The sequence below is a fragment of the Pleurodeles waltl genome, chromosome 4_1, assembly GCF_031143425.1.
Source record: "Pleurodeles waltl isolate 20211129_DDA chromosome 4_1, aPleWal1.hap1.20221129, whole genome shotgun sequence".
NCBI lineage: Eukaryota > Metazoa > Chordata > Amphibia > Caudata > Salamandridae > Pleurodeles > Pleurodeles waltl.
The window spans coordinates 621,184,462-621,472,819 of NC_090442.1; the positions used below are offsets into that span (position 1 = coordinate 621,184,462).

Consider the following 288,358-nt stretch of genomic DNA (forward strand, 5'->3'; position numbering starts at 1 on the left):
CAAGCTACCAAGGGGGTGAGCGGGGGTTAGCTGAGGGTGATTCTCTTTTACACTGACTAGAATGAGGTTCCTTGTTTGGACAGGGGGTAACCTGACTGCCAACCAAAGACCCCATTTCTAACACCTAGGATCACAGAACTTAGAGTTCTTGTTTTAAATTGTGCAATTCCCCCACTAGACAGGAATATTTTCTTCCTGTCTGTTTTAAAGCAAAGGTTTGTCTTTATTTCTTGGCACAAGAGGTGGCAGCCTGAGTAGCAGGCAACAACCACATGAAAGCTCAGCACATTTTGGGCTGGAGAGGTAAAGAGGACTTTGAGCTGAGTCAAAGAAAGGTATCTGGCTCAGGTTTTTAGTAGCTAGCTCACCTCTGCCCACTGCAGCACCTGCAGCTTGCAACTACCTCTCAATAATAAAGCCATTGCTACAAAGCTTATGAGCAAAATTGCGTTAGTACCTCTGCCTTTCTGTGGCATACAAAACGGACAGGGAGCAGACCTGCTCTCCTTTCCTAGTTGTCCCCATATAAGTTTGCCCCTTAGAACTAAGGGGGTTATTATGTCCCCGGCGGTCGGAGCTACTGTGCAGCAGTACCGCCAATAGGCTGGCGGTACTTACTGCCACATTATGACATTGGCGGGTTGGCTGAAGCCAATCCACCAATGTACCACTCCGACCGCCATGGCGGCAGCAGCCGCCGAGCTGGAGATAAGAATCTCCAGCCCGGCGGCCGCCATTGTGCCGCTGGCGGTATCATGACCCTGCCTACTGCCATGGTTTGCACCGAAAATCATGGTGGTAGGCCCTATCAGTGACAGGGAATCCTTCCCTGTCACTGATAGGAGCCCTCCTCCCCCCAAACACTCCCTAGACACCTCCCCAACCCCCTTACATCCACACTTCCCATTCACACACACACTCATTCACACATACATACAAGCATGCATTCATTCTTCCACGCACACACATCAAATCATACACGCAGACACGCATTCACATTTCCATACATACATACATGTGCGCACATGCATTCATACACGCACTCTCATACGCACACTCACACACATTCATACACGCACTCCCACACATTCATACACGCATGCAAACAACACTAAACACACACTTGCATTCACGCACACACTCACACATACATGCACACAGCCCCCCAAACACACACAACAGCCCCCTCCCCTGTTGGAAACCCAGCTTATCTGGATCCAGTGGGTCTTCCAGCAGGGGACAGGATGGGGTGCTGCTACTGGCAGCGGTGCCCGCCAGCAGAACACCGCCAGGCCGTATTATTTGTCATAATACGGTTGGCGGCGGTCTACTGGCATGGCGGTGATGGTGGTAGCAGCCCCACCTTACTGTCATCCGCCAGTATGGCCACAGCCAGATTTCCACCCTTCTTGTGGTAGAAATCCGACTGTGGTCATATTATGGTGGATGGATGGTACCTGCGGCGATGGCCTTTTGGCAGCCGTCGCTGCGGCGGTAGGCGGTTTTTACCGCCGTTGTCTTAATGTGGGCCTAAATGCCAAATCAAAATCATTTCAACTCATCCTGTTGCACTGGTCATTTCAGGCATGAGGCCAATGCCACTCTCCCATCCATTGCAGGAAAGGTTCTCTTTGGCAACTGGTACGTTTTTTTACCCAACAGCATCTTGCATTAGAGTACCGGGGCCTACAAATCCAAATTTGCTTAATGCGGTTGATATATTAAAATACAAAGAAAAACAGACCGGCAGTTACTGACTGTTTTCATAATGGTCCAGTCTCACCTCATTTCAGCTGAGGAAAATGCTGGTACTATTTTCTAGGAGGCATTGTTTTAGATTTTCTTCTTTTTTTTTTGCAACTTGTAGTTTTGGCTCATACACACACCAAGTGTCGCCATCATGGACTTCATAACATGCAAAGTGGTTTCAGCTAAAAAGCCAAGAGGAGATGACGCAGAAAGCTGTCAGGTGTGAAATGTTACTTTACTCCTGGCTTTGTGGCTCTTACCTCTATATGCCTTGGTACCTGCAGTGAGTGACTTGTTGAGTCACATGGAGAGATAGGGTTGAGCTGACTTCTGAAATACTAGGAAAAGACACCATATAATTATTAATTGGAAGGTCATTTCACATGTGTGGATAACATTGAGAGTCCAGGTGTTCGACACTGTGTAATTTATCTAGGGTGCTATTATCACAATCTCATTTTCTTTTCTCTTCCAGCTCCAAGAAGTGACATTGTAGCGATGAACGATTACCAGACATTCGGGTTGATGGTTGTTGTTACATTGGGTGGAGGCCAGACTTCTGATGCTGGCTACTACCCTCTGCCACATTTGATGTCCTAGATAAATGACTTTACCTTCCTACGCCCCTGTCCATTAGTAATGGTAACCAAGAGTGTTTTGAAGCAGGCAAAAAGCTATCATCAAAGTAGTATTTAGTTTAAAAATAAACATTAGAATCAGGATACAGAACTGAATTTGATGTGCCTACATTATAGTTAACTATGTCAATAGAGGCACAATAGTTTCGCTCAAATGCTTTCGTTTACATGCGGTCTCTTTGCGGGGGGGGGGGGGGGGGGTTGTTGTTTCAATTCTAAAACTGATAAATATATTTGTAAAAGAATGGAAACACGGAGTCTCCAGTCACAAGTAGACTAACACTATTTACCTTTAAAGATATGCGGATGGGAAAAATAAAACAAAAACAATGTGTTGGAGCCCATGGTCACTTAGAACTCCCCATCCTCACTCTTCAAAAAATTAGCTAACTATTGTGGAGCACCAAGTGAGGCTTTTCCTAAGTACGAAGTGACTATTTTAGGAGTGATGTAATCCAGCACGAATTTTCAGTCAGCCGCACTTGCAGTGCTGGAACACTTGGGAGTACGAGGAAGAGGGGCATTGTTAATTGAAATGATAAGGCTTAAACAGGGATTACGCATTGTAAAAAGCAAACAAAGGAAGCTAAGATTAGACGTTATGTTCTCCATTTAGAGTGACACAAAAAGCTCGGAAAACCTAACTTTCCACAATATTTAAGTTTGCACACAAAAACGTCATTATCTTCCATGTTTTCTTAATGCAAAAGCTCAGGGTATGTTTTCGACAGATTGAATTCCACTTTTATGCGATAGATGTAAATAAAAAAAAATAGAGGAACAAGTTCTTTATTTTAAAAAGTGTTCATTTTAGCAACTAAAATACATTGTTATGGCAACTCGTAAATTAGATTAACAGTTGCCGAAACGTAAAATAGTTTAGTATACAAACTCGTTCCTCGCTTCTAGGGATTTGTACTAGTCTTCTAAAAGTTATTTCCGAAAAAGATAAACTGCAAACGTATTATAAAACATTCAATGGAAAGTAGTTTGCTTGAATCCTCACTAAAAATGTTAATAATTCACATAAACATAGTGATAAAAGGTTATTTTAGGTCAACAAATCAAAGTTTCAGGCTTTTTTTTCCAGTACTTGCAGGTGTTTGGCATTTACTGTGAACACCAGCTCCGTTGTCACTTTTAGAATGGAACAAAGTGAAACAGTAACGGCGGAGACCTAGACACTGAAGGGCCCCTCTGGTTTTGCAATTTTCCGGCTGCAGCGGAAAATATTTATATTTCACAAGCAACACCTGTGAAAACAGCTAACGTTGAGATTTCCACCCTCCCTTTCTCTTCCCTCCAGAACCTCTCTCTGGGCCCTTGTTTGGCTGCCCTCCGACACGCGCTGTGTTCGCCTGCTGCTCTCACAACACCTCAGCTGCGACAGCTTGAAATGAACCCATTATTGGCCAAAGGTGCTAAGAGCAAACAGGGGCGGCTCTACGGGGAGGGGTTGAGAGGCCCGCTTAGAGTGTTGAGGGGATCACAGATGAATGGAAAATGGGTGGAGTCGCAGCTTTCCCGAAGGGACTAACAGTGAATTGATCCTTTCTACTGCGCTTCAGTTTATCGGATGTAAGTCTTTAATGCCCCCTCTGACCAGGACTAATTATCTTGATAGGATGCCTCGTGTGGCATTGTTCTTAAATGATGCCACACAGTAGTGCTTGTGACTTTTTTTTTTTTTTTTTTAGTAATTACGCCTTGGAAATGGTCGGTGCACCTGTATTTTAGCTGATGCTGGAGAAGAAGTTACAAGACCGCACTTTCCCAACCTGCTCTGAAGTCCGCCTCAGGCATTGTAATACACATAATTTCAGCTGTAAGTACATGAGTAACATCTAAACAGTAGATAAACTACACCTACGTTTTATATTATAGTTTTCAAAAGGGGGGTTCCAGTCCCGTCTCTGGACAAAAAAGTTGTATTGTGATTGGCCATTCTGGATAGGGTGATTCGATTTTTACATCCCCGTTCCTGGTTTTTGCTTTTACATATCATTGTTATCAGGTGTGTTGGTCCAATTAAAACGAAGTAAGACTACAACTCCCAAAATTTATTGATATGTAAAAGCAAAGCCTGGAAATAGAAAAGTGTCGTCCGGGTGAGATGGACATATTTGGTCGCTCTCTTTCTCCATAACCGCTAAGTGGCAACCTGCCATTGTAAGACAGGCCCTGCTTTTTAGTCAACTTCACTTTGCATTATGGGTATTTTAATGCCATAATTACCCACGCAAAACCAAACTACGCACCTTAGAACGCTAAGTGGGGTTGCCTGAAAAAAACAGGACTCTGAAGAACTCACGCCTAACTTCAGGTACGTTGGAAGCTATATAGAGTTTTTACTCCGAAATACTGCTTAGCAGAACTACATTTGCCAGAAGTTTTAGTTCAAAATCGTAAAAAAGTATCGTTTAGTGCGAAATGCAAGTTTGTAAATAAAGTAGGCTGTGGGAAAATCGAGCTTTGTCTAATGAAAGACGTGATTTATGGATAAAATCCGAACTCTACCCTTAAACGAGGTTGCACTGCATTATGATAATGCAATATTGTGAATTATTTCTTGCTCTGTAACACTGTTTAATACGCATTTTTAATATGTGGTTTAGTGTCTGGGGAGCGATGTTCCCCATCCGCGTGTGGGTTACCGCACAAAACCAATACGTTTCAAAGCAACACAGGGATCTCGTCCGCCAGCCTGATTTTCTGTGGCATTTGATCGAGAGAGGAAGTGTTTGTATCAGTGTGGGCATGTGCCTGAAATCTTTATTTTTCTGTAATAACATATTTGTACTAAGTATGGCTCCTTGCCATATTTAATAGTGTGGTCCCGAGCACCTATCGAGCTCTCCCCAGGACAGGGCTACCATATCATGTTGCCAGATTACGCCATACCACAGCAGACAATATAATGAAATCTTGAAATGCCATAATGCCTTCTATAGACTGTTGTTTTCAAATCCAATTGAACAGTTATGTATGAACTTTAAGATATGCAGTATGACAAGATAACTCCATATCACCACATATAATCTTGTTTTTCCATGTAGAAACCTCATTTATTCTGGAAATTGTTGCTGTTCTCCCTAAGTGAACCAATTGTACTAAAGTGTCATATTACACAGGCTAATAAAAATACATTTTCAGAAGTGTAAACATCTCCAGTGAAATGGCATCATTTGGAATCCAGGTTAGATTTAAAACAGGCTACCCGGTGGGACAAGAGTAGCAATGGGTAGGATGTTGAGGTACAATACAAGTATTGCCGGCAGAGTTTAGGTAATCCTGAGTGCAGCAATGCTGCATTATTGGAGCAAATGTTCACATTTATTTTTTAGGTCTCGCCTGAGACAGACCATACTCTGTCGCTGGAGAGATCTTTTGTAAACTTAAATGTGAAAAGGGCTTAGAACCTGCACATTTCTCATCATTGGTTGGCTTCACTGTTGCTAGATCCCCAGTCAGAGGGCCATGGGGCAAGCAGGAGTTACTACACACAATGTGGGGCTTGAGTCTTTTTACTCCTGATGTCCAGGGGGTCAGGGCTGATTTTAGTGCTGGTGGCGCCCGGTGCAACAATTGTGTTTTTGTTATTTGTATTTTTTTTTTTTTTTTTTTGCCCTTGCCTTTATTACCGCCTCCTTAGATTCCCTCACTATCACTCTATGAAAGTGCCCCTCATCTCTCCAAAGGCCCCATCTTTCAAATACATTTCATTTGTTTTATAGCATTGGTAAAAGCTGGTTTTACTAAGCCACTCGACTGTCCACGTAAAATACAGATCCCTTCTCTGCAGCAGGCACATTAACCCTTTGCAATACTTTACGACGAGTCACAACTGTCACAACTGCCATCAGACAAAACCCAGATCTTTCTGTCTAGCAGGAACATCAATCACAACAGTTATCTTGTCATTTTTATTGCTGCCCGAAAGTTGGGCACACAAGGACTTTGCAGCAGGTGCTTTTAAATTGTACGTTATTGTTAAACACAACGCCCCTCCTGAGGTTAGTGCCCCACCCCCCAGGTCAACGACCAGTGCGGCCACACCAGTCGCACTTCCATACAGCCGACCCTGCCCGGGGTCCAACCTACTATGGATTCTGAGCAACTGGACCAGGTTCCACTTCAGTACTTGACTCTCAGTGGTAGAGCAGTCCAAGACTTCTCGGGGGTGGGGATGGGAAATAAACACAGAGGGGTGAACACACACCCACACCTCAAAACATTTTTATCATTTGCAGAACTGAAACTGTGCAAATTAGCAAATTATGCAAGGGTAACAAAAATGTAACCTGGGGCCTAGAGAACACCAACAAACTTGTGAATTTACAGTGATTCTCAGTCTTTTGCAAGGCCCATTCCCTCACTAGATACCCTCAGAGATTTCGTCCTCTTAAAGTCATACATCTATATCCAAAATGAGAAAGTAGAGGAAACATGCTCTCCAGGCACTGATCCAATTACAATCTGTCCAGACCCCGGGCCCCAATGAGTTCTAGCTGGAATTTATTTAAGCATCCTTGTCTCAGCTATGACTGACCCGCTTGGGGGTCTTTGGTGAGGTTCTCGAGAGTGGTCAGCTCTCATTAGAGCTGCGGTTGGTTGGTGGTCCTCCTGAAACCTGGTCAGATCACAGCTCTTTACTCCCCTTATTATCCTATTACCTATCTCAGCATAGAGGTGAAGATCTGGGCAGAAACCCTGGCCAATCATTTGCTAAAGGTGGTGAGCTCCCTGGTTTGTCTTGCTCTGTCAGCCTTTATGCCCAATCGGGCCACAAGGCATAATATCCAGTGAGTCAAGTCCTAGCACTGATGGCTCAATTATTCAGTTGTACTCCCAGCTGGTTAATTTTCATAAAGCATTGCGGAGGGTGTATTGTTTTTTTCTTCCTGCTAAAATTAACTTTTATCCATGCTACATCAACTTTGTCAAATTCTTGTATACTGATCTTAAGGTACAGGTTCACCTTGGGAGCTTAGTTTCCCAGATCTTCTCCATACACCAGGAAACCCGATACAGTTGTCTTCTATCACCCCTGCTAGTTGTGTTAGCACTAAAAGCCTTGGCTGAGAGTTGATGCAGTAGCTGAGGGATTTGACTGGGACCCTGGGCGATGAATAGGATTGCCTTAAACGCAGGTGACATTCTCATTTTTCTACATGATCCACAGTTGTCAGACCCAAGAGCCTTTCAGGTGTTGCAGATTTTCGCAGATGACTCTGGACTGCAAATTAATACAACAAATTCTTCCCTTTACCCTCTTTGGGAGAATACACATTCAATGTCCTGTGTTGGTGACTTTGAGGTGCTCATCAAGGGTTTCCAGTATTTGGGAGAATGTATGCCTGACAATAGTCAAGGGGTCTGGATTGAAAATCTGCAGCCTCAGTTCGACAAATGAAAGATTTTGGTTTCTGCTTGTTGCTTCCCATCTCACCTACGACTAAATTGGCAATCTTTAAGATGGTTGGGCTCCTATGCCAACTAAATCAGGTCCACAATCTCCCATACTGAGTACCAAGGATGTTCCTCATTTGTCTTAATGCTCCCCTGAGATGGTTTCTTTTGAGCCGTATGCCACCAAGAATTGCAATGACCAGATGCTTTAAATTAAGGGCGGATTAGCCATACCGGACATTCTATTCTGGGGCGAAGTTGCACATTTGGTTATTCTTAATGAATGGTGGTTTGGTAGACTACTAGATCCAGATTTCTAATGAGAAATGGGCTGTGCAGGGGCCCCCATTCGTCCCTTCCTTTGCTTCCTCTGGTGACAATGGTTGTATTTCGGGTATGGGGAGATACGCCCAAGAACCTACACTGGAACGGGGTTTTAATGTGGGAGGCTCCATTATGGAATGGGTGTTGGGTTCACTAGGTCTCAGAGCTGTCAGGCTTCAAGGACTGGAGCCATATTAGCACCTCCTTTTTAGGGTAGGTGATGACTGAGACCAACATTGAATCTTTTGCTAAGTTACAGACAGAGTATGATATTCATTGGAATCAATTTTATTGATATTTGCAACTCCAACATGAGCTCCTGCCCTCTGTCTCCGGTTTTGGGAAGTTTCTGGGGTTCACTCCACTAAAGGCTCAAGAACTGCTTGGTGAAACCACATAACATAAACTTTCATTCATATATAAATCTCTTGTCACAGACTGCCCTGATTTTTTTTTTTTTTTGTGTGGACTTTCCACAGCGTAGGCTCAAGACCTTGACGAATTGACAAATGTTGATTGGCCAGAAGCTTTGGGATCCCCATGAGAGGTTGAAATCGTAGTCCAGTTTCGATTTATATTGTTGAAATACCTGCATCAGGTTTACCTTATGAGTTACAGGTTGTGGAAAATGGGAGTGACCATTTCACTGCTCTGTTTGTATTTTTTAACCAGCAGGGGGACTTCTTGTCAAGCACTAATCTGTTTGTCCCACCTAAACGTTGCATGCCTCCCACTTAAATACATATGATCGGTATTGCAACATCCCGGGGGAAAGGGAATGGATGAGAGAAGGAGAGAGACACTGGAGTTGCAAGGTTGGATCCAGACACCTAGTGATGGTTCATGAAGAGACGGTCTTTCCTATGATAAACTACACATCAGTCAAATAACTAATATCTCATAACCCATGTATACTCTACTGTTAAACTATGATGTACAAGCTAGATGTACCTGTTGGGGTCCCCTTTCTGCTTTTGATGTCTCTCCCTCTCTAGGAATTTTTGTAAATGATGTAGATTTCATGTAATTAAATAAGAGCCTTGACCCTCCTATACTTTCTATAACTACTCCCACTGTGATCCCAGATTAGTCTCTCATCACCTCAAGTAAGCCTACTTAGATGTCCCTTGATGTTAAGTAGATATCTTGCATGTTTCACCTTGATGAGACTAACCAAGATGCTGATTCACTCGAAGCTACCTTAATGAGGTGTTTGAGCATGGCAAAGATCAGCTTCAACTTATTTTAAGCGTCAAACAAAGAATGTTTCTCATCACCAGCAACAATTTGAATTAATGCAAATGCCACTTTGAACTTAGCGATAATAACCGTATTCACAGTACATCGTATTGCTAACAACAATAGTAATGCCACATTAAAATCAGCGATAATTAACATTCACAGTATATCGTTTTCCTAATAATTGTTCAATTTAAACTCCTTTCTGTGGTATAATGCAAGCAACTACAATAAGCGTTATAGCATGACAAGTGGCAAACCTCCCAAAGACCTTAAGACCCAAAGATGTGCCCTTTAAAGCGCATCACATTCCGGAACATTCGCTTATCAAGTTTCAAGTGAGCAAGTATCAAGTTTTAGCAATAAATATTATTCAATCGCGCATACCGCGTGCCTTTTTAAGGGTTCATTCCCTCGGTTTCTTCTTCTTCCAGAAGCAGCCTCCATGATGCTGGACAGAACAGAACGTGAAGATCAAAAGTGGAGGAGCAGAGATTCCTTCTCTGCAGCTGGTGACCTTTACAGCAAGCAATTCACTCAGGCTGGATGTGGTTTAAATACCTGCTGCATCCAGCCACACTTCGTCTGAGTCATAGGGAGCCATACCCAGGCTGAGTCATAGGGATGCTGGAGTCTTGTGCAACTCGTGTTCCCAAACAAGTATTGGTCTCTGCAAACAAGCATTGGTCCTTGCAAAGGCAGATGATCAACTCAGAAGTTTTTTACTGGGGCATATACAGGTTTGCAGGCCCAACAGTACACTCCTTCCAAGGTCCTTCCAATTGATTTTGTTTTGTCAGGGTATCGATGGTGGAACTGACAAACCAATCAGGGAGCATGTACGTGTCCTGCCGGTTCCCATGAACAATCTTTCGGCCATAACCTTTTTCAGTTCAATAAATAATAAAGTTTGTTATGTATTCGTTTAGAGTCTAGTATGGCCCTGACCTCATTCTCCGTTTGATTATCCACTTGGATTGGAAGCGGTCTTTTTGGGCAGTGCATAGTCTATCAACAGTTTTAATAAGGAGACGTGAAACACTGGATAAATTAGTGGAGAAGTGGAAAGTTCTAGTTTCACTACAACCTCACTAATCCTTTCGATGATAGTGAAAGGACCAAAAAAAGTGGATGAAACTTTCGTGCACCTTTTAAATTTAAGTGTTCAGTCTTTTTTATTTTTTATCTGCATATATTTTGTATGTTTGCTTTGCTAATTTTAGATTGTTTTGCACATTTTTTTTTGGGAGTTTCTCTCAATTGTTGTAAAAAGTCTTGTACCTCTGGAGTGGTTAACTGAGGTACTGCACTCCATTCGGAGGGGTGATATCCATAAGTGCAGTAAAAAGGTGAATATTCGGTGGATACATGGATCACATTGCTATACTCAATTCTGCTGTCCACAATCCAATTCTTAGCTTAGGATATAACAATGTAAATATTGTTCCATACACTGGATAACTATTTTGATTTGTCCATCTGATTGTGGATGATGACTTGATGACAGGTGGGCATACATATCCAATTCTTGACAAAGACATTTTAAAAATGTGGACATGTCTTGTGTTCCTCCGTCCGACACGACTACCAAAGGAAGACCATATAAAAAGACTATTGATTGTAGGAATACATGGGCTAATTGTATAGCCAAAGGTAAGGTTTTTAGAGGAATAAAGTGTGCCATCTTGCGCAAATGATATACCACAACTAGAACAGTGGTGAACCCAACTTGAGCTTTTGGTAATTCTACCACGAAGTCTAAAGATACAGTGTGCCACACTGTAAGTGGTGTAAGTAAGGGTTGCAAAAGACCAGCATTCAGTTTATTGAGAACTCTTCCCTTTGCGTCTTTGGATAGGGATGGTCACCAAAATTGTCACTGAAAGATTTCTAGAGTCTTTTTCTTCCCTTGGTGACCAGAAAGTTTACTAACATGCCATTAATCATCAGCTTTCTCTTGTAGTCTTTTTGTGGGTAGTTATAACATTTGTGCTACATACTTTAATCCCCCACAGCTAGTAATGTCAGTAGTGTGGTGGTGTTGAGTTTCTATGGCTACTGTATTTTCTTCCTGTCGTTGCACTTCTTGCATGAAGTCTGAATCAAGGTTAGTGGTCCCAACTATCTTGTCCAATGAATTGATAAAGAGTGGCTCTTCCACTTGTTCTGTAAAAGTGTGAGCTATGATCTGGTTGGAACTGGATAAGGAAGTCACAGTCATTAAAAAATTGGGACCTTCTCAACTGTTGCATAGCAAAAGCACATTCTGACTTAAGGAATTTCAAGTTCCTGTGATCTATTAAATGTTGACTGTGTGTAAACCCCCTAAAAGAAGAATGTCTCCAATCTTCACAGGCCCCTTTTATTGCTGGTAATTCTCGGTCTGTTACTGAGTAGTTCATTTAGCTGAGTTTAATTTATGGGAGAATTAAGCCCCTGGAAGAAGTTTGCTGGTTCCAGGGTCTCATTTAGACAAGACCCCACCCACCGCTACTTGAGAAGCATCCACTTCTAACACAAATGGCTGTGTAGGATCCGGGTGTCATAAAATGGGGGTTGTACTAAACTTGTCTTTCAATTGATAAAAAGCCTTATCCGCCTCGTCTCCCCACTGAAACTTTATTCCTTTATGAAGTAACTTTGTGATGGGAGCTACAATGGTGGAAAAGTGATCAATAAAATGTCTGTAGAGGTTGGTAAACCCTAGGAAGCTTTGTACTTCTTTGACACTTTGTGGAGCCTTCCATTGAGCGATGTCTTCAACCTTCCTAGGGTCCATTTGTACCCCATTTGGAGTTAAGATATACACGTGGAATTCTACTTCTTGAACATGGAAACTACACTTTTCTAGTTTTGCGAAGAAATTATTTGGTCACAAGGCTTGTAAAATGGCCTTGACATGAGTCACATGTTCTTCTTCATAGGATTTGGTATAGATGAAAATCTTGTCAATATAGACAACACCACACTGGTCAGTAAGAATCACACAGTGCCTCATTGATGAAATATTGGAAGGCAGCAGGGGCCTTGCAGATTTTGAAAGGCATGACAAGGTACTCTTAAAAACCAGATTTGGTCTGGAAAGCTATTTCCACTTGTCACCCCCCCAGAATCTCACAAGATGGTATGCCCCTCACCTATCCAATTTTGTGTATATGCCTGCATTTTTGTCATGATCTATAAGGGTTGTAATCCAAGGTTTTATTTTTTTATTTTTATTAATTTTTAACATGATCCAGCAGAGTAACAAAAGCCAATTTTAAGTACATACTTTGTCATATACAACCTTTCCAATAAGATAACACCTGTTTAATAAAATCAAGGTAGGTAACAACCCAAATTTATTTTATTATTAGACCTTAATATAATTATGCGCGGTTGTCTTGAAATAATTCATCCCACATTTGAGAAAACTCTTACCACCGCCCACTCGCCTTGCATACCTCATCTCCTGATTTCTGACCCATAACATTTTATTCAGCCATTCTATAGAGGTGGGAATTTTGGCGGCACACCAATTTCTCAATAAGAGAAATCTAGCAATTACTGTGGCAATAAAAACTAGTTTTTCTCACCTGGGTGAAAGCCTTGCCGCGGGGGTCATAGCCCAAGACCATCAGCCAAATACTGGGAGTTATAGGGATCTGAACGGTGGTTGTTAATATCCTAAATACCCCATCCCAGTACTCCTGGATAAGCTGACATGTGGCAATCATGTGTGTCCAATTTGCCATGCCTGCTGCCTTACAGCAAAAACAGACATCGGGGAAACTGGAGATAATCCGGGATAAGGCTTGTGGGGTGCGATATAGTAATAATTTACTAAACAATATCATATGATGCCAATTCACACCTCTAAGTACTCTAAAATTTAATTCATACATTTTCTCCCAGCACACCCCTGTCAGATCCAAACCCTCTTGGCGATCCCATTTTCTTGCTGCTTTTACCCAGAGGTCAGTTTTTTTTTTTCCCGCTCCAGGAGTGACCTTCTGCACGGACCAGCTCGCCTTACCCCAGGAGGATCTGCCAGTTCAGTAACTAATGTCTGTGTATTATAGATTAGATCAATGTCCACATCTCTCAGACTATGGCGCATGATACTGTAAGATCCCACCAAGAAAAAATCATTTTGGACAGCGGTCCGAATATTTGAGAGCGTTTCCCAGTTGTCATTGATATGAAAGTCACCTATTTTCCTAAACCCTGCATAATCCCATTTCCTTGCTATCTCTGAATCAAGCTGAGAACCAGACCGCAACGTCAGCTGTGTAAGAGGGGTAAGAAAGTTCAAATATGGGATTGAATATCTTCTATAAAAATCCAACTTTCTTCAGAAAGGCCATTTAAGAATCTTATATGGAACTTTTCTTAGAAATTTCACCAACAGTGCAGGATTCCTAATATCATGCTCCCTGCAAATTAATTTGTGGAAATCCTGAATAAATAGGTAGCCTATGGGTTGCATGGCTTCGAAATTGATCAATTAATGTGCAAAAAAAGCAAAGTAGTAATCTTTGAAGTTTGGTAATGCCAATCCACCTTTTTCTCTATCAACATATAGTGTACTTAAAGCAGCACGCCCTTCTGATTTTGCCAAATAAATGAACTGAACATAGAATCTAATTTCTTGAAAAATAGGGACCTTAATACACAAGGGATAGCCGAGAACAAAAAATTAAATAATGGTAATATAGACATTTCAATCAACGCAATTCGACCAAGTATAGAGAGGGGGAAAGATCCACAGCGTGCAACCAGAGCCTGGGTTTTCAAAAGCAAAGGAGGGTAGTTGAGATCATACAGATTTCCTATGTCGGATGTAAAATTAATCCCAAGGTATCTGTTTGGCCTAGTTTTCAAGCAATGCAATAATTTGGGGAGTAATCTATTAGGATTAGTACCACAGAGAATGATATCGGTCTTACTCATGTTAACTTTATAGCCTCTGATTTGCTCGAATTCGGAAAAAACCTTGAAAACCTCCTTCTGGGAGGCCCGCTCCTTATCCAAAAACATAACATCAGCGTAGAGTTTAATCTTCCCCATTGACTTTAACAGAGGATGAATCTGATTATTCTGTCTGATTTTAATAGATCAAGGTTCAATGACCAGAACAAAGAGACTAGGGGAAAGGGGGTAACCTTGATGGGTCCCACGTCAAACTTGGAGCTGGGCAATACAAACAGAAATAATTATAAAGTTAGCTTCAGAGCTTTGATACAACCTTTGAATTAACATAGAAACCTGGGGGGGGGGGGGGACCCTGTATCTGGATAATATTTCAAACAGTGTATCCCAAACAACTAAATCAAAAGCTTTTTCCACATCTAATAAAAGGATAATGGCAGAAATTGTATTAGAAGCAAAATAACCGAGAGCCTCGGCTAAATAGTGTGTATTAGTTGCGAGTTGTCGACCAGCAATAAACCCATTTTGATCGGGGGTGCACCAAATTAGCGACAACCCCATTAAGCCTATTGGCCAAAAGTTTCCTAATAATTTTAATGTCTGTATTTAGCAGAGAAATTGGGCGATATGCATTAGGGTCTTCTCTATCCTTTTATTTTTTTTTGTTTTTTTGGAAAGCTGACCACATTCCCCGAGTACCAAGAGTCAGGGGCCCGCCTTTGAGCAAACCATTAATTGGAGACAAAAAAATAATCTAAAAATATATTAATAAAAGTTTTATAAAAATTCAGCCGGAAAGTCTTCCGGTCCACATGCCTTCTCCATGGGAAGGTTTTTGACAACCTCGAGGAGTTCTGACTTTGTAAATGGCACCGAAAGAGCATCACTGTCTTCTTCCGAGAGAGCAGTGATATCTAATTTCCCTAAGAAATCCCTAATGGTCTTAAGAGCCATGTCCTGGGTTTGGCTATAAATGTGTCTATAGTGTTCTAGCATGATTTCACCCACTGCTTTAGGCTCAGCATACCTTTCCACGGTGCCAGGGCACCTCAGGGCATGTATCATATTACTAGCAACTTGGTCTTGAATTTGCCAGGCCAGGAATTTGCCTATGAAGTTGCTCTCTTCATATACCTTCTGTCTGTGGGTCTGTTATCCTATGTCAACCTTCCTAAAAAGACTGTTGGACAGTGCCTGTTTAGCTAGTTCGAAGGATTTTCTATTATTTTCCATAGGAGCTCAGAGATAAATATCTAAACTCCTTTGAACTGCTTCTTCCAGTGCCCGAGCTTGTTGTTTCTCACAGAGTTTATCTGTCGCCCCTTGGCGATTACCAAGGCCCTGAAAAAGACCTTAAATGAGTTCCAAACCCTGGATGGAGTTTAAGACCCCTGATTACATTTGCAAAATTCCCACTCTAGAGGCCTGTACCCATCCCTTCTCTTGGAGAAGTTACTAGTTGACCACCCACCTTCTAGGTTGAAACCTACTGTATTCTGGTGAAAGGAACATTTCCAGCACAAGGCTGGCCTGGTCCGAAAGACCTGAATGCCACAAAGATTGGCTCTTGAAGCAATTTGTTTTAGATATAAAAGGCAAAATCAATTCTGGAGATGCTTTTAAATCGGCTACAGACACACATATACTCTCTCTCTTATTCAGGGCGTTTACTGTCCAAGGGTCACATAGCATCAGAACCTCAATGTAATCTTTAAAGATTTTGTAAACTCTAGGTTTATGTTGTTTTTTACCCTCAACAGTAGTATCCATGGAAGGATCCTGGCGAAAATTAAAACCCCCCCCCCCCTAGTGATGATTTTGCCTGGGAGCTAAAGGGATTGGAACAGTTCCACATAATGGGCTGGATCATCTATCAAAGGAACATAAAAACTGACAAAGGTCAATCTTTCCTTAGAAATTTGGCAGTGCACCCAGCACCACCCCCCTTCAGAGTCACTAAGAAAATCGAGAGCCCGAACCCCGAGATCCCTGGCTAGAAAAAACGCTGCACCTCTGAGCAGCTGGGGCTGCGGCAACCACCTTAAAATCTACATATCTTTTGAACATATTAAAGCCCTTTATTTTTTTTTTGCCGGAATATGAGTTGCTTGTAATAGAAATACAGAGGGGTTTAATGCATTTATCCTTTCTTCAATTGCTCCCCTCTTGCTCCAATTATTTAACCCATAGGCATTCCAAAAGACTATTTTTAGTAAGGGGTTTAACCTTGCCATTGGATTCTTGTTATAGATTGCCTAAAAAATTAAACAGACCCAACCAGCCAGAGGGCTTTGGCCTTGGCCTCCATTAGGTGCTAACATCTGCATTATAAGCTTAGTCATTCTGAATTGTACATAGCTAAATATGTGTATGGTAGAAAAGGATCTTTTACCACCTGTTATCCCCACCACCCCACCCCCTAGGCCGCCCTCCACCCCACTTAGGTGGCCAACACCTGGGGCCCTCCCATCGGGACAGTCTGTGACCACCACCTACTCCCTGATCCCTTCTTCCCTAATCGGGTGCCTTGATATGGCCCCCTAGTTGCCATAGACTGCAAAGGGACTGGAATATAAGTGCTAAAGTGATACGTTATGTTTAATCTAGGCAAACAACCATTCCTATAGGAGTTCACCCCTCTAAGTAAACTATGTGCTTCCCCCCTTCTTTTTTTCCCCCTCTTTTCCCATTCCCTCCCCTTCACCTTGAACGATTTGAATTTAGTGCAGAAGAGTCTTAGCAGCATCAACTGTGTGAACTATATTTGAATGTCCCTAGAAAAAAAAAAAACTTTAAGTTTAAATTGTTACACAAGTCCTGTCGGAGAACTGGCTTTTTAAAATGCAGGGATCATCCCCTTCAATTCTCTCCGACGAGCAGCAGCTGCAGACATATCTGAGAAAATTTTAAAAGCATAGTCGCCAGGGATCTGATGTATTTTACTCTTGATCGCCTGCTGCAGGGATGCTTTCTTTGATGCGGAAGTCACCAAAGTTTATTAGAATAGTTTGAGGGTATTTTACATTAGGTGGGCCCGCATGATGGAGAGATCTAAATGTTTATCCGTTGGCTCTGAAAGAACATGATGTGAGATAAGATCGGTGTTTAAGTCTATGACAGTCAATTTTCACTTCCTTCAGGGACCCCTGTAAATCTCAGGTTAGATCTGCCTGAACGGTTCTCAGCATCATCTAGCCAAATCTGCTAGTCCAAAAGATCTGCTCGACATTTTACAACTGACGGCTCCAAAGAAGAGCATGCATCTTCCAGATCAGAGACTCGCTGCTCTACCTCTTTAATGCATGAGTTGAGTTGCTGTATATAAATACAAATTAAATTTAATTGTGATTCCGTTCTCTTGTTTGCTTCTTCTTTCAGGATTTTCAGGGGTTTTAGTTCACTTAGAATCTGAAGGAGCAAAGTTTCTGAGGGTATGCCAGTGCTTGCCTTGTCTCTATGTTCCTGAAGTGAGAGACCTGCTTGTAAGTTTAGTTGATCTTGTACTGGCTGGGGGAGTCCATTCACAATGGAATTCACAGGGGCCCCCATTATAGTGTCTACCCCAGAGATATAGACTGAATCACGTAGTGTGGCAGAGAGGGAACTATCTAGTGGAGGGACAGAGATGGAGTCATTCATCAGCCCAGGAATTACATCTTTTAGGCCACTACCAATCCCACCACTAAACAGGGGATATAGCTGCTTAGATGCCAAACCAGTATCCTGGGTTTTACTACAGTTAACTTTGCAGTTAGAACTTAATGTTGTTTGATTAAAAAATGAGATAACTTTATTAACTGATGCCGGGTCTGGGCCGGATCTCTGACCTCCTCAGATATAGAGTCAGAGCCAAGAGGGAGATCTGACACGTCGGTCATGGAAGGTAGTGAGCTGTGAGGCAGGGTGGAGCTAAGAGTTGAGTCAGAAGCTAGCAGAGGTGAAGTGCTTGCGGTTAAATCCATGTTTGTATGGTTATCGGAGGGAGTTGGGCAGTTAGCTTTACACTCCGTGCTATTTTGGCACCCCTTGAAGCATGGCGTCCTTTGCCGTCTAATTCGTGCGGAGATCGACGCATTGTTAACAAATGTTGCTCCCTGTCCCAGCGTAAAACTCCAAGAGCAAGTATTAAAACAATATGTAAACAATTAAAGATATTAATGCCTATCATTTTTAAGGGCTTGTTTCGCTCCATGAGATGCTACAGGCAGGTTGATCCGCATGTCGCAATATGAAAAGAGGAAAAATCCCCTCTTTTTGTTACGCAACTCTAGATATGGATCACCCTTTTATACCTTAATTTTTCTGGTCTGACATGATCCGCAATATTGCTACATATTTATGATAAAAGGTCTGCCAGTTTCTTAAAAAGAATTCAAGGGCCATTCAGTGCCCGCGCTAGGCATGGGCAGTGTGGGCAGCTCCCCAGAGCCCTGCACCCACACCATGGGACCATGGGACCTTGCACCAGTGCCTTACAGTAAAGGTGGCACATTGATCATTTTGTTCTTCTCCCAGTTAATTAACAGTGAGGTTTGTCTCCTTTCTGGGAAAGGGGAGAAAGTCCTCCCTTGGGCCTCACAGCTATACTGTAGTGCTGCAAGGCCCAGGGAAAGGGCCCCGTTCCTGGCCCAAGTAGGTGAGACACACTATGAAGTTATGTGAAGCAATCAGGTCGTCTGAAAAGCACTGCGGGAAGCACATTGTCAATTAGTCAGTGCCCCCTCCCCCTTAACCCTTTCAAAGGCATATGCCCTTTAAGGGCTATGAAAGATGTGCAAGGCCACACTGGCCTTCAGGTGCAGCAGCCCTTTCCCGGGGAGGTTGAAGGGGGGATGGCTGCATTTATCACTCTGGGTGGGGGTGGTTTTGTGGCAATGCAACTTCCTAGGTCACAGATGGTATGCAAATTAGAGGGGCCTCGCATGTTTACTTTCTGCCCAGGGCCCCATTAATCCCGAAAGTCACTATATGAAAACAGATGGCTTGCATTTTTTTAAAAAATTGCATCGTTTTGATGTGAAGTAAAAACAACGCTATGATAGACATAGTTGTGCTTTTCACAGATAAGAGTGTGCCACTACACATGACGCAGTGTTAAACTTATTATAATGTTTATCACAGCATGCAGTGAATTACACGTTTTGCACAGCTGTGGGTAAACAGCCAGCTTGCATAAACCATATTCAGCCTGGTTATCCTGTTTTTCAGAGCTGAGGAACGGCAACCAATATCTGGTACGAGCATGGTTTAAATAAGCTAACTACCAAAAAAAACAAAAACAAGGACAGTGATAACCAGCTGAAACATGTTGACCCATGGATATAGGAACCATTAACACTACATATACTTCCTACCTTGTTTTTAATCTGTCCTTATGTGGTCAAGAATAACTAATTTAAAATACTAAAGGGACATCCACACACATTTTACATTTCTCTTTTCCTGGTCCCAATAGTGTGACCCTTTACAACATCAAAGTGCCCCCACAAAAGTGGGTTCAAGACTGTCTGGTATTGACTATTATACCAGATAAGAACTTGATGATGCAGCCACATATAAATGTGTGGGTGAAAGTCCAGTAATAAAACCGGATCATTCCCCTCTATAGGGCAACAAGAAGGATAGTGTAGGAGGCATCTTCCCTTTTGGTTTAATACTGTACATGCCTATATCCCCTGTGGGTCCTGGACACAGAGCACCTTCCTGGAATCAGCAAACCACAGACATCTTGCCTGTAAGGCCCTGAATTGCTCTAAGCAGAAATCTGGCCATCTTCCTGCAGTATCCCTATACGCAAAATGTACCCAGAGACATGAGGCCTGTGGAGCCCCACCGACAAAGTGGAAATTCCTGACAGCAAGCAGGCACTAGGCTTCTCTCCTGTCAGACTCTGATTGGCCCTTGACAAACTGTGGCAGTAGGCCCCAGGCTACTATCCTATGAGGCATCCAGATACTTTGGCCCATTCTGGCGTGAGGCCTTTAACTTAAAAGGCCATAGTGTCCCTCAACTCATCATGTTCCAATTTTCTCCATGAATGGTACTATAGATCCTATAGTTTTCATCTTGGGGAAGCCCCAGTGCCCTGACCACCACTGTCCTTCTTCCCTTACTTGTATCAGAGCTGCTACTAGCAACTGTAATGAACACATATTGACCATTCTAATAGGTCTCACCTTTGAGAGCTATTGGGTTTGACAGTGATTATAATTATGCAGCCCAAAATCATGGCTAAAAAAAGAGCTTTTAAGATGACCGGCTGAAACATTTTGTAGACACAGCCAGCAGTCATGTACTCACCTACACAAAGATTCATCCACTTTCTTTTTTTAAATTTTTAGTTACCAATTCAAGTTGGATTGGTAACGAAAAAGGAAACAAATGTGTGGTAGGAATCACAATGTAGGAAGCAAAACGTGGAAAGCACCACAGAGGATGGAAGCAACATGGGGACAAGGGGTACAAAGAATACCTGTGCATCAGTGGAGGCTCCAATGATCTCCCTGGCTTCATCCCCGGTTAGTTAAGCTCCTGCTATCTACTTTACCATTATGGACTAGAACACATTCCACTGCCACACATGTAAATTCACTTCAGTATCCCCATCAGCTAGGATAGATAGATCTGCAGATGACAACCTTCCTCATTTAAACCATAATAATTTTCAGGACTGTATTTCTTTAAATGTACGCTCCCTACCAAAGATTCACATGGAAATATGCTGTACCTTGGCTTGAATGCAGATGTGGCTATTCACACAGATAACTTACACCTCTGAGTAAGTTATAGGTGTAAGCTTTCACTTGTGAGTAACCTTATCGCTTTTGGCATATCATCATTTAAAGTGTAAAGTTACTCAAAAGTATAGATTTACAGGTCTCCCATGTCTCTACTCCAGGAAACATGAGAAAGAGCTAAATTTGAGTGTTTACTACCTCTCTCTCCCATAGTAAATAATGGTGGCAGGGATTTAAAATAGAACCTAATTGAAAACTATGTTAAATAAATTTTATTTTGACCTTTTGAACTTGTATGCAAAATGAATTTAGTGTTAACATTTTCAATAACATTAAAATAAAGATTATTTTATGGTAAAATACTTGAATAACCTTTTTTTATTTAAAAATAAATGCAACCTTTAACTTATAAAAAAAATAATAATGAATGTTATACTTATACATAACATTTTTTAATAGATAATAAAGCATTTGAATTTTTGAGTGTTTTAAATACTTATTTAAAAATAATGTTAATTTAGTATAATTAAATTAATTACATATTTAATTCTAAACTCCGTTTATTGTGCTCTAGTATTTTTTATTTTATTTTACATTTAACTTAAATATAAAAGATAGACTATATTATTATTTAACACAAAATAATTTTTACTATTGTTTTCATGCTTAATAAACCTTACAGATTATTCCCAGTTCTTTCATAGGAAGATCTCTGCTGATGCAGAAGTAGGAAGGAAACAAAGAATGCTATATATCACCACAGTCACGTACTGCTCTAGTAATATCATCAGAATTGTGAAAAAATAATGAACAATACTCACCACTGCTAGTTTGGGCAATGACAATCCATTTTTTCCCATTCAAAAATAAAACCATATAAAGAGTCACTTGGTGAGAACATGTTGTTGGAGTCCTCATGACAATTAGGTAACTGGCTTATGGGGCTCCATGCTCATTAAAGGACATTATAAATGTGGCAACTGTTCTGCTTGCAAACTAATTTTCAATATATATGAAGGAATTTACACGTGGTACCATCAAAGACACATTGCAAGCATTTTCCAATTGTAATCTGTAATGTAATTTATTCTGTTTGGTGCCCTTGTAATTTAGGGCCAGATGTAGCATTTTCTGATTTTGCGAATCGGAAATTGAGAGTCGGTGCGACTCGCAATTTCCGATTCGCAAAATCGGATGCAGTACAGTGACACCGACTGCGAGTCATTAATATTAATGAGGTCATCACATTTTGCGACCCCATAGCGAGTCCCTGCACTCACAGGGATGGTGGCCTGCTGAAGTCAGCAGACCTCCATGTCTGTGACTGCTTTTTAAATAAAGCAGTTTTTTATTTTTTATTTTTTATTTTGCAGCCCGTTTTTCTTAAAGGAAAACGAGTTGCAAAATAAAAAAAATAACAAAACCATTTGGATTCGGTTTTTCAGAGTAGGCAGTGGTCCGTTGGACCACTGCCTGCTCTGAAAAACCCTTTTTGGCAACATTCACAAAGGGGAAGGGGTCCCAAGGGGACCCCTTCCCTTTTGCGAATGGGTTACCACCAGTGTGACACTGGTGGTAATTGCGAATTGCTTTGTGACCGCATTCGCGGTCACAAAGCAATTTAGCATAGCGATGCGAGTCGCAAATAGGAAGGGGACACCCCTTCCTATTTGCGAGTCGCATTCACAATTTGCGAGTCGGTACCGACTCGCAAATTGTGAATGAGCATCGCAAACGGCATTTTGCATGGCGCAAACTGCGATTTTCGCAGTTTGCACCATGCAAAATGTTTGCTACATCTGGCCCATGGTCTCATTAGGCAAACAAGACAGGAGGTGAAGGATCGTATATCCAAAGCCAAGAACAAGATATAATGCAAGACAAAGAATAATGCTCCACTGGTTTTACATTCATCACAAATAATCACAGAGAGACAGATATTCAATGGCAGATGATAGAAAGAGTCATCCAACCTCTCGTGAAGGCGATGTATCTCTTCAGTTGGATGAACACAAAAGCAAATGGATATCTCGGTGAGAGTCCATTGCTTTTGGTTTCAGAACTATGGATGAAATGTCCATATTTTCCTTCTCTCTGTAGATATACCGAACTATAGTGATCCATCCATATGATCTAGCCCTCTTGTGTATATAGAACCCTTGCGCTTCTGCAGACAATTCTATTCGAGCAGTATATAGAGAGAGGTATTCCCTCCTTTATTCATTGGGCTCTAGTTTTATTTTCAATTAACAGAAATGTGATTTAAGTATTTTTTTAAACCTGTTCCTTTTATTACAATTATGCTCTGCATGTATAATTTTTTTAAGATTGTTTCAGAATTTGTCGTTCACTGTTAATCAGTTGTAACTTTTGGGAATTTGATCAAGTTATCCTACTTGTTCCTTATTAATACTTCAAGCACCTGCTACTGTATAGTTGCTGGGCCTTTCCTCCAATTTGTCCATAATCTTCATGGAAATCATTTGTATATTTTCTGTTTGTTTTGTTTATTAGTTCATCATAATTGATTGACTGCTGAGGATTTTCAGGAGCCTCCAGCCTAGTGACTGACCTACATCAGTTTTTCAAAGACACCTGAATGGCACAGCTATTAACTGACTGTGGCACAAAGGACTTTATTTAACTTTGGGACTCCCAGTCCTCCTAGGGAATTCTGAGGCAGGAGCCACTACAGCAAGTGGAAGAAACCCCATTTTGCCCTTAAAAACCACGCCAGTCTTTCAAAGCATGGATGATACAAAGGACTTTCTTGAATTTTGGGACTCAAAGTCCCAAGAGCCTCTGTAGTGGGAACAACTACAGCGAAGGGGAGGCGACCCCTTTTGCTCTTAAAAACCATTCTACTCTCCCACAGCACATCTCGCACCCTAGGCAAGCTCAGGCCCAAAGAAGGCTCATCCACGCCCATTGGAGGCTGGGCACCCATCTTGGTTTTTGGTGTCTGAACATCTTGTATCCCGTCGCCTGGTCAGTTTTTATTTTATTTTATTTTAAGGATTAGTATGGTTTAGTCTGTTGTGTACATCTTGTGTATGTTTTATTTACCTTTGGCTCAGAGATGAAAGAAAATCTACTAATTCCCTTGTAAGTGTAAAAGATGAGAAAATGGCAGAGGGGCAGTGGTTAACTGTATCATTGAGGAAATTGATAGTCTAATGGTGGAGGCTAAGTCGTTTCTAAAAACCTGTCCGAGCACAGTGCCTCAGAAAAACACAAACACCCCCACAGTACCCCCAAATGTTAAAAAAAAAAAAAAATAATCCTACCATACTACTCTAGGAAATAAATTGATTTCCAAAGAAGGGGGAGTTTCGCTTGGTGGGGGGAAAAAAAAACCCTCTAAAATCCCATCTACATTAACCACAACACTGGTTGTTAACGAGCCACACCCACAATTAGGGTGCAGTCCATCACATTCTATTTTGGAGTGTGCACTAGGGGAGATAATAGATGCAGTTGATTATCAGAGCAGCTCTCTTATGCCAGTCATTAATTCCATTCCCTTCTCATTACTTTTTACATCTTGAAAGCGAGATTAAATCGTTGCAACAGTAAATCACAGTTTTAAAACATATTGTTGAAACCCTGGTCTCTGTATGTAAGCAAACTTGTTCCTTAGTGGTTTAAATACTAAAGACCCCAAAAAGGCTCATGTGGCCCAAGTCTGAGTCATGCCTACCCCATATAAGGCTGAATAGAGGGGCTACAATAGATGCACAACTATAGTTAACTAAACAACCAGACACTTATAGGGTAAAACACACAAGGATTTTAATAGCATGGCTGTGAGCATTCCCTCTAAACTTCTCAGTAAACCACCAAGGGAATTGTCCCCAAAACTCACAATTACTAAAATCAAGCTTCCCCCAAGACTGCAACTTAACCTGCAAGCCACACAATATGTACCTACCCAGAAGGAATCATGCTTTATAAAAAAAATATAAGGTGGTATATTAGATGGAAAATAGAATACGTAACTTGGGTGACCTGTTTCACGAAATCCTGGCAGTAAAGAGAGTAGAATGAATAAGTAAAGAAATTGGGGGGACTGTATTCTGATACATTTTCATAATCCTAACCTGTAGGATCAGTGCTATCAAAGATAAACAATAGTATAGAAACTCCACGCCCTATTTTGTTAGTCCGTCTAGGTTTTATTTTACAGACCACATTTCATAAATTTCAACTCTGTTGAATGGCAAAATGCTCTCACGAGGGAACAGGGAAATACTATGTACAATATATCTACTTCTAATACTTCTGCCCCCCCCTGAATTAATTACATTTGGCTGGTTGACTGAAAGGCTCTCATTTTGTTTGCTGTCATGGTTTGGACATCTTAAATCTGTTGAGGGTCACAGGACCCAACATAGCATGATTAAAAGAAGCCATGATTAAGCTGGAGCTGCAGAATTTGATCTGCGGCTTGTGTACATTTTCCCCCTGGAACGAGGTGGGGATTTCTAACAAGCGAACAAATCCAAATGAGTTGGCACATGTCTCCTGTTTTCATATTATTTGTTTACAGAAGATATGGATGTTGAATACCTTTACCGTAGAGATCTTTCAATACTACTTAAGACCTGCTGTAATTTAGGGAGAGCGGAAGGCGGTATTGCCATTTTGGTCTCAAATTTAATAACGTACTGTTTGTAGGACCTTCCTTGCTTCTGATTTTATTTTTCCAATTACTAAATTTAAAGACTGACCAGGGTGAACATTTAGTTAAAGGCAATTATTACAACAACTATTTGATTCAACTAGGGAGGTCATTGTGAAATTATTAGCTAAGATGCTGGATGCACTGGTTTATGTAATCTTCTAGCTAAAGAATCTTGTGGAATTCTGAATAGAGACGGAAAGGGACCGGCACGTTTACCATTCATCATAAAAAGAGCTCATTCAAAGCATTACTTTAAGACATAATTTGACTTTTGGAACAGACATATTACTTAATATATCATATCTATGCCTATATTTATTGGGATAGGTGCAACAATGGTCACAGACCACATTTTAGTATCATCAAATGTCATCTCTTTGTTGACGTTATATAAATATATTACCTCATGTCTCAGTGAGCGCAACTTAATAACAATAACCATAAACACTGAGATTGTTAAAAACTAAAACAGATTTACCCAGAAGACACTGAGGCCGTCCACCTGAATGGAGTTAGATTGAAATGGGCTCGTATCAGCCCAGAGGAACTTGTCACTAACATTATCAAAAGCAACAAGACTAGTTTTGAAATATGTTTGGCAGAGGCAGAAGAACCAATAAGAATTGTGAGCTCTGATACTGGGGAAGGCTGCCCAGTCCTTTCCCAACATGGAGACTACAACCCAATTGGTTGGGAGATTCGACTTTCAGATCCACTATCCTCGACACAATGATTTCATATTTTGCTCACAACCACGGCTCTGCTTCCCTTCTACTTGTGGAGTGGGAGGCTTTGGAGGCAGTGCTGTGCAGTTATGTATATTGACTGTGGTAGGGTCCCGAATCTTAGGCCTGGGCAGAGTTCACGGAGTTCCACTCTGCAGAATTCCACAAAGTTGATATAAAAACTCAGTGGAATTCCTCAGACAGGGAGTTCTGTGACCCGCGGAGTCCTGAATGCACCCGATCTTAGAAGCGCTGAGCAGGGTAGGGTCTGGTTAGCCAGGCTCGACCCTGCTTAGTGCTGACAAGCCCCAGTGCATTCAGGGTGGGCCACAGGCAGTGAGAGCTGTAGTTTCAGGCCTCTTGTGCGCAGGCATGTCCTGTATGAAGTGCATACATGTCAGGCCACTATGTAAGAGGCCTGAAACAGCAGCTTTCCTTCACTGCCCATGGCTCTAGCCTTAATTCAGGCTGTGTGCAAAAACAAGGAAAAAAAAAAGGAGACGAGGACTTACTTGGATCCATTAGGGAGTCTTCTCTCCTTGTCCTCTGCAGTGACCTGGCGCTCTGCCCCCTGGCTGAGGGAGGCTCGACCCTGGATCCATCACTAGTGCACATTGCAGCCCAGTTAGGGGCTACACGGTGCAAGTGCAGACTGTATGCACATGCGCTGTGTAGCCTATAACTGGGCTGCAGTATGCACCGGGTGAGCTCTGCTCCACTGGTGGGGCTAGCTGAGTTTTTGGATGAACTCTGTGTGCCACTTGGTTCCAAAAACTCCATTATCTCCACCAGCAGATCGCAGCTCCCCACCCACCCCTAGTACCAATGAGCAATAGAAACACAACTATGAGAGACTGAGAGGGGACTGGGCCCACAGGAATGAGAGGTAGTAGCAAATCCAGCATGTGGGGATGATTTTGAGAGAGCGAGAGAAACGCACACTACGCTGATTGAGCACCTCCGGTGTCTAGTTTGGATGACACACATAGCATGCTTCCATGCCGAGGTGGACAGACCTGACAGACTTTTAGGTTCACTGGTTTTACTCCATTCTCTGGGGACCCAATACACAGGATCCAGAACTAGGAAGGTATACCCCAAAACACAAGGCAGCATTAATGTGGTCTTTCGCTTGTACTACTCCTCGCTTTACCTACTGAGGAGGGGTCTCTAAAGTATCTGAGACACAGTACTGCTTCGTAACAGACATCCCTCTACCTCAGGTGCCCAGAGACCATCATCCCACCCTAGAGGGTCTCATCACAGAACAGAAAACTAGGTCCTTTGAATTATATCCCACATATGAGTCCTGTTTGGCACCACAGTTCCTATTGATGAAGGAAGCTGGCTGCCTTCCTCATGCCCTATGGGAAGCCCGAGTGGTACCGATCTCGAAGCCAGGCTGTGACCAATCAGGCCCTTCTGCTTCCAGACCAGTCTACCTCTTTTTATCCGACTATAAACTCCTTAGTAAAATCCTGGCAGACTGCATTCTCTCCCTTCTTCCCGACCTAACCCATGCCGAACAAAATGGCTTTATTCCCCATCAAAACACCTCATTGAACATACTGCATCTCTATACAATCATGAAACAGGCCCCCCAGGTATGGCCATGAGCGATGTGCCTGTCCCATAACATGGAACAGGCCTTCGACTTGTTAATTTGGGACTACAAGTTTTGGGCCCTCCAGCCTCTTTCTCTTTGACCTTCAGCTATTTCGCTGGATATGTCTCTTATATTCCAACAACACAGCAAGGGCAACGACAGGCCATCATATTTTGGACTCTTATTCCATTCATAGAGGAATCCGCCAGGTTTGCCCACTAACCCCACTACTATTTGTAATGGCACTAGAGCCTCTGGCAGTGCAGCTACAAGCCAGGGGCTGTGGCTGGGGAATCTCTTTAAGCACTTAGATGACTATTGTCTCCCTCTACGTGGACAATATGATTCTTTACCTCCAGGATGTCTCTGAAGACCTGATTAGCCTCTCCTTCATCCTGTCTGTCTTTAGCAAGATTTTAGGCCTCAAGTTAGTTCAACTATGCAGAATCTCTGGCTTTCCCTCTGACAGAACACCTTCCTGCACTACAAGTCCACATGGACACCAGCACCTTATTCAGGCTCCACAAACTATGAAATACTTAGGGATACAAATCTATCATAGGGGACCTCCTGGAAGGGAATCTTGGCAGGGCACTAGAGCCCCTGTATTCTGAGATCTCATTCTGGAATTCTCCTGCCATGTGCCCTATCTAAAATGGTGATGCTACTCCTGCTATATTATTTCTCAAACCTACCATAAGTGATCCCAGGGAGAACTCTTCAAAGCCTAGATTTGTTTCTCCTTGACCTAATATGTGGCCCAGGATGGAAAAGAATGACATTATACCACTGTGGGAGCACATGCTGGCTCTGAATTCCACACACTACTATCTGGCCACTCCGCTCCAAAGGGTGGCCCCTGGCTAGCCAGATACCAATGGATGAGACGGGGGTTCCCCAGGCCAGAATTCACAAGGGTTTTTTTACTACTCCTGCTACTCTTTGGCTACCAAACAAGAGGTCTCCACCCATTCATGCGCAGCCCATGAATGCCTGTGACTGTCCTTTTCAGGAGTCAACACCATAAGACCCTACACCCTGTTGATGCTGCTCTGGGCTAGGCCTTTGGGGGATGACAGGAAGGATGGCTGGCAGGTGTAACTGTAGGAAGAGGCCGGCATCAAAATGCTCAGCAACCTTTTCATGGAGGGAGTATTGCTGCCTTTTCAGGATCTCTGAGAACTTCATGGGTTGCATCTGGGAGCATTCTTGATCAATGGGACTCTCCAGGGGAAGCTACACTGATACTGGGGAGTCTGTCGCTTAACACCAGCCCAGTACCCAATGCTCCACATGCTATGATCAATAGGCCACAGTAGATGCTGGTGACACAAATATACCGAGCCGTTGCACACAACCCTCTGGAGGAATTAGCCCAATTAAAGTCAGGGTCGGAGGGATCCATCGGGCAACTATTCTACTACTTGAAGTGGCACAAGGTAATGGAATATCCCAGTAAAATCCAATGCAACACCCAAATTGACATGTATGCAATTCTTTATTCTATGTAGGGTCTACCTGACCCCCGACACCTACATCACATCTATTCCTTAGTCACAGACACATGCCCTAGGTATAGGCAAGCACAGGAGATGTAATCTATGTTTTTGACCTTAGAGCCTCTACGGCTCTACTGGGTTACCATATTGTCTGATATACTGCAAGCTATGGAAAGAGAACAACTAGTTGGTGCCCAACAATGCCTCTTGAGCCTCGAGCCTCACTCCTCATCATAAAACTCCCAAATCCACAACCCTTGCCCTTCTTTTGGGCTGGAGAGCTATAGCAATGCAGTGGAAACTGGACACTTCTCCCTCGATCCCGCACTGGCAAGAAGAGATCACTAAATGTCAGAAAATGGAAAGCACTGTGCCCGCAAAAAAACAACACCCAGGATTGTGAAAATTCCTCCTTGCAAGTCACCGGGACTTGATTCTATATGACTTCAAGTCACCCCATACCCAATGATACCCAGTCCCCTTAGACACTCCTGCACATACTGATGCCCAAACCCTAATTCACCCATACCCCTCCCCCTGGTTGATGCGGACCCCCCTACTTCCTGTGGTGTCCTGGGGTTGCTTACTCCCCCTGATACCGTTTGACACCATGGGCCTGAACATCAATAGTAATGGCCTATGCTGTGCTGTTTGAAAACAAGGTATCAGTGAGATTCCTGTGGGATGGGACTGTTACACGGCACCATGACGATCCCTGAACAGAGCGATACTGTAGGCTGAGCGGTTTGCAGCTTCCCATGCCCCAGGGGGATGCCAGAACAATGAACCACCGAAAGAGCACAGTACTTCCAGGTGACGTTGGGGCTAAAGGCAGAGCGAGCTGCAGAGGAAGGGGACTGCTGGAGTGATGCTGGAGAAATTAGGAGGATGCCAGCATGAGTAGAGGAAGCTGGAGGACCTCCGAAGCCATGAAGAAGACGACACAGGACCCGAGAATATAAGGAGCAGCGAGGAGGTAGATGTGGGACCCAAACATCGGACCTTAAGATGTAGAGATTGAACCAGGAGGCATCAAAGGAAGAGAGAAACCCGGGAGAAGACAGCGCATTCAAAGGCCAAAAAAAACCTTCCATGTCCCTGGAGGGACATGGCTCCCCAAGGTACAGTCTTTCTTCTGGAAAGACAAGACCATAGAGGGTGGGTAAGTGTGAAAAGGGGTGGGGATATATTCTAAGTGTGGCTTGTTGGGCACCATAAGAGCACAAAGAAGGCCAGGCCATGCGATCGCCTCTTGGGAAGGCCTTTTCCACTGTAATGTAAAGCGTGCTCCCACTTTTTAGTACACCCTAAAACTCCACCTCTTCTCACGAGCACCGCTTTCTCCTACCCAGTACCCCGATGACTAAATCCGCTTACCTGACCTTTGGTCTTATGATGTTCTTCCGGGGTATACTGGTGTGAGTGAATCCCAAGACTGGAACCTCTTCTTCCCACCTGTAAGAGAATGAAAGAATAGCGTTAGCTTGGTCTGCGAAAGACCCAGAAGGAGAACATCTACAGTGGTGACAGAGATACTTTAAGGGAAAGAAATATAGAACCTTTAAATAAAAGTGACATTGGTAACTAAAAGAAGCCTATTTTCTTGTCATTCCATTCAGAAGCTCACGACAGGGACATAGGGCCATATGTACGAACACTTTTTCCGATAGACACAGAATGGGTAAAAAGCTTTGCTACATCTGGCCCATAGTCCCTTTTTCTTGTTGCTAGCTTCTACTGTAATGACGTATTAGTGCTTCTAAAGTCTAAATGATGCTACCAACACATGCACACCAACATTCCAGCTTATGGCAAGGGACCTCTGTGATGCTGAATACACTCCTGAGTCACCTATCACTTTTCGAGCCCTCCTTGCATGCCAAATGTACTCCTACTCAGTCATTTAAATTGTTACACTGCGCTATGACTTGTACCTGTCAATAAAAATTGGTCTAAATAAAAAAGATACATTGTATTGTTGTTCAAACTCAAGGTGCAATAGTCACACTTCCATATTGGGTCCAGTAAGGTTCATTTGAAAACCTTTAGCTCGGTGCCACGTAGCTGCAGTTCAGAGCTTTACCAAAGGAATATATGTTAAGCATTTAGAAGTACCAAAACAGTTGAATAAAGCAAAAGTCGGCACAATAAAAATCGTAGACCAATTTTATAAAAATAGGTTCCATTTTTATCCCTAAATAAATATACACCACTGCAACAAAATCCAGGGGCCCAAAGATATGAATTTTTAAAGAAATAATACGTCTCAGACTTTTGCTTAACAAAATAATTCATTGTAATCGACTGCGACTCACGGTTTAGAGTGGGCCACAGCAAGTAACAAAAACAGTTTTGAAGGAGCTCTTGTGGCAACTCATGCAGGGATCCAGTGACGGGGCCAATGAAGTCTAGATGAACATTTACCTCGCAGCTATAGCAGTCTCCAGTCCATTTCCAGGGTCTATGGGCGAACAACCATAGGAATCAATGGAGTGCTCATGATACAAGGGATGTAGGATACTGAAGATGCTTAAGGCAGCTGAAGATGCTGTGCCAGTGTCTGGGTCTTCCTTGGGCCACTCATCGGTCCACAAACATGGTGGGATGACTTTGGCCACAGGTGTCAATGTTCCTTAAAGTGTGGGTAAAGTCCAGCCAAAAACAATTACAACTGGCCTACTGTCTCCAGATACAGTGAGTTCAGTATTTCCTTTTAATCGCTAGTAACCTTCTTTCTGGGCAACCATCTTGCACTCTAACAACTCTCCCGGTTCCAGCAGACTCAAGTGCAACTTTTGAGGATTGAGACTTAGGGGGTTATTACAACTTTGGAGGAGGTGTTAATCTGTCCCAAATGTGACGGATATACCACCAGCCGTATTACGAGTTCCATAGGATATAATGGACTTGTAATACGGCTGGTGATATATCCGTCACTTTTGGGACGGATTAACACCTCCTCCAAAGTTGTAATAACCCCCTTAGTCTCCCAGGCTATGTTTTGGCGGTAAGTGTCTCACGCGTTCTTGGGTCCCAACTCTTCAACAGGCTTCTTTTGCTTTTATTGTCCTGTGACTGTAAAATGGACTAACTCTTGGAGTCACCTTCTCTGTCTGGGGCTCGGGGACAACTTTTCCCCAAGCGAGACAACACAAACACAATTTCCTCTTAGCTAGCCTAAGGTGCAGCAGGTCAATCGTGTCTTTGGTGCAACTTCTCTTTGCTGGGTCCAGGGAGCAGTAGGATAGTCCTTCTTCAATCCTCTCTCCAGTACAGACCTGATCTGAGGTCTGGTTTCCAGGTGCAACACTTTTATGCCCAGTTCCTGCCCTAAGGGGACGTAGCAACTACTAGCCAATCGGCTACCAGTTCCCCTCCAGCCTAGTGATGCCTTCCTGTAAAGTGTAGTATCTAGCTAGCTCAGAATGCACCATTCTGCCCACTCCCAACATGGCAGAAACGTTGTCGTGATGTGTGGAGATCTGAAGTCCATCCCAGAGGGTGGGCTACCTGGAAGCTACATGCCCACAGAAAAAACATTTTGGCAACATCTTCCAAATCCGCTCACGATGCAGCCTCTCTGCTAAAACAAAAGAGCAGACCATCTCGTGTGTAACTACCATTTGCCCTTCAACTGTGGCTTCCTTTTGGGCTCACACCTTGTTTGGCCATCACGCCAGGAGGAGGTCACACTTCTTCCAGTGGCAGTCCCTATGTGTTCCTTCCTGAGAGTTGTTCACACTTTCCCCCAAGAGATCTCTTGGGGACAATACCTTGTGTACATCCAGAACAGCTACTGGAAAACTTTGGGCGACAAAGTGGAAAATTACTAAAGTTGCCATTTGTGCTAAAGTTACATAAAATTCAACTTGATCAACAAATTGGGTTGAATGAAATGAACCTTTTGATACCTTGATGTACCATATTTAGAAGTTAGCACTGATCAAATCCAATAAAATCAAATCATTAACATTTATAAAGCGCGCTACTCACCCGTGCGGGTCTCAAGGCGCTAGGGGGAAGGGGTGACTGCTGCTCGAAGAGCCAGGTCTTGAGTAGTCTCCGGAATGCGGAGTGGTCCTGGGTGGTCCTGAGGATGGTGGGGAGGGTGTTCCAAGTCTTGGCCGCCAGGTAGGAGAAGGACCTCCCACCCGCCGTGGAGCGGCGGATGCGAGGGACGGCGGCGAGAGCAAGGCTGGTGGAGCGGAGAAGATGGGTGGGAGCGTAGAAGCTGAGGCGACGGTTGAGGTATTCTGGTCCCTTGTTGTGGAGGGCTTTGTGTGCGTGGGTGAGGAGACGGAAGGTGATCCTTTTGCTGACGGGAAGCAATGCAGGTGTCTCAGGTGTGCGGAGATGTGGCTGTTGCGGGGTATGTTGAGGATGAGGCGGGCGGAGGCGTTTTGAATTTGTTGCAGACGTTTCTGGAGTTTAGCGGTGGTTCCTGCGTATAGGGTGTTGCCGTAGTCCAGGCGACTCGTGACGAGGGCGTGGGTCATGGTCTTTCTGGTGTCGGCGGAGATCCAACGGAAGATCTTTCGGAGCATGCGGAGGGTGAGGAAGCAGGAGGATGATACGGCGTTGACTTGTTTGGTCATGGTGAGAAGTGGGTCCAAGATGAAGCCGAGGTTGCGTGCGTGGTCTGAGGGGGTCGATGCGGTGCCAAGGGCCACCAGGAGTCGTCCCAGGCGGTCGGGGTGTTACCGAGGATGAGGACTTCCGTTTTGTCTGAGTTCAGTTTCAGACGGCTGAGTTTCATCCAATCTGCGACGTCTTTCATTCCATCTTGCAGGTTGGTCTTGGCGCTGGTGGGGTCCTTGGTGAGGGAAAGTATCAGTTGAGTGTCGTCGGCGTAGGAGGTGATGATGATGCTGTGTTTGCGTACGATGTCGGCGAGGGGGCTCATGTAGACATTGAAGAGTGTCGGGCTGAGCGAGGAGCCTTGTGGGACGCCGCAAATGATCTCAGTGGGGTCTGAGCTAAAAGGTGGGAGGTAGACTCTTTGGGAGTGATTGGAGAGGAAGGAGGCAATCCAGTCCATGGCCTGGCCTTGGATCCCTGTGGAGCAGAGGCGGGTTATTAGGGTGCGGTGACAGACGGTGTCGAATGCAGCCGAGAGGTCGAGGAGGATGAGGGCGACTGTTTCTCCGTTGTCCACCAGGGTTCTGATGTCGTCTGTGACTAAGATGAGGGCGGTTTCTGTGCTGTGGTTGGCTCGGAATCCGGACTGAAAGGGGTCGAGAAGGTTGTTGTCTTCAAGAAAGTTGGTAAGCTGCTTGTTGACGGTCTTCTCTATGACTTTGGCAGGGAAGGGGAGGAGCGAGATGGGGCGGAAGTTCTTCAGGTCGCTTGGGTCAGCCGTAGGTTTCTTCAGTAGGGCGTTGACTTCAGCGTGTTTCCAGCTCTTGGGGAAGGTAGCAGATGAAAACGAGGTGTTGATGATGGTCTGGAGGTGCGGGGCGATGATGTTGTCGGCTTTATTGAAGATGAAGTGTGGGAGGGGCGTGGCCGGGCCACGAAACAAGATGGCCGCTTAGAGCGAGAGCTCTGTGCCGTGGCGATCCCGGAGGGGCGACGGGGGTGAGAAGACAGCCAGACAACACACCGGGTCCGGAGCCCCTCCACCCCCACAACAGCGGCGACACGGAATCATGCCCGGGGACCCCGTAGGAGCGGGACGCAAGGCAGGAAACTCGCGACTCGCCCCAGGCCGATCAGGCCTGGCAAAAGGGGCGGAGTCGCGTCTTCGGAAGACCGGGGACGGCGTACCCGCAGCGGCAAGGAGCCAGCTGAACAGGCCGCGGGGACTGCAGGAGCCGTGACGACCCGCATCCATCTCCCTACAACGCCAACAAACATCTGCGGACCTTCGACCCCCCCACAGGGAGACGCAGCAAAGGGGTGTGGCCCCTTCGACAGCCGGGAGAGGAACCCGGCCAGAGAGGTAGGATCGAGCCTCTTCAAAATAAGAACGGCATCACCGGAGGCAGAGGCACGACTTCTCCCCTCTTTTCCATCACAGAGGGACAACAAAACCCTCCCGTTGGGATAATAAACCCTCGCCCCCCTCAAGACAGCTAATACTGAGGAGGGCAGAGGGAGGCACGTGGAGGCGGAGAGGTGAGGGGGGTGAGTGACCGGAGGGGCATCGGAGATGAGGGGAGCCAGAGGGAGCCAAGAGAACAGAGATACAGGAGAAGGGAGAGGACTGGCACCAGTGTAAGAAATCAAAGCCCTCATCGCCCCTTATACTTATACTTATACTTATACTTACTGCGGGCTACTGACGGGGACAGCCGAAGAGCCACACATACCCCTGCTCAGATCAGTCAGATCAGACAGACGGCAAAAGACCTGGAGGAAAGTAAATCAGCCCCCCTCCCCCCCCCCCCCTCAGCTATTCAACACAAACAACGTCAACCACTGAAGAATCAACCTTGGCAGACACAAGCCACAGCTTTCCAACAATAAGGGCCACAGTAGGCTCCACAACGACCCCATGGCAACTCCTTGAATATAACCTTCTCTGCCCCATAGACATTGACAGGCCTCTGCCATTTACAAAAAACGCTAGGAGGATACACTAAAGAGAATGAGGGCAAAAAAGATATACGGAGAACAATAAATAAGTGGACGTGGAGACAGGAGGAGGGAAAGAGGGGGAAGTCAAGTCAATCACCAGCAACCAAGGACCCAGAAAAACGAGAAGAGACAATATAAACTCGAGACCAGGCTGGCACAGAACATCTATATCCTTATCGGAATTCACGGAGGGAGACCCGGGCCCTACGTGGCCAGACTCTGCAGACAATTGAGGCGATGCCCGGTAACAAACCGAACCATAAACCTGTAAGCAAGCCTGCACGACAACTATTATTCTCAGAAGCGCTACAACACAAACGCCTAACCCCCACAAAGATAAATCCTCAAACATCCCCACCTTTAAACGAGTCCACCACAATGTCTGATAAAGATCAACCCACAACTATGGACAGGATACTACAAGAGATCACCACCGTCAGCCGCCGCATAGAGGGGATGGACGCCTCTATAACTTCATTGACACTAGAAACCAAATCCATGCGATCTGACATTGCAGGCTTTCAATCTAGAGTGACCGGGCTAGAGCAACGCATGGGATCACTAGAGACGCAGATTAACACGTCTCAGGAGCGAGAACAAGACTTCCTCTACCTCAGGAGCAAACTAACGGACATGGAGGACAGGAGCCGGAGAGACCATATCCGCGTACTTGGGATCCCGGAAAACGAAGAAGGCTCGGATATGCAGGCTTTTCTGACCTCCACTCTTCCAAAAATAATTTAGTTGGACTTTGATCCGCCGCTAGAATTCCAACGGGCACACAGGATAGGCCCAAAACTCTCTGATAACTCCTCAAGGCCCCGCCCAATCATCGCATGCTTGCTGCGGCATAATCAAACCCGACAAATACTCCAAGTAGCACGCAACCACGGCCCTTTCCGAATAGACCAGCACGAGATCCGAATAACCGCCGATTACTCCAAGGAGACCAACGAACGTAGAAAGGCTTTCCTAGCCCTACGACCCCGGCTTCGCAAACTAGAGCTGAAATACGGTCTCTTTGACCCTGCAAGAATGTGGGTTACCAAAAATGGAGTATCCAAGGACTTTTATAACCCCGACGAATTGAGACTCTTCCTTGACACTTTTCAATCTCAGCCTATGGACTCTCTCAACATAGACAGTGAGCATGACATTGTAGGAGGCAGTGATAGGTCCGAAACCCCCCACACGGGAATGGAAAAGGCGAAGACGGCACTACACGACACCAGAGCCAGTCATAGAGGTAGAGACATGGAGAGACTAACCAGATCATATGACGACAGGGGTCAGATTTTACACGCAGTAGTAACCCACACCCAACTATCGGAGAGAGACAAATCCCGCTCCCCTATAAAGCCTACAACTGGATCTTCTTGAGAAGGCAACGCGACAAGACGACTTGTGGGACTATCGCTAGAGAGTCGAAAATAACAACTATAGACTCCGCGGAAGGATGAGTACCTTTCCAGATCATATGTGTATTACTATTGTAATTGTCTAAGACTGCTAGTATCAATGTTAAAACCAAATACCTGAAAAATCTATGTTCTTTATGAATAGAGCCGAGGCCCTATAATGGAAAACTACCAGTAAATCGTTATTTGCCCTCAGTACACGACAGATGATGATTACTAGAACAGGGATCAGACCCCACCGACTCCCTGTACGTTGAATAAGGGCCCAGTCCCGACCCTCTAACCCTATAACAAGGTAACAGGGGCATTAAATAGATAACAAAAAATAAACAATAACTAACTATCATGGAACCTGCCTTATATTCCACACACTACAAAATATCTCACGGTAGTAAACAACAAAGTATGTGAAATCTTCCTAATACACACCACACTCGACCAGCGCTGACATTCGAACCGTTTAGCCCCCATTATCACCCCAAGGGATGGGACTAGACCACGTAAAGATAAATTAATTCCAATACAGGGACACACAACATGATATAACCTGAGACATATTAACGCTCCCATTACTTGACTTTACTTTATTCTACAATAAGAAAATGGGAAAAAAAAATAATAGAACACAAGGACATAATACAACATAATACCGCATAACAAAGCGAAATAATATGACATCTTACACTGCCACACCACACCACAATATAACATCACAATGTAAATTATAAACTATTAGCTATTCCCTTCCCCGGACATTCGTACCTACCCCCATCCTAATCATTATTACTATCTTAAACTATCATCTACAACAGAACGACTATGATGGTGGCACATACCAAGTAAGACCTTAGTAGGTCAGTATTATGATGTAATAATACACAGCAAGGAGTTTGTAATGGGATGAGATATGCATTATCCTCGCGTAACCCAGGGCTCAGCTACACCCATTACCTATCCTACGATTAATAGAGAGATGCCTGGCATAATGGCTCTTAACATGATAATGTGATAAGATACCAGGATATGTTATGTTGATCAACCTAATATGTCATTGAAACGTTGTAAGGCGAGACAAGGCAGTGTTATAGTTGAAAAGAAATGCTCAGGAAGTATTACATTATATTGTATTTTGGTATCTTTATGTACCCTTACATACACGAGAACTGTAATACTCTGTTTGAGCTCTTTCCCCCCTCCTTCGCCCTGCCCCCCCCTCGCCAGCCGATCTCTGTCCTTCTGTCTGCCCAGTCTCTACTTTAATTTACAACCCTATCTTATGAACTCCTAAACACCCTACGATACCATACAACATCAAGTACTAGGCACAACATCCTAAACACCATACCCCATCAACATCCGGCACCCTCCCCCTCCTCTCCAGCGCCACCCAGGTACTATAGTTATTAACCGACCATTACTTCTGCCAATATACACTTCAGTTATATAACTAATACACTAGCCACTAACCATCGATGAACAGACCCACTTCTCGATACATAAACATAAGCACTGCTGTGTACCCCCCACCCCTCCTTATCACCGACATATCGACAACTGGCTGTCTGTTATTTCCCCCCTCACCCCCCCCGATCGAGATCGCCCAACGGCACGAGAGCTCTGAGAGAAATCGGACCCGCCGTTTACAGACCTAACGAAGGAGGTTGGGCTCCTAACCTCCCTCATCCCTATCCTCCTCCACTTCTCCCCCCCAATTGCACGTTCTCTTGCTATACTCTCAATTTCAACTTCAGCACACGCATCCATCCCTTCCCCCTCCTTCTCCCTCTTTTCTTCTCCCTCCAATTTCTCCTTGTCTTCTTCTTTTCCCCTCATATCTCCCTCCATCCGGCTCTCATCCTACTTATATTGCCTCTCTTCCTTCACCCTCTCCTCTCTCTTCTCTTTCTTCTCCAGAGGACTCCCTTGGCCTCCACCAGCTGCTAACCCCTGTATAAAATAAAATACCGTATCATATCGAAACACAACTCCCACTCTAACAACTAAATCAATATCTCACACCCTCCCTCCCCCCCCCACCAACACCAGCCCCGGAACAAGGGTGCTTACTCACAATTATCCAAGATTTCGAAGTCCCACCCTCAAGCGACGCGACCATTACGTATACTCTCCTGGAATGTACACGGCATGACGAGCTATGTTAAGCGGAAAAAGATACTGTCCTATCTTCAATCCAAAAAAACAGATATAGCTCTGATTCAAGAGACTCACCTTGACACCCTGGAATCCAGTAAACTTAAACGGGATTGGGTAGGGAGGGTTGCCTTCAGCTGCCGTCCAACGAGTCCGGAATCTGGAAGTAACGGGCCCCGCAAATGTGGAGTGGCGATACTAGTGCGTAAATCCCTCCCGGTCATTATCATTAAAACCTGGAATGATACGGAAGGAAGGTATATATTTGCTAAACTAAAACTAGGGGACACTGTTTTATGCGTGGGATCCATTTACGCACCAACCAGTCAAAAACGCCCATTCCTTCTACAGCTAAATCGCCTCCTGACAGAAATCGGAACTACTCGATACATAATCGGGGGAGACTGGAATCTCGTCCAAGACGCCATAATGGATAGGACAGGCCCTGTTGATATATGTAACAATCACGACAGAGCGCTTCTGACAGACCTGACCACCGATGTCGGTCTAGTGGACTGCTGGAGAATACAACACCCGAAAGACAAGAAATATACTTTCCTATCCACCGTCCACGGCACCCAGTCGCGTCTGGATTATTTCTTAGTATCACACACTGTAATCCCTCATATACACTTGCATCCTAGACAGCGGGCTCTCAGATCACTCCCCAATACTAATCCGGATCCAGGTGGGACTTTCCTTCTCTGGTCGAAAACCATGGCGATTGGCTGTACACAGATACCGCTCTCCCCAAGGGAAGGAACAATTAAAAGCTCATGTAGCTACATACATGGCCGAGAATACAGGCACTGTATCCTCAAAAAGGATCCTATGGGCGGCAGCAAAAGCAACCCTAAGAGGGAATATGATGCGAGATGCAGCACTGGCCAACAAAGACAGAATAGCCCGCCAAACCACCTTAGAGACCACGATACAGGACCTCACTAAACGATATACTGCCCAACCATCCCCTAGGCTGCGACACGCCCTAGAACAGGCCCGCATGGCACACAACGAACTCTATACATCTCAGGCGGAATACGCACTGCAAAAATTGCGAGGCCGCCATTACGAACAAGGAGAAAAAGCAGGTCGCCTCCTAGCAGCGCAGCTCCGACAAAGAGAGGCAGCCTCTGCCATTGCGGCCATAACATCTTCTTCAGGAGCAGTGCTAACTCGCCCACAAGACATTGTAAACGAGTTCGCCAAGTACTACCGACATTTGTACATTCCTGAAACAACGACAGATCAAACACAAATGGAGACATTCCTTACCGCGGCCAATCTACCTCGTCTGTCTCAGGCAGGCAGGGCCCTCTTAGACGGTAATATAAGCAAAGAAGAGATAACCCAAGTTATAACAAGCCTCCCCTACCATAAATCTCCAGGAGAAGACGGATTCCCTGCGGAATTCTATAAATGGGCTGGGGAGGAGGCAATAACTGCAGTACATGAAGCACTGACGGAAGCATGTCAGGAAGGCTCCCTGGGCGCTCTATCCAATAAAGCCACGATTGTCATCCTGCCTAAGCCAGGGAGGGACCCCCTTCTCTGCGGCAGTTACCGTCCTATCTCCCTTTTGAATGGGGATGTCAAACTCCTAGCCAGTGTTCTAGCAGCGCGGCTCCGCAAAGTGATACCATCATTGATTCACAATACCCAAGTAGGATTTGTACCGGGCCGTACCTCCAGAAATCATATGCGAACTCTTTGCCATACACTGTTAGAATCCATACAATTACCTGACGAAGCCCTAGCCCTCTCCCTAGACGCGGAGAAAGCATTCAACCGCATTGAGTGGTCCTACCTATTCACAACCATGAAGCATTTTGGCCTAGGGGAACAATTTATCTCTAAAGTACGTTTATTATATGACCACCCCACAGCACAGGTTAAATGTGGGGGCATCATGTCAGACCCATTCCCTATTGGAAGGGGCACACGCCACGGATGCCCCTTGTTGCCACTTCTATTTCTATTGGCCATGGAACCCCTAGCTGCCACCATACAAAATTCTCACCAAATAAAAGGGATCCACATCACCGGGGGCATATCCATAATCTATCTCTACGCAGACGACATTCTGTTAACAATGTCCGATCTAGAAACCTCGCTCCCAGCACTACTTTCCACTATAGAAGACTTCGCATCCCTATCCGGATATCGGGTAAATTGGGATAAAAGCGAGGCACTACCATTATCCCGCATAACGACGAGGGCAGCGATACATGGCCTCCAATTCAAATGGACCCCGACCCGCCTTAAATATTTAGGAACGTTCATTAACCGAGGTCTAGAACATATGGTCAGGGACAACATAGACCCCCTTATATCTAAAATGAAACAAGACTTTGCCAAATGGTCCCTACTAGGCCTGTCCATGTGGGGCAGGACACAGGCGGTCAGAATGGTCACCTTACCACGCTTCACATACGTGCTAGGCATGCTCCCCCTACAGATACCTCTTTCCTTACTACGACTAATAGACGCATCCATAAGGGCCTTCGTCTGGGGCTCCTCACGCCCAAGACTGAAACCTGCAACAATACTGGCACGACGGCCCTACGGAGGATTAGGACTACCCTCGGTAGAACAATACTCTCTGGCCCTACAACTCTCACAGCTAATATACACACTTCCGGATATAGCCGATCCACCGCAATTGGTGATCACAGAGAAACTCCTATATGGACAGTATATACTCCTATATTGACCCAAGGGTAGGTCGCTCCCCCTGCCGCTGCAGCTCCTCCAAGTTCCCGAGTTCCTGTGTCCCTGAGACCCACCTAACTGTAAGTACCCCCCTCCTCCCAGCCCCTCGCCCTGCCCTGCGCCACTCACCTTCTCTCCTGCTCCTGCTTCTTTTCCTCCTCTCTGTCTCTTCCTCCTCGCTCCCCCTCTGCAATCTTCTTCTGTGTTCTTCTGTTCTTCTGTTCTTCCCTTCTGTTCTTCTGTGTTCTTCCGGTCTTCTGTGTTCTTCTTCTCGTTTCTTCTGTGTTCTTCTGTGTTCTTCTGTGTTCTTCTCTGTTCTTCTGTGTTCTTCTCTGTTCTTCTGCTCTTCTGATCTTCTGTGCTTCTGTCTTCTGTTCTTCTGTTCTTCTGTCTTCTGCTCTTCCGGTCTTCTGTTCTTCTGTCTTCTGTTCTTCTGTCCTCTGTTCTCCTGTCTTCGGCTCTTCTACCTCCTCCGTCTTCTTCCCCCGAGCCTGCCCTCCTGCTCCTTCCTCATCCCCCTCCCTCACTCGCCTCCCCCTCTCTCACCCCTAGCTAACCCGTTCGCTATCTACCTCCCTCACTCCTCCTATCTTCCTATCTCTCTAGCTCCCTATCTCACTATCTAACTCCCCCACTCTCCACCTCCTCCTACCTACCTATCTGTCTATCTATCTATTTCCCTATCTATCGACTTCTCTATCTATTTTCTCTATCTATTTCTCTATCTCTCCCCCCCTCCCGCCACCCCCTCTACTACCTATCTCCCTATCCTCTCACTCTACCTCTCTCCCTCACCCACCTCTACAACCCCCCCTCCCCGATCTTCACAACCCTACTCCTATCTCTCTCCCTAATCTCCAAACCTCCTAACACTCACCCTCCTCCACCCTAAACCCCCTCCCCCAGCTCCTCTCACTCTACCTGTCCCCCCCCCCTCCCTCGCGCTTTCCCGCCGCGACCTCCTGCACGCCCCCGCCCCCCAGCTCCCATTCGCCCCCAGCTGACCCCTCCCCCCCCCTCCTACCTCTTATGGCGGCCGCTGCGCGACAGTGGTAGCGACCCTTGACCCAAGGGTAGGTCGCTCCCCCTGCCGCTGCAGCTCCTCCAAGTTCCCGAGTTCCTGTGTTCCTGAGACCCACCTAACTGTAAGTACCCCCCTCCTCCCAGCCCCTCGCCCTGCCCTGCGCCACTCACCGTCTCTCCTGCTCCTGCTTCTTTTCCTCCTCTCTCTTCCTCCTCGCTCCCCCTCTGCAATCTTCTTCTGTGTTCTTCTCTTCTGTTCTTCTGTTCTTCCCTTCTGTTCTTCTGTGTTCTTCCGGTCTTCTGTGTTCTTCTTCTCGTTTCTTCTGTGTTCTTCTGTGTTCTTCTGTGTTCTTCTGTGTTCTTCTGTGTTCTTCTGTGTTCTTCTGTGTTCTTCTGCTCTTCCGATCTTCTGTGCTTCTGTTCTTCTGTTCTTCTGTTCTTCTGTTCTTCTGTTCTTCTGTCTTCTGCTCTTCCGGTCTTCTGTTCTTCTGTCTTCTGTTCTTCTGTCCTCTGTTCTCCTGTCTTCGGCTCTTCTACCTCCTCCGTCTTCTTCCCCCGAGCCTGCCCTCCTGCTCCTTCCTCATCCCCCTCCCTCACTCGCCTCCCCCTCTCTCACCCCTAGCTAACCCGTTCGCTATCTACCTCCCTCACTCCTCCTATCTTCCTATCTCTCTAGCTCCCTATCTCACTATCTAACTCCCCCACTCTCCACCTCCTCCTACCTACCTATCTGTCTATCTATCTATTTCCCTATCTATCGACTTCTCTATCTATTTTCTCTATCTATTTCTCTATCTCTCCCCCCCTCCCGCCACCCCCTCTACTACCTATCTCCCTATCCTCTCACTCTACCTCTCTCCCTCACCCACCTCTACAACCCCCCCTCCCCTATCTTCACAACCCTACTCCTATCTCTCTCCCTAATCTCCAAACCTCCTAACACTCACCCTCCTCCACCCTAAACCCCCTCCCCCAGCTCCTCTCACTCTACCTGTCCCCCCCCCCTCCCTCGCGCTTTCCCGCCGCGACCTCCTGCACGCCCCCGCCCCCCAGCTCCCATTCGCCCCCAGCTGACCCCTCCCCCCCCTCCTACCTCTTATGGCGGCCGCTGCGCGACAGTGGTAGCGACCCTTGACCCAAGGGTAGGTCGCTCCCCCTGCCGCTGCAGCTCCTCCAAGTTCCCGAGTTCCTGTGTTCCTGAGACCCACCTAACTGTAAGTACCCCCCCTCCTCCCAGCCCCTCGCCCTGCCCTGCGCCACTCACCTTCTCTCCTGCTCCTGCTTCTTTTCCTCCTCTCTGTCTCTTCCTCCTCGCTCCCCCTCTGCAATCTTCTTCTGTGTTCTTCTGTTCTTTTCTTCTGTTCTTCTGTTCTTCCCTTCTGTTCTTCTGTGTTCTTCCGGTCTTCTGTGTTCTTCTTCTCGTTTCTTCTGTGTTCTTCTTCTCGTTTCTTCTGTGTTCTTCTGTGTTCTTCTCTGTTCTTCTGTGTTCTTCTCTGTTCTTCTGTGTTCTTCTCTGTTCTTCTGCTCTTCCGATCTTCCGATCTTCTGTGCTTCTGTCTTCTGTTCTTCTGTTCTTCTGTCTTCTGCTCTTCCGGTCTTCTGTTCTTCTGTCTTCTGTTCTTCTGTCCTCTGTTCTCCTGTCTTCGGCTCTTCTACCTCCTCCGTCTTCTTCCCCCGAGCCTGCCCTCCTGCTCCTTCCTCATCCCCCTCCCTCACTCGCCTCCCCCTCTCTCACCCCTAGCTAACCCGTTCGCTATCTACCTCCCTCACTCCTCCTATCTTCCTATCTCTCTAGCTCCCTATCTCACTATCTAACTCCCCCACTCTCCACCTCCTCCTACCTACCTATCTGTCTATCTATCTATTTCCCTATCTATCGACTTCTCTATCTATTTTCTCTATCTATTTCTCTATCTCTCCCCCCCTCCCGCCACCCCCCTCTACTACCTATCTCCCTATCCTCTCACTCTACCTCTCTCCCTCACCCACCTCTACAACCCCCCCCTCCCCGATCTTCACAACCCTACTCCTATCTCTCTCCCTAATCTCCAAACCTCCTAACACTCACCCTCCTCCACCCTAAACCCCCTCCCCCAGCTCCTCTCACTCTACCTGTCCCCCCCCCTCCCTCGCGCTTTCCCCGCCGCGACCTCCTGCACGCCCCCCGCCCCCCAGCTCCCATTCGCCCCCAGCTGACCCCTCCCCCCCCCTCCTACCTCTTATGGCGGCCGCTGCGCGACAGTGGTAGCGACCCTTGACCCAAGGGTAGGTCGCTCCCCCTGCCGCTGCAGCTCCTCCAAGTTCCCGAGTTCCTGTGTTCCTGAGACCCACCTAACTGTAAGTACCCCCCTCCTCCCAGCCCCTCGCCCTGCCCTGCGCCACTCACCGTCTCTCCTGCTCCTGCTTCTTTTCCTCCTCTCTCTCTTCCTCCTCGCTCCCCCTCTGCAATCTTCTTCTGTGTTCTTCTGTTCTTCTCTTCTGTTCTTCTGTTCTTCCCTTCTGTTCTTCTGTGTTCTTCCGGTCTTCTGTGTTCTTCTTCTCGTTTCTTCTGTGTTCTTCTGTGTTCTTCTGTGTTCTTCTGTGTTCTTCTGTGTTCTTCTCTGTTCTTCTGTGTTCTTCTCTGTTCTTCTGCTCTTCCGATCTTCTGTGCTTCTGTCTTCTGTTCTTCTGTTCTTCTGTTCTTCTGTTCTTCTGTCTTCTGCTCTTCCGGTCTTCTGTTCTTCTGTCTTCTGTTCTTCTGTCCTCTGTTCTCCTGTCTTCGGCTCTTCTACCTCCTCCGTCTTCTTCCCCCGAGCCTGCCCTCCTGCTCCTTCCTCATCCCCCTCCCTCACTCGCCTCCCCCTCTCTCACCCCTAGCTAACCCGTTCGCTATCTACCTCCCTCACTCCTCCTATCTTCCTATCTCTCTAGCTCCCTATCTCACTATCTAACTCCCCCACTCTCCACCTCCTCCTACCTACCTATCTGTCTATCTATCTATTTCCCTATCTATCGACTTCTCTATCTATTTTCTCTATCTATTTCTCTATCTCTCCCCCCCTCCCGCCACCCCCTCTACTACCTATCTCCCTATCCTCTCACTCTACCTCTCTCCCTCACCCACCTCTACAACCCCCCCTCCCCTATCTTCACAACCCTACTCCTATCTCTCTCCCTAATCTCCAAACCTCCTAACACTCACCCTCCTCCACCCTAAACCCCCTCCCCCAGCTCCTCTCACTCTACCTGTCCCCCCCCCCTCCCTCGCGCTTTCCCGCCGCGACCTCCTGCACGCCCCCGCCCCCCAGCTCCCATTCGCCCCCAGCTGACCCCTCCCCCCCCCCTCCTACCTCTTATGGCGGCCGCTGCGCGACAGTGGTAGCGACCCTTGACCCAAGGGTAGGTCGCTCCCCCTGCCGCTGCAGCTCCTCCAAGTTCCCGAGTTCCTGTGTTCCTGAGACCCACCTAACTGTAAGTACCCCCCCTCCTCCCAGCCCCTCGCCCTGCCCTGCGCCACTCACCTTCTCTCCTGCTCCTGCTTCTTTTCCTCCTCTCTGTCTCTTCCTCCTCGCTCCCCCTCTGCAATCTTCTTCTGTGTTCTTCTGTTCTTTTCTTCTGTTCTTCTGTTCTTCCCTTCTGTTCTTCTGTGTTCTTCCGGTCTTCTGTGTTCTTCCGGTCTTCTGTGTTCTTCCGGTCTTCTGTGTTCTTCCGGTCTTCTGTGTTCTTCTTCTCGTTTCTTCTGTGTTCTTCTTCTCGTTTCTTCTGTGTTCTTCTTCTCGTTTCTTCTGTGTTCTTCTTCTCGTTTCTTCTGTGTTCTTCTTCTCGTTTCTTCTGTGTTCTTCTGTGTTCTTCTGTGTTCTTCTCTGTTCTTCTGTGTTCTTCTCTGTTCTTCTGTGTTCTTCTCTGTTCTTCTGCTCTTCTGTGCTTCTGTCTTCTGTTCTTCTGTTCTTCTGTCTTCTGCTCTTCCGGTCTTCTGTTCTTCTGTCTTCTGTTCTTCTGTCTTCTGTTCTTCTGTCTTCTGTTCTTCTGTCCTCTGTTCTCCTGTCTTCGGCTCTTCTACCTCCTCCGTCTTCTTCCCCCGAGCCTGCCCTCCTGCTCCTTCCTCATCCCCCTCCCTCACTCGCCTCCCCCTCTCTCACCCCTAGCTAACCCGTTCGCTATCTACCTCCCTCACTCCTCCTATCTTCCTATCTCTCTAGCTCCCTATCTCACTATCTAACTCCCCCACTCTCCACCTCCTCCTACCTACCTATCTGTCTATCTATCTATTTCCCTATCTATCGACTTCTCTATCTATTTTCTCTATCTATTTCTCTATCTCTCCCCCCCCTCCCGCCACCCCCTCTACTACCTATCTCCCTATCCTCTCACTCTACCTCTCTCCATCACCCACCTCTACAACCCCCCCTCCCCTATCTTCACAACCCTACTCCTATCTCTCTCCCTAATCTCCAAACCTCCTAACACTCACCCTCCTCCACCCTAAACCCCCTCCCCCAGCTCCTCTCACTCTACCTGTCCCCCCCCCTCCCTCGCGCTTTCCCGCCGCGACCTCCTGCACGCCCCCGCCCCCCAGCTCCCATTCGCCCCCAGCTGACCCCTCCCCCCCCCTCCTACCTCTTATGGCGGCCGCTGCGCGACTGCGCAGCGGGCGCGCGCAGCGGGCACGCCGCTGGCGCGCCAGAGGCGCGCCAGAGGCAAGCCCGTCTGCGCCCGTCCGCGCCTGGCCCGCGCCCAGCGCCACGACCCCTGGTCCCCAGCTCCCCCAAGCCCCGCTGATCCGCTACGACCCCACCACCCTCCACGCCCTCAACCCAGGGCGCTCCAAAACCTGCTTCCTAGCTCACCCCAAACGCACCCATGGACCCTTCGCCTGCAACTCCTGCAAACGCATCTTCCACCACGCAACTACCACGACCACAAGCCCACGCGCCATCAACCACCTCAAGTGCATCCTGGTCAACGCTCGTTCCGTCCACAAGCACGCCGTTGAACTTTGGGACCTCCTGGACTCCACAGCCCCGGACGTCGCCTTCATCACGGAGACATGGATGAACGCCTCCTCTGCTCCAGACATCGCTACCCGCCATCCCCGAAGGCTACAAGATCTCCAGAAAAGACCGCACCAACCAAGTAGGAGGAGGTGTCGCCATCATCTTCAAAGACTCCATCAGCGTCACCACCTCCACCGAAGACCCCCCCCCTCGCCGCTGAACACCTGCATTTTCAGATTAGCACCGACCCAAGGACCACCCTCAGAGGATCCCTCGTCTACCGTCCTCCCGGACCTCGCGCCTCTTTCAGCGACGCCATCGCCGACTTCATCTCCCCGCACGCCCTCGCCTCACCGGACTACATCCTCCTAGGCGACCTCAACTTCCATCTGGAACAAAACAACGACCCCAACACCACCACCCTGCTCGACAACCTCGCCAACCTCGGCCTCAAACAACTGGTGAACACCGCCACCCACATCGCCGGACACACGCTCGACCCTATCTTCTCCGCCAGCAAACACGTCTTCTTCAGCCACACCTCTGCCCTACACTGGACCGACCACAGCTGCGTCCACTTCACATTCCGACGCGAGACCTCCCACCTCCGCACTCAACCCATCCCTCGTCGACAGTGGAACAAGATCCCTGAAGAGCAACTCTTCTCCGCTCTCGCCGCCAACCAACCCACCCTCACCACCGACCCCAACGACCCAGCTCTCAACCTCACAAACTGGATCTCCAACTGCGCTGACAACCTTGCTCCCCTCAAACGCACGCATCGACAGACCAACACCAAAAAACCTCTCTGGTTCTCTGACACCCTCAAAGAATCAAAGAAAACTTGTCGTGCCCTTGAGAAGGCCTGGCGCAAGGACCACACCGCTGACAACATGACCGCCCTCAAGAACGCTACACGCGAACACCACCACCTGATCCGCACTGCCAAAAGGAACTTTTTCACCGACAGACTAGACAAAAACAGCCACAACAGCAGAGAACTCTTCAGCATCGTCAAAGAGTTCTCCAACCCCAGCGCCAGCGCCAACGCCGTCACGCCCTCACAGGATTTGTGCGAATCCCTCGCCACTTTCTTCCATCGCAAGATCAGCGACCTCCACGACAGCTTCGGACACCAGACCCAACCATACACCACTGAACCCGCTTCCCCGGACATCACCCTCAACAACTGGACCCACATCAACACGGAAGAAACCAAATCCATCATGAACTCTATCCACTCCGGCGCCCCTTCGGACCCCTGCCCGCACTTCATCTTTAACAAAGCCGACGACATCATCGCCCCGCACCTCCAGACCGTCATCAACTCTTCTTTTTCTTCTGCTACCTTCCCCGAATGCTGGAAGCACGCTGAAGTCAACGCCCTACTAAAGAAACCTACGGCTGACCCAAGCGACCTGAAAAACTTCCGCCCCATCTCTCTTCTACCTTTCCCAGCCAAGGTAATAGAAAAGACCGTCAACAAACAGCTGACCACCTTCCTGGAAGACAACAACCTGCTCGACCCTTCACAAACCGGATTCCGAACCAACCACAGCACGGAAACCGCCCTCATCTCAGTCACAGACGACATCAGAACCCTGATGGACAACGGTGAAACAGTCGCCCTCATTCTCCTCGACCTCTCGGCTGCCTTTGACACCGTCTGTCACCGCACCCTAATCACCCGCCTACGCTCCACCGGGATCCAAGGCCAGGCCCTGGACTGGATCGCCTCCTTCCTCGCTAACCGCTCCCAAAGAGTTTACCTCCCTCCGTTTCGCTCAGAACCCACCAAGATCATCTGCGGCGTACCTCAAGGCTCATCGCTCAGCCCGACACTCTTCAATGTCTACATGAGCCCCCTCGCCGACATCGTACGCAAGCACAACATCATCATCACCTCCTACGCCGATGACACCCAACTTGTACTCTCCCTCACCAAGGACCCCGCCAGCGCCAAGACCAACCTACAAGAGGGTATGAAGGACGTCGCAGATTGGATGAGGCTCAGCCGCCTAAAGCTGAACTCTGAAAAAACGGAAGTCCTCATCCTCGGCAACACCCCGTCCGCCTGGGACGACTCCTGGTGGCCCACGGCCCTCGGCACCGCACCGACCCCCGCATACCACGCCCGCAACCTCGGCTTCATCTTGGACCCTCTTCTCACCATGACCAAGCAAGTCAACGCCGTGTCCTCCGCCTGCTTCCTCACTCTCCGCATGCTCCGCAAGATCTTCCGCTGGATCCCCGCCGACACCAGAAAAACCGTGACCCACGCCCTTGTCACGAGTCGCCTGGACTACGGCAACACCCTCTACGCCGGGACCACCGCCAAACTCCAAAACCGCCTGCAACGCATCCAAAACGCCTCGGCCCGCCTCATCCTCGACGTACCCCGCAACAGCCACATCTCCGCACACCTGAGACACCTGCATTGGCTCCCAGTCAGCAAAAGGATCACCTTCCGTCTTCTCACCCACGCACACAAAGCCCTCCACAACAAGGGACCGGAATACCTCAACAGACGCCTCAGCTTCTACGTCCCCACCCGCCCCCTCCGCTCCGCTGGCCTCGCACTTGCTGCCGTCCCTCGCACCCGCCGCTCCACGGCGGGTGGGAGATCTTTCTCCTTCCTGGCGGCCAAGACCTGGAACTCCCTCCCCACCAGCCTCAGGACCACCCAGGACCACTCCGCTTTCCGGAGACTCCTAAAGACTTGGCTGTTCGAGCAGCGATAACCCCCCCTTTCCCCCCTAGCGCCTTGAGACCCGCACGGGTGAGTAGCGCGCTTTATAAATGTTAATGATTTGATTTGATATGATTTATACGGAGATGGGAGGAACATACGCCGACCATGTTCCCTTAGCTAACCCCATTCTCAAGGCTACAAACACAGCGTGGTGCAGAGCACATCGACTACTAGGAGTACACCCCTCCCTGCATACTCAGGCTCCCATAGCAGGGAACAAAAGCATTAAAATAGGAGGGAATATTCTCAGATGGCCCCAATGGTCCGAGGCAGGTATCCACAATATATCTCACATAATAGATGGAGATAGCTTCCGCACATTCGCCTCCCTCCAGGAAGAATTCGGTATCCAAAGTAACCAGGAGTGGCGATATCTACAGCTCAAACACTGAATGCGGAGAACATTAGGAACCCCCCGTGGATGCTCAAAACCTCACCTATCTTCAGAAATGGGGCCGACAAAAAGGCGTCATGGCTGGCCTCTATGCCGAATTAACTAACCACCTTTTCTCTCAGCCTCTACTTGAACGACTACGCTTAAAATGGCAGGACACATTAGAGATAACCTACACGGACGAAGAATGGCCAGACATACTAGAAGCCCTCGACAGGGGCGTACGTGAAGCACGCCTGAAATTTTGCATATTTAAAATCCTTCAGGGGTGGTACTGGACCCCCGTTAAACTATTCAGGGCATGGTTGATACCGCACGCGAACTGTTGGAGATGCACAGAGCCCTATTGTGACCAACTCCATATTCTATGTCACTGCCCAACGGTGCAGTCCCTATGGGACGCGGTACGCCTCGCCTTATCGGACTTCATACAGATACCAAAACCGACCCCACCAGCATTTATCATTCTACATGACATTCGCCCGCATCCCTCCCTATCGCGGGCACATAAACGATTAATCCACACAGCGCTTGCCACGGCCAAAATATGCATACTCCGGCACTGGAGATCTAGCATTGCCCCCACACCGATAGAATGGATGATGGCCATATATCAAACGGCTACCCATGAACGAGTGATTTATAACCTACAGAACCAAGCAGAACTATTTGCGGAGGTCTGGCGCCCATTCTTGATGAAACCATGAAGCGGCTGGTGGATGACCAACGGATGACCAATGGTCAATGATCAATGATTAGGGAATATCAATTACCAATCACCCTCTGAGAATCCTAGAGCCCGGAAACATATTTAATCTCCTACTGTCCCCTCTCTCTCTCCCTAGCTACGCTCTCCTCTCCCCTTTCTCTCTTTTTTCTCTCTCTCTATCAACCCACAGGCCGCTAATTTTGACATATGCTCGAGACCCTGAACTACCCAAACTTAATAATACAAGTCGCTACCTAACACAAACCAGGACGGAGAAATCAACTCACATAAGACGTAGACACTCTCTAACCGACCTCACCATATCTAACATACATACTATCTACCCCTAGATAGTAACTTGCTACTGACGGAGAAGTACAGAACGATTTACTCTTAGGCCTGAACAAGCTAGTCTCAGGATACAAAGACCCCCTGCCTACCCCGAGTCTCTTCATCTTACATCCCCCTGTGATTACCCTTCCTCTTTCTCCCCCTTCTCTCCCACCCCCCATTTCATATGACAATTTCATCTCTCCCCTATACCAAGATCAACCCCCCCCACACAACCCTATCCTCGCTCCTCCTCCCCTTACCACCCCCCCACCTGTCTTCCTTTTTTCTTCAAAATAAGGGTACAAAACTCAACTATGCAACTGGGAATTTTTACTTGCCTGACTACATGCATATATGCTCACAATGGAAATAATTGTGGTAAAAGAACGAAAACAATGTTTTGAAAGCTAAACAGTTTATTTATATGCTGTATGTACCGCCTTATATATTCTTAATAAAACTTTTGAAACTTAAAAAGAAGATGAAGTGTGGGCAGTGGTCCGAGGGGGCACCGGAGTGGATGGAGTTCATGGTGGCTTTGGTCTCTTCTGTGTTGATGTGGGTCCAGGCGTTGAGGGTGATGGCTGGGGTTGTGGGTTCTGTGGTGGTCGGCTGGGTCTGGAGTCCGAAGCTGTCGTGTAGGTCGGTAATCTTACGATGGAAGAAGGTGGCGAGGGAGTTGCAAAGGTCTTGTGAAGGCGTGATGGCGTTGGGGTTGGGGTTGGAGAGCTCTTTTACGATGTTGAAGAGTTCTCTGCTGTTGTGGCTGTTTTTGTCCAGTCTGTCTGAAGAAATTCCTTTTGGCTGCGCGGATCAGGTGATGGTGTGGGCAGTCATGTTGTCTGCGGTGTGGTCCTTACGCCAGGCTTTCTCGAGGGTGCAACAAGTTTTCTTTGATTCCTTAAGGGTGTCAGAGAACCAGAGAGGTTTTTTGGTGTTGGACTGTCTTGGAAGGCGTCTGAGGGGAGCGAGGTTGTCTGCGCAGTTGGTGATCCAGTTCGTGAGGCTGAGGGCTGCGTCGTTTGGGTCGGCGGAGAAGGTGGGTTGGTTGTCGATGAGAGTGGAGAGAAGCTGTTCTTCGGGGATTTTTAGTTCCACTGTCGACGTGGGATGGGTTGTGTGCGGAGGTGGCGAGTTTCGCGTCGGAAGGTGAAGTGGACACATCTGTGGTCGGTCCAGTGTAGAGCGGAGGCGTGGCTGAAGGATACGTGTTGGCTGGCGGAAAAGATGGGGTCGAGCGTGTGTCCGGCGATGTGGGTGGGGTTGTTCACCAGTTGCTTGAGGCCGAGGTTGGCGAGGTTGTCGAGCAGGGCGGTGGTGTTGGGGTCGTTGTTCTGTTCCAGATGGAAGTTGAGGTCGCCGAGGAGGATGTAGTCAGGCGAGGGTGTGCGGGGAGATGAAGTCGGTGATGGAGTCGCTGAAGAGGGCGCGCGGTCCGGGGGGACGGTAGATGAGGGATCCTCTGAGGGTGGTCCTGGGATCTGGAAGTGCAGGTGTTCGGCAGCAAGGGGGGTGTCTTCGGTGGAGGTGGTGACGTTGATGGAGTCTTTGAAGATGATGGCGATTCCTCCTCCTCCTACTTGGTTGGTGCGGTCTTTTCGGGAAATCTTGTAGCCTTCGGGGATGGCTATGGCGATGTCAGGGGCCGAGGAGGCGTTCATCCAGGTCTCAGTGATGAAGGCGACGTCTGGTGCGGTGGAGTCCAGGAGGTCCCAGAGTTCAACGGCGTGCTTGTGGACGGATCGTGCGTTGATCAGGATGCATTTGAGGTGGTTGATGGCGCGTGGGCTGGCGGTCGTGGTGGTTTCGTGGTGGAAGGTAAGTTTGCAGGTGTGACATACGAAGGGTCCGTGGGTACGTTTCGTGTTGGCTTGGAAGCAGGTGCTAGAGCGCCCCGGGTTGAGGGCGTGGAGGGTGATGGGGTCGTAGCGATGCAGCGGGGTTTGGGAGTGCTGAGGGCCAGGGGTCGTGGCGCTGGGCGCGGGCCAGGCACGGACGGGCGCAGACGGGCTTGCCTTTGGCGCGCCAGCGGCGCGGCCGCCATAAGAGGGAGGGGGAGGGGTCAGCTGGGGGCGGGGGATGGGAGTGGGGTGACGAATGGGAGCTTGGGGGGGCGTGCAGGAGGTGGCGGCGGGAAAGGAGAGGGAGGGGGCAGGTAGAGGGGAGAAAAGATGGGGTAGGGGGGTTAAGGGTTGCAGGGGAGTTAGGAAGAAAGTTAGGAGGAAAGTTAGGAAGATAGGGGAGGGGGGTTACAGAGGTGGAGGTGAGTGAGGGAGAGAGATAGAAGGGTAGAAAGATAGGAAGATAGGGGGGGTTACAGAGGAGGTGGCGAGTGAGGGAGAAAGATAGGAAGATAGGGGCGTTACAGAGGGGGGTGGCGAGTGAGGGAGGTCAGAGAGACGAGTCAGGAGCAGGAGGGCAGACGCGGGAAGATCCAAGAAGAAGGTAAAAGAAGAAGAGAGAAGAGCAGAAGAGAGAAGATCACTGAAGAAGGTAAAGAAGAAGAGGGGCGGAAGATCAGAAGAGAGAAGATCACAGAAGAAGGAAAAGAAGAGGAGCGACGAGCAGCAGTGAGAAGAGCCAAGAAGACGGTGAAAAAGAAGCGGAGCAGAGGAGAGAAGAGCCTAGAAGAAGGACACAGAAGAAGAAGGCACACGCAGGTCGCGGTGCAGAAGTGAGAGAAAGAAGCAACCAGAAGAAGAACACAGATGAAGACAGCAGAAACAACACGCAGGGAAGAAAGAAGAGTACAAATGAAGAATACAGATGAAGAGCACAGAGGAAGATCAGAGATGAGGAAAAGAAGCAGGAGAGGAGGTGAGTAGCGCGGGGCAGGGCGAGGGGCTGGGCGGTGGGGGGGGGGGTACTTACTGTGATTTCGCTGGGCTTGCTAGGAGTTCTCAGGAGCCTGGGCTGGTGGAGCTGCAGCGGCAGGGGGAGTGACCTACCCTTGGGTCAAAGGTCGTTAACTCTGTCACGCAGCAGCCGCCACAAGAGGGGGGGGGAGGGGTCAGCTGGGACGGGGGTTGGGAGTGGGGCGACGAATGGGAGCTGGGGGTGCAGGGGCATGCAGGAGGTGGCGGCGGGAAAGCGGAGGGAGGGGGGACAGGTAGAGGGGAGAAAAGATGGGGGAGGGGGGGTTAAGAGTGGCGGGGAGTTAGGAGGAAAGTTAGGAAGATAGGGGAGGGGGGTTACAGAGGTGGAGGTGAGTGAGGGAGAGAGATAGAAGGGTAGAAAGATAGGAAGATAGGGACGTTACAGAGGGGGGTGGCGAGTGAGGGAGGTCAGGAGCAGGAGGGCAGACGCGGGAAGATCCAAGAAGAAGGTAAAAGAAGAAGAGGAGCAGAAGAGAGAAGAGCAGAAGAGAGAAGATCCAAGAAGAAGGTAAAGAAAAAGAGGAGCAGAAGAGAGAAGATCACAGAAGAAGGTAAAGAAGAAGAGGGGCGGAAGATCAGAAGAGAGAAGATCACAGAAGAAGGAAAAGAAGAAGAGGAGCGACGAGCAGCAGTGTGAAGAGCCAAGAAGACGGTGAAAAAGAAGCGGAGCAGAGGAGAGAAGAGCCTAGAAGAAGGACACAGAAGAAGAAGGCACACGCAGGTCGCGGTGCAGAGGAGAGAGAAAGAAGCACACAGAAGAAGAACACAGATGAAGACAGAAGAAACAACACGCAGGACGGGGAGCAGGGAAGAAAGAAGAGTAAAGATGAAGAATACAGATGAAGAGCACAGAGGAAGATCAGGAAAAGAAGCAGGAGAGGAGGTGAGTAGCGCGGGGCAGGGCGAGGGGCTGCGCGGTGGGGGGGGGTACTTACTGTGATTTCGCTGGGCTTGCTAGGAGGTCTCAGGAGCCTGGGCTGGTGGAGCTGCAGCGGCAGGAGGAGCGACCTACCCTTGGGTCAAAGGTCGCTAACTCTGTCACGCAGCTGCCGCCATAAGAGGGAGAGGGGGGGAGGGGTCAGCTGGGGGCGGGGGATGGGAGTGGGGCGACGAATGGGAGCTGGGGGGAGTGGGGGCGTGCTGGAGGTGGCGGCGGGAAAGCAGAGGGAGGGGGGACGAGGGGAGAAAAGATGGGGGAGGGGAGGTTAAGGGTGGCGGGGAGTTAGGAAGAAAGTTAGGAGGAAAGTTAGGAAGATAGGGGAGGGGGGTTACAGAGGTGGAGGTGAGTGAGGGAGAGAGATAGAAGGGTAGAAAGATAGGAAGATAGGGGGGGTTACAGAGGAGGTGGCGAGTGAGGGAGGTCAGAGAGACGAGTCAGGAGCAGGAGGGCAGACGCGGGAAGATCCAAGAAGAAGGTAAAAAAGAAGAGGAGCAGAAGAGAGAATATCACAGAAGAAGGTAAAGAAGAAGAGGGGCGGAAGATCAGAAGAGAGAAGATCACAGAAGAAGGAAAAGAAGAAGAGGAGCGACGAGCAGCAGTGAGAAGAGCCAAGAAGACGTTGAAAAAGAAGCGGAGCAGAGGAGAGAAGAGCCTAGAAGAAGGACACCGAAGAAGAAGGCACACGCAGGTCGCGGTGCAGAGGAGAGAGAAAGAAGCACACAGAAGAAGCACACAGAAGAAGAACACAGATGAAGACATAAGAAACAACACGCAGGAAGGGGAGCAGGGAAGAAAGAAGAGTACAGATGAAGAGCACAGAGGAAGATCAGAGATGAGGAAAAGAAGCAGGAGAGGAGGTGAGTAGGGCAGGGCGAGGGGCTGGGCGGTGGGGGGGGTACTTACTGTGATTTTGCTGGGCTTGCTAGGAGGTCTCAGGAGCCTGGGCTGGTGGAGCTGCAGCGGCAGGGGGAGCGACCTACCCTTGGGACCTACCTGATGAGTTGACAGCCAGTGGCACAGAACTCACAAATGGGGCTACCAGCCTTTCTACAATAAAAAATGACAATGTGGGTTTCTTAGAGCCGGCATGTAAAAACATGTCCTACTTTGTAATATTCGGCAACCTGCCATAGGGCACATTAGGCCTGTCTTACTGGTGAAATGTATTTAAAAAAAGAAGGTTTGGGCTTTGCCATTACTTTAAATGGCAAGGTCAAGTTAGATTGGAAACTGTCCTGCCAGCCTGCAATACCAGTCCAGGTGTCATGTTTTACCTTGTCCCATTTGTGATGGCACAACCAATGCAGTCCACGGAGGACACTACGTATAGGGCCTAGGTACTAGGTACCCCTAGTACCCTATACTAGGGACTTAAACGTACGTTAACTTGTGCCCATTGTGCGTGAGCAAATTAGACATACACTTTCTTAAAGGTTCAGAGCACTCGCACTGAGGACTGTTTGGCAGGACACTGTGTACTTACAGAATCAAACAAGTATTGGAAAAGCCAATAGGTCTCATCTATACAAAGGCTATTGTCTTTGGCAATGTGTTTTACCATGTTGTACCACCAGTGTGGCTGCTGTCCAGCATGGCCAAATAGTTAGTGGCATGGAGTGTCAGAGTGAAGGTGGGGAGTAGAGTGCCATAGAGTTGATTTGTTGGAATGTTGCAGAGTAGAGTAGGAGGAGTACAGTGTCTTAGAGTTGAGTAGTGTTCAGCGGTTCGATGGCAGAGAGTGTTGTAGGGTATAGGTGGAGTGGGTTGGAATGAATTGAGGTAGTGAGGTGAATTAGATTGGGGTAGAGTTGGGTGGATTTGTTTGGGGCAGAGCGGGGTTGATTGAGTGTAGTGGGTTGAACTGGTATGCAGTGGATTGGAGTGGGATGGATAAGATTGAATTTGGGTGGGTAATTCGGGTGAAGTCATAGAATTGATGTAGGGTGGATTGGATTAGAGTGGATGGAGTTGGCTGAATTAAATTGGACAGCTGTGGGATGGATTGGATTGGAGTAGGATGAATTGGATTCACTGGAGCGAGGTGGATAGGATTAGAGTGAGGTGGATTGGATTGGAAGGGTGGAATGGATTGGAGGGGGCAGATTGGATTGGAGTGGGGTGAATTGGGGTGGCTTGGATTGGATTGGATTGGAGTTGGGTGAGGTGCAGTGGAGGAGATTGGGTTGGGCTGGATAAACTGAATTGGTGTGGAGTGGATTGGGATAGAGTAGATGGATTGGAGTAGAGTGTAGTGGATTAGAGTGAGTGGGCTGGGCTGGAGTGAGTGGGGTGGATAGGAGTGTGGTGGATTGGAGTAGGGTGGATTGAAACAGGGAGGATAGGGTTAGGTGGATTGGAGTGACGTAGATTGGACTGGGGTGGATTGCCTTGAGATGAGGTAGATTGGACTGGCATGGCGTGAATTTGATTGGAGTAGGGTGGATTGGGGTGGACTGGATTGGGGTGGATTAGATTGGGGTGGGATGGACTGTAGTGGATTGGAGTGAGATGGATTGTATTGTATTGAATGGGGCGGGTTACGGTAGGATGGATTGGGGTACGTGGATATGATTGAGCGTGGTGGATTGGGGTGGGGTGGGGGTAGTTTGGTTAAGAATGTGTTGGATTGGGATGGGTTGGATTGGAGTGGGATGAATTGGATTGTGTGGGGTTGATTGGATTTGTATGATGTAGATTGATTGGAGGGGTGGACTGGATTGAAGTGGGGTAGATTAAGGTGGTTTGGAGTGGGATGGATTGTACTGGAGCAGGGTGTATCAATGTAGACTGGATTTGACTGGAGTGGGGTGGATTAAAGTGGATTGTATTGTAGTGAGAGAGACTGGGGTGGTATGGGTGGATTGATTGTGGTGGACTTGATTGGACTTGGAAGGATTGGATTGAACTGGGTAGGACTGGATTAGAGTATGTTGGAGTGGGATGGGATGGGATGGATTGGGGAAGGGTGGATTGGACTTGAGTGGGGTGTATCGGACTGGAGTGGGATGGATTTGACTGGATTTGGGGTTGGGGTGAGGTAGATTGGAATGGGGTAGATTGGACAGAGGTAGATTGCGGTGGATAGGAGTGGGATAAACTGGGGTAGAGTGAGGTGGATGGGTTTGGGTGAGGTGGATTGGAGTGGAGCAGATTGTTTTGGATTGCAGCAGGTTGGTAAGGATTGCAGTGTTGCAGGGTGGAGTGGGGCAGGTTGGACTGCAGCAGGTTGTTGTGGATTAAAGTGGGGCAGGGTGGAGAGGAGCAGATTATTTTGGATTGGAGTGGTTCAGGGTGGAGTGGGGCAGGTTGGATTGGAGCAGGTTGTTTTAGATTAAAGTGGGGCAGATTGGAATGGGCAGATTGAAATGGAGTAAAATGAGGCAGATTAGAGTGGGTCACATTGGTTTGGATTGGAGATGGAGCACATTGGAGTGGGGTGGATTGGAGTGACACCAGATTGTTTTGGATTGGAGTGGGGAAGGTTGTATTAGGGTGGATTGGAGTGGGGTAAACTGGATTGGAGTGGGGTGAATTGGATTGGAGTAGGGTGGATTGTGTTGGTATGAAGTGGATTAAATGGGAGTACAGTGGATTGGATTGGAGTGGGGCAAATTGATTTGGACTGGAATTGGGCAGATTGGAGTGGGGGATTGGAGTGAAACATATAGTTTTGAACTGGAGTGGGCACACTGGAGTGGAGATTGGAGTGAAACAGATAGTTTTGAACTGGAGTGGGCACACTGGAGTGGGGTGGATTACAGTGGAACAGAATTTTGGATTGGAATGTAGCAGATGGGAGTGAGGTAGATTCTTTTGGATTGCAGTGGGGCAGATTGTTTTTTGGATTGGAGTGCAGCAGATTGTAGTGGGCAGATTGTTTTGGATTGGAGTGGGGCAGATTGTTTTGAATTGGAGTGGGATAGATGGTAGGGGGGCATATTATTTTGGATTGGAGTGGGATATATTGTTTTGGATTTGTAGGGCAGATTGGAGTGGGGAGATTGTTTTGAATTGAGTGGGACACATTGTTTTTGGAGTGGTGCAGATTGTTTGGAATAAGAGTAGGGCAAATTGTGGTGGGGCAAATTGTGGTGGGGCAAATTGTGGTGGGGCAAATTGTGGTGGGGCAAATTGTGGTGGGGCAAATTGTGGTGGGGCAAATTGTAGTGGGGCAGATTAGATTGGAGTGAGTTGTGGGGATTGTAGTGGGGTGGGTTGGAGTGGATTGGGGTAAAGTGTTTGTATTGGGGTGGATTGATGTGGGGTAAGGTAGGATGGATTGTTGTGGGGTGGGAGAGATTGGAGTGAGGTGAATTGGGGTGTACTGCACGTTTATGGGTTAAAGAATCATTTCAGAAAATACACGTGCACTCTGCAATATTTTGAAGAAGATTATCGTCATTTTTTTTTCTTCAGAAAAGCACCCACAAGCAAAAACAAAAGAAACCATAAGTGGAAACTGAAAAAAGACGACTTAGCAAAATAAAGGAAATTTGGCTATAAAAAAATAAAACTTTGCAATTTTGTTTATCCTGCTGGGTATGTTTTTGCCACTCGCAAGCCTTCTGTTTGCAGGGCCCTAGAAGTTAACAAGAACAAAATAGTACCTCAGTCACATAGGGAGCAGCAGACAGGCACTGATTTATTTGAATCAATCAGTGTATGGTCCCTGCTCCACAGAGAGGAACAGAAATGATGCTAGGCCTGCAGTGACCAGTTACAAGGCTGTAAACAAGACTGCCACGCAAGCCAACAAATGGTTAGTGACAGACGGGCTCCAAGCCCTTTTCTGTACACAAGAGCCTCGCAAGCAAGACACATGTGCTAGCACATACACACATAGGCTCATCTCTAAACCCAAACAACATTATGTTCCCAGTTATCAAATTTGGGGCAGAAAGTGAAGGTGAACCCTACATAAAGCCATTTCTTTACACACTTCAATATAGCCTGCCTAATGTAGAAGGGTTTCGGACTTCTGCTAATCTTTAGAAGTCTCACCCTAATATCACTCAGGACTTGAAATTCTGCAGTGCTCATTTTAAGACCACTCTTGAGATGGTCTGCTTACCTCAAACCAGAGCATCTTGATTGCCCTGGAATTGAATCCATGGAATCGTTCTGTTTCCAAGGTCTTTCCTTTTCAAAGTGAACTATCTTTTTGATGATCTGCTTTCTTTTATGATCACTACATTATGTATCTCAATTTTTTTGTTTTCGATACAAGCAGCGTGAGTATTTGTGGTATCTTGGCCTGGACTCCACTTGGGCCTCCGGGTTCATCATCTTCTGTCACACTAGAGCCCACACACTGGAATCCATCATCCCAAACTCTAAAACAGATGGTGCCTGAAGCTATAAAAATCTGGAAAATGGTGCTAAAGCCCATGAAATTAGCCAGGATGTTATATTTGTCCCTAACCTTTGCCCAGATGATAACTACCAATGCGAGCAAGTTGGGATGGGGGAGCCACTCTAGACAATCAGTCAATGCAGGAGAAATGGCTTAGGGATGAAAGATATCACTCCTCGGATTCGAAGAAGTTGAAGACCATGTATCATGCACTCCTTCACTTCTCTAATTTTCTGTTCAATCATATCGATTTCCGTAGTAAAGATGGCCAATACAATTACAAAGTCATAAATAAACAGTGAGGGACAGGGTGTCAGACTCTTTCTGACCTAGTCTTTCTAATAATCAGTGGGACAGAGACACAGCTAATCTCACTACCAGCAACATATATTTGGTAGAAGGATGATATTTTGGCAGACAGGCTAAGTAGGGTCTTTCCACAACTTCTATCTGGCTCCCTATATTTTCAACTAAGTATACAAAAGAGTTAGATCTCTGGACCATCTCAAAGAATGCTCTTCTACCAGAATTTCTGTTCAGATATCAGGGACAAAGGTGCTTGGGGGCAGGTGCAATGACTCTTTATGGCCTCCTCTTCTCTTGCATGCCTTCCTTCCTTTCCCTTGATATTCAGGCTGTTAGCCATATTAAAGAAAGAGCAAGTGTGTCTAGTTCTGATAACTCCCTTTTGACTTTGAGTGAGGTAGTTTCAGTTGCTGAGGAAGATGGCGCAGGAGCAGAATGGATTCTACTAATGAGTCAATGTTCCCTCAGGTCTCCCTTTGTTAGCAGTAAAGTAAATAAGAATGACTTTCTATAGATTTCTCTGTGTTGTCAATTTCTTTGGGGTGAGTTTGTAAAATTAGTACATAATTAGAGCATTTTTAAATTATTTCTAAATCTCCTACCATAGGCTGTCACTAACGTAGACCATCTTACTGCCATCACTTTTCTTGTCCTTTCCACCCCCAAAGTGTGGATTCCAAAAGTCATTTTTTTATTCCAATTGCTGGCTAGGAAAACAATGATTTTTCTTCTGAGTCTTCTTTCTAGGAGAGAAGAATTCCTTAGATGGATGCTCCCTAGTAACCTTGCACCTGTTTAACGCGTTTCTAAGAAACCTTGCAGACATATTCCTTTTTCTACATTGACAGATGATTCAAACTTTCATGTAGATTTGTCAAGGGTTTGCACCTATCCATTTTCCATAGAATGTTGGATACATTTAGATTATGGTGTGTAGATGACCTTCTTTAGTAGAAAAAGTACGTAGGATATGTATTTTAAAGCTATAATGGATTGGTAATATCTGTTGTTGCTGTAACTTCACAAACAGTTGTGGAATTTAGTGACACCACCACTGTACTTGGTGAAGACAAAGCATTATGTGAATGGCTAACAACTGACTTTGCAAACGTTAAAGACAGCCATGTCATTTTAAATACACGTTGGTAGTGCTTTGTGTTTCTTCCTAAGATCTAGGAAGTATTAGTTATTAGCATATTTTTCAATAGCTATAGCCAATCTAACAAAGTGGTAATAGCTATGGATAATATTTAGAGTACCACAGTACTTCATAGAACTGCTATACTTAAAAAGGCAAAAAAATAAATAAATATGAATCAACTTGACACACTGCACTACAATATGTCAACTCTAACATACTAACGTGTAGTTTCAATTTGTTACATATTTAATTTTTTACAAAAAAGCCTATGGAGTACTATGGTAATACCTAAAAATTACTGTGCTACTCTTTATTTTTATTTTTTAAATAAAAACGTAGCTCTCTGAGAACATCTGTAAAACTATATAGAATAATATAAATGATTTCTCTACCAATTAGCATTTTCATATAACCTACTTCATTCCTATATCTAAAACCCTAACTCTGAATATAGCAAAAGTGTGCTAAAACAACACAACTTCTTATTATGTTCTATAAAGACAGCCATTAGCCAATCACATAATGCCTTCTCATCGGCATCTTCTACTGTGTACCGCAAAGCTACCACAGTATCACAGCAGAATATATAAGTATTTCAACACATAACTTTATCTGAACTTTCACTATTTACACCTACTATCAAAAATTACCATTTACACCTGATAATCTATACTCCTGCCACATTACATCTACATGTGTTCATCCACTTTCGTGCTACATATATTTTAAGTATCACACTCCACTCTATAGCACTCAACTACATGCAACTCCACCCTATGCTTATCAACTGTATGCCATCCAACTCTACCCAACTGACCTCTATTCCACTCTACTATATGCTATGACATTCTACTCCACTCCGGTCTAAGCCACTCCACTGTATGCCCCTCCACTTTACTCCACTCTATGCTATTCCTCTCTATGCCTCTCCATTATATGCCACTCCATTATATCCCACTCCACAATATTCCCCAGTGCACCTCTCTACTCTACACCACCTTACTCTGTGCTTCTCCACTCCACTGTATGCTATTGCACTGTGTGATTCTACTCCACGCTATTCCACTGTACACCACTATACTGTACCTCATTCCATTTTGTGCCAGTCCACACCACTCCAGTATATCCATCTTTACTGTACGTTATTCCACTCTATTCCTTCACACTCAAACGTATGGCACAAAACTGTATCCTTTTCCACTGTATGCCACTCCAATCTGCCACTTCATTCTACCCACTCCACTGTATGCTACTACACTCTATGCAGCTCCAGACTATGCCACTCCACTGTAACCAGTACCCTCTGCATCATTCCATTGTACACTATTCCAGTATATGCAACTCCACTTCACTCTGCTATTCTACTCTTTGCCATTTCACTCTATCCTACTCCACTCTACTCCACTATACACTTCTCTGCTGAATGCTATTCCACTGTGTGCCATTCCACTCTAGATCACTGTACTCTGCAATGTTCTACTGTACTTTATTACTGTCTATGCTGCTACACTGTATGCCACTCCACTCTTTGGAACTTCATTGTACCCCACTCTACTCTATGCTAATCCAATATGCTATTCCACTGTATGCAACTGCACTCTTTTTTTTGTCTTTTTTTTTTTTTGTCCTCATTTTCATACCATCCTTCCTCACCACGAGACGATATAAGACGGGGGGTCAATAAAGCAGAGTGTACTATGATCAAACACTGGCCAACTCCGCCAGACCTTTACCTGCCCGGAAGTATGGCCTCGCTATACCCACTCCACTTACCAACAACGACCAGTGGTAGTACGTTGGAGGCAAGTTTAATCGTTGGACCGTGCCAAATCCAAATGTGCTCCCTTATCCTCACCCAACCTCCCCCAAACCCCACCACTGCTTCAATTGATTCCAGAATCTATTTTTTTCACAAATCTTACTCGTATCCAGCTTTAAATTATACATCAAAGCATCTTTCCAATCCATAAACTTTGGGGGTGAGGCATCAATCCATTTTTTACAAATCGCTCTCCTTGCCACAAGCTTCAAAGAAAACGACAACTTCGAGTCATCCCTACTTATCCGCTGGGGTCCTGTCAAACATCCAAAAAACACAAGCAAGGTGCCTACCTTGAGTCTTATAGAGAGTATTTCACTAATAGCATCACCAACCTCTACCCAAAATTTGCTGAGCTTGGGACATTCCAGGAACATATGGACGTCATCTACCGCCAGGGTCCCACACTTCCTGCATCCGACCATATTGTCCTGATCCATTCTACAAAGCTTTACTGGTGTCCAGAAAATTCTGTGAATTGAGAACAAATGATTCCTCCTTAACGCAGCAGGCTTGACAATATTGTATAAAAGTGTAGTAAATACTTGCCATAAGTCTTTGTGCTGGTGCTCCAGCAAGTACTCTCCCCATAGCTCCTCTGGTAAGGTGAAATCACCGTCCACGATATCCATAAATAGCCAGTACCATCTGGCCAGCTCCTCCTGCAGGAGCCACTGATCTTCCAACTCATTTTTGCCTCCCAACTTCACTTTTAAATCCTTCGCCCAGCTGATAATCTGAAGGTACTTGAATTTGGACAAGTTACCCCCTACCCTCCCATTCAGGTTTTCAAATGATCTAACCTCTTCATTATCACAAAGTTGTCCCCAATATAACAAACCTGCAGCTTTTAGAGGGGTTGCCAATGCATCCTTAGTCCACTCCGGTGACCCTGGGGAATCCCAAATCGGGCCTTATCACTATAATACGATAATTTAGTGGTTCTTCTGATCGCATACCACATCCTTGCTAAATCTTGTAACACCTTAAATCTGATTGTCTTGAAGTACTTGGGGTCACCGAACTTATACATAAAACTTGTCTGAAACCCATTATCCTTTGCCATTGTGATCAGAGCCTTCCCCATCTCAGACTGACATGAGTAACTAAAGGTCTCACTCATATTCTTAAAAAAAAAGCCCACGCATAGTAGTGCATATCTGGCACAACCAACCCTCCTTTTTCTTTCCTCCTTCTCAATTTTTTCCAGGAAATATGTACACCTTTTAGATGCCCAAATGAAACTGCTAATTTTTCCTTGCAGTTTCCTTAAAGAATCCTTGCTAAACATTAATGGAATCGTATTGAAGATAAATGTAAACTTGGGAACAATCACCATCTTAAATAAATTAACCCGACCAATAATAGTTAAAGGTAGATTTAATCATCTCTTCAATAGGATATCCACCTCCCTCATAACCTTCCTAAAATTTGTTTCTGAGTTTACTTATATCCTGTGTTATAGTAATCCCTAAGTATTTAACCTCCTCCTTCTTAATTACAGAACTGCCTACTTCCATATTCAAAACCATCACCTCTGTCTTTCAGTTATTAACTGCATACCCCGATATACTCCCAAAATCTCTCAGTTCTTACAATACCAAATTAGTCTGGGTTAAATTGGAAGTATAAATCATCAGATCATCTGCATACAAGGACACTTTCATAGAAAAATTCCCACTCACAAAGGGGAGAATTTGCTGATCATTTCTAATTCTAGTAGCAAGTGGCTCAATATACAAGTCAAACAGAAGTGGGGATAACGGACACCCCTGCCGCGTACCCCTTCCTATCTTAAACCAGGAAGTAAGATCACCATTAATCAAAATTCTTGCATAGGGATCGGGATAAATTTTCTGTAACGTCCTAATAAAGTGTCCCCCAAGATTATAACCTTCACATACCGTCTTTAAATAATCCCAGTTGACTCTGTCAAAAGCTTTGGTTGCATCGATCATCACAACTGCTAAAGGGGAGTGGCATGTGGTGGCCAAATCAACCAAGGCTACCAACCCATATGTCAAACCCTGCATATTTCGTCCTTTCAAGAACCCTTTCTGATCAGTGTGTATCAGCTTCCCCATAACACCCCCTAATCTGACTGCCAAAATGTTTGCAAAGATTTTATAGTCCCAGTTTAGGAGGGATATTGGACGATAAGATTCACAACACCTAGGATCCTTCCCTGGTTTTAAAATTATGGTGATAATAGCTTCCTTCCAAGAGGGGGGGTCTCCCATCAGTCACAAGAATGTTATTAAAAAGTTCTCTAAAAAAACATAATGCTACTGCCCAAGATTCTATAAACTTCGGCGGACAACCCATCAGGCCCTGCCGCCTTACCTGATTTACCTGCATTTATCGCCTGCTCAAGCTCTACCATATCAATTGGCTCATTTATCGCCTTATTCTCCTCTTCACTTAGAGATCCCTTCACTGAAACGTCTAAATCCTCAGTGTATAATTCCTTAAAAAAATTTAAGAAAGTATCTTGCACCTCTTTCTTGCTCTTCCTAACCTCCCCCGAAATTCCGTCCCGAATTTCTCCCACCCGGTTCCTAACTATACCAGTTTTTATCTTCCAGGCCAACAGTTTGCCGCTGTTCTCACCGTATTCAAAATGAGACGCCCTGTTGGCTTCACATCTCATTCTGATCCGATTATTTATAACTGCTGCTAAATCCAAATGAGCCTCTTGATCTTGTTTATATAACTGATTGACTTCTTCCTCCTCCAAATCCATGGCTGCCAATCTCTGCTCAACCTGCCGAATCACGTTTTCTAGCCTACTTATTTCTTCATAGTACTTTTTCCTTCTATATGCAGCTACACTTATCAGCTTCCCTCTCAAAAATGCTTTGAATGCATCCCATACTATCGCAAGCGAGGCTAACCCTTTATTAAGATCGAAAAATTCTTCAGTCCCTCTCCGTAACTCTGCTACAACCTCATCTTCCAATAATAACATTCTATCCAAAGTCCACCTTCTCTCTCTTTTATGCCCAAACCAACTAAGCTTCAAAGTCACAGCTGAGTGATCCGAGAGATGGGCCCCAATATGTAAAACTTCTTCCATAGCCTCTTTCAAACTTTCATCAATTAGAAAATAATCAATCCTAGATTGATGTCTATATTTTTTGTTGTTATAAGTATAGCCTCTTTCACGCCCGTGCTTTTCTCTCCAAACATCATATAAACCAAATTGTGACATCATTAATCGAACCTGAGCATGCATTTTCTCGTTAATTCTTGACCTACTCCGTGAGGACCTATCCAACTCATAATTCAACACTACATTAAAGTCCCCCGCCCATATAATAGGGTCCCAATATTGGAGCAAAACGAGTGAGAGCTCTCTCAACGGAGCTGTATCATCACGATTCGGACCGTAATACCCCACTAGAGTAAATGCTAAATCATACACCTTTAATCTCCCCACCACCCATCTCCCAGACTTATCCACCAGACCCTCAACAAAAGATATATTAGCATGGTTTTTTATTATGATGGCTACCCCCTTACTAGCCCCGCAAAATTAGAACTAGCTATCTGCTGCACCCATCTACATGGTCGAAAAACTTCCACACACTCTTCCCTAGAAAGATGGGTTTCTCGCAAAATCAGCACGTCTCATTGAGCCATCCTTCAAATATTGTACCGTCCTCTTTTGTCTGCTCTTCACCCGGAGGCCATTAACGTTCCAGGACAGGACCTTCAAATCAGTTCTCGACATACACCCTCAAAGGACCCCTCTCCCCTGTTAGACCTTGTATTTCCCCACCTTCCTCTCTATACATCACATCACCCAGGACCTTTTTTCCCTTTTTCCTTATGCTATACTCCACCCAGTGCTCCCCATCGCCCCTCTCCCTCCCCTCAACCCACCCCCATCCTCCCAACCCCAGGAGAACCCTCCCTATCTTCATTACCGCCTATGAAGGGTCATCATGCAGGGCTCAGAGCCTCATATCACCATAACCAACTAACCGATGTTAGAGGAGGAGGCCAATACTATGCCAGAATCTTGCTCTAATCTCTTAATCAGGTCATCAACATCATTACAATCATTGAAATTATACATCTTATTATTTGCCATTACTCTTAGGGATGCCGTGAACCTAAATTGGGCCGTAGCCCCAAGTCTTCTCAATATATCGATTCTTTTCCCCAGCTCCCATTGCTTATTTAAAGTAATAGAAGCAAGGTCTGACCTAACCTCAAATGGAGCACCATTCACCAAGAGTGACTTCTTCTTTAATGCCATCTCCAAAATGCGTCCCTTAAGCCCATATGTAATAAAGTAGACCAAGATTTTCCTTGGCCTATCCCTGTTGGGGGCATTTTTGTGGGGACCCTATGTACCCTTTGAATATCCTTTGCAATATCGACTCCAGCATCATCAAATTGTATTTCCTGGGTTATTCATTTTACCACAAAACCCTTCAAGTTATCTCCCTCCAATCCCTCAGGGACTCTGAGGAACCTCAAGTTATTTCTCCTTTGATTGTTTTCCAAGGATTCCAGCTTAGCCAGCATTCCTGCTTCTCGTGATTTCAGACCTCTTATCTGCTATTTATTTTCCTCGACAACAGCCCTCAAGTCACCGACCTGTCCGCCCTGCCAAATCGTCAATTTTTTCCCCAAGATCTTCACACAAATTCCTAATCTCCTCCTGATTAGCTTTAGACGTTTTAAAACCGTCCTTCAATTCCATGGCTAAGGCCTTCAACATATCTGTAACAGAGTCACTGGGTAGGTTTACCTCCCCACCCCCATTCAAGGGGTCAAGTTCCCCTCCAGCCTGTATGTCGGCTTGACTGACCTCCCTGTCCTCCTCCAGTAACTCCGTCATCCCCAAAACGGGTTCCGGGGATATTTTGTTGGGTCGAGTCCCCATTAACCATTGAGGTAGATATTTCCCCCCCTTCCCAGCAAGGGCTGTCCTGCCTCTGCCCCTTGCGCACTTGACATTTTTGGGGTTCCGGGTAACACCCTAAAATAAGTCCTTAATGAGGGGGTGACCTTTATTTTCCTCCTTGAAGCGGAACCTAAGTTACTTAGAATACCTTTCCTCTTACCTCAACTATCCATTTGCTCTTCCTTACTCTCCCCCGCAGTCTGCTTCTGAAAATTCTCGCCGGATTCCACTTCTATCTGCTTTATCGTCGCCTTCGCACTTCGCAGGGAGTAGGCTGCCCCACCTCTGCCACCCCTAACTCCTATCTTCCCTTCTCTTCTGGCCCGGCTCCGAGCCACCCCCTCCGCCATATCCACCATGGGACCTTGAAACCCAGAGAAAATAACATTATTCCCTACTTGTAGTCTGATATTTATGGAGCAAAAAGAGCCTCCCACAGACCTTCGGCGTTCTTGCTTGCTTCTTGAAGCCCCGACAGTAAAAAATGCCTTCTCACCTTCTTCTAAGTCTTTCCCTGTGCCTTTGTAAATGCAGCTGGTGCTGACTCTGACACACCTCCCCTGGAAAGGAATCCTTGCTACTGCTTCCCTTCCTCTGAACACCTCCGAGGCAGCTCTCAGCAGGGGCACCGCCCGCTTCTGAATGTAACTGCTCCGTGCCCCTGCCACCTTCAAAGGGAAGAGAAAAACATTCCTCAATGGAAATTGCAGTCCTGCCGCCTCCTCGGACCCCCGGTAAGTGGCTAAAGTTCAAAAACGGCATTCCGCACATTTCGCACATTGTGCGCTCCGAGCCCTGCTGCGCCCTCTGCGTCCGGCCCCCAGCCGGTTGCCATGTTCTCATGCAACTGCACTCTGTCCCTCAACTCTATGCTATTCAACACACTGTCTCTCCACAATACCCTACTCCACTGTGCGCCACTTTATTGTATGGTATTCCACTGTACTCTACACCACTCTATGCCACTCCACACTATGCCACTCTGCTAAAAGCTACTCCACTTAATACCACTGTACTGTATTTCAGTTCATACCACTCCACTCTACACCACTCCAGTGTACACTCCTCCACTATACACCACTTCACTGTGTGCTACTCCACTCTTTACTATTTCAGTGTTGGCTACTTTATTGTATGCTATCCCACTGTGTACCACTTCACTGTAAGTTACTCCCCTGTATGTCACTCCACTCGGCTATTCCTTTGTATGCCACTCCACTCTACTCCACACCACTCCAGTCTATACCACTTTACTGTATGCTATTCCACTGTGCCCCACTCCACTCTATGCCATTTCACTGTACACAAATCCACTGTACTGCACTCAGCAACATAGTACTGCACTTGACAATGGTCTTTGCACCTCCACTCTACCGCACAGTACTCCACTCCATAGTCTGCACTGCACAAGAATGTACTCTAGTCCATGTACAGCAGTTTACTTTACTCCATACTACTGTTTGACACTCTACTCCACTCACCTCCTTCTATGCCGTTCCACCCCACTTTCCTATATTCTGTGCTGAGATACTACTCCACTATACCACATTGTACTGCACTCTATACCACTCTACTGTATGCTACCCTACGCCACTCAACTCTACAACAGTCTAAACCACTCCAGTATACCATACTGTAACACACCCTATGCTACTCCACACCGCTCCACTGTATACTGAAATCCACTCTGTGGCATTCTACTGTGCTCCATGTTATGACAGTTTCTGACACTCTACATTTTGCCATTCAGCTACACTGTACCACACTCCACACCACTCTGTGCTATGCAACTCCACTGGACTTCACTCTACTCCACTACACAACACTTTGCCCCACTCTATGGCACTGTATTACACCCCACTCTATGCAACTCCACTTTAGAAGACTATTCTACACACTATGCCACTGTACTACACTGTACTCTATTCTTTGCCCCTACACTACACTGTACAGCCCTATACACTATTCCACTGCATGCCACTCCCCTCCATGTCACTCCACTGTACACTATAACACTGTACGCCACTACAGACTACCCAACTACAGTGAGGTGACGACACAGTGTATGGAAATGTGTGACACAGTAAATTGAAGGTGTTGCATGAATATTTATATAAGGTGTAAATTTAGGTTCAGAATTTCAAAAATTTGTGTAGTTTAAGTTTTGTTTCTATAGAGAGAATAAATAAATTGTAACCTTTGGTTTTTCATTATACATTTCTCAAATAACAACAGGGCCCCAGGAGGCCGTCCCTGCAATGAGAAGCACCTGGCATCCCAAAAGTGCTATACAACTTGATTCATGTCCCGCTGCACTGGGGGTTCCAGCAGTCAGAGAGTGGGAACAACATTTCCCAAATAAAAGGACCCCAGGAGGCCGTTCCTGCAATGAGAAGCACCTGGCATCCTGAAAGCACTATCTGGCAAGATTTGTGTTCCGCTGCACTGGAGGTTTCATCAGTCCAAGAGAGTGGGAACTACATTTTCCAAATAACAGGGTCCCAGTAGGAGGCCCCTGCAACGAGGACCACCTGACATCCTGAAAGCGCAATATAGAGAGATTCATGTCCTGCTGCACTAGGGGTTCCAGCAGTCAGAGTGGGAACTCCATTTCCCAAATAACAGGGTCCCAGGAGGTGGTCCATGCAACAAGAAGCACATGGCATTCCGAAAGAGTTGTATAGCGCAATTCGTGTCCTGCTTCACTGGGGGTTCCAGCAGTCGCATAGAGTGGGAACTACACTTCCCACATAACAGCAGGTCCCTAACAGTTGGTCCCTTCAATGAGAAGCACCTCCCATCCCGAAAGAGCTATATAGCACAATTCGGGTCCCACTGCATTGGGGATTTCAGCAGTCACAGAGTGGGATCTACATTTCCCAAATAACAACGGGGCCCCAGGAGGAGGCCCTGCAATGAGAAGCACCTGGAATCCTGAAAGCGATATATTGCGTGATTTGTGTCCTGCTGTGCGGGATGCATGCGGACTGTACCCAGGCAAATCCCAGGCCAAGGTTGGGCCCATCCATGCATGTCGAAGTCTGGAGGAGGCTGGGCTGGGCCACCGCTCTAATGCTTATGCCGGACGCTTGAGGTACTGTTTGTTCATCTGTTTGACTGCAGCTGCAATCTTTCTTTTAGCCTTTGAGTGACAGTGGACATGGTTGAATATTTGGGAAGAAGGTTTCAGTTTGTATTTTATTCTAGTGTGGTTTACTTATTATCTTTTTGCATATGGTCAAAAGGAAGGCTGTAGAGGATGGGGTGGGCTTGGCAAAAAAAAACCTCATGAATCACTGAAATTCAGTGGACAGTTGTGTTCTGGAAAGAAGTGATAATCTTCTATTGGAATGCAAGGAGATATTGGCACTGCCTTTAGATACCTCAGTCCCTCCCTTTTTCGCCAAGTTTGCTCATTTTTATAAATTCCTAGAGTAATGCAAAAAAATCCAAAATATGTTACAAAATCGGGACAAGAAGGGACTGTAGCCAGCCAGAGAGGCCAGAGCGGATCTAGTTTCTGCTCAGTCACCATCTGTTCCTGCTCATTTGACGCAGGTTACTAGTGATAATGTTTTCCCCTGTAGCAACTTTTTAATCAATATGTTGGATAAGCAGGGCCACGCTACAATTCAGGCTTCTTCTGTTGTTGCCTCTGAAATAGATGTCCTTCCCCCATTTCAAACAATCTTAGTACATTTCTCTTATACAAGATCTGAATGCCAAAGTGGGGGAGCTAAAGACCTTGGTAATTTCCTTGACTTTCCCTTTTAAAGCAGAGAACACAATGGGCAACGCACATTCTGCAGTTTTATGCACTAGCAGTTCACACATTGCCCCATTCAATCCATCTCTGATGCTCCCGAGTAAGGTTCTTTCTCCACCTCCTAGGTGTTCTGTTACCATTGACCCTGTTCTGGGCATTAATCGTCAGTGTCCTAACACTACTGATTCCTATCGTAGGAGGTTAGTGGGCAGCCAAGTGGAAACAGATTGCACGAACATGAGCATGCCTGGGAGGCAAGTGACAATCATGTGCATAGTGTACTGAAGTAATAGTGGGTCAAATACTCCTAATATTGTCATGAGGATCAACATCCCCAAGTTACACATTTCAATACATAAAGAAGGAGAAGAATCCATTAAAAACACGGTGATACATTTGATACGTTACGTTATAAGCTGTTATTTATTCATTCATCATGATATAGTTGGGCCCTCTAGGATAAAAGCCCCTCATTCACACCACATGATAGAAGTAAATCTCAGGGATAGGGGTAAGGTGGACAATCTGGTGACCCTCAACATTAGCTCATGTCCTCTGTTTCATTCGAGTTTCCAGTTTATGTATCAAAGGCCTTCAAATTACTCTGAGATGTGGCCCCCTCGCCTATAGTGAATTGTTCCTCAACAATGACAACAATTGACTTGGAGAGGTGGTTGATTCCCATCTAGATCCTCCTTTTTCCCTTCCATTGATTTCTATCCATTCTCCTTTGGCTGTAGCTGGCTTGGATCTCACTACTTCACATAGTCCATGTGTTTCTGAATCCTGGCTGGTCTTTAGCTCCAATCCTACATCCATAGTTGTCCCTGTTTCTTATGATCATGCTAGTTCTTATTGTTTTTTACCAAATTATATCTTGAAGGCAGAGGTCACTCAGGTCATGGCTTTGCCCACACCATCAATTGCATTACAACATACTGGGCTGCTCCTTGTCTCTTGAAATGTAGGGGGCTTGAGATCTAAGGTATATGTTCCCTATTTCTGGATAATTATGACATCTGGCTCTTTCAGGCGACGTCAGCCTTGGATGTGATTTATAGGTCAGGATATCTTTTGTATTCCTTCACTCCCTAGCCAGAGGAGTAGGCCATTGGGAGGTTTAACCATTTGGGTCAATACATTGTTAAATTGTCATTGGTCAATTAACCATTCACTCTCCCGATATTTTGGGCAATCAGTTGAATTTCAGGCTTTGCTCAGGATTAATCATCGCTAATGTCCGTGCAAGAGAGGTCCCTTCTTTGGATATTCCTCCTATTAACAGTTGGTCATAGGTAGTCGTCCAACTAAAATCTTCAACCATTGTGTTTGGGTTAAGGGCCCTTAATGGAAGGACAATATCTGATCTAAAAGGTTGTCGCACATATAATAAAGTTGATCACACAAGTAGAATAGACTATTGTTTAGTCGATCTCAGACTGGGGCCAACTGTTATCAACATGGTGGTAGTAGAGCGTATAGAGAGTGATCACAATCCACTCTCGCATATGCAAGCATTATATAGTAGATTCAGGCCCTGCTATGCACCCCAGGGACTTAATTTTGACCAACGATAAACATTCGAAATAGCATCAGGTGGCCGCCCATCCTGATATGTTGTAAATCTTTACTTATGCACCTAGAGGAGGATTACACTACCACTAATGACCAGTTGATGACATTACATTTCGATTTCTTTGGGAGAGCAGCAGTGCATTTTTTAATACCAATAAACTGGAAGCAATAGAACTATACGGAAACATTCCTAGTTCACTAAGGAATGTTGCACATTAAATTCATCATTGGTTAAAGTAATTAAATTTAAGAATATGGCTCTAGTTCCTATACTTCGGAAATCGTACAAAGCAGCTATCCTTAAAGCCAAGCAAATTTGGAATGAACAAAGGTAGGGAGCGTTAACTTTTGGTCACTGGTTTCCTGTGGTGCTGCCTCAAGTGTACTGGATGTCACAACCAACATTACACCTGCAGACTGGGTAGATTATTGTAGTCATTTGTATTGCACTGATCCCACTCTCTTGGTTCAGGAGCAGTGTTCAGTTTCATCTCTCCAGCCCAGTCAGTGGTAGGGCCTCTGGCCCGGATGGCATCCTGGCTGACCTGTTTTTAAATGACAGGGAAATTTGGCCCGTTTACATCCTCGCAATAGCTAATGGAGTAGCTGCTGAGACCCTAATTCCCGACACCTGAAAGGGTGCTATTGTGGTACCAATACATAAAAAAAGGTGATCGGTCTTTGCTGAGCAACTATAGGTCTATTAGATTGCCTGCAGAAAGTTTTCTGCCGATGTGTCCTGGGGAAAATTCAGGACTGGATGTCCGATTGTGACATCCTTAGCATGATTTAAACTGGATTCCGCAGGAAAATTTCCACCATAGATCAAGTGTTCCAGTTTCTGCTCCTATATTGGAGAACCGTCACAGTTGGTAAGGACAGTTTTTATGTAGTATGGAGGGTTCTTTTGGACATGGCAATACCCCATATTCCTTAATTACACTACGATTACATGAGGGTACCTATACACGTTTTAGGTGGGGTGACCAAGGGCAGATTACCATAAGATGCCTGTATCTAGGGGAGTGCGCCAAGGTTCTTTACTGGCACCCACCTTCTTTTTGTTATTTATTAACAATATAGTTCCCTTACTGACTCAGGTAGAGATGGATGCCCCGCTCCTGGAGAAAACTAAAGTTCCGATCCTTCTGTTTGCCGGCGACACTCTGTTAGTCTCCAAAACACTGAGCGGACTGCAGAAACTCCTAATAGGCTTTGAATTGTGTCTCACCCGTGGCTTGGAGAACAACACATCGAAAACCAAACTGTCATTCAATCCCCACAAATCATTCAAAGAGAATACTAACCGTGGGAGGAATTCCTCTTGAGTTGGTGAATTCATTCACTTACTTAGGAATAACGATCTTGGGAAACATGACTTGGAAGATGCACATCATCAAGGTGGCCAATGAACAAAAACAGATCACGGGTGCTTTAATAAAGGAATATACTGATTCACATACTAAACTAATTTGACCGGTCCTCCAGATCTATGAGGCTAAAGCCTCAGGTTCCACCCTCTATGGTGCTGAACTCTAGGGATTTTCTAATATTGATGAGTTATCCAAAGTAGAAAACAATTTTGTGAGGGGCTTAGTTTCTCTTCCATTGACTACCATGTTGTTTCCATTTTTTTATTGATTTGGGCATCAGGGGATTGGTGTGCAAAGAAATATTGTATCCTCTCTTGTTCTGGAGGCATCTATGGACCACTCCCAAGTTAGCTCACTACATAGGAGCCCTCCAGGTTGTGCTAAAAGCTGATCACTTTAGTAAAATTCCCTGGTTTAGGAGCATCAAAAACAAGCTGTATTCACTCAGGCTGCCTGAGTTGTGGGATCACCCAGAGGCTGCTAAATTTCCACCTAAGGATGATTTTAAAAAGTGCTATTGAATGGCTGTAGCTACTTGTAAATTGCGAAGTGCTGCTTTCTCTAAGCTATCATGTGATTTTATTGAATTTAAATGTGAGAGCAGATACAAGGTACTCTGGGATCAGATTCTGGTAGCTAAGTACAGGAAAGTCTATTTTTTGAGTAGGTGGCCTACCATTCAGATTGTTTACTTCTAAATGGTCGAGCGGGGGAGCAATTGTATGTCCAGCTTGTAACTTGTATAACAAGAGTCTAACCCATGTTTTATTTGTTTTTCCAGTTTATGCATAGTTCTGCAGAAAGTGCCTAACCCCAGTATTCAGACGTTTAGGTGTCCCTAGTCACTCATTTGCCCTTCGCATTCTCAGACGGATTTTAGACTGGTGCATAGCCATTTCCATTGTCAAGTTTCTTGGCGCCATGTGTCTTCTTTGGAGAACAATCCTCTTCTTATTAGAAAAAGCCTGAAGCTGCTGGGTAGCTTAATTGTTGCATTTGTAACTATTCATGTACTGTAAGCATATATTTTTTTAACTAACAGTATTAGCTGCATTATTTGCAAAAGTATTGATCACATGGTGTAATTTTCCCATAGGATATATATATATATATATATATATATATATATATATATATATATATATATATTTTTTTTTTTAAACAATTGTTCATGTTTTATTGTCTGAATTGGATTGTACCTTTATAGTCATCCTTCGTATTCTGTTTGTCCGTTTGCAATTTTATGGTCCTGGTGACCAAAATAAAGTTTTTAAAAACCTACTAAAAAAACGAAGTTTACGGATGAGTTAGACTTAGAAAATATTTATTCTTTTGATACTAGTTATAAGTATTACTTATTACATTTAGCACTTCAGAACCACCTTCAAGTTACTAGAACTCATGCACCACTGTACCCAATGTTTTCTCATCCCCTGTCACACTACATTAACTATAATCCACCACTCTACCATGCACTCTGTTCTCACAAATGATGTCATAAATGTTGTTATGGCTGCTATGATTTCACAAGGTGTAAGTGACGTAATTTGTGAGTTATTGTTCATGTAGTGTAGCGAGTGAGGTGAAAACAATGGGCATGGAGGTATACGAGTTATAGTAATTTGAAGGTGGTGCATAAATTTAATTTATATCTAACTTTGGAATTTCAAATGTTTGAGTAGTTGGGTTTGTATAGAAAGAATAAATACAGTTTGCCTAACTCTTACTTATCCCTAACCTTTGTTTTTTATTGAATTTCAATGTTTTTTTAATTTTTTAATAAGAGTTTCAAAGCACATTGTTGAATATCATTTAATAGTGTGTCATTAATTAGAGTGCTGTACTGTAGAATGGAGGAGAGTGTCATAGAGTATTGTAAAGTGGAACAGAGTGTAGTGGAGTGAGGTAGCATACTGTGGAGTAAAGTCGTGGAGTATCATAGAGTGGAACGGCATGTTGTACAGTGAAATAACATGGCTTATAGAAAAGCAGGGTGTCGTAGAATGTCAGAGTGGAGTATTGTGTTGTAGAGAAGAGTGGCATAGAGTTCAGTAGGGTGGAGTCCAGAGGAATTTCATAGAGTACACTGGATTAAGTGTGCTACAGTGGAGTGGTATATCATATAATTGAGTAATGTGTCATAAATAGGGGTGGAGTGGCGTATTTTCTAATGATATACAGAGTAGAACAACAGTGGATGGGCATAGCGTGCAGTAGAGTGGCATAGAGTGTAGTATACTCTCGTAGACTGGAGTTCCATCTAGTGGAATGGAGTGTTGGACAGTGAAGCAGCATAGAACAGAGTATAATACATTGGGATAAAGTGTACTAAAGTGGAATATAGTAAAGTGGCGAGCACTGCAGTCTGATAGGGCATAATAGACTAAAGTGTCATAGAGTGGAATGACGTGTCATAGAGTATAGTGGATTGAACTGCAGTAGACTGGGGTGGTGGACAGTTGAGGAAAGTGTTATAAAGTTGAGTACTGTATTGTACAATGTAGTGGCATATTGTACAGTACTGGAAAGTGCTGTAGAGACTACAGGAGAGTAGATTTGCATTCAGTGTGGTACCGTTTCCAAGAGTGGCATAGAGTATTGTACATTGTAGTAGAGTGTGCTAGAGTGGATTGGCATATAGTGTTGTAGAATAGAATGACATAGAGTGGTGTAGAGTGAAATGGTGTGGAGTATTGTGGAATACGGTCATAGAATACAGTGGAGTAAAATGGGGTGCAGTGGCTCAGAAAGAGTTGCGTACAGTGTCAAAGTGGACTAGAGTATTGTAGAGCAACAGAGTTGAGTAGAGTCTTGAACAGTGGCATGCAATATAGTAAAGTGTTGTACAGTAGAGTGTAGGTGAATAGAATGGAGTAAAGTGTTGGAGAATGCCATGCAATTTAGTAGAATGTTGTAGAGTATAGTAGTGTCATAAAGTGGAGCTGCATAGAGTGGGCTGTTGTACAATGTCAGACAGTGAGATGAAGTCTTGTTCAAAGGAGTAGAGTGAAAGAGTTGAGTGGAGTAACATAGTGTAGAGTAAAATATGACAGAGTGTACAGGGGTGTTGATGAGTAGAGTGGCATGGATTGGAATACAGTGTAGTCGCATAGTGTTGAGCCAAGCAAACTGTTATAATTTGGAGTGGTGTCTTGTATAGAAGAGTGGAGTGCTGTCCCATAAACAATTTCAAAAGGGTTGTGCAGTAGAATAGTGTTCAAGCATAGAATGGAGTCTACAGTTGGTCAGTGGAGTGTACAGAGATAGAGTGGTGTCGTAGTGTGCGATAAACTGTAGTAGAGTTTTATAGAGTGGAGTTATATTGAATGGAGCAGCGTGTCATACAGTGGAGTGGTGTAGAGTAGACTGTCATACACCGTAGTGGCATGCACAGGAGTAGCATATAGTGGAACAGTGTAGACTGGAGTGGTATCCAATGGAATAGTGCAGAATTGAGTAGTGTAGACTGGAGTGGCATAGGCACTTGAGTGGTGTGGGGGGAGGTAGTGTACAATGGACTGCCATATAGTGGAGTGGTATAGGCTGCAATGGTGTACAGTGGAGTACCGCAGAGTGGAATAGCATACAGTGGAGTGAGAGAGAGTAGAATTATCAAGCAATGTAGTGGAGTAGAGTGGCATACACTGAATTGGCGTGGAGTGGAATAGCATACAGTAGAGAAACATACTGTGGAATATCTTACAGTGGACTGTTGTAGAGTGCAGTGGAATAGCGTAGAGTGGAATGGTGTACAGTGGAATAGAATATAGTGCAGTAGCAACCAATGGAGTGGCACACACTGGAGCGGCATTTACTGGAGTGCGGTAGAGTAGAATATAACTGTTAGACCTGGCCTTAGGGTGGTCATCCCCCAACTTTTTGCCTGCCTCCCTCCACTTTTCCAACACTTTTTTGCTGGTTTTAGAACTCTGCACACTTTACCACTGCTAACCAGTGCAAAGTTGCATATTATATCTCCCTTAAACATGGAAACATTGGTTCATCCCCAATTGGCATATTCAATTTACTCATAAGTTCCTACTAAAGTGCACTACATGTGTCCAGGGCCTGTAAATTAAATGCTATTAGTGAGCCTGCAGCACTGATAGTGTCACCCACATAAGTAGCCCCTTAGCCCTGTCTCAGGCCTGCCATTGCAAAGCCTGTGCGTGAAGTTTCACTGCAACTTTGACTTGGCATTTAAGAGTACTTGCCAAGCCTTAAACTCCCCTTTTTCTACATATGTCTCCCCTAAGGTAAGCCCTAGGTAACTGATAGGGCACAGTGCTATGTAGGTAAAAGGCAGGACATGTACCTATGTATTTTATATGTCCTGGTAGTGAACAACCTCTAAATTTGTTTTCTACTACTGTGAGGCCTGTTCCTTAGATACACCCTTGTATACTTTTTGAGTGGTAGATTCTGATCTGAAAGGGGTAACCAGGTCATAATTAGAATAGCAAGAATGATAATAGAAAATCCTGCTAATTGGTGAGGTTGGATGTTATATTACTATTTTAGAAATGCCACTTTTCGAAATTGAGCATTTCTCTGCAGTTAAAGCCATCTGTGCTGTGTAGCCTGTTTTCAAACATCTGGTCTGTGCTCATTGACAGCTACCTTGTGCATTTCACACAGACAACAACAAACACAGGACACTCAGTCTCGTCTGCATTCATTTGCATATTGAATTGGTCTTCCTGGGCTGGAAGGGTGGAGGGCCTGATACTTACATTACAAAGGCCAGTATCCTGCAATAACAAAATAGACTGCCAAACCACCTACTGGAACCCTGGCAGACAGGACTGAACTGAAAGGGGAACTTGTGGACTTCAAAACCATTCTCTGAAGTCTCCCCCACTTCAAGAGGCATTTTTGGGTAAATAAACTGGGTCTCTAACCCTACCAACTCAGACACTTCTGGATTTACACCTGCATCCTGTCAAGATGATCTTCCTGGCTGCCCAAAGGACTTATCTGGACTGCTTTGCTGAGGGGGATCGCTGCCCTTCTGTGGACCCTGCTGGCCTCTGACTATGTTGAGAAGGACTTTGCCTTCCCCTAGAATGCTCTCCAAGGGCTTGGATTGAAGTCTTAGAGCCAGAAAGACTTCATATCTTCAGGAAACTCCTTGTGCATCATAAAATTATGTACCGCCTACTGAAATCAACGCGAAGCCTACCTTGTGGGCAAGAAATCACCGAACAGCTGACTGAATGATGCAGCCCCAACTTCCCGACTAAAAATTCGAGGCAGCGCCTGCCTAGTGTCGGAAAATTTGATGTATAGCCTACCGGATTGATGCAGTGCCCGTACTTTCTTCCAGCACATCAAGGATTTTCCCCGCATTGTCCTTGGGTGTCAAAATATCCCTGCACCACAGTGAAGAAGCATGGAAAGAAATTATGCATCGTCTGTACCGCATCCGAAAATTGAACGCACGCCCTATTTTTCCACACATCTCCTCCTCTGTGGTCTCCGTCTGCCGTTATTTTTGATGCAGACAAGGTACTGTGTGTTAAAAAGAGAATTCATTTCATTTTTAAGGATTAAGACTCTTTTAAACATTTTAAAACTGATATTTCAACTTGTGCTTATTGGACCTTTGTCGTTTTGACCTTAATTTATTCAGATAAATATTATCTATTTTTCTAAACCTGTGAGGTGTATTTTTGTGGTGTTTTCACTATGGTACTGTATGACTTATTGCACAAATACTTTACACATTGCATTCTATGTAAAGCATGACTGCTCAGTGCCAAGCTACCAGAGGATCGGCACAGGATAATTTGGATTGTGTTTGACTTACCCTGACTATGATTGTGGTCCCTACCTGGATACCTGTACACCTCTGCCAACTAGAGACTGCATTTCTAACAGTAATAATACAGTGGAGTGGCATAGAGTGGAGTGTTGTCCAATGCAATAGTCTGGAATGGAGTGGTATAGACTACAGTAGCATACAGTAAAATAGCGAACAGTGGATTGTCATAAAATGAAGTGGCATGCATTTGAATAACGCAGATTGGAGTGTTGTTCCATGCTGTGGTATAGAGTGGAATACTATAACGTGGAGTAACAGAGTGGAGTGGCATACACTGCAGTGGAGTAGAATACAGTGGAATAGTGTACAGTATAATGTCGTACAGTGCAATAAATTCCAGTGAAGTTTCAAAGAGTGGATTGGTATAGAGTGGAATAGTGTACACGGCTCTGTCATAAAGTGTTAGTGCTATACACTGTAATAGGGTGGAGAGGAGGGGCATAAAGTGAAGTGGCATAGACAGGAGTGGAGTACACTGGAGTGCAAAAGAGTGGAGTGGCATACAGTGTAGTGGTGTACAGTGGAGTGCATAGAGTGTACTAGCATACAGTGGAGTGAGGTACAGTTGAGAGACATACAGCGGAACACCATACTATGTAGGGGGGTAGAGTAGACTGGTGTACACTTGATTGGCGTAGAGTAGACTAGCATTCAATAGAGAGACGTACTGTGGAATAACGTACAGTGGACTGTTGTAGAGTGCAATGGCATACAGTGGAATAGTGCAGAGTGGAGTGTCATACAGTGGAATAGCATATAGTGTAGTAGCGACCGGTGGGGTAGCTTACAGTTGAGTGGCGCACACTGGAGCAGCATGCACTGGAGTGGGGTAGAATAGACTATAATACAGTGGAGTGGCATAGAGTGGAGTTTTGTCAAATGGAATAGTATAGAATGGAGTGCTGTACAATGGAGTGGCGTATACTGGAGTGCAGTGAGTAGAGTGCTGTCTAGTGGAGTGGCTTACAGTGGAATAGCATATGGTGTAGTAGCGACCGGTGGGGTAGCTTACAGTTGAGTGGCGCACACTGGAGCAGCATGCACTGGAGTGTGGTAGAATAGAATATAATACAATGGAGTGGCATAGAGTGGAGTTTTGTCAAATGGAATAGTATAGAATAGAGTGGTGTATAATGGAGTGGCGTATACTGGAGTGCATTGAGTAGAGTGCTGTCTAGTGGAGTGGCTTACAGTGGAATAGCGATCAGTGGAGTGTCGTAAAGTGGGGTGGCATGCACTGGAATACTGCAGAGTGGAGTGTTGTTCAGTGCAGTGGTGCATATTGGAATACGATAAGGTGGAATAACATGGAGTGCCATGCAGTGGAGTAGCGTACAGTGGAATACCACACAGTGGAATAACATCCAGTGACATTTTGAAGAGTGCCATAGATTGATATAGTGTACACTGCTGTGTCATAAAGTGTGAGTGCCATACAGTGTAATATGGTAGAGTGGAGTGGCATAATGTGAAATGGCATAAAGTGGAATAGTGAATAGTGGAGAAGCATACAGGGGAGTGGCCTAGACTGGAGCGGCATGCAATAGAATAGCATAGACTAGACTGGCATAGACAGGAGTGGTGTACAGTGGAGTGGCATACAGTAGAATACCATACAGTACAGAGTGTTACAGTGGAGTGGTGTAGAGTGGAATAGTATTTAGTAGATTAGCATGCACAGGCATACAGTGTAGTGCTGTAGACTGGAGTGGCATGCGCTATGGTGGGGTAGAGTGGAATAGTATACAGAAGAGTGCTGTAAACTGGAGTGGTGTGTACTGGAATAGTGCAGAATTGAGTAGTGTAGATTGGAGTGGCATACACTGGAGTGGTGTAGGGTGAGCTAGTGAGCAGTGGAGTGCCATACAGTGTAGTGGTATAGACAGCAGTGGTGTACAGTGGAGTGCCATAGAATGGAATAGCATATAGTGGAGTGAGGTACAATGGAGAGGCAAACAGTGGAATAACATACAGAGTAGTGGGTATAGAAGAGTGGCGTACACTTGATTAGCGAAGAGTGGAATAGTATACAATAGAGAGACATACTGTGGAATAACATGCAGTGGACTGTTGTAGATTGCAGTGGCATACAGTGGAATAGGGTAGAGTGGAGTAGCATACAGTGGAATAGTATATAGTGCACTAAGGTCCAGTGGAGTGGCGCACACTGGAGCGGCATACACTTTAGTGGGGTAGAATACATTACGGTGGAGTGGCATCGAGTGAAGTGTTGTCCAGTGGAATAGTGTAGAATGGAGTGGCTACATTGGAGTGGCATAGAGTGGAGTACTGTCTAGTGGAGTGGCATACAGTGGAATAGCCAACAGTGGAGTGTTGTAAAGTGGAATGGCGTGCACTGGAATAACACAAAGTGGAGTGTTGTTCAGTGCAGTTGTGTAGAGTGGAATGTCATAAGGTGAAGTGGAGTGGCATACACTGGAGTGATGCAGACTACAGTGGTGTAGAGTGAGGTGAAGTGGAATAACATACAGTAGTGTGGGATACAGTGGAATGGTGTGAAGTGAAATAGATTAGACTGGAGTGGTATACAGTTTACTGGTGAAGACTGAAGTGGCATACAGTACAGTAGGGTAGAGTAGAATAGTATGCAGTGGAGTTGCATAGAGTGGAATGGTGTTCAATGCAGTAGCGTGCAATAGAGTGTTGTTGAGTGGAGTATTGTATGCTGCAGTGGCATCATGTGGAGTGGGATGCAGTGGAATAGCATACAGTGGACTGTAGCGCAGTGGAATAGCATACACTGGACTGTGGCACAGTAGAGTGGCATACAGTGGAATAGCATAGATTGGAGTGGCCATAGAGTGGGTTGGCATATATAGGAGTGTTGTGCAGTGGAGTAGAATAGAATACCATACAGTGGAGTCACACAGCGTGGAGTTGCATACTTTGTATTAGCATAGGGTGAAGTGGCATACAGTGAAGTAGCATAGAGCGGTGTGGTGTATGGTGGTTTACTGGAGAGTAGGGTGATGTATAGTGGAGTGGTGTACACTGGAGTGGCACACACTGGAGTGAGGTAGAGTGAAATACCATACAGTAGATTGGCATAGAGTAAAGGTGTGTACAGTGGAATAGCATAGAGTGTAGTGGCTTAGAGTACATTATACTGGCATACAGTGGTATAATGTATAGTGAAGTAGAGTGCAGTGGAGTGGTGTGAAATGGAATGGCATACGATGTAGATGATATTAGGTAGGAATGTAAAATATGGTGTAAAAAGTAACACTAGACAGCAATTTGCACTGCCTTGTGCTTATCCCAATGTACCAACCAATGCAGGGCTATGCATGGTGGCCTTGAATTGCTTTGTAAATCTCTTAAGTAATGCATTGGCCATGTGACACCATGCATGACACAAGGGTAACACAATACAATAATAAATATGGGTGTTGGTGATATCTTGTGCCATTGAATACCCTGGAAATTTTGTGGTATATTGTAAACATGCGGATGGGAAGGCATATCATTTTTCTCTCACATTGTCTGTATTCTGGATTAAGGCCTTAGACATATCTATATCTGCTAAGTGTTCTCCCCCCCTGCCTATCACCACTTTATTAAAGTGTTACTAGGTATAGAAATTTGTTTTTTTATTTTTCTATCTATTTTGTAAAAAAAAAAAAATCTGTTATAGCTCACTATTAGTTAGAAAGTACCTGTTTGTAAAATATGTACCTTTTTTCTGTAATTGTTTAAACTTGCAGTGTTTTAGAGAAATTTGCATTCTACACTGAACATTTTTTTTTTTTTTTAAACCTATTTTGTTCCTTTTGGTGCAGCAGTACTTCCAAGGCAATACAGCAGTACTCATTAATATTAATTAAGTATAACACATTATAATTAATTTTTCCCTAGCTATTACCACTTCGAGTGTGTGATAATAGGTAGGAAAACATTATAAAACCTACTACTGACTTTTGTAAAACAGTCATTAGCCAATGACAAAATGCCTTATCACGTGTACCATGGCAGTTTAATGAAATTACCACAACAACATATATCACTTTGTTTTACACCCCTATAAATTAGAAAATACTGACCCTACTGCTGCCAAATTTCATCCACATCTGTATGGATGTTTGGCCGCTATGTGTAATACAAAAAGTCTTTAGAAAATAAATTGGGGTTTGGGAACCATTATTATTATTATTATTATTTTTCTTTGTGTCCCTTTCACCATTTGCTGTGAAACTTGCCATCATCTAGCTATGTTGAAGGAAGAATAGGGCTGGAAAGTTTCATGAAGATTCATCAAACGGGTTCAAAATTATTAAGGGACAACAATCTGAGAAATTTCTATTTCGGGTAACCCTAGCTATAACTACAGAGTGGCTACTGTCGCTCTGTAATATATATTGCTCTGTTGGTCATGAGTTAGTCTTGTCCCGTCCAGCTGATATTCATAAATAATTATCTATGTCAATGTTTTAAGATTACTTCTCTATTGGATGTTTATCACACAGAATTACACTGCAGATTATAACAGACATATGTGTCTCTTGAAATGTACACATTTGACAACCTATATTTGTATCCAGCTGTTACCTTTTTAAGAACATTACATGCTTAAGGCACAGGATTTTGGAGTCCAGCTATACCCGACTGATGAGCTCTACTTAGGGACATCGTGGTCTTGGGTTGCATGTTTTCCAGTTCAGGGAAGACCTGGCCTGGCAGTTTGGGCTGAATTGATCCTGTTGGAGCAGGGTCAAGACTGATTTCCATATGGGTGGGTCCAAACTGAGGTGGCATGGTGTGCAAAAGAATAATGAGTTGGAATACTAACCCTAGTTAGATTGACCGTGGTTAATTGTGTTGCAAGTATTCCTCCCACCACGTTTTGTGTGGTCATTGTCAAATCAAAAGCATGGGGAAGGGAATGGAATGGATAAAGCAGAAGTGACTACCACTTCAACATGTAGTTGTCAGTCATCCGTTACTGAAGTAGTTCAAAGGTCACTGAGAAACAGAAGGCAGTCATTGAATGAATATACACAATAAATGTATGATGATGTTAGAGCTGTCACACTCATCAGCATTAGGTTTTATGTGTCAGATTCAGTAATGCACACTTGATCTTCCTTATGAGAGACCACAATAGAAGAGACACAATTCTGAAACTGCAAAATAGATTCTAAATAGTTTTGTCCGGTTTGCCCAAGCAGAGCTTTGATGAATCTTCCTTCTATATGAATTGCATCAGGAAAATGTATAATATGCAGAATGCTCTATGGTGAAATCATGGCCTACAACAGTATTGCGCTAGTAAACAATAGAAGTATGTGAATATATTTGATAGTTATCCTTTGCCAATCAATTTGTGTTAAAATGAACGTCTTGGAGGTATTCACTAATGCAGCATCAAAAATTTCATTATCATGACTAACTCAAAGTGTGGTGAGGGAGGCAGTATGCTAGGCTAGCAGGAACTAAATGGGCAATGTTTGTGTGTGCTGATTTAATGGATATCATATTAACAAATATATGAGAGAGGCAGATTTTGAATTTTAAGATTAAAGGAATGGGGAGAATCCTAGGTGATCAAATGGGTTTCAAAATGTAATCTCAAACTGAATGGAGAGATTTATGTGGTTAAAGGGAACCAAAATGTACAATCAAGAATAAGGCAGTTGGGTGTGCCAACTAGAGTTATATGTAATTCATGCGTGCTCAAAGATTAATATGCACAGTGCTCTTAAGTGCAAGTAAGCAGCTGAAAACAGAAATGATTTGAAGACAAAAATGATAACCTGACTTTGAATGATAAAGTAAAATTGAGACATGTCAGCAGTTTTTAGCATTGAAAGGACTGTTTGATAGATTGGGGCTATGTGTTAGTCTTCAGAAATGAGAGCCGTAGAATTTCATGTAAACTCAGTGGAATTCACATAAGAACATCCACACTGAAAAATCCTCATTGGGCAAGATGGAAAGTGAAAACCATGACGGTTTATTAACATTTAAGAATCAATACAGAAGGCAAAAAGATAATGGTTAATCAACCAATTCAAAATGCTCAAAATGCAAATAAAAATCAATCAATCATGGCAGTGGAACCTGAGAACTAATTTAGCAATAGCTAAGCAGTCGTTGGTCTAGCACAAGGCAAATGATTAGTAAAGAGCATTCTGTCTGAAGGACTGAAGTTTAGAAGGGGAGAAGAAACATGAAAAATGTTGTACGTACATATCAGTAAAGAGACAAACATGGAGTCTGCTTTTGTAATTGGACCAGGAAGGAACCTCAGAAAATAAACTAAGTGCTTGAGTAATTAGAGGTTTGAAGTCTGCCTCTAAGGAGAGCAAGGGAAATCTCTGGCTTGTCTCCCAAATAGTTAGTATCCACTATTGGTCAGAGACCTCATACAGTCACTGTGGCAAAATGTACAAAGTGACAGTGAACCATCCAAAAATAAAACAGAAAACACATTAAATAGTATGACCTTTTCTCTACCTTTATTGAATAGTCCTGTATTATGCCCTACAACAGAAAACAAAATCACTTGTAAAAATATAAAGATCATCTCCGTTTGTCCGAAGGAAATGGCTTTCAGTCACAACTTTTACTTCCTTTTGGAACAGTACGTACACATAAAATAAATTTAATAGATACAGTGCAAGCAGGACTGTGGAATAAACTGCATTTTGTACAGTTTATATAAGATTGATGGTGACAGTTGAGGCTCTCTGTTGCACAGGCAGAGAAAGAGAAAACATGCAAACACGACCTGCAAATCACATGCATTTTAAAAGTACTACTAATGTCAATTTTTAGACTTTATTATGTTAAACACACTGCATTTGTGTCTCTCTATTATTAACAAAATTATTAATTAGGAACTGTAATTCCACATTCATCATGTCTTCAAAACAGTACACAATACTTGATCATTGTGGTTAATGCATAACTACATTAATATCCCAGTGGGGATACTGTGGAAGTTAACGTATGTGCAAGGACTGAGATGCATATATGCAGGATTCTACTGGTGGAAGTGTAAAACTATCTAAAAGGAAGTGGAACAAACCAATCAAAGTTTTTAAAAAAGGAATGTGACACAAATGTTAGATGTGATGTACAAACACATACATTATTGAACCACCTTTAGATAAGCACAGGGAGCTGGCTATATTAATGTCATGCAACACAGTTGCTGCACTGGTTGTTTGAGAGGAAGAGAGCAGGATGGCACAATAAAAATGCAGATAGTGGAAATGAGTGTATGTGATATCTAGCATAGGGTGTGTACTAGAAGAGTATGATTCCAGTAAATATACCATATTCAGATATACTTTAAAACTTTTTCTCATTTGATATGTGTGCTGTACGGAACAGCATTGTTAGACCTGACATACTTATGGTGGTCTTACCCCAGACATTTTGCCTTTACCTCCTGTTTTGTTGCTGCATCTTTTTGTTGACCTTAGGACTCTGAACACTTTTCCACTGCTAATCAATGCAAAAGTGCATGTGCTTTTCCCCTAAAATATGGAAGCATTGATGTATCCACAATTGGTATATTTATTTTACTCGTACTTCCCTCGTAGATCGCTATACCATATACCCAGGGCCAGTAAATTTAATACCTCTAGTGATTCTGCAGCACTGATTGTTCCACCCACATAAGTTGCTGTGTAAACATGTCTCAGGCCAGCCTCCGCAAGGGGCAGTCTCACTGCTAACCTTACTCAGCATCTAAAACCTCATACCAAACTCATAACTCTCCTTTTCTTATATATGTCACCCCTAAGGTATGTGCTAGGTAGCCCATAGAGTAAGGTGCTAAAAGGAAGGACATGTGCTTGTAAGTTTTACAGGTCCTGGTAGTGAAAAACACCCAATGTTTTTCACTATTGGGAAGCCTGCTTCTCTCATAGGCTAGCATTAGAAATTCCCTGATTTACTTTTAAGTGGTAATTTCTGATCCGAAAGGAGTGGCATTGTCATGTTGGGTATGGTTCGAATGGAGTTGAGAAATCCTACTTGCTAGTGAAGTTGGATTTAACATTACTATTTTAGATATGCCACTTTCAGAAAGTAGGCATTTCTCTGCACTTACTGCTCTCTGTGCCTTGCAGCCTGTCTCCAATCCACATCTGGTCTGTACTGGTTGACAGCTCCCTTGTGCATTCCTCCCAGAGAGCCATAAGCACAGGACACTCAGCTGCATCTGCATACTGATGGGTCTTGTTGGATAGGAAGGGTGTAGGGGCTCTCACTTACACTTCAAAGGCTAGTGGCCTGACCCCACACAAAGAATTGATCACACCCCACAGATCTTCTGGCAGACAGGACTGGGTTGAAAGAGGAACTGGAACTGCTGCACTTCAAAACCTCTTTTTGAAGTCTCCTCCAGTTCAAAGGCACATTTGTGTATATATACTGGATCAGGCCCCCTTAGAATCGGACACTTTTGGATCTACAACTGGATTCTGTCAGAAAGACTGCCATACTGCTCAAAGGACTCATCTGGACTGCATTTTTGGAAGGACTGCTTGTTGCCCAGCTGTCTGCTGCTCCCTGACTATGCTGGAAGGACTCAACCTTCACCCACAAGTGAGTTCTATGGGCTTGGACTGAGCTTGCCTCCTCTTAAGAAGTATCAGGGCCAATAAAGTCTTCACCAGAGAGAGAAAATCTCCTGCATCAGAAAATCGATGCAACGCCTGCAAAATTTGATGCAGCACCTGTCTCATGGCAGAAAAATCACTGCATCGCCTATTGGATCAAAGCAGCACCTATTTCTTCCTCCTACCACATTTTGGATTTGCCATGCATTGTCTCTAGGTTTCAAAATATCCCAGCACCGCAGTAAGGAGATAAAGCTGAGCACCGAGGATTCAACACATCACCTTGCCCATGAGGAAAGAATCAACGCATCACCCCCTCCACACTGGAAAAAGCACTTTAATTTCTGATGCATCATCTCTTCTGTGACCCTCCGCATTGTTATTTTGGACACATCCTGTGTACTTTGTGCTAAAAAGATACATCCATTGATTCCTATGGATTAAGACTTACCTAATCCTCTAAAAAGTGATATCTTGACTTGCACATATTGGATTCTTGCCATTTCGGTCTTATCTTAGTCAGCCCAATATTCCTTTTTCCTAAACTGGTGTGGAGTACTTTTTGTCATGTTTTCACTGTGTTACTGTACGAGTTATTGCACAAATACTTCACACATTGACTTCTAAGTTAATCCTGCCTGCTCTGTGCCAGGGTACTGGAGGGCTAGCACAGGATAATTTAGGTTGTTTTGTGACTTACTCTTATTAGTGTTGTGGTCCCTACTTGGACAGGGTGAGTACATCTGCCAACTAGAGACCCAATTTATAACAAGCACACATGCAAGGTGTGAAACGTTTGAAGAAAAAAAAGTTTCTCCTACTTTAGCCTGGATCAAGAAGACATATTAGTTGATGTGAAGCCTTGTATGCTAAATGTCAGTAGATAGGGCTTTGTGTCAAAAAACATTGGTAGTAGTATGGAAATGTCAATGTAGCATCAGTAGAATGTCTACTTGCAGCAAAGTAGCATAAAGTAGCACGGAACTACTTTTAGACAACTTTTCAGTGCAAATACATTTTTGTGCTGGAAAGTAATGAATACATTTCATTAGGCAGTAGTTTTACTCACGTTTGATGACTTTGCACAGATCCAAGGGTTGATAAATCTGGCCCAAGTTTTTTCCATATTAGTCTGCACCTGAATGAGTGCATCTTGACATCTTCCCCAGTTTATTCAGTGCTAAAACACAGTATGAAAATCTCCAACATTTGAATTTGTAAGACATGTTGTTCTGAAATGTGTCTGTTTGACTCTCTGTTCATCTATCTTCCTACCTCTCAACCAATTTGTCTGTTGCCTTGTCTTTAGGTCTGTCTAGAGGCAGTTTTAGCAGTCTGCCAAAGCTCATCAAAAACAGGAAAATCAAGTATACAAAGGGAGACTTTGCATACAACCCTTTGGTGATCAGTCACTTTAGAGCAGCTCAGCATTTGATAAGGTAATGAGAAGCAGTGGTTATTTGCACATCTCTGAATTCTGAGGTCCCCATACTAGCATGTGAACTACAGGGCATTTCTCAAATAGACTTCTTTTTGACACACTGTCTTACATTTGGAAGGTAAAAATGCAGAGAAAGACAAGGGGCAATAACACTTGTTCCTCTATTCTGTGTTTCCCCCAAGTCTCCTGATAAAAATGTCACCTTTTTTGTGTGCGTAGGCCTAGTGCCCGTGACACGAAATGCACCATGGACACACCACATTTTTGCATTGAAATCTGACGTGTTTTATGGAAAGTGCCTAGCTGTGGCGTTGGCCTCTAGCTCAGCCGGCATTGGGGGGAAACCTACCAATCCTGCGCATTTTCGAAAACTAGACACCTAGGGGAATCCAAGATGGGGTGTGTTGTCAGTAGTTGTATAAAATTGGGCACAATAAAATGTGAACACATTTTTGTTCTGCAATGTTTGTAATTTAGGGATTGCTACCCTATGCATTGCTTTGTTGGATGCCATTATTTATATTTTGCATCTGCCCATGAGAAAGCATATTAGGATGGGGCAGTTTTGCTAGACAAAGAAGCAATGCAGAGCTGGCAGATCAGAAAAGCGCCAATGGGAAAAGATTGCTATAAACTATAGCACTGATAGTTGTTACGGCTCAACCATGAACACCAATGGATTCTGAGGGGAACATCTGAGATGACTTTCATGTCAATATGATGATGTAATAACTATCTTAGATGATGAGGTTACCCATCCTTGAACCAACACGGTCCACGGGCTAGCTCATTTTATTTATTTACCCACACCGATCTCAGAAGAAACTGTTCCAATGTACTAATCATTGTGGCTGCGCTGTCATTCTGTGTCAGCAGCCTGTTTCAGACTATGCCCCATCTGAGATGGCAGTGGTGAAAGTTCAACTAAGGCCAATGGATCCCTTTCTCTCCGACCTGCTGTGTAATAGAGTACTGTTTCTATGCTGTTTAGGTCTGAAATGCCAGAGATGCGCTACTTGTGAGTTGGTTGAGAAGACCAGCAGGGTAGTGCTGTTAGTTAACTGAGCCCTGCTCGTGTTCGCCACTTTTTATGCTTTCCAATAGCCCCCACTCCATAGAGTTCAAAGTGCAGACTGTGGGCACAGCTCAAGCACTCGGATACTAAGGCAGCTTCAGCAAATGCCTTAGGGTTGGGCACTGGTGTGCTGGATGCAGCTGAATCCCGAAGGTGCTGGTTGCTGAGTGTGATGCTGTGTCTGACAGTGGTGGACACGAAGCTGGTGAGGGAGCGTTGCTAGTTTCCTGCTACTAGCTCTGCTGCCTCACTTTACCCTCAGTGCAGACACCTAGCTTCATTGGCCTTGGCAGCTTTTATGGGCAAGGGTTGCAGAGGGACTGCAAGCACTGAAGGCATTGTGTCTGAATCAGTAGAGAGCTGTCGCCCCATGTGACATTCTCCACAGTGTGATACTGCACTTGTCTTTTCAATTGAACACACTGAAGAAGTGGTGGAGATAAAGAAGAGCAAACTACCATTACACAAATAACTTACTGGGTGATAAGGTTGTAGTGTGTGCTTCTGGTGTTGAAATATTGATTTTTGTTGGTGCAAAGCACTGTTATTAAGAAGTGCTAAATCAGCACACTGTGCTGTTGCTAATTGGTCCTTTTTATCTGTGGTATCCACAGAACCAAGAAGCTCTTGAATCTAGGTGTTGTTAGGACTGTGTAATATCTGCAATGGATGATGTTGGCAGTGAGTGATTTTAGAACTGGGTGCGTCTGAAGCTGTCATAGTTGGAGTCTTGCTCTAGGCAAAACTGCTGGTTTAAGGATGACAGCACTTACGTTTTTAGGCGACTATGCCTACAACAAAATGCAACTGTCGACCCAGTCCTTCCGGCTCACAAGCAGTACCTTACCAAAAATCCAAAACAGTCAAAGGTGATTTGTGGCAGCCTTTACACCTGGGCTCAAAAGTGTGACATCTCAGGGAGTGTTGTGGCTAACCGGAAATGACCCCTTTCTCACATTAACCACATGTCTCAATCACACACAGGCAATGATGAAGATGCAGTAAAGTTTGAATAGGCTTTATTTTAGTAAAACTGCAATCTGCGATAAGTTGCATGGGCTGCAATGATCAGAATAATTAAAAGTGCAAGAAACAGAATGGTAAAGTCAAGAGTCATTAATACAAAGACCCCCACCATCTTGCAAAATCATGAAATAACATGAGGTGTGTGATATGTCCTAATACTCTAGCATGTAAGTCTAACTTAGAAGAGAGCTAGGTATGTTAAGCTTCAATCTGCCAATGCCATGTCCATGAGAAGAGTCCCCAACCCTCGTTACCTTGGAATGAGGTCTCCAGCTCAGACTCCGCAGGCACACGAAGACTGGGTCAGTGTCAAGGTGACGTGCCGCATCAATAGCAGCGATGGCATCTGGTCAGAACCCCTCTGACTATCTGATAAAGTGAGGAGTACTTATACAGATCTACTTGGACCCCTGACGTAGGTCTGTTCCCAAACAATAGATATCAAGGCATGCTTGGGACGGTAATTAATATAAACAATTCCCTGGTGTTAGAAATGGGGTTTTTGGTTGGCAGTCAGGTTACCCTCTGTCCAAGCAAGAACCCTCACTCTCTAGTCAGGGTAAGTCACACACAATCCAAATTATCCTGTGCCCACCCTCTGGTAGCTTGGCACGAGCAGTCAGGCTTAACTTAGAAGGCAATGTGTAAAGTATTTGTGCAATAAATCATACAATACACCATATAGCACCACAAAAATACACCACACAGTGTTTAGAAAAATATAGAATATTTATCTGGATATTTTTAGATCAACACAATAAAAGATGCAATAAGAATTTGTAGAAATATCACTGAAAAGTGATATAAAGTGTCTTAAGTCTTTAACAAGGAAAAACAAAGTCTCTTTCAAGCCCAAAGTACCTGGTTTGGAGTGGAAAATCTCCACAGAGGGCCGCAGAGGAGGAGATGCGTGGAAAAATGGTGTGTGTGTCGGTTTCGCCCCTTCACACACGGGCTTGCGTCATTATTTTTCACGTGGGGAGACGTGCGCCGTTCTGCAGGAAGAAAAATGGTGTGTGCGTCGGTTTCGCCCCTTCACACACTGACTTGCGTCGTTAATTTTCACTCGGGGAAGACGTGCGTCGTTTTCCGGCACACGGGCTGACTCCTTCTATGGTTCGCAGGATTACCAGATGTCCCAGGGTCTGTGCGTGGGTTCCTCGGCTTGTTATCCGGCTGCGCGTCGTTCCGGGAGGCTGTGCGTGGAATTTTCTTTCTCATGGTAGGCGTCGTGTCGATTTCCTCTCTGGCAGTCAGGCGGCCTTGTCCACGCGAGGCCGTGCGTCGAAGTTACGGTCGCACCGTAGGCGTCATGTCGCGCAGCGTCTTTCTGGATCGGCGTGCGGGGATTTTCGCACGGCGGAGCAACCTGTGCATCGAATCTTTCGGCACACGAGGAGTCCAAATGAAAAAGAGAAGTCTTTTTGGTCCTAAGACTTCAGGGAACAGGAGGCAAGCTCTAGCCAAGCCCTTGGAGAGCACTTTTGCAGCCAGACAAGAGTTCAGCAAGGCAGCAGGCCAACAGCAAGGCAGCAGTCCTTTGTAGAAGGCAGACAGGTGAGTCCTTTGAGCAGCCAGGCAGTTCTTCTTGGCAGGATGCAGGTTCTGGTTCAGGTTTCTTCTCCAGCAAGTGTCTGAGGTAGGGCAGAGGCCCTGTTTTATACTAAATTGTGCCTTTGAAGTGGGGGTGACTTCAAAGAGTGGCTAAGAAATGCACCAGGTCCCCTTTCAGTTCAATCCTGTCTGCCAGGGTCCCAGTAGGGGGTGTGGCAGTCCTTTGTGTGAGGGCAGGCCCTCCACCCTCCCAGCCCAGGAAGACCCATTCAAAATGCAGATGTATGCAAGTGAGGCTGAGTACCCTATGTATGGGATGTGCCTGAGTGAATGCACAAGGAGCTGTCAACTAAACCTAGCCAGATGTGGATTGTAAGGCACAGAAAGATTTAAGTGCAAAGAAATGCTCACTTTCTAAAAGTGGCATTTCTAGAATAGTAATATTGAATCCGACTTCACCAGTCAGCAGGATTTTGTATTACCATTCTGGCCATACTAAATATGACCTTCCTGCTCCTTTCAGTTCAGCAGCTGCCACTTCAACAATGTATGAGGGCAGCCCCAATGTTAGCCTATGAAGGGAGCAGGCCTCACAGTAGTGTAAAAACGAATTTAGGAGTTTTACACTACCAGGACATATAAACTACACAGGTACATGTCCTGCCTTTTACCCGCACAGCACCCTGCTCTAGGGGTTACCTAGGGCACACATTAGGGGTGACTTATATATAGAAAAAGGGGAGTTTTAGGCTTGGCAAGTACTTTTAATTGCCAAGTCGAAGTGGCAGTGAAACTGCACACACAGGCCTTGCAATGGCAGGCCTGAGACAAGGTGAAGTGGCTACTTAAGTGGGTGGCACAACCAGTGCTGCAGGCCCACTAGTAGCATTTAATCTACAGGCCCTAGGCACATATAGTGCACTCTACCAGGGTCTTACAAGTAAATCAAACAGCCAATCATGGATAAACCAATCAACAGTACAATTTACACAGAGAGAATATGCACTTTAGCACTGGTTAGCAGTGGTAAAGTGCCCAGAGTTCAAAAGCCAACAAGAACAGGTCAGAAAAAATAGGAGGAAGGAGGCAAAACGTTTGGGGATGACCCTGTCAAAAAGCCAGGTCCAACACCTGGAAAACATGAAGAGGGAAAGTACCTAAAGTGAACACCTACAGTTTGTATTAGTCACCTGATCTGGACGCCTTAGCGCGGTGGCACTGATAATGCAAATCAAAACATGGGCCTAAGTCAAAACAAGGCAGCCATCTTAAAAGAATTCATTAAATAAATGCGCTAAATAGAGTAAGCTAAGTAGGGTAAAAGTCACTGGGTGACGGGGGCACGAGTCTGCAAGCCACAGGCTAAGCAAACTCCTGTATCCCATTAAAACAAACTAGGATTCACTACAACTCTCCCCATTGCCGTAACAAGTATGACACCTTTTCTGGACACCATCGAAAGTGAAATGAATCCAGATGCTAAAAAATGCTCTGGACTAAAAACTAAAAGCATTAAAACTAGCTGAAATATCCTCTAAAAAACACTTTAAAATCAATAGCTAAAAAACATATCAAGAGAGATAATGTTGAACATGACAAGCAAGGCAGGCCAAAGTAAGAACAATAAGTGTTTACTTTTGATTTTATTCGAAGTCAATCATCAAATTATTTACTATAGTCATGGTTTAGAAGAGCATCTCCGGAGTCACTGAATGGGAAGGACCCCAAGAAAGAGGCCACATCGTCAGATGTTAGATTGATCACGGGATAGGCAGTAGTGCGTAGAAGTCTCTTGTGCAGGTCCGCCTGCAATAGTGTCATCCTCCATGGTGTAACGAGCCAACTCTGTGAACAATGAAGGCTCATAGGAGGCCTCTCGAATCAGCCTCAGTCTCAAGGGGCATGACTGTGTGAACCCTAATCGGGGACATCAGCAGTTCTTACCCACAGGAGGACCGGGCGTAACAGCAAGGCACACTGTTGGCAAATGTTTGAAGAGGCACCATACGCAGCGAAAGACTGGTTGCACGCACCATAGGAGTGGTCGGAATACAATGACCAATCACGCTCCGAATCCACCAGTAAGGAGGCACTGAAGATCTGAACCAGTCAATCACGGCAGAGTTGAGCTGGTGGCAGCGGCTCCATTGCTTTGTATAGCTGAAAAGACACAACCACCGTGAATCGGAAGAAGTAGCAGCAGTATCCCGCCAGTCAATGTCAAAATAATTGGAAAGCCACCAAACACGCTTGAAAAGTGTGAATGGATGGCCGATGGGATGACTCCGAAGACAGTCTGGAAGATGGACACGAATCCAGACCCAACAGCCTCAAAGAAAGCGTTAACAATTCTGGAAACCAATTCTCCAAAGTGCTTGGGAATTTGGTATTTAATACAGGTTGTATCTCGGCTGATGATCTCGCAATCTGCAGAGCATACTTCTCTCTAGCTGATGTCAACGCAACCTGTTTTTGAAACAGTAGCACCTTTAGTCTGCTCAGCTTGTCATAATTTACATTAATAGGATCGATGTGAGGCCACATGTCGGATACCTTTATCTCTCGTGGGCGAGGGAATAAAACTTGTCCACAACATGTAACGACCTTAGGGACTGAACAGCTTTGGTCACTCAGCACCACATAACTTCCATTCAAAAGTACATGAAATACCGGTCGAATCAAAGGGATGGGAGTACCCTTCAGAAAACAGGCCAAGTTTGTGACCCCCCACATTACAAAGGCCATGAAGGGATACCTGCTTGCAAATCATTGAATGACTAACAGTAGTCTCACCTTCGCTTCCGCTAAGAAAGACCTCAGTTTCGCCATTCAGACACTTGTGATCAAAGGGCAACTCCCACTCTTCTTTAATATAGCTATTGACCAGTCGCTCGTACCTGCCCACAGCAAGATGTTTCATGCATTTCGAAAAGCGAAAAGTGGAAATAGGCAGATTAGTGATGCCATGTAAGAGCCATACAGTTGAGGGACTCTGCAACTGTGATAGGCAGGTTTTCTAACTTCTATATATGGACCATAGTGACATTTGCTTTCCTTTTAGCCATCGTCTGCTGTTCTTTGGATTAATTAAAAGCAGTGAACAATTCACTAGTGTTAATATATTTTCATGGAATTCGCCCATTTTTCAGTGTCTGTAACATCCAACCTAAATGCATGATGGACGCAGCCGACTTTGTCCATGATCTAAATGGGACATGTCTGTCTGAATGATATCTGTCACAGATGGCACTCTGTTTGTCAGTGAATAAATTCTGTTGGACAAAGTGTTCATGCTGTTATCGACAACAGCAAAAGCCTTTTCTAGGTTTTATCTATCTATATGCCTTAAGCGTGCAGCAGCTTCAATCTGAGAGAGCTTCCAGATCTCTTTTTACATAGCGTATATGAATCTATGAGAGCGTGGTTTTCTAGGACCTAGCAAAAAGTCCTGCAAGTCTAAATCTTCAGAAAGAGTGGTAAGATGTTTTTTGACTGTGGCCAATGTGTTAGACTGTACCTATTGTTGGCACAGTTTACCCACACTATATGTTGTTACTATATCTGTGTGTTGACCTGAGATAAAGCAATGGTTTGGACAGCTAATCATAATAACCCCTGAGGAATTCAAAAACATACCTGACATCCATCGGTGTCCATTGGCCAAATTAACTACCTGCTGAGACTGGAAAGTGAAGAATTATAAGTACCAGCCTGAACCTTTGCATCTAGCTCTTCCTCTGTGACATTCAGGAAGAATCGCCAATCATTGAACTTTGCAGGTGTGGCGATACTGGGCGTGTTCATTTCTTTCACTTTTGCTAACCCCAGACAGGATGTCTGTTGAATGGTGTCCCTTAAAAAGATCATTTGGACAGGGACCAGGCATGCTCTAAATAAAGCTTCTCTGCCCTGTATTTGCCAATCTTGTGTTCCCCATACACTTTTTAAATCAACCGTTTTCTTCCAGTATTCTTAACCTTCACCTGTAAGACAGGAAATAAAGGATTTGGAATAAATCAACTTTGTATCAGTTAGCAAACGTTTCCTAATTTTCGAAGGTTGCAACTTGAAATAATATGACTGTGATTTTTTTTTGTGTCATGCCCAGTAAAATAAGTGAACTTGTCTGAATAGTGTTCCGGGCTCCCAACTGGTGGTGTAGAACAGAGTTCCCACTGTGTGAAGTTAAGTACAGGTCTGTGTCTAGTAGCACAGTGCAGGTAGTAATGTCCAGTTAATATAACAGAACATTTCCCCAGAATTCATTCTATTTCTATATACATCATCACTTTCAAACACTGAATAGTCTTTCATTTCAGTTAACATAGAATCAACTGTCTGGAGATCACAATCATCCGATCATCAGATGTCATTACACCATATGTAAAGACATCTGTCATAGATATTTTGAATATGTATGGAATTTGAATGACCTCAGTCGGCTCGTGTATATCAAATGGAACGTTGTACCACACAATACCATCAGGAATTGGCACAGCTGAAATGTTCACAGGGGACAAGTCTCTTCGGACCTTATGTGAGTGAGGAATGATATGGAGTTAAGACTTCATTCACAAGCTCAACTGAGGAGCGTTCAGGAAGGTAATTACCATTTATAAGTAACAAGAAAACAGTCACAAACCCAATCCATAGAAATAATGTCAAACAGAACCTTAAATAGTTCCATGGGTGAATTAGTTATTTTTGAGCCATAGGTAAAGCTTACGTGTCTTTGATACATTTTAATTACTGGAGTGGATGAGTCTGAAGAAAAATCATCAATGTCAATGAAGTAACCAGAGGCAGTCTCTGCAAAAAAACGGGAGCAGGTGCATTACTAGCAAATTGATCCACTTCACGTGGCGGCAGCGGTAGATGGTGTTATCAGTCTCTGTAGTGTTGTAAAAAACAGGCAAATCTTGAACAGGGGCTGTCGTTCATGCAGTAATTGGAATCAGCAAGAGCTCATTTTCCACCCTCCCATGGTCGAGGAGGTGTTTGAAACATCGTTGGACATCGTTATGTAGTCCGAAGTAGTGCTGTTGATTCTACTTTGAAGAGTTATGTCCTGTTGGGTAGTGAGTGGGAATCAGGAATTACCCAAGAGACCTCTGGGTCTGCTGTACAGGATCGGCCACATGGTGAACTTTGACGTCAATGGAAATGAATCTGTTTGATTGTTTGTTTGACAAGGAGACTCCTTGTTCCAACCTACGTGATTGCGGTATAATGCAGGAGCCTGCATTAAAGCCCAATCAACAGCGAAGGCTTGTTTTACTGCCTCCGGAACAAGATCAGAGAAAGAAGGCAATATGACATTTTCCCCATGTGGGAGTTTACAGACGTGCTCTGGTGGCCAGTCTCTTTCGGCCAATAGGGTATCTCAATTAAGTTTGTCCATAAATATCACTTTAATAGTGCGCTCTAGGTCTCCTTCAATTTTAATTTTTAAATCATAAGCCCTATCGGGTGGGAGAACGTGCCCGTCCGCAGACTCCACTACAATGAAATCGCTAGTTGCTGTCGCATCCAGATGATCTTTCAGACACTGGCCGCATATCGTGACCTCTGCTGCGCTGTCTAACAGTGTCACTGCCCACGTCATGTTCTTCAGAAATGCTCTCAAGTGTACTGCAATTTTTAATTGACAGTGCTGCCACCCTTTTCTTTTTAAACTGTGGCTTCTGTTGTAGGGACTTATCATCTTGTTTGTCTGAAGACTGTGGTGGGTCTTTCTTTTGTTTCACATATTCAGGACATCGGTCAGGACAGCCCGTATCTCGCTACGTCTATCTGGTGCATCCTGAAAGGAACGAGAGGAACGTGAATCAGTATATCTGTCATGAGCTTTTATACTTTCTCTATTTCTGAGAGATTATCTCCTTTCGGATTTCTCCGGATGTGGAGAATCGGCAATCTTTCGTCTTTCTTTAAATTATTATTTCTGCTTATTCCAGCACATATTAGTATTTTCCTGTGCTTGTTTAGTATTTCCTTAGGGGTGGTACATTGTATTTCAAGCTTCTTCAGTTTAGCTCCCAAACTATCCCGTCCTACCCTATTATAGGTATCGGAAATAACTTTCGGTAGATCTCTCTACTGGTCCAAATGTGAAATCTTTCAAAGACGCTGGTATATAGCCAGTGCTACTGCTTCCCCTTTAATGTTACTCAGTATTAATGCGGAGACTATGTCGAAGTTACTCATTAATTTATTCCCCTAATCTAGGGCATTGTGCAGCCCTGTGTTCATTCTGTATTTGTTTTAACACTTCTGGTAAATTGGCAAGTGTCGGGGTACCATCTGTGGTAGTGTATATTGCAGCGAAGACTGTACCCCATGTGGCACAGTCATACACTGAGGGAACTATCACAAAAGACAAGCATATAGTGAGAATTTTATGTTTCTCCTGTGGTCCCTTATGGGGAAACAAAGCTTCCAGCTGATTTGTTTTCTGTGCTATCCAGAACGGTATTTTCTCTCATTCTGTGGGTACTTTACCCATAATGGTATGTGCTCTCTGTGGATTAATCACAGTAGTCAATTGGTATCCAGCAGGTGCTGGTGCTGCTGGATGCTCTGGTGTTGTGTTCAGTGTTCGCATTACGAACTGAACTAGTTGTATGTAAAGCGTTACTAATTCAAGATTTAAGTCTTGCAGGTCTGCTGCCTCCTTGTTTTGTATACCTGGGTGAGGTGTGTATGTGGCAAACATAGGTCACGTTGGTCCATCATTACCTAAAGGACCTAATCTCATGCGTTGTATTATATGTGGTAGTGCGCATTCTAACCAGGTCTGATGCTCTTGGTATGTGAGCGGTATTTCAAGATACTGGTAGGCTTAGTACTGTTGAGGTAGGTTCGCAATGTTATATGTGTGGAATGTGTCTGATCTGTCGTTTTTCGCAGGAAATGTGACCCAAGGATAAAATATTTCTGTTTGGTAAGCTTCACCAGCTTCTACTATGAATGTAACATTCCTGCCCTCTTCTGTTAAGCCATGCACTACTAAATATAAAGTTAAAGCTTATCTAGCATTTTCAGGGATGTCTGTGGCATTAGCTATAATGTGAAACTGGTTGAAGAGATGGAACACCAAGAGGGGAGTAAAGTCCTTTTAGGAGTTCGAGCTCGAACAACCTACAGCCTAATTAGGAGTATCCGTAAATTAGTGCTTAAACACCATCGTTGGTGGTGCCATGTCGTAGTTGGACTCTTTCTCTAGGCAAGACTGCTGGTTTAAGGATGACAGTACTTATGTTTGTAGACGACTATGCCAATTCTACAACAAAACGCAACTGTCACCCCAACCGTTCTGGCTCACCAGCAGTACCTCACCAAAAACCCAAAACAGTCAAAGGTGATTTGTGGCAGCCTTTACTCATGGGCTCAAGAGTGTGATATCGCAGGGAGCACTGTGGATCAACGTAGACGACCTCTTTCTCACATTAACATGTCTCAATCACACACCGGCAATGAAGAAGATGCAGTAAAGTTTCAGTAGGATTTATTTTATACAATCAGCAATATGTTGCTTGGGCTGCAATGATTAGGATTATTAACAGTGCAAGAAACAGAATAGTAAAGACAAGAGTCATTAATACAAGACTCCCACCATCCTGCAATATCATGAAATAACATTAGGTGTGTGCTATGTCCTAATACCCTAGCATGTAGGCCTAACCTCCAACCTAGAAGAGAGCTAGGTATGTTAAACCTCAATCTGCCAATGCTATGTTCACGAGAAGAGCCCCCATTCCTCATTACCTTGGAATGAGGTCTCTAGCTCAGACTCCGCAGGAACACGAAGACTGGGTCAGTGTCAAGGCGACGTGCCGCATCGATAGCCGCGATGGCATCTGGTCGGAATCCCTTTGACTATCTGATAAAGTGAGACGTATTTATACAGATCTCCTTGGACCCCTGACGTAGGTTTGCTCCCAAACAATAGATAACAAGGCATGCTTGGGACAGTAATTAATATAAACAATTCCCTCGAAAGCATGAAGAGGGAAAGTACCTAAAGTGAACACCAACAGTTTATTTGTATTTGTCGCCTGATCTTGACGCCTTCGTGTGGTGGCACTGATAATGCAAATCAAATCATGGGCCTAAGTCAAAACAAGGCAGCCATCTTAAAAGAATTCATTAAATAAATGCGCAAAAACAGAGTAAGCTAAGTAGGGACAAATGTCACTGGGTGACGGGGGCACGAGTCTGCAAGCCACAGGCTAAGCTAACTCCTGTATCCCATTAAAACAAACTAGGATTCACTACAAAGCTACTGGCCAACATCAGTCTTTTTTGTTGTTAGTATTAGGAGCTGTTCTGGGTGGACATTGTTGGCATTAGTTTTTTGTTGATGGAGATACTCTGACGGTGGTATTGGGAGCATGGTGGTCAAGCAGTTATACTTATCAAAAGATAGGCTTCAAGGAATAGGGAATAAAGGCGATCAGGTGGGAGACTAGACAGCATAAGGGTAAGTCCCTGGTTGATAGATGAAAAGTAAACTACCAACGTACGGATTTATGGCTGAAATTATATATTTTGAGAGGCAGGCCTAAATGCTATTGCTAGTTTTCTCGGGTAAGCCACTCCGTGCCTCCATCAAATGGGCACTGTTGGTCTGCGGTAGCTAGCAGGAGAGGTGCAAGCAGGCCCACCCAAACATGACCTATGGCCCTCCCAATTGGCACTCGAGGCTAGGGATGCCACATTTCTAGAAGCAAAAAAAATCACAAATCATTGTTTTAAGAGTGTGCAAATTCTATTTTATTCATAGTCCTATTTAGTAACGTACTAAATAGGACTACGAATAAAATAAAATGTACACATTTGTAACATGACTTTTCTGTCTGTATTTACATTATTTGTCAGGAATCTTTGCAGCACTTCAATGCTTTTAAGTGTTTTATATTTATATTTGCTGTTTAAAGTATGTGCAGATCAGGGCTAAAAATGCCAGCTTTAGGTGATTTTGCTTATTTTTGTACCATTTGGGACACTTAAATATTGGTGGTGACGGTAAAAAAAAACCTGCTAGGTGGCAACCATAGTCGGAGGTCATTGAGGAACCTCTAGAACACATTTTAAAGTGCCTTGTTATTATAAATACTTTTTAAAGTATATACTGAAAAGGGGATAAATGTTGGCTTTAGGTGACTTTCTCTGTTCTGTACTGGATGAGACACTAAATGAATCATGTCAGAAGAAAATGGCCTTGTGGCAACTCGTTTGTGTCGAAGCTGCAGTTCGGTGGTGTGTATTGGTGGTGACAGGGTGTTACCTGGCAAAGGTGCAGTGGCATCTGAGCCCAGGCCTGTGAGGGCCCTTCTGAACCTCAGTTATACCTGTTTCTATGTGGGATTCTGACATTGTAAGACACACACCAATACAATGTGACTGAAACTGCTGCAAAGACTTGATAACTTATGTGCTTTCCAGTGCAAAACTTTTGTTTACATTAGAAAATAACCTCGGCGTCGCACAAATAATCCTTTGTGCTGCTTTGTGCTACTGTGCACCATGTGAGACTGACGTGTGCTATATGGGCATTCTCATTTTACAGCCTAGGGGTTTTGACCCAAGGTCCTGTCTATAGAAAGGGTTTTGCACCAAAAAATAACACCTTCTTGACGCTGGTCTTAAGTTGGAGAAATGTTCTAATTTGTTTCAATTTTTTACACGCTGCATGTGTGCTGCACTATACAGCACACATTCAATGTGTTAAATTTGAAAGATTGTCTAGAAACAGTATTTTGTCCTTTGTTCCTGAAGCTTAACCATCTAGTTCAAAAGTTATGCTATGCATCATGCACATACCCTTGCATCATGGTGGAAAGGAATGTATGCATGCTGCTAGGCAGTCTGTCTGTGCATAAGTGCTGAAGAAGAGAGCATCGTTGCCATATCTTAGTAGATATGGTTCTACAATGCTGTCTTCCCCTATTGCAGCATCGCAGCTTTCGTTGCTATGCTGCATGTTACTCTTTTGTTTAGTAAATGTGCCCCTAAGTGTCATTGAGTATGCATGAGTCAGTGAATGAATATGTAAGTGAAGAAAGAGTGACTGTGGAAAAAGTAAGAGTATGTGGGATGAGAATGAGTGAGTGTGAACTAGAATGTGCAAGAGTGAGTGGCAGTGAGCGGGCACAACTGTGAGAATGAATGAGTGCAAGTTAGTGAGAATGAATGAGTATGATTGTGAATGGGAGAATATAAGTAAGCACGAGTTAAAATGTGGTATTATGCTTGTGAGTGTACCCTTGACCCTAGCGTACTAAAGGTAATTCTTGACTTAGAGGCACCCATGGAAGTATTCTGGCACTGGCATACTGGAGACAGTTATTTGTATGACAAGCACCTGTGAAGAAATGCTAGCAAACAAGGGCACACTAGACGTTATATTTAGCATATGTGGACATCTATGACAAAATGCTGACATGGGCATACTGGATGTAACTTGTAGCGTAGAAGCAACTTTTTAAAATTGCTGGCATCCTGAGGACCATTCTTGGCATAGGGGCACCTGTGTCAAACTTCTGGCACTTTGAATGTACTTTTTGGCATAAAGGAGGACAACCATGGTATATAGGAGGGGCAATTATGACAAAGTGCTGCTCTGACATACTAGAGATAATTTTTTACATTAGGATCACACACAGTTTATGGGTGGTACTAATGGCAACATTCTGGCAGTGGCATATTGTATGTATTTTTTTGACTTGAAGGTCACATAATGGCGTATGTGGAGCACTCTTGACAATCTGCTGCATCTGGCACAATAGAGGCACGTTTTGTCATATGGGAGCACCTCTACCACATTTTGGAAAAATGGGGTAAACTCTTGGGAGCATCAAGTTAAATTGGCCCGGCACATCATGAAAGAATTGAATATTTAACAAGTGCAGAGCCTATCCGGTTTAGCTGTTGTACCTGAAAACCCTACTTTCAAATGCTCTATCTGTCCCATTTTTTCATAATGTTGGTCAGGGTAGATCTGTGTAACCCTCCCTAGAAGAGGTCAGGCTCACTCACTTCACTCTCTACAATTCAGGAAAAGTATTACGGCTCAGCACTTTCAAAAATCACCAGCCTTGACATTAAGAAAAGCTGGCAAACAGTGTCTTCATGAGCAGTTTACTTTTTGCAGCTTCCACTAGGACGGAGACTGGGATTTTACGTTAGATTTTGTTAAATTTATACATTCAGCAGTGCCATGTGCACTCTTCTTATTAAACAAAAAAAATAGCCAAAGAACAAACTTTTTAAATAATTTGTGTGGTTTCATCATGTAAATGTATGAAAAATTGAGTGTCTGAATAAAACGTTAATCTCTGTGCTTGACACGAGTGATAGAACCTTGCAGGTGATTTTAAATCAAAATGTACTAAGAGTAAAGAATAATTTGGGCCAATTATACAGTTTATATTCAATATATGGTCAACTTTACATCAATTAATACATGTGCACATAACTACTATTGTTTTATTTAAATCAATTTTTTCTCTCCCTATGATTTAGCAATATACTTCTCATTGCAGTATACAGTAAGGACACTATCAATGACCGTTTGTGGTATAAAACATGGTTATGGTCATGTGACCTTACTTTGTAGGAAGATTGATAGTCAAGGGTCCCATGATGTCACTACCTGTGATGTCATTGAGGTCAAGGATGTGTGATGTCCTTTCCGCTACCCCTGTCACTTTGCTGAAACGACATCAAACTGTTAATCTAGGTCTTTTATGCTACCTCCAGAACTGACACAAATTAAACCTGCATTGGCCCACCCAAAGGCAACTTTGGCACATCCAGATACAAATTCCGAGAACCGGGCCTGGGTGCAAGTGGGGCTGTGCAGTCACAAGAGATGCTACAGTATCACACACAGCAGTGGAGTGAGTGCATTAACATCTATGTGCTCGCATGATCACAATCATCGCTAGGCTGATAATCTGATTCCCACGACAACACTTTTCCCCTGGACACAACACACCCTCTCTGAACAAAATAATGAGCCTAAGGGCAACTTCAGAACATTGAGCAGTCATTTTACAAAAAGGAGGTAATTTTTGACCTACTGTAAATCCTCTAGAGATTATGGTTCCCATACTTTTCAATACTTGTCTGACAAAATAGTGACCATTCTTTATGTATTTTGGACATTCCAGGCATGATAGGGCTCAGTCCGTGTGCAATGCGTGTACGTGAATACTATTGGTAATTCTTGTGATTTTAAGAATGACTACTATCGATGTCGGTGTCATCAGCCTGTTTGTCTGCATCGACTTACACTCAGCCATTCTTCTATTGATGAACTGAACCATATATCAATCTATCGATCTGTTCACTCACCAACTCAATCATTCACCAATGCACCATCCTCCTTTGCACTCACTGGTCGTTCTCAAAGTAGTATCTACTAGACGCACAGATAAACTCTCCAGTCATTGAAAATACACTTTCACTTTAAAAATAGCCAGACCTCTTGCATCTGCCGGCGATTGATTTCTCTTTCTTTCTGTAATTTTTTTTCTGGACATTTTCTTTCCATCCCACCAATTATGTGTTTAAAAAAAAAAAATCTACCTCGTTAATCATCAACCCATATTCACCTGCCAAAAAGGTTTACACACAAGTATACATCATTAGCTAAATCAACGTGTGCCATGGATTTCAGTCAAATGACAGTTTTGATATTATGGCCAGGGCATAAAATAGAAAGCAAATCATCAAATTATTAAAACCCTCAACAGGTTTTACATTTTAGAGCGAATCAACCATACTTGTGTAGTTCAAGTCATGATGACGTGTTGTCTTAACCTTTAAGGCTGACAGCATGTGAATAAGACCGTGATTAATGGTTGGTACTGCCGGGACAGAAAAAGAGAATATTTTTTCCACATGTGGAATGAAGTAAGCAAAAAAAAGCGTCAATCGCGCCATTGTTCTGACCTCTATCTCTAAGTAGACTCTTCCAAGGAAACTCACCCATGTTCCCCTTTAAAAAGCCTTATTGACAACAAATTTAAACTATTTTTTGTACTTAGGTTAAAGTATCGTAGGTCAATTAACAATGCACATTTTGTTTGTACGTCTTTCTTGAAATGAGTGCGAGCTTCTGTTTCATGTACCATAATCGCTGAAGAGTCAATGTTTTTTTTGTGTGCAGCAAGAGAAAGAATTACTTACAGCAAAACGCGTGGAGTAGCAGAAGGGAATACTTCGAGACGGTCACATTCATCAGTTACTACGAAGGCGTAAATTGCACAATATGTCCACTTAGATTTGCGTTTTTGTTAATTTTTTTTCAAGGGCATTCCATTTTTCTTTCTCCAGTTCATAGATTTTAACTGTTTAGTGTATACCTACTGGGAGATTTTCTGTGTTGTATAAAAGTAACTATCGTACTGGTTTGTTAGTGGTTCACGTGCAAAGAGGTGTTTAGGTCGAGCCTATCAGATGAAAGACATAGCCTTGGCTTACCAAGAACATAGAGAGGTATGGAGTGCACCCACTGCATATGATTAGTTGGCCTTCCTGTCACTCTTATTTGCCTGCTTCTTATTCATGTCCCAGCTTGTCAATCTTATGTTTGCTTATCCCATGGTGATACAGCCTCTTTACTATCTCTGTGATTGTTTGGCTTCTATGCTTCCGTTCCTAGCTGTTCAAGCACTACTTTTTTTCTTTAAGCACTCCATGAGAGTTTGTGTTTTACAGTTGTCTTCCTCATGTACTTTTATCCTTTATGCACTCTTTGTGGCTCTCAATCGCTTGTGTGATGCTCATTTTTTGCTCCATGTTGTGCTCCCTCTCTTGTGATTTCCCCCTATTGCTTTCTGGCTCATGTGCTCTGTCCACTCTGCATTACTCTTCCACCTGAACCTTCTCCTCCCTACCGCTGCCTCTCTGTTTTGTTTCAGACATCCACCCTGCATGTTGCTTTTTCCTACCTGCTCGCTTCTTTCCTGTCCTTAGCCCAAAACTGTTTTTCAAATAAACACTTTCATGCATTTTCCTTTTTATTTACCGATCCATCTGTGGAGAAGTGTGGCACAATGGTTCGAGCGGCAGACCCTGATGCAGAGATCTGGCCCGGGACCAGGGTTCAATCCCCACCTTGACGGGTCTTGGGCTCAATTCCTTTGGACCAGATAATTCTCACCTCAGTGCCTAATCTAATTAATGGGTCCCACTCTGGGCAATAGCTTGCTTCATCTCCACAACGGCCCTCACAGCGCTTGGATGCGTGTCTTCACCCTGGGGCTGTCCAGGAGTGGGCGCCTCACAGGGAAAAGCCAGGAGGGGTTCCACAGTGGTATGCGTACAGTGCCTTGAGACCCTAACGGGTGAGTTGTGCGCTATACAAGTGCGAAGTTTACAGTTCATCTTGGATTGGCACCTTTCACCTTTGAGACCTTTTGGCTTCGTCCAAGGTTGTTAGCAATGCTGTGCAGCATGACGAAATGAGAAAAAGCCTATGATGTGGCTACAAACATGCGCACACACATACATGATGAAGCAGCCACTTTTTTAGTGTTTGTCCATCATGTTTCTCCCCTTATCCTTTAAGAGTTTTTTTCCTGTTTACCTTTCTGACTCTTTCCTTAGCCTTTATTTTATTACATCTGGTCTGTCTAATCTAATAATCTTTCTATTATTTTAATTTCTTCATTCTTGGATTATGTTTCCATACTACATTTTCTCTTGGTGGGAAAGAACTCCCCAAAAGTATGTTATTCTTTTGTTTGTTCAGACATCCTGATTGACCTGCAATGTAGCAGTAGCTGATGTAGGTTTCCTAAAAATTGTAAATGCCAAAGTGCCCTTCTCAACATAGAAGTCCAAAACCAAAGAACAAATAGAGTCTCTGCTGATTTCCAGATTTAGGAATGCATTGAAAGTGCTATTGTTAGAATACACATTATACTCTGTTAGTTCATCAATTGTCCCTTTCAGAATCATCATAATGCTGTCAATATATCTCTATCTTTATTCCAATAAATAATTATCATTGGAACAAAATGTCATCTTTTCACTTAATTCACTCTACAGTGTCCATAAAATAGTGCCTTTATGATACTTTAAACTTTTTATCACAGATAAAACAAGGTGCATTACCTGAAAATATGTCTCCAAATCATTCATAACATGTAAGGTTTCTCATCTTCAGATATTAAAGTACAGCAAAGTCTTTAGTGTAATCTCTCGTCTCTGGTAGCTACTCAACCTTTTCATCTTAACAGGTTTTTTTTTAAAGTATTCAATACGGCCAAAGTTATGGTAATATTATGTCAAAGGTAATAAACTCTCCACCTTTCTCTCTCAATTGCTTTGAGTTAAAACAAATAGAGCATTGCATCCAAACTGTAATTTGCACTTGTATGAAAGTAAGTGTGTGTGTGTGTGTGTATATATGTGTGTGTGTGTGTATATGTGTATGTATGTATGTGTGTATATATATATATATATATATATATATATAAGTGAATAGCATCTTTTTGACAAGTGTTGCATCAAGCGTACACTGTTCTTAGTTAATACTCGGTGGTGTATTTCTCATTAGAGTTTCACTGCCTGCAAACAGTGTGGTACAGAGTAAACCCTCCCCACAGAGTAAACACTATTTACGGTACCTATCTATTAGCTCATATCACCTTCATTTCTCAACACAAGTTTGGTGGTTGTGAGTTTGATACAGATAAAATCTGTCAATAGATTGATACAGGTAAAAGCTGTCCATAGTAGGGCATACCAGTGAAGTGTATGGTATACGGTCAATGTTTCACATAACACCTTCTTGCTACCCCTAAGGGGTTTGTATCTGTGATGGCATTAATGATGCTTCATAATATTCCGAGCTATTTTGTACTTACTTTCAGGTCTCTAATGCCATATTAGTTTTAAGAGTAATGTGTACAAAAGAAGCTTGGATGATGTAATCAATTACATTATTAGTGATGTCATGTGATATGTCGTCGGCGATGTCATAAATGATGTAGTAGAACATGTCATGAGTGATGTAATATGTGAGACCATAAGCAGTGCATGGTGGGGCTTAAGGGTAGTTAGCTCTGCTAATTATAACTGGTGAATTTCTGTCTTTGTTTTTAATTCAAAACATTGTTGTCACGGACATTTTCACCTAACTATAACATTACTTTAGTTTTTTCAGTGAATTTCAAGTCTTTTTTTTTTTTTTTTAAACAAAAACAGATCTTCTTATGACACCTAATTTTAACGTTACTTTAAGCTTAGTTTCTTTCTTTCAGTGAATTTTACATTTTTAAAAAAACATAAAGTAATATTTTATTGCCATCTGTTAAGCCAATCACCTGCCATGCACAGCCTTTAGTCAGGGCCTGCGGCAAACTACCCACAGGCTGCCAACCCCCATGCTTCACATGCCCTTTGGCTGAGCACAACAAGGGGTTGGTAATAGGGTCTGGTCTGCATCCAGGCTCTGTTGCCAACCTACCTGTAGGTAACCAACCCCTTGCAGGCAGCTAACCTCACGCTGCACCACACGGCCCCTTCCCTTTCCTTTACAATGACAGCCCTGGGTGATGGGATCCCCTGGGGCCTTTTCAAGGCTCAGGGAGAGGAGGGGCATTCACCCCCAACTCCTTACAAAATACTGTGGGCCCTGGGAGAAGGGGTATCCAGGGCAGAAAATGGTGATGGGGGTGGGCCGCATGCCACACTCCCCTAAACTGTCCCAGGGATCCTGAAAGGGCTAAGATGGACGGCCCCACTGTTGCCCCTCCCCATAGTATGTATAATAAAATAGCAGCTGCCATTTTGTTGTTTTCTTTGCTACAATCCTGAGGGAGTCCAGCGGGATTGCAGCAAAACAATTTTTCTTTTTATACTTTTGCCCTGGGAGGTCCCCCTGGGTCTGCTCCATGGAGTCTGCTGGGGGTGGGGGTATCCATCCCCTGCCCCCATATATTATTTAGTTTTACTTCATGAGAGGGGCCTAATGGCCTCATAAAGAAATTGGTGGTCCATGGACTGCATTGGTGGCGGTCTGACCACCATTACCCTGGCAGTCTGACCACTGGTCATGTGGCCCTATGAAGCAAAGATCGCCGCATTCCCGTCAGGCAGCACAGACCACTGCAGTCACAAAGAAGCGTAAACGGGCCAGAGGAGCCTGTGTTTCCGCCAGAGTCATTATGAAATTGCACACTGCCAATGTGGCTGTGGTGGTCCAACCACCACGTTTCAGCAGGAGGAAACATAGTGTAAAAAGGGAGCAACTTACCTGCAGGCAGCCTTAAATGTCCAGTGCTGCCATGTAGCCCATCACACATGTCCTACTGCTGGTCATCGAAGGAGCCCAAAATCTACAGCGCCATGGGCACAACCGACTTCAAGTACATACACCTACCTGTGTCATTAACCTTAACAACAGATCATTGCCCCATCATCCACATCAAATGGGGTCACGCTATAGGCACGAAGTATACTTGTCATTGTGCCCATAGTCAAGTCTTTCACACAGAAGGACACATTCACAGCCATCAAACGTCCCCTTTGGGCAGGTCGCTCATACTACACTGCAACACTACAAAAAAACACACATCTGCTCATCTTAGGCACATTGACAGTGAAGTTTACACAACATTGTATCACACAACACCAACAACACAGCAACATCACATCTACAAATACAACTGACACACTTACATTGCACACATGCCTTGGACTGCTGTCCCATTCAACACACATATGTATGGATGTGTCATGGAACACAAACGCAACACCCATTAAACAGCCCTGCAATGGACACACAGGTCACCCACATTGCAACACAATAGAAGGACAATGGGATACACCATAGACAGAGACAAATATACAAAACTCACTATGCAAACATTACCTGCACAATGGGGATGGTCATCTGGAACACTCAGGGAAGGATGCTGCACTGGGACACATTACAATTTGCACATGCCCCTAAAACAACATTGGCAAAGGAAATAGCTCTTCATTTATCTCAGGGACAAACAATACTAGAGTCAAGTGACATGCCTATCTGGACAATGTGGAAGTGCAAGTCAATGAAAGCACATACAACAGCAACTGCGTGGGTCATACATCTAGATGAAGTAGCTGCAAGTACGCACAGCAAAATGGACATGTGCACAGGCAAAGGAAGACAGCACAATTGCACACCGTCCAAGTCTGCACAAACAAAACTCGAGATCCCACGCATGAGACAAAAGTCCTCATCAGGAGGACAAGTCTAACACCATACTTGCAGACATTGTACAACACAAGATTAAATACTTACCATACTACAGAACACAATGCAATGACAACACAATTGCATTTACACCCACATATCCATTCAGCTAATGAATACCTTTGTCTTGAGAGACACCAGCACTGCCCACAAAGTCAGATATTGCAAACAGCAAATGAAGCAGCAAGCAGGCTGAAACACATGCTACTGTAGGCAGAAAACACAGGTTACTCAGGAACAACAAAAGGTAGAAAAGGAATTGCAGGACAACACAAAAAAAAAAAAAAATGTGGGTTTATTGTGTAGAAAATTGGAAATGTCCAAGGCCATTGACCAGTCCATCAGTCTTTAAAGTGCACAGTACTGTGCCAACACTTGACTCCTATTACTGCCAGGGAACCTCCACAGGAAGGGGCATCAAATAGGCAGGCATACCTCATGGATCATCCTTGGGTGATAGGATTTGGGATGGCTGGGTTTTGGTTTGTTTGGGAGTGGTAGACTCTTAAGAGGGGCAGGCTTCTTCTTGGAAGGGAGGGTTATGGGTGCTTGCAGGGGGGCAGTTCTGACAGGGGAGGATTAGAAGGTGGAAGGGATGAGCTGGGATGTGGGTCAGGGCCTCAGGGGTGGCAGGAACATGGAAAAGGTCAAGGTAAAAAAACAAAAGACTTTACTTGGGAACATAGGGACAGTCATCGGAAAGGGGTGGGGATTTGGCGGTTGAGGGAGTGGTTGTCTTATGTCAGTGTGGATGTCTTGGGTGTGTGTGTGTGAGTTATGCTTATCTTTGGGTGGTGTCTGTTTAATGTGTGAGTGTGGGAATTTGGGTGTCTTGGTGGGCTGGGAGGTGGAGGTGCTGGGGGATGTGGGAGCGGTAAATGTGTTTGTGTTTTTTGGGGTGGTACCCAAAGGTGTGCTTATAGTGGTGGATGTGTCTGCGTGTGTTGGGATGGTGTCTGCACATATGGTGGATGTGGTAGATGTCTGTTTGTCTGTTGGGATGGTGTCTGCGGTTATGGTGGATGTGGTGGTTGTCTGTGTGTTTGCTGGGGTGGTGTCTGTGGGTGTGGGGGGTATCACTGGCTGTTGTGGTGTGCCTGTGGGTATGTTGGATATGGTGTGTGGACTGTTGGGGATGTCTGGGGAAGGGGTGACTGATGTTTTGTTGAGTGCTGGTGTGTCTTGTGGTGCTTGTGTTTGTGTTCTGCTTTTGTGTGTTGAGTTGGGTGCATGCATATCTCTCTGTGTGCTTGGGATAGGTAGGGGAATGGGGGATTTGGATTAGGAAGAGGGAGGTGGAGGTGGAGGGGGGACAGAAGGTAGTGGGTAATTTGCCATCAGTGAGGAGGCCAGAGCCTGAAAAGATCTCTGTAGGCCAGACATGGAATGATGAATGTGCCTTCCCAGAAAGCATTGGTCTGCTGAAGTTGGCAGATCAGTCCCTAGATGACATTCAAAATGACAGTCTGACTCGCAGAAATATTCCTCAGGAGGTCAATAGCCTCCTCACTCAGGGCAGCAGGGAGAACAGAGGCTGAGGTGCCTGCGGCAAAGGAGACACCCACACTCTTGGATGAGCAGGCACGGCCAACTGGGTGGGGAGGAACAGGGAGGGTGATGATAGAACTGATGGTGGTGGACAAAGATGGTACTGGAGTATGTTCCTCTGGGTCCGTCACCACTTGGGAGTGGCCACTGGTGGAAGAATCTGATGATAAGGATGTAGATCCCGTCTCCTCTGTGGCACTCCCCTCACCTTCTGGGCCACTGGGTTCCTCTATGTTATTGGTGTCTTGACCCGAGGTCGCCAATGCTTCCTGGCTCAGCTGTACCCTTTCTCTGTCACTTCTGTGGGCTGATGCTGCAAATACAAAGAGAAATGTAGTAATCACATGCGTATAATCAGACATAAACAACAGCTGCAATTAGCAAACATTACCATGATGTCAAGTAGGCCCCAGCAGCAAACTCCACCTAGGTGGCCCATACATGTACCATATGCATGCATGCCATCTGAACTGTCAACAGTTGTCCACAGTATAATCAGGATCTCCGACAACTACACATGCATGGCTGAAGTTGTGCAGTTACAGAAACCATTGAACAAGTAGGAGACCACATAACCTATAATGCTTTGCCGAAGGAAGCATACTTCACTTACCTGTTGCCATATAATAGTAGCCCAATGCCAACTGCATTCCCACAGATCCCATACGAGCTCACGTAGACATCTATGTGTTACATGCAGAATCACCCAACAAAAAGAAAAAATGATGCTCCCAGAACTTGCCATGTTGCTCACAACAGTACAGTAGTAACATGGAGAAGGTGACATGAAATTACTCATGTCACACTGGAAACCTATAAACAATGCACACTTCACCATGTGAACTTTGTCCCAGTGGAGCCAATGTTGCTCAGATATGCCACACATTTGGCATGGGAATGGACACTGTAGACATCATGTGCAAAATGTAATGCAGATATGTCCCTAAAATCCACAACACAATGAATCGGCAAGTTCCAGGGAAATCACCACTTATGTGTGGTACCCCTTACAACTGAGGTCTTCAATCTTTGGGATGTGGACCCCCGGGGGGCCATGAAGTCCTGTGAAGGGGGCGCACATTCCCCAAGGCGATTGTTAAAATGCTTCAGCTGAACTTTCATTCATTGAGTGTCCTGTGCTGTGAAACTAAGCCACGTAGACAGCTAAAGAAGCCTTTGCGCCAGGGTGCCTGCTTCCTGAATGAAATGCAAATATGAACTACGAGTTGATCTGCAAATGCAAAGGGTAAAGTAAACAAATGTTAAGGATGCTGGGTGCTGGTTCCGGCTTTAATTGATCAAATCACTCAAAGCTTTGTGCTGACAAAGATTTGAGTGGTAGTGCAACAAATAAACAACTGGGCTGTGAAGTGTGTGCTTTTAATTGTAATTGTGTATACATATCGCTTACTAGGAGGAGGTGTTGAAGGGACAGCTATTAAACAAAATTTTATTACATATGGTCTTGTATTACTGTTTTTGTGCACTTTGTAGTGACCTATCTCATACTGTGTGTAATGCAAATATAAAATAATGACTTACCTATTCACAGTGCTTTCTATCACAGGCTGTTTACAATAACAAAAACTGTTTGCAGGGTTTGTAAAAGAACCAAACGTAAAATTAAACAAATACCCAAAACCCCAAAAGAAAAATAAATAAATAAAGGAGCCACTAATTAAATAAATGTCCGCCCCTCAATATAGTGGTTCATATTCCCTTCCTCCCCTGTTTCTCCCTCCCTCTTGCCTGTATAGTCCACACACCTGAAGGGGCCACGCTCTTCCCCGAGATTGGCCAGCGCTTGCGCTGGGCGCCTCCCGGGCTGCTGGTTCGTGCCGTCCAGTCGTCGTTGCTGGATTCTGCTGGGCCGTCCTTGGGAATAGTTCCACCGCCGTCCTCGTTCTTTGTCCTCCTTCGCATCTCCACGGTTCCAGGTACTCGATTCCACGTCACCCGACTCCACATCCTTCAATTCTTTCTTATGATCTGGGTGATGGCGCTAAACAGCTCCCTCTGCCTGCTGTCACTTGGACATGCTTCGGGATTGGTAGTTACATGTTGCACTTCTGGGTTGGAAGTGTCTACGGTGTCAATTCTCCAGGGGTATGGTCAGTCCAATTGCAGTAGCCCGTCTCACCATCCTAATCAATTCAGCGGCCTGAGGCATTCAGGGCAAGCTTTGCAACTAGAGCATCGTATTGTCCACATGACAGGATCTGCTGGTGTATAGGGAGGGGGTACAGTGTCACAGTTGCATAGCCACAGTGGCTCTTCCACAGCCTACACTAGGTCCCGTACTGGGAGAAACATTTTGCAGGTCCTGATCTCACAGGCTGAGCATACAGAAACTACATTACACTCCATTTCCATCACTTCCATTCATGACAGTACATCATATGGCCACCAACAATTTGGCAAGTGGCGTGTGTCTGGCAACATGAAGGGCAGAATGAGTCAGGACTTGGACTCCGAACTGGTTTGTCAAATCCAGGTGTGGGTTGAAAGATCTGTGGTACTATACACATTACTTACAAGATCCTCAAATGGCTCACAAAAATACATACACAGCTCAAGCTGTAATGGACATACATATTGTCAAATGTTTACATCTATAATGTCAAATGTTTACATCCATAATAAAGAAAGAAATGTCATTGGTTGGCAGTACAGTCTCCTTGCCTAGTAATGAGCATCCAACACCGGGAGGATCTAGCTCTTCTTACACCGCATACAACAGACTGTGACTGAACTTAACATATGGTACTGGCCACCAATGCCTGCTAAATGTGCATCCCATTGAGCAGGTATTGGTGGCCAGTACTATATGTTCAGTTCTGCAACAACAGGCACACAAGAAGTCTAACTGGCACACTGTAGACTTTGAAGGAGGGAAAGGATAGTGAAGTACAGAGAAAATTTTGCACATGAGGTACATACCTGCTCCTCTGGTGAGCCATAAAGATATCTATACAACAGTAGGACCTCATTGACAAGCCTCTCTAGCTCCTGTGAAGAGAAGTGCAGAGGCCCTATCACCTGCTGGATGTGTCATGATTGCTTCCAGAGGTGGGACACAACAGCTGAGGTCATGGAGGTATTGCTGGCAGCAGTATCAGGAGTCAAGCGAGTGAATAGGTGCAACATGGCAGACATATTTGCCGCGTACCTGGTCGTCACCACCAGCAGACACAGCCATTGGGTGACAACTGCCACTGGCAACTACGTTAGCCTGTGGCTGTGTCTGCCACTGTTACAACCACCTACCACCATGACGACTTCCGGCAGTCATGGCGGTTCCTAATGTTCATTTTGGCAGCCTGAAATACTGTATTGGGCTTTTTAATCTGCTTCACACCTCCAATACATGTTGTGTTGCATCACAAACATACTTATTGTGTCTTGTCCTGAAGGTCCTTCTACTTAATCACCATTGTAGTATGTTGCAGAGCACAGATGGCAGTGTATAGCAGTGCAAAGTCTACCACTGCCACTGGTCATTTTGGTGGTTGAAATATGCAGTGTTATTTGGAGTGCCAAATGTGTTGCACATCTATGAGTTTTGTCAAAATACATGTTATGGATACACGTTGTAAACCATGGGGGTCAAATGTGATCCCGGTGTAGTTGCCAGCTTGAACATGCAATAGGTGTCATGTCTATCCAGTAAGAAATGCTTTGTCACATGATATAATTGGCATCCATAATGTATGTTGCTGTGGACACAGACTAATGTTACAAATCATGTCATGTCACACACAGGTACCCTGGGAGAGGGAGGATGTGACAACCTCCTGTCTACTGCCAGACCTTCAGACCATGGAAGAATGCCATATCATAATGTACTACCATCTGAGTAGGCAAATAATAGTTGACTTGTGCCATCAGTTGGAGCCAGATCTGATGCCATCTATTAGCACACCACCCATTGTACAATCATGTGTTTTGCGCTTCCTTACCACAGGGCCCTCCCAACATACAGTGGCCCTATCTGCTAGCATGTCCCAACCTATGTTCAATCTGGTGTTGGAGGATTTCCTCTCACCAATGTTGAAACACATTGACAGCTATATCAGGTTCCCATGACGTGAGGATTTAGCCAATGTGAAGGCTGACTTTAATGGTTTTGGCTGCATCCCACATGTGTTGGGGGCCATTGATGGCACACATGTTGGCTTGGTGCCACAGCAGGCCACTGAACAAGTCTATCACAACTGAAAGAAATTCCATTTCATCAACATGCAAGTTGTCTGTTTGGCAGATCTCTACATATCACAAGTGTGTGCCAGTTATCCGGGTTCAGCCCATGATTCCATCATAATGGTGAAAAGCACCATAAACCCAGCTGATGTCCCAACTGCACCCTGAGAGGGCCTGGCTCATTGGTAAGTCACGTCTGTCCTGATTGTATGTGTCCAATGCCAGGTGATACAGCCATGAAGTCAGTGACTCATTGTTGCACTGAAGTCTCATTCCTTGACCGGACACTCCACATATCCAAACTGCCTTTGGTTGTTGGCGCTGGTGAGGAATCCAACTACGCCAGGGGAAGTCTTCCTCAATGAGGCCCATTGAAGAACACAGAGGCCAGTGGAGTGGGCTTTTGGACTCCTGAAGGCCAGATTCCGCTGTCTTGACTGGACTGGTGGAGCCCTCCTCTACTCATCCAGGAAAGTGTGTCAGATCACCTTTGCATGCTGCATGATCCACAACATCATCCTGCAGAGGAATATCCTGTGCATTCCAGAGGAGGGGGGGCCTGCAGTGCCACCGGGTGAGACTCCTGAAATGTCAACTGAGAAATACAGTGGTGAAGAGGAAGGATTTGACCTGTGAGAAGATCTCATTAACAGCTACTTTTAATCAGTGTAAGTATGTCATGTCATATTATGACTGAGACTGTACAATGAACTGTAGTTGTGACAATGTGTGGAGTTGAGTGTTTTGGAAACAGCGAGGGAGCTGATGCTCTGCAAAAATCAACCAAAGGCTGCTTGATACTATAGCTTTTGACACATCCCCACCTTGATGATGCTCCTTTGTTTGTGTCAGTTTCCTTGCAACAATGTTTGGTTTTTAGTTGCTTGCTGTGTAACTTATGTCATAGGTATGGTTTCAAGCCCATGCTCCTTGTTTAGTTCTGTGTACAGGTAACGTCACCATTTCATCTTCATGTGGGAAATCCTGATTTGTGACATTGGCAGGTATCTGATGCAGTCCCGACATACAAAGTGACCATGAACTGTTCTAGATATTGTAGGTTACACAGCTGAGATGTTTAAGACCTGTACCAAGAGTGTTAGCACAGTTCTTGGTTGGAGGTACAGAAGTGTATATTGGACTTGTTTTGTGGTGGGCCTGATGCATCATTTTTCATCATGTGTTCATAAGATATAGGGTCTAAGCTTTTGACCAAGTCATTTTACCTTCACATTGGTTAAACACTCTTTTTTTTTTTTCTTTTTTTTTCCCTCTGTACTGTATGTAACTGTAGACATGTTTTATCGTTGCAGGCCACAATACCTGTGCCACAATGCTGACATTTGTTTGTGTCATACCACCAAATGCATGGATTAAGATGGGCCAGTGATCAGTCCCTGTTTTACTGACATCTGTCTGTATCTTGGATTACATGATGTTGAATTACTTTGGTGTGGTATGTGATAAGGCTCAACCTGCTGACATCAACCACTTTAATGTTTGCCTATTTTACAGGACAATGCCTGAAAAATCCCATCCTGCTGTGGTCTGGGGATCTGTACATTGAAATATGTACTTTGCTTCATTCTTGTTTATAAAAGTCCCGACATATTGACAGCCTATGTGCTGTACACCAGAAATACATTTTTGGTTTGACCAGACACATGTACTAATATGTTTGTGTATAATGGTTGTAATCCTGAGCTGGACACTGTGTAGTTGCACAAGTAACTTGTGTCTTCATCATATGGTTCACATGGTATCACATCTCAAAATAGCAGAAAGTTGAAAATTAAGCAAGCAAACATTGGCTTTGTGATGGGTGAATTTATCATAATGTTAATGCAGAAAATAAATTTGGGGCAGGAAGAAACAAAAAGGTAAAGTGAAGTATCAGTGATGGTGAATGTAATCATTGGAGTAGATGCCTCACCATTGGAAGTCCAATATCTGGATTACTCCTCCTATTGGAACTGGGAGGTAGTTAAGGATCATTCAACAGGGTGAATGTGCTGCACACAAAGGAGGTCCTTTAGGAAGAGGTCACTTGCTAGCAGTGGTGTGTGTCTTGCCATCTGCACCACGTGGATTCTTCGCTGTATGTCCCCGCTTGCGTGGTGGCAAGGATCTACTGCTACAGAGACAGGGGTGTCTGGGTCTGGTTATTCCTCTGGCAGGGCCTCCTTTCCAATTGTTGGCACCAATGTAGATGTGTCTGGTGTTAATGAGACGAAGGAAGGGGTAGAATGTTGTTGAAGAGTGCTGCTTACGGTGATGTGAATGTCCCTCAGCACTCCTGTTAGGGAGGCCGTGTTGGAGTTGTGGGCCTATATTTGTTCCAGCATGTCTCTGTGCATGTCCCTCTGTAAACGCTTGATTTCCTGGAGTTCAGTCAATACCTGTCCCATCACTCCTTGGGATAGACCCCTACGACATGGTTAATGATGTCCTGGCCAAGATCAACCCCAGTGCCCTCATCCTGATAGCCCACAGCATACCGCCCACGTAACCCTCCCCCCAAAGGGACTGAACCCTTGCCACAGGGTGCTGTCTCCAGTTGGGTCCTAGAAACTCATTGTTGGAAGTGTTGCATTGCAGGATCCAGGACTGGGGGGCATAGATGGTAGACACTGTGCTCAGGTTGGAGGGCGAATGGTTGACTGATCATGAGGCAACCGGGCTGGGAGATGTTGATCTGGCCACAGTGAGACTCCCTGTTGGTGTCTGACCAGGTTGGCCAGATGGGCCAGAACCATCATCCACATCCAGAGATCCAGGAGTGTCTTCTTCACTGATTGCTTCATCCAGGGGGTAGTGGCAGTCTGTTCTGTGGTCTCTGTGTGCCCAGTGGTAGCTAGACCTGTTCATGTGAAACGTACATTTTTACTGCTTGAATTGTGTCATCTACCTCCAACAGTTTAGTGTTACAGTAAGCAGAGACCTTGTACAAAGTTAAGGTGCGGTTAATACAATTGTGGCAAGTACACATTTATTGGTTGTATTGACATGACATTTGTTAAGTATGCCAATTACACTTAAGTCCAGCATCTGCTGATGTGCAGATCATTAGCACTTGTGAGGATGGCCTGAGAATGTCATCCTTCCACCACTGCAGGCAAAACAGTGGCTAGGCAAGATGTGGCTTTTCCCATTAGGAGGCCTAGTTGAGTGTGATGCAGGCAAACCCAGGGCTTTGTTGTATATTTGACTGGAGTCGTCATGTGCACAGTGCAGGGTGAATGTGTCTGCTGCCAGTGCCAGTCTGGCAAGGCATCTTGAGGTCTTATGGATACTTGTCATCCACACTGGGTAAGGTGTCATTCCTGTCTTCCAATATTCCATCTTGGGTTAGCAAGTCATGATGGATCTGTGTTGACAGTTATATCTGTGACTTGGGCATGATCTGTGCTTGACCACTCCCAGATGCGTATGCATCATTTGAGAGTTGACAAATAGATGTGTTGTAGCAAGTGACTAGCGTGCTCATGTTTGGACTAACTAAAACAGTACCTCCTGGGAGTTAGTTATGTCCCTCTCTATGCTACACGCACTTGACAAATGTTATCCTCCCAGGTAAGTAAACTTCATTTGGGAGTTCACTAACATAGATTTGGACAAGTAAACCCTGATCTGGTGTGTTATGGTGTTATAGACACACGGCCTCCTGATCTTAGCAGTCATGTCAGTCCCTGTACTACACACACTATACAAACGTTATTCCGACAGGTGATTAGATTTCAATTGAAAGTTACGAAACAATGGTATTTGGAGAAGAGGACACCGGAGTAACTGTAACCGAGCCACCTGGCGTTAGCAGTCATGTGCCATTCCTGTACTACACATAATATACAAATGTTATACCCCCAGGTGAGTCCACTTCATATGAAAGTTACCAAACAGAGGTCTTTGGCCAAGTGATCATTGGGCTGGTGTTTGGAGTTACAGAAACAGTGCCTCCGGGAAGATGTAGTGAGGTCAGTCCCTGTACTACACACACTATACAAATGTTATCCTCCTAGGTGAGAACACTTCAATTGAGGGATAACAAACCAGGGTCTTTGGGCAAGTTAACATGGGGCTGGTGAGTGAAGTGACAGCAGAAGTTGCAAAACGTGAGCTGTGAGCATGCATGACATGGCATTTTGGTGATATTTTTAGTGCTGTGACTTACTAGACTCCACTCCCCCAGGTATTCCTGTCAAGCCCTCAGGATGCAGGGTGGCTAAGACCTTCTCTCATGGAAAGAGATGTAATGAGGCACTGGGAGGTCCACCAGTCTTCTTGGCCAGCAGCTGGTACCTGGAGACCAGGGGACAGACCTTACCCCTGAGGTCCTTCCACCGCTTCTTGATGTCCTCCTTTTTGCACAGGGTGGTGTCTACAGCATTGACATTTTCGACTATGGTGTCCCACATTTTGACTTTTCTACTGAGAGGAGTGAGATGAGTGTGCTGGACTTGTGCACTAAACAATTTTGGCTTGGCTTTTATGATTTCACCTACCATAACTCTCAACTCATCTTCTGAAAAATTGGGATTTTTTAAAATGTGACATGGTGGGAAAAAATTACGAGTGACACTGGCTCACTAAACAGGGAAAGTGTAAAAAGCTGCAGATTAACAAAAGTGTGTGCAGGGTGCTCTATTAGATGGTAAAATAGGTGTGACTAATCTATTCAGTGTTTATGAAAAAGGTTGCTATGGCTTCTGTGTCTTGCTGTGTGAAAGCAAAGGATTGTGGTGTGTTAAGGGGTGTGTTTCATAATGTAATTTGCAGATGTGTCCACTGTGGCAATGTGTGTCAGCTGAGTTGTTTTCAAGTTCATCCAATGAGCAGTTGTGTATTACTTTGCTGACCGGGAACCCCCGTGGTTCATCATGCCATTTGCTGACCACCATGGGGGACCGACACAGCGACTTAGTGCTTCTAATATACTCAGTAGTTTTCATATTTCCAGCCCCCCTTGCAACTGGCGGTCTGCCTTTTTTGCGTGGCAGTTGGCGGTCCTGCCTGTATAACACCTAATAGGGCAGTCTGCAAGACCGCCAACATGGTGATCTCTTTAGGACCACCAATATTGAGGTCTGGTGGTTCGACCGCAAAACTCTCAATGAGGCCTTAAGTGTTTGAGATTTTTAATATCGGTCAGCATCATTTTTCTCATGTTGGCAGCCAAATACAGTGCGGTCAACTGTAGGAGTCTGAGTCCTTGGGGAGCCAGATGACAGTATAGTTAGGCTCACATTTTAAATGTACCAAACCATAGAATTTCACCACTTATAGTTATTGTTACCTCATGTAACTATAACTCATGCCCTAAGGTAAGTATAATTCACATCCTTGCCATGCACAGTTTTTTTCATCAAACTTTTTACTACAAATATTACAGGATTGCCGTAATTTGTGGGGTAATTAGTAGTGCATGTTGAGGATGTACGTTATTGTTACCCTAGGGCACTAAGGCCCTGAAGCCAACCCCCTATAAGCACCCAACCATGCACGTCCTTCACCCATGGGCAGGCGAGGTTCCCCTTAAGACCTGGCCTCCAGCCAGACACTGTGGCCAACACTCCCTAACCACCCAACCCCACCCTGTGCACAGACCTTTCGCTGCGTACAGTGGGAGTTAGCCGCAGCTTCTCTGGGTGTGAGAATAAGTGTTGGACGGTGTACCTGGGGGTAGAGTGTCTGTCACATTATCTGTTTGAGTGTGAGTGCATACATCAGTGTTTTAGTGGGTGTGTCAGTGTGTGCTTATGAGTGACTGAGTGGGTCTATGAGTAGGTGAGTGAGGGTCTGAGTGGGTCTGTGAATGGGTGTGTAAGTGTATAAGCGGGTATGTGAGTTGGAGAAATTGATTGAAAGAGAGAAAGAAAGTGAGAGAAAAAGAGAGTTTTTTAAAATTTATTTTTAAAAGCCTTTACTTGCTATGTGGGACCATGAGGAAGCCCCACCATCCATACTTTTATTTATTCAGGAAAAACAGGTCTCCTTTTCGGCCACTCTCCCGGACCAGCTACACAGCGGCACAAGATCAGACGACTCACGGTCCAATTCCAGATATTTATTTCATTTCATTTCATTTACATTAATATAATTATTGTTTTTATATTTTTAATCTTCATTAAAAAAAAAATCTATTCATTATGTGGATTGATGTACTAGTCTCCATTATTGTTCATAGTGCCCCTTCTATGAAAGCGATCCTCTCCTAAGGTTACATAGCGCTAGTTACAATCTCAATTGTGATTGCCATTTTTTACTCCTAATGACATCGCAAAGCATAAAAACATTTTCATTCATGTTCACAATGTTGTTATTTTCATATTTTAAAGTTAATTATAATTTGTATATGGACTGATGTAGCAACCTTCATTGATGGTCATAATACCCACCTCATGAAGGCAATTATCTCCCAAGACTACAGAGCACTAATTACAATCTCAATATATAAGAAGATAAAGAATGCTAGTGTCAGTGGAGTAAATATACTAATATCCACAATTAACTATTTACGCAGTTAGTTCAGTCAGGCAGTAAAGTGCAGAAGAAATGGATATCTCAATGTCAAGTTGACCACATTAGTACAAATCTTGTAATAAAGTGCCCAAAGTTAAGTGCATCAATATAAAAATAATAATAATTGAGATAGTGCAGATCATGCAATAAAGTGCATAAGGCCAAGTGCATTAATATATGGGAGTCCATAATAGTGCAAGGCATGCAATAAAGTGCTAAATCTCAGGTATATCCAAGATGTTCCAATTGATACCAAATCAGCAATAAGGTGCTGAGGTACAAGTGAATCAAAGATAAAAGCGTCTCAAATGGTACACAGTTATTAACATGGTGTCAACAGTCAGATACACTTTAAGTGTGGTAAATAATTCAGGAGATCTAAATCCAACATGAAAGCCATAAAGTGCAGTAATATATATAATCACAAATGTACACATAGTTCAGCATCCAAACTATGTGCATGTGGGGCTTCAGTTCCCAATAATAATATTAGTCTAGATTCCTCCCACTGTAATGTTTTTCCCTGTCACCTCCCATTGGACGTAATCTAAAGTTTTATACTGACATATCAGGGCATGATACATTTCAAAGTGAACTGTCAAAGAATAACTTTTATCACCATTCACAATTACTCTCCTATGTTGGAGGATCCTGACCTTTAACAACGTAGTGGTGATGCCTACGTATAACTTGTTAAATCCACATTTCAAAGCATAGATCACATGATCAGTACTACAGGTAATGCTTTCCTGAATAGATATAGTCCGCCCCTCAAATGTTTGATAACTCTTGCTGTCTAATCTATATTGACACGCATTACGACAGCGGCATCCGTGAAAACCCCAGGTCTTTTTTGTCCACCAATTCTCACTCCTTGCATTCATGTCCAGGAAGGTAGATGTGAAGATGTCCCCTAGAGATCTAGACTTCTTCAACGTTATCGGTGGTCCTTCTTACACTATTGTTCTAAAGTGCACATCCCTGTTTGGTACATGACAATTCCTATGTAATATCTTTTTAATATTGGACTGTGCTGAGTCATACTTGAGAAACTATCTATATCTTTGCTCATTTATACCTCCCTTTCATGGATATAACAACTGTTCCCTCAATTTCATATCCACCCTTCGCATCTTTAAGTACACTCATGAGGTATCCTCACTGCAAAAATCTGTCCATCATATCTAATATCTCGCTTTTGTACTCCTCATTGGTTGAACCAACTCTTTTAGCTGTCAACAATTGACCATGCAGAATACTCCCCTTAATGGCATCAGAATAACCACTATTGGCATGTAGCAGTGCATTCGTGGCAGTTGGTTTACTATGTATTTTAGTCACTAGTTGGTTATTAAGGACCAACATTTCAACATCCAAAAATTCACAATGCGTTCTACTTTATGAAGTCATGAACCGTACATTATTCTCATTTTGGTTCAACTTTGCAATACAGGAGCACAAATCCATCTTGTCACCTTCCCAGAGAATAAAAAGATCATTGTAGGAAGTTGGCTCTGTATGCACTATTTCAAAGTAAGGAATAGTATGCACAGAGTCCAAGGGTTCCCCTTAGAGGTAAGATAGTGGCAAAAAGAGATAATACTAATGCTCTATTTTGTGGTAGTGTGGTCGAGCAGTAGGCTTATCAAAGGAGTAGTGTTAAGCACTTGTTGTACATACACACAGGCAATAAATGAGGAACACACACTCAGGAACAATTCCAGGCCAATAGGTTTTTGTATAGAAAAATATATTTTCTTAGTTTATTTTAAGAACCACAGGTTTAAATTCTACATGTAATACTTTGCATGAAAGGTATTGCAGGTAAGTACTTTAGGAACTTTGAATAATCACAATAGCATATATACTTTTCAAATAAAACACATATAGCTATTTTAAAACTAGACAGTGCAATTTTCACAGTTCCTAGGGGAGGTAAGTAATTGTTAGTTCTTGCAGGTAAGTAAACCACCTACGGGGTTCAAGTTTGGGTCCAAGGTAGCCCACCGTTGGGGGTTCAGAGCAACCCCAAAGTTACCACACCAGCAGCTCAGGGCCGGTCAGGTGCAGAGTTCAAAGTGGTGCCCAAAACACATAGGCTTCAACGGAGAAGGGGGTGCCCCGGTTCCAGTCTGCCAGCAGGTAAGTACCCGCGTCTTCGGAGGGCAGACCAGGAGGGTTTTGTAGGGCACCAAGGGGGACACAAGTCCACGCAGAAAGTACACCCTCAGCAGCGCGGGGGCGGCCGGGTGCAGTGTGCAAACAAGCGTCGGGTTTGTAATAGGAATCAATGGGAGACCAAGGGGTCTCTTCAGCGGTGCAGGCAGGCAAGGGGGGGGGCTCCTCGGGGTAGCCACCACCTGGGCAAGGGAGAGGGCCTCCTGGGGGTCACTCCTGCACTGGAGTTCCGATCCTTCAGGTCCTGGGGGCTGCGGGTGCAGGGTCTTTTCCCGGCGTCGGGATCTGGGAGTCAGGCAGTCGCGGTCAGGGGGAGCCTCGGGATTCCCTCTGCAGGCATCGCTGTGGGGGCTCAGGGGGGACAACTTTGGTTACTCAGTCTCGGAGTCGCAGGGGAGTCCTCCCTGTAGCGTTGTTTCTCCACCAGTCGAGTCGGGGTCGCCGGGTGCAGAGTTGCAAGTCTCACGCTTCTGGCAGGAAATGCTGTTGTCTTTAAGTTGCTTCTTTGGAAACAAAGTTGCAGTCTTGGGTGAACAAGGCGCTGTTCTTGGGAGTTTCTTTGTCCTTTTAGAGCAGGGCAGTCCTCTGAGGATTCAGAGGTCGCTGGTCCTGGGGAAAGCGTCGCTGGAGCAGTTTTCTTCCGAAGGGGGGAGACAGGCCGGTAGAGCTGGGGCCAAGGCAGTTGGTGTCTCCGTCTTCTCTGCAGGGTTTTTCAGCTCAGCAGTCCTCTTCTTCTTAGGTTGCAGGAATCTGAGTTCCTTGGTTCTGGGGAGCCCTTAAATACTAAATTTAAGTGTGTGTTTAGGTGTGGGGGGTTAGTAGCCAATGGCTACTAGCCCTGAGGGTGGGTACACCCTCTTTGTGCCTCCTCCCTGAGGGGAGGGGGGCACATCCCTAAACCTATTGGGGGAATCCTCCATCTGCAAGATGGAGGATTTCTAAAAGTCAGAGTCACCTCAGCTCAGGACACCTTAGGGGCTGTCCTGACTGGCCAGTGACTCCTCCTTGTTTTTCTCATTATTTCCTCCGGCCTTGCCGCCAAAAGTGGGGCCGTGGCCGGAGGGGGCGGGCAACTCCACTAGCTGGAATGCCCTGGGGCATTGTAACACAAAGCTTGAGCCTTTGAAGCTCACTGCTAGGTGTTACAGTTCCTGCAGGGGGGAGGTGTGAAGCACCTCCACCCAGAGCAGGCTTTGTTTCTGCCCTCAGAGAGCACAAAGGCTCTCACCGCATGGGTTCAGAAACTCGTCTCTCAGCAGCAGGCTGGCACAGACCAGTCAGTCCTGCACTGAACAATTGGGTAAAATACAGGGGGCATCTCTAAGATGCACTCTGTGTGCATTTTTTAATAAATCTAACACTGGCATCAGTGTGGGTTTATTATTCTGAGAAGTTTCAGTGTAGCCATTATGGAGCTGTGGAGTTCGTTTTTGACAGACTCCCAGACCATATTCTCTTATGGCTAGCCTGCGCTTACAATGTCTAAGGTTTTGCTTAGACACTGTAGGGGCATAGTGCTCATGCACCTATGCCCTCACCTGTGGTATAGTGCACCCTGCCTTAGGGCTGTAAGGCCTGCTAGAGGGGTGACTTACCTATGCCACAGGCAGTGTGAGCTTGGCATGGCACCCTGAGAGGAGTGCCATGTCGACATAGTAATTTTCTCCTCACTAGCACACACAAGCTGGCAAGCAGTGTGTCTGTGCTGAGTGAGGGGTCCCTAGGGTGGCATAAGACATGCTGCAGCCCTTAGAGACCTTCCCTGGCATCAGGGCCCTTGGTACCAGGGGTACCAGTTACAAGGGACTTACCTGGGTGCCATGGTTGTGCCAATTGTGGAGACAATGGTACATTTTAGGTGAAAGAACACTGGTGCTGGGGCCTGGTTAGCAGGGTCCCAGCACACTTCTCAGTCAAGTCAGCATCAGTATCAGGCAAAAAGTGGGGGGTAACTGCAACAGGGAGCCATTTCTTTACAATCATCTATAAAACGTATGCAACATTTCGGTTATACTTTTCATTCTCCTCAGTCTAGGCCACCTCTTTCTCCTACTACCCCACGAACAAATTCACATAGGTGGGGGCAAAGGAGGTGCCCATTGCTGAACCCTGTTCCTGTAGATAATACTTCTTTTCAAAGAGGAATACATTTTAGGTGAGGCAATATCTTAACATATCCATCAAAATCTGTGTATGTTCATACAGCTCTATGGCTCTGTCCCTTAGAAAATATTCACAGGCCCGCATCCCCTAGTTATGATCTATGAAGGTATACAGTGATGTAACATCAAGTGCGACCATGATGTACTCCTTTTTCCATGGTATGCCACCCAATCTTTTCAGAAAATCTGGAGTCTTTCAGATATGATGGAAGATTTATGACGTACTTCTGAAGAAATAGATCTAGATACCTCGATGTGTTCTCCATCAGGGGCCCTATAGAGCTGCTTATTGGTCTACCAGGGGGACCTCTCTATGCTTGTGAATCTTTGGGAGGAAATAGCTAGTTGCCATAGTTGAATGCTCAGTTTTAGATATTGATAGTCCTCCCAATCCACCAGCCCATGATCAAACTAAGCTTTTAATTTCACATGACACTCCTCCTCCATGTGTTTGATTGGATTTCCAGGAAGGTGACTATAACGTGACATTGCCTGTCTCCTTGCTTCCAATTGGTAGGAGCTAAAGTCCATCAATACAATGTTCCTCCTTCATCAGAGGGTTTAATGATAAGGGAAGGATTATCCCTCAACTCAAGACTATCTTTCCAATCCAATGGTCTTTACTTCCCTATTGTGCCGTTTTTTTCTGAGATTGTTAATTTGTCCAACCATCAATTCTTGAAACGCATCAGTGCAATTACTAGCTGAAAATTGAGGACCAAATTTACTCTTTGGTTTCAGCCCACTTGGCTCTTGATTGTCCAAGCTGAATCTGATGTCCTTTAAATCATTTTATATATATATATATATATATATATATATATATATATATATATATATATATATATATATATATATATATAAGATCTTACTTTTGATTAAAAAGCCCTTTACGGGCTATGTGGGACTGTGAGGGATCCGTCAAGGGCTTGCCCACGGTCCCTACTTTTTTCATTCATTATTTATTTTCTTCTTTTTTTACTAAAAAGCCCTTAAAGGCTACCTGACACTGACAGTGCCCATGTTTCAGCAAGCAGGGAGCTGCTTTGACAGCAGCTCCTTGCTTGGTGAAGCATTTCATCTCTGTCTCCTGAACATATGAGGGGACAGATATGAAACTTATGATTTTGACAGTGGGACCTGCTTTAAAGGTCCAGGTGTCGAAAACTGAAGTGTTTGCAGTGGCTTGGCTGCAGCCCTGCAGCCAAGCCACAGCACACATCCATTTCCTGGGGGTTGGCACCCCTGGGACATAGCAGGTGCCAGTCCTGGGGGGTGGTGGTCCCAGGGCTATCAGTTGCTCAATGGGGGAGGGCAGCCCTCCTCCAACAACAACTTATCCTAGGGCCATAGGGACCACCGTCTTTTTGTAAACATTTTCCCCAGGGGTGGTGGTTGCCAGGGCAGCGGTGGGCCACATTGCCACGCTTCAAACATAGTGTTGCCTGGGGGGTGGTGATCTCTCTCCAGGAGAGAGGGGCATGGCCCTTCCTGCTCCAAATAAAGTATAGCCCCAGGGGGTGGTGGTCCCAGGGGCACAGGGGACAACAGGGCCCCCACCTTAAGTTTGAGATCACCCTGAGGAGGTGGCGGTCCCTGAGCCAGTAGGAGGGCTCTAAGAGGTCCCCTCCCACATACTAAAAGAGGCCTAGGGAGATGATGGTCCCCAGGGCATCAGGAATGGGGCCGGGAGGCCCCCCTACTTGTTTAAAAATAAATTATTTTATGAGAAGATTTGCAGATCCCCATGTCTCTGTTCTTAAATAAAAAGAAAAAAAAGGTTTTTTTTACTTTTAGTTTGGGACTCAACAGAAGCAGAGTTCCAGATGGCTGGCAACACTTCTACAGCTTCTGTTGTTGAGTGTTACCAGCCAATCAGATCTCTGCACAAGATCGGTAGGAGCTGCAAATCCTTTGTGTCCGTAGATATACAAATTTGTTTCCCCCTTAATTTCTTAAAACCTACTGAATGGAATTATACTAAAACTAACGAGCACTCTTTCTGGACCAGGGCTTAGCTTTCTGCCAAATTTGGAGTAATTCCGTCTAGTAGTTTTAGCACTATTGCTGCTTAAAAGAAAAATTAACAGGGAAAACATGTTTTAGGATACCCCTTTTTTCTCAGCCTCCCATGGACGGATCAACCCAAAACTTTCCAGGCAGCAGCTGACAGGAGTGGGAAAGTTTTGTGAATGCTTTTTGTATAGAAACTAGGTCCTAACTATAACTAGCTAGTGGTGACCGCCACTAGGTGATATATGTCCTACTGCCAGCCACCAGTAAGTAGTTATAGTTTGGACCTAGTTTCCATAGGAAAACCATTTTTTGCCAGTATCTTTAGCACCACTTGAGGAATCTTCACCAAATTTTGAAAACAATTGAGATAGTCAATTCAGCTGCTGTCTTGCATGTTTTGAGGTGATCTGTCAATCAGGGGCTGAGAAAAAAGGGGTCCTAAAAGGCATCATGTTCCCTATTCATCATGTTCACATAGGTTCTTTTAATACACCTACAACTCAAACTGGTGAACAGAATTACACCAAATTTTGCAGGAGCTAGATTCTGGTGCAAAGATTGCGCTTTTTGTCATTTGGTGTAAATCCATTCAGTAGTTTCTGAGATATTAAAGTTTAAAAGATATATATATATATCTAGGGACAAACCGGATCCACGGATCCCGCTGTCCCTGTGCTGATATCTGATTGGCTTCCAATACATCAACACAGAAGTTTTGGCAGCCATTTCGAGACTTGGCTTCTGCCGTGTCTCAGAAAGAAACATTAAAGAAAAGGGCCCAAGGTAGGGATACCGTAAGCCCATAGCCTTTGTACAGGAGTCCCCTAGCAACCACCCCCAAGATTTAAAAGTATATATTTTTTAATCATGGCACAAATTGTGGCCCCTCCATAAATTTCACCATGAGGTAAAAAATATGCTAGGTCTCCTGCTTGCTTTCCATTTTGCCCTCCTGTTTGCCAGGTCCCAGGGGAATTACCAAAATATAGGAGGGGGTGCATGCCCCCCCCCAGGCCTTATCAAAGCCCTGTGACTGCCACCTCCCTGGGGCACTGGACATTATGTATGTGGGGGCCTGCATGGCAACCCCATACCCTGGGGACTGCCACCTCCTTGGGGCAATAGTTTTGAATCCGAGGGCCACACATGGCTCCCAGCAGCCGCGAGGACCATCTCATCACGTCAATAGTTGTTAACAGCTCCCGCTTACAGAAAGACTTCATCTCCTTTCCTGCACACAAACATGCATACAGGGAAAGAGATGAATACATTGCCTCAGCAAGCAGGGAGCTGCTGTTTAAAGCAGCTCCCTGCTTGCAGGAGAAGTACTGGCTCCCACAGGAAATTGGAGCTGGCTGGGACCACAGGGGCCTTGAGGTCTCCCTTCCCCCCCCCCCCCCCCCCCCCCACGGTCTCCCACAAACTGTAAAAAAAAAAAAAAAGAAGTTGAGGTGAACTGCAGATCAGCAGTTTCACCTTGAAAATTATCTGATGAACAGGCTTGAGGAACAATCACATTAACAAAGTTAAAGACACACAAAGTAACTGGAGACATCACCTGGGCATCCTCTGCGTAGCTGTAGTGTGGGTGATGCACTATACATTTAACCAATGAGGTAGCACCTACTAATTAGCCAGTAGAAAGTACTCCATTGGGGTGGACATTGTATACAAAATAGTGGGCTCTTCTGTGATAAATGTGCAGACCAGGATTCATTCTGGCACAATGCTCCTGTCACAGTAATTGAACCTCAACCGGAAGCACTTACAGATATAAACAAATCAGGTGCTGAAGTTAAAGCTCCACTTCTGTAAAGTATTAATCATCCTAATTTCTTGCACATAGTCAAGGCAAAGGATATTTTTTCTCCTCATTTCCACCTTGAAAAGTTATCTGGAATCCTTGATGGAGTTGTTTCCATCCTTGCCTTTTTCGAGTGCAACATCTAGTGACTGGTACATGTGGGTTCTTTCTTGAGAACTGCTGTGGAGACCCAACCCTGCTGCAAACAGCCAAAGGCTGCGCGTGGCGCGGGGTTGGCTGCAGGGCCGGGCCCCAAGTCAGACCCTGCAGCCAGCCCCCGCCATGCACAACCAAAGGCTGTGCTCAGCAGTGGCTGAATTAACATAGAACATAAAGTAATTAGAATTATTTCAGATTTAAAAAAAAATGGAAATGGACTTCAAAAACGAAGGTTACATGGACATTATAATTAGGCTCACATTTTAAATATTCAAAACCATAGAAATGCACCTGTTATAGTTAGTTATCTCAAGTAACTATAACTCGTGCTCTAAGGTAACAATAACTAACACCCTCGCCATGCACTGCTAATTACACCACAAATTACAGCACTCATGACATTTTTGATAACATCATTGATAATATCAATGTAATATTTGCAGTAAATTTTTGACGAAAAAACTGTGCATGACAGGGGTGCGAGTTATAGTTTCCTTAGGGCACAAGTTATAGTTACTTGAGAGAACTCTAACTGTAACAGATGAAAATCTATGTTTTACATTTAAAATACAAGTCTAACTATAACGTCCATGTAACATTTTGATAAGTGAATTTCAATGTTTTTTTAATTCTATTTCAGTGAAAAAAAATATACATATATATATGACACTGCAGTCAGCCCCTTCACTATCACCCAACCTCACATTACCGGCACGGTTGTCATGTCTGAATGGGTGTATATTTTTTTTTCCTTAGGTCTGGTTTGGATCAGGGAATCCATCATGGATTCACACTGGATAACACACTAAGCCCCATGATGGATCTGGCGATCTGTGGTTCGGGCCAAAGAAAAGTTGCTCAATTTTTCAACCATGAGGGGTCCCTCCTGGTGTCCTATAGGGCCAGAATATCTGCATCCTGATCCCTTATGTGCTTTCATCTATGTTGCCACCCTGGCCCAGGCGAGAATCAAAATGGCAGCCACAACTTTCCAGCCAATCGGAGCCTTTCTCGTAGAAAAGTTACACAGATCACCCTCAGTGAATCCATGAAGGATCAGCGTCCCTAAATATCTAAATTTTTATTTCTTTAATAATTCCCAAACTTCTGAACAGATTTACACCAAACTACAAAAAGGGCTATTTCTAGTCCAAGATGTACCTTTCTGCAAAATTTGGTAAAAATCCTTTCAGCGGTTTGGGCTTTATTTGTGTTAAAAAAATAAAAAAATAAAAGAAAGCAAAATCCCCATGGACACTGAACAGGGAAAAAGTATCTTGGGACCCCTCATTCTTTTGGACACTGCTTGAAGGATCACCCCAAAAGTTTCCATGCACAACTAGGGAAAGTAGGCCATTTTGTCAAATTTTCATAAAATTTCCTAAACAAACGGCGCCAAAGTTATTAGCAAAACAAAACATGCTTATTCTATGGGAAAAGTTGGTCCTAAATAAAACTACTAACTGGCTCTTGCCAGATGCCAGAAATTACCTACTGTAAGTAATTACAGTTGGGGCCATGTTTCCATAGAAAAATTGTCTTTTGACTTGCCTATATCTTTGGCACCATTTTACAAATGTTCATGAACTCTTCCATAAAAAGTGTGCCAGTTATTCTTATTGTGCATGGGAAGTTTTGGGGTCCGAGAAAAAGGAGGAGTTGAAAAACATGTATTTCCTATGTAATTCCCATAGTAGTTTTGAACACGACTGCATCTTGAACAACTGGATGGAATTACACCAAATTTGGCAGAAAGGTAGCTTTATTTACACAGATCACATAATTGGTGTTATTTGGTGTAAGTAGGTTCAGTAGATTTCGAGAAATAAAAGGGGACATAAATTTGTATATCCAGGGCGGTAGTAAATGTTTTGTGGTGTATTCATGAATGTGTGTGTTAACAGGAATGCTGCGATTGGCTAGCCACAACCTTAGCAGAAAGTTGTGGCCACTATTTTTGGTAATTGGACACAGTCCCCGGGGCTGAAAAATCAAAGGAAAAGTGGTATAAAGGGTCAGGGTGGAGGTACCCTGACCACAGGGTTGTGATGTAGCGGTCTTTAACGGTGAAATTATGACCTTCTAATTATTTTTTTCAAGATGCATGATATTCCTTAATACGCTGCGATGCTCAGTGTGAAACCCTGTGTAACCTTGAGACAAATTTGTGAATATCAGCAAAAATATTCAAAGAAAATTCACATACTTGTTCATTCACTAATTTATTCACTCAGAGGTGCACTTAGAGACTCGTGAGCCCATTAACAGACCCATTCAGACACTCATGCACTACTCAGAGACTCACTCAGACCCTCATGCTTCCACTAAAAGACCTACACTGACACGGAAGCCCCCACTTGGAGCCACTTAAAGACTCATACGCCCACTCACAGATGCGCTCAGACACTCGTGCACCCACTCATACACCTACGCACAGACCTACTCAGCACTCATCCACCCACTCACAGACCTACTCAGGCACTGACAGACCCACTCACAGACCCACTCAGACACTGACACACCTACATACAGACCCACTCAGAGACTGAGTTGTTCTGTAAGTGGGTGTATCAGTGTAAGTGGTCTGTGATGAGTGCACAAGGGTCTAAGTGGATCCGTGAGTATGGCAGTGCCTGAGTAGGTCTGTGTGTGGGTGAATGAGTGTCTGAGTGGGTCTGTAAGTGGGTGTGTTCACTCATGCACCCACTCACTGACAGACCCAATCAAACCCTCATGCCTTCACTCAGTCCCACTCAGATGCTCATGCACCAACTCACAGACCACTCAGACCCTCATTCACCCAGACAGACAGTAATGCACCCACTCCGACCCACTCAGAACCTCCTGCACCCACTCAAACACACTAAGGAACTCATGCATCCACTCACAGACCCACTCAGTCTCATGCATCCACTCACTGACCCACTCAGTGGCTAATACACCCACACACAGACCTAGTCGGGCACTCAGGTACCCACTCACAGACCTATTCAGACCCTCATGGATCCACTGCCAGACCCAGTCAGACAGTAATGCACCCACACGGGCCCACTCAGACACTCATGTGCCCACTCTCACACCTATTCAGACACATCCATCCACTCAGAGACTCACTCAATCAGGCAGCCACTCACAGACCTACTCATACTGACACAACCATACACATAGCCACTGAGGCACTGATGCACCGCCTCATAGACTCATGCATCCACATACATACTCACAAAAAAAACTCATACAAAACCGGTGAAATTCAGCAGTTATCCACACCTGAGCTAACTTTAACTTGCACCCCCATAATGTTCTGTTCATGACCTCACATATTGCATCACTCATGACATGGTCAGTGTTAGACCGGATATCGTTTGGCTTGTTTCCCCTGTCTTTTTGCCTTCTGAGCTCCTGTTTTTATGGTATGCTGGACTCTGTTTTTGCTGGTTGATTGTCTCTGTGCACTGCAGATCAGTGCTGAAGTGCACATGCTCCCTATGTAAATTGTATTAGTGATTGGTTTAGCCATGATTGGCATATTTGATTTACTAATAACTCACTAGTAAATTGCACAATGTGAGCCCAGGGCCTGTAAATACATGTCTATTAGTGGGCCTACAGCACTGATTGTGCCACCAACATGAGTAGCTCTGTAAACGTGTCTCACACTTGCCTCTGCAGTATCTGTGTGTGCAGTCTTGTACTGCCAATTCGACCTGGCAAGAGTACCCACTTGCCGGGGCCGAAACCTTCCCTTTTTATACATGTAAGGCTCCCCTAAGGTAGGCCCTAGGTAGCCCCACGGGTAGGGTGTGATGTATGTTAAAGGTGGGACATGTACTAATGTGGCTTACATGTCCTAACAGTGAAATACTGCCAGATTTGTTTTTCACCGTTGCAAGGCCTATCCCTCTCATAGGTTAATATGCAGTTTCCCCTTTGAGAGCAGATGGAAATATGGAGGTGGGAGTCTCTGAACTAACAATTTAAAATACACCTTTTGGTAAAGTTGGTTTTTAAATTGTCTGTTTGAAAGTGCCACTTTTAGAAAGTGGGGATTTTCTTGCTTAAACCATTCTGTGCATCTACTTGCTGGTAGGCTGTTGTGAATTCCCTCTAGACAGTGACCGGATCTTGTCAACAACAGCTACTTTAAAGGCAGAACTGGGATAGGTAGAGGACCCAAAACGCCAGACTTATAGAATCTTTCTGGATCAAGAGGAACCTCTGCCAAGGAGAAGAGCTGAAAAGCTGGAGGAGGAATACTGCCTCTTTGCTGTGAGTACTTTGCTGGGTTGGCCAGTAGTTGCTGCTTCAGCCTTTAAAGAGAGCAAAGGGTGAACATTGCTGTGTATCCAGCTTGAGAGATTTCTCAAAGGGCTTGGAGTAGAGCTTGTTTCCTGTTGTAAGTCTCAGGGATATCAAATACTTCAGTTCCATCTGCCTGCAGCACTGGGAACTGTGTGTTCTGTGCTGTTCAAGAATTAAAACCACAGCGACGATGCCAACGATGCCGCTGGCCTACGCCGTGACCTGCTCACGCCACACAGAGCCGTCCCACTTCACACCGCAACCCTGGTCTCACCGACGCCGCCATCTGACGCCGCTACTGAGCGGATGCTTCCACTGTGACCTGTGGGCCCCACACTCAGGCATTGCTTTGCTTACAACACAGCTTGGGCATCTGCAATGCAACTGCTCCTGCTGACACTGGTGCCATGACCTGTGGAAACAGATCATGCGGCACAAGAAGCATGTTTCATCCTGCACCGCAGACCCGGTCCACCGACGCCTGCATCATCGACTCCAGTGTCGTCACTAGGCATCCCTGCCTGCACTGTGACACGTGGGTGCCACACTGAGCCCGTCCCGTGCTGCACTGCTGACTTGGGCCTACTGACGACCATGCTTCAGGAATGATAACGCCGCTGCCTGCACATGACCTGGTGACACAGCACGCCACACCGCCCTGCTTCATACCACAGTCCTGGTCTCACTGACACCGCTGGATGCAGTCACAGAGCTGCTTCCTGCACTGTGACCTGTGGATACTGCACGTCGCATAGACCCACTTCGCACCACATGTCTGACGCCATCCATGCCAGTGCTCTTGACTTCATCAGCCCGTTGTTTGATCTGCAACGCCTCTGACTTCAAGGGCCTGACGACCAGTGCAACGACCTCCGGAACCAACACCACAACAGCAGCAACGCCACCCCCCGGACTCATCGCGAGGATGACAACACTCTGCTTTTCCAAGGTACTGTTTGCGTGTCTTCCTGACACCGTAGCTGGCCCGCGATGCTGCGGCCGGCCTGAACTGCTGGATTTGTTGTTCATGACACCGCAGACGGAGCTATTGACTTCAAAGAACTGTATTTGTAACTAGTTCTTGCAGAATACATATATTTATTACTGTATGTTGGATTTTTATTGTATTTGGTCTTGTTTATATAGATAAATATTGGCTATTTTTCTAAAACCAGTGTGGAGTCGTTTTGCAGTGTTTTCACTTATTACTGTGTGTTATGTGCAAATGTTTTACCCATTGCTTCTGAGGTAAGCCTTTCTGCTAATGCCAAGCTACCAAGGGGGTAAGCAGGGTTTTATCTGAGCGGGTAGCTACCTTATCCTAAATAGAGTGAGGGTCCCTACTTGGAAAGGGTGCAAACTGACTGCCAACTAGAGACCCCATTTCTGACAGTCAGTGACATCACTGATGGGGCTGCAAGTTATAGTTAGCTCAGGTAACTATAACTGCTGATTTTCACTGGTTTTGTATGAGTGAAATGTGAGTCTAACAGTAACGTCCCTGTAGTCTTTGTTTTTTCCAAGGTGTGTTTGTGTGTGAAGATATATCATTTTACCTTCTAGCGGTCACCAGCAAGTATAGTTAGGACCTGGTTTCTGTAGGAAAAGTGTTTTTTGTTTTGCTAATTTGCTGCCGTTTGACAAATCTTCACAAACGTTTCAATCCTAGTGTGACAAATACTTCAGCTGCTATCTGGGGTGATTCATCAAGCAGGGGCCAAGAAAAAGGGGAGGTCACAAATCACATTTTCCTCATGCAATTTCCATTAGGGATTTTAGACATGACTACAACCTGTGCTACTCAATGTAATTACACCAAATTTGGTAAAAATCAAGATCTTGGCCCAGAACAATCTTTTTGTAATTTGGTGTAAATTTGTTGAGTAGTTTTTGAGTTACTAAAGAAAAAACGATGTGTGTATATCTAGAGGCGTGAATGCTCTGCTGATCCATGCACCAAGAGCAAGGCATGATTGGTTGACTGCAAGCTGAGATAAGTTGTTGCTGCCATTTTGTATTTTGTAACATGGTCCCGGTGGGATGGGGAAGAAAAGGTAAAATAGGTTATAAGGGGTCAGGATACCTGACCCCAGGGGACTGGTGGTGGGTTCTCTGAGGGACCCCTCATGGGCAAGAAATTGCTCAAAAATATTTTTTGGGGTGCGCAAGGATCCACAGATCCATTGCAATGCTCAGCGCTGCCTCCATGTGAATCTGCAATAGATCTGTGGATCCAGAGCACAATTAAAAAACAAAACATATACACTCACTCACAGTCCCACTAACACACACACTCTCACACACCTATTCACACACTCACAAACCCACACACAGACCCACAAAACTACTATTGCACCCAGTCACAGAACCACACATCCACAAAGCTACTCACACACCCACTCACAAACCTACTTCAACACACACACAGCTACTCACACACCCACTTCCACACCCATAAATCCACTCACACATCCATTCACAGACCTCCAAACCCACTCAGACCCACACAACCACTCATACACCCACTCACACACCCACCTACTCACAAACCCACAAAACGACTACCAGTCAGACACATGCAGCCACTTACACATCCACTCACACACCCACTCAAACAGCCATGCTCACACACACCCATATAGCCACTCACACATTCACTCACACACCCACTTGCACACCAACGCAACCACTCACGCAAACCATACAGCCACTCACACACACACTCCTACCCAAAAATAACCTTGCAAACCCACTCACAGACCTACACAGCTAGACATGAACCCACTCACACATGCACAGACACAAAACCACTACCCACCCAGTCAGACACACACAGCCACTCACACCTCCACTCACGCACTTACACTCACACATCCATATAGCCTCTCTCATACCCAATCACACACCCACACCATGGGGTTGGCTGCAGCACCTTGAGACCCTGCGGGTTATTTGCCTCACTATAGAAATCACCGATTGATTGCAGGCCATGCACTTCAGCAGTTAGATTAATGCATGGGAAATAAGTATTATTTTACTTTTAAAATAAGCCATAGAAATTACCTGAAAAACACAAAGGTTACAGGGACATTATGGCTAGGAAATACAATGTTTTTAAAAACTTAGAAATTCACTTAAAAAGCAAAGGTTACACAGACATTATTGTTAGGTTCAGATTGTACACAACGTTCTACTTAGCTCAAGAAACTATAGCTTGTGCCCGAAGGTAACTAACTCACACCCTTGCCATGCAGTGCTGATTACTAAACATATTACATCAGTCATGACATCTTCTATGACATCATTGGCAATAGCATTGTAACATTTGCAATAAAGTTACTGATGAGAAAACTTGACAGGGCGCAACTTACCTTAAGTTACCTTACAGCACGAGTTCTCGTTACTTGAGATAAGTAAATACTATAACTGCTGAATTTCTATGGTTTTGTGTGTAAAATTTGACCTTAGCTTTAACATCCCTGTAAACTTTGTTTTTTTAGTGAGTAAAGATCTAGCTATATATGTTCATTTGTAAACCAGTACTTACTTGATTCTTTTATTCTGTGTATTGAAATTATCGATGCTTAATATGTATTCCAATTGTTTAATTGGCATGTTAATTTCTTCTTCCTAAATTATGCTCTAATTATTGCTGGTCTTATTTAAAAAAAAATAAATAAATTATATAGTCATTAAACAAAAAAATATATAGATCTAGTACTTCATTTTCATGGGGTTAGAAAATGTATGTAATATTATTAGAAAAGAGATTTAGGTCCTGATTGCGACATTGGCGGTCTTGGTACTGCTGTTGTGGTGGCAGTGGAATTCCCTACCACAAACTATGAGGTCTGCCAGCCGAATTATGATGTTGGTGGTCCCATTGACAAAAGACTGCCTGTGTCCTGCCGCCACCACCAGTCTTTCATTCTCACATCGATGGCCATCACAGGCAACAGCTGCTGATGACTGGAGTCCAGACCTTCTTTTTGCAGGTGGTATTACGATGAGGCTCACTGCTAAGCCAACTGTGGTGGGGAGACCTCCATACTCGACCTGGCAGAAACATAATTTGTAAGGTCAGTACTCCAACTAAATCCAGTTTTCACTCCTCTTCCCATCACGTAACCCCTTGTCAAGGTCCTACCTTTTTTGCAGACACTTGCTTATGAAGGAAATACACACCGTTGGTGTCAGCTCCTAAGGTAAGCCACGGGTACATTTCTTCACTGTTACTATTGTTGTGGACCAGCGCTGTTGGATTAGGTATGTTTTCCTTAAGTGGTATACATATGTATGTATTTTCAGACTTGCTTTGTGCGCATACACGCACATGTATGAGCACTATGGAACAAAACCTAAAAAAAAATAGGTTCCTAGCATGATGGTCCACCTTGGTCGGTAGACCGGTGCCGCAATTCTGCCACCACACAAACATTGTAAAATGTCAGGCGGAAGACCACCAGCTCAATGGTCTTCTTGGGACCACAGACACAGCGGTATGGTAGTTACACTGCCAGACTCATAATCAAGCCCTTAGTTTGGTTCAAAGGTTACATTTTAGCAGAATAAGTGCAATGAGACTTTTCCTAACCATTGGTTATCATCTATAAGATAAGAAATATCTGGCCTTATCCTAAATGGTTATGCTTGCACAGCTAAGTGCATGTTTTTTTTGCTTTTGCTGCATCTAAAGTGCAGGCATATAACTTGGAACATTTCTTAGTTGATACATGAACGTTAGAGAGCACATGTTTGAACAGTCAGCAGTGACTGTCTCTCTCTGTTCTGAGCTGTGCTATCTGCAGTTCCCATTTGGGGACCGGGTTCGCTAAAACTCTAGACACCCCAAGAAGTTTTCTTCAACCAAAATGTCCACTTTCACTAGATTGGTGGCAGTGTTAGCCCTCCATTTCATGAGGCAATGTGTCCTCTGTTCCAATGCATCAAAAATCAAAAAAGCAATTTAACAACTAAGGGCCAGATGTAGGTACAAAAAAATTAGCGACTCGCAATTTGCGAGCATGTGTGACTCACAAATTGTGTGTCGTTAATAGAAATGTAGGTACAATTACCTGGGACAAATAGCGACTCGCACCCGGAGTCGCAACGCAGATAGCGAGTCCGCTGTTTGGGAGGTCGCTTTTTGCGACCGCGCAAAAAACAGACACGCAATTTGCGAGTGGGTGTCGCAAATTGCGATTATCATGAAAATTGATTGCAGGTGCTGCAGAGCACTCCAGAAACCACTCCAGAACACTCTGGAAACACTTCCTGGCACATGATGATATCACAGCCAGGAAGTTTACTAATACACCTGGGAGGAGGGAGGACCATACCCTTTTTAACAGCAGAACTGCGAACAGTGCAACAGCAACAATGGCAGACACTCCCAGAAAGAGGAAATTGAAATTTTCTGAGAAGGAGCTGGAGGTGCTGACAGAGGAATGCTGTCAGCACCATGATGATCTTTTTGGGAAGGCAGCCCTCAATGTGCCAGACTCTACTAAAAAAAGAATTTGGCTGGATATTCAGGAAAAGGTGAACTCCCTGGGGGTCAGCCACAGGAGTGTGGATGAGATAAAGAAGAGGTGGTATGACCTCCGCTCCCGGACCAAGGAGAGGGTGGCAGAAAGGCTCCGGGAGATGAGAGGCACAAGAGGGGGACCATCATCCATACCACCACCCACACCCCTGGAGGAAAGGGTGGAGAAGACCCTGGAGCAGGAGGCTGTAACAGGATTCGGAGATCTGGACACCTCTGAGCCCAGAACATCAACCGGTGAGTACCATGTGATATGCCTGTACCCCCATCAATGCCATACCCCCACCCACCATGTACACAGGGGCATGCACAACCAAGATAGCTCCATTTCAGGGTAGCATATACCAGCATGATGCATTATGGGCAATGTAGTCAAGTAGGCAGTCAATAGGCAAATGTTTATTAGGAAGTGTGCAACAGATAGTAGACACTGACAGTCTGTTCCCCATGTCCCACAGGTCTCCCACAAGACCCCACCACCAGCCACAGCAGCCAGGTGCCAACAGTCAGCCAGCCCCATGAGGAAAGCACAGGAGCTGCACCCACTCCCACCTGCACCACCAACACCATCCCCTTGATGACAACACCTGCTGCAACAGTGGTTCCGGAGGCTGCACCAGCAACAGCCAGGAGTGCCACGGTACATCTCACAGGGCATCCACCGCTGCGCAGGCGACGCAAGTTGAGGAGAGCAGGGCTGCAGGCAGTGTCCGGGCGTCCATCCACCACCATGACCGAGGCACAACTGCTACGTGGTCAGCGCCTGCAGAACCAAATGTTAGGGAGGATTAGTGGGGTTCTGCACCGCTTTGTAAGGAGCAATGAGAACAGCATGCAGCAGCTCCATGCACAATTGGACGTCACCGGCAACAACACTGGGGACCTAGCCCTGTCCATGCGGGAACTGGTGGCTGGACTGCTGTCACAGAGCGAGGGTGGGTGGCGCAGGGACCGCCAGCTGCTCCAGAGGCTGGACAGGATGGCCTCCTCAATTAGCAGACTGGCAGTCAACACCACTGGGTTGTCAAGAAGAACAGTCGGCCTCCAGGTGGAAATGGGCCTCTTCGCAGGTGATGTGGCAAGAGGCCTGGGCCGGATCACCCATGTGATCGATCTCATGGAGGCACGCCATGTGTCCAGGGGACACCCCACAGGACAGCGAAGAGGGCTCTACTGTGAGCAGTGTCTCTGCTGGTGACACCAGGGTGCTCCGGAGTGTGAGTACGAGGCAGAGCACTGCTGAACAACCTGGGACCAGCCAGGCTGGCAGAGGCCGCCGTAGGTCATAAACTAAACACTGTCCCTGATGTTGGGGCACATGACGGCAATGTGCCCCATGCCTGGTTGGCTTTCTGAACTCCCTGAACAGTTTGTCATTGTAAATAGTTAAGTTTCTGCACATATTAAATAGTTTTTTTGTTCCACTTAACAAATTGAGTTTTTGGTCAATAGGTGAGTATGGTTGAAGTTGACACGTACCTTCCAAAGTATTGGGTTGCGATGTGTTGCCGTCTCAGTCTGCCTTGATTTGCGATGCTCCGATCCCCATGATGGCGATGTGGTTGCTCTTGCTCTTCATCCTCAGAATCTGGGTCTGCAGGGGTGAGAGGTAGCCCACGTTGGGTGGCAATATTGTGCAGGATAGCGCATGCGACCACAATTTTGAATGCCGTAATGGGGGTATACTGGAGGCCACCTCCACTTCGGTGGAGGCATCTGAACCGTGCTTTCAGCAATCCAAAGGTGCGTTCAATCAGGTTCCTGGTCCTCTTATGTGCACTGTTGTATCGTCTCTCACATTCATTGCTGGGTGTTAAGTACGGAGTCATTATCCATGGACATAGTGCATATGCACTGTCACCTGTTGGGCACAAACAGTACACTGTTAGAAAGTCCTGGTTGGTGTGCACATTGATCTGTGTGTATGTCCACAAGGTGTATGCAGCTCTACCTAGGAGGTATCCGTCTCCAAACTCCCCACGTTCCCGGCGTTGGTGTATCCCACTGTGCCTAAAAATGTATGAGTCATGAGTACTGCCTGGAAATTTCGCAACAATGTCAGTGATGACCTAATGGGTGTCACAAACAACCTGAATATTGAGTGAGTGGGTACACTTTCTATTGCGGAACAGATATTCCAGGTTTGCAGGAGGGCATATTTGAATATGTGTCCCATCAACACACCATATGACATGGGGAAAGTTGGCAATCCGGTAAAAGTCCAACTTGGTGCTGTTCATTTCTGCCTCATTCCTGGGTAGGTATATGTATTGGGACATGTGTGTGAGTAAGGCATCTAGGAATGCCCTGAGGAACCTTGATAGTGCACTTTGAGATACCCCACCTGCACAGCAATGACCCCCTGATAGCTCCCTGAGGCCAAGAGGTGCAGTGAGAATAGCACTTGCACATGCGTAGGGATGGCGCAGCTGTGGTTTGAGAAATTCAATTAATTCTAGTATAGCTGCGCTGCTAAGTCTGTATTTGTCGTAGATTTCTTCCTCAGTTTGCTGAAAAAGAGTCTGCCTTGTTCTGTAAATCTTCTCCTGTCTCTGGCTCTTCCTCCTCCTCTGCTGGGCTGCGTGGACTCTCCTCCTCACTGCTATCAGGTATATCTCCGCCATCTTGAGTAACCCAGATGCCTTCTGGGTCTCCTTTTATACTTTGGTAATGATTACCACCTGCTCTGAGTTAGTGGTAAATGGGACATGCAAACTGGGCTTTTTTGCGACTAGTCGCAATTTGCGAGTTGCTATTGCATATGGTTTGCGACTCGCAAATTGCGACTTCCTATTTGCGGGTCGCAAAATGGGGTCGCACATTTTGCGAGTCGGTAACGGCTCGCATCGCTTTTTGGGAGTTGGAAATGGGATTTTGGCATCCCATTTCCGATTTTGCGGAGTCGTAAATAGCGATTCGGGCCATTTGCGACTCGCAAACCTTTGCTACATCTGGCCCTAAATGTGCTCACTCAGTAACTAAGTTCTAGATCAATGAAAGGTCAAATGGTTTCATTACAAAAATTCAAAACTAAGAGAGACGGAGTCAGTGCCTTGAAGGCTCTCATAGAGAGGACAAAACAGGGAAATGGAAGATCAGAAATTATTCTAAGCCCCAAGTGGACAGCAACATCCAAATAATAATGGACAGCATGCTAGTAGAACAGGAAAGTGTTCTGGGCCAACACCCAAATCAAGGATTTTTACACATTTTTGTTCCGCAAATTAAATGATAGAAACTGCAGAGTCACTGTAATGTGAGCAAATGAAAAATTTCAGTAGCAAATCAGACCACATGAAAAATAAATAATATATTGTCCTAGCTCTATCCCATTACATGAAGCTGTATCCCCCCTCTGTAATACAGAGTTGCTACAACATAGTAGATACATTAACACAAATATGCTGAATGAATGAATGGCAATAATGTTCAACAATGTCTCAACTGGTGTCAATCATAAAAGTAAGAAATAATTCAATCAACATAGAAAAATGAAGGAAACCTCTTCAGTTAATATTGTTATATTTATGGAAGTGAGCAAAGACAAAAAGGAGGCAGTATCAATGTAATTTTGATCATGACTTTGTGATGTGTAAGGAGAAAAGGATTTAAAACCAACCATTGTATGTGCTCTGAAGTGTTCAGCGTGCAACATCAAATAGACAACCATTATAGAATAAGCAATAGTATATGCCTAAGGAATACAGGTGGTCATTCAAACCTTGGCGGTAAAAGCCGCTTACCGCTGTCAGAAGACTGCCAACATACCGCTGCAGCCGCGGTAAACCACCACGGTCATTCTGACCTACAACAGGCAAACCGCCAAAATGCAGACATCCACAAAAGTCCGCCACACCAAAGGCCAGCGAGAAACTGGCGATGACCAAACCTCCACCGTCACGCCAACAGAAATACGCCCACACTATCACGACCCACGAATCCATGCGGCGGTCTTTCAACCGCGGTAATCCATTGGCGGTACACACCGCTGCGCTCAAAATACACACACATTTACAAAACACATCCACATTGGACAAATCGAAAAACACACACCTGATACACATACACACACCACTCCCACACACCCAACACAATATAAAACACACACCCACATCACCCACAAACCCCCACTTCTACAGAATCGGGACCACGCACTGAGAAAAAGAGAACTGAGCACCCAGACGCGCATTTTACTTTCACCCAGCAATATTTCCACGCACTTCACACAACACACCAATACACATCACCACACAATCCACCCCACACATCACCCACACCACCCCATGGCACCGCAAAGACACCCCAGGTTCTCCGAGGATGAACTCAATGTCCTGGTGGAGGAAATTGTACGGGTAGAGCCACAGCTCTTCGGGACACAGGTGCAGCACACCACCATTGCCAGGAAGATGGAGCTATGGAGCAGAATAGTCGATAGGGTCAACGCTGTGGGATAGCACCCAAGAAATAGGGACGACATCAGGAAGCGGTGGAACGACCTACGGGGGAAGGTGCGTTCAATGGTATCCAGGCACAACATCGCGGTGCAGCGGACTGGCGGCGGACCACCACCTCCTCCCCCAGAATTTACAACATGAGAGGAGCAAGTCTTAGCGATCCTGCATCCTGAGGGCCTCGCAGGAGTAGGCGGAGGAATGGACTCTGGTAAGTCTCATCTTCACTACTTCATCCCCCCCACCCCACCAGCATGCCAACTCATACCCCCACCCTCACCCCCATCACATCCTGCTCCTTGCAAATGTCTCCACATCACAGCCCACCCATCCCAACACCAAGCCCTGCATGCGACCACAAAGCATGGACACCCATCACCAAAGCATGCCCACTGCACATAACCATCCCCCACCAAATCACCGTCACAAAAGCCCCCACACGGGAATGCCAGCACTGGGGTACAAGGGCACCCACCCATTACACGCTATGGCACACACAAATGCAATAACCATACTTTTATACCCCTGCAGGACCCGAACGCCACGTCACCGCGCAGGAGGGTCCACAAATGTCCACTCCACCCCCAGAAGAGGCCCACAGTGAGGACAGCACTTCTGTCGACCTGGATCTAGATGACCAGCCCGGCCCATCGGGGACCTCAGGACAGTCGGTTCCCCTCAGACAGGCACAGCCCATAGCAGACCTTCCCCCCCCGTCTGGCAACACCAGCACAGCACCCACCCAGCGGGCCCATCCCTCAGTCCCCAGGACACGTCAATCAGCGGTGTGTCCACCACTACAGGGCACCCAGGTTAACCCCCCACCCCAACAACAACAGGGACCTGGGGGCAGTGGTAGTGGGCACACGGTCCAGGGGACAGAGGCACAGGGAAACAGGGGAACTGGGAGGGCTGCTGTGCGACAGTGGGGGGGACAGGCCCAGGGAACCCACTCTCCACGAGGCCCTCTCCTCCATCATGGGAGCCTACCACCACTCCCAAGAGACGATGGCGACGGTCCTGGCCAGGTTTCAGGAGATCCAGCTTCTGCAGGAGGAACAGTATTTGGGGTTCAGGGAGGAACTACGAAACATCAGTTCCGCCCTGGCCACCATTGTAGGGGCTCTGAATCAGGTAGTCACCACATTGCGGGACACTGTGGCAGGACAAAGGGCCCCTGAAACTAGCATGGACCAAGAACTGCCTTCCACCGGCGCTAGTGGACAGGAGGCCCCGCCACAGGACCAACAGGCCACCAGCACCCCACCCCCTGCAGAAGGAGAACCACCCCGCAAGCGGGACCTGAGATCCAGGAAGAAGACAGAGTAAGATGCCAAGACCCCCGCCAGGAAAGGATACCTCCCTGATTGTCATCCCACTGTCCCACATTGACACCCTGTCCATTCTTATACTGCCCATGCTCCACTTTCCACAGGCATTTGGACATTGCACCTGTGAGACATGGACAATCCTCCACCATCACCCCTCAACGACTTGCAACCACCCACCAATATGGGACACTGAAATAAACAGTTATTCGACAAAACAATCAGGAGTCTGGCTGTGATTTTGTACTAATGTATTAGACATTACCATTCCAAAATGCATATTTACATTGTGATGCCAACATACCACTGTCACACAGCTGTAGTCCATGGGGAAACAAAGCAGATGTCACGCAGTATGGCCCCCATCTCTGAAATTGGAAGGGAAAGTCACAACTCAGTTACCATACACAGGGGGAAAAGGTCAGACAGTAGACAGGTAGTAGGGGTTAAGTATATGTAATATGACGGGTTGGACTCTTACCTGTGTGTCATTGAAAATACTGCTGTATTACTGTGTTCCTGTTGTCTATGTCGTCCTCTTCGGCTTCCTCTTCTTCACTCTCCACAGGCTCCACAGCTGCTACAACACCACCATCTGGACCATCCTCCTGCAGAAAAGGCACCTGGCGTCGCAAAGCCAGGTTGTGAAGCATACAGCAGGCCACGATGATCTGGCACACCTTCTTTGGTGAGTACAATAGGGATCCACCTGTCATATGGAGGCAGCGGAACCTGGCCTTCAGAAGGCCGAAGGTCCGCTCGATCACCCTCCTAGTTATCCCATGGGCCTCATTGTACCGTTCCTCTGCCCTTGTCCGGGGATTCCTCACTGGGGTCAGTAGCCAGGACCGGTTGGGGTAACCAGAGTCACCAATTAGCCACACACGCTGCCTCTGGAGTTGACCCATCACATAAGGGATGCTGCTATTCCGCATGATGTAGGCATCCTGCACAGAGCCAGGGAACTTGGCATTAACATGGGAGATGTACTGGTCTGCCAAACACACCATCTGTACATTCATCGAATGATAACTTTCTGTTTCTGTACACTTGTTCACTCCTGCTGGGGGGTAGTAAAGCCACATGTGTCCCATCAATGGCACCTATGATGTTGGGGATATGTCCAAGGGCATAGAAATCACCTTTCACTGTAGGCAAATCCTCCACCTCAGGGAAAACAATGTAGCTCCGCATGTATTTCAGAAGGGCAGACAACACTCTGGACAACACCTTGGAAAACATAGGCTGGGACATCCCTGATGATATGGCCACTGTTGTTTGAAATGACCCACTTGCAAAGAAATTGAGTACTGACAGCACCTGCACTAGAGGTGGGATCCCTGTGGGTTGGCGGATGGGTGACATCAGGTCTGGCTCCAGCTGGGCACACAGTTCCTGAATAGTGGCTCGGTCAAGCTTGTATGTCAGTATGACATGTCTTTCCTCCATTGTCGACAGGTCTACCAGCGGTCTGTACACGGGAAGATTCCTCCATCTCCTCGCATGTCCCAGCGGACGGTGCCTATGCAGGACAACAGCGAGCACAGAGACAATCAGCCCACAGGTACGTAACCACAGTTTGCACAAAACACAATTCCCAATGCATTGAATGGTTTGTAGGAGTGTTGATGCAAGGCCTAGGTATGTGTGACGCAGTTAAAAGTAAGCCATGTGGGCCCTTGAAATGGCGGCTGTCTGACCTGTGAAGTATGACAATGGGATGTGAGGTCAATGCGCTGGCGTGGCACACCGTGGCGGTAGGCGGTCGAAGACCACAGCGCAAAGCAGCATTGGTTAACATTGAACCCTATGGGTCTCAGGAGCCAATGACGATGTGCGCTGGCGGTCGCGGTACGCACCGCCGCGGGCGTGACCGCCATTTTCTATCTGCTTAATCACTCGATACCTGATCTTCGACAGGAGAGGACCTACACTGCAAGTGCTGCTGTGACCTCGGTCTGGAAGAGACAATGGCTCATGCGACTGGGGAAAGGGCCCCTGCCTTCACTGCTCAGGAATTGGAGAAACTCGTGGATGGGGTCCTCCCCCAGTATGCGCTACTCTACGGTCCTCCAGACCAACAGGTAAGTACACTGGGACCATGCTTTGTGGCCAATGCCTGTGTTGAGTCGGGTGGATGAAAGATGGTGGGGAGGGGAGGGAATGAGGCATGCATCAGATGGATGACAGGATGTGCCACATGGCAAGGGTAGGGATGGGGGGGCCATTCACATTGAGGGTGCAGGGATCTCCCCCTGTACATTTCACATAGGTCAGCGCCCACCAGAAGATAGACATTTGGCGTGCCATCGCCAAGGACGTCCTGGCCCTGGGGGTCCACCACAGACGGGGCACCCACTGCCAGAAGAGATGGGAGGACATCCGACGCTGGAGCAGGAAGACGGCGGAGGCTCAGCTGGTGATGGCCTCCCAACGTGGGAGGGGTGCCAGTCGTACTTTGACCCCCCTTATGTCCCGGATCCTGGCGGTGGCCTACCCCGATTTGGATGGGCGCGTGAGGACATCACAGCAGACACAAGGGGGTGAGTACAACCTCATTCTGCTGACTTTGCGCACAGTGGAGGTGTCTGGGTGGGGAGGAGGGCTGTGGGTATCCCTAGGCCAGGGCGATTTCTGTAGGCTAGGCCCCTCCATAAGGCATGGCCCTGTGCCCCCGCCCCCCACCTCTGTAGGGTGCCAAGTACAGTCATCCATGGCCCTGTGTCATCTATGTGTGCAGTTGTCGTCCATAGGCTTGTAGGCCATGTCCCATGGATTGAGTAGTGGACCCCAAGTGCGCGGCGTAGTGCAGGGGGCTTCTGTGTCTGTCCTCTCCGCCAACGGTGTCGCCAATGCATGCACTCAACATGTCTTTATTTTTCCCCCCCCCCCCCTTTTTTGTGGTCTTCCTGTTCATGTGTGCATTAGCATCATCAGGCGGAGGAGAAGTGGCATCTGAGCACGAGGGAGCTGCATCCCACATGGCCCTGGAGGGCCATGCAACGGATTCCGAATACACCAGTGGGACGGAGGGCGAGGGGAGCTCCACAGCGGGGACTCGTGCAGACATTAGTGACACAGACTCGTCCTCTGAAGGGAGCTCCCTTGTGGTGGCGGCAACATCCGTGCCCCCCGCACCAACAGGTACAGCCGCCACCCAGCGCACCAGCAACGCCCTCCCAGCAGCCCCTCAGCGTTTGGCCCGTGCCCGCTCACCCAGGAAGGTGGGCATCTCCTTTGCCCCAGGCACCTCAGGCCCTGCCCCTGTCACCCCTGCTGCCCTCAGTGAGGAGGTCATTGACCTCCTGAGGACGCTCATTGTTGGGCAGTCTACCCTTTTGAATGCCATCCAGGGTGTAGAAAGGGAGGTGCACCAGAGTAATGCATACCTGGAGGGCATTCATTCTGGTCAGGCTGCCCATCGGCGATCGTTCAACACTCTGGCCTCAGCACTGATGGCAGCAATTGTCCCTGTCTCTACTGTGTCGCCCTCCTCCTCGTCTCCCTCCTCCCTCCCTGTCACGTCTCCGCTCACACCTGCATGCACAACATCTTCAGCCACTACGTCCATCACCAGCACACACACCAGAACCCCCGCACACGTGCAGTCACCACCCCCACTACCATTTACACGTCCCCTGTGTCCTCTCCCACTGTGTCTGTGACCCCCTCTTCCAAGCTACACAAACGCAAGCAGCCACCCACCCAACAGCCATCCACCTCACGACAGCATCCAGCCCAAGCACCTGCACCAAGACACCAGACTGAAGACTCCTACAACCACAACCTCTTTCTCCACTCCCATACCCACTACACCTACCCATCCCTCTGTTCCTAAATTGCTTTTCCTTTCCAAACTTGACCTCTTTCCAACAACTCCCCCACCCCGTCCATCTCATAGGACTCCAGTCAGCACCTCAGCCATCACAAAAGCGGGACCTGTAATGACAGTGTGCCATGGACTGTGGAGTCCCCCATCCTCCAGGGCAGCCAGTTCAGTAAGGAGCCAAGGCATGGCCAGCCCACCCCGGTAAAACATCCGAAGATTGTCAGTGGCCGGCGCGGGAGGCCGAAGACACCAGGGACCAAAATCCCTACCATGGCTCCGGCAGGAAGTGTGGTGCCACCTGGCACACCGCCAAAGGTGGGGAAGGGCCACAGGTGAACAGGGAAGGCTGGGAAGGGCAGCACGCCTGACAAGTCCGCCAGCAGCCCAGCTGGCCAGGAGGGCCCTGCCAGCCCCATCCCAGGTGGGCAGGAGGACACCCACAGGCCCGGTACTGCAGCCCAGGAGGGCCCCGCAAGCCCCATCCCAGGTGGGCAGGAGGAAACCAACAGGCCTGGTACTGCAGCCCAGGAGGGCCCCGCCAGCCACACGACAGATGGGCAGAAAGGCACCGCCAGCCACAGGTCAGGTGGCGAATGACACTCATCCGATGCACCGCTGCACTGGGCACCGCCGTCTCAAGCACCGCTGCACTGGGCACCGCCGTCTCAAGCACCGCTGCACTGGGCACCGCCGTCTCAAGCACCGCTGAACTGGGCACCGCCGTCTCAAGCACCGCTGAACTGGGCCCTTCATCTCAAGCACCGCTGAACTGGGCCCTTCATCTCAAGCACCGCTGAACTGGGCCCTTCATCTCAAGCACCGCTGAACTGGGCCCCGCCGTCTCAAGCACCGCTGAACAGGGCACCGCCGTCTCAAGCACTGCTGAACAGGGCACCGCCGTCTCAAGCACTGCTGAACAGGGCACCGCCGTCTCAAGCACTGCTGAACAGGGCACCGCCGTCTCAAGCACTGCTGAACAGGGCACCGCCGTCTCAAGCACTGCTGAACAGGGCACCGCCGTCTCAAGCACTGCTGAACAGGGCACCGCCGTCTCAAGCACTGCTGAACAGGGCACCGCCGTCTCAAGCACTGCTGAACAGGGCACCGCCGTCTCAAGCAAAGCTGAACAGGGCACCGCCGTCTCAAGCACCCTTCATCTCAAGCAAAGCTGAACTGGGCCCTTCATCTCAAGCAAAGCTGAACTGGGCCCTTCATCTCAAGCACCGCTGCACCGCTGAACTGGGCCCTTCATCTCAAGCACCGCTGAACAGGGCCCCGCCGTCTCAAGCACCGCTGAACAGGGCCCCGCCGTCTCAAGCACCGCTGAACAGGGCCCCGCCGTCTCAAGCACCGCTGAACAGGGCCCCGCCGTCTCAAGCACCGCTGAACAGGGCCCCGCCGTCTCAAGCACCGCTGAACAGGGCCCCGCCGTCTCAAGCACCGCTGAACAGGGCACCGCCGTCTCAAGCACCGCTGGCCCATTGGCGGAAGGAGCAAGCCCGCCTCTGTGTCGGGCAGGGCTGCACGAAGCACTCTGGGCACCAGTCCCCCTCCAGAACCAGTGGAGACTGTTATCCACTTGTGAGACTGTGGCTTTGCACTCCCCAGGATGTAACAGTGGGCAACCCACCTACTGGAGAGACTTGAGAGACTATGGCTTTGCACTCCCCAGGATGGAACAGTGGCCATGGAGGCCACTCGTGGATCTGGCGTCGTGGACTCATCTGGCTGAGGTGCCCCCCCTTCCCTTCCCCCTGAGGTGCCTGTAGTTTTGCTATCTGATGCCCCTGCAGTGTTCTCTCCGTTGGAGTCAGGTATCCTGTGTGGGCTTTGCCCATGTGATTTGGGCCCAGTGGTCCACGGACAATGCCTGCTACAATGATCGGACTTTAAAATTTATGTATATAAAGGTTTTAGATGTGTGATATATTTTTAAGCCAGTGATACATCATATTCCAATGTTTAGAATCATTTCCTTTTGTCTTTGCATTCTTCCGGGGGGCTTGGGGGGTGTAACTCTGAGTTGTTGCTATGCATTGATGTGTGTGTTGTAGTGGGTGAGGGTGGGTGTGTCGCGTATGTGTGTCCCCGTAATTTTTTCCCTCCTCCCTCCCCTGTGTCGTAGGTGCAGTACTCACTGTTGTCTTCTGCGCCGGCGTTCGTGCTCCTGGTAGAGGAGCAGGAAGACAATCGCTGGGAGGATGTGGAGTTCGGGTTCCATGCTGTCCAGATTCCTCGTGGGGTGTATGGAGGTGAGCGTTTTCCGTTAGAAATGGCTGTTTCCGCTGTGTTTTTATCGGCGGGGCTACCGCCCCGGAAAAGGTGGCGGATTGGTAGGTTGTGATGGGGTGGGCGGTACATTGACTCTCGCCTGTCTGTTGGCGGTGACCGCCGCGCTGTTTGTTTGTCCCGCCGTGACGGGCGGTGTGTTGAAGTGGCGGTCTCTGTTGGCGGTTTCCGCCAGGGTCGGAATTCCATTTTTTTACCGCCAGACTGTTGGCGGTTTAGCCACCGCTTTAACACCGACCGCCAAGGTTGGAATGACACCCACAGTCAGGTATGGCCAGAAACAACCCACAAAAATAGGAAAAATACAGTGAGTTATGGTACTTGCTCTGAAGAGTCCACCAAACACTGGACTGTTGCAATCCATATCCTAGTTTGTCCGAGAATGGCAGAGGAGGACATAGTAAATGGTCTTAAGAGTCCATGGAAGTTTGTCAGAAGAACAACTATACAGGGGCATAACATTAAGGAAGGATCTGAAGTTGAGCATTATATTAGATATATACATATATATGTGTGTGTGTATGTATTTTTATATATGTGTCTGTGTGTGTGTGTATATATATATATATATATATATGTGTATTTTGTGTGTAAATATTCATAGTTTTTCTAAAAAGAAAAATGCTATTTCTATATTAAATGCTTTTTGCAGAGGAAGGAAATTGTGGCAGTAGAATTGCAATTTAAAAAATTTGCTATCTTACTGTGGCTAACAACTTTTTTCATTTATTTTCAGCATTGTGCATGTCTGCATGTACCCCCAGTCCCCATCTGTTCTAGCCACATCTCATGTGCCACTCTAAGTGCTGTGGAAATTGTTTTTCCTCAGCGTAAAAATAACAATATTTTTTCAAGACGTCAAAAAAAAAAACACTTTCATCAATCAATCTCATTTGAGAAAAACTTCAAATGTGATTGACAGGATTCACAGTTTTCTAAATCACTATATCATATATTAAGTAAAATTTGAAAACACGTCTTTTTCATACTCCTTTTATATTTTTTTAAAGCACCAAATTTGACTTCCTGGACGTTAGCTGAATAGACTTCATAAATTTCACGTACATCTGTCGACAGAATCAAAAGTTATAGACAAATGCTTTTTTACTGGAAAGTGCTTCTGAATCATAACTGCAAAAGGCCTCATTATGTGTGGTCTAGTTTATTGCAATATGAGCGGTAACTGCTGCTACCACACATTGTAGTTACAAGTTGTCCGATAAAGCCTACATCCCCTGCATTAATTTCATCAGGTACAACTTTCTAAAATTTGCTGGGGCAAAATTCCTGAATAAAAATAAAATTAAAAAATAAAATGTGACATGCAGATTTTGGTACAGTCCGCATCAAAATCCTTGTTATGCCCCTTGGGCAGTAACCATACTTTGGTGCCATTAATCACACAAAATATATTCCGATTTTAGTAGACGGTATAGGAATATATTATGTACATTAAATAATGCACCCTTTTTAGGACTGGTCGTAATCTAGCAAAATGTTTTACTTTATGTGCTCAGTCTTTTTTTTTTAATTGCTAAGAAATTTAAAAGTCAACAACAAGTCTTGCTAATTTCATCTCTAGGCATGCCTATTTTTAGGTTTTGCTTGCATAGTGCTTACGATGTGCTTGTGAAATCTATAGTTAATATATATCCTAAAAGGGGCTTACATGCCACCACCTTGCTTTTCATTGGTTCCTGTGCTTGGCACTTTTCCTTCATTTATATTGAGTGTTCTTCCTCATGTGGTTGCTCTTATCAGTGTCCTGAGGACCAAGTACTGTTTTCTTGTGCTCTGGGGGAACTTCTCTTAAGCATCTCAGCACCCCAGCGCTTCCCAAGTGCTGTGGACTTAGTGCATTGTGCTTGTATCAGTGGAGACCTTGTGATCCCAAACTCTCTTGCTTGATCACAAGTTATATTTCACATGGGCATATTCAGCAGGGACCCAGTCGAGTGCATCAGAGGACAGCGCTTGTTTACATTGCAATGCGCACTCACCAGTTGACTGTCAGCCCCCCCCCCAGGGTCAAAGCAGTGATACACTCGAGTGCATCAGAGGCTGGCACTTGCTTTTAGGAGACAGAGCTGTTAAATTGTGCACAATTTGGGACATGGATCATGAATTTACAGACAGAGAATACTGACTTTCCTGTCAGACTCAAAGAAACCTTGATAAGGCGATTAAATCTCATGATACTTATCAAGATAAGGACCGGATTTAAACCCCTCAGCAAGATGGCTACCACTTGACAATAAGGAAAGACCTCTCAGAGGTCTGCTTTCTATGCTTATCACTTCTGGTCCATTGCGTAATCATGGTGTCAGACAGGCAGATGTTCTGCTTGGTAACCACCTGGAACTGGGCCCTCTTTTTGACCCTGTGGTGCACTGCTGTTAAGACCTCCGCGTGTGGGCACGCATTTCAAGTGCACACCGTGCACCCTGTCCTGCTCCTCGGCCCCCACAGCTTATACTGACAGACGCACACCATGAAAGCACTGCTTTTGCTCCACTGTTTATAGTTGTTCTTAATACACACTCTGCAGCTGTTAGATTGCCTTTTTATTCAGTTTTTATTCAGTTTGAACATTTATGTCAAAGTAATCATTCACAGCTCATTTATAAGCTTGATAACGCGTGTGCTGCTGAAAAATGTTTCTATGCATAATTTTACGAGCCGGACCCGCCACCTTGCCCAAGCAACTGTACTTAACCACACGCTGGGTGGACTGCAGCTCGTGATTTAAGCAAAACCAGGACTGAGAAGGCCATTCACCTGACACTGATCTCTACAATGTGTCAATTGCAAGATGGAGTTGTTTTTGACAAGGTTGGATGCCTTGTCTTGGAATTTTTGATGAAGAGTGAAAAGGAAAAGCTAGTGCTCTCTGTTCAGGTGCCTGTCCCCTTTCAGCTAATGTTTTGTAGAGATTGGTGTAATCTGCAATATTGTTTGTCACAAAATCCACATGAACAGATTATTTGCTGTAAGCAGGTGTTTAGCTGAACAGCCCTCAGAGGAGCAAAATAAGACCCGCAAACTGTATAATAAGAATACCATTTTATGCAGTGCATACCGACATTATGGTGGCATGTTAGCGCTGTAAAATAACAGGTGTTTATCTGCATAGTTTTGTGTTTTCTTGATCTTCCTGCATATTACTGCTTGAAGGGTTCAAACGATATTGCGTTGGCTCAGATTAGCGCTTTATATTGGAGCAAGGCAAAAACACACCCAGTACAGAAGAAATTGCATAAACAATCCCCTATTCTGAGGTCTGGCCTGCTTCTCATTTGGAAAACTTGCTTTGCAGTTGGTAGATTTGCATTTCCGACAAATAGAAATTTCAGATTTATATTTTGCTGACGTCGGTTTTATCCCCTGTAGGAGGTGCAGGGGAGACATAATACATGTTGGAAAAGAAACAGTAATGCGTCTCTTGGGAGGGCTTGACGGTTTACTGAAAACTCTGTGTTCTTGGCTTCCAGCGCACCTCGGACTGCTGCAGAAGCTCACCTCCCTGTGCTGGACTCACACCTGTGCAGATTTGCCTCTCTGATAATTTCTTGTGTGAAGTAGGGGCATGTTGTTTTACCACCTATGAGTGTGAACAGCCCTGCTCATGCAAAGCTTTCTTTCCCCGCACAGCTGATCTACTACAAACTTCTCACTTTTTTTTTTCTTTTTTACTTTTGCACATTCACCCCTCTCCCTCACTCCAGCATTCCTCTGTTGTTTCACCACCCCCTGACTTACTATAGCTGTCTGTGTTTCCCCACCCCCCTCCTCCTACTAGATGCACTTTGTATCCCACCCCTGTCTGTTGTTTCCCCAACCCTCTTCCCGCTGTCCGTTGTCTCCCCACCTCCTGCCGTCATCCCACTGCCTATTGTCCCACACCCCCACCCTTGTGTTGCTTGCCCCTTTCCCAACCACCTTGTGCTGTGTTTTTTTTTTTACATTTCTTGCTTGTCTTACACAAACAGCTGCCATAGTGCTAATTAAGCTGCACTGTGTTTTACCCAGTGCTGTGGCCCTGGCGTGGAAGGCGCCTCTCAGCAGGCTGCCCACATAATAACATGACCAAACTTGAATTGGTCAGGGGTCACAAAAAGCAAGCAGGCCTACGTTTCACAAGGCACAGATGTTGGGATCTGTCAGTGTCTAATACTGGGAGATTGTCAGAATTTTAAATAGCTGCCCTATTACAGATGAGCCACAAACAGGAAAAGAAAATGTTCCCATGCAACACATTCCCAGGGTTTTCTACCACAAATGACAGTTCTCGGAGTCGGTCCGTGCACAGCCCTGATTTATCGACACAGCATTTCTGCTGACATCAACAAAATCCATATGCACTATGGGGAGGTGAGCACTGGGTCATTGCTCCTTGACCTAGCAGCACTGCTGTTGTATAGCTACACACACTTTATTTCTTCTCGCTGGGACGTGTTTTTATTTCAGCCCCTGATTTATATTTCATTCAAGCTTTAAAACCATAGAACACGGATAGGTTTACAGTCTCTCTGCTCTTGGTGCCAGACTTGGAGACAGGTGACTGATGGTGGTAACAACAAAGTGGATATTTTAGGATGCCACCTTGATTATATCCACCCTTTTAACCCCTTAAATATCAAACCCATGATTTGACCCCACCACACCCAGCCAATGGAAGTCCTTCTTCGTTCCTTCTGTCGCTGCACTTAAGAGACACCCACACCAGTGTTAGGACATGAAATGCTATTTAAATACCATTTGAAAGAATAAATGAGTACTCTTTAGATGTGTATATTATTGTAGTTGGGTGGCGTTTAAAATACGCAGTGAATACCAGGGCTCAGTATCACCATAAGAAGGCTGAAATGAAACCAGCTTAAAACAGCTGGATGAAGCTCAGTGACAAGCATAGGCTTCAGCATCTTACAAAGCGCTGTTAAGCTAGCTCAGTGAAGTAGGCATATGCGGGCATTTAGGTGTTCTGGCATCATCAATGTAATACATATCTGTATTATTACTGTTAACAGTAGCACAGGGAAAGGTTTTAGTTTTATTACCACCAGTAACTGCACATTATATTGGCTTTCTCAATAAACCAGTCATAACACTTTTATGGAGTTGCAGTAACGTAATTGGACAACTGCTCACCAAGCTAAATCTTACAACAAAATAAAAATATTATTAATTACATAGGCAAAACCTGATGCATTTACCAATGCTTGTTTATTTTCCTTTTTCCATTGTCTTCACCATCTGTTTTGTAAGTGAACTGGAAAAAACAGTATTTTTTTTCCTTTAATTCCACCCTGGTAAAAATAATAAAATTTGATCTGGCTTAGCATTTCTACTTTCCCCATATGATACAGCTAGAGGATTTGTGCTGCAGCTTCTCCATTTTTTAGGTACAGCATAAGCATATGACCTCTTGTATACTTGCATTTGTTCATTTGTGTCATTTAAAATCCTTGCTTGCTAGTGGTCAGGTATGCCTCTTTGTCCCTCCTTCTTCTGTGTGAGAGCAAGGGACCAAGTACTGTCCTGTTTATCTGGTCTATAGGGGACTTTTTTTTAAACTTGTTTCCTGCTCCTGTCCAGGGAAGCTTCCCTTTTCATTTGCAGAACATTCTTGTTCTGAGCTTAGCTGTAAACAAAGCTATAAATCCAGCTGTTTTCTTGGTCACATTTGGTGTTTTTGGGCTCTCTGCACCCTCTCTCAGCTGCCTGGGTCCCGCCCTTCCTTTGCTAGGATTTTCTTGATGCTGAGAGCAAGGGCAGATGATTGCTTGTAATTGCTTATAGCCTAGGCACCAGCTCTACCAGGGCTGTGCAATCGTTGGAGACAGTACCCACCTCTACTCCATACTGGGATCCCACTCGCAGCTCCATGAGTGCACGTCCGTTCACATACTTCAAACACTTACTTGTGCCAGTGCCAGGAACCCCACACACACTGTCTCCCAGAGCACCTCAGTTCATGCAGGCAGTACACTCTGCTGCTCCAGTACTGGCACCTCAGGTGCAGCTCCATCAGTGCACCTCAGTTTACACACTTCAAGCCCCTCAGCCGTGCCTCTGCCAGAACCTCACACATGCTTCCTCCAGAGCACATCAGTTCTTACAGTCAGTACACACTGCTGTTTCAGTACTGGGACCTCGGGTGCAGCTCCATCAATGCACCACAGTTCTACCCTGGCGAGGTCACTTCCTTTCCTATATTGGGACCCCACTCACATGCAGTTCCATTACAGCAGCTCAATTCTAATATTCAGTCCCACTGCCAAGCCAATACTGGACCCAAAAAAGCAAAACACAGCTCAGCCAGTGCACCTCAAGTCTAACTTCCAACACCACTGTTGTTGGGGAATCACCACAACTGTGCCAGAATTAATCAATTCTAACATTCAGTGCACATTTCTTCTCAGTACTAAGGCTCACACACATGCCCTTCACGACTCCTCGCTTCTGTGTTTCAGAGGCAATGCCACTCCCATGCTGGGCCCCACTTGCCGCTTCACCAAGGTACCTCCAGGCTAACACTCGGCAACACGCCAATACTAGGTTCCCCACATAGCTCAATTAAAATGCCTCTCTTCTGACTTGTGTCCCCATTACTATTCCAGGACTTCAGCCCACATACAACTGTCGGTGCACCTCAACCCTAACCTGCATTGCCCTATTATTCCAAAACCAGGAATTACACAGCACTCAGTTTCTCATTCCTCACCCGCTGCCTCTGTTATTCCAGAACTGGGCCGGGACACAGCTCTGTCTATACCCCCATCCTGATCTGAAGCACCCCAATATTGCTGTATTGGGGTTCACATACAAATCTGCTAATGCACCTCCTGCTATTCTACATGGCCCCCTGCTGTTCCCCATTCTGACTTTGTTTGAGTACGTGGGGGAGCCAATTAAATCTTCCCTTAGCTGCTGTCTTTATTTGGGAGGGTCTGTTTCACCTATCTCACTCTGTTCTTTCCTTTACTCTGTTTACTCTCAATGTTTTCTTTCTACCCCACTTTACTCTTTCCAGCTTTTAAAATCCACACGTTAACAGTTTTGCTCTTTCTTTCAACTGTTTATTCCTTCTCCTTTCCCATTTTATATTTCCCTGTTCTTCTTGCTACCTCCACTTTCAAATTCGCAAAAACATGGTCATATTTTCCTTGTTTCATTCCTTTTTTTCTTCATCACGCATTAATTCTTTCACTATTGTTTTCTCTTCCCTTCATTCTTTCTTTGTCTTCTTTTATTTGCTATGTCCTTTGACTCGATATGTCCTTTCAGTTTTTTTTTTTTTTTTTTGATCATTCATGCTTCCTTTCTTTGGTGTTTTTCTTATCTTTATCTGTCAGTTCTGTTTTTCTACAAATCCCTCTTTTTCCCATTTGTTTGTGGACGCCACAAGTTACTTATTGGGACCCGAAGTGTCAGAGTGGTTTTCCCATTCTGTGTCTGTGGGAAATGTGTCAGTACATACATGCTCTGGTTCTTTCACTGCTTGTTTCTGTCATCATCTCTTTTTTTTCCTCTATTCATTTTTCTCCTTCTTTCCACACTTCCTTCATTATTTTTTCCTCTTCATCTTCCGTTCACAAGCTTCCTTCCCTTTTTTATTTTGTCTCACACATTTGGTCTATTTCTTCTTAGTTGTGTTTTAATCTCCTTGTTCTTTTATTTCTTTGCAACCCATTCTCTTTCTTCATAATGTCTGTTTTATTCCTTTCGCTTCTCTGTTTCTACCCCATCAGCATTCACTCCTGAGGCCTAGTTAGCAATGGATCAACAGGTGCAGTGGCGCCGGGGCCCAGTGACCTACGGACCTCACTCAACTCTAATTACTACTGTATTTTCCTACTGAAGTTCCAGTCAACCTTTTTCCTTTCTTACTCCAGGGCCCATAACAATGTTACTACACCACTTGTCCTTTACATCTTTACTTCCAACTTCCTCTTTCCTTTCACCCTCCAGTCCATCCAAAATGATATTTTTGTTATGAAGTTTTAAGCACTATACTCTAACGCCAAAAGTTTATTCCTGATAAAGGTATGTATAATAATTGTTTGTGTTTTAAGATGGAGGAAGAAGATAAACTGGAGTGCTTTAGTCAAATGCTGGGCCACAGGAATTATGGCAAGAAATGACAAAATTATAAGTCATGTGGCAAGAAAAGTACAGGTATGAATTTACAATGCAAATGGCTCTAACTCAAGAAAATGCAAGACCTATTGCAATGCAAACGCTTGTTTCTTCATGTGGGCACCACAGATAGTCACAATTTCTTGAGAACTAGCAGCTGATTCAAGATTATACCTTGTAAACTTGTGTGTGTGACCTGCTTGATGTCTACTACATTTTTAGATACTTCTCCCACAAAAAATTTGTACCAAAAAATGTTGTACTTCCGAACAGACATTTCGGCCCCACACGAAAGGAAGAACAACACACACACAACGATTTCTGAAACAAACATGGAATCTGTGTGTCCAACTTGAGTGTTGTACAGGAAAACTGTCCTTGCAAAACCTTTGGGAAAATAGATTTCGTTTTTGTAGTGCATTTTAATTAGTATCACTCTCTCATTCTCAGGTCTCAATTAGTTAAGTTAGACTCTCAAACAGAGAGGCATATACTTGTGTAATTTATACTAATTTTCCCTGGTTAAATTAAACTCACATGAGTAACTGTCAGGCAATGCATTGTAAGCAAAATACATAATTTGTCCTAGCTAATTGAGGTAATACGTTGTCTCCCCCTTCCCCCCCCCAAAGCCTTAAAAGGCCCTGGGGGACCTCATCCCGTCTCAGTTACTGTGTCATAGAAAGCCCACCTCCAGGACACAGTGCTTTCCCTGCCCGTGACCATGCGGGCAGGGAAGCATATGTTTGTTCCTCTCTGGCAGGATCATTTTTAAATTCTCCCCCAGGTGGGAGCAAACATGCCTTCCCTGCCTGCAGGAGTGTGGGCATGGGAGGCAAGTCTGCTACCAGCTGCTGAAGATTTAAAAAGGCCCTTCTGGGTGGGAGCAGGCATCTTTTTCTCTGCCCACACTCCTGTAGGCATGGAAACATATATTGCGCCCAACTGAAGAGAGCAAACATAAATAGCTGCTCCCTTTGGGTGGGAGCAATGCCATGCGGTAAGCCAGCAGGGACCGCAGGGGCTCTGGAGCCCCCCATTGCCCTCACCATGCTGCTTGGTTGGTGCCTTGGGTGGATAGTAGGGCACCCACCTATAACTGAGAAACCCTAAAGGATGGTGTCCCTGGAGCCTAATGAGGCTCATGGAGGGGGGCCGTGTAGCCTCCTCCCTTTTTTAAATAACATGCGGCCGTAGGCAGGGGGTCCCTTTGGCCCAATAAGGCTCAGGAAGGGGGGGGTACATTACTCCTCTCTATATTAATGTCATGCGGCTCCAGGAGCTGGGATCCCTGAGGCCTAACAGGGCTTGGGGAGGGTGGGCGGGCACATGACCACTCATTTGAATGTCATCTAACCTTGGTGACGGGGTCTCAGGGCCAATATTGACTTATAGAGGGGAGGCACATGCCCCTACCCTTAAAAATATGGTTCATCCCTTGGGGATGGTACCCCAGTACCTGAAGTGGCTCAGAGAGTGGGGCCTCATATCCTCTCCTTTTTAAAAAAAAAAAAAAAAAAGGCTTCTATCGAAAGGGTCCTTAATATTACGAAGAAATAAAAAGAAGAGAATCTGGTGAAGTTGCAAGATCAAAAGCAATGAATAGAATTAAAGGCATTAGAAACATTTGAAACATGAGTTCAGAACTAAAATAAGAAAATCATATTAAAAAGTGTGATTATGAGAACAGCAGAACATCTGATAATGAAAGTTAAGTAGCAAGCAGTTCATCAACACAATGAGAAGGCAATCAGAAAACAATCAGAAAGGCCACTAACAAGAAGAGGAGGTTTCCGACTAGAAATGCCAGGAAATACAAGATAGAACATATAATAAACTAGGAAACAGAATCAATAAAAAGGAAGCAAAAGCAGTAGTAAACATCTTACTGATTCATCTAGAACAATCCCAGGAGTTGGTAAAACTTTGATTAAAAACTTGCCCAAATAGGAAGATGAAATGTGAACAAATGAGAATTGCTATACAGAGGTATATAAGAATGATCAGATTGCCCAAATATTTTACATACCTATGGAACGATAGGTGGAAATTAAGAACTCAAAGTACTTGGGTCTACAAATTATGAATGAAGAATCTTGTCATATTAGGTGGAACTGGAGAGTGACAAAGTCATAGGTAATTAAAATGTGGAGATAAAGCTCTTTAATGAATGGGGAATAGCAGTGGAAGGAGCAGGAAGCAGTATGTTTTAAAATAAGTGCAGCTTTTACCCATGCTGCTAACTCGAAATAATATACATTTACATCCCAGCTTAGTGCTGCAAAATAGACAGAGATACAACTGGTCATGTTTCCATCAAGGAAGAAGAATTGGAACTTGACAGCAATCCAATATAAAGGCTTATAGGAAGTAAACATGTTGTACAAAGGTAGGAAAAGCATGTTAACACAGAAATGTACCTCAAAATATCAAATAATCCACAATCTAACATAAGCTATTATACTTTAGAAAATGATAAATCCATCAAAGACATGACGAAATGTCATAATTTTAGACTGGAACTGAGGAACATTGATGGTTTGTTGGATAAAGATGGGTGGGAGTATTTACAGATGGATCATGCAAATGTAGAATTGACCCAATGGTGCACGAAAGCATCGAAGAGCCACTGGGAAGACATATACTAGAATTTATGGCACTGCAATTAAAAGTACATCCACTTTTGTAGGCTTGTTCCTCTTCCCATTTATAAAGTATTTGCAAACCTACTATGACCTAGAACACATTTATATATAAAATCCAAAACGATCCCGAGTAAGAAAGCAACTGATAACTATGCATGTGCATTTCCTATATGTTTCTCTCGCACATAAGGTTGGACTTTTTACATGTGCTGTTCGCATGTTATATCTGTTCAACTGCGTTTGATAAAGTGGACATACAACAACTTTGGTCTAAACCTAGCTTTGTGAGGCATTGATCCAGACCTACTGCACTCAATAGTTGAATTAACCTGGGTCCAGAAAAAGTTATTGGATAGTAGGAACTTGAACCCCAAGATAAGAATGAATAACAGATTGAAATAAGGATGTACATTAGTTCCTTTGATTTTAGTGAACAAACCTTGTGAAACAAAACAAAATGATAGAGATGCACAGAATCTAGCCAATGTCTCAATACCTTACTTGGCATACACTGACTATTCAGTGATCCTTTTCACTGCACATTTCTGTTTGCAACAACAGTCATTTACATGCTTAAAATGCCAAAAATAATCTTCCAATTAATTACCTAAAGTAATATGTTTTAGACCTACTAATCCAACATTTAATTGTATTTCGGGTGCAACAAGGATGGAATATGTTCAGTACACATACATTTGTGTAGTTGTGTATAAAAATTTAAATTGGAAATCACATCTCAAACTTGTCAGTATAACCTCTAATGCAAGCAGCACATAAACAGATTTGCAATAAAATATAGTGTGGGAGCAATATAAACTACCTTAACAGTGGCAAAAACAAAATGAATTCCAATACTTTTCTATGGAAGAATAAACTCGAAGTCTCAATCAATGGATAAGAATATTAGGCCAGATATAGCAACATTTAGAATTGCGACCCGCAAATTGCGAGTCAGAGCGAGTCGCAATTTGCGAGTCGCAATTCTGAATGTTGGATGGTGTCCCTGACACCATCTGCGATTCGCAAGGGGGTCGCAAACGCCCACCTCATGAATAATCATGAGATGGGTCACAATTTTCGACCCCCTTGCGAATGGCGGCCCTCACAGGGATGGTGGCCTGCTGTGGACAGCAGACCACCATGTCTGTGACTGCTTTTTAATAAAGCAGTTTTTTTTTTTTTGTAATGCAGCCCGTTTTCCTTAAAGGAAAACGAGATGCATTACAAAAACAAAAAATGAAACGTTTTCGTTTCATTTTTTCAATGCAGGCAGTGGTCCATAGGACAACTGGCTGTTCTGAATTTTTTTTTGCATTGCCATTCACAACGTTCACAAACCAATCCTGCATTGCACTGAGTCTCGCAATTAGGAAGGGAACACCCTTTCCTAATTGCGACTCGCAAACCCGTTCTGGGATTCGGTAACCAGGTTACCGAATCGCAAAACGAGGTTTGTGCATTGCGAAGTGCTTTTTGCCCGTCGCAGACATGCAAAATGCTTGCTACATCTGGCCCATTGTTTTTGATTGCATTTAAAGATTACTGAATATTAAGTTTATTATTTCCACTGTGATGTTTATTTTTTCAAATTGGGCTTAACATTGTTGAGGACAATTATATGCATTAATTAATTGAATAATTTCGTTGACTGCCTCTCTATGGGAAAGCATAGTTTAAATTCAATGATTTAAGAAGTGGCGGCCTCAAATGAAAAATAGTTTGTACTTTCTGGCCATTATTGGAGCTATGCATACACTGCATTTAGAACTATGTTTTGTAGTACTATAAAATGCTATTCACAAACCTACAGCTCAAAGCTGGTTAAGTCTAGCACCACACGTGGCCAACCACTGGTATCGCAACCCCCTCCCATAGAAAAAAATTGAGTTAGGGACCCTATTGGAAATAATGTTACATTAAATAATTTAAATAGTAAATAATATAAATGAATAAATAGAAATTATTGTTATAATTTATAAAAAGTAGTACGTTTGTAGTTTAATCATCAAATAGCTTAATAATTATGTTGGATTTGCTCTGCACCCAACCTCTTAGATGCTCAACACCTGTTGCCTTTGGAGGTGCACAGTGGTCCCTGGATACAGCGCTCTAACCAGTCTGTGCCAGCTCCATGTCATTGACCCAGCAGTGCATGGTCTTCATCACTACACAGTGTGATCTGAGTGTGGAGCTAAATGCAGGAGTTGTCTTGTGTGCCACACAAACTGCTATGCATTGTCCTTAACAACAAGGCATACGTTCAGGCTCCTGGCCTTGGCCTGCATTGTGATCTAAACTCGATGCTGTGCCACCTCCTCAGCTACTCAGAGCTTTTGACCATGGATAACAGGCTCAAGGCTGGGTGCCCCAGGACCGGGGCCCACAGTGCCTTTTGTGCATGGTCTTTGCTGTATCTGGTTGGACTGTAATTTTTTTAAACAAATTCTCAGGTTGTGAGAAAAAGTACTACATTTTCAAAAAAATTGTGGATCTACCCAGACATATGTGGCTTCTGAAGCACAAAAGGAAAATTTGGAATTTGTTTTGTATTCAGACTGTATATGTATCTGTCCCTTTGGGACTCACATATCCTGTTTGAGGTCTGGTGATGATTCCTCAGCCCCGTTACGCGCTCTGTCTTTTTTTCAGGACAAAAACGTTGGTGCCTCACAACATGTAACATCTGTGCAATAAATGTGTTCAGTTGCCGACAACAAATCAGAATCACCGGATTCTCGACTTATTCCTAGAATTTCTGTAAACAATTCTGTGAGCTTCAACATTTGCTTCTAAAATTTTATTTTTATTTTTTGTGTTACTGGATTCATTATCATCTTTAAAGCGACATATCATTGTATCTTGCAATCATTTGTAGCAATGTCTCATATTTTCACAAGATGGTCTATTATTCCACATTTTGTATGCTGTGTGCATTGCATGTAGTTTAATCGATTCTGTTGAATATTTCTCTGCCCTCAATTGGTACACATCATTAACACTGTTTTGCTCTTTGCAGTTCGACTTTTATCAGATACCATTTACCCCAATTGTAGTACATGGATGGCTACATCACAGTAGTTGCCTTACCTATTTCCCAATTGTTGCCATAAATCAATCAATCAGGACTCGTAGAGTGTAGCAAATCGCCCATGAAGGTATCCAGGCAATGGGGTTCCTTCTGCGATCAGTCAAAGAGCCATGTCTTGAGATAATTTCTGAATTCTGTGAGCAAGGATGAGGTTTGGCAGCCAAGTAGGCAAAGGGGCGACCTCTGCTGTAGCTTTGACGGATGCAGGGAGTGTGCATGAGTGGAAAGCTGCAGAGTGCAGGTGTCTGGAGGGTTGATGGTATTTCAGGCAGTGGTTGATGTATGCCGGTCCTTAGTTGTGGAGGGCCTTGATGGCATGTGTGAGCATCTTAAATTTGCATCTTTTCTGGATGGGGAGCCAGTGCAGGATCCTGAGGAGTAGAGTGAAGTGGGTCCTTTTCTGAGGTTCAGGATGAGTCTGAAGGCTGAGTTCTGAATGGTCTGGAGTCTCTTCGGGAGTTGGGTGGATATTCCTGCATAGAATGCATTGCCACAGTCGAGTCAGCTAGTGACTAGGACTTGGATGACGGTTTTCCTGGTTTCAATGGGAAGCTGCCTCATGCTCTTTCAGAGCATGCAAAGGGTATGGAAGCAGGTGGTGATGACTGCGATGATCTGGCGGTTCATGGAGAGTTTGCTGTCTAGGATGATGCAGAGGTTGCGGATCTGGTCTGTTGGTGAGGGTGTGGGTCCAAGTTCGGATTGCCATCAGGTGACGTTCAACAGTTAGGCATTGTTTCCAAAGATCAGCAATTCAGTCTTCTCCATGTTGAGCTTCAGGCAGTTGGTGACACTCGTCGTGAAGTTGGTTCTGGTGGTGAAGGGGTCTTCTGGGAGTGAAAGGATGAAATGGTGCCATCTGCGTAGGAAATTATGTTGATGCCAAGGGTTCTGATTAATTTGGCCAGGGACATCATCTAGATGTTGGACAGGGTGGCACTGAGGGATGAGCCTAGCAGGACACTGAAGAAGATGCACTTGGGTTCTGTTGTGAAGGGAGGTAGGTGAATTCTTGGGGTCCATTCTGTGAGAAAGTATGCAATCCATCAGACGGCGTTTCCCTGGATCCAGTTGCGGTGGAGCCTCCTGGTGAAGGTGTAATGGGATACTGTGTCGAACACTGTTGAGACGTCGAGGAGGATTAGGTCTGATGTGTCACCCTGATTGAGGAGGATCCTGATGTTGTCTGTGGTGGTGGTCAGGGCCGTGTTGGTTCTCTGGTTGGCATGGAAGCCAGTCTGGGATGTGTCCAGCAGGCTGTTGGTTGATAGCCTTCTTGAGGATGTCCATCACAGTTTAATTTTCTAGGCGCCACCTCTCATTTCTTTGGTTCTTTTTATTTGTTTATTTACTAACATTCGACATTCCTAAATAGTTTTGTTTAGTTAAGGTTGATAGAGGTGGACATAATGGAAAACCTCACAACAGGAAATATCCTTTTTCATCTGGTTCCATTTGCACACAGTGAACTTGTCACCGCATCGCGGCTCTGTTTGCAAATATAGACTGGGCCACGGCTGTATCGGATCTCTGTGGTGGCTAGCAGTTTGGGTGTAGCTGTGCCGTGGATGGCTTGGTGGGTGAGTAAATGCCTGCACACCCATTTACATGCTGGCTGGTCTTACTGCACCGGGCTTCCGACCCAGGCTTGGGCTAGTGCACATCCCCTGGGCTCTGGCTGTTTGCCTCCCATCCTAGTCTGACCTTGCAGCAGGAAAGTGGGCCCACTGGTATTCTGCAAGAGCCCCCAAATCATTCCACATATGCAATATTAGTGGGGGACCTTTAAGGATGAAGACCTTGCCCCAGCTTGATGTCATATTTTTCCCTTGTGCTTTGGACCCTGCCGGCTTGCTTAAGGCATTTGCAGCCATATGGTCTACACTGGACAGAATAAATTCACTTGCACGCTGCTTTATGTTGACAGAATGGATTAGTATGGTGAGAGTGGGAAGGCCCTTGGGTGGAATGACCTGTAGGCACCTTCACTTCTAAAGCTATGGAAGTAATTGTTTTTTGCATTCAATTTTGTGTCCTTGAAAGGATGGAGTGTGGAGTGGTGATTGTGAAATCTGCAGGGGGTGACAGGTTGTTGTGCTGTTGTGTTTGTGCAGAATACAATACAGACGTAGAAAGTTGCCATGAGATGTGAAAACATGTAGCTGTGAGCCACAGATAAGTGTTTGGCTAGAGACATCCATTTGTGTGAAATCCAAGCCACTGTAACTAGTGGTATTCCATCTCATTTTGGCCCTGCTTCAACATCCAACGTGTGACTGTGTACTTGGCTCGTTTTCCTCGTTATCATCCTCTAAAACGCCACAGATAATACTTACATCTATAAATGGAAAAAGTGGTGGCACTTACCATGGCAACCGGTAAGAGAGGTGTTATTTCCCTCAAGAATACTAGTACTGAAAAGTGCTAAATACTGTGGAAGGATTAGGAAAGAAAGAGGATCACAGAAACGTGTCTCTGGTGGCTGGGTCACAACATCCTCTGGCCTGAACTCTCAGCCTCAAACCTTTGCAGTAGCTCCAAGGGCAGGTAAGCCAACCTTGTTAGCTCAGTAGATAACAGGTGTTGTTTTATGCGATTCCTATGAGCTTTGTAGGACTGTGTATTATGTCAACACAAACTACATAATATAGAGTCTTAGGGGCTCATTATGACTTTGGGGGTCAGAAAACTGACTGCCAAAGCCACAGGGAGAAGGCAGCCATCATGCTGGCTGCTTCGCCCCCAGTAGTATTCCAGTGTTCCTATTAGGCTGATCGGCCTTTGGCTGTGCTCGGCGGCGGTTGGCAGCAGGGTCTGGCCAGCAGACAGGCCCTGCGACCAACCCTCTATAAGCACCCAGTCTTGTGCCGCACACGGCATACCATCCAGTCGCTGCGGCCATCCCCGTAACCATCCAACCCACTGCTGCGCAAGGCCGTTGGACATGAGCAGCTGGAGTTGGACGCAGGTCCGCAAGGCCCCCCTCCTCTGGCCAAGTTGAGCCCCAGGGACCCCATTCCTGGACCATTCTTGGTCCGGGAATCCCCTCGCCTGGGGCCCAGCCTAAATATTTTATTTTATGTGGGGGGGACGGGGATCGCGCAGCTCCCCTTCCCTGGCTGATCTTGATAGATATATATATATATATATATATATATATATATATATATATATATATATTATAAGGAATCAGATTATATCTATATATATTATATGGAAATCGTATGGTATGATCAAGTGATGAACAAAGAGTGAGCAAAACATGAGTGGACAACAGGGGACAAAAAAGGGCTACTTAAGGAAAACCAGACAGACTGTTTTTCTGTAATGAAGTTATAGATAACTTAATATTTTACCATAGGTCTTTACCAACAACATGATATTTTTTGAAAGCTTGATTTTTCTTTAAAAAAAATAAAATAGAAAAAAACTTGAAGCCAAAAAGAGGAACTCACAAGGTTGACCACTGAATAGACTTCACTTGTTAGAACTAGAGCAACAGTATCTAAATAGAAAGACCTTGAAATGGCTTAAAACATCACATTCAATGACATGGATGAAGGGGAAGAAATTAAATTCTATTGCAAGCATCTTTCTTTCACTCTGTTTCTGTTTTACTGGAAGATCATGTCAGTGTCGGGAAGGATGAAAATTGCTCATGTGCGCACCAGTGTACCCGGAACTAGGAGTCCATTGTACCATTGTGGTCCACGATTGTGCCCGAACTTGGCCTGCCTAGTGTTTGGAAAAATTGAACCCAGCACAGTAAAGCTGTCTAATCTTAAGAAAAATTTAATGTTACTCAAGAATTGTTTTGGAGTGCGCTTAGTGCCTTCTCTCAAAAGCGAATGTTATCTGTTCAGAAACATTCGATTCTGTCAAATGAATTTCGAGTTGGTGTTTTCTATTTTACATCTAGAAAAACTTTAGAGACTGGGGATATGAACTCATTGTAGCTAAAAGAGACTCCTTCATGATGGTGAATGAGATGCATACTTGGGAGAGAAAAACGCAAAGGTCTCAAAACAACGCCTAAATGCGCTATTTAAGGAAGCGAAACGAAGGTCTATGAGTGTTTCGAAGTTATCTAAAGGGCACAACCGGTGTTATACAATACACCCATTTTAATAAATATGTCACTTGGGAAATCCACAGACTGGCATGAAACAGGAACAGTTGATAGAGACGGCTTAAGGGGATCCACAGATCCGCAGTATATCGTATTCATAGTTAAAAATTCCAACACATAGGCAGCAAACAATCAAATATAGGACCGCTACAGAATGAAGACTGAAAGTAAAGGACAATGCTGGGAGGATATCTCACTGAGATTAATGTACGCATGTGATGCTAGAGGTCATGGGTTTGAATCCCGATAAGGCAGCGTCAGTCTTCCATCCCCTGGGAAGCGTAAATTGAACGCAAGGAATTTGCTAATCCTAAAATCGGTTATTTACGTTATTTACTGTGTTCCATACAAAAAAATAATTATAATGTTTACAATAAGTACATTAACAAGTAGTGAAAAATTCAATGTATGTGACCCGGCCATTGGAAAGAATACGACATACACTTCAAATACATTTCGCCAGGAAGATAACTAAATTCCCAAACTAGGAAGTTGAACACAAGGTCCATAGTCTTTTCTAAGAAAAACCTAGAGGCAGCAGAATGCTTGCAATCGTGAAACAGCGTGAGCTGCATATGTAATACTATCTGCTAACTCCATTAATCCTCAAAGATGCAATAAGACGTATAAACCCACATGTCAAGCCAATAAAGCATTATTGCATTGACCTAAAAATGTTTGTCATTTTCCACTTCACTTTTACTAGCCTTTCACCGCGGTCGTCTCCTTCCAATAGGGAAGAGACAGAACGCGATGCTTTAGCACCACCAGCTGGAAACAGCTGCTAAGGAAGAAGTTAATGTGACACTTGCAACGAGCAATCATGGGGAGACCTCGAGGGACGTATTCACCATAAACACCCACAAAGACTCCGTGATAAGTTTTGTTTTGTTTTCACCTGAAAATATGAAAAGGGGGCTGAGGTTTCTTTTACAATTGTCACATTTTTGTTTTGAAAACTGTGAATTTTGCTCAAGTAGAACAAATAATAGGTCTGTCCATCTTGTAAATACGGTAGACGTGAACGGCTGCCTAAAAACGCTACACAAAGTAGTTGTTTCTCAGTTAACTCAAATATTCGAAGACATTCCTTGTTCACAATAAAAATATGTACACAATTCATTTGTTATTTGGTTCTTTTTCAAATTAAAGCTGTAGGAGGCTGGCCTGGTTTGTAGTGGGTACCTTGGGTACTTAGACCTTATACCAGGTCCAGTTATCCCTTATTAGTGAAGTAGTACTGTTCTAGCAGCTTAGGCTGACAGAGGTAGCTATAGCAGAGCAGCTTAGGCTGAACCAGGAGACATGCAAAGCTCATGCAATACCACTTATAGTCACAAAGTACTTACACACAAGTAAAGACAATATTCAGTGCTACCAAAAATAAAGGTATTTATTTGGGTGACACAGTACCAAAAATATCTTAAAGACAATACTCCTTCTGGATGTAAGTATTATACACAATATATAAACTAGACACCAAAATTAGACAAGTAAATAGTCATGGAATAATGCAAAAAGAAGGAAATCCTATAGAATGCAACGGGAGAAAATAGGTCTGGGGAAACAAAAACCATATACTAAGAAAGTGGGATGTGAATCACAAGTTCAGCCCTAACCAAGTGTAGTGTGTGCAGAATCGCTGGGAGAGTAAGACTACAGTAAAGGTAAGTAAATTACCCCACCCCAGAGCCCAGAAAAGCAGAAGTAAAGTACTGCAAGTTTCCTTGGGACACACTACAAAACGTTTTGGGGATTTTGCAGCAGCCAACCAAGTCTGCAAAGAATAACTGCTGGATTATTGGACCTGAAGACTTGTAAAGGAAGGGGACCAAGTCCAGAAGTCGAAAGATGTTCCAGGAAGGACAGGAGACCCTGGCAACCCAGAAGAGGGTGCAAAAGAAGAGTCCCCAGTTAGTTGAAGACTGCAGAAATGCAGGTTCCTGCATAATTCAGAAGATGTCCCACAGTGTGAAGGTTGTTGCAGACGATATTTCATGTTGGAAGATGCCAACAAGCCTTGGGTCTGAGAAAAGTGAATTTTGTGTCAAAATGGTGCTGGATGGACTCAGAAGGGTCCTGGGGGCCCCAACTCTGTGTGAGGAGGAAGAGGGGGCTCTTAGCACTTTAGGGAGCCCTCAGGATGCCAGCCAGCACCCCCAGAAGCCACAGAATCCAAAGGAGGTGCAAAATGTGGTTCATGCAGCACAACAAACGAAGGTCCCACGCCGCCGGAAAACAACTCAGCGAGTTGAGCGTCGCAGGATGGCGTGCTGGGGACCTAGGCCAGGCTGTGCATGAAGGAATTTTGCAAAGATTGCACAGAGGCCTCAGGAGGCGAAGAAAATGCAGTAGATAGGGGTACTATCGCTCTCGGGGAAGGCAAGGCCTTACTGCCTCCAAATTGCATCAGCAGGACCTCAGGACAGTCTATGTTGATGATATCCACCCTCTGTGTCCTTAGGAGCATGCTCATTGCTCTGAGAGGAGTCCCAGGGTACTGGTCATCATCTTAGAAGGTGCCTGCTTAGAGCAGGGGAGTGACTCCGTCACTCCGCAGGAGATTTCTTCAGTCCTTCTGGTGCAGGATGAAGACAGGGAGTCACCAGAGCATGCACACCGTGGAAACTGTTGCAGTTGCTGACTTGGAGCTGAAGTTGCTGAAGAAAAGTGTCTCTTGCAGACACTTTGTTGTAGTTACAGCATCTCTTGGAGCAGGCTGCAGTTGATCCAAGGTCAGAAGAGTCAGAAGTTGTTGCAGAGGATTCCTGAAGGAAACTTGCAAGCAGAATCTGAAGAGAACCCACAGGTGAGACCGTAAATAGCCCTGAGAGGGGGATTGGCTACCTTATCAGGTATGGACCTATCAGGAGGGGTCTCTGACATCACCTGCTGGCACTGGCCACTCAAAGCTCTCCAGCGTGCCCCCACACCTTGCAAAGCAAGATGGCTAAAGTCTGAGACACACTGGAGGAGCTCTGGGCACCACCCCTGGGGTGGTGATAGACAGGGGAGTGGTCACTCCCCTCTCCTTTGTCCAGTTTCCCACCAGAGCAGGGGAGAAGGGGTCCCTGAACCAGTGTAGACTGGTTTATGCAAGGATGGCACCATCTGTGCCCTTCAAAGCATTTCCAGAGGCTGGGGAGGCTATGCCTCCCCAGCCTGTAAAACCTATTTTCAAAGGGAGAGGGTGTAACATCCTGCTCTCAGAGGAAATGCTTTGTTCTGCCTTTCTGGGACTGGGCTGCCCATACCCCAGGAGGGCATACCCCTGTCTGTTAGGTGGCAGCAGCTGTAGCTGCAGTGTAAGCCTCAGAGAGCTGGTTTGGCAGTACTGGGGGTCCATGGTGGAGCCCCCAGGATGCATAGAATTGGCTCCCCAATACCAGATTTGGAATGGGGGGACAATTCCATGATCTTAGACATGTTGCACGGCCATATTCAGAGTTACCATTCTGAAGTTACATATAGGTATTGACCTATATGTAGTGCACATGTGTAATGGTGTCCCCGCACTCAGTCCGGGGAAATGGCCCTGAACTATGTGGGGGCAACTTTGCTAGTGCAAGGATGCCCTCACACTTAGTAACTTTGCACCTAACCTTCAGCAAGTGAAGGTTAGACATATAGGTGACTTATAAGTTACTTGAGTACAGTGAAAATGGCTGTGAAATAATGTGTGCGTTATTTCATGCAGGCTGCAGTGGCAGTCCTGTGTAAGGGTTTGTCTGAGCTCCCTATGGGTGGCAAATGAAATGCTGCAGCCCATATGGATCTCTTGGTACCCCAATGCCCTGGGTACCTATGTACCATATACTAGGGATTTATAAGGGGGATCCACGTTTGCCAATTGAAATTGGTAACTGAAGTCACTGGCCTACAGGGACAAATTTAAAAGCAGAGAGAGCATAAGCACTGAGGTTCTGTTTAGCAGAGCCTCAGTGACACAGGCAAAACACAGGCATACACATTAGTTCACAAACTATGAGGACTGGGATCCTGGCTAACCGGTTCCCAGTAACACAGTAAAAACACACTGAGACACACTCAAAAATAGGCCAAAAGTGGGGGTAACCATGTTAAAAGGAGGCTACATTCCTACAGGAGATTGCAATGTAAGGTAATATACAATGTCATGTTACGTGTGGCTCTAAAGCCCACTATAAAGTAAGAAAGACAAGATTTTGATTTAGAGATTTAAAACTTTGCATCTTCCTTAGCAAGTGGCTTCATGACTAGCAGCTTCATTCTGAGTACCTTTTAAATATTTTTTTTAAAAACCGAATCACACAATCTTTCTCTGATTACTTGATGAGTTTTATTTGTGAGTCTGTAGAGATAATGTTATTACTGGGTAAAGTTTGTTCAATTGGAAAAGTGATGTGGTAAATAGAGCATCGGTTCAATACATCTTGCACGTATTTGCTCCTCAGCTGGAGCAAAGTAAAACAGACCCAGTTGATGGACGCCCTCCATGCTACCCCACACCACTGAATCCCACAGCCACAACCAACCTGGAACAAGCAGTCCAAAGCTTCACAGAAAATCAGCGGCCCTGATCCTCCTTGAGAACTCCACAGCTTTCTACACCATGTCCCACCGTACACTCATCAAGAGACTGCACCGGATTAGTATCAGGAGAGATTCACTCAAGTGGATTGCATAATTCCTCACAGGTCGAACACAGAGAATCCGACTACCGGCCTTCACTTTGAAACCCACAAGCACCATCTGCGGCATACCTCAAGCTTCATCCCCTAGCCCCTGCCCTACAACCATGGTCGACATCTACATGACCCCTCTAGACAACATCATCAGAACCCACAATCTCAACATCCTATCCTAGGCTGACGATACCCAGATCATCCTCTCGCTATCAGCTGACCCACAGTCATCAAGACCAACTTCTGTAACTTCATGAGAGATGTCACGGACTGGATGAAGGACAACTGTTTGAAGCTCAACAATGACAAGGCCGAAGATCTTTGGCAACCACGCCTCTCTATTGAACAACACTTGGTGGCCCGCTGACTTCGGACCCACTCCCACACCAAAAGACCATGCCAACAACCTCAACATCATCCTGGAAAGCAAGCTCACCATGCAACAACAGATCAACAGTCTTCTCTGCCTGTTTCCGCACATTGCGCCTGCTCCGATGACTCTTCAAATGGCTCCCCATCAACACAGGAAAAACAGTCACACAAGCCTTAAATCACCAGCCGACTAGACTACAGCAGAAACCACCACCAAACTCATGAGAAGACTCCAGACACCATGGAACTCAGCAGCCAGATTGACCTGAGAAACCTCCACTGGCTCCTGATCCAGAAAATATACCTATTCAAGTTAATGATGAATGCTTACAAGGCTCTCCATGACCAGAGACCAGAATACTTGATCCACCACCTGAACTTCCACCATCCACCCAGACACCTTTGCGCCACCTCCCTTGCTGTTACATACACACCATGCACCCACTGTAGCCACACCTGAGGCCGTTCCTTCTCCCTCCTCACAGCTAAATCCTGAAATGTCCTCCATGTCCAAACATCACCATCGCTGACAAATTTCAGGAAGGACTCAAGACCTGGCTCCTTGACTAAGCCCAGCAACCCAGCGCCTGGATACCTTTATGGGTGATAAGCCACACTCTACAAATACTGATTGATTAATTGTTTTCAAAATTTCAAAAAATGTGAAGGAGCTTAGAAAGCAGGAATCCACCCACATTTTAAGAATATTTTGATTAAAATAGTCACAATAGCTATAATAACCAATGTCATTGGATACTCACCCTTCTGTCCCCTTCTCCCGCCCTCCCATTCCATAGTAATTGAATGGGTCACTCACATCCTCACCACTTTCAAGATGTTTTTTCTTTCTTAGAAAGAAGTCAAGTAACTCCCATAAATCTCTACCCTTCCTCAGACACTTCCTGTTAAATCCAAAGCCCGAAAGAATGGTGATGAATGGGCACACACACGTACGATCTTCTGTGGCCTTCTTGTCACAATCCATATAAAATGAGAACACACCAATCAGTACCCCGACGTCCGCCTCTGCATTTGAGCACAAGTAGAAACATACCCCACATGACTTCACGCAGAGAGATAAGTTCTGTAACTAAATTTCATGGAATAGACGTGTGACCATAGTAATACAGAGAGGAAAAATACAGTAAAGGAGAAGTTGTCCCCAAGTCACCCCTTAAATACACATCAAGTCTGATAGAGTAAATGCTGAAACTGGCCAGCCCTGGCCCCAGGCAGAAACAGAAATAAGCTGTGCCAATATCAGGGCAAGCTGTGAAAGGGAAAACCCCCAAAAATGCAACTATACAAGTAGTCCTCGAAACCAAAACATGATCACATAATAGGACAATTTCCCTGAACACATAAAAGTCAAGCAATAATGGGTGACCTCCCCTACCCCTGCACTTGAAGGAGAATCCACCTTTTCGAGTAACAATGCAGATGAATTGCAAAACAGCCCAAACTGCAGGTACCAGTGAGCAGGGTCGCTCTACGGGAACAAAACAAGGGGTGCTACCTCATTATTAGAGAAAACGCAGGGTACATGGAGGAGATTGTAAAACAAACATTTGCACTATGTAGGTAAACCACACACAATGGAAAAGCCTGAAATGCTGAAAATCAGCACTGGCCACAAACCCTAGAAATATAGAGAGAACACTCCAAGCAAGTGCATAACTAGTCAAAAGACATTTGTGTAATTGGAATGACTGCCAGCATCAGCAATAAAAATGTATTAATCAATTAAGCAAAACAAAACAATGTAAACAGAGCAAAGGTGAATAAAACATGCATTACCATACACCATAAGAAACATAGCACCTCATGGGGCTTCCACAGTAGATGGGTAACCCATGGGAGAAACCAGCACAATCATGAGAATTGTAGCCATTACACCACACTCACCAATCTGCCAGGAAAAATCCCTGCCTGTAGTAAGAGGCGCTTCCAGAAGTCAGACCACAGAATATATAGCAGAACTTGATTAGATATTCTGAATTAACCGGTGAGCAAACCAGGTGAAAAGATAAACTGTTTATAAATAATAATAAATGTTCAGCAGATATGGACAGCAAATCCCCTCTGCCTGTGCCCAAATCCCCAAATCCAGCCCCTGGTCAGTATATGAGAGGCCAAGAGCTACAAAGTGTCTAAAGGTCACATTACTACTTGCAGTTGAGTTTATTACAGATTTAAACATACCAGCCCCCTCAAGCATTTTCAGTACACCAGCAAAACAGGGTCATATGTCATCACTTACGCATAGGTCATAAAGGAAAGCATAGCCACAGGGCAACAGGAGCATGTGACTGGGCAGCTACAGCCAAAAAACAGTCAAAAACCATCCCCAGTGCCATATGGCATGACCCATGCAGGCTCGCCGCAGCACCTGGGGAAGTCTTAGTGCTCAAAGTCAACCTAGCCACCCCTCAACCTTCCTAGGAGACCCTCATGGAAGCTGTAACTGAAATAGTAAGATGAAACTACTCCTAGTTCCCAAATAACATCAGCAGAATAGAACTTAGTTTCTATGGAACCAAGAAAGCTGGTATTTTCCCATGAAATACACAGCTGTGACCAACAGGAGAGAAACCCTGTCATAAGAACCCCAACACTATTCGTTGGAACACCTGGAGAACAAACAGACTTGTCAAGCAAACTTTAGGCCATGGCAACGAGGAACCAGATCCCTAAACAAACATAGTAAAAAAAACAAAAAAGGACCTCAAGTTACATCCAGGCTCTGCTGCAGAACAGTCCACAAGTTCACCCGGGGAACAATAACAAAACAGTGGACAAACAAAGGTCAAAAGTTTTGAGGGTTCAAAGGTTTTGAAGATGCACTTAGCAGAGAGTACCCTAAGAATAGCATAGCATGACATATACCCAAAAGTTACATGCAAAGCAGAGAGAGAGAGATAAATTGACCTCTCCTTAAACACCTGGAATATATGCAAGTGTCAGACAGGAACTTGCCCCAGATTGCCAAGAACCAAAACAGGTCTGCACAGCCATCAGACTAGAACACCCATACAGAATAACAAGATTATTCCAACAAGGATGCAAAGCATGCATTCCTCGCACATATAAGCCAACGGCAAGCATGCCAAGCAACAGAAGGGAACCAGGACTACAAACACCATTCTGCAAGGCGACTTGTATCAAAACCAGGCACAAGGATAAAAGGGACCAACTCTTGAAACCAATAGCTCTTAACCTCACCCACAGGTGGAATGAGCAGCAACCATCGCATGAAACCAAACATGACAATGAGGATATGAACAGCATGAGAAGAAACAGGCCCTGTAGTGGATAATGTAAAGCTGAAACCAACTAAAACATGTACACATGCCAATATTGAAGGCCAGCGAGGGAAGCAGTTATCGCTCAGAACAATCAGCACACATACCGGTATTGAAGGTCAAGGAGGGAAGTACCTCTCACCCAGAACATACACACAAAAATGAGAGAGAAAGCAGAAGGATAGGGCACTCCCAGGAAAATGTGAACTCAGGAAAGTAGTAGGAAAAGAACAAATATTAGCTAGCCATACCTGGAGGATGGGTAGCAGCAGAAATGCCAGCAGTAAAGGCACCAAGAGTCAGGGCACAGTGCTAAAAGTGCCAAGTGCAGCACGGGAAAAAAAAAAGAAGACACAAAAATCCTGCTTTCCCTTATTTTGTGCTGAAGGACAATATAGATGAGCAATTTCTGAGGCTCGGAAAGGAGGGACCTAACATCACAAAAGAACTTACGCTGAACCGGTTATTGATGACCTTCCTTTATAGACCACATTACAGAAAAGAATGTAACACTAAGAAGATGCAAATGTGTTATAAAATGTCATCGATGCAACAGGTGTGTGAAACACACTGTGAATTAACTTGCCTTTAAGTGGACAAACCACCAAGGCAACAATGTATGTATATATGAGATAGGTGCATGACATGATGATGTGGGCCAGCAAGGGAAGCCAATAGATGTTCTGCGGTGCGTACGATGCCCTTTCGTGGAGTCAGTGTGTAGTCTGGGAGGCAGTGAAGCAGGGTGTTACCATCATTCAGACACAAGAGTATGATGACCTGAAAAGCAGTTGTGAAGTCACCTTCTGAAAGAAAACAAATTGACTTTATTTAGAGAAGAGAGCTGGAGCTGGAGCTGAACTGTCTTTGGTGGTCATTACAACCTTGGCAGTCGGTGTTAAAGCGGCGGTAAAACCGCCAACAGGCTGTCGGGGAAATAAAATATGGAATTATGACTGTGACGAAACCGCCAACATAGACAGCCACTTTAACACTCTGACCACCAAGGCGCTACAAACAAACACCGCAGTGGTAACCGCCAACAGGCCGGTGGAAGACAATGTACCACCCACATTATTACAAGCCACCAATCCGCCACCTTTTCCGGGGCGGATACACCGTGAACAAAAACACGGCGGAAACAGGACTTCAAAGGGAAAACGCTTACCTCTACACATCCCACGAGGAACTAGGACGCCATGGAACCGGAACTTCAGATTCTTCCAGCCTTCATCTTCCTGCTCCTCTACCAGGAGCACGACCACGGTGAGTACTGCACCTATGACACAGGGGAGGGAAAAAACAGTGACACACACATGCAACACTCCCACCCCGCCCTCACCCATGACAACACACACACTAATACATCATGATACATCACAATTACACACCCCCAGCCCCCCCTGGAAGAATGCAAGGACAGAAGGAAATGAGTCGAATGATTGTAATATATACGAAGACAGTAATCAACAATATATACATGTATTAAGATACAAGTCCAAGGTATTCCACTATCATAGTCTGTGTACCACTGGGCCCAAAAGGCATGGGCAAGGCCCACACTCAATACCCGAACAAGACGCAGAGAACACTGCTGGGGCATCAGATAGAAATAAAACAGGCACCTCAGGGGGAAGGGAAGGGAAGGGGGGACACCTCAGCCGGATGAGTGCACAACGCCAGATCCACGAGGGGGCTCCATGCCCACTGTTTAATCCTGGGGAGTGCAAAGCCACAGTCTCAAGTCTCTACAGTGGGTGGTTTGCCCACTGTTCAGTCCTGGGGAGTGCAAAGCCACAGTCTCTCAAGTCTCTACAGTGGGTGGTTTGCTCACTGTTCAATCCTGGGGAGTGCAAAGCCACAGTCTCTCAAGTTTCTCCAGTGGGTGGTTTGCCCACTGCTTTATCCTGGGGAGTGCAAAGCCACAGTCTCTCAAGTCTCTCCAGCGGGTGGGTTGCCCACTGTTCAATCCTGGGGAGTGCAAAGCCACAGTCTCTCAAGTGGATAACATTCTCCACTGGTTTCTGGAGGGGGCTTTGTGCCCAGAGTTCTTCATCCTGCCAAGGACTGTGTGAGTGGATGACATACTCCACTGGTTCTGGAGAGGGCTTTGTGCCCAGAGTTCTTCATCCTGCCAAGGACTGTGTGAGTGGATGTGATACTCCACTGGTTCTAGAGGGGGCTTTGTGCCCAGAGTACTTCATCCTGCCAAGGACTGAGGTAGTGGATGCCTTTCTCCACTGGTTCTGGAGGGGGCTTTGTGCCCAGAGTGCTTCATCCTGCCAAGGACTGAGGTAGTGGATGCCTTTCTCCACTGGTTCTGGAGGGGGCTTTGTGCCCAGAGTGCTTCATCGTGCCAAGGACTGTGTGAGTGGATGTGATACTCCACTGGTTCTGGAGGGGGCTTTGTGCCTAGAGTGCTTCATCCTGCCATGGACTGTGTGAGTGGATGTGATACTCCACTGGTTCTGGAGGGGGCTTTGTGCCCAGAGTGCTTCATCCTGCCAAGGACTGAGGTAGTGGATGCCTTTCTCCACTGGTTCTGGAGGGGGCTTTGTGCCTAGAGTGCTTCATCCTGCCATGGACTGTGTGAGTGGATGTGATACTCCACTGGTTCTGGAGGGGGCTTTGTGCCCAGAGTGCTTCATCCTGCCAAGGACTGAGGTAGTGGATGCCTTTCTCCACTGGTTCTGGAGGGGGCTTTGTGTCCACAGTGCTTCATCCTGCCAAGGACTGTGTGAGTGGATGTGATACTCCACTGGTTCTGGAGGGGGCTTTGTGTCCACAGTGCTTCATCCTGCCGAGGACTGTGTGAGTGTATGTGATACTCCACTGGTTCTGGAGGGGGCTTTGTGCCGAGAGTGCTTCATCCTGCCCGTGGCGGCCTCACTAGTGTCATTGGCGCTCACTGGCCTGCGGGGCTGGTGGCGGCGGTGTCCTGGGCAGCAGTGCTGCTGGCGGAAGTGTCCTAGGCAGCGGTGCTGCTGGCGGCGGTGTCCTGGGCAGCGGTGCTGCTGGCGGCGGTGTCCTGGGCAGCGGTGCTGCTGGCGGCGGTGTCCTGGGCAGCGGTGCTGCTGGCGGCGGTGTCCTGGGCAGTGGTGTCCTGGGCAGCGGTGCTGCTGGCAATGGTGTCCTGGGCAGCGGGGCTGCTGGCGGAGGTGTCCTGGACAGCGGTTCTGCTGGCGGTGGTGTCTTGGGCAGCAGTGCTGCTGGCGGCGGTGTCCTGGGCAGTGGTGTCCTGGGCAGCGGTGCTGCTGGCAGTGGTGTCCTGGGCAGCGGGGCTGCTGGCGGAGGTGTCCTGGACAGCGGTTCTGCTGGCGGCGGTGTCCTGGGCAGCGGGGCTGGTGGCGGTCTTGTCTGCAGTGCAGATCTTCCCAGACTTGCCGGTTTTACTGTGCCCCTTCCCCACCTTGGATGGTGGTGCAGCTGTCTCCACACCCCCAACTGTACCCCTGGGGGTGGCTTTGGTGGCTGATTCTTTCCCCTCTCCCGCCGGGCACTGGCCAACTTTTTATGCTTTACAGGTGGGGGACTGTCCGTGCTCTGGCTCCTTGCCACACTGGCTGCCCTGCTCCCTGGCGCACTCCAGAAGCCGGTTACTACTGGCACCACTGGTCCAGCAGATGTTGTGGCTGAAGTGCTGGGTGGGGACCTGGAGAATCTGGCCCTAGGAGACTGAAGGGGTGGGAGATGTGAGGGAAAGGTCAAGGTTGGACAGGAAAAGTTTCTTAGGAACACTGGGACGGGTAGATGGAGGGGGTTTGGGAGTGGAGCAAGAGGTAGTGGTTGTAGGAGGTGTACGTTTGGTGACTTTGGGTGAAGGTGCATGGGCTGGAGGCTGTCGTGAGGTGGATGGCTGTTGGGTGGATGTATGGCTGCATTTGTGTACCTTGGGAGGTGGCCTCATAAACACACTGGGAGAAGACACAGGGGACGTGTAAATGGTAGTGGGGTGGTGACTGCATGTGAGCGGGGTGTGGTGGTGGGTGTGCTGGTGATGGATGTAGTGGCTGTGGATGTAGTGCATGCAGGTGTGAGTGGAGACGAGACTGGGAGGGAGGAGGGAAATGAGGAGGAGGGGGACACAGTGGAGGCAGTGGATTTTGGTGTGTCTGCATGTGTGTGATGCTTGCGTGAGTGCCTGTGGGATGTGTGGTGCTTGTGTTTGCCAGAGCTTCCCTTGTGTGTTGAGGTGTGTGCATGCTGGTGTGATGGTGTGCTTGGGATAGGCTGAGGTACAGGGGTTTGGGTCTGGGTGGAGGAAGTTGGAGGGGGAGGCTAGATACAGGGACAATGGCTGCCATCAGTGCTGAGGCCAGAGTCTGAAAAGCTCGCTGATGGACTGCCTGACCAGAATGAATGCCCTCCAGGTATGCATTGGTTTGTTGCAACTGCCTTTCTACACCCTGGATGGCATTCAAAATGGTACTGCCCAACAGTGAGGGACCTGAGGAGGTCAATGGCCTCCTCACTGAGGGCAGCAGGGGTGACAGGGGTAAGGCCTGAGTGCTTGGGGCGAAGGAGATGCCCACCCTTCTGGGTGAGCGGGCACGGGACACACGCTGATGGGCTGCTGGGAGGTCGGTGCTGGTAGGGGGTGGCGGCTGTACCTGTAGATGCAGGGGGCACAGATGGGCCTGCCACCACAAGGGAGCTCCCATCAGAGGAGGAGTCCGTATCGGTGGTATCAGCTCCTGCCCCCGCCGTGGAGCTCCCCTCGCCCTCCGTCCCACTGGTAAATTCAGACTCGGTAGTGGCGTCCTCCAGGGCCATGTGGGATGCAGCTCCCTCCTGCTCCGGTGCCACTGCTCCTCCGCTTGATGATGCTAATGCACACCAGAACAGGGAGACCACAAATGGGGGGGGAGGGAGACAGAAAAAAGACATGTTGAGTACATGCAATACCACTACCGTTGGCGGACACTACAGACACAGAAGCCCCCTGCACTACGCTGCACACTTGGAGTTCCCTACTCAATCCCAGGGACATGGGTTACAAGGCTATGCCCGATTGCTGCACACATGGATGTCACAGGAGCTTGACTAGGTGTAGTTGGCACTGTACACAGGTGAGGTGGGGTGCCACAGGGCCTGCCTTAAGAAGGGTCCTTGCCTACTAAACTTGCCCTGGCCTAAGGGAACCCACAGCCCACCTCCCCCACCCAGACACTTACAATGCGGGCTGCATCAGCAGAATGAGAGTGTACTCACCCCCTTGTGGCTGCTGTGATGCCCTCAGGTGCCCATCCAACTCCGGGTATGCCACAGCCAGGATACTGAACATCAGGGGGGTCATGGTGCAACAGGCACCCCTCCCACGTTGGGAGGCCATCCCAAGCTGGGCCTCCGCCGTCTTCTTGCTCCAGCGGCAAATGTCCTCCCATCTTTTCCGGCAGTGGGTGCTCCGTCTGTGGTAGACCCCCAGGGTCCGGACTTCCTTGGTGATGGCACGCCAAATGTCCTTCTTCTGGTGGGCGCTGACCTACAGGAATAGTACAGGGGAAAAAGAGAAGTTATTACCGTCCGAACCGTCAGTCATTAACCCGCATCCCTACCCTTGCCATGATGCACTTCCACTCACCATTGTTTCATGCACGCCTCATTCTCACCCCCCCCCCCCCCCCTTATCTTTCATTCACAACACTCCACACAGGCAATGCCCATACAGCATGGTCACAGAGTACCTACCTGTTTGTCTGGAGGACCGTAGAGTAGCTTGTTCTGGGGGAGGACCCCATCCACGAGTTTCTCCAACTCCTCCGTGCTGAAGGCAGGGGCCCTTTCCCCAGACACACGAGCCATTGTGTCTTCCAGACTGAGGTCACAGCAGCACTTGCAGTGTAGGTCCTCTCCTGTCAAAGATCAGGTATCAAGTGATTGAACAGAGAGAAGATGGCGGTCATGTCCGCGGCGGTGCGTACCGTCACCGCCGGCGTACATCGTCATTGGTTCCTGGGACCCATAGGGTCCAATGTTAACCAATGCAGGATTGCGCCACGGTCTTGGACCGCCTACCGCGACGGTGTACAACGCCAGCGCAGTTACCTCATATCCCATTGTCCCACTTTACAGGTCAGGCAGCTGCCATTTCATGGGCCCGCATGCCATTATTTTGGACTGCATCACACATATCTAGGCCTTGCCTAAACACTCATAGAGGCATATGTCGATTTGCTAATATTTCAAAGTAAGCTGTGTTTACGTACCTCAGAGTTGGTTGACTCTGCTTGCTGTTCTCCTCCATAGGCACCGTGCGCTGGGGCATGTGAGGAAATGCGGCATCTTCCGGTGTACAGACCACTGGTGGACCTGTCGACAATGGAGGAGTGACATGTGATCATCACCTACAGACTTGATTGTGCCACAATCCAGGAACTGTGTGCCAAGTTGGAGCCAGACCTGATGTCGGCTAGCCGCCATCCCACAGGAATCCCACCTGAAGTGCAGGTGCTCTCAGTACTCCATTTCCTAGCAAGTGGGTCATTTCAAACTACAGTGGCCATTGCATCAGGGATGTCCCAGCCTATGGTTTCCAACGTGTTGTCCAGAGTGTTGTCTGCCCTGCTGAAACACATGCGGAGCTACATCATTTTCCCTCAGGTGGAGGATTTGCCTACAGTGAAAGGTGATTTCTTTGCCCTGGGACCTATCCCCAACATCATAGGTGCCATTGATGGGACGCATGTGGCCTTGGTCACCTCCTACAGGAGCGAACAGATGTACAGAAACCGCAAGAATTACCATTCGATGAATGTGCAGATGGTGTGTTTGGCAGACCAGTACATCTCCCATGTGAATGCCAAATTCCCTGGCTCAGTGCATGACGCTTACATTTTGAGCAATATTATATGATGGGGCAACTCCAGAGGCACAGTGTGTGGCTATTAGGTGAGGACATGGACCCAATACAGTGTGAATAGTTGTCTGGGTATGTCCCTGTGAGTTAGTGTGTGTCTAACAGTTGTCCCTCACCATTTGCAGGTGACTCTGGTTACCGCAACCAGTCATGGCTACTGACCCCAGTGAGGAATCCCACGACCAGGGCAGAGGAACGCTACAATGAGGCCCATGGGCGAACTAGGAGGGTTATAGAGAGGACCTTCGGCCTCCTGAAGACCAGGTTCCGGTGCCTCCATATGACAGGTGGTTCCCTATTCCACTTACCAAATAAGGTGTGCCAGATCATCGTGGCCTGCTGTATGCTTCACAACTTGGCTTTGCGACGATAGGTGCCTTTTCTGCAGGAGGATGGTCCAGATGGAGGTGTTGTGACAGCTGTAGAGCCTGTGGACAATGATGAGGAGGAAGCAGAAGAAGAGGACATAGACAACAGGAACACAGTGATCCTGCAATACTTCCAGTGAGAACCAGGTAAGAAAACAACACAGCCTGCTACATCTGATTTAATTCTACTACCTCTCATCTGTCTGTCATTTTCACCGAGTGTATGGTCACTGAGTTGTCATTTCCCTTATGATTTCACAGATGTGGGTCCCACTGTGTGACATCTGCTTTGTTTCCGCATGGACTAGAGCTGTGTGACATAGGCATGTTGACATTACATTTGATATCGCATTTTGCCACTGTTATTGCAAATAAACATTTTCGAAAGCACCTACTGACTCCAGATTGTTTTTTGATTTTAGGGTGTTTATTTAAGTGCTCAATAGAGGGGGTGGTAAAATGGTCAGGGGTGATGGTGGGGGAATGTCCATGGCAGAGTCCAGTCTATTAGTCTCACAGGTGCATTGTCCAAAGGGGCATAGGAAGTGGAGCTGGGGCAGTTTAAGGATGGACAGGGTGACAAAGTGGGACAGAAGGATGACAATCAGGGTGGTCTAATTTCTTGGTGGGGTCTTGGCATTGTTCTCTGTCTTTGTCCTTGATCTCAGGGACTGTTTGCGGGGTGGTTATCCATCTGCAGGGGGTGGGGTGCTGGTGTGATGGTCCTGTGGCGGTACCTCCTGTCCACTAGCGCCGGCGGAGGTGGTGGGCAGTTCATCATCCAGGCTAGTGTTGGGGGCCCCTTGTTGTGCCACAGTGTCCCTCCTGGTGTTGATGAGTTCCTTCAGCACCCCTACAATGGAGCCCAGGGTGGAATTGATGGATTTGAGTTCCTCCCTGAACCCCAAATACTGTTCCTCCTGCAGCCGCTGGGTCTTCTGAAACTTGGCCAGTACAGTTGCCATCGTCTCCTGGGAATGGTGGTAGGCTCCCATGATGTTGGAGAGTGCCTCGTGGAGAGTGGGTTCCCTGAGCCTGTCCTCTCCCTGTCGCACAGCAGCCCTCCCAGTTCCCGTGTGTTCCTGGGCCTCTGTCCCCTGAACCGTGTGCCCACTGCCACTGCCCCCAGGTCCCTGGTGTTTTTGGGGTGGTGGGTTAGCCTGGGTTCCCTGTAGTGGTGGACACACTGCTGATTGACATGTCCTGGGGACAGAGGTATGGGCCCGCTGGGTGGGTGCTGTGCTGGTGTTTCCAGCGGGGCCAAGCTCTGTAGTGGCCTGTGCTAGTGTGAGTGGAACCGACTGTCCCGAGGTCCCAGATGGGCCGGGCTGGTCATTTAGATCCAGTTGGACAGAGCTGCTGTCATCACTGTGGGCCTCTTCTGTGGGTGGAGTGGACATATCTGGACCCTCCTGTCCGGAGGCATTGGGTAGGGGTCCTGCAGGGGTGTAAAGGCATGATTATTGCATCTGTGTGTGCCATGGTGTGCAATGGGTGGGTGACCCTGTATCCCAGTGCTTGCATTCCTGTGTAGGACCTTGTGTGATAATGGTTTATGGGGGTGTATGGGTATGTGTAGTGGCCATGCGTTGGTGATGGGTGTCCATGCTTTGGTGTTACATGCAGGGCTTCAGTTTGGGATGTGTGGTTTGTGATACTGGGACATACGTGAGGATTTGGAGTGATGAGGGTGGGGGTATGTGATAGCATGCAGGTGGGTGGAGGATGTATTAGTTAAAATTTCACTCACCAGAGTCCATTCCTTCAGCTACTCCTGTGAGGCCCTCAGGATGCAGTTATAGCCAAGACCTGCTCCTCCCATGTTATTAGTTGTGGGGGAGGAGATGGGGGTCCGCTGCCAGTCCTCTGTACTGCAATGTGGTGTCTTGAGACCACGGAACGCACCTTCCCCCGTAGGTCATTCCACCTCGTCCTGATGTCATCCCTAGTTCTTGGGTGCTGTCCCACTGCGTTGACCCTGTCCACGATTCTTCGCCATAGCTCCATCTTCCTAGCTATGGTGGTGTGCTGCACCTGTGATCTGAATAGCTGTGGCTCTTCCTGGATGATTTCCTCCACCATGACCCTGAGCTCCTCCTCAGAGAACCTGGGGTGTCTGCGGTGCCATGGGGTGGTGTGGGTGATGTGTGGGGTGGTGTGTGTTGTGATGTGTGGGGTGATATTTAGAGGTGTGTTGTGTGAGGTGCATGGATGTTGTGTGAGTGATGGTGTGGAGTGCCTGTGGATGCTAGTTTATAGATGGTGGTGTCTCTCTCTGGCCTTCAGTCGCAATTGTGGTCATAAGGGTTTGTGGGTGATGTGAGTGTGTGTTTTATATTGTATTGGGTATGTGTATGTGTATCAGGTGTGTGTATTTTGAATTGTACAATGTGGTAGTGTTTTGTAAATGTGTGTGTATTTTGAGCGCGGCGGTGTGTACCGCCAATGGAATACCGTGATAGTGTGGGCGTATTCCTGTTGGCGTGACATGTCTATTTTGTTATCGCCAGTTTATCACTGACCTTTGATGTGGCGGACTTGTGTGGGTGTCTGGATTTTGGCGGATTCCGAGCTGTGGGTCATAATGACCGTGGTGGAATTCCGTGGCCGCGGCGGTGTGTTTGCGGTCTTCTGCATGGCGGTAAGCGTCTTTTACTGCCGATGTTGTAATGACCCCCTTTGTTTTTTGCCAATGTGTTCCTTAAGGGCGAGGTTAGTATTCAAGATGAATCAAAGGGACATGGAATTCAGTGAAAATTGGGAGTTGATGCCATCAAAGATCAAGTGATTGAGCTAGGTTTGTACAATTTCTTCTTTACTATTCTTGGCAAATGGGAGGAATTCTGCCTGGCTTGGGCTTCATGCAGGTGCTGGACAGAGTTTGAGGCTTTGGATGCAAGGATACTTTCAGGTAGAATGGTTTATCATTGACATATTGGTGAACATTGCTGCTGTTATCTGTAAGTAGAGCTCCAACGAGGTCCATGTAGAAGTTGAAGATGATAGGAGAAACCATGGTTCCCTGAGGACGCTGCAGGTGATGGGGATGTTTTCAAACCTGATTGTGTAACAACAAACTGGTGTGGAATGAAGGGTTTGGAGAAGAACCAGTGAAGAACATTGCCATAGGACGATTTGAGACTTCAAGGTCTGGATGAGGGTTGGATGGTCGACTGTGTCAGAGACAGTTAAGAGGTCTAGCAATATCAAGAGTCAGGGGTCATCTTCATCTGTGGTCAGAAGAGTGTCATTTACAATCTGCAAGGTAGTGATCTATGTACTATAGAATGATGTAAGCTCAGATTTGTAGTCATGCAAGAGACAGCTAGCACTGATGTTGTAGGAACTTGGGTTACTGGTTGCGGTGGGGTGGGATGAAACCCTACTCAAGCAGCTACAAGAGTACTTGTCATAGTGAAGTCACAAGCAAACCCCAAATTAACCTGTGCCTAACCCTCCAGTATCTTGGCACAAAATGAGTCTGGCTTAACTTAGTCAATGTGTAAAGTGTTTATGTAGCTCTGCCAACATTAACAAACTGAAACACAATATAAGAAAATCCCATACCAATTCAAAAATGTAAAATAAAATGTGATAAATAATTGTTAGAAATGGCCCTTTTGGAGGGTTAGCTCAAAATATTTTGCTTTTCACCTCCTGTTTTTGATCCTGTGCTGAATTTTGTTTTTGCTGGCTTTAGGACTCTGGGCACTTTACCACTGCTGTTCAGTGCTAAAGTGCAAGTGCTCTCTGTTTAACATTGTATTGGTAATTGGTTATCCATGATTGGCATATCTGACTTACTGGTAAGTCCCTAGTATGGTACAACAGGACCTGTAAATCAAATACTACTAGTGGGCCTGCAACACTGATTGTGACACGTACATGAGTAGCCCTGCAAACATGTCTCAGGCCTGCCAGTGCAGTACCTGTGTGGACAGTTTTAAATTGCCACTTCAACCTGGCAAGTGCACCCATTTGCTAGACCTAAACCTTCCTGTTTACAACATGTAAGTCACCCCTAAGGTAGGCTCAAGGAACCCCAATGTGCAGGTTGCAGTGTATTTAAAAAGTAGGACATGTACTGGTGTGTTTTATATGTCCTGATAGTGAAATACTGCTAAATTTGATTTTCACTAGTGTAAGAACTATCTCTCTCATAGGTAACATGGGGATTGCCTTGAAATATCTTGCAGGTGTAAATTTCCCATTGGGAGCAGATTGATATGTGCAGTTTGGGGTCTCTAAACTCACAATTTCAAGATGCATCTTTTGGTGAAGTTGTTTTTTAAGTTTTGAGTTTGAAAATGGCACTTTTCAAAAGTGAGCATTTTCTTGCTTTCCCACTCTGTGCCTCTGCCTGTCTGTGAAATACATATCTAGGTCAGGATGACAGTTGGGCTGTTTGAATGCACTCTAGAAAGTCACACAAAGGGAGCTGAGGTGTGCCCTGCATATGCTGATGGGTCTTCTTGAGCTAGAGTGATGGGAGGAGCTGACCCTTGCACCTGCATAGGGTTATGCCTGTCCTTACACACAGCAGTCTCCAACCTCCTGGAGTGTGTCTGGGACCAGGGCAGGAAAGCCAGGGTATTGTGCACTACAAAGACCTTTCTTTGAAGTTTGCCTACTTCAAAGGCAGAAATGGTAATAAGTATTGGACGTCTGACCCCCATAAGTTAGAACACTTCTGGACTGAGGACATTCTGTCAGGAAAAAGAGCTGTATGCCGTAGGAGGGACTGCCACTCTGCCTGTTGCTTTGTTGTGCTGGCCTGCTGCTTCTGTCCTGCGAGTGTAAGGACTGGACTTTGCTTTCTTCATACTGCTGTCCAAGGTTCTTCAAGGGCTTGAACTGAGCTTGCCTTCAATGAAGAAGTCTCAGAGACATCAAATAGTTCACCTGCCAGTGCTTGGGCTCATCTGCTGAGAGTCCTGACTTGCCAAGTGATGCCAACTCCATCCCTGGGCCCTTGGTAGTGTAAGTTGCTAACCTGAAGGAGAAAACCCACACACTGATGTGCCACAGTTGAAAAGTCAACGCAGCATCTGTCCCGCAGCTGTAGAATCGATGCAGTGCCTGTCTCGTGGCTGCAGGATCGACGTAGCACCTGTTTTACCGCAGCTCCATCAATACAGAACGTCTGGATTTTCCACGCATTATCCCTGGGGCATCAATTTCTCATTGACTCCACACCGCAGTAAGGAACTGAGGCTGCATGTCTGGAAATTGATTAACTGCCTTTCTTCCAAGGAAAGAATCAATGCATCACCTCCCCTGCAGTAAGGAACCAATGCATAGCCTCTCCTGTAAGGAAAGAATCGATGCATCACTTCCCCTGCGCAGTAAGGGACCCATGAATCGCTTTGCTTTTCAGTGCCTCACCTCGTCCGTGGCCAGTATAGTCTTTGTTTCTGAAGCATCCCAGGTACTTTGTGCTAAAAAGACACAACCATTGATCAGATGGATTAAAACTCATTTGAACCTTTAAAAAGTAATATCCTTAATAGTGTATGTTGAATTTCTTTCATTTAGGTCTTGTTTTACTCAGATAAAAATTTGCTATTTTTCTAAACTAGTGTGGAGTACGTTTGTGTCTTTTTCACTATGTTACTGTGTGTTTGTGCGTGTACAAACACTTTACACATTTTCTCTGAGATAACCCTGACTGCTCATGCCAAGTTACCAAGGGGTGAGCAGCATTTGTCTTAGCTGTGTGGCTCCCTTATCCTGACTAGAGTGAGCATCTCAACTTGTACAGGGTGTAAACCATTGCCAACTAGAGACCCCATTTCTAACAATAATTCGAGACCAAAAGGACAAAAATCCAATTGGTAGAACAGGAGATATGCAAAGTCAATTTTTTTAAGTGAAAATAGCACCAAAAGCACAAAGAGCGAACTGCGGTTTTCCGGTCGGACCAGACTGGGACAAAGTCACAAGTTCAGGCCAACCGCAGAGTAGTGTGAGCCAGGTCCAAAGACCCAATTATGCCCACTAAACTAGAGTATCTTAAATCCTGGTTGTAGAGGGATGTGGAGTCTTGTGTTAAGTATGTATCGTGCAGAGGCAACGTGAAGTCCTGCATCATTGTCAAAGATGCTGTTGATGAGGTGCTTGTGATGCAAAGTCCTGTGTTGAGATGCGTCATGCACTGGCTGGTTCTGATGAAGCTGCAGGGTTTGTGATGTGGAGTCCTATGTCAATGTCGAGAAGGCCGATGATTAGGGGCTTGCGAAGTGAAGACTTGGATCAAGAAAGAGTTGTGTGGTGGTGGTTCCTAGAAGGCTGTGACCAGAAGACAAATCACACATTGGTCTTGATGCAGAGTTTGGTGAGGGTATGTATTGTGCAGGACCGCTGATGCAGAGTTTCTGATCTTCTGGTTGGTGATGCCTAGCCCTATGGTTAAAATGTGTCAGTTCTGCTTGGACCACAGTTGGGGCTGGTAGACTGGGTTGCACTAATTGGGAGAGTAGGACTCACAACTGGTATACCAGGTGCTAGGTAGAAGTTGTAGAAAGCATGTTCTGTTCTTGAGGCTTCTGATCAGGAGGCCAGGCAACTAGCCCTTAGTGTCACTCTGGTGGCCCTGGATTCAAGAGGCAAGTCCTGTCCTTAGGTCACGCAGGAGGGCAACAGGGCACTCAGCAGGGAAAATGAGTGGTAGTCCTTCTTGTAGCAATGCAGCATAGCAGTCCTCCTTCTGAGTCTTCCACAGGTCCAGATGTGTCCTGAAGAGTTGAAGTCTGAGTTACAACATTTTTACATTGTGCCCATTTTGAAATAGGAAATGCTTCTAAGGGTTTCCACATCCCAGAAGGGCTGGGGATTTCCTGCCTCCCTGCCCTGGCCCCAGCTTGTCTGGGGTCAAAATAGACTAGTCTCAAACCCCTTTGTGAGAGATTCCAGATAGGGCCTTTGTGATGTGTAAGTGTGGTAGGTGACATGCCCTCCCCCCTCACTAACTCAGAGTGGCCTATCCTGCCAAAACCTAGCTTCTCTTTGTCACATAGTCTAGGAGAAATACACAAAGACCAACCAGTTGCTAACTACACCTAGTCCTTTGACCCAGAGTACAGACAACAGACACCAAATGGTCAGGTAAAAAATGGCAACTTTATAAAAGTGCAATTTTCAGAATTGTGACAAAAATCCCTCTTTAACATTAAAATGGGTTTTTAATCACAGTTCAATGCACACCAAACTCAACATGTCTACCTGCTACCAATTGAAAGTTATCATGTATTAAATGTAATAAGGTAACACAATTTTATTCAATGGGACCAGTAGAACTTAAATGTACACGTTCAACATTTTAAATAGACTGCACTCTGCCCTCTGGCTTTGAGGCCTAACCTGGAGTGATCTTCATGTATTAGAAAATGAGGTTTGGGCCTGACAAAGGGTTTGTTTGGCCAGGTCGAAATGGCAGTTTAAAACTGCACACACACAGGCTGCAATGGCAGGCTTGAGAAATGTTTAAAAGGGCTACTTAAGTGGGTGGCTTAATAAGTGCTGCAGGCCCACTAGTAGTATTTAATTTACAGGCCCTAGGGACCCGTATTACCACTTTACTAGGGACTTATAAGTAAATGTAGTGGTCCGATTGAGACCAAGCTATTTCTACCATGTTTAAATGAGTGAGCACAAAACTTTAGCACTGATTAGCAGTGGTAAAGTGCAGAGAGCCTTAAGGCCAGCAAAATAGGAGGGGAGATGGCAAAAGGATTGAAGGAACACCACCCCAAGCCTGGCAGGTCTAACAGATGTGATCTTGGAGTTGAGTGTAGACTGATTTTTCAATGATCATATGCGCAGATGAAGGTTAGGTGAGTGATTGACAGTAGCTGGCAAGGTGAATAAGGTCTACTGTAGGTTTTGTTAAGAGTGGCAGGATCTGTGCAGATGTGTTTTTTGAGAGAGGTGCAGAAAAGGTGAGTATGAGTCAGAGGGCTCTCCTGGAGAGATCTGTGATAAATAATGAGGGTAAGACAGCTTTGAGGTAGTTCATTATAGCTGTGATATCTATGAGAGACAATGCATCGAAGGATGACCATTGTGAAATTGTGGGATTCTACGTGAAGAAAGGGATGTAAGAGGAAAAGCAGGTTTGGTGTTGATGTTCTGTCAGATATTATTTATATTTTCACTGAAAAAGAGGTTGGTGGCATTGTCTGTGGCGAGTGTGATAGTTGGGTGAGACATTTGGAGTAGTGTTTTGTTGTCTTGAAATGTGTTCTGCTTTTGTTGATAGCTTCATTAATGATGTCAGTATAGTGCTTTACTTTGGCAAATGTGACGAGTTGTACATGTGTTGCACATAGGGCCTTCAATATCATGAGGTCATCAGAATTTCTTACATTTTCTTTCCTGCCTGTGGATGGAGCCTCCATTGTCAGCAAGTTATTTAGAGTACCCGAGTTCTGAAGGTTTACACATGCATGGTTTTGTTGGAGCGTGGATATCCTGACGGGAAAACACAGGATACAGCCCAGGCCATAACCACTGAGTCAGGAATGTGTATGAAAAAACGCCCTGCAGAGTGAGGAATGTAAATTAAGAAAATTCCCGACAGATCCACATGCAAGAGAAAAAATAAATAGCCTAGAGGTTAGTACCAGTGAGTAGAAGAGAATGGATGGCAGACATGTAGTAGAGGCTCAAGACATTTGGGACTAGAGTTAGGTGTGTAGCCTGCTAGTCCACAACAAGAAGCTCTGCAGTTACAGAGAAGAACACATAGCACATAGCCTGCAAATCAGTGACAAACTAATGAACCAGGGGAAATGTACACATAGCTAGTGGGCTCTCACCTGTCCTTCTTAGAAGGATGCAGCACACAAACACAGTCCAAGTTTCAAATCTATAACCAACCATTCTTTTGGTATCCTCTGTTGCAAGATGTCTCAAAAGAAACTGTGTGATGCCACAACATTTGTGACAAAATGAGACATTCCTATGGTGGTATAAAGCACCAACAAATTCCAAATAATCTGACAGGACAAGGATTGTCTGAAGTCACCCTGCAGCACCGACAATATATCATGCCAGCTATAGCACAGCACGTAGGGACAAGCAACAGGACGGAAAGACAATGTGTCAGAATCAGTCAAGTTAACCTGAAAGTCAATGGCAATTTAAATTAGAGATGGGTTAAGGTAATGCACATTACATGCCAAAAAAGGTGATCTAATCCAATGAAAACCCTGTCAAATAACAGACCGTAGACAAAGACTGAAAACAAACATTTACTTGAGGGGTCAAGAAGTACTATGTCAAATTCAGAGCCAGTATTGCACCAACAGCCAGTAAGATGTTTGCTGATGCCATTAAACACATCCATGCCCAGTCGGCTGTGACACAGATTTCAAAATGATGTTAATGGGAAAAATATAGGGTGATAGTGCACTATTGTTTCATCAACAACAGTTCATGAATTAGAAGAAACTAGAGCAAAGTTAGTTGGATTTTGGCAGACATCTATAACTGAGGCGATGTTTTAATTATCTTTAATTATGTAATATGTTGGAGGTTTTCATATTCAAAATGGTGACAATGCTGTAAACCAGTAAGAGAATTTTATATGATTAGACTAACTGAACTCTCTATCACAGAAATATGAGGAAAATGTTTTTTGTCAGTGAACGTTTGAGGTTTGCGAGATATTCTGGGCTAAACAAAGTGGTGAGAGCCATGCAAGCTAGCCCACCCTGGATACTTCTATATGGCTTGTTCTCAAAATTGTACAGGTTGGCTAGGTTTCCCAAGATGCTGACTGAGATAGGGTCCAAAATCTCGGGCTACCCACATTGTAAAATAAGGTAAAAATGGTACCTGCCTTAAGTGGGTAGGCTTAGTGCCTGCGACAGGAAAACACCTCAAATGCAAGATTGATGGAGTGCAATTTTCCACTCAAATCTGACAGTTTTTTCCAATGTGGGTAGCTCAGGATTTTGGACCCGAGATGAGCCAGAACCTTAGAAAACCTAGCCAACCTGTACATTTTCTAAAAGTAGACACCTAGGGTTATCAGGGGTGGAGTGACTTGCTTGCTCTTATCACGTTTTTTTACCCAGAGTCTGTTGCAAACCTCAGTCGGTCACTATAAAAATCACAGTTTCCTCACATTTCTCTGATGGAAAGTTCTGGAATCTCTAGAAAACCACAAGCTTCGTTTCACCTGACAGACCCCCAGGTCTTCCAAAAAAAGGTAGCTCATTTGTATTGGTTGGCCTAGTGCCTGCAACAAGAAATGGCCCGAACTCAGCATGGACGCAGCACATTTTTCCACTGAAAACTGACCTTTATTTTCCATTGTGGGTAGCTTGAGATTTTGGATACTAGCCCAGCTGGCACCAAGGAAAACCTAAGCAACACAAAAGGATGATGGACGGAGTGCTGAACAATGCAAACACTCATCCCCAGTCACAGATCTGGGTTTAATCCATCATTATTTTGCTCACCATGCTACCCCAGGTTGGACCCAGTCATATGCAAATCAGTCTTGATCCTATTCCTCATGGGAACAGTCCAGCCCGAACTGCCAAGCCAGGTCCTCCCTCTACCGGAAACAAGCATCCTGGGACCAGTTTCAGAGTATCACCCTTCATCAGCCAGGCTAGCTTAAATCCAGTGGCACAGTGAGCAAGGGACCCATGTACGGGCATACCCTTCCCACTTAGAGCAACTTTAGCAACACAAAAGGATGATGGATGGAGTGCTGAACAATGCAAACACTCACTCCCCGTCACAGATCTGGGTTTAACCATTGCTCTTTTGCTCACCATGCCACCCCAGGTTGGACCCAGCCATATGCAAATCAGTCTTGATCCTGTTCCTCATGGGAACAGTCGAGCCTGAACTGCCAAGCCAGGTCCTGTTCCCATGAGGAACAGGGTGAAGACTGATTTGCATATGGTTGGGTCCAAAGATCTTTTTAAACCATTCTGTGACTCTGTCTGTTTGTGGATTCCCTGTCTGGGTCAGTTTGATAGTTGAGCTGTTTGCACCTCTCTCTAGACAGTGACACAAAGGTAGCTGGGGTGTAGCCTGAATATCCTGATGAGTCATCTGTGCTAGGAGGGAGAGGAGGAGTGGTCACTCATACCTGAAAGGGCTGTGCCTGCCCTCTCGCAATGCATGCTCCAACCCCCTGGTGTGTGTCTGGGGCATGGCCTGGGCAAGGCGGGATCTTGAAAACAACAGACTTCTCTTTGAAGTAGGCCTGCTTCCAAGGCAGAATGGGATATAAGTAGAGCCACCAAAACTCCTGAAAAAAAGATCACTTCGGGAATCAAGAGGAACCTCTGCCAAGGAGAAGAGCTGAAGAGCTGAGAAGTGCTGCCCCTGCCTGTGACTGTGCTTTGTTGGGCTATCCTGGAGATGCTGTTTCTGCCTGTGAAAGGGGACAAAGACTGGACTCCGTTGTGCATTCCTGCTTGAGATGAATCTCCAAGGGCTTGAACTGAGCTTGCATCCTATTGTTGAAGTCTCAGGGCCTTCAAAGACTTCCCCTGCCAGCACCTGGACTCTCTGCTGAGACTACTGCCGTGCCAAGTGAAACCCTATCCGGTTCCTGGGCAATTGAAAGGTGAAGTTGGCAGACAAGACCTGAAAATCCACGCACAGACCACTGCGCGGGGAAATTTTAGACAAACCTTCCATGAACCGGCTGATAAACTACCAGCCGCCGGCTTCGCGGCTGAAATCAACTCTCCACCTGCATCACGGCTGGAAGATCGACACAACGTGGCTAGAGAAACGACATGCAACACCTGCTAATAGAGGCTGATAACGACACAAACTCCACGCAGCGCTGTTTTGTGATACTGAGCGACCGGATTTTCAACGCAACATTGCTGGGCGAGGAAAATCAACGCAAAGCCTGCCCCCCCACCCCTGAGGTGCCCGTCCGGATCAACGAATTGCTCTCTTGCGGGTGACCCGACCAGAGGAGGAATGAAGCATGGTCTCTCTTGCGAGTGATACACTGACACATCGCTGGCCTTTTTCGACACACACTCACCCGTGTGGCTTTATTTTGACATTACCCAGGTACTTTTGTGTGCTAACATAGTTCTCACTGTTTTCTAAGGATTAAGACTTTTGTTCTTTTGAAAATGTATATCTTGACTTGTGTATGTTGGATTTTTGTCATTTTGGTTTAGATAAATATTACCTATTTTTCTAAACCTGTGTTGTCATTTTGTAGTGTTTTCAATGAATTACTCTATGTGTTGGTACAAATACTTTACACTTTGCTTCTGAAGTTAAGTCTACCTGCTCATGCCAAGCTACAAAGGAGGTGAGCGGGGGTTAACTGAGGGTGATTTTCCTTTACCCAGACTAGAGTGAGAGTCCTTGCTTGGACAGGGGGTAACCTGACTACCAACCAAAGACCCAATTTCTAACAATCCCTAAGTGTGAATTACCCCAGTTAGCCAAAAAAGGGCTCAGCACTGGGTGTGGAGGGAAGGCCCAGCAGCTAAGGGGATAAAGAAATATTGGATGCTGTTTGATGGCTTCAACATCTGGAGGTCATTCTGCTTCTCTGCACTCCTACCTTTTAAATCTCTGTAGCATTACATGGCCCTGTAGCCACTGAGACTCAAGGGGTTTACAACACTTCCTCAAACTTAAGTGTACATTCAACAGTGAAAGCTGTTATTTACCCCACTGTAATTAGCACTGTGACACCCACACAGTGAGAACAGGTCAGTTTCCCATTGTCTTAAAACCGAAGTCATTAGACACCAGCAACAGCTCAAACAACTTCCATCTATAAGCTGTTTCAAATACTGGAAGTAGGCTGGAACATCACTGTCATTAAATCTGAAGATCAAAGACACTGACAGTAGACTATCTCTTACTTGCATTATATATGAAGGTCATAGGCCCTTTGTCGTGGGTTCACTTGGAGCACAAAAGAGAAGAGGATTCAACAAAATATTACAGAGAAGCAGAGTTTATTGAGTTCTCACAAAAGGCTGACGATTGTGGAGGAAATTCTCTTGGCAACTTGATTACATGCGCATATAACTGCAGAAACACTCACTTTAGGACAATTTCTCAAACTATGGGTTGCCACCCACGGATATGTCACAAGCTGTTTTTTTGTAAGTTGCAACAGTCAGAGCAATAAATTGACATGGCTTACATTATGTGTTTAACTTGTCACATTTGCAGTGATTCAAAGACCGGGGTCAAATGTTATGCTGCTTTATTCTTTAACATGTGGACTGATGTTTTTTCTTTCTCTGCAAAGTGAGAGGAGTTTTTAAAGTGAATCATGTGACAATGTAGAGTGTTGTTTTTTCAATACACAACATTTTTAATTTCTGTAAATGAAAGGTATGCATCCAGCAGTTAGGAAAGCAGAAATTCAGCATTTTGTTTGCAATTCTGAAGTGAGCTGGAAACAGAGTTTTATAGTATCAAAACAAATCAAGGCACTTGGTGATAAACAAATGATACATATTCACAGAAAACCTATTTTCTCCACATTACCATTTCTACGCTACATAGTTTTATCAGTAAAACTGTATGTCTGTGCAAATTTATTTGCAAATTCCATGGAAGACGTGCTGTCTGTAATTGGCAATGGTGAAGAAACTACATCAGTGGTAGTTATGAGGATAGAACTTTTATTGTAGAGGAGAAGTACAGATCAGAACTGGACCCCATAGTGCTATAATTCCAACTGCTTCTCTCTCTTCCTCTCATGCATGGAACCTCACCAAGATTCCATACATTCAAAGGAATACACTCTACATAAAGTCATAGATGTATTTGTACTAAACAATGAATTTGCATTTAAATAATGTTACCATATTACATCAGAATACAAAACACATGCCTCTCTTAACAAAATTTTAAATGACCAATACACTTACATACCTTAACTCTACAATTGTTCTACAAAAACATTACAATCTATTGCATATAAATCTGTAGCATTACTTGACAAAGTCCATCAACAATTTTGGTTTTTCACTCTTTCTTTTAGGAGAAGCCTTTATTATTGTTTCATCTACATTCTTCTTCTCCAATTCATGTAACTTCACACTTTGACACAGAACCAACTTCCTTACATTCCGTTTTTCATTCCCTTCCAATATGACAGTATTGCCAAAAACTTTATGTATCTTTTTGATGTTTGAAAATGTAGACTCTCCCCTTTTCGTACTGCTCTTCCCAACTTCACCCACACATATTCTCCTTCCTTGAACTTATAGGGAACTCTGATCAACCTGCTATTATGTCTCTTACAATACAGACTTTGTTTTTTCTCCATCCTTCTAACTACATCACTAGGTATATGCTGGAAATGGGGTCTTTGGTTGGCAGTCAGGTTAACACCCTGTCCAAGCAAGGACCCTCGCTCTAGTCAGGGTAAGTCACATACAATCCAAATTATCCTGTGCCCACCCTCTGGTAGCTTGGCACTGAGTAGTCAGGCTTAACTTAGAAGGCAATGTGTAAAGTATTTGTGCAATAAATCATACAATAACACCATATAGCACCACAAAAATACACCACACAGTGTTTAGAAAAATATGTAATATTTATCTGAATATTTGCAGGTCAAAACGTTCAAAGATGCAATAGGAAAATGTAAAGATATCACTGAAAAAGTGATATAAAGTGTCTTAAGTCTTTTAAAAGCAAACAAAGTCTCTTTCAAGCGCAAAGTACCTGGTTTGAGTGGAAAATCTCTGCAAAGGGCCGCAGAGGAGGAGAAGCGTGGAAATAATGCGGTGTGCATCGATTCCTCGGGCCGCACACAGTCGATGTGTCGTTTAGTTTCCATGCAGGGACGGCTGGGCGTCAATTTCCGGTGCTCGGTTGTGGAACCTCTTCGGGTTGCGGGGTTTTCAGACACCCCGGGGTCTGTGCGTGGAATCCTGGGCTTGTTGACCAGCTCTGCGTCGTTCCGGTGGGCGGTGCGGGGAAATTTCTCCCTCGCGGCAGGCGCTGCGTTGATTTCCCCTCTGGAAGTCGAGCGTCGGCGTCCCAGGTCAGCTGTGCGTCGATCTGGTGGGCCGTGCGTCAAAGTTCCGGTCGCACCGCAGGCGCTGCGCCGATCTTTTCCTTGCCAAGTCGAGCTGTGTCGTCCAGGTTCGGCGTGCGGTTAATTTTTCACCGCGGAACAGGCTGTGCGTTATTTTTAGAAGGCTGTGCATTGAATTTTCACCGCTCAAGGAGCCCAGTTGCAAGAGAGAAGTCTTTTTGGTCCTGAAACTTCAGGGAACAGGAGGCAAGCTCTATCCAAGCCCTTGGAGAGCACTTCTTCACCACAGCCAGGGAGCAGCACGGCAGCAGGACAACAGCAAGGCAGTAGACCTTCAGAGAAAGCAGTCAGGTGAGTCCTTTGTGCAGCCAGGCAGTTCTTCTTGGCAGGATGCAGGTTCTGGTTACAAGTTTCTTCTCCAGGAAGTGTCTGAGGTGGTAGGGCAGAGGCCCTGTTTTTTTTTTACCCAAATTTGCCTTTGAAGTGGGGGAGACTTCAAAGAGTGGCTTAGAAGTGCACCAGGTCCCCTTTCAGTTCAATCCTGTCTGCCAGGGTCCCAGTAGGGGGTGTGGCAGTCCTTGTGTGAGAGCTGGCCCTCCACCCTCCCAGCCCAGGAAGACCCATTCAAAATGCAGATATATGCAAGTGAGGCGGAGTATCCTGTGTTTGGGGTGTGTCTGAGTGAACCCAGCCAGACGTGGATTGTAAGGCACAGAAAGATTTAAGTGCAGAGAAATGCTCACTTTCTAAAAGTGGCATTTCTAAGATAATAATATTAAATCCAACTTCACCAGTCAGCAGGATTTTGTATTACCAATCTGGCCATACTAAATATGACCTTCCTACTCCTTTCAGATCAGCAGCTACCACTCCAACAATGTATGAGGGCAGGCCCAATGTTAGCCTATGAAGGGAGCCGGCCTCACAGTAGTGTAAAAACACATTTAGGAGTTTTACACTACCAGGACATGTAAACTACACAGGTACATGTCCTGCCTTTTACCCACACAGCACCCTGCCCTGGGGGTTACCTAGGGCACACCTTAGGGGTGACTTATATGTAGAAAAAGGTGAGTTTTAGGCTTGGCAAGTACTTTTAAATGCGAAGTCGAATTGGCAGTGAAACTGCACACACAGGCTTTGCAATGGCAGGCCTGAGACAAGGTTAAGGGACTACTTAAGTGGGTGGCACAATCAGTGCTGCAGGCCCACTAGTAGCATTTAATCTACAAGCCCTGGGCACATGCAGTGCCTTCTACTAGGGACTTATAAGTGAAGTAAATAGTCCAATTGGGTATGATCCAATGTTACTATGGTTAAATGGAGAGAGCATATGCACTTTAGCACTGGTACAAAGTGGAGGAGGCAGGCATAAAGTTAGGGGTGACCACCCTAAGGCTGTCAGGTCTAACATGTGTCTCCCCCAGCTGAAAATGGGGAGAGCTACCCAACCTCCTGGGAGCTCTCATCGCTAAGGCAGAAGTATCTGGAGAGACCATCAGCGTTGGCGTGGTCAATCTCTGGGCGATGCTCCATCGTAAAGTCCATCCCCTGTAGGGAAATGGACTACCTCAAGAGTTTTGGATTCTCACCCCTCATCTGCATGAGCCATCTGAGGGGCCTGTGGTCTGTCTGAACCAGGAAGTGAGTCCTAACCAGGTATGGTCTCAGCTTCTTCAGTGCCCAGACCACAGTAAATGCTTCCCTTTCAATAGCACTCCACCTCTGTTCCTGTGGTAATAGCCTTCTGCTAATAAAGGCTACTGGTTAGTCTGAGCCCTCCTCATTTAGCTGTGTTAGAACAGCCCCATGCCATGCTCTGAAGCGTTTGTCTGCACAATAAATTCCTGGGAGTAGTCAGGGGCCTTGAGCACAGGGGCCGTGCACATGGCTTCCTTCAGAGAATCAAAGGCTTTCTGATAAGCCTCTGTCCAATTCACCAACCTAGGTTGTTTCTTGGAAGTGAGTTCTGTCAAGGGTGACACAATGGTACCATAGCCCTTGACGAATCTGCAGTAGTATCCAGTGTGTCCTAAAAAGGCTCTCACTTCAGTTTGTGCTCTAGGTGGTTGCCAGGCCTTGATAGTTTCAATCTTGGCCTGGAGTGGCTGCACCTTGCCACCAACCTACTAGGTGTCCCAAGTACACCACGGAACCCTGTCCAATTTGGCACTTACTGGCCTTGATGGTCAGGCCTTCCTGTTGCAGAGCCTGAAGCACCACCTTGAGGTGGAGCAGGTGTTCCTCCCAGCTGGAACTGTAGACCGCTATGTCGTCCAGGTAGGCTGCACAGTAGGCATCCTTGCCAGCTAGGACCCCGTTACGCAACCATTGGAAGGTAGCGTGGCATTTTTTATCCCAAATGGCATCACCCGGAACTGGTAATGGCCATCAGGTGTGGAAAATGCTGATCTCTCTTTAGCTCCCTCAGTCAGGGCGATCTGCTAGTACCCTGAAGTAAGATCAAACGTACTCAGGAACTTGACAGCGCCTAGTCTGTCAACAAGCTCATCAGCTCGGGGGATGGGGTGAGCATCAGTCCGTGTGACTGAGTTGAGACCCTGGTAGTCCACACAGAACCTGAGGTCTGGCTTCGCACTGGGGGCAGCTACCTTAGGGACCAGCACCACAGGGCTGGCTCCGGGACTACTGGGTTTCTCATAACCCCTAAAGTCAACATCTTGGAAACCTCCTCCTTGATGCTGGCCTTCACCTTATCTGATAACCTGTAAATTTTGTTCTTCACAAGGGGACTGTCACCCGTGTCAATGTCATGAACACATGGGGGGGTCAGTCCAGGAGTAAGGGAGAACAGAGAGGAGAACTGCTCTAACAGTTAGTAGCAGTCTCCTCTCTGATTTAGAGTCAGGGAGTCAGAGAGAATGACACCCTCCTCTGACCCATCACCTTCCTTGGCAGAGAGGAGGTCGGGGAGAGGTTCACTCTCCTCTTCCATGCCCTCATCTATGACCAGGAGCATACTGATCTCAGACCTCTCAGAGCGAGCGAGGTTTGAGCCTATTGTGATGGAGAGGACCCTTAGGGGGTGCCTAGGGGTCTTGAGGTCCATTAGGTATGTGGCCTCCCCTTTACGCTTCTTGATCTCAAAGGGGCCAGTCCAGCGGTCCTGGAGAGCCCTGGGCTCTACTGGCTTCATCACCCAAACCTTGTCTCCAGGTGAGAACTCAACCAGAGTGGTCTTCCGGTCATACCACTTCTTCATCACCTCTTGACTTGCCTCGAGGTTACTCTTGGCCTGCTTCCAGAAGGGTTCAGTTGCGGAGGGCCAGCTTATAGCTGACCACATCCTGGGGAGGTGTTTTGGGAGCTTTCTCCCAGCCCTCTTTAACAAAGCTTAGAGGTCCCCCGACAGGATGACCATAGAGAAGCTCAAAGGGGCTGAACCCCACCCCTTTCTGGGGCACCTCTCTGTAAGCAAACAACAGGCATGGTAAGAGGACGTCCCACTTAAGCCTCATGGCTTCAGTCAGGCCACTAATCATGCCCTTCAGGGTCTTGTTGAATCTCTCAACAAGCCCATTGGATTGAGGATGATAAGGGGTGGTAAACTGGTAGGTCACCCCACACTCATCCCACAGGGCCTTCATGTATGCAGACATGAAGTTTGTGCCCCTGTCAGACACGACCTCCTTAGGGAATCCCACACGGGTAAATATTCCCAACAGGGCTCTGGTCACCACTGGTGCAGTCACTGTTCTCAGAGGGATTGCCTCTGGATAGCGTGTGGCATGGTCCACCAAAACCAGGATAAACCTGTTGCCCAAGGAAGTTTTGGGGTCCAAGGGACCAACAATGTCGATGCCCACCCTTTCAAAGGGGGTGCCAATGACGGGGCGTGTGAGCAGGGGAGCCTTAAGCTTTTTCCCTGTCTTCCCACTAGCCTGGCAGGTGGGGCAAGCTCTGCAGAACTTATCTAAGGCTAACCTCATTCTAGGCCAATAGAAGTGGGTGACCAGCCTGGTAATGGTCTTGTCTTGGCCCAGGTGTCCTGCCAGGGGGATGTCATGAGCCAGACCCAGTAGGAAGGCCCGGTAACATTGGGGGACCACCAGCACACATGCTGCTCCAGGACCTGGAACCTTAGGCTCACTGTAAAGGATATCATTCTCCCAGTAAATATGGTGAGTGCCGGAGGCGTCACCTGCTGCTTGGGCTTTGGCTTGTCACCTCAGACCCTCAAGGGTTGGGAATTCCTTCTGAGCCTTACAGAACTCTGCCCTGGTTGGCCCACCCTATACTTGCCAGCCAGCAAGTTCAGGTAGGTTACCCAGGTCAGCTATGTCCTCCCCAGTTGGCTCAGGGGCCTCCTCCTCCTCAGGGGCCTCGTCCACCACCGTGGGAACATTTGAGGTGGGGTTCCCGCGCCTCTTGCCCTTCCTCTTGGCAGCTGTCTGGGCCATTTTTCCAGGCCCCAGACGCCCTTGACTCCCTTCCCGGGCAGCCATGGACCGTGTGGTCATGCAGACCCACTCAGGCAAACCTAACATCTCCGGGTGGGATCTGAGCTCTACTTCTTTCCAGGCAGAATGCTCAAAATCATTGCATAACAGACAATCTACAGGCATGGCAGGACTCGCAGCTACTTTCAGAGTACCAGAGACCCCCCCCACTCAAAGGGAACCAGAGCCACCGGTAGGTGACTCTCACGATTGTCAGCGACTATGACCTGGTGGAATGTATTTGGGACTATCTGTTCTGATGAGACCAGCTGACTCTTGACAGTAGTCATACTGGCTCCTGTGTCAAGCAGAGCCTCCACCCCTTGCCCATCAATGGTGACCCACTGCCTATACTTGGAAGTATTTTGTGGCATGTGGGCTTTGGTCACCATTTCTCTTTCTCCCAGGGACACTAGGGAAACCTCTGCCTGCTCCCTGAAGCTATCTGGGTCTGTCTCCCACCGAGCGCTACACTAGTCAACCCAGGTGTCTGTCCAGTAGTGGATGGTGCTCTGTTGGAACACTGGGAGTTGCCCTTAGAGTGACCATGCTAGTAGCACTCTAAGCATTTGGGGATGAATTTCCCTAATGATTTATCAAAATACCCTGTCTTTTTCCCAAATCTGGAAGAGGAATAGTTGCCATCCCCTCCCTGGGAATTCTTTTGGGGGCCTTTTGAGAGTTCCTTATCTGTAAGTTTATCTCCCCCCTCTTTCTTCTGTTGGGAACCCTGACCACCTTTGTGGGTGTCCTCCCCAGATACACTTCGAGACACTCTTGTGCTAACCCAGAGGTCCGCCTCCTCAGCAAGCTTCCTGGGATCAGTCAGCTTACGATCTACCAAGTGCTGGCGCAACTCTGTAAAAGAAATGCTGAGCATATGCTCTTTCAGAATCAAGTCAGATAACCCTTTGTAATCATCTACTTTGCTGCCCCGCACCCAACCATTCAGTGCCTTATTGGAGAAATCAAAACAGTCAACCCAGGTTTGTGTGGAAAGTTTGGTACTGTCCCTAAACCTCTGACGGTATCTCTCAGGGGTCAGTCCAAACTTGGCTAGTAAAGCGGTTTTCATGATAGGATAGTTATAGAGATCACGTGGGTCTAGTGTAAGGAGTGTATCCCTCCCCTCTGGGGGTACATAAAACCACAAGGCCACCCCCCATTGCTCTTCAGGGACCTCATGAGCCCTTAGTGCAACTTCATATGCAGCCAGCCACTTGTCAATATCATCTCCCACCACAAAACTGGGCACCACACTCTTGGGTATACAAACCTTTTTCTCTCCAACAGGTCCTGTATGTATGCTGCCACCATCACTGCTGGACTCACTGTCTTGCCTTGATCTCCAGCTCCTTGAGACTCAGTTCATGAGCTAACAAATGTTTTTTTCTGAGCCAGAGCTCTCTCAGCTTCAATCTGCTTGGTTGCTCTTTCAGCTTCAGCTTGTTTGGCTTCTCTTTCTGCCCTCCTTTCCTCCTGTTGAGCCTCAATTTTTAATTTTGCCATTTGCAATTGAAACTCTCTCTCCTTTCCTCTGCTGTCAGGCTTTGATCAAAGACACAGCTCCCTGGTTTGGCAGGGGGCACAATTGCAGTGGTAACATCATCCATTAATGGAAAGAAATCCTCCTCAGCATTCTCCTCTGAATGGGCTTCCGCCCAGGCCCTCAGCGCCATTTGAAATTCCTCCTTTCTGGAGGCACCTTGGGTGGGTACTCCCATATCCCTGCAGAACCCTTTCAGTTGTTTGACAGTATATGTCTCCAACAGGGCTAGGCCAAAATCTCCTGCTTGAGACCCAGCCTGAGACATGTTGAGTGAGGATTTCAGTCAAAAATTGACAGGAAAAACAGAGTTGCAAAAAGAGATTAAAAAAAATCAAGTTGACCTTCAACTGTGGTTAGGTAGTGGAATACTTAGCTACTGTATGTCACTGCACAAATAAAAGTCCTATCCTCACCGCTGATCACCAATGTTACAAATGGGGTCTTTGGTTGGCAGTCAGGTTACCCCCTGTCCAAGCAAGGACCCTCACTCTAGTCAGGGTAACACACACGCAATCCAAATTATCCTGTGCCCACCCTCTGGTAGCTTGGCACTGAGCAGTCAGGTTTAACTTCGAAAGCAATGTGTAAAGTATTTGTGCAATAAGTCCTACAATAACACCATATAGTACCGAAAAAATACACCACACAGTGTTTCGAAAAATATATAATATTTATCTGAATATTTGCAGGTCAAAACAGTCAAAGATTCCATAAGAAAATGTAAAGATATCACTGAAAAAGTGATATAAAGTGTCTTAAGTCTTTTAAAAGCAAACAAAGTCTTTTTCAAGCACAAAGTACCTGGTTTGAGTCGAAAATCTCTGCAAAGGGCCGCAGAGGAGGAGAATCGTGGAAATAAAGGGGCGTGCGTCAATTCCTCGGGCTGCACACGGTCGATGCGTCGTTTAGTTTCCACGCAGGGACGGCTGGGCATCGATTTCCGGCGCTCGGTTGTGCATCCTCTTCGGGTTGCGGGGTTTTCAGACGCCCCGGGATCTGTGTGTGGAATCCTGGGCTTGTTGACCAGCTCGGTGTCGTTCCGGTGGCTGGTGCAGGGAAATTTCTCCCTCACAGAAGGCACTGCGTCAATTTCCCCTCTGGAAGTCGGGCATCGTCGTCCCAGGTCGGCTGTGGGTCAATCTGGTGGGCCGTGCGTCGAAGTTCCTGTCGTATCGCAGGCGCTGCGTTGATCTTTTCCTTGTGAAGTCGAGCGCGTCGTTCCGGTTCGGTGTGCAGTGAATTTTTCACCGCGGAACTGGCTGTGCGTCGTTTTTAGCAAGCTGTGCATTAAATTTTCACTACACAAGGAGTCCAGTTGCAAGAGAGAAGTCTTTTTGGTCCTGAGACTTCAGAGAACAGGAGGCAAGCTCTATCCAAGCCCTTGGAGAGCACTTCTTCACCACAGCCAGGGAGCAGCAAGGCAGCAGGGCAACAGCAAGGCAGCAGTCAGGTGAGTCCTTTGGGCAGCCAGGCAGTTCTTCTTGGCAGGATGCAGGTTCTGGTTACAAGTTTCTTCTCCAGGAAGTGTCTGAGGTGGTAGGGCAGAGGCCCTGATTTTATACCCAAATGTGCCTTTGAAGTGGGGGAGACTTCAAAGAGTGGCTTAGAAGTGCACCAGGTCCCTTTTCAGTTCAATCCTGTCTGCCAGGGTCCCAATAGGGGGTGTGGCAGTCCTTTGGGTGAGAGCGGGCCCTCCACCCTCCCAGCCCAGGAGGACCCATTCAAAATGCAGATATATGCAAGTGAGGCTGAGTATCCTGTGTTTAGGGTATGTCTGAGTGAATGCACAAGGAGCTGTCAACTAAACCCAGCCAGATGTGGATTGTAAGGCACAGAAAGATTTAAGTGCAGAGAAATGCTCACTTTCTAAAAGTGGCATTTCTAAAATAGTAATATTAAATCCAACTTCACCAGTCAGCAGGATTTTGTATTACCGTTCTGGGCATACTAAATATGACCTTCCTACTCCTTTTACATCAGCAGCTACCACTCCAACAATGTATGAGGGCAGCCCCAATATTAGCCTATGAGGGGAGCAGTCCTCACAGTAGTATAAAAACAAATTTAGGAGTTTTACACTACCGGGACATGTAAACTATACAGGTACATGTCCTGCCTTTTACCCACACAGCACCCTGCCCTAGGGTTTACCTAGGCTACACCTTAGGGGTGACTTATATGTAGAAAAAGGGGATTTTTAGGTTTGCCAAGTACTTTTAAATTTCAAGTCAAATTGGCAGTGAAAATGGCAGGCCTGAGACAAGGTTAAGGGGCTACTAAGTGGGTGGCACAATCAGTGCTGCAGGCCCACTAGTAGCATTTAATCTACAAGCCTGGGGCACATACAGTGCCTTCTTCTAGGGACTTATAAGTAAAGTAAATAGTCCAATTGGGTATGATCCAATGTTACCATGTTTAAAGGGAGAGAGCACATGCACTGTAGCACTGGTTAGCACAAAGTGGAGAGAGGCAGGCGAAAAGTTAGGGGTGACCACCCTAAGGCTGTCAGGTCTAACAGTATACAACCTTTTTTTCCTTGCTTTTCATCCAAGCATGGGAGGCTATTGTTGCTGGTTTTCTTCCACTCTCCTGTCACTGAATGTAGTGTACTTCTATAATTCCATAGCATGTTTCTCAGCTCTTCCTTCTATTTCAAATCCTTCTTGACAGTCATTTGCAAACAACTTCCTGAGACTCTGTTGAACCTTTTTACAAGACCGTTCTCCCTGGGGTGATACAAGTCTGTTCTATGATGTTGGATGTGTAAGGATTTAAAACATGTACTCACAACTTCCCAAATGAATTGGGGACCAGTGTCGGTGACAATTTCCTGTGGTATCCTCTCTCTTGCAAATACTTCCATACAAAACGTAATTACTATTTCTGATCTTATTTCATCCACTACTTAAACTTCTGGCCACGTGGCATAATAGTCAACAATGACTATGGTGTATTTGCCCTTCAAACCTGGCTGACTGAAAGGACCACAAATATCTATACCCAATTTCTGCCAGGAACCTTCAGGACACTTGATGGGAATTATGGGTGATTCTCTTACAGTCCAGGACTTGTCACTGTTCAGACAACTCACACAATTTCTTACAAATCGCTCTATATCTCTATCCATTGCCAGCTACCAGAAACCCAAACGGGCCTTTTGTCTCATAGCGAACATACCTCCATGCCCATCATGCAACACTGACATTATTCTTTCATGAAGTGAACAAGGAACAAGTAATTGTTCACCTCTATGCACTATGTTATTGATTACAGAGGTTTCGATCCATATCATTTTGTATTTCCCTAAGATGTCATCATTGATCCATTCCTTCTTCCTCTTATTTGTCACATTCTTTTTTTTTTTTATTAATTCCTCAATGGACAAAATTGCATTCAACCATTCCTGTCTAGAAATGGCACCCTTTCAAAAGATGTCTATTAAGGTTACTACCCAGTTGTCATTATTATCACTTACTTCAATTTCAGAATCGGAGCGCTCTACAGGTAACCGTGAAAGATAATCAGCCTTAACATTCCTTGCACCTGATACATACATAACTGTGAATTCTTGTAGTCGATATGGCTATTTAGCTTTGTGAGGTGTTGCTTTAGCACTTCCTTGGGAGGAACAAATAACCACCAAAGACATGCAATGGATTCTCAAGTTCAATTCCACTCTCCACAAATACGTTCTGAAATGTTGAACCACCTTACCAACAAACAAGGGCTTCTTTTTCAATGACTGCTTCATTTTGTTCAGCATCTTTCAAAGTTCTTGAAGCATAAGCTACAACTCTATCTTTGCACTGGTGAAGTTGTAACAGTACTGCTCCTAGGCTATATGCACTGGCAACAGTACACAAGATTGTTCCACACTTAAATTAAATGGTTTTAAAATTGCAGCTGAGGTTATGCTTTCTTTGATTTTGCCAAATGATCTTTCACACATACTGGACCAAACATACCTTTTACCCTTTTTAGTAACAATCCCAGAGGTCAAGATAAATCAGCAAAATGATCCACAAATTTAGCAGAATGCTCTGCCAATCCCAAAAATGCTTTAAGCTGTTCCTTATTTTTAGGCTTGGGAGCACATTGAATTGCATCTAATAATTTCAGTTTAGGGCTAATATCCTCAGATCTAACTATGTGACCCAAATATTCGACCTCTGGTGCAGCAAACTTACACTTTTCTATACCAATTCTAGGTCCTGCCTTTTTTAATATTTTTAGGACTTGAGAACACATCATCATGTTCATGTTTGTCTCTTTCATGTATCAAAATGTCATCTTGGAAAACAGTGACACAATTTATAGCAGCCAACATTTTGTGCATAACATGTCGGAATACTACAGAGGCAGATGCCAGCCCAAATGGCATTCTTAAGTATCCACATGCTCCTTGTGGTGTTACAAACAATGTTAAATGTCTACTCTTTGGGTGTAAAATAATTTGGTGGTACACTTTTGACAAATCTAGGGTTGTAAAATATTTACCTTCTTCCAGAATGCTCAACATTAGACTAATATTGGGCACTGGGTGGTGGTCAACCCAAATACAATTGTTTAGATCACGCAAGTCAGCACACATGCAGATTTTACCATTTGACTTTCCTACTAATACTATTGGACTTAGCCACTCTGACGCTTCTATGGGTTCAATCATCCCTTCTGCACAAAGTTTGTCCATCTCTAAGGTTAGTGCCTCTTTCATTGCCAGTGGAACCTCCCTCACTTAATGCACCTTAGGAGCGGATCCTTCGTTCAAAATAATATGGTGTGAAAAACCCTTCAACATACCTATTTTCTCCTGGAATACTTCTGGGAATGCTTCCGTCCATTTTTTACATGTCTGAATCACACATAGCCATTACTTGTTCCATCCGATTGGGATCTAAAATTATTCCTGATTTTCTTTATTCTTTCCATCCTAAAAGTAGTCTACCTTTCTTTATTATATATACTTGGCTGGATACTTCCTTCCCCTTAAAGTTCAATAAGGACTTAAAACAACATAATATAGGTAATAATTTTGTGCCACAATAACCCACTGGGGCTACCTCTGTATGTTCTAAATTCACAGCTAGTCAATTATTGTATACGGTGAACAAAAATCAGCCCACGTATCTATTTCTTTGCCAGCAATTTTTATCTTGCATTTGGGTGGAATATAGTCCTCATCAACATTCAAGATCTGGTTTTGCATCTCTTCACATTGTATATTTTCCTTAATGATTTCAGCATCTTCCACCACTAAAATGTCATCATCATCATCCGATAAACTTCCCTGAATCATGTGGACAGCATTACTTTTTCCCTCAAATCTGATCTATTCTCCTGTAGATTGGCTTTACCGACTCGTGAAAATCCCCTTTTGAGCTTACAGTGATAACATTTTCATTTTAGAGCAGGACAATTATCATTTGTGGCTACATGTTTAAAACTGCCACACCTAAAACATTGTGTTTTGTTTCCGTACTAATATGAACTAATGTAATTGTTTTTTTGTTTTTTTGTGACAATATTCACTTCCCGTGAGTCTGCCTCACAACATTCAAACTGTGTGGAATACTTGTTCTCTGCTTTCAAAAATGACAAGTAAGATGAAGCATCTTCCATTTTCTTTGCTATGGTTATAGCTTTTTCTAAAGTGGGTTTATTTATACTTAATAATTTCTCTTGGATCTTCAAATTACTCATTCTATTAATCAATTGATCCCTTATTATTTAATCGTGTAACTCTTTACATTAACATGACGCTGCCAAAACATGCAAGCATCCCACATTCTGTTCAACGTTTTCATCAAGTAACTGACTTCTGGAAATAATTGTGTCTTTCTATCACAACATTATATTTTTTTCATATGTATACTGATCATCATCATCATTGAATACCTCAGGGAATGGTAGATTTTTATAAATCTTTCTGCTTCCAATACCTAAATTATGTTTCAGTAATGCCAATTTTCGATTTTGAGGTACAGGTTACACCCCTATTGCTTCTAGATATTCTTCATAAGCATCCTTCCAATCTTCTTACAACATTGTGGGATGATCTGTATGCTCTGAAAACATAGGAGGAGCAATTACCGATTCCATACTTATTATTAATTTTCAGTTAATCACTATGTCAAAATGCAATATAAAATAGTTAAATAAAAAGTGGTTCCAGTCATCAAGATTCACAAAAAGCTAAATCCACTCCAAATATTAAAGTAAAATAAATAAAGTAGTCTCTGTTGTATTTTTAATGTTGCCTGAAGAATTTATGCAGTCTGCCTTGTCTTGATGAATGCACTTGTAGACCTTCCTTGTTTGTTTGTTTGTTTTTTTATGTTGGAAAAAATGTAGTCCTTCAATGTTAATGTTTTTTTTTCTTTTTGAAGGAAGTGAAGAAGTCAGAAAAGGAAAATGTAGTATAACAGACCTCTGTTCAGGTACACAAAGATTTCATGATTTTAATATATATGCTCTTAACTGCTGCCAAACGACACTAGTATATGAATTACACGTCCTTAGCAACTCTCTGGATCGCGTAGGTCCTCGAGATTATGATTGGCATTGTTGACAGATGAGTGGAGAAACTCCAAAGCACGTGTCTCCTTGTTCAAATATAAAGCAGCAAGTTCTGAAGCTCGCGTCTTGCCATTCAAATGCAAAACAAGGCCTCTCACTGTGCATTTTATTATTCATCTTTTTTCTTTTTTTAATTCCCTCCTTTTGGCACACGCCTGTGGCAATGTTTCATGTCAGCGGCTGTTGACCGAGCATACTTCAAGGCAAAGCATGTCTTCCACCGGAGTGCAATCGCAGCAATGTCCTTTTGCTGGCACCTGTCAAATGAAAACTACTCTGTACCAGTGACTATCACTCCTTACCCAAACCAGCGCACTGGCAGCAAGCAACCGTCACCAGAAAGTGCATAATCAAACACATGCGCTAGCCTTAACATAGTCGCTTGCCTGGAGTTAAACCTTCTCCGCCATTCAATAGATTGCAGATTTGACTAATGCTTTCCTCAACACAGTCAATAGAGCTTTTCCAACCTTCTCAATCTACAATAAAACACACATAGATAACTTACAGTGTCCACTGCTCTGTCATAAAATGTATTTGCCAGTGCAGTTCACAATGTTTGATTTTCTTTTGGGTTCATTTCTCTCACACACCTTCTACTCGTAAGCCTGGTCCAGCAGCTAAAACTCTTGTTGCCAGTGAAGAAGCTACATCAAGCACAGTTATGAGTATAAAATGTTTATGGTAGAGGAGAAGCACAGATCACAACTGGACTCCATAGTGCAATAGTTCCAACTGCTTCTCTCTCTTCCACTCATGCATGGAACCTCACCAAGATCCCATGCATTCAGAGGAATACACTCTGATAAACTCATAGGTGTATTTGTACTAACAATGAATGTATGTTTAAATAATGTCACCATATTACATCAGAATACAACAAATGGACTACTGCACAATGCTTCAGCTACATTTCGAAATCACGATGCCTCATGTCCGTTTAAGGTAGGTGGGTCACAAACGTTGTGGTTCTAAATAGTGGGACTATCTATGCTATAGAGAACTCCTATTGATTCTAAATTCTTATAAATAGAGTCAGAACCAGGAAGATGGAGACTGGCAACTGCTAATTTCATGTGGAGCTCTCATTCTTTATGCTTTACTTCTTTCTCCTTTGTTGCTTTTTGTTCTCTTCTTCAGTTCATGTTTGCCTCTTCCTTTGCCCTTTTAAGAGACTCCAAGGACTTTCTTACCTGTTACCTCCTAGTTGAAGATTCTGAAATTTGACAGTGGTCTGATGGCATCAACTGTGCAGGTTTCTTTGGGTCCTGGCCCTTTTCTTGGTACCCTCAGGGGTTCGGGATTTTCTGATCTTCTGAAGGAACTAGTGAGTCATTTATTCAGCTTGTATGTCATATAAATTGTGCTCTGGACTAATTCCCTATACAGATGTTGTTATGCTATTTGTAATCTTAAAAGGCAGACCAAATCCAGACTATAACACAACATAGTCATTACTTGTGTGGATGTTGTGAAGTTCCTCTTGTGACTGAAGACTGCAGATGTGTTCCGTTTTCTCTCCCTTTGAATTCTCTGTACCCTTTTCCCAAGCAATCCCTGCAGGTCTTTTTCACTTCTGACCTTCAATTGAATTCGGGGCTTTGGTGTTACATGGACAATACGTTAACAACATATCTGATATTCCTATTCAGCAAAATAGCTGAGCCTATCCTACACATTGTTGGGAAACCTTTGATGTCTAGAGATAGATTACAAACTACTTTACCAGTGCTGATAGTGCCTACTTCCAGATATGTTGAATACATTTAATTTGATCTGATCAATGCTCCATCATATCTGATTGTTCTGGGAACCTCTGGGTAGTAGTTACACAATGCTACCATTGGTTGGTAGAACCAGGTTATCACTTTTCATCTTCCATTTGCAGCTAACTCTATTTTCCTCTATCTGTATTATCATGGCAACTGACTTTGACATGTTGTACTCTACAACACAAACTAATACAGGTATGTCAAATATCAGTGCTTTATCAAGAATTTATAAAATGCATTCAGCAAATTTAGAGTGGATACTCTACATCTACATGGAGCATATAATTTTCCATCTGAGCTGGTTACAGCTGCTGAGGTTCCTCATGAAAGGATCCACTCTTTAACAATAATAGAAAATCAAGATCTAAAGGAGTACATAGCTAAAATCTGAGAAAAAGTATTCATTATGTATTCCAATTCTTCAGCTGGGGGTGCATTAGTTTTCGCTCCCAAATCAAATGATATCTCCAGGCCTTGCACAAACTACTGTGAACTCAATAACACCATTACCATAGATATTTGCAGCCCCAATTTCTGTTTGGAAGGTTCAGATCAAGACTGTCAAAGTGTTCTCTAAATGAAATTCGGAAGGGGAATCAACCAAGGTTAAATCAGAAAAGGTGATGAGTGAAAACCCACTTTAAACATACCGTATAACAATTTCAAATCATTGGTCTTGACATTCAGACCATGCAACAGAGAAAGCAGCTCTTTACCCCACTGTAGTAAGCACGGTGAAACCATACAGTGGAAACAGGTCCGTTTCCCACTCTCTTAAACCTGAAGGCACTAGACTATGCCTTCAATTGTGGGGCATTAGAGTGTTTCATGGACTACATTTTCCAAAAATGTCTGATATTTCAAATCAGCAAAACCAACAATTGGTTTCAGGTTCACTGATATTGAGGGTGTTTTGTAGTTATCAAATATTTGGTATATTTGTTGTAGTTTTGCAGAAAACTGAGTTAAGAAAACCGTAGTACAGTGATGTACAGGTACAAGCGATTCAGTTTTACAAAGTTAAAACATCGATGTGTATGTGAGTTAAGTATCTCTACATCATGGGCATTGTTATGTAGGAAATCTAAATGCACTCCCAGTTGCAATGTGATATAGAGAAAAATACAGAACAGTGCATAAGAGAAATTGAAAGATGAATAAGGCCACTAATTCATAACTCTCAATTACCATTAGAGCTAAATAGAGTGTACCACTAGGGCTTACAGCTAGACCACCACTAACAAATGCATACTCATTTCACTTAGATAGGCTGAAGAGAACATTAAGAGAAAACATCAGCAGAACCTGTTGAGACAAAGGACATTAAGCAGATAGAATCACAGTAGACCGCAAATCCAAACGCCAGCAGCACCTGGATAACTTCTGTCTCTTTCTCGTGTCCCATTCCCTTTTTTGCCAAGCTATTATAACCACAGGCACTAAAAAGTCTGTGGAAGCAGTAGTTCAAAAAAGAGTTATCAGATAGTAGCTTTGTGAATCCAGCTCGTACCCAGAGCACTATGATCAAAAAGCTTTTTAATGCCCTTGCATGACAGATATCTTGTTTAAACTCATGACTGACATTCCTTATATGGAAAGCTGGAAAAGTGTGAATTAGAAAGATCTGAAATCATTTTCTTGGGGGGTTTAATTTCAGAAAGAGGAGTACCGAGGAATTCTAATAAAGTGAAAGCTGTCTTGGAATGGTCTTCACCCAAGAACGTGAAAGGAATTCAGAAAAATTCAAGGGTGCACTAACGTCTATAGACAGAAGTGATAAAGCGATATGGGAGAAGAGGAGACAGAAGAAAGAGTAAATGTAGGAAGTGGGTAATGCTGAATAGTGCTGGAGGTATAGGGTAAAAATGATAAAAAAAGGAACAATTAAAAGGAATGAAAGAGGAAGGTGAGAGCAAAGGGCTCAAATACAAAAGAGGGGAATGATTAGTCTTGGCAGGTGACAGAAGCATGTTAAACATTGATGTTACTTATCACCGAAGTTTTACATATTTTTTAACATCAATATTTTCTTTCATTGAGATCTCTTTTTCCCCCAGTTATCTTTCCCTTTAGGTTTGGCTTAGGAGTGCAGCTGTCTTTGAGATCTATCGTTATCAATACTTCAACCCATACATAGATTGGCTTTGGCTCCATCATAGAGAAGAAGAATTTTCTCTCACTTCATGCTATTGCTTATTTATCCTTCCATTGCAATGTGCGAGAGGTTATTTTACATCTACAAAGCACAATGAATGCACTTTACCGTCCCTATGTACTACTGCACTTTCACATGTTTAATGATAGGAATGTGTAAAGACTGATGCTGAATGACTTGTGTCCTTATGCTGTTTTATTTTAATGTCCACCTATTTGCAATATGAGGCAGCCTTAACCCTCTAAGTTGTTCCAAGATGTATCCTTGCAGGAAACAAGCTGAATTATCTGTGTGCGAGATTTGTTTTAGACCTATTTTTTATTGACATTTGCAAATTGTAATGAAAGAAAGGTTTATCTGCAAAACTGCTATGGTTGTAACTAGCAAACAAAAAAACAACTTGACTTGGCATCTAAAAAGTGCACTCAATCATTACTCATTCTGTTTTTTGTCATATGTGCATTTTATTCATAAAGCAATTGTTTTGTTACTTTTTTCATAAAAGGACACTTTTACATTGTCATTGATGTATATTTTTCAGAACTTGCTTTCAAGGCTGATCCTAACGTGGGGCCTATTTTTTTTCGGGTTGGGCAAGCCATCTTGGTTTCAGAGGAAGTTAAAAAATTGCCTTATATTTTTATTCCGTTACTTGACAGCTTCTCCTCATTGTCACCAGGGCTGAATATTTGAACTTTGAGATCCTGCCAGCTTCTCCTCAATTCAAAAACAACTTTCTGAGATGAGACCATTAACTGTATTTTGAGAAGGAGAAAAATGTGAATATTGGAAAGGTGAATGGTATGTGAAATCAAAGGAAGGAGAGAGAAGATTTTGAGGAAGATATGAAGGAGAGGCCCAACAAGACATTAGGAATGAACTAGGAGGAGAGAGGAAACTATGCCTTGGAGAGTGGTATATGAAGAAGGGGGAAGGGAAGTGTGTTGTGTGCTATGTTAGGTAGAATGTTGAAGGGATTCATATGACACACATACATTCCATTATAGATAGTTGGATGAAAGATGCCCATATAAAAGGAGTAGCAACCTTGTGCTCCACAGGCTGAATACATTCTCTTTACTCTTACTTTGCAAATGACCATGTGTTCTCAACAATTAATGGAAAGAATACCTGAGAAGCAGGAGCCCTTTTGTGGGACTGTTTGGACAGAATCTGAATTAGACAACTATGAGAAGATCTTTACAGTGATGGTGTAATCGTCTTGCTGTGGCTGCCGTGGGAGATTACCTAGGCACTAGAGTAAGGACCTTTTGGAGGTGATAACACCATTGAATTTGAAGAACAATGATTTATGTTAACTCTATTAGTTACCTCCAGCACATGAAGCTTATTATCCTTTGAAGAGTGCATGTTCATTTCATCTTCTGTACATCATTGCTGTCATTGCACAGTGTCACACAATGTGCCCTTGCGTGTCAGCCATCTTGAGTTGGGTGCATTTGGTGTGGCACATGCAGTTTGGATATCAACAGAAACATATTTGGCGATCAGTTTTGTTCCATTGGTGTAGCATTTTTCTCCAGCGACTGCATGTTAGACGGTGATTTCTTACTTATGATGCAGTTGGCTTAAGTGTAGTTTTCCAGTGCACTTATTAAGGTGAAATATTTCAATTGGCTTACAAGAATTTTGTGTCCTTCTGTGAGTATTGGAGGATATCTTGTGCTCTACGTCAATGGTGAAGAGTGGACAGTGAATTAGTCTGTCTCAGTAAAGAGTGGCCACTGGAAAAATGCACTATTTCTCAATATGAGCACAAACAACTGTATGTGGGCAGAATGGAAATCTTATTTCATGAACTATATTGCAAAGAAGAACTCGTTTAATTGATCTCCTGAATGTGAAGAGCATTTCTGTCTTGTTATAGCTGCCATTTATAGCGCTTAAACAATTTGATCCTTGTGCTTATAATATCACTATGACTGATGTGAGTAACATAGGCCTGGAGCATTTTTAAATCAGGTGAACAGTAAGGGAAGGAAGTATATAATCACATATGTTTCAAGGTCCTTGTCGCCTAGGGAGGAGCAGTACCCAATTATTGAAAGAGAGGCTTTATCTTATGCATGTGGTTTAGAATGCTTTAGATCTTTTATATGGGTTAACCTGTGCGTGATTTGTTGTGATCATAAACCTTTGGTCAATCTCTTAATAACAGAAGGTTCCACATGTGCATCTTCTAGAAAGGCAAACATTTCTATGCTCATGCAAGACTTTGCATAGAAAATAGTTTGCACAGCAGGAATGGACAATGTTGTTGAAATCTTTTCACGGATGAATATTATGCTGGAGGAATGTGAGAATGATGAATGCACATAAGTAATAATTGTTTTGATTGATTTGTTTTGGAGGTGACCAGTGATTAATTTAGTTAATAAAGCAAATACTGATTCTGTTATTTATTTTTTTTAAAAAAAAATTATCAAACTTTATTTGCTAAGGATATTTCTGTGTCTGGTGACAGTGACAATGGTGTTAAATTTCTGCCTCATTAAGCTAAATATTATTGTGTGACGTTGGAAATATAGCATAGAACTATGTCATTGTGTAATCCCAGTTGCAATGGCATGGAGGAAAGATTTTACTGTGTTGTGAAGGGAACCATTCAGTTAGCCATAAGAAATATTTCGGATTGGATCATTTAAATAAGGAAAACTGTTTGGACTCATCAGATTCGTGCCACTAGGCAATGCGACTGGCTCTTTTTGAGATCATGATGGGAAGGATGCCAGGATCAAATTATAACCATGGTTGGTAATTCACACTGGTGTGGAGCATTGGCCTGGTCTTTGGAAGAGGTTCAGTACAGAATGGTAAAAATGTGACAGGAGTAAATTTTACTATGATGTTAAACGTGGGTGAAACCCATAGGGACTGGAATTGGTGACTGGGTTTTTGTGAAGAAACCAGGATTAGTTTGCAATTGGGAGAGTCTATTTTATGATCCTGAAGCTTTTGTGTCAGTTTTGTATAATGCAGAAGAGTGTGTGGATGTTTTACATAATGCAGTCAAATTGAGAAATGGTAAAGTGTGGACTCTTAACAGGATTGCTGTGGGGGTGAAGCATGTGGGGAGGAGACACGGTGAGGGTGGTTAGTTAAAAGATTATATTGCTCACAATAAATCGATATTATAGATCAGTTTAGGAATCTGGTGTATAACTATCACCTTATTCTGTTAAATTGTAATTGGAAATCTATGTGTAATGTGTGATTTTTGTTTATATTTTTGTCAATTTTATTTTAATGATAGCATTGTTTATAATAACTGTAATCTTTCTTTTGTTATCCTATGTGTTATTATTTTGTGAATAAAGAGGGGGGGGTGGTCTGTGTTTCTTAGTTATGTAGAACGCTGAAGGGATTCCTGTGACACACGAGAATTAGCGTCCATTCTAGACAGCTGGACAAAGGACGTCCAAGATGAGGAGCGGCAGCCGTGCGCTCCTCAGGTTAAATAACTACTATTAATTCTTAGTTCATGAATGAGTATTTGTTCTCAACAAAGTGTCATGTCTCATTTCTTATGTAATGTCACTGTCATCAGCAAGGTGTTGGATGTATATGTGATTTCAACACCAAACATAATGGTGATGAATTACGTCTGTCGGGCATTGTTACCCGATAGATCTTAACCGTTGACACTTTACAATGAAATAGCCGAAAAACAACAAGTATAGCTTGAAAAAATAGCTAAATTATGAAGAAAAAAAAAATTCAGTCCTTTGCGGTTTTTATATGAAGATACTTGACATTTAAAAGAATAGACATCTGTGTTTAAATGTCTAAGGAAAAACAGAAAGAAATATACATTTACATATTTTCATTGCCTACATTTAAAATTAGACCGTCGTATGATTAAACATCCGCATATAGTATGTTACAGATATGAATGATGTGATGCTTTTCAGCAATACCCTAAATCTAAAGTTTGTAAATCACATTCACAGTCCTGTGAGCCACCACAAGGGCACGTTCAAAGAAGAAAGAGTGTCTGTTTTCACTTCTGAGTCCAGAAATGCTAATAACTAAGGAAGGTCTGGCTTTTCTGAGAGTTAATAAGGAGAATGCTGCGTGAGTAGCTCGAGGCAAAATTACAGGTCGTCTGGCAGATGACAATTAAGAAACAGGAAGTGCCCAATCCAGATGCCATCAGAGCAGCATGCCGTAAACCTTAAACCCTCCCCCAGCCCCCCACAATCGCACACACGCGTACACACACACAGCGCACTCCCGACTCCTTCCAAGTCTGGACGTAATTCCTATAACTAATCCGTGTTTCTTGCCTTTTGTTTAGAGAAAGAGAGAAAGACCTTCGGGTTTTTAGAATGTCAAAGTGGTTTTGGAGAAGCAGCTGAATTATTTGTAAAATCAAGGTTTTTATAGATAAACGTATTTCGCAACACAGTTATTTTGATATGGTTTTTATGTTACACTCTGTGTGTTTTCACATATATGTATTGCGCGGGCACTTTGAAAGCACAGGAAACATTCTTCGAAAACCGGTGCTGCTAATATGTAACGGTGCACATGTCAAAGGACAAGAAATTACTTTTCGCCATGAAACATTTTCCCTGCAATTCCCTATGTCTCTGCTCTTCGATGATGAGCTATGTCAACTGTCTACTGCTTTTAGGCTCAGCAGCGCCTTCTGCTGGAATATTTCTGTATATTACAAATAGCTGAAATCTATTTTCACTGATCTACTGTTAACAAAGTGACAACATGCAATACTATGTCAGGAGCTAAGGCTCTAATTATGCTTCTGTTTTCTTTAATTCAAAACTTCAGCAGTCAATCATAATAAAGTAAAATGAGTGTCAATATACACACATAACATGCCCCAATCACAGGAGAGTGACCTCTACAAGAGCTTCATGCCCCCATATTGTGTTCTCTTTCTTTGCTGCTTCGCAGCCAGATAAGTGCCCTTTTTTATTACTGTTGTTTATTGCATTGTATATTTGACTTGTGCGCGGTTAGGATTTAATTGCTATTTAATATACGCATGTTTATTTCACATAGGTAAGACCCTGCTTTACCTTCTCTGGCCCCACATACACTCCAGGGGGTTGAAACCTGCTTTGTGTAAGGACAGGCACAGCCCTATTCAGGTATAAGTGTCAGCTGTTCCCTCCCCACTCTAGCCCGGGAAGACCCATGAGGATATGCAGGGCCCACCTCAGTTCCCTTTGTGTGACTGTTTCTAGAGTGAATTCACACAGCCCAGCTGTCATCCTGACCCAGACATGTATTCCACAGCCAGGCAGAGGCACAGAATGGTTGAACAAGAAAATACCCACTTTCTAAAAGTGACATTTTCAAACTTACAAATTAAAAACCAACTACACCAAAATATGTATTTTTAAATTGTGATTTCAGAGACCCCAAAGTCCATAGTTCTACCTGCTCCCAATGGGAAATTACACTTAAAAATATGTCAAGGCAAGCCCCACGATACCCTATGGAAGAGATAGTCCTTGTAATGGTGAAAAATAAATTTAGTAGTACTTCACTATCAGGACTTGTAAAACACAATAGTACATGCCCTACCTTTTAATTACACTGCACCCTGCCCATGGGCTACCTTGAGTCTACCTTAAGGGTCACTTAAATGTAATAAAAAGGAAGGTTTGGATCTTGCAGGTGTGTGCCCTTGCCAGGTCAACTTGGCAGTTGAATACCACACACACACACAGTGCAATGTAAGGGCTAAGACAGGGCTACTCGTGGGTGGCACAATCAGTAATGCAGGCCCACTAGCAGCACTTGATTTAAAGACCCTGGGCACATCTGGTACACTGTACTAGGGACATACTAGTAAATCAAATAAGCCAATCATGGAGAAACCAATCATCAATACAATTTAGGCAGAGAGCACTTGCACTTTAACACTGATCAGCAGTGGTAACATGCCCAGAGTTCTAAAGCCAGCAAAACGAAAGTCAACATATGATCAGAAACAGGAGGTCAGAATCCAAAAAGACATGGAAAACCACGGCAAGAGCTGAAAGGTCTAACACATACCATCAAGGACGGCTCCCAGAGCATCCAGCCCCCTGGGCCAGATTCTGTCCCTTCCATCCAGGGATAATCCAGTGATAAAACCCAGTCTGATGCCCAGTGGAAGCTTTCACCAAACTCCACCGCAACAGAGTCAATGACCATGACTATAGCACACCTATCAAGCTGGGTCCCCCACGTCTTCCTTATCTACGTCCCAAAAACTCCCTCCCACATGAATAATCATAATGACTTTGAGAAGCTGGGCCAAAGTAAGAAGAAAATAGTGCACCCCCTGAAGCCTCCTCATCTTCTTACTTTTGAAACCACAGAAATAATTCACCCCAGGGCTTCTAACTGGTCCCTGTCCCCAGACGTAGCAAAATACATACAATCTCACCTCTGCCTAGGTTTTGATAAAGAAGTCCATGCTCATCTTCGTGCATAATGACCTAGACTGGACGTAGAAGGCAAAGTAGATGATGCCCCTGAGGTAGACCCTACTATGGTTGCACTCATGAAAAGGTTAGCAAAAGACCCTAAAAAAGACTTAGATGGAACAAGGCAAAATTTCCAGGATGAACTTCTAGACATGGCGGGCCCCTTGACATAGATCCTGGAATTAGCCTATCACTTCAAAATTCCCAAATCTCAAGTAGATACTGAAATATTGATAAACTGGGTGCAGCAAGCTATTTGTCAGTTAGGGAACACTAACTGCACTATTTATATAGAGCAGAGGAGATGCAGCTTTATTCGGATTGACCCCAAACTCAATGATCTAGCCACCTCAGAAACCTGGCTGAGGGATTCCTATTTGGGGACCCTTTTGTTAAATAACTGGCAAATTTCTGTTCTACCTATTCCACAATAGGTAAAGCTCAGCTTTCTCTTAAGTGTTCAGGAGAGGCCTTTATCTCAAGGCCTGGTGCTATGGAGGGAATGTGCCGGGCAGAGGTTCCTTTCAAAGTCCTCCACAAGGCTACTACCCTTGAGGTGGAAGTGGGTGGTATGAAGAATCTTCTGATGCCACTTTGTACCCCACATGCCCCAGAGGAGGTTATTCCTGTTTTAGGCGAGGCTCTCCTTATGGTCAAGGAGCAATTCAAAACACAGGATATTCTGTCAGCATAATTCCTTTTTCAGAAATAACGTTGAGGGGTACAGTGGGGCTGTTTCTAGACAATTGGAGACGTAACACAGGATCCTTGGGTTTTAGAAACTGTTTTAAACTATAGTTTTACAGGACCCTGGTTCAGAGGTCCCCTCCAAGACAAATGTAATTTTACTAAGTAGAACTCTCTTTTCTAAACTCAGAAATCAATCTTTTGTTAAACAAAGGAACACTATGTAGATATACTCCTCATCTCAAAAGTTACATCAGCCCTATATTTCTTGTAGTAAAGAAAGGAAGTGTTACCATCTTATAGTGAACCTTAAAGAATTCAATGCCTGGATTTTAGACAGACACATCAAAATGGAGTGCATCCACATGCTCAGGGACATTCTTCAAGAGGGCAATTGGATGGTCCACATCGGAGATTCCTACGATTGCATTGGCTGGATCAATGTCTGGAATAAAGCTCTCTCCCCTTCGGTCTAGCCTCAGCCCTCTGGTGTTTCACCAAACTGATGAAGCCAGTGGTGGAGGTTCTCAGAGCCAGAGGGGTCTATCTAACGGTATGTTTAGATGATTGTTAGACCTGGCATTTTTTGGCATGTTTCCCCTGTCTTTTTGCCTTCTGACCTCCTGTTTTATGGTATGCTGGACTTTGTTTTGGCTGGTTTATTGTCTCTCTGCGCTTTACCACTGCTGAGCAGTGCTAAAGTGCAAGTGCTCGCTGTGTCAATTTTATTGGTGATTGTGGTTTAACCATGACTGGTATATTTAATAATCTTTATTGTTTAGTTAATAAAACCCATAATAATCATCTCATAATACAACATGTTTAAAGATAAAACATCTCTAAAATTCTATAAAATTCCGTAAATTTCTTGGCCATGAAACCATGCGAGGATCTAAAATCAGTTTCTTAATTCTAAGATGCAAAAAAGTGCGTGATTAAGTATGCATCCCGGATGGTAGGTTTACGTCTTTGGTGTGTGTAGTCAAGAATTTGATAAATTTGCATATTGATTGTGCATTATTAGGATCAAACATTGACATCACCGCTGACCGACAGGAACGAGTCCCATTTCTCATAAAAAGCTGTTTTAATAGTTGTCTGCTGGCTTCTTTTAAGGCTGGACAAATACAAATCAGGTGAACCATATCTTCTTTCGGGCCTTTGCATAGCCTGCAGGAAGTCTCTCCTCTATTCTTCCACGATGGTTGATCCGCTCTAGCAGGAGATGCTCCCAAACGCAGAGTCAAGAAGCAATGCTTGATGTGAAGTGCGAAGGTTTCGGCCAAGAATTGTGATGGGGCCATGGTGGTATAAGTGTGCATTACCAGCCAAGCGTGTGAGCGTTGCGCAAGTTTAGCTTTATCATCTAGAAAAGATTGGATACTTATTTCCTTTTTTATCGCTCAACACAAAAGGGAATACGACATGTTGGAATCCCATAGGTACTTTGTTTTCGTCTCTTGCAAGGAGTTGTTCAGGTATCTGTTGTATAGTGAATTAGGATTGCCGTTTACTGACCTTCATTGTGCCGCTACTAGCGGGCTGACAGTGTTTTTACTTATTTTGTACCAGATCTTTATTGTGTGGGCCTTCCTGTCGAGCTGCTGTTGTGTTAGACCAAATTCCAGCCTTGTCTGTGAAGGGGAAGCAGAGCGAGGAAGATTGAAGACTTGCTTATAGATTTTTATTTGCTGCCTTTCCAGAAGGCTAGCATCTTTCCCGTATTGGGCTGCGCTTCCGTATGTAATTGCTGGAAGGAATTTGGCAGACATAACCGACATTAGTGGTTTATATGATGGGCCCTTTAATCTTTTACCAAGAGTGCAGAAAGCGAACGTCAAGGCTTTGGACTTCTGTAGAATATACTGGTTTTGCGGCACAAAATTGATCTTATTGTCTACTGTAAGTCCAAGATATTTGTAGCTGCAGATCGTATCGAGAGTGAAACAGTTTAATTTTATTTTGTTTGCAGGATTCAAAGAGAAGCTTATTGACATTGTTTTTGTCTTTGAAGTGTTAACCTCTAGTTTGTTTGTCTTTGCAAATCCGCCCAAGGCAGTAACCAGTTGTTGCAACCCTATTTTTGTGTGGCTTAACAGAACAATGTCATCAGCATACGACAGATGTGTTATAGCCAGACTTCCCATCCTTGGAGAATGTGAGTTGGTTGCATCTAGTTTTGCAGAGAGATCTGCCATGAAGATGTTAAAGAGGTGCGGGCCAACACGCAGCCTTGCTTTAATCCTATATTTGTTGGTATTCTCCTGGAAACTTTTGAGCCGTCTGCTACCTTGATTCGTACCCAAGTTCTGTCATACAGCAATTCTATACACCTCAAAATACGTTCTTGCAAACCCCAACTCCGTAGTTTGTTCCAGAGAATTGCTCTGTCCACACAATCAAAAGCACCTTTGAAATCCACAAAACATATGTGTAAATTTTTCTTTAAGCACTTTGCTCGGTTGGCTATATCTCCTAGCGCAAGAATGTTAGTCACTGTGCCGTAGCCCTTCCGGAAACCAGTTTGATTCATAGGGACCAAGTTATTTAAATTGGACCAGGTGAGCAGGTCTGCTAGAATTAAAGGGGGCAAAGTATTTGGCCTCACTGTCAATTAGAGCTATCAGCCTATAGCTAGCTGGGTTTGCCCTGCTTCCTCCTTTGTATATAGGATTAATGATGGATCCTTTCCAACTATCAGGAATGGTACTGTTACGTTCGACTTCAGCATATAATATTGACCGAGTGGCTGACCAATAATCGAGATCCGCCTTAAATATAGCTTGGGGAGACCATTAGGGCCGGGAGCCCCGTCCCTACGGCTCCTTCTGATCACCTGGGCTACTTTATTGGCACTGAATCTCATATCACTCTGAGGAAGGTCTGTAGGTTTTAGTGAAGCCTTCAGTTGCTGATTTTCTACAGGAGGGGTTGGCTTAAAAAAGATGTCTAACAGGTAATCCACCCATTTATATTCTGAAATTGAGGTACAGTTTATTACTCTTGCTTTTCTGTCTATTTCATTCACTGACATCCAGAATTCTCTAGTATTAGCCTTTCTTAAGTTGAAAAGTAATTTGATCCAGAAATCCTCCTCCTTTTGGGTTCATATTTGCCATAGCTGTTTCTTATAATTTTTCCAAAGGGTTTTTATTTGGGCACATAAAGATTCTGTAGGAGGTCTATCTTTTGTGGATCTGAGTTTACGTCTCAGATCCTTTCTTAATTCTAAGATATTTGGTGGCATAGTTAGTGGCCTCCAGTTATGATTTGGAGCTTGACGCCTGGCCAAGCCAAGTGATGGTACTAACTGTAGAAAGCTGGCCCACACTTCCCCAGCTGAGAGATCTTGGCATGCTGTTGATTGAAGCAGGGTTTTTATATTTTTGCACAGCTGTGGTAAAGAGGACTCCGTCCAAAACAAGCGGTTTAGATTGACAGAGGTTACTGTTCCTAATTCATTTATGGCTGGAAGAAAACACAGAGCGTTCCAAGCCAATTCTATGTGCTGAAGCGAATGATCACTGTGAAGAGTAGGTATGATTTTGAATTTTTTAACATGTTCCAGCAGGGGAAGAGAGACGGCAGTATAGTCAATTGTAGTTGCAGATTTTGCACTATGATGAGTAAAGCTGGGCGGGACATCACCTTTCACCCTGCCGTTCAGCACCCTCATACTCAGATGTTCTAAGGCCTCGACCAATTGCTTGCCCCTTATATCCAGTTTCATCTGTATTGATGGTAACTGTGGAAGCACTGACCAAATTGCGTTTTCTGCTGCCAATTGCTCGTCCGGTTCTGGAGTATATATCAGGTTGCTGTTAAAGTCGCCTGTTACTAAGATGTCCCATGCTGGATTAGCGCACCGTATCTCTTCTACCTTTTGTAGTAACTTCTCAAAGAGAAGTACTTTGCAGTGTTTCCGCGGATGGGCGTAGACATTAAAGATAATTAGTGGAGTGTGACGATTGAAGCTAAAATAGATTTTTATTGCCTGTAAGTCAGTTGATGAGAAGTCCAGCTGTTCTGTTGTGACCTGAAGTGCCGTAGAGATGTATGTGGCTAGACCACCGCTTGCCCTGCCTGATTTGTTTGATTTTTCAGCTCCAATGTGGTGTAGAGAATAGCCTCCTAGTTCTATCGGGTCTACCAGCCATGTTTCTTGCAGCACTATTATTGAGTAGTTGCAACTGGACATTACTGTAAATCCTTCTGTAATAATTGCTTTTGGTCCCGCAATGTTCCAGGACATAATAGTAACGGTCGGCCTTTGATCTGTAGCTGGTGCATTACGTATGGTGGGTCAATTACTTCTCCTTGAATTTAGGGTACGTGCCATCCATCTCCATTCGTCTTGTACTCCATTCCCTACAATTAGGGGGTCAATAGAGGTATTTGAATCTTTTCCCCCCATTTGGATTGACGCTGTTCCGCTTCCCCGACGTCCGGGCCCCATCCGCGCTTGCGGGCCTGTGATTCCGTTTTTTGAATTGGTTCACTTTTCAGATTTAACAATAGGGGAAAAGGATAAAGTGGGCTGGTTGGTTGTGATAGCCGTATATCCCAGTTTTCAAACTGTTGCTTAGCTGCCATAATTCGAGGAGCGATTTTGCTTGTTCTCCACATAGTCAGAGTTTGTTCCCGGTCATTCTGAGTGCTGTTGGAGAGGAATTTCAGTGATATTAAATCTGGGAACATAATTTTCTTAGTTGAAGGAAGCTCTGCCAAAAGCCTCAGAATGTTGCCCCTGTTCAGGCTATCTTGTTGGCCGCGTGAGTCATAATCTGGGGTTAGAATGACCTGCCTTGATTCCCTATCATTTTCAATAACATGACTAGATTGGGAATGCTCTATAATTCTGTGTGGCATAGGCCTGTTCCGTTGACCATCCTCCGACTTGTTTCTACTTGGGGCCCTTTTGAGCGTGCATGATTGTTTGCTTAAAAAGGCTTTGTTTTCAAGGTCTGTTGCGGCTATTTGAGTATTTTGAATCGTTACTTTTGTCTTTATTCGTCCATAATGATGAGTATTTGCGACCTCCCTAGAAGGATATTTGAGATTTAGGGTCGGTGACAGGTGTGTTTCTCTGGTGCGAGGATTGAGTCTGGACTGCGAGTCGTCTGCTAAAGGAGTGAATTTATTGTTCTTTGTGCCTGCTGGGATTACTATAACCTGCCCCGCATTGACGGACGATCTTTGCCTGGAAGATGTTTTGAGACTCGACAAGATGCCCTGGGTCTTGTCCGGAAGGGTTATTGTAGATAGTGAGGAAGTGGCTTGTGCGACAGCTGCATAGGCGGGTGGCTCTGGTGGAATCTTCACTGGTAATTGGGCATCTAAATGGATCTCAGATTTATCCTTGTAGATGCAATTTCCTGCCCTTAGGTCTCCCTGACAAGGAGGTGCCAACCTCGTGGCCAATGCGTGCCCGTTCAATTGGTCTTGGGATGTTGGGTGTGGCATGTTATATTTGAGCGACATTGGCGAATCAGCAGGTAGATGTTCTCCAGTGAATTGTTGTTCTGGACTGGTGACTACCCCCTCCCTTATGGCTTTGAAGCTATTTGAGATTTGCATGCTGCTTGCGGTTCCTAAAGCTTGATTTTGCGGTTGCCGAAGCGTTGAAAATATGGGATATAGATTGTCATTAATAGCTTTGGCACGTGTTTGTTTCCTTGCCTTTCTTGCTAGCTTTTTTTGTCTCTTTGCTAGGGGTTTCAGTGCTGGAGCTGGCTGTTCAATTATACTCTCCAAATTGGTAGATGCTGTTTGTTCCGACTGTGAAGATCTATCTGATCCGTCTGTGACCATTGGGTTAATGCACTGAATGTTTGCATCTTTTTTTGCTGGGCTGCTTACCCCAAAGGCTGGTGTCTTTTCAGATGTATCTTGGTTCCTGGAGATGGCCTCATTGGTTTTCCTTGCTTTAACTTCCTGCAGAATCTCTACTAAGACTTGTGGTAACGTACACAGTTTATCTAATATTGGGCCAGAATTACAAGGAAAGTGCTAGTGGTTGGAATTTTGTTCAGTTGGACGAATGGCCAGCGAGTCCAGTTTGTGATTGATGCCAGCTATGCATGTGGCCATTACCTTCATTAGATCCATTTGTAAGTCTAATTTATCTGATTGCATGTTAAGAACTGCTGTTGAAGTATGTAGAGCATTCAGCAATGACGTGTGTAGTCGCGTTAGATCTCCCATTTCACAAGTAGGGTGGCCTGCATGAGCGGGATTTTTTAATAGAATTTCCCTGTTAATGGACTCTGAGGGGATATTATTGGAAGGTGAAGCAATCGAGTTGCTTTTTACCATTAATTCCTCAAGTGATTGTATTTTGGACATCTCGCTAGAAATTTCAATAATCGAGTTAAAAGTTCTTTCTTGTTGGTGCGTAGTAATACGGTTTTTAATACTTCCTACCACCAGAGGATAGCTCGACTGCTGGTCCTTAGGATTCACTAGATCAAAAGTTTTTAAGTCCAGCGCTTCTCCCAGGTCTTTGTTATTTGTTATAACGAGCGACTGTAACCAGGAATCTTCAAACCCTGTAATTACTTCGGAACCAATGTCCAGGCTCTCATTGGTCCCCTGGGTGTCGAAATTTGACCGCGGGATTGGGGTCGATTGTTGGTGGGTTTTCACATACCCAGTGTCATTATGTACCTCTGTCGCATTACCCGTAGAGATTGGAAGCTCGGAGTTACTTGGGTGGCCCGTTAAAACATGTAGATGAGCACCTGGAGAAGTTTCCTGCTCCTGGGCATGTACCTGAGCCATAGTCACGATTCAACCTGCTTGCGAATTTTTGTGCGCTATTGGACTACTTAAGTAACTGAAGTTGAATTGTTGCCCTTGGAGCAGGGGATCACTAAGCTCTTCAGGAGCTTGGTCCTTTGATGTTTCCTGACAGGGGAGGGCTACCCCTAATTGTTGTGTCGGGCTTGTTAACAGCCCGGGCCCCAGCTGCCCCGTGATCAGAGGTTGTGGAATCAGTGGGGTTGGAAGGCCTATGTCGGTGTCGGGATTTGAGAAGAAAGCCGCCGCTGGATCTTTCAAAAAGTCTGCCTTGTTAGGGAGTCCTGTTTGTTTGAAGTAGAGCTGAAAAGGAGTGAGGGGCGCTACCGGCTGATCCTGTCTGCTACTTTGCGGACATGGCGCTGAGTGCTTCGCTGAGCACTTTCCCTTCCCTTGCGCCCTCCTTTGGGGTTTTAAAGGTTTGACTTTGCCCTCTGCTAGAATCCTGAGTCGCCCCAATCTCATGGTGGCTATCTCTTGGCCCGGATTGGTGAAAGAGAAGCACAATTTGCTTTTTCCTGATGTTTAGGATTGCAGGATTACAGTGGCTGACAGCGGCAGGTAAGCAGGGCACCCGGGGGATTCACAAGCTGCACCCAACCTAGCGGCCCGCCTCCGTGTAACCCCGGTGCACTCTCTGCAGCAGTTTACAAAAACTGCTGCGCTCACTGTGACCTGTAGAGAATGGTGGGCCCTGGTAGGCCCTGAGCACTACACCTTCTGCTTAGGTAATAGTAGGTGAAGTTGTACACGCGATGACGTACAGCAGTGGGCTGGGTGTCCGAGGGCTGAATGTTCGTGGTTTCGTAAGTGAGGAGGTAGGTGAGGAGCGAGGTGCGGTTGGGAGGTGCGGTGGGTAAGCTGGGCACACAGGGCCCACAAGCTGCACCCAGACCTGGCTGGGCCGCTTCCGTGTGGCCCTGGTGCACTCACTCCGCTGCTGTGATTGACACAGCTGCGCTCACCCTGCCTCTCTCAGTAGCCTTCACGGCAACAGCAATGGCCACAACGGCAGCAGATGCCCTCGTCCGCATCTACAGCGGCGCCCTTGTTAGCGCGTCAGCTCCGTCATGCTCGCTCCATCTCACTCCGTGCGTCCACTTGAGTACGTCTCCTCCTCCTGCTGCTGCGGCTGCCCGTTCTTCCCGTCTCAGTATTAAGTGATTCGTCTTGCGCGATTCATTGGCAGCCACATACCCCTTACAACAGCCGTCTCGTCCGTGTCTTGGACGACACTAGGCCACTCTGTGTTTCGATGCTCCTTGCAGCTGTGCAGACAGGGACTCCTGGTGCTCGGTATATTTGATTTACTAGTAAGTCCCTAGTAAAGTGCACCATGTGTGCCCAGGACGTGTAAATCAAATGCTACCGGCGGGCCTGCAGCATTGATTGTGCCACCCACATGAGTAGCCTGTAAATCTGACTCAGACCTGCCATTGCCGTGTCTGTGTGTGTGTGTGTGTGTGTATTTTTATATTGCCAATTTGACCCAGACCTTCCCTTCTACTACATGTAAGCCACCCCTAATGTAGGCCCTAGGTAGTCCCAAGGGTTAAGTGCAGTGTATTTAAAAGGTAGGACATGTATTGGTGTATTTTACCTGATAGTGAAATACTGCCAATCTTGGTTTTCACTATTGCAAGGTCCATCTCTCCCATAGGTTAACATTGGGACAGTCTTTAATTATCTTTTAAGTGCACTTTTTTTCCATTGGGGTCAGATAGAGACAATTTAAAAATACATCTTTTGATAAAGTTGCTTTTTGGATTGTCAGTTTGAAAATTCTACTTTTGGAAAGTGGGCATTTTCTGGCTTCACCTTCGGTGCCTCTGCCTGTCCGTGGAATCTACATCTGGGTCAGACTGACAGTTGGCCTGTTTGTGAATTCCTTTTAGACAGTGACACAAAGGGAACTGAGATGTGCCCTGCATATCCTGATGAGTCTTGCTGGGTGAGAGTGCGGAGGGAGGAGCTTACACCTGCACCTGAAAGGGCTATATATGTCCTCGCACAATGTAGCCTCCAACCACCTGGAGTGTGTCTGCGGCCAGTCCAGGGCAAGGCAGGATTTTGTGACCAACAGAGACTTTCCTTTGAAGTTTGTCTACTTCAAAAGCAGAAGTGAATATAAGTAGTGGACCCAAATCTCCAGACTTTTAGAGCATTTCTGGATCAAGAGGAACTTCTGCCAAGGAGAAGAGCCGAAGAGCTGGTGGAGGAGTACTGCCCCTTTGCTGTATGTGCTGTGCTGGATTGACCTGTTGTTGCTGATTCTGCATCAGAGAGGCCAAAGACTGGACTTTGCTGTGTATATTCCTTGTGAAGTTTCTCCATGGGCTTGAAGTAGTGCTTGCCTCCTGTTGGAAATCTCAGGAATATCAAAGGCTTCAGGTTCATCTACAGCATTAGTAAGTGGGATGTCCTCTTGCCATGCCTTCTCTTTGCCTACAGGGAGGTACAACAGAAAGTGGTTGGCTTTAGCCCCTTTGAGCTGTTGCACGGGCACCCTGTGAGAGGACTTTTAAGTCTGGTAAAAGAGGGCTGGGAACAAGCGCCTAGGAAGTTAACCCAGGATATTTTTAGTTACATGCTGGCCCTCTAAAACCAGACTACCCACTTCAGGAAGCTCACTCAGGCTAACCAGGAGGCAGGCCAGGAGGACATGAAATACTGGAACGACCATAATACCACTCTAGTTGAGTTTCATCTTGGCTAGGCAGTATGGGTCATGGCCTCAGTAGAGCCATGTGCTCTACAGGGCAAGTGGATGGGGCCATTTGAGATAAAGGGATTTCACCTACTTGGTGGACTAACAGACTCCTAGGAACCCTTTGAGGGTCCTACATGTGAACTGATTCAAATCCCATTTTGAGAGGTCTGAATTAACCATGCTTCTGGCTACAGATGATGAAGAGGAGAGTGAGTCTCTACCTGACCTCCAGTATGCCAGGGAGCAGGATGGGTCAGCAGACGGCATGATCCGCTTCCCTTCTCTGACTCTAGAACTACAGATTGACTATCGCCAGTTACTGGGGCAATTTTCAACTCTGCTCTCACTCACTCCAGATGTCACCCAGCTATGCATACATGATGTGGACTCTGGGGACAGTCTGCCTGTAAAACACAAAGTTTACAGGTTAGCTGACAGAGTGAAGTCCAGCATCAAGGATGAGGTGTTCAAGATGTTCGCTTTAGGGGTGATTGAGCATTACAGCAGCCCTTGGTCCAGCCCAATGGTTTTGGTACCTAAGGCTGCTGCACCTGCTGCCACACCAGAAATGGTTCTATGTGGGCTCAATGCAGTCACCAAAACTAACTCCCACCCCATCCCAAGAGCTGATGAGCTCATTGATGTTAGGAGCTGTCAAGTTTGACTCAACGTCTGGGTATTGCCAAGGAGAGGTCAGTGTTCTCAGCACCAGAGGGGCACTTCCAGTTCCGGGTCATGCCCTTTGGGTTGAAAAACAACCCTGACACCTTCCAGAGGTTGGTCAATCACGTCCTGGCTGGGCTTGAGAACTTCAGTGCATGATACCTTGATGACATTGCAGTTTTCAGCTCCAGTTGGAAGGACCACTTGCACCACCTCTGGGAAGTTTTGAAAGTGCTGCAAGCTGCAGGCTTCACTATCAAGGCCGCTAAGTGCCAGATAGGGCAGGGGTCAGTGGTGTACTTGGGACACCAAGTACGAAGCAACCAGGGGGCACCCCTACAACCCAAGATTGATGCCATTCAGGCTTAGGCACCCCCAAGACTCAAACAGAGGTGAGAACTCTCTTAGGCCTTACTGAATACTACAGGAGATTTGTCAAGGGCTATGGCACCATTGTTGCTCCCCTGATGGACCTGACTTCCAGGAAGCAGCCAAGACAAGTGATATGGACTGAAGCGTGCAAACTGCATTTGATACCCGAAAGGAGGCCATCTGCACGGTGTCTGTGCTGCTGGCCCCTGACTGCTCCAAGGAATTTGTGGTACAGAAGAGATGCTTCAGAGCATGGTGTGGGAGTGGTACTCTCACAGCTGAATGAAGAGGGCCTAGACCAACTTGTAGTCTTCCTTAGCAGGAAGCTACTCCCCAGGAAATAGAGGTGGAGTGCAATTCAAAGAGAAGCTTTTTATGTGGTCTGGGCACTAAAAAAGCTAAGACTCTACTTGTTTGGGACTCACTTCTGGGTTCAGACTGACCACAGGCCCCTCAGATGGTTAATGCAGATGAGTGGTGACAACCCAAAAGTGTTGAGGTGGTCCATTTCCCTACAGCGGATGGACTTTACTGTGGAACACTATCCTGGCACAGAACACACTAACGCTGATGGTCTGTTCAGGTTCTTCTGCCTTAGTGAGGAGAACTCCAGGTGTTGGGTTGGTCTCCCTACTCTCAGCTGGAGGGGACACGTGTTAGACCTGGCATATTTTGCCATGTTTCCCCTGTCTTTTTGCCTTCTGACCTCCTGTTTTATGGTATCCTGGACTTTGTTTTGGCTGGTTTATTGTTTCTGCACACTTTACCACTGCTGATCAGTGCTAAAGTGCAGGTGCTCCCTGTGTAAATTGTATTGGTGATTGTGGTTTAACCATGATTGGTATACTTGATTTACTAGAAAGTCCCTAATAAAGTGCACTTTGTGTGGCCAGGGCCTGTAAATCAAATGCTACTAGTTACTAGTGGGAGTGCAGCACTGATTGTGCCACCCACATGAGTAGCCTGTAAACATGGGTCAGACCTACAATCGCAGTGTTTGTGTGTGCAGTTTTATACTGCCAATTTGACCTTGCAAGTGTACCCACTTGCCAGGCCCAAACCTTCCCTTTTACTACATGCAAGTCACCTCTAATGTAGGCCCTGGGTAGCCCCAAGGGAAGAGTGCAGTGAATTTACAAGGTAGGCCATGTATTGGTGTTTTGCATGTCCTGATAGTGAAAAACTACCATTTTTGTTTTTCACTATTGCAAGGTCTAGCACTCCCATAGCTTAACATAGGGACCGTCTTTAACTTTTAAGTACAGTTTCCCATAGGTAGCAGATAGCGATATGGAACTTGGGGTCTCTAAACTCATAATTTAAAAATACATCTTTTGATAAAACTGTTTTTTGGATTGTCAGTTCGAAAATGCCACTTTTATAAAGTGCACATTATCTTTCCTTTCTTAACTATTGTGTGCCTCTGCCTGCCTGTGGAATCCATGTCTGGATCAGACTGACAGTTTGGCTGTTTGTGAATTCCCTCTGTACAGTGAGACAAAGGGAACTGAGGTGTGTCCTGCATATCCTGATGAGTCTTCCTGGGCTAGAGTGGGGATGGAGGAGCTGACACCTGCTATGCCTGTCCTCACATAATGGAGTGTCCAACCCCCTGGAATGTGTCTGGGCAAGGCAGGATCTTGTAAACAAGTTTGCCTACTTCAGAGGCAGAATTTAGTATAAGCAGTGGGCCCAAAACCTCAGACTTTTAAAATACTTTTGGATCAAAAGGAACTTCTGCCAAGGAGAAGATCTGAAGAGCTGCAGGAGGGGTATTGCCCCTTTGCTGTGTGTGCTTTGCTGGGTTGGCCCACAGTTGCTGATTCTGCCGTAAAGAGAACAAAGACTGGACTTTGCTGTGTATCCTGCTTGTGATGTTTCTCCAAGGGCTTGAAGTAGAGCTTTCCTACTGTTGGAAGTCTTGGGGATATCAAAGACTTCAGGCTCATCTACCTACAGCACTAGGAAATGTTTTTTTCTGTGCTGCAACAGAAGAAAAACCACTACGGTGCTGTCAATGGGGGCACTGCCTGCACTGTGACATGACAGCGATACACAGAGCAGTGCCCTGCTTCACACCACAAACCTGATTTCACGGCCATCGCCATCTGATGCCCTCACTGAGCCGCTGCTTGCACAGTCAACTGTGGGCCACCCACTTTGCATTGCCTCGCTCATGCCACAGCCTTGGTATCCCAGATGCCACTGCTCTGTGCTGACTCCAGCGGAGCCACCTGCACCGTGGTCTAAAGACGCTGCTCGTGAGGTACACAACGCACAATCCCACACCACAGCCGGGGTCCACCCCAACAGTGCCATTGATTCCAGCAACGACGATGTCGCTGCCTGCACCACGACCTGGAAACACTGCTCATCGCACCACAGAGATTCACACCACAGCCCTGGTCTCACAGACGCCGCAGGACCCAGTCATCGAGCCACTGCCTGCACTGTGACCTATGAGCACCGCACGTCACATCATCCTGCTTCTCACTGCAGCCACGATGGCATCAACACCAGTCCATCATCAGCCCAGAGTTCGATCTGCAACACGTGTGACTTCAAGGGCCAAACGACCCATGCACCGACCTCTGGAACTGACACCCGCCAATGCCAGTGACAACACACTACGGATCTCATTGTGAGACTTGTGATGCTCTACATTTCCAAGGTACTGTTTGTTCCCCTTCCTGACACCGTAGCTGGCCCGTGACCCCACGGTCGGCCGGAACTGTTTAATTTGTTGTTCTTAATGCTGTTATAGCCCCAGACGGAGCTATCGACTTCAAAGAACTGTATTTTAAGTTAATTCTTGAAAAAATGTTTATCTTTTTTGCTATATGTTGGATTTGTCTCACTTCTGAAGTTGTAAAGTAAAAAAAAGAGAAGCATAATCCTCACCTCTGTGTCTTTAATATAATTATTTTATTGCTGTGCAGAAATAATTAAAAGCCTACAGTGGTAAGGATTGATAATTCCACTGAACACTAGCTTTTGAGATCATTTTCTTACTGGAGTTTCTCTCAATCAAAAGAAGCATTCACACATAGGACTAGAAAGAGTTTGTATATTTACTGAAAATGCTACATGACAAGAATTTTCAGTCCAGTGCTAGGAACCTAGGGCCAGATGTTTGTAGAACTGGTTACAAAATAGTGGTAGTAATTTTGCTACCAAGGTGTTAATTTGTGAACTGACCTATCCGGGCCGATTTGCAAATTAGTTTCCTGGTGGATCACAATTTGACCTACCTCATGAATATTAATGAGGTAGGTCACAACTTACAGCTCACTAGAAATCACAGCCATCACATGGAAGTTGGTTTACTGGGGTCAACAGACCACCATGTTTGTGATTGGTTTTAAATAAAATATTTTTTTAATGCAACCTGTTTTCCTTAAAGGAAAAAAGGATGGGTTGAAAAAAAATAAGTGTAAGTTAAATTCCTAAAATGTGTTTGTCAACATACACAAAGGCAAAGTGGTTGCTTTGGAAACATCCCACTTGTGAATGATTTACCCTTCATTTGAGGAGGTGGTAAAAAATTGTGATGCGCCCAGAATTTGGTTGCAAAACATTATACCAACACCAATCGATATTTGGAAAGGGTGCCCTAAACACACCCTTTCTGTATATCAATTGGAAGTTTAGCCTCAATCCCAAATATGTTACTGAATCACAAGTTGTGGTTGGTATACAGAAAAAAACATTTTGAGGTCGCAAACTGCCCAATTCTGTGAATTGGACCTTCCGCAACAGAAAAAAAGTCTTCAAACATATGGCTCTTAATGATGGTATTCACTGATTCTTGTGCTGTACTGCAACTTTGCTAGGGGTGCTGTACTTGTGCACAGTGCTAAAGCTAGTGAAGTGAATGTTTGACCAATCTGGAGGTTCAATGGCTAGCAAATGCTTTTCCTGCTAGGCCACAAGGCTGGGGTGGGTGGGCGGGCCCTGTTTCAGTAGGTTTGACCCACCCTGTTTCAGTAGGTTTGGTCTAGGTGAGGACTGGCTGAGAATTTCAAAATTATATTTGTTGGATTTCAGTGCTCAGTTAAAGACTAATGGGCAATACAGAGATGGGGTCCAATGTGTTCTAGTGGCGACGCTGTGTAATTTGACTTAGCTTCAGTGGGCATGAGTACATTCAACATTTAATAATATTTGTTTTGTTTTAATAAGTTACTCTTTGAGCAGAACTACTACTGGAAGATGCACTGTAGGCATACCACCTATAAAATGTAATACATAAATATATCCATATGTCACAAATGATGTCCACTGAAAGAAAATGTCTGATACGAGGCTCACAATTTTCAATATATGGGTGTGGTGCATACAGGTGGTCCACTGTATAATGGGCGGACCACAGGGCCAAAGAATGCATGTGGGAGGGGTGAAGGAAGAGGCGGGGCTTTGACCTTTGCCATGGGGGAAAGTGACTTATTAGAGTAACATGAGAATAGGTGCAAAGTACGCTGCAAATGGCCTTGCAGTAGATCCAATGCAGCAGAGTATGAGTTCCATCTGCTGTAAAAGTCTGCTGAAACTGTCCCTTAAAAAAAAAAAATATATATATATATATATATATATATATTTATGCTTTGCGCTTTGAAAAACACGTTAGTTCTTTTGAAAAACAAATCACACATTTCTCTAAGCACAGTGTGATAGAGCAAATTACAACACACTACATCGATAAAAGGTGCAGGTTTAAGGAAAAAAAAAAAAATTAAATTATTTACAGGATTTACAGTACAGTTAACAACACAGGTGATACCAACAGTAGCATGCACTTTAGATAATCGTTTTTCAGGAAATGAATGCACTTAATGTAAGGTCTTTAAGAAGGCAAAGATGGAGGTCCCTCTTATAATCTGAGACGATGTTGCCCGTTATTTGGTACATTTCCATAAAATGGTAGCTTTCATTTGGAGGACATTCTAAAATTGGGACTATTCCGCTAGACAGGAGCTTGGCTTCATAGGATTCTGTTTGTTCCAGATATATAGAGTTTTAGTGACCGGAGTTTATTGCTGCACATTGCTCTCCTTGCCGACGCTTGCCTCTCTGATCTCCACTCTATTTTGTTCTTTCATCCCTCGTATCTGTTAAGTTTCACCTGTCATTCCCATTTTCATGCCCGTTTAGCTTTGCCTGACGTATTAGTTTGGACCCTTTACCTTGCTAGTGCCACTGTTATTGCCGTTTTTTGTGCTCGCTTAGCTGTATCTGCTCACTGTACTGTCTATTGTACTGTTTATTGCCACTGTCCATTGCCACTGTTGTTCTGTTTTTGTGACCCCCTTAGCTGTGTCCGTCACTTTCGTTTGTACTGACTATTGCCCTGTACTGTCTATTGCAGTGTCTATTGCCACTGTCCATTGCCACTGTCTCTGCCGCTTTTTGTGCCCCCTTAGCTTTTTCTGTCGTATTTCATTTGTACTGTTTCGCATTAGCGCCACTGCTCTGTGCATCCGTTTTGCCTGCTGCCGCCTCCCTTCACACACCCAGTCCTGCCACCTGCTTTGCTGCTGTATTTGCCCCTGGTCCATTCAACCACCCTCCTCTCTCTGCACGCCTCCCCCACCAGGACGTACTTAATGGCAGTCGTGCGTGCCAAACCTCAGTCCGGACCTAATATCTGTCACTGAAACATGGCTCACTCCCTCATCAGCCCAGAAATAGTATGCGTCACCCCAGAAGGCTACAAGGTGATCTATAAATACTGCCAAAACAGGCCCGGGAGGGGGGGAGATTGCCATCATGCACAAGGAAAACATCTCATGCACCACCTTCGAAGATGGGACATCCCACCTCATGGAACACCTCAACGTTATCATCAGAACAGACACAAACACCTCCATCAGAGACCCACACTCTTGACCAACCTTGAAGTAGATGCCAACAAACTAACAAATGGCTCCTCAACTGCACCAACAAAGTAATTCCCATCACTAGCTCCACCTCTAGCAGATCAAGTAAACTGGTGAAATGGTTCACCCCTGAACTCAACTCGCTCAAAAGCAACTGCAAACGACTGGAAAGACAGTGGTGCATCAGCAAAGACCTATCAGACCACACTATAAACAAAGAAGCACTGGAAAAACTATCACCTCCAAATCAAGGGAACAAAAAAAATCACTCTCCTCAGCCTCATAGAGGAAAGTGCCAACCGCCCAAAGGAGCCTTTCAGGATTGTCAAGAAGTTCACCTGCCTGGGTGTCACCAAAAAAACATACAACCATCTCAGACCCTGTGCGACTCACTGGCTGAATACTTCACAAGATCACAGAAATCTACAGTAACATTTCTCACCAACCCACCAATGTCAAACACCTATACACATCCAAAGAAGGGGATCACAGCCACCTGATTCTGAACTGGATGCGCCTATCCACCCAGGAAACAGCAGACATCATGTGATTGACTAACTCTAGCTCACCTAACAACTTCTGCCCCCACCACATATTTAACATGGGCCAGAAGGAAATCAGCCAAGTCCTCACTCACATCATTAACTCCTCCATCAGGACAGCTACCATCCCCAGGAACCGGGAAACAAGCCGAAGTCAAGCCACTCCTCAAAAAACCCACTGCAAACCCCTGTCAACTCAAACTGCCAACCCATCTCACTCCTCCCATTCCTGGCAAAAATCCTAGAAAAGGATATCAACAAACAACTCTTGGAACACCTGTAAAAATACAACTTACTGGACACCTCCCAGTGTGGCTTCCGCTCCAACTACTACACCAAAATTGCTCTCATTGCTGCAACAGATGACATCAGGACCCTTCTAGCCTAAAGAGAGAAGGTGGACCTGATACTGCTCAACCTCTCTGCTGCCTTCAACACCATCAGCCGTTACACCCTCACCACAAGACTACACCACATAAGGATCAGAAGCAACACCCTGAAATGGATCCATACCTTCATCACTGGTTCACCCAGAGAATTCACCTACCTTCATTTACCTCAGAACCTAAGGCAATCATTTGCAGAGTCCACCAGGGCTCCTCCCTTAGCCCCATCCTGTTCAAGATCTACTTGATTCCATTGGCAGAGGTTGTGCGCCACTACGGACTCAACATCTCATACGTTGACACTCAGCTTGTCCTCTTCCTCACTGAAACACCCCCCACACCTAAAGACCACACCTCCCCTAGAGAAAATGTCAGCAAGACCATGTGCCACATAGCTGACTGGATGAGAAACAACTGCCTCAAGCTGAACACAAAGAAAACAGAAGGGAGTACACCTGACCACAACTGAAGATGTCCGAAATCTGGGTTTCATCGGAGACAACAAACTCACCTTCATAAAAAAAGTATAACCGTTGCAGCATCCTGCTTCCACCAACTGTGCATGCTTCACAAGATTTTAAAATGGATCCCCAGCGAATCCAGAAAAATAGTTACACAGGCCACCATCACTAGCAGGCTGGACTACAGAAATGCCCTATACCTGGGTCTCCCTGCACAATTCCTCCACAGAATCCAGACCCCTCAGAATGCTGCAGAAAGACTCATCCTGGACCTACACAGAAAAACTCATATTATCTCCCACCTCAGGAAACTACTCTGGCTGCCCGCACACAAGAGATGCAAGTTCAGAGTCCTCACCATGGTATTCAAAGCACTCCAACATCAGACCTAACTTCATTAACCACAGACTCTCCTTCCACCAGCCCACCATAGCACTCTGATCAACCAACCTTGCCTTCATCCCCAAAATCTGACATACCTGAAATGGGGGACATGCTTTCTCTCACATCGCAGCCAAGAACTGGCTGGAACAAACTACCTACCTACCTATGAGCCACACCCACCCTCACCAAATTCAGGAGGAAGCTCAAGACCTGGCTCTTTGAGAAATAACATTACTGCTAGCAGCCGCAACTCATAGTGCCTGGATACCCCTGGGGTGAAAAGTCATGCTCTATGAATTGATTTGGCTGAGTAGGATAGCTTCAGGATTGCAGGGAACCTTATGCACTCAGAAACATTCCTGAGAAAATCAACCTAAAGTTGAGAGGACAGGTGAGATGACATGAGCTTTTTATGTAGTAGTTCCTAAGCGAGTTGAAGTACAGAGAAATCCCTGAAGGATAGTTAGGCAAGATTTGGTTTGGCCAGTCAGAAGACCAGTACAGTATTCTGTTTGTGAAATGATTAAGACATAGACGTGCATCTGATCTTGTTTTCGAAAACAGAGCTTGAGACTGAGGAGCATTTCTGTGATCCCTTCGAGGTGATTGGAAATTGGGTTACTGGTTGAGGGGGGTGAAAGCCTACTAAAGCAGCAGCCACAGTTTCTGTCAGAATGAAGTCACAAGCAAACCCCAAATTAACTATTGCTTATCCTCTTGGAGCTTTCACAAAGCAGTTAGCCTTTACTTAGAGGCAATGTGTAGAGTATTTATGCAGCAGTAATACATTAAAATATTAACTCAAGAAAAATCCCATACCAATTTGCAGAATAGAGTGAAAATTGATAAAGTATTTGAGACCAAAACAACAAAAACCTAATTGGTTAAACCAAAGACCTGCAATTTTAAAGCTTTCAGGTATGTAAAGGGCCAAGTAGCACATAGCATCACTTGCGGTTATTTGTGAGACCGGGTGAAAGTCACAAGTTCAGGTCAACAGCAATGGTGCGTGGGCCGGATACTGCAACCATATTATTCCCAACGAAAGAGTTACCATCAAAAGTGCAGAGGGCAGAGTTCAGTTCATGATGGAGGGGGCTGTGAGAGCAGGTAGTGTTGTGGATGGTCGTCAATGTTGCACCAAGAATAGGCGGGCATTGTAGACCTTCATTGATGTAGCGTGAAGATCCTGTTTGGCATCACAAATGGCCATTGCTGGAGCTTTGCATCAGTGGTCACTATGAGCTGTCAATGGTGTAGTGCTGTGCGCAGATCTCACATTACTGGGTGTTGCTGGTGGTCACTGTGACATGAAGAGTCTGGTTCACTGGAACTTCGCATTCACTTGTGGCACAAGAAGCAAGAACTTATAGCGAATGGGCCTGTTTGCGGCCACCTAAAACATGATACCACACCAAGGGTCCATGACATGAGGGGCATCTCTTGGGGTTAGGAACTCACTCCAGCAGATGAGAACAGGGCTCAGATAGGTCCAGCCATGAGGTCAGCTGGGCAGTTGCTGTGAGCCTCTGGAGCTTGTTATGCCCCTGTAGCTCAGAACAAGATGTCAATCAATTGACCCTTGGAGTCACTTCAGCTCGAGATGAAGGGTGCACGTCCAGTCTTCCTTCTCAGCAACCAGGGCACCAGACATCACAACAGGAGAGTTGGAGGACCGCTAAGTAGCAGTCCTTCTGGCAACAAGGCAGCACATCAGTCCTACTTCTGTAGTATTCCCAGGTCCAGAGATGTATAGAAGAGTAGGTCTGAGGGTCCTATTATTATATCTGGTACCTTCTTTGACGTAGAAGTTTCTAGAGAATTCCTTTTAAAGTCTTAGAAGTCTTGTGACTCCCCTGCACTTGGTCCAAGCAGGCAGTTTTAACACTGCAATGGAGACAAATCCTTTGTGTGAAGGCAGGGCAAAGCTTATTTATTTCTAAGTGGGGCTGTGCCCAGCTCTGCCCCCCCTATCCTGCCAGTTGATGGGCCATCCACGCACACTGAATCACTCTTTTGTGTGGCTGTTTGGGAGGAATTCACAAAGTCCAATTGCACTCAGTCATTTGACCCAGAATCAAGCTGCAGACACCAAATAGTTAGGGTAGGAAAATGCTAACTTTCTAAAAATAGTATTTTCATAAATATAACTTAAAGTCTGACTTTACCATTAAAGAGGGTTTTTAATTACAATTTCTCAAACACCAAACATGAAATATTTACCTGTTCCTGTAAATCTGATGTGTTAGACCTGGCATCCCTTGTGTGATTTCTCCTGGCTTTTTGCCTTCACACCTCCTGTTTTACTGACCTCATTTTTGCTGACTTCAGGACTCTGGGCAATTTACCACTGCTAACCAGTGCTAAAGTGCATGTGTTCTGAATGATTCATAATTTGGCTTTACAGCAAGCCACCCCACTGAGACTGCCTTGGTTGCAATCTCAGAACGAGAATAAACTCAATATGGACTATAAAGGGAAAACTGCAGTGGTCCTTTTGGACCTTTACTCATCCTTCGACACTATGAGCCCTATGGTTCTTTTGGATCAGCCAGCGGACATTCTAATTACCAGATCTGCCTTTGATCTTCTTTCTTCATTCCTAGGAGATCATGCACAAAGGGAAGCCCTTGGGGATTTTAATTCAGAATCCTTCACTCTGCCTTCTGGGGCCCCCTAGGGGTAATCTCTCTGTCCTACGCTATTTATTATTTATGTGACTCCCTTACTCAAATGTATTAATTCTTTCCATTTTGCCATTATAGCATATGCCGATGACACCCAGATTGGGGTATTGATCTCAAGCAACGCTGAAGGGGTTGCAGATCGGTTCAATAACTGCCAGCAGGCAGTAAAGTAGATGAGAAGCAACTGACTGCTTAAAGTTAAACTCTCAAAAAACAGAAGTTCTTCTTTTTGGAAAAGCCACTGCCTTTTGGAACCAATCTTGGTTGCCTCATTCTCTCGGTCTTCCTTCTGTGCCAGTTTTGAAAGTTAAGAATCTAGGGGTTTTATTTGATGCTGAATTGTCATTTCTGGAACAGACTAACAAATTGACATCATGTTTTTTCCTTAAAAAAATGTTAAGGAAGGTATTACCTTTAACCTGCCATATTTGTAAAAATCATTGGTCTTTTCCCTAGTCTTATCTAGTCTTGATTACTGTAATGTCCTTTATTTGGGCATTAAACAGAGACCATTAAACAAGTTTCAGAAGTTGCAGAACACAGCCTGTTCCTTGCTCATGAAAATTCCTAAATATCAGTCCATAAATGGTGCCCTGGCAGAGCTCCATTGGCTCCCTGTCAAGAAAAGGATCACCTTCAAAGCGTTATGACTGGCATATAAAGCACTACATAGGACCGGACCAGAGTATCTCAAAAGTAAATTCAAAGGGTACTCTCCAAAAAGAAAGCTGGGATCTGCCACATCAATATCAGTGATCATTCTTAGAATTAAGAAAGCGAAATGGGGCGTCCGTAGTTTGTTCATTCTACTTGCAAACTTTGGAACAGATTGCCATTGTCTCCTAAAAGTCCAGGTAATTTTCTTTGCCACTTCAAGCAGCTAAAAACCTGGCTGTTTTTAGCATCCATATAGCTATCGTTAATTTAGCGCTATAGGTCTGGCCAAACACCGGTTGCAGGACGTAGTATTATGTTTGTGCCGAGACCCCTGTGGGCATTAGTGTTTTCTAGAAAATTTTAAATAAAAGAAAATCAAATTTTCTGTTTAAAACATGGTAAAATTGGCTTATCCACAATTGGCATTTTTTTTTACTTATATGTCCCCTAGTAAAGTGCCCTACCTATGCCCGTGGCCTGTAAATTAAATGCTACTAGTGACCCTGAAGCACTTACTGTGCCACCCACTTCAGTAGCACTTTAAACATGTCTCAGGCCCGCCATTGCAGAGTATGTTTGTGAAGTTTTAAACTGCCATGTCGACCTTGCAAGTTAATCCTCTTGCCAGGCCTAAACATTTCTTTTTAATGCATATGTCACTCCTAAGGTAGGTCCTGGCCTGCCCAAGGACAGGGTGCAATGTATTTAAAAGTAGGACATGTCCTGTTAAGTTCTACATGTCCTAGTAGAGAAAAACTCTTCATTTAGTTTTTCACTATTTCACTCCTGAAAGGTATATCTCTCCCATAGGATAACTTTGGAATTGTCTTATTACATTATATAAGTGTAATTTCCAATGGGAAAGAGATGGGACCACCAAGTTTGGTGTCTTTGGAATCACAATATAAAATCACAACTTATGGTGAAGTCCTATTTTAAATTCTATTTCTGAAACTGTCACTTTTAGAAGGTTGGCAGTTTTGTACTTTAACAGCTGGGATTTGTGCATTACCTCTAGGTAGCCACACACAAAGAGAGCTTTGGTGTGACTGATGGGCAGCATGTGAGGGAGGAGCTGGCACTTACAGCTGAATGGGCTGTATGCAGTCCCAGAACAAAGGGCTGCATACCCAAATGTCAAGTCTGGAACAATGGCAGTAAGGGCAGGGACTCTGTGCACTTCAAAGGTCTCTCTTTGCTTTGAAGTCTCTCCCACTTCAAAGACTCAACTGGGTCTCAGTACTGGACCTCAGACACCACCAACTCTGTCATCTTCTGGACCTGTGGATACTCTGCCAGGAAGAAGGACCGCTGTGCTGCTACAAAGACTGCCACTCTGCCTGACTGCTACACTGTTGGGCTCCTGTTCTGCTGTGCTGGCCTTCTACCTGCTGCCCTCCTTGCCTAGTAGTGAGAAGGAACGGACCTGCATCTCTCCATAAAGAACCAAAGTGACTCCAAGAGCTTGCTGGCTTGCCTCCTGTTTTCTTGCATTTCAGGGACAGAAGAGATTTCCCTCTCACCTGCTAAATCACCTGGACTCTGACAGTTGTGAGTCTTGACCTGGCAAATAGTGACAATCCAATCCTCGGCCCTTGGAAGTGGGAATAAAGTGCTACTCTAGTCAAAGCCAATGCATCGCTGCTGTTGCACAGATCAGACCAGGAATATCATCCCTTTTGTGTGAATAGGAACCGGATCATCTACTCCATTGCGTGATCAGAGTCGACTCATTGCCTTCCCAGCGCCGGTTGACCTGGGCGCATCACCTGCAGAACTGTGGCATGTTGGACCCAAAGAATCCACTGCTGCTGTTTGGAGAAAATCAGCACATCTTCGCTACTGCTTGGGAAGCATTGAAACATCGCCTTCACTGACGGGATCAACACCGTCATGCACCACTTCAGCCTGCTCCCCACATCTTCCACATCAATGTAATCAGGATTAAGGTACTTTTGTTCAGCAGGCCTCACTGTGCCCCTGTAACGAACTCGCGCTACGTTGCGGTTGACCTGAACTTTTGACTTTGGCTGGTTCAAGTGCAACCAGACATCCCCAGTTGGAGCTTCTTACTTCAAAGTGCTAATTTGCAGTTGCATCTTTACAAATTCATAACTCGAGTATTACCAATTAGACTTTTGCCATTTTGCTCTTGTTTTATTTATTCAATTAAGCTCTATTTTTCTAACCAGGTGTGGTATATTTTTGTGTGAAGTTTTCACTGTTACAAGGGGGTGATTGTGACTGACAAGGATTGTGGTTCCTGCTTGGACAGGTGATAAACATATATTTGTCAGCTGCCTTGTTTTGAAAGATTTTTGGCTAAGAAAGGATAAGACAATATCAGACCCCTCAGGAGCACAATTTTATTTGGTGTATCATGGAAAGATGGAGATGAGGAATGTATGACTTCAACTCAATCTAAATTTATTTCCTTCCTATATCTGCTGGCAAGGAGAGATATTTGTAGAAATTGTGTCAACCAGAGCTATCTGGCTGGTGCAAGTGGTGGACTCAGTATTTTTCTTCTATAAAATAGATAAAAAATTGGGGGTGCACGTTTGTTTTGGAAACCAGTGAGACCTGGGTAACTTCAGAGGATGGGTCCAATTAGACTTTCTAAGTCAGGAACCATGGCAGGAATCATTTGGAGCCAAATGCCATTATACTGACTGTCTCAATGCCCAGGACAGAGCACTTGGGATAGTCTTGTTTATAAGATGGTGCTGTTTGAGGTGAAATGAGGACAAATTTAAAGGAAAAAGGCTGACTGCTCTGTGTGGTCCAAACAGGGGGTAAGAACAATCTAGTTTAGAGTGTGTGTGACTTACCCTGTCTAGTATTATGGTTCCAGCATGGACAAAATGCATACCTCTGCCAACCAGAAAACCAATTTCTAACAGTTCCCAATCAAACGTTAGCACTTATTAAATGCAGTCAGGCAACCCACTGTTATCCTATGGGAGAGGCAGGCCTCACAGTAGTGCACAGTATTACTTTTTCTACTACCATGACATGCAAAACTTAAAAGTACATGTCCAACTTTTTAAATCACGGCACCCTGCCCTCTGGGCTGTTAGCAGCCTACACTAGGGGTGGCATGTGTGTTAAAAGGCATGGTTTAAGCCTGGAAAAAGGTTTACTTTACTAGCCAGGTCCAAAAGTGATGATTACACTGGAGTACATGTTCAAGTTTGTAGTCAAGGGCTGTAAGACCCTGTCATTAACGATGAATTGTCCAGTTAGAAGGACGTTCTTCATTTTTGCTGGTTGAGCGCAGAAGAAAGTGGGAGGGTAAGGCAATGAGGTTGTTTGAGCACCACATCTTAATACCGAGATCCATAAATATTGTTAATTGCGAGTATTGATGAGGTTTGATGTGAGGACTAATAAATAATTCTCCCCTGGAAATGTATAACACAGTACAATTAAAACTGAAGCTCAGAAGCTGAACGGAAATTCTGAATTTGACAACTAAAGTTGCTAACAGGACTGGAATGAGGGGGTATTATTTGTAATATTCATACAGGTTTTAAGTTTGAGGACTCTTACAAATGGAAACCATTCAACCATAAGAATCTGTCACGTTTTAAGTTTAATTCTTGCTTTCACTCTTGCAGGTATGTGCAATGTCAAAGGAGAATTTGGGATGGGTGTGGGCCTGTTTGTGCAGATCAGTGGTTCTTTAAACCTGCACTTTTCGTTAATTGTGACACTTCTATGTTGCAGACATATTCACCTGTTCAGATACATTCTTCCGCTTTGGCACCCAGGGGGCCTACTTACCTGGTGACACATTCTCCCAGGTTAAACTCTGCTGAATTACATGATTTTTGCTTGGGTAACTGCCTCTCACATTTCCCACCAGTCACCCCTGGGATCATTGTGCCCTGCAGTAATTAAACCCTCTTAATAATCATCTCTTATTTGGCGACTCTTTCTAGAATGAGGGATGAGACATCTCTTTCATGGCATAAACTTTGATTCATGCTGATCTAGATCTTTCACCAGAGGTTTGCACTCCAAGGATCTAGTGTGGTCTCCCACATTTAGAATCTCTCTATTCTCTATAAACAGAGGCAACCTGCCATCCCCTCCTTCATCAACGTGTTAGGTCTTGCCACACTAATGATCCTTTTTGTCTTTTTGAAGGTGACAATGTGCCTCTGTGATCTCCATCTTATTTGTTTCTTTAATCAAATAGACTATTACTGCTTCAGAAGCCAGAGTGGTTAGTGGACATTCCAAGAACGTTCAAATCACATCTTCCACCTGTTACGCATTTCACAAAGCTATAATTAGGTTGTCATTCTTCTGATTTACATTGATGTCAGATAGACCCCTGTTATGTTTTAGTAGATTTTTGGTGAAAGGGGAGCTTGGAACTGATGAACTGACACAACTGGATTAGCTGAACAGCCACAGTCCATGCCACTCTATCCAAAACATATTTTCACTGGCAAGTGGCTATGAGCCCCTTTCCCTCACATAGTCACTTCCCACAAAGCAAGACAGACCAAAGATCACCTGCCAAAATGTAGCAAAGTTATACAAGTAACTTGGTTTTCGGGGTAGCAGGGAGCTTCTTTCTGGGTATAAAGTGGAAACAGTAATTTGAAGTATGGACAATGTAATGGTCTAGTGTGGTACTGCTATGAGAGCACCGTACTGTGCAATATTCTAACTCGGCTTCAAACCAAGACCCTTGAAATTCATCCCCAGAATCCACTACTATAAGGAGCCCAGCACTGCCCAGTAAGACCCATTGAATTGGAGCAAAGGTCAGTTTGGTGGAGAGAGATGAACTGGGATAAGCCAATGATGCTTTTCCTACCAGTTCAGGGTGGAAAGTGACATGACACTGCATACTACACATATCTAGAATCGTTTATTAATAGTCGCACCAATTTGTGCTTTGCACATTAACAAGAATGTGGAAAATAGCATACAGTGTATGTGGTTTACTCACTCTGTGGATGTATACACGTATATATGAGGGGATTTGAGGAACAAAAACATACCCAGATGCAAAGGAGAGCTTTGCTGGGGAAGCAGCTAATACTGCAATTTAAAGTGTTCTTCAAAATGCGCTTTCCGATCACGTGAATTTTTAGCGTATCTGAAAGTTAAAGACCTGGGACTCTCTGATGGTCACATGGGTGTTCCAAATCCGGAAGGTGTGTTCCAGTGTCTTGCTTTTCCTTCTCGTAGTTCGTTTTCTCCAGCCTGGTCAAGCTCTGTATAAGGAGGTACTGCAGTTTCAAAGCAGCAGAACAGTTTATGCTTTACAAATTGAAGTAGTGTTGAAACCTCTTTAGAAATACATGCTTTCCAAACTAGGACAATGTGGACAATTTCTTCATTGCAGACCGTGCAGTTGTAGAAAACGCAGCTTTAGGCTCAAAAGCACAATACTTTTCCACTACCCACTCAAAATTGGCAGATGTGATTTTATCGTTAGAGACAAATCAGGCTAAAATGCTCTATTATAAGATTAGAAATTTTAATTCACGGCCTGGAGCAGAGTGCGCATTTTCTACAATGCAGCTAAGGAAAGCTGCTCCTGAAGAACCCACCTCGGATTTTAAGGATGCGTGCCTACCCCAAGACACTGTCGAAAATTAAACATGCATTGTGTTAATAAAAAAGCTTCAGAAGGATTATGAGCCCTTGGCCAGGTCATACATTCCGTGGTCAATAGAGCAAGCAAGGAGAATGGGCCCCCTGATTGCTGCTTGGGAAGTAGTAACACACAACAGCAGTATTCAGGATTCAGGGGGCACTGGACTTCTGCACCCGAGTGCCATTGTACCTTCTCCACTGCTGATAAATACTATCTTCAATATGAATTAAGCACGCAATATTTTCTTTAGTAAAATTTATTCAGTAGTCCAACAGCGAACCCACACTTGTTTTGAGGCGTCATGGTAGAGGTCTGCTTCTTCAAGGCTCAGATCGGACTTATTTTTCATTTAATTGTTTCTGACAAAGGTCAGTAATTTGAACATTCGTTTTTGCATTACTGTAGTTTCAACAATTAATACTAAGTTATATTTTGTCTGATTTCCTTTGGAAATAATGTTTAATTTAGGTAGCCAATGTTAAGGCAGTTGAGCGAAGATGAACTAGCTGCACCGAATGCTACATGTTCCCCGTTGTCATGGCATTTTTGCAGTTTCTTGTTATAAAGTATATGAGCCACTACTCTTTTTTTCTGTTGAGAAAATTACCTGTACAAATCTTCTGGAAAAAAAAGGATTTGTCTTAGAGGAGGCATCTTAATTACATGAGCAATGCCAAAGATTGTGTGACTGTAATTTTCTATAAAACTTATGGTATGTAGTACATTGATAACATTTGTCAATCTATAGATCTTATAAAGTCTGATTTGCGGAGTATTCTGTCTGGACATCCTGAAAGGTCTGGGACAAAAGTAATAAAGGGTGGATGGTAGGTGTAGTTGGAGCTCTCCAGTGTGCCAGGATTATTTCTAGGTTTCATTTTTATACACATAATATGTTACTGTGTTTGACAATCTCTGACCTCTGACCCTGCATCCTTGCAGGCTGGTCGCTTCCTCCTCACCACTGCTCCGGTAAGTGCTGCCATTGTTTTGGGCTTGTTTGGGCTTGTCTAGGCTTGTCTGGGCTTGTTTGGGCTTCTTGGCTTCTCCTCTCCTGGAAGGCCCCGCCCCCTCCCTCCTCCTCTGAGCTCTTCCCGCTCCTGACTCCTGCTGCCCCCTGCATTCCCATTGGAGGTTTCCCTCCCTCCTCCCAGCTGCCACTCCCTCCCACCTCCCCTCTTATGCCGGCCGCAGCACGAGGTTAGAAGAGACCTCTGACCCTGCATCCTTGCAGGCAGGTCGCTTCCTCCTCACCACTGCTCCGGTAAGTGCTGCCATTGTTTTGGGCTTGTTTGGGCTTGTCTGGGCATGTTTGGGCTTCTTGGCTTCTCCTCTCCCGGAAGGCCCCGCCCCCCTCCCTCCTCATCAGAGCTCTTCCCGCTCCTGACTCCTGCTGCCACCGCCCCCTGCACTCCCATTGGAGGTTTCCCTCCCTCCTCCCCGCTGCCACTCCCTCCCACCTCCCCGCTTAATGCCGGCCGCACCGTGAGGTTAGAAGCGACCTCTGACCCTGCATCCTTGCAGGCAGGTCGCTTCCTCCTCACCACTGCTCCGGTAAGTGCTGCCATTGTTTTGGGCTTGTTTGGTCTTGTCTGGGCTTGTTTGGGCTTCTTGGCTTCTCCTCTCCCGGAAGGCCCCGCCCCCCTCCCTCCTCCTCGGATCTCTTCCCGCTCCTGACTCCTGCTGCCCCCGCCCCCTGCACGCCTATTGGAGGTTTCCATCCCTCCTCCCAGCTGCCACTCCCTCCCACCTCCCCTCTTATGCCGGCCGCAGCACGAGGTTAGAAGCGACCTCTGACCCTGCATCCTTGCAGGCAGGTCGCTTCCTCCTCACCACTGCTCCGGTAAGTGCTGCCATTGTTTTGGGCTTGTCTGGGCTTGTTTGGGCTTCTTGGCTTCTCCTCTCCTGGAAGGCCACAACCCCCTCCCCCCTCCTCGGAGCTTCCCGCTCCTGACTCCTGCTGCCCCCGCCCCCTGCACTCCCATTGGAGGTTTCCCTCCCTCCTCCCACCTTCCCTCTTAATGCCGGCCGCAGCGCAGACGCGCAGCTGACGCGCCGCTGGTGCACTGAAGACACGCCAAAGGCAAGCCCGTCTGCGCCCGTCCGCGCCAAGACCGCGCCCAGCGCCAGACCCACTGGCCAACACACCTCCAGTGCCACCAAACACCTTTACGCTGCCAACGAACTCCACGCCCTTAATCCAGGACGCTCCTCCATCTGCTTCCAGTCCACACCGACGTGCACCAAAGGACACTTCTCCTGCAAAGCCTGCAATTTCCCCTGCAACCTAACCTCCAAATCAAAACAGACAACCGCCTAAGATGCATCCTACTTAACTCCCGCTCCATCCACAAACATGCAATTGAACTCTGGGACCTCCTGACCACATACTAGCCCGACGTCGCATTCCTCACAAAACCTGGATGAATTCAGCCTCAGAACCAGACGTAGCCATAGCCATACCAGAAAACTACAAGATCACCAGAAGAGACCGAATCAACAGACCAGGAGGAGGAATCGCCTTAGTCCACAAAAACACATAAGAGTCTCCACCAACTCCCACGACACCATCAACTCCGCCGAGCACCTCCACTTCAAAATCCACATCAACGCCAACAACACATTCAGAAGAACACTGGTCTACAGACCCCCTGGACCCAGACCGCAGTTCTGTGATGACATTGCCGATGTCATCAGCTCCCAAGCCCTCGCCTCAACAGGCTACATCCTCCTTGGTGACCTAAACTTCCACCTAGAAAATAACAACGATATCAACACCACCAACCTAATTGACATTCTCTCCAACTTCGGCCTCAAGCAACTCGTCACTACACCCACCCACTCCGCAGGCCACACACTCGACCCAATCTTCTCAGCCAGCAACCAGGGCTCTTTCAGCCACACCACCGAACTCATTTGGACAGGCCACCGCTGAATCCACTTCTCCTACCAAAAACCAGTCACTCACCACCACCGCACACAACCCCCCCGACGCAACTGTAGCGAAATATCAATGGATCAACAGATCTCCACTCTCGCCAGGGCCCCACCCCCTGGGGCCCCGGACCCCGACATAGCCACCACCAACCTGCATCGATGGATAGAAGATTGCGCCAAAACCCTCGCACCGCTCAAAAAAAAAACCAGAACACCTCCCACAGAATCAAGGCCAGCTGGTTCACCCCAGAACTACAGGAATCCAAACGGCTATGTCGCAGAATGGAAAAAACCTGGCACCTTGACCCTACCAACTCCAACTTCATTGCTTTCAAGGATGCCCTACGCAAACATCACCAACTGATCCGCACCACCAAAAGGACCCACTTCAAAAACCGCATCAACGCCAATGCTCACAACAGTAAAGAGCTCTTCGGCATCGTCAATGAGCTCTCCACCCCCAGGACCTGCTCCAACGAACCCCTGCCATCACAGGAGTTCTGCAACTCACTGGCAACCCACTTCCGTCGAAAGATAGAAGAAATCCACAATAGCTTCAAACCCCAGGCCCACCAGCTGACTACAAACACCCAAGAACCCAACGCTCCAAGCAACACCCAACTCATCCACACCTGGACCCCCATCAACATAGAGGACACCGCTACCACCATGGCCTCCATCCACTCCGGATCACCAACAGACCCCTGCCCACACCATATCTTTAATAAGGTAAACATCATCATCATCGCCCCCCACCTCTGCAAAACCATCTACAGCTCCTTCAAGTCAGCCACCTTCCCAGAAAGATGGAAGCATGCAGAAATCAACGCCCTGCTAAAGAAACCAAAGTCAGACCCAGACGACCCCAAGAACTACTGGCCGATCTCCCTCCTCCCCTTCCCAGCCAAGGTCATCGAAAAAATTGTAAACAGCCAACTATCCCGGTTCCTGGAAGACAGCAAGGTACTCGACACCTCCCAATCCGGATTCCGCAGAAACCACAGCACTGAGACTGCACTCATTGCTGCCACAGACGACATTAGGACCATGCTCGACGAAGGAGAAACAGCAGCACTCATCCTCCTGGACCTCTCCGCAGCTTTCGACACGGTATGTCATCACACTCTCCGCACACGCCTACACAACGCTGGAATCCGCGACAAGGCACTCAACTGGATCTCGTCATTTCTCTCAGGCAGAACCCAGAGAGTCCGCCTCCCACCGTTCCTGTCAGAAGCTTCCAGAATCATCTGTGGTGTTCCCCAAGGATCTTCGCTCAGCCCCACGCTCTTCAACGTTTACATGGCCCCCCTCGCCAACAATGCACAAACCCACCACATCAACATAGTTTCCTACGCAGACGACACTCAGCTCATCCTCTCCCTCACGAAAGACCCTACAACTGCAAAGAACAACCTCCACAATGGACTTCACGCCATCACCAGCTGGATGGAATCAAGCCACCTCAAGTTAAACACAGACAAGACAGAAATCCTTATCTTTGGCACCAACCCCTCAACTTGGAATGACTCCTGGTGGCCAGCCTCCCTAGGAATAGTGCCCTCACCCATGCACGCAACCTAGGCTTCATCTTGGACTCCACACTCTGCATAACTCAGCAGGTCAATGCCATCTCCTCTTCCTGCTACAACACTCTCCGCATGCTCCACAAAATCTTCAAGTGAATTCCTGTCGAAACCAGGAAAACTGTCACCGACGCCCTGGTCAGCAGCCGATTGGAATACGGAAATGCCCTATATGCAGGAATAACAACCAAACTCCTAACATAACTGCAAATAATCCAGAACGCATCCGCCAGACTCATTCTGGATTTCCCCCACCTCAGAGACCTTCACTGGCTACCAGTGTCAAAGAGGATCACCTTCAAACTCCTCATCCACGCACAGAAGGCCCTCCACAACACAGGCCCAGCCTACCTCAATGACAGACTCACCTTCCACACCCCCACCCGCAATTTTCGCTCCGCCAGCCTCGCCCTCGCCTCCATCCCCCGCATCTGCCTCACCACTGCCGGAGGAAGATCCTTCTCTCATCTAGCCGCCAAGACCTGGAACTCCCTACCGCTTCACCTTCGCCAGACCCAAGACCTCTTGACATTCAGGAAACGCCTCAAGACATGGCTCTACGACCAGTAGCTCCCCCCCCCCCCCCCCCAGCGCCTTGAGACCCTAACGGGTGATTAGTGCGCTCTATAAATCCTTGATTGATTTATTGACAATGATCTGTTCACTCGTGAGAATGAGGTATTCCATTCGCTGCATGTGTGCAGGGCTGTCAACATTTATTTCACCCATACATTATCCATCGGACAATGTGGCAATCTTTTTTTGACATTTGGCACTTCCAGCTCATATTAGGCCTTATTTTTCTACGCTGGTAGATGGGTGTAAAGCTCTAGATTGATGACTTACAAGATTTCTGTTAGGACTAAAACTCACAGTTTTACTTCTGGGATGTCCAGACTTAAATGCTTGTCCGCAGGAGGCTAAAAGCCACTCTTAAGAACGTTAGGGAAATAGAGAAATGGGAAAGAGACCTAATAATTAATAGCATCCTTTCTTGAACATAGTATGGATTGTCTCATGTATATGAGTCATGAAGACAATAACTAAACACCACTTACTGTATTTCCTTCTGAACTGAACTATCTCATGTTTCTAAATTACTGTGCACAAAATACTTTTTAGAGTTGGGTGGCATTCTGCACCTATGTGTGCACGTGAATATTCATGATTTGTCTGCACATATAATACAAAATGTTAATCTAAGTTGAACCCTTCTGCGGTGTGAAGATATATGTATAGAGAACTTAATTCCTTTACTACCTTTAGTATTATTGGATGAATGCAGCTAATAGTACTTTCAGGAACCCACATCCAATATGTGATTCAAAATCTTTAGAATGTAACTTAAGGTAAAATAGAATCCATTAAGAAACAATATCACCTTTAAAGCAATGTTCAAATCAATGCAAGCACAGATTGTGGCATTCAAACAAGAATCAGTTCCACTGCTAAAATTGAGTCGATTCCATGAAGAGGGTAATCCAGACAAGACTGCAATTGTTTCAGTCTTCTAACTGAGGGAGATGCGAGCAGATAAAAAATTACCATTGGGAAGTAAATCTCTCCAGGTTAAGTGCAATGCTACAGTAGAGCACAAAGGTGGCTGTCACATTCTAGTCCATGTTTGTTCTTATTTGGAATGTGACTCTCCATATGTGGGAAATGTCTTGGTTTGGGAAACTAAAGGCGTCCCACTTTAGCTTCCATGTTAGATTTATAGAATAGTTACTAACATGAAGATTCAATATAATTATGTAAAAACAGTATTCAGGAAATAAATGTTATGACTAAATGCAACAAAGTGTAACTGTACCTCTTGCTTATTACCATATACCTTGATTATACCTCATGACTAAATCTCTCCTACTCTGACCACTAGTGATGCATGCTACGTTGATGTTCCTAACATTTGGGCACTGCTGCTTTGGGTACAACGGCAAGGTGGTTTGTTGTCTGGGGTCTAAAGGGATCTATGGTGGTAGGCATGAGTAAATTCCTTGACATTTGTGCCCCATTATAGGTTGCATGTGATGGCTCAGGTTCAGCAATCATTTGGTGCATGGGGGGTTGGCTTTTAGGTTTCAGATGTTTAAAATGTCTGTTTCATAAGAGATGCATTGAATGCAATACCTTGTGTTTTGTCTGTGTGTTTTTGGGAGATTATCCAAAGATGGTTGAACGTATTTGGTATGTTCTCAATCATAAAGCTCACAGGAGTTAGTGTATAGATCACTTTCCATTAACTCCATTACTGTGATTCTCCCTTCTTATTTTGAGGCATAAGTCCTTCCCTCTCCCGTTTTGGTCTGGAACCTTGGATGTGGGATATTACTGGTTCAACCTTTTAATGTGGCCTACATTCGGTGATTCAAAATTAAAAAAAATAATATTCGCTGCTTCTTGAATGGCGAATCTGTGAGGCGGAGCCTCCTCACGTGTAATGAATGCATTGCAAAAGGGAGAGAAATTGAATTTCTAGTATGCAGTCTAGAAAATTCCCAGTTTGTGCCTCACCCTTCCTCTTGTGGTTGACATGCCAGCCCTTGCTTCACAATGAGGAGCCAGGCTATTGCATGATTGTCCTCTGAAGGGGTATTAAGATATCTGTTATGATATTCTAGATGACTGCTTCAAATTATTCGAGGTACAGAAAATTTCATATGCAACCAATGAATCTGAAATGCTATTGATGAGCTCTTTTCTCAAAGGTTTATATAATGAGTTTCACATAATTACCTTGGTGTCACATCATTTTTTCCACTCCATTAAAAAACATATTTTCTGGATTTAATAGGAAATCATACATACAAAACAGTGAAATGACAGTACATTAATCCTAATATAGTTGTGTAAATACATCTTGAAAATAATTTCTGTAAAACAATTACATTCATTCAAATGTAATGTAAATCCAAACAGAATAAATTGTAGACATTCTTTAAGAATTCTTTAATTCGTTACAAACATCATATTTGAATCCACATTAATTGGTGGGTCAGTATGTACAGGACCTTTTCTCATTTGCACTAGCATCATCCCTGTGCTGAACTTTGCTACTACAGCTGCTTTAGCCACTATTCTAATACACCACCAGGCACAGATGTGTATCTAGGGGTGGATGAAATTGCCTCTACACCACACTCATGTAGTGGGGGAACTTGAGAAATGTGGACCTTCATGAAGTTAGTCAAAGGCATCTGAATTTACACACTTCACCAAACGTAGATGGAACTCCAGCATTTCTCCCCTATGGGACAATGAAGAGCAGGAGATCATGGAAAAGGTAGGCTACTGCTGCACCCTCATATGATACCCAGTATGCAGCACCTTTCTGCTGTCATTGGTGGGATCAAAGGTGGTGCAGGGGTGGCAAAGCCTTGCGGGACATGGGTATACCAGGTAGCTACATTTATTGCTGTGGTGGCAGGGTTGGAACTTCTGAGTAGGCTTAGAGCAGTTAGTCCAGGTTAGTTGTCAAGTAAAATCTGTGTTGCTGTTGGCCTGAGTGACAGTGGGAAAATAATCCAGACACTATAAATGGCAGCTTATATTGCCACTCATATTTTTAGGTCTGGTGTTAGCCAAGACCTTCTGATTTTAATAAAATAATAAATATAATGTACATACATATGGGCTTTCAGTCAGCACTCTTCTCTTTCTGGTCACTCACATATTCTGCTCCACAACCACACCTTTCAGCTTGTGGCACAAGGAAAGCCCACTTCCTCCATTAGCTTTTCTCTCTGTGAGTGCCGGCACACTGCTCTTGCACAATGTGCTCTTAGACACTAAAAGTAGTCCACTTGTATGGTTTTACAAAAAACATTCACAAATATCGCCAAAGCCATAGGACATAAGCCAGCTCCAGACCTGTAGGCCTTCCAAATGCCTGTTAAACAGTGGGAGAACAGCACATTATAAAGCACATTCCTAGTGTATTCTTTATGTTTTTGGTGCCTTGTGTGTCTATTGTCACAAAAGAATTGATGAGGTAACAAGTTTGGTTGCTCAGAATATTTGCTTACCATGTTTAGAAAACAGTGACATTAGCTAAAAATGGGCCTTAAGTTCATGCAAACCTTAAATGACAACAAATTAAGAAATAAAAAGTTGCAAACATTCCCTGCACTGAGAATTACCTTTTCTGCAAAATACCAGCCAGCAATGGGCGTCATTTAGGGGTCACCAGGTTCCTCAGCTCCGACCCCTGGTTTGCTCCTTGCCCTGTTTTTGTGACCGTCTGGCCTCAGAGGTGGTAAAATCAGTGCCAGGAACACAGTGGAAGCTCGTTCTTATGGATGTTGTTTGTAGCTCCACTCTGTTTCTCTAAAAAATGTTAATACACTAATAGGGAATAATGGTTTATTATTCAATAATAATATAATAAAAATGGAGTAAAATTAGTTGGGATGTGACCTTCCTTGGCAGATGAGGTAAGTAGAACAAAATGATTGAAATGTATGTTCTGTTCGTGCTTACGGGTGAATGTGTGTTTATGTGAGAGAGAGAGGGTGTGTGTAAGTGTGAATGTGTTAGCATGTGTGTGAGTGAAACTGAAGGTCAAAGGGTGTGTGATGTCACTTCCGCTACCCGTGGCATTTTGGTGAATTAATGTTTATGCTGCCAGCCTCTTTAAATACAACTTTAAGTAACCCTATAGTCATGTTAAGAAGCCATTTGGTTATGTTAGACGTTTTTATAAGTCTCCACCATTTAAAGACTTCTATTGATTTCCATTAGCCTCAATGATAATATTTCATCTCATCGACAGTATTCTTTACTCAATTTTTCCAATTTCTTTTTTTGTGTTTAGCAAATAACTGTTCTTTCATGAGCTACTTGTTTTGTGAGCTAATTTCCCTTTACAATGAGGAGAACAAAACTGCGTTTAGTAGACAAACAGGTTCTGGATGAATGGAAATGTGCGTAATAAGAAAGTGAACAATATAGATCGAATAGCAAGCAATGATTCTTTTCAAAGCCAAATTTCCCTATATTTAGGTATTCATTTATTGCTTATTCATTCATTCATTTTCTATTATTCATACGTTCAATCCCCATGTTTTTTGTAATTTCTTCCTAAATCTTGAGAAAAAGGGAGCAGGGGCCTTTGTGCAGAACAACCAACAATCATGTCTGTGGTTGAAGAATGTTATTCTGGCGTTCTGACAGGTCTGTTTATGCCCTCAAACTTGCCCCAGGGCAAATGGGCACGTTTTACATAATTTGATGCTCGAGAAAATCCTTGGGGCTAAAGATCTGTTGACATTTGTAAACATAAAACATAATCGAAAATTAATGAAGGTCCCTTATTTAATCAGAAATAATATATAAAGGTAGATGTGATAGAAAGAGCAAAGATCCGGTCTTGCGACTGTTTTAAATATAAAATGACTCCTGCTGAATAGTATAATCACAAAGGAGAAAATAACAGTGGATACAAACCTAGAGGGAGGAAATAAGAAATCAAGATGATTGAAATATATGAAAACATGAGAATTACAAACAATCAGAAAGTCTAGATGATTGGTGAAAGATATTAAAGTATGAATATGTCAAAGGAATTAGCCCTTAGAGAAATATTTGTATTCAAGAAAATGCATATTACAAGGTTCTGTTCTAAAAGTCATGATTACAGAACGTCCTTACCAAAGCTCTTGATGTGCGTGATGTGGCAATCCATGTAATGCAGTTAACTTTAATTTCCTACACAAACAAAATGTTAAGTCCCTACTCAATCCAAGTGGAGTCTGCACAATAACTTAGTTTTGTTAGTAAAAAAAAGTGGGGCCGATGGATATATCTGTCAGGAAAGATGAATGTATTTACTGAAGTTTTGGGTATGGGCTCTGATGCAAATCCACGAATCGCCACCAAGCGAGATCTGTAGGAAAAAAAAACAAACCTGAACCTACATGATCTTGTGAGAGGAAACAGGAGTTAGGAAGGTGTGGTGAGAGGGAGAAAACACTGAAGGCCCTGACTTTGCCGCTGGAATGTTTGTAATGATGGTCACTACTCGGGTAGGAAGTGGCAGCAGCTGTGGTAATGGTCAGCAGTGGTGTATCAAAAGCCCCCACACTCCCTGCGTTGCAGTGAATGAGCTCTAGGGGGCCCCTCCGGCACTGTGCATGGGCGGCAGGCCCCTCGCTGAGTGCACCTGACTGGGTCCAGAGCTGTGGAGGCCCCCTTCCATGTATTTTGCAGTAAATAGGTGCTATTAACATAACAGATATTGGGAAAGACCATTGACGTGTAATGGCTCATGTGATGCTCTAATTGAAAATACTTGTAACAAAACACAGGAAGTACTCAAAAACCTTTTCTGAGCTGAGCAACAAGAAGCAGAAGCTGTTGAATGTGTGGCTGCCAATGGAGGAATAGTGAAGAGATGATCTGACCCTGGCACAGGAACTGTCATCCAGGTAAGTACTAATGAGAGGAAATGAAGGTGAGTAGAGAAGAATAAAAGTGTAGGAATTGCAAAAGGATGTCTGAAGTAAGGAAACAAAAACTAAACAATAAAGCAGTTGTGAGGTAAACTCCAAGCCGTCCTGTCACTCTCCACAGGGGAAGCACTGGTGCTTCTGCAGTGGGCCGCCCCTCTAGAACCCTGCACCAGGGTTGGCTGCCACATCGACCCTCTTGCAATCTGATGATATGCATGCTGTCATCATCAAAACCAGCCAGGACCACACTGAAAGCCCTTTGCTTCCAGCGCGTTGGAGGGCAGGTAGATTATTTTATTTCCTTTGGGGAGGGTTTGGGCCAGGCAAAGAGGCATTGGGAGAAAGGAAAGGGGCAGAAAGCCACTAGACACCAGGGATCCAGGGATACTGTTTATCTGGCAAGGGTTGCTCTCCTTACTAGGGGCCTACATTTTGGCCATTGCTGCCTCCAAGGGGGCAGACTGGCCATATTTTAAGCTTGTTTGCCCCAAGGGGGCAGAAAGGCACTAGACATCAGTGACATTATTTATTTGCATATCAAGGAGCGGCCTCTTTGGCAAGGATAGCTCCCCTTACGGGGAGCATGTTTTTGGGCCGTTTCTGCCCCCCTGGGCAGATCGGCCATATTTTTAGGGTGATCTGCCCCCAAAGGGGACAGAAAGCCACTAGACACCAAGGATATCATTTATTTAAATGTCGGAGAGTGGCCTCTTTGGTAAGGGGTCACTCCCCTTACTAGGGGGGCATGTATTTTGGCCATTTCGGACCCCCCCTTGCTGGCACATCGTCATATGTTTTGGCCTATGACCCCCAGAGGGGCAGAGAGTCACTAGACACCAGGGAAGTTATTTATATGAATATCGGGGAGTGGCCCCATAGGCAAGGCTCACTCTTATTTACCAGGGGCATATATTTTTTGGCTGTTTCTACACCCCTTGGGGCAGATAGACAATTTTTAGGGCCCATCTACCCCTAAGGGCCGCAGGGTGCAGAAACCACTAGACACCGGGGAAAGTTTGATGTGTGTGTGTGTGAAAACTGAAGTTCAACTGATGGTCTGTGTGTACTGAGGTTTGCCTGGTTGTGAGTGTGGCTGGCATTTGGATGGTGATGGGCAGACTTCATAATGTTTTATCATGTTAACTGTTTTATTTCTTGTCATCATTTGCATTTGTGATCATTATGTTTTATTTCTCCTTTTTATTCTAGTGCAAAGCATTTGATTTCCTTTGCTGTGACTCGTGGTTGCGGTATAGGCACCGGTAGATTTGCAGTTTGTGTAGTTAGGCAAGCGCCTTGCGACCCTCACGGGTGAGTAGCGCACTTTATACATTTTTTTGATTGATTGATTGATTGTTTGGTAAGAAAACTATTTTTGTTTACTCCAAATAAGTATAATTGCCCTGCCTGAATGTGTTTTTTGTAAATGGATAAATGATAGCAGCATGTTTAGCTTCTGTTTTATTGTGCGTGAAATTCTCCTTGGATTTGTGCACAATGTGTATTGTGTTGTTTTTTGTGTAATTTTCATTAGTTTTTCCTTATTAGTTGGTTATTGATGCTCGCTGTGTCTGTGAAGAGTAGGTGCAGGTGATCCTGAGTCTAGCTGTCTCTGGAAAGGGAGTGGTATTGTGGTCGAGTATATAGGTTTTTGGGTGCTTTGTATTGATTGACTTTATCTTCCAGGTTACTGTGTGCCAGTAGTTTTATTTTCTATTTGATAAAGTCACACTTTGTGTCACAGTGCCCTTTCCTCGGCACCTGCACTTTGCTGAACAAAAAGGCCCACCTCCCGGCGTCACCAACTCAGAGAGCTATTATAGCAGAGTTACGATGAAGCCAGGTGGGGGGAAGGGAATTAGGGTAGGGAACTGCAGGGAGAGAGATCTGAAAGGAAAAGGTTAGAACAAATATGCATATACTCATTCTTAACAATGTAACTTGCCAATAGATTCTTGAATAAAGGCGTCTCCATAATATCAGATTGAGACCCTTTATGAATTGGGCAATGCCCTTTCTTTGAATCATGAAACAAGAAATGAACTGAGACCTCTGAACCTTGAGAAGGCAAGAGCCTTGGAATATGGACATACTCTGAATATCAATCATGCAACTACTATGCATTCATAAACATAAAATGTTTGATCTCAGTCTAGAAATTCGCAAAAACTTAAATAAATATATCTCACATATCATCAAAGACTTCAATATGTATCTCACATATTATGCTTCCAAAAACAATGAAACTGTGATTTGCTTATCTTTAAAACATTTTCACAATTGCCATCTAGGCCTGAAAGTTTTACCCATGAAAACTGAAGTGCTTTGATGATTTGACCAAGGGCGCTTTACTCATGTGCACTGAAGCACTTTGATTACTGTGCCAAGGGCACTTTACTATCTGTGAACTAAAGCGCTTTGAATGCAGTGTCGAGGGCGCCTTACTCATGTGAACTGAAGAGCTTTGCTTTCTGTGCCTAGATTGCTTTACTTCCTGTGAACTGAAGTGCTTTGAATACCGAGGCAAGTGCGCTTTACTCCTGTGAACTGAAGCGCTTTGAATATCGAGGCAAGTGCGCTTTACTCCTGTGAACTGAAGAGCTTTGAATATCGAGGCAAATGTGCTTTATTCCTGTGAACTGAAGCTCTTTGAATATCGAGGCAAGTGCGTTTTACTCCTGTGAACTGAAGCGCTTTGAATATTGAGGCAAGTGCACTTTACTCCTTTGAACTGAAGCGCTTTGAATATCGAGGCAAGTGCACTTTACTCCTGTGAACTGAAGCGCTTTGACTATCGAGGCAAGAGCGCTTTACTCCTGTAAACTGAAGCCCTTTGAATATTGAGCCAAGAGCGATTTACCCCTGTGAACCAAAGCGCTTTGAATGTCGTGCCCGGGGCACTTTACCAATGTGGCCTGAAACGCTTTGCTCGTTATGCTAAGGGGGCGCTTTACCTTTGGAAGTAATAACTCCCTTCTAGATTGGGCTCATCAAGACCTTACTGCTAAGAGTACGACCTACTCGTATCTGAATTCACCATGGAAACAGGATACTCCGAGGTGCTGCCAATCTGCTCTGCTGGAATTCTGCTCTTCTTCAGAGGAAACCCCCACGAGGTCTGACTGCATCGAAGTCTTCAAAATAGTGAGCAACGTGCTTGGGTGTGGCTGGGCTTTATAGGCCTGCCACACCCCAAGATGGCTGCTGCTTCTAAAAACATGGGAATTGTAGTCCCTGCATAGGATAGCACTGATAAGTGCATTTTGTCCACCAATGTCCTGAACCTGCAGCTACATGAGCTTTACCACAGGGCAGACGACGCTGATGGGCACTTTTGGAACAAGCCGGGATGATAAGTAGTGCACATAAAGCGCCGCAAATCTGCGCAGCGCAGTTTCCGGTGGGACCTGGACCGCACACAGCCTTGTTCCTGACACTTTGTTTATTACTTATTTTACAAAGTGCTGTTAATTGTTAACTTATTTGTCAAACTTTTATTAGTAAGGATTATGGCTCGGCCTCCGATTACCACTCAGCAAGTTGTTGGTGTGCTTTTCAAATCTTCCTCTGCACATGATTATGAGACTGACTGCATCTGTGGCAGAGGAGGAAGTCCAAGATTCTGGCAGTGAATTTTCTGTCAGAGAGGAATCATCTGATGATAATGCCATTCTCAGTGTGGAGGAATTGCCTCTTTGAGAAGGGGGACACTTGTGTGTATATAGTATAGCAAGAGGCATGTGGATTTCAACCTCGGGCTAAAAAGGCTTCCCATTGGAAGTGCTGAACTCTGGGTTGCCCCAACCAGGGCACAGTCTGTGTTGCCTGCCTTCACTGGTGTCGCAGGAAGTAGAGTGAATACTGAAACCTTTTTGCCTATATATTTCTTTCAGTTGTTTATGGATGATTTGTTTTTGAATTTTGACAAGACTAAATTGAATGCTAAACAGTATTTGCGGGACAACAGTGCCAGTCTTAAGCCCTGCTCTAGAGCTATCAGGTTAACACCTACAAATCTGGGTGAGTTCAAGAAGTTATTGGGTTTAACTTTGTTGATGGGCTTGATAAGGAAGCCATCACTGTCTTCATATTGGTCTAACAGTTCCTTGGTGGCAATGGCTATATTTCCGGCAACCATTGAGGTACTGGGTTTTTCAGAACCGGTACTGATCCGGTAACCCAGCGGTGCCAGGGTACACCCAAAGACCTCGGGTACTTTCCTGATTCAGACTACAGAAACTTAGAGTCTTCTAGGTGAAGTCAAAGATCGAATTTATTGGCTGCAACCAATTGACAAGTGTCCTAGAAGTACAACAGCACGATTTGTATGTTCTCAGGAGACTGTGTGTCAATGCAAAATCAGGTTTCCTTATATACAGTTTTTTAAGCTTCAGGCAAACATTCTTGACATTTTGGTTGGTCATTCACATGTTTTCACTACAAAGGAAAAACCAGTGTCATGATGAAACCTCATATTTCATGTCATCCAGCCCATAATAAATTACCCGGCAAGGCCTAGAATTTCACATCAGATAAGTGTGGACCCCCAATAAAAACGGGCACCTCCCCCTCGTAAAGTAAGAAGAAGAAAAGAGCAGGTGCAGGTGTGAGCAAGTTAGGCAGGGTGTGTGAGCGATAATAAGGGTTTTATGGCCTGGTGTGCCTTGATCTGATTCGGCCACTGGGAGAGGGACTGACCAAACAGGTTTGGCCTGAGGCAATGGTTCCAGCTTGCCCAGGTCAGAGAAAAGTCAATCAAGGTGTACGTGTCCTTGGAATCAAATCTGACTGTATTATAAGCCTATGTGAGGGCAACTTTTAAAAATGGCTGCCGTGTATAAAATGGGAGCCACGAGTGCAGGACGAAAATGGCGATTTCGAGGTGAAAACGCTGCTGGAATTGAGCGAAAATGCTCATGCTTAGTGTACTAGTCATTATCGGTCTTTTGATACTAAAATCGTACTGCTGTGGCAAAGTAAATTACATGGGTCCAGAATTTTTAGAACCACAAACCCTCCTTTTCCCTTACATAGGCAATAAACCTATTCTCATGCTAATCTGAGTCTAGGTCTATATTTATAAGGTCATGGAGATGTTGCTGGATCAAAATTCTAGTACTTGGTAACTCTCTCTGGACAGGTCTCCTTGAACATGAAGTAGCACAAAAGGCCACATATGGCAGGACAAAATAAGGAATACCTCTATCTGCAGTAGGTGGCATAAGATCACACACCCAACAATTAGTGATGTTCACTACTAACTAGTGTTGATGCAGAAGCTGTACAAAAGAATTGCTTACGAATTCTGATCTTCTAACCTGCTCATGTTCAGGAAAAGGGTGAAAAGAGTGCAAAAGAAACAATAGTAGGAAAAGACATAGGTTGGGAAGTGGGTTCAGAAGTCAATTGAGTAGAGAAAAACAATCCTACCCATAAATGACAACGTCATGTTTAAAAGACACTAGAAAACACGTTATTAAGAACATATAGACAACGGGAGAAAGTAGTGACCACTATGAAATAATAATTTTTCACAACCCTAACCAAAAAGCAAATCCTAAAATTATCTAGTAACATTTTTAGGGCTCCTCTGCATTTCAGTAATTTTTGTATGTTCAGGTGGAACAGTGGTGACTCTCATCAATGCTCTAAGGTGAAAAGGGGGTACTCTTTCCACAGAAAATGGACTTTATTCTGCTTTTACTAAACAGAATAGTACTTTAAAACAATGCCAGCAAAACAATCAGTCTCCTAACACCTAGTCTATACAATCACACGGAAACCTCTTGTGAAACCAACTATGCCCAGAGTCCGTTCAAAAAGCCTCTCTGGCAGGCTTCTATTGTCCATCAAATTTTCTTTTGTTGTTTTCTTTCGCATGGGCCTCTCAATTCAGGCCTCTTCGTGAGAAAATACTGCTTAGTTGGAGTGCCCTCCTGGCAAACACCCACAGCTCACTCGAAAGTCTCAATGTCTTAAAGCAATGCACCAGTGTCTCTCCTCTGTGGCAGACACTACAAACAATGTGCTCTTCATTGATCAAGGGCACAAATCATCTCGTGCAGAGGCAAGCACCATTAATTGGGAAATAGCTCAAGCTCAGCAGCACTTTCAGACTCCAACACTCATTATTTAGTGTCAGAGGACGCTCAAGCTGCTCTTTCATGGGCACCAAAATATAGTGCCTTTTTCCAAACTTGAAATCTCCGGTGCACTGCCCTTCTTCCGTTGGAGCAAAGAAAAGGGGGTGTGTGGCCAAAACTCAGGCCAAGGGGCTCAAGGGATTGCACACTGTCAGAGGTTACCAGCACATGACAGGTAGAGAAATGAAACCTCAAAACAGCTCTGCCATCAACAACAGGAATCCTTCTCTTTAGCTCTTTTACACTGAAACTTTGGTTTTGTGATGTCCAACGCCGTCTGATGGAGCAAGTACGATACCATGCGCTGGCGATCGCTGTCCAGCTTTGCTACTTCCTGGGTGCTGAGACTGTAGGGCCAAGACGTCCATCTTTCATCTGTAGCTGTCACTGATGGGAATTAGGCTTAAGTCAATGTCATGCAGGTTATTATGACTTGATACCCGCAGAATCTAGTGACGTAGGAAATGTGCCACAGTTGGTAGTTTCCTTCAATTTAGTAAAAAAAAACAGTTCATGGTTTTTAACAAGGGGACTGCAAGCAGGTGGTCTGCAATCTTCAAAGGAGTAGCCATACACCATGGGCATAAAATACAAAGACAAAGGCAGAAGGGCAAAACAGGGTCTGTAGCATCTTTAATTCAGTTCTCTCCATTATTCTCTGCCATCTATAGCTACATGAGAATTCTATCTGAATGGATTTCCTCACACAGTGGCATTGTCTAATGGGGTAAACACATATTTGCCTCAATGATTAAGTCTAGGTGTTCCTCCTTACCTTAGAACATCTCAATAGAGAAATCACATGATACCGATTATCAGGGATATGTAGAAACCTTCCTTTAAAAACTGTGCATCAGGTGCACTATGCAATACACAGGCTAATAGTCAAATGTGCAAACAAAAAGACAAGAACTAGAGGGTCCTGATATTTGCATGATTAGGATACATCTGATCCCACCAAAAATTAAAGTAGCAGGAACAGAAGGGAACCGAAAACCAAATTAAAATAGACATTGAAAATTCGTCATGTTCAAAAAGGTAAACATAAGATATCTCCTATTGAGATGGAAAACTTGTCTTACTATAATATTGAGTCAGTTAACCAGTCTATCGCTACCCTGACAGTCAGGCTGGAAAACATTGAAGCAGGCCTAAGGCAAATTCTTGAAAACCAGTCTGGTCATACCAAAGGGAATTATACATAACATGGGGGTCCCTGGTACATCACTGCAGTCTGGAAATGTGAACCTGAACAATACATCAATAATAATAAAAGGGCTGACTGGTGAAAGGAATTCGAAAAAGAGAAATGGGACTAGGACATAGCTAAAATCTCAATAACTAAGCATGATGCGACATTGGTCAGGGGAAGTAACAAAAGAAAAAATCTATAGGAAGAACAAAAAAAAATTATTTGGGTGATAGTCAGGCATGTGACACAACACCGAGAGTACGGGTGATACACAAAGGCCAAAGTTACACAAATTTTAACTCTACCGTTGGCGACTACAACATATAAGGTACTCCTAGCTAATGTTTCAGTTCCTTCTTCAGGAAAAAATGAAAACCTGTTTTTCTTTTAAGGAACGAAAGCCATATGCTACTTAGGAAACACAACATCATTAAATAATGTAATAAAGAAATTAGGCCACCTTGAGTCACAGATCTATAATTTCATCCTTAGGTCCAATCAAGGATACATAAATGTAGGGCTGCCTGTTCCTTTAAGGGAAGGGGCAGTAACGTGACTAACTGCAGGTGACACACTTTGATCCTGTATATCTCTTTTTATTTTCCTTCAATACCATTATAGCCAAATAGACATTCACTGGTGAAGTGTTGTCTTTTATGTTCACAGCATGAAATATCATTATCTGTGGAATTTAGTAACCAGAACAAGTTCAACCAAGTGTTGCGTAGCGATGGGCATCGTCATGACCATCCCCTCACAACACAGGGGAGCTTGTAATAGTATCAAAAGCAGCAACAAACATGCAAAAAACAAATAAAAAATAATAAAAACGCACAAAACGTCAAGCCATCAGATATACTTGCTGTGTATCAAGCACAAAAAGCATAGACAAAACAATAGCATGTGTGAATAAGCGGTGACACACAACACCATGTCATGTACTTTATGCACTGTAAACCTGCAGCCCAAAACCCAATATTTGGGCCTGTTTAATTTGTCAGGTTTAAAATCCTTACCCTCCTTTTGACAGTAGATCACCAGGCAATGGAAATCTGCTGTCAAATATAACTTTACTGTTTCTCTTCTAACATACAGGACCAGCAAGAACAATTCATGATAGGACCAAATACATGAAAATAAATTTCCATTACTTAACTGTTACCCTCTTGTCAGTTACTTCGCAACATCAAGCCACCTTAGTTTTACCTTTCTAAAAGTAAAAATTGTTACACTGACACTCCATATTAATTTGGCACCTACAATTTCCACTGTGAAAAATAAGTCTTAATTAGCAAATCGTTCTCATTAAGGCATGTAGCCTTCAAAATTTGAGAAAAGGGCTGCATCTTATTTTCTGTCTAAGACTTAATGCAACACTTCGTTTTCTGTCAAATAAAAGCAACTAGCAGGCATCATTTTATTTTTTAGAGCGGAGACACAAATGTATCAGTTCTGCAGAGCATTTAACATGATGTTGGGACTTTCGAAGAAACCCCTTTTTTTTATTCTGTAGCTCTCCTAGCTTCTGCCACTCTGAATCTGTCAAAGACAGTAGGCCTTTCTATTTTCCTTCTAACCTGCAATAATTCACTCTATTTAAAAAAAATATTTTTTCCTTTTTAGGCCCTAAAAAAAACTATCTCTATTTCCAGATTATTAAACTACATTTACTGTGAATAATTCACAAACCTTAATAACACACATACCAGTTGTTAGAATAAATGCTTGTTGCAATCCCATGCAATGGTACATATTTCATCAACCTCGAATGAATGAACGTCTCAGTAGGCCCAGCTGAAGTTAGAACCTTCAACCTTAATATTAAAACAAGCCTTTGTACTGGCACATTGACTCATTGAATCATAAGAAGGCACAACCTGCAAATATATATCAAACCTAAATGTATGCATTTACTGAAGCCTGAGACACTTTAAAAAGTACTCTGAATGAAAGAAAATGCAGTTTAAACAGTGCTTTTGCCCAAAATCGACTTTGATATTTTAGGCATTAAAAAATCAATATCCTACAATTTTCTTGCATAATATGCATTACCAGAATGTCTATTACACAATCCATGAGTAAGCCATTGAAAATATTAACTTATACTTTATAGAAATGAGCTTGTTTGCTCCTGCGCCAAGGGAAAATTGCACATACAAATGTCATTTTAGTGGTGCAACATAACTTGAATTAAATTTTAATGTTAGGAGGTCATAGTATAGGTATTAAGCTTTATAAATATTAAAAAACGATTTTGAAAGGCACTTATTTTTTTAAAATAATTTTTCCATAATTAATAATTTTCTTTAAAAAAAATAAAAACCCAATTATTTTTTTTGTGTGATAATTCCACATATAAAAGCAAGCTGCATCCATTGCCTATTATTTGGGATACATTAACTCACAAGCCTAAGCGCATAAGCCTAACTTGAAATGCGTCACATTTTTGCGCCACTTTCATTTAAAAGGAAGGTTATGCAAAATTCCACCCATGTTTAACTGGGAAAGTGCTGGCTGAATTGAAAATAGATAATTTCGTTTTTTTTTTGGGGGGGGGGCCCTATTTATATCTATTGAATGTGTTTTCTAATTTATTAAGCATTTAACGGCAGTTTTGTATATGTGCACAATTGCTCATTCTATAAATTAAAGAGCGACATATAGCTATGTTAGCACATCACATCGTTCATTTCTGGATTTTTTCTAAGTTTCTACTTAATATTAACTAACCAACATTTTACTTAACAAACTGTAAACATCAAGAAGACCCACAAACACACATTGAGCTCATTTCAGATATAAACAGAAAACACTTAGTACACATAATACAGCGCGCTTTAGCCATTTTTCATAAATAGCGACGTCGCAATTTACTTACAGAACCGTTTGCAGATCCTAGTTGTAAGTCATATTTACAAGAAAAAAAAGAAAACTTTTCTCAATTATTTCCAAGAATAGCGGACCCATACTTTATTAAACGTGATGGGGCCCACTCCGTGCTTCAAATATAGTTCATAGGTTGGAGTTCCAATCGGAGGAACCGGACATGAGTCCTCCAACCGGGAGTCCCTTTTACAACCAAGACAAAACAAATTTCCAAGTCTGCTAAGACCAGGCATCTTCACTCACTAGTCTAGCTTCAAACTTCAAAGGATTATCGTTTACGATAGTCTCGTGAATACACGAGTCCTTCGGCTTTGGTACTTGCAAGTTCCAAATCAAAGTGATCCCAAAGGGATACCAAACCAAGTGTCCAACTAAGGACCAAACCAAGTGTCCAACTAAGGACCAAACCAAGTGTCCAACTAAGGACCAAACCAAGTGTCCAACTAAGGACTGGGAGACGCTCCACTTATACTTAACTGAAAATATCAATGACGTCACCAGAAGACTCGTCTTATCGTTTCGCTCTACCAAAAATCAAGGGTCCAAATCAGGGCGATAGCCAGGGCAGCAGTCCTTCATAGCCGTCGGGAAGCGGGGAACCTCGCAACAAAGACTTTCGGACCACGTCGACATGCAGGGGTCGATGAAGTGGCGGCCTTCCTCCAGAATTTTCACACGAAGCTCCCCACGGACCTCAGGCTTGGACCGGTACCGCTGGTATCGCCCCACGTTTGGGCGCCAACTGAGGTACTGGGTTTTTCAGAACCGGTACTGATCCGGTAACCCAGCGGTGCCAGGGTACACCCAAAGACCTCGGGTACTTTCCTGATTCAGACTACAGAAACTCAGAGTCTTCTAGGTGAAGTCAAAGATCGAATTTATTGGCTGCAACCAATTGACAAGTGTCCTAGAAGTACAACAGCACAATTTGTATGTTCTCAGGAGACTGTGTGTCAATGCAAAATCAGGTTTCCTTATATACAGTTTTTTAAGCTTCAGGCAAACATTCTTGACATTTTGGTTGGTCATTCACATGTTTTCACTACAAAGGAAAAACCAGTGTCATGATGAAACCTCATATTTCATGTCATCCAGCCCATAATAAATTACCCGGCAAGGCCTAGAATTTTACATCAGATAAGTGTGGACCCCCAATAAAAACGGGCACCTCCCCCTCGTAAAGTAAGAAGAAGAAAAGAGCAGGTGCAGGTGTGAGCAAGTTAGGCAGGGTGTGTGAGCGATAATAAGGGTTTTATGGCCTGGTGTGCCTTGATGCTATCTGATTCGGCCACTGGGAGAGGGACTGACCAAACAGGTTTGGCCTGAGGCAATGGTTCTAGCTTGCCCAGGTCAGAGAAAAGTCAATCAAGGTGTACGTGTCCTTGGAATCAAATCTGACTGTATTATAAGCCTATGTGAGGGCAACTTTTAAAAATGGCTGCCGTGTATAAAATGGGAGCCACGAGTGCAGGACGAAAATGGCGATTTCGAGGTGAAAACGCTGCTGGAATTGAGCGAAAATGCTCATGCTTAGTGTACTAGACATTATCGGTCTTTTGATACTAAAATCGTACTGCTGTGGCAAAGTAAATTACATGGGTCCAGAATTTTTAGAACCACACCATGCATCGTGATCACTATTTGCTTCTGTTTCAGGTGCTGCATTTTGTTGGTAATGCTTCAGCGTTGCCATGCGATCACACTGATTGTGGCCATCTTTTTATGGCCTATCCTTGATCACTTTGTATATTGATTTTCAGAGATCTATTTTCCAGTAATAGAAATAGCTGTGGATGAGTATTTGGTTCTGTTCAAGGGCCATTTGTTTTTTAGGCAGTACATTCCTAGCAAGAGGGCACATAATGGAATTAAGATGTATATGCTGTCTAAAAGTAGTACTGGTTATGTCTTATATTTTCAGGGTGTACACTGGTAGGGATTCCAATATTGACCACCCTGGTTGTGAGTCCACTTTTGGAATAGTGAGAAAATTGTGTGGGAACTTGGTAGAGGACTTTTTAACAAAGGTCACCATTTATACGTGTATAATTTCTACACTAGTGTGCAATTGTTCAGGGAATTGTTCAAAGTGGACCCTTGCTTGTGGCACAATCCCCTCTAACCCTAAAGGTTACCCAAAAGAGCATGCTTGTAAAGAACTTGAGAGGGGACAGTGCAGTGACTTGCATAGTAATGAACTTCTGTGAAATTTGCAGACAGGAGAGATGTTTACATGCTGGCGATGATCCATGATGAAAGTGCTTCACCTGTGACTGTTTGGGGTCAGGTTACTGAACTGTGCAAACATGTGTGCATTTTAGATTACAATAACCCATGGGTGGTGTGGATAGAGTAAATCAGAGGTTGGAACCTTACACTGCTGTTTGTAAGGCTTACATTTGGTATAAGAAGTTGGCTTTCCATTTGTTCCATTAAGCAACCTTCAGTGCTTTTGCTGTATTTAAGGATTGTTCTCCAGATTCAAAGATGACATTTATTCAGTTGAAGCAGTCTTTGATACGCAGCAGTTGGCATTGGTGTGATGTATTTAGTTAGAGCTGCTGTGTTTGTCAGTATAGTTTTCTATCTACTTCCAATTGGTTTGTGTTTCCTTTTTTGTTAAAAAAAATGTGATAGTGGTGTGAGTGAACTGGCGTTTGGCTGGGGGTGTGCATGTACTGGCACTTGGCTGGCAGTGTGCGTGGACTGCGCTTGACTGGCAGTGTGCATGGACTGGCGCTTGGCTAGTGGTGTGTGTGGACTAGCGCTTGGCTGGCAGTGTGCGTGGACAGTCTTTGGCTGGCAGTGTGTGTGAGCTGACATTTGGCTGATGGTGTGTGTGGACTGGGGCTTAGTTGGGAGTGTGTGGGAACTGTCATTTTGCTGGTGGTGTGTGAGTAGTGACTTGATGCTGGTCAATACACACACTGCCAGCCAAATGCCAGTCCGCACACACTGTCGGCCACAAGCCGGTGAGATTGCAGTGTTAGTCAAGTGGGTGTATGAAAGTGATGGGCACTTGAATGCTGATGTATGTAGATGTGAGCGTTGTAACTGAACCTACATCTAGCAGTGTGAATGGTCTTGTGTGTGTCATGACTTAAAGGTGTGCTAATGGCTTGTAAAGTGGCTGGTGCCTTAATGCGGTTTTACAGCACACAAGCTGTGAGTCATTGGTTCAGTTTTTTTACCTTTAAATTATTAACAGTGTATTTCATTTTTGTGAAATCTCTTGTTACTAAAATTTTAGATTTTGAACCTTGTGCTCAATCCAACCAGTATGTGGGTGCATTTGAAGAATAGAAGGTTGTGCAGTAATATTTGTATTTTCTGTCTTTCTCTGCCAGGGTGTACATTGTCTCTACATTGTCTGTTGATGTGAGTGTTGTAATGTGCTTGACCCGCCGATGTCGGTCTTAATGGTCTTGTGTGTGTCACTTACGACAGGTGTGTGAATGGCATCTAAATCGGCTGGTGCCTTAACCTGGCTTTACAGCTCACCAATTGTGAGTCATTGGTTAAATTTTTTAACCTTTCAATTATTCATCAGTCATTCAATCAGTTGGTATTTGTAGAGCATGCAGTGTCACCCCTAGGGGCCGCTTGGCACTTAGGTGCAATTTCCCCATCAAAACGACAAGTCTTAAGCTTTTTACTGAACACTGTCAGAGAGGGCGCTGGTTGGAGATGGAGGGGTAGGGTGTTCCAGGTCTTGGTGCCGATGTAGGAGAATGAGCAGCCTCCGGTGCAGGGTGTGTGTGCGAGGGCAAGTGAAGCGGAGCGCCAGTGTCTTCCGGGCAGGTGGAAGTTCAGTTGACGGTTGATGTAAGATGGTCCTTGGTTGCATGAGGAACTTGAACTGATATCTCTTCTGGATGGGGAGTCAGTGGAGGTCTCTGAGGTGGGGGGTAATGTGAACCATGTATTTAATTTTTCTGAAATCGTGTTAATAAAATTTTCCATTTTTAACCTTCACTCACCCTCGTGCCAAATCCAACCAGTATGTGTGTGTATTTGAGGAATAGATGGTTGTGCGGTAATATTTGTCTTTTCTGTCTTTCTCTACCAGGGTGTGCATTGTCTCCACATTGCCTGTTGATGTGAGTGTTGTAATGTGCTGGGGTCACAGCTGTGAATGGTCTTGTGGGTGTCCCTCCAGGGCTATGAACAAACCTTGGGTATCTTTAGAATCCCCAGGATGTTTGTAAAAAAGGACGCAAATATGGCATGGAAAACTTAGCTGGAAAAAAAGTTATGGAGCCCAAAGCACCAACTACCCCAAATAGCCAAAAAAGAGCTCAGCACTGGGGGGGGGGGGTGGAGAAGCCTAGCACTGAAGGGGTTAAAGAACATAAATGGGGACAACTCCAAGGTCTTACAATGTACTTAAATATTAATGAGAACATATTTTGATTAATGTTTTAGGGTAAACGGCAGAGTGTTCAGTACCATGTAAGTGACTCTTTATGTACACAATCCGTCTTGATATGTCTAAGCTTAATCAAAATAAGAAAGTCAACAGCAAGAGTCAAAGTAGTTCCTTAGATACTCTATTAATAATTTCTGGATTTAATCTTAGAGTCAAAATTGCTGACGTTTCCAGTCTATATGCCTGAGGTTGTGGGTCCCAGCAGGGCAACAGTCAGTTTCCCAACAACACCCATCACAAAACAGTTATAGGGAGAAAAGAGTTGTGTTGGCAAATAACCTAGCAGATTCTCACAACAATTAACAATTTCCTGATCAGTTAACTGATGGTAAAATATCCAGTGCAGTCAGCAGTGAAAATATAGTGATATCAGATTATCCTGCATCAAATAAACAATGGGGGTAGAACAAAAAAATACAATTACCATCATGTAATATGATTCATTTTTGCTTTGGGCTCATCTCCTCAAAACATCACAGACTACATTAGCTATTTCACTGATATCGGATCTGTAGACCTTTGATTCTCATGCCTCCTAACTCACATGCTAACTCCTAAATGTCAAAACATATATGTTGGTATTACATCAATAGAAAAATGAATATCATTTGGACAGAGAAAAGCCATTTTTTAGTGAGTCTAAGGCACAAAACTGATATACCCAGCATTTCAAAACTTCCAACCCATACAGAGTGTTCTTACTGCCAATTGCTGTCAATCCTGATACCACCCTGGCCACTATCAAATGTAATGCATGTTACAAGACCCTTGTAAGATAGATTCTTCTTTAATGAAATGTGCGCTTTATCAGAATACTGCATAATCGCTTCTGACAATCTATTAAGTGGCTTACATGTGCTATGTATTACCAGTGTGTGTTGATATTAGCCTTGATTATAATTTGTATTATTTTATTTTATTATTATTCTATCTCTATATTGTGATTATTTATATTGTATCTTCTCTGCATGCCTACATTTAAATCCTTGAATAGAGCTAGGCCCAAGAGCTATGACATGGCCAAACATTTCATGGCTAAACCTCTTTGTAACAACATGGACTGCTATATCAATAATGTAGAAATAAATACATATTTAACAAAGACATATAAAATCCTGGTATTCTTTTCTAGAAGTATGATGTGATCTAAAATATTATCTTATTATACCAGTTCCCTCTGTTATTATAGCAATATTCCTGCAGTGCCACATTACAAGAACACGTTGTTTTCAAACATTGCCTCATGGCATTCTCTGTTTTTTTCTGCCCGAATATTTACATTAAGTTAAATTAATAATTAGGAGGAATCCCTTGAGGTCACGTAGGTTGAGCCCTGGGACATGTTCAATATGGGTTTGGTTAAGTTCAACTTGAAGCCACAAATTATCCCACTTCTCATAGGGGCCTAGTCACAAATTGCATTTTCTAGTATTTTTGTACTGCTTCTTTAGTACTACAATTGTTCTACAAAATGGTATTCAAAAACTGGCGTGCAGAGATTCACCTCTGCTGTGCCTATCTTTTTCCGTACTATAGGTTTTAGTAGTAAGCGTGGGAGAGACGGAGGAATGACTGGACATAGAGAATAAGAGGTTTAGGGAGGAGAAAGAAATGGTTAAAAGAGGGCTAGGCAGGTGTTTAGGGAAGGGGCACTACTTTTAGGTTTTGTCTTCTCTATCATCCTTGTTGAAACTCTTGCCATTTGCAGCTATGTTTTACTGTGCCACATGGACTTCAAACAATCCCTTCTCTCCTTTAGAATGGATGTTTATTGTGACAACATACGTTATCCACTTTTATAGCCACAACAGTTATTATATGATTCCAAATTTATTTTTATTAAGACATTGATATACGGGCAATTGCTTCCTTTAGGGACTAGGGGCCAGATGTAGCAACCCTTTTGCGAATCGCAAACGGCGAAAATCGCCGTTTGCGACTCGCAAACGTGGGTTTGCTATGCAGAAATGCATTTTGCGAGTCGGGACCGACTCGCAAAATGCATTTCCGAGTCGCAAATAGGAAGGGGTGTTCCCTTCCTATTTGCGAGTCGCAGTGGTATGCAACTCCATTTGCGACCGCGTACGCGGTCGCAAATGGAGTCGCAGTTACCATCCACTTCAAGTGGATGGTAACCCACTCGCAAATTGGAAGGGGTCCCCATGGGACCCCTTCCAGTTTGTGACTGGACCCCAAATTATTTTTTCAGGGCAGGGAGTGGTCCAAGGGACCACTCCCTTCCCTGAAAAAAAACGAAACTAAAGGTTTCGTTTTTTTTTTAAATGCAGCTCGTTTTCCCTTAGGGAAAACGGGCTACATTTAAAAAAAAAAAAACTGCTTTATTGACAAGCAGGTCGCTAACATGGAGGCCTGCTGACGACAGCAGGCCTCCATGTTAGCGAGTGCCTATACTCGCAATGGGGCCGCAATTTGCGACCCACCTCATGAATATTCATGAGGTGGGTCATTGCGACCCCATTGCGAGTTGCAGTCTGTGTCTGAGACACCGTACTGCATAGCAATTTGCGACTTGCAAATTGCGAGTCGCAGGGACTCGCAATTTGCAAGTCGCAAATTGCTTTTTTCCTACATCTGGCCCTAGGAGTTTCTGCCAAATGTGTTTTTCCTTTTTCACACATGGAGAGATTAACAGATTTTCTCAGAATCACAGGGTGTTGTGCTGAGACCTACAAAGTGTCAGGAATCCCCAAGGTGCCTTCTGCGTCTTGTTTAAACCTTCATGCTTCTAAGTAAACATAATGTGCTGTGTTTCACAATTGGTTTTATCAATGCTTGTTTGCTAATGTGAGCAGGTGTAGACATGTGCTTCTAATTGTGTATGGTGTAGACATGTGCTTCTAATTGGATGTGGTGACTCATCCACGTGTGGAAACTCAACTGCTTTACCATAAATAGCATAGTGAAGCATGCTTCCCTGCTTGGCTTTGTTTTGCTTCCTGATCTCAGCATCTGATTTGCCAGTCCAGCCCCTGCTGTCATCCTTGTATTCAGGACTTTTGAGGCAATTCTTTTCTTCATTCCTGTACCAGCTGACACCAGGCATTCCTCCAGCACTCCGGAAAAGACTGCAGCTAAGTGACTAGTATTCTTCAGGGAGTTTGTTCTTTGAGCGCTGCGCTTTCCTAGAACAGCTGGTGTATTTCAGACTTCGTAATATGGCAGAGTGCTTCTCTTGAAGAGACCAATGCATTTCTAAACATTCTACATTATTATTGTAGTTACTTGCCTAATGTGCTTCAGGAAATCTGTTTGAGCTCAAGTACTACAAAAAGTGACAGTGCAATTTTAAAAGAGCATTTACGTGACTTTTCTTTCTCTAATAGCATAACTCTTGGATTTAAATTGTGTCATTCATGCCTGTGTTTTTCTTTTTGAAGGGTTTTTCACACACAGAGTGAAACCAAACCAAACTGTGCCATCCTAACTGTTTGAACCCAGAGTGGACAATTGTATTTCTTGGATTGTTTTTGTTCCTTTGAGTTTAACCCTATGCATGCAGGAAAGCTTTCTATGTGATATAATTAATGCCCATGTTTGTCTTTCTTGTGCATGATAAGTACAACCACAGTTCTAATTGTAGTGTGCAACAGTGAATCTCTGTGAAGCCAGCCCTAGTGTCGCAGTACTTATTGTTATAGTACTCAGTTTGGGTTTTTGGTAATGCAGTATTAGTAATTGTGCCAACAGTCATTATTATCCAAGAAAAGTGCTGGAGCATCCTGGTGTTCTTCTACTGCTCCCGTGCCCATACCAGAAAGAGCGATTCAGTTTCCCAGGAAGTTGAGTACACTAACTCTACTATCACTCTGTCAACAACGACCTGCCCCCCAAAGATATAGGGTGCCTGGCTGGTCCAGCAAGACGTGGCAGTGTTTTGCCTGTTTCTCTTCCACTCCCACTTTCCCTTTGGGACACCTTGCGGGGGTTTCTGTGTCCACCAGGAAGTGCTGAGAGGTTTTCCAGGAGGTCGGGGGCATACCATCACCCCTGCTTTTCAGGTGAGTGGCCCCGTCTCGACACAAAGCATTGGTAAAGCCTATAGGTCTCACCTTTGAGACTATTGGCTCTACCATTGCCTTTTGTTCCTGCTGTACAGCATGGGCATTGCCAGCATTTTCAATGAATTGTAGCGATGCTTAAAATAATAGTAATAAACAACTATGATGTATCCAGCGTTAATGCACTTGAAAAAAGTGCTCTACCCCTGGCGACGTCATAGTGCTTTTTAAAATTAGTTTTAGCTATACAGTAAAGCACCTGCCGGGCAGTACAGCATGGCAACAAAACATTGCCAAAGCAATAGTTCTCAGAGGCAAGACATATTGTCTGTATCAATGCTTATTTTTCAGTATTACCATACACTTGTAAGTGGGGATCCACCCCCTTTACCAGGGGATGGAGACATGCAAGTCTACACTTTTAACAAACATTTCACTCTGAGTTTGTGAATAGCTCAAAGTAGTTGAGTTACTCAAGTGGAGTTACTCAAAAGTATAGGAGTAAATTCCATGTGTAAATTACTCACAAGTATAAATTACCTTTGTGAATGTCTCCCAAAGTGTATTTTCCATTTCATGCACATTTTGTAGGGGCTGTGATTGATTGCAAACTGACGTTTTATATATATATATATATATATATATATATATATATATATATATATATATATACATATATATAGTTTTTCCTGTGCAGAGATCTGATTATTTGCACAAAAAGGTTGTTTATTAGTGTAAACACCAGTGGGAACAGTGGACACCCTTGTTGTGTTTGCCTGGCTATTCTACAGCTGCTAGAGATTGGCTTACAAATTTTTACTCAGGCCTCCCATGACTACATAAAACTAGGAGTGACATACAGTGTAGGAATGTTTCACCAAGGCTAGCATTCTTGAGTGCTTGAACATGAAATACCAGTCTACTATATCAAAGATCTTATGGGTGTCATGGCTAGTCAGTACACATGCTTCCCAGGCTTTCAAGACATGATCTAAAACTGGCAAGTCATTTTCAGATGTTCATGGTGGTGTTTTGGCCACCCATGATCCCGGACTGATCTTTGTCTATCCATTTCTCCCGCTGCCTTGGGTAGGTGCTTTAACAGCATTTTTTCTAATATGTTCTTCAATATGCATATACAATCCAATACAAACTTTATTGGGTTTAAAACAACCTTAAAAGCATTCACTAAAAAAATATTTAATATTTAGACATCAGATAGAAATGTGAACAGTAAAATCATTCAAATCCAATTAAGATACTTCATTTACAAGTCATTTTCATTTGCCTGGGCCTCAGTCACAAATCCTAATAAAAATTAACATTACTTCCCCGCTAATTTCCTATGTTTAATGACATGGGCAAGAAAAAAAGATCTATCTGGAGAAGCTGTAGATACTCTAAAGCCTTGTTACACTTCCTAATTTTTAACATTTTCAGGAGTGACATTAAATACAGTATCCTCTGTTCTTTATAAAGTTCACAAAAAAAGAACATGTGGAATTGTGATTGGGGCATGTATGAATGACACAGACACACACCCAGTTCTTTCTTAGAGAAAACATTGGAAGTATAGGATACCAAAAAATGGAACAAACTATTCTGAACCTCAAAAGAATAAAGCTCTGATAATGGGGCACTCTCAACAGATATGGTTCAATGCCAGGTGTAGTACACAATGATAGATAGGTCCTTACCCTTTCCTTTGTCCGCTCCTCCTCCCACCTCTTCTCATCAATTTCAGCCAATAATTCATGTTTTATCAATGGTCTAGACCGGTCACTATGCATATCAGAAATAGCAGTCTGTAAGATTACAAATGAGTTGTCCCTGCCAGCATTTAGGAGAATCACCACCATCACTTTCCTTGGTGTGCTTGTAAGCCTCTTCCTCATCCTGGATACCTTATTGTATATGTCTTTTAGGGGAATGACCAGCATCTCTGCTTATTCCTTGTAGAATTTGACTGACCATAAAGTCCTGTTATCTTACCAAGCTTCCATTGGCCCCTTTACAGTGCTTTCTCTCCTACTGGATCCCAGCTTGGGAAGCTCCCTCAAAGGGAGGGCCCAAAACCAGGATTTACTGCATCAGATACCAGGGAGCTCTTTTTTGCAGGGGAAGGGGTCCCTTGAGCAAGTGCTTCCCTTAGCTCAGGAAAAGTCATTTTGCTCCTCTTGGAGGAATATTACACTGGTTTGCCCCAAATCAGCCGGCTCCCAGGGTGGTGGATAGCTCACTAGACAGCAGGGATTTCAAAACCAAAGCGGTAGGGGTAGTATAACTTGGCATTGGATCATGCCCCCACCCCAATAAAATTGCATATAGTTTTTCTGCACCTAAGGAGGTAGATATGGGGCCTGTGCCATCTGCCCCCAGGGGTGTAATAAGCCCACTAGACACCAGCAGCTTCTCTTTTCAAGGGCAGGGTGTGGCCCTAGAGAAAGGGCCAGTGCTTCCCCCATCTCAAGCAATACAGCCGTTGTGCCACCCCCCTAAGTGGGCGGATGGAGAGTTTGACCCCAATCTGTTGCCTGGGGGTGGAGGCCACCAGGCACCAGGGATTTCAAAACTAAAGGAGTAGGGC

The 288,358-nt window shown here is 44.9% G+C and overlaps 1 long non-coding RNA gene across 1 annotated transcript; it reads left to right on the forward strand.

The window, feature by feature from the left end:
- The first annotated feature begins 4,685 nt into the window (after positions 1-4,685).
- Positions 4,686-217,749, forward strand: LOC138288555 (uncharacterized). The gene is made up of 3 exons (XR_011202454.1): positions 4,686-4,710; positions 164,808-164,910; positions 217,704-217,749. It is a non-coding gene; the product is annotated as an uncharacterized lncRNA (long non-coding RNA).
- Positions 217,750-288,358: the final 70,609 nt, after the last annotated feature.